Here is a 288,358-nt window from a genome sequence, read left to right as displayed (position 1 = left end):
AATTGGTCGTGTCTGCGGGTGGGAAGATGGATTAAGGGCATGTGTCCTGGTCACTGCACCAGTGCCGCCTCTGGTCGGTCAGGGTGCCTGTTCAGGGGGAGGGGAACAGGGGGGAATAGAGTGATCCTCCCACACGCTATGTCCTGCTGGTGAAACTCCTCACTGTCAGGTGAAAAGAAGTGGCTGTGACTGCACATGTATCGGAGGAAGCATGTGCTACTCTACAACTCTCCCAAGATGGGCAGAGGGGGCGGAGCAATGACCGGGACAGCAGGGGGAATTGGCCAAATACAATTAGGGAGAAAATGGGAGGGGGAAAAACAAATAACCTTCATTAAAAATAAGTAAATAAATAAGTAAAAGATAATCCAACCATACTACTTAGATGGCAGCAACTCCCAATGATGGCATTCACTCTCTCTCTCTCTCTCTCTCAGGACCACTCAACCAGATCAAGTCCAGCTTGCTCGGCTCCACCTCCGACTCCAACCTCAACAAGTACAGCACCATCAACAAGATTCCCCTCATCACGCTCAACTTCTCCGAGGCCAACAACGAGAAGAAGTGCCCCTCCTCTCCGTCCTCTGAGAAAACCATCATCGCCCCCAAAGTCAAAGACCGCACACACAACGTCACTGACAAGGTCACACAGGTGAGAAGACAACCACGCAAGTCATCCCATTCAAAATCAGTGAGAAAAACTCGCTTGCGAGTGATTTGGGATACTGTAGCCTAACCCTCTACTTTAATGCATATTATACAAAATCACAGTCCTTAAAGATAACCTACTCCATCTCCTTTCAAGTATAACACATTTTCGGAAAACAATCGCGGTAGCACATTGGCAGTTTCAAAGCAGTGTACAGTACAAAATATACTGTTGGAACTACTTTACAAGTACGCCTAATCCATTGTTGAAAGACCCTACATTAACCAAATTAGTTTCAAATGGAAAATACAGCTACATGTGTGAGTGTGCTTTACAAAGACCACTTGATTATGAACCCCTTTAGTTGCGTGTAGGGGGGGGGGGGGGCATTTACAACATTTTGGGTGCTCTTTCAAAAAAAAAAAAAGTGCATAAATTTGCTAACATAATTTGTGAACAATAAAGATCCCATTGGCACTCTTCGCAAGAGTAGGGGTGTAACCCCGGTGCCCTGGCTAAATTCCCACACAGACATTCCTTCTATCATGGCCACCTAATCATTCCTTGACATCTAATTGACGCTTTCGGGTCGCCTACTCTCCACCATGACAGCTGAAGTGCGGTTGAGCGTTCTGGCGCCAACTGGCTGTCATGCATCACCCAGGTGGATGCTACACATCGGTGGTGGATGAATTGAGTTCCACACACACATACACCCCACGATATGTGAAGTGCTTATTTATATTCATCATCAACATCATCATCATCATCAGTATTATTATTTTTATTTTACTACTTTGAATAAAACCTTTCAGGTAGCCCATGTGTGTTGGTAACTGTTGTATGCACACCAGTATGCATTTCTAAATACTGATCAAATCATTGCCAGTGATTGAAGTTGTGCAGACTGCAGTGGAGAGTCATTGGAATTCAATAGTCATATTCATCACAATATAGATCATTATCATGGCACATCACACTTTCACAGATTGAGTAGCCAATCAAGTCAGCAGATTACACCAGCATCCGGCGTCCAGCCCCAGGCTGATTAATTGAAACTCAAGGGGTCTGAATAAGTCAAAGCTAGCCTAGGTGTATCACCGGTGCGGTTGATAAGCAAGGATACTCTTACCGCTGCGAGACAATGTCCAGAGCTCGAGGCACATCTCTAGAGTTACGGGCAGGGTTAAAGGTCATTCTCACCTTTGCCGCCAGTGCTGGGAAACCCCAGAGAGAAGGCAAGGAAGGAGTGTACTTAAGTAGTCCCAGGAGGCTCTCACTTTTGCGTTTCCCCCATTAACGGTGTAACGGATAGAGGGCGCCGAAATTGACCCCAGTTCACACTCAAGGACAGCCTCACCTTAGAGGTGGACCCAGGGGCCTCGACACAGCAGACCACCAGCGCATCACACTGACCTCTGTTAGGGTCCTGTAGCTCTCCAGTAGAACATGGGCTGAGCTTGTCATGTGACTCTAATGGAGTATTACAACATGGGCTGGATAGAGGAGGACTCCTTAAAAACCAATTGGTGTTGTCATAGAAACTAAGTGCATCCTCAGCACTGTAATTGGGTGAGGTGTGTGTGTGTGTGTGTGTGTGTGTGTGTGTGTGTGTGTGTGTATACATACACACACACACACTTAGGTACACCCCAGCAGTACCTTGAAAGAAATCAAATGTTTTTGAAAGTCAGTGTTTGATAAAGAAATGACCTGACTTATTGCCTTTTAGATATTCAAAGATACAGTCCAAATCATCCGGCTAATATGCGCTACATAGTATATTGTCACAATGTTAATACTTAATGCCCTCCTCCTATCTTCAGTATCAAATGATTGCCCTGCCTGAAAATAAGCTGTAAATAATCAAGCGGCTGCTGATACATTAGTAGCTTGTCTTGTGCTACAGTATTGTGGCAGCAAAACCCACCGCCCAATCCCCCACCGCCTACTGTTTTTTTTTCCCGCCGCGCGCTGCTAAACATCACAATTACCATGCTAACAAATGGATAAATAAGGCAGAAGGAGGTAGCGCTGCGTCTCCAGTATCCACAGTTTAGCTCTCTGAACAATTCTCTAGGCAGCTGACTGTGATGATTGTAATGCAGCAGCAGATGTCTTGGAGCCAACTCTCTCCTCTGAGTCAGTTTGAAGTCGTGATCAAGACGAGAGAACAGACATGTTCTCCCCTGGCCTTGGCTGCCTCACAGCTCCCACAGGCAGATGGAGGGTTGACCCAGGAAGCTGGTCAACTGAGAAGGCAGTTCACATGCTTTCCTTACATCTTGAACGCAGTAGTCCATGTATCAATTTGAATATTGCAGATGCCTTCTACCTTCACTTACATGTGTAGCGTCTAAATTCAAACTTGCTGGGGTCACCTGCAGCTTCAGTTTGAGATACCCGGTTTGTCGCGGTTGGAAAATAACCAGAGTGAAGTACTTCCACTTTATGAATGTTGAATCAAGCCCGTAGCGAGTGCATCTGGTAGGATCTGTTAGCATCTGTTAGCATGCTTGTGAAGGTCATGCATGTTATGCAGGAGGCCACGTGATTAGCCCCAGAAACATGAAAGAGCACTCCACTGTTATAAATAATACTGCGGGTCTGACGGCGCAGACCAACAACAACCGGAGAAGGGAGAAAGTTAACGCTCATTTGCATAGCTTTGTGAAGCCACGCCAAACATGGAATGAGCCTGCCATTATCCCACAAGAGAGAGTTCATTTGCACCAAGTGCAGATAACTACAGTAGGTGTGTTCAATAATTCAGGTGGGATCTTTTATTTAGAAACAGATTGGCTACAACGCGTTAAGCCAGAACTGTCATCCTGCCAACCAACTGACTCCTCCCAGCCTGCCTAGCAGGCTTTGGGTTAATGTATCCATGCATGCCGAGAGCTGTTGGTCTAGTGCAGGGTTACCATCTTGTTTGTATCATCATCATTATTGATCATAGACTGTGGAAGTGGAACTGTGAATCTCTGTGTCTGTGCATGCATAGCATACAGTAATGATATAAGATCAGAGGAGATTTGCTTCTTTCATCCCAAACAGAAAGCCACCTACGTGATGTGTAGTTTGTCTTCTCGTTTGTTCATGTGTGTTTCATGGTCTGGCACCGCTTTGACGCTCGCCTCTAACAGGAATCCATTTCTGTGAAAGGCAACACATTACACATTAGGATGCAGCCATAATTAAATAATTGCTTGAAACACCTGCGTTTAATGGCGTGGCCTGTTGAATAATGGACCCTTTTCACGGGGGGGGGCCATTTGGTGTTGAAAAGGCAGGGTAAACACAGGTGCAAGCCCCTGTGAGAAAGGTCTATAGAACACTTTCTCTGTGTCTGTCCTTTGGCTTATGATCGATTTCAAAGGTTATCCCGTATCGGAGGGTCACGGTGTTCGACCCGCCATCACGCAGAGGGCAAGAGTTTCTAATAACCGATTCAATTATGAATACTTCAACCTTTTGGTCCTGCTGTTCCTTGGTTCTTGCCTCCCTGTGGCCTGCTCTGTCTACATAGCATCACTCTCTCCATCCGTGCTCTCCTCTCAGTCACAGGGGTTATGTAGCTGACCAAGGCAGGCATAAGGGCCAGGCAATTGGGGATGGCTGTCAAAATACAGCCTTCATGTACGGCTCTTCTCCATGCTTTCATACACTCACTCGCTGACACAGGACCACACAGTAATTGCCTCTCTACCCTTGAGGTTTATGCATTTTACCCATCATCCCTCTCGCCGCGCCTTTCTCCTTGGAGCTATGATAATCAGTAGTGAAAGAGCCACAACCTGAACATTCATGGCTACTGAAGTGTTAGACACTCCAATGAATGGATGTGGCGCCCGCCCGCGCTATAATTACCTCTATGTCATTGAGATGCTCATCCGAAATGGTCCATTACTCTGCTGTAATATTGATCTTAAAAGTTACCCAGGTATATGTTAATAACATGGATACTAGTGATGATGACACACCGCATCGCAGGAATGGAGTATGCCATGATTGTCCCTATAGGACAGGTACCATCCAGCCTGTTTTTACTACCTGCACCTGTTTTATGTTCTGTCCAATGTTTTTAAGGCACATTTTCAAAAGTTTGCAAACGTTTCAGTATTCCCACAACGGGGGCTATAATCTAAGGATTTTCTCAAGGTTATGAGACAAGTGGAGTGCTCTGAAAGAGTCTGCTGTGTGGGCTGTGTGCAAGAAATGTTTTATGCATAGTTAGAAGTCAAATGATTATCCTAGAAGCTTTTTTTTTTTCATTTTGTTTCATCCTTCACTTATAGCATGAAAGATTTATTTTGGGGAATGGAAAACGTATGCCTTCAGTGATCTACTTATTTTCAGGTTTTCACTTAGCAGAGAATTGTGCATACTGTACAATCCTACTGAAGTTCAGCCCCTTCAGCAACATTACTCATCACAGCTTAACATGACCTTTACTAAGCCTGTTTAGTCATATAGCATAATTTAATTCCGTTAAAGGCAATGAAAGGCAAAAAAGGGGCAATACAATGCTAATGAGCACTTTTACTTATCGTGACTACATTGAGTATTTTTAAGGTTCCCTTGCTATTCAACATACTAACTTCATCTGAATGGAAATGTGTGAACTATTCAATCTAAGATTAGGTATTTTATGCAGACAGACAATCTCAGCAGAGTTTAGCTTCCCTAACAACACCGCGTTACTAGCCTGGCTCCAGACCTTCGAAGCCATGCCCACTCCACAGTTGTGGATTTGACTGTTCTTGGTCTGGCATCGTCATGTGCAAAAGTTTTTCTCCGGTTGAAAATCCAATCACGGGCACTGATTGGCTAACGCTGTTGTCAGTCATGCACAACAGAAATAGACACAGCTGTGGCCAAAGCAGTTTGCCTGAAGCAGATACCTACCCATTAGGCTGTTTAGCTGTTTAAAACATGTCACTGGATTTTTCCCACAACGTTACAAAAACAAACCCAACAAAAACCATCATAAGTATTGGTGACAAACAGCTAACGTTGCTAGAATTAGTAGCTACGTTACAGTAGCTTGTGCTTGTGACTAGTAGGTGGGCCAGAGGAGTTGTATGAAACACGTCTCCTACCAAAGGCTACATGAACCAAACAAAAATGAGGACTTGGAGAAGTAAGTTGGACTAACGTCACAAGTTCTGAAAATGTGTGCCTTTGTTACTTATTCCAGCTAAACGGTATCGGTTGTTCATATTGTCTATGAAAGGCAGCTGTGCTAGGCTCACGTTAGCATTAGCGAGCGCTAACATTAGCGCAGTACAACCGATGCTGGAATGAGACACATATTTTCAGAACTTACCACTTCAGTCCTACATCCTCGTTCACTTCCAAGTCATCTCATCTTTTATTGCGGTCCTGAATCCGTTATTCCATGAGACTGGTGTGTTTGTTAGCCAGGGAGCCCAGAGAGATTCAGCTCCAGCAGGCAGAGCAAGACTGCTGCGGCTGCCCTGCCAGCCGGTTGCCGTAGACACCTTGGTCTCTAGTGATTGGTTAGGGAAGACCGAAGCCCGCCCCCTCATAGAAATGCTCTGAAGTGATCTCAGACTAGAAGAGGAAATGAGTTTATGAGTTGCCGATTCATTCTGAATATCAGGCTACCATGTTACAGTAGCTCTCTAAACCTGATCGTGTAGCAAACACCATGCTTTTGCCCTGCTTACTTCAATATATCATGTTTTGGGTGGTTGAGAGCAGTACAAATGAATTGAACTATAGCAGCAGTAAAACAAATCCTCTTTTCCTTCGACTTCACTTCATTATAGTAAATTGATTTAATCTCTTGTCGTCCTCCCCAGGTTCTTTCGTTGGGAGCGGATGTGCTGCCCGAGTACAAGCTCCAGACTCCGCGCATCGACAAGTGGACAATCCTCCACTACAGCCCCTTCAAAGCCGTATGGGACTGGCTGATCCTGCTGCTGGTCATCTACACGGCTATCTTCACACCCTACTCCGCCGCCTTCCTCCTCAACGACATCGAGGAGCAGAGGAGGCGTGAGTGCGGCTACTCCTGCTCGCCGCTCAACGTGGTGGACCTGATAGTGGACATCATGTTCATCGTGGACATCCTCATCAACTTCAGGACCACCTATGTCAACATCAACGAGGAGGTGGTCAGCCACCCGGCCAATATCGCTATCCACTACTTCAAAGGCTGGTTCCTCATCGACATGGTGGCCGCCATCCCCTTTGACCTGCTCATCTTCGGCTCAGGATCCGATGAGGTAAGATGAGGGGATAAATTATTCAGTTAAACAGTCAATACGTGGTATGGGTATAATGATGCAGTAAATGTCATGGTGATCTCAGAATCAATGAATCAGTCAACTTTGACAGGTTTGAGGTCTGTATATACTGTACCACCATTTACAGTAGCAGATTGGAGTTTCATTTATACAAACATTTCTTGGAGGCAGAAATAATCTCATTAGTTTAGATAAACCTCAATTAATACCAATTAAGAGCAGCAGCTTTCATCCTCCTCTCGCCTTCTTCACTGGGTTTCAATCTCAAATCTGGTTTAACTCATCCAATTCTTTCTGCTTCCAGAACACGTTTAGACCAGTGGTTCTCCAAGTGGGCAGGATGGAGGTTCCCAGGAGTCCCCAGCAAAAAGGGGAATCATTTATTTTCACTATAATACTGTACCATCTATTTTGGTCATGAGTTTCATATACTTTCTGTAATAAAACATCTAAAAGCAAAAGTCTTATCAGATGGGGGACCCTGGGACAAAATCTTATTAACTGGAGGTCTGTGGTCTAATTTGTGTCAATTTAGGGGTCCTTGATGTGAAAACATTTGAGAACCACTGGTTTAGACTGCCTGATATAAATGAAAATGTCCATCTCAGTTGTTTGTACACATTGTTACCCAACAATGCTGCAGAGAATCAACGTCTGCTCGGCGACTCCTGTGTCATGACGTGAGGCTCCAGCTCCAGCAGTAGTTTTCCTTGAGCGTTTAGACTTACTAACCCAAACTGACGCTGGGTTGTCACATCTGTTTCCCTCCCCTCTCTCTTCATCACAGCCAGACTGGAAGCTGGCCTCGGGCAATTCAAATCAGTTAAAAGGTCTGCCGCCTCCCTAACCAACTGTGCCTGCGAGGAACTATTTTGTTCTCGTACTTGTACATCTGAGGGAGATTGCTTAAGTTATCTACAGCAACGCTCTGAGATAGGGCTTTAGAGAGTGCAAGGAGAAGTGAGCAACAAAGGACACAGAAACTCGGGGGGGAAAGTAAGCTGGGATGTTTACTGTATTGTGTGCTGCGTTTGTGCTTACTGGCTCAAACAGTATTTTCACATAATTGTTTATATTTGTTTTAACGTAGCAGGCAAGCTATCAATACACTAAATCGACTTTCAAACACTTCCATATGATTGTCTAAACTTTCTGCTGCAATTTTGCAAAAACAAATGAGTTCATTTAATGAAAGTAATGAATCAATTACTTGGCAAATGCTGTCTGACACCTACTCGCTCGATTTTAACTTACAATGCTGGAACTGGATTTAGGTGTGATGACAATTAACTAACCGACGATTAACCAACCCTAAACTATTAAATAACGCATAAATTATGACCTAGTTAACATGAACACCATTAGCAAATGTTGACTAGACACATTAGCTAACTGTTCATTACGAGTTAGTTAATGCTGCATTAACTAACCCTTAATTTAGTGACACCTAATGTAAAGTGTCTAATCACTTCCAAGGACGAGTTCCAGAGGGTTCTGTGTAACAAACCATCTGGCAGCATCAGGAAAAAAAGACTGCTTTTTCCAAAAATGACAGACGACTGTGTGTGTGCGTGTGCGCATGTTGAGGGCGAGGCCCCGATGTCAGTCTGTTGGGCTGCATTTGTCGCAGTCATTATTGACCATTAGGTGTGTGGTCCTGTGAGGAAAGGCCAGGGCAAAAACAGGCGACAGTTGAGCGACGCCGCGGCGCGATGTATGTCGTCGTCATGCAAACCACATGACAGAATGTGTGATCTGGTTACAGCATGTGTCCACAGCACATCAGTGTCAGGACGAGCACAACCTCCTAACGTGACAAAATGTTTTATTTTTGGCTCCTCCTCTCATCATTTGAGTCCGTGTGTAGAGAAAGTTGAAAGGACAGAGCCAGGTACAGTTTTAGCTCTTGTCCTTTGGGTGCATTATTTGTGTTCTTTTTGTGCAGAGACAGGGACTATTTTTAGACATTATCTTGTGCACCTTTGTTGCCTGGAAACCATATCTTCGACAATACGTTAAGATTTTGCTGATGTCATTAGAAAGGAGGTTGAAGTCTCCCATGGGAAATTCTTTTCATTTTTTTAGTGAGTGTAGACTTTCAGCTGGCAAGCAAAAAGAAATGTTGTGGTGCTGAATTTACCTAAAGTCGTTTGAGCTCCTAATCCTTTTCATGTCAATGCCTGGTTATGATAAGAGTTGATTTGCCTATGTGTCCACATCCACTTGTATGCACCAATCTGACTGGCCCCCTGTGAGGTTATTGCAAATTATGGATGTCTAATGTGAAAATTTGCCCTAAACCAGAATTCAAATGTGTCCCTTTGGTCTTGGGCAGGTTAGTCTAGATTTGTGTACAAGTCAAACCAAAAGCTTTTAAAGTCACACTGAAAGGAAAAATCACACGCAGGTGTTGAAGTAAGTGGTGCAGGTTTTCTCCTCAGCCCCCCTCTCTCCCGTCTCTGACACTGTGTGTGTGTGTGTGTGTGTGTGTGTGTGTGTGTGTGTGTGTGTGTGTGTGTGTGTGTGTGTGTGTGTGCGTGCGTGTGCGTGTGCGTGCGTGTGTTTCAAGCTGCTCTCTCTATAGTGTGCCAAAGTCTCGCCAATGAGGAAATGAATTAATTCCTCAATTCATTCCCCAGACATTTCTGAAAATCTCTGCAAACCAAACATAAATATGTGTTTTGAGTTTGTCACATCCCAAGAATATGTTATTAACCACCCAGTCAAATTTGAACTAAATGGAATGTCGCCAAGTATATAAAATTAGGAGTTGCAATCTCTATGTTCTCAATAGTCATGTTTCCATTACCCTCAGAAATGCGCAAAATCTAAATATTGCAATAGAAATTGGGTAATGGATACACGTAAATTTCGAAAAACCTCCCAAATATCGCAAAAAGTTTTTGCGCTCTCATGAGGTGGTTTTTCAGACGTGTCGATATAGCAGTTTATCGCAAAAGTGTAATGGAAACACATTTTCCGCATTTGCACGTCATGTGACCCATCTTCTCCTTTGGAAAAAGAGCGGAAAATGAGGGAGAAAGGGTTCGATAAGCCGTGGCAAAACCTCCGCAGCAAGTGGAAAACTTTGAAGCAACGCTACCTAGCAGAAAGACGAGTGTTGTGCAAAAGCGGAGCCGGGGAAAATAGATAATGTTTAACTCATTGAGTGCCAGCCACTTTTGGAGAACGGACGCTCCCAGTGCCAGAGTTTCAGAGCGTTTTCAGTGAACACGCACAAAGAACGATGAGACTCTCTTCTATCATCTGCAAAAAAAAGTTTATTGATCCCATTTTCCGTTCTTTAGTTATGAGCCGGAGAAGATAGCTTGATTTAACCAAAAACAGCCATTTTTTTCTAGAAGCTGAGATAATGAGCCTTTTGTGAAATTAAACATTTCAAGCACATCACTGACTCTGAAGCTAATATTTTCTAATGTAGTCACACCTCAAAAGTAATTTCCTTCAATAAAACATTGAAGGCCAGGGAATTTTGTTTGGCAGAATAATATTTTGTAGCTGCAACCAGCAGCGCTGGCCCCTGCGTGCGCTGCTGGTTGCAGCTTCTTGCTGGTCTTGATTTGCTACTGGTGGGCATCGGATATTCTGGCTTGCGTTTGCCAATCCTGTCCTGCTGTCTGGGTCTGTCTGGGTCAGTGTTGTGTGCTGCTCTGCGTGCCCCCCCCCCTTCCCCCACCCCTCAACTGCACACTCCTCCTCCGTATGGGAGTGTCTCTGGTGGCTCTCTGCTGAGTTTGCTGTGCACAGTGAAGGGTGCGCGACATCCAGCTTTTTTACAGCGTTCCGCGTGTGTTTGTCACATTACGTTACGTTACATTACATTACGTCATTTGGCAGACGCTTTTATCCAAAGCGACTTACAGTAACACACTTTTTGTCAGCAATAGAGCAATCAACTATGGAGCACAGTCTATGACAACTACAAATCCCGACGGAACAGTGGTACGAGTTTTAGTTCAGTGGTACGAGTTTTAGTTTAGGGTTTTTTTTTTTTTTTTTTTTTTTTTTTTTTTTAATAAAGAGAGAGAAAGAAGAGAGAGAAAGAAGAGAGAGAAAGAAGTTCGATCAAGAAGGGCCCAGGTGGAGCCTGAAAAGGTGAGTCTTTAGTCTTTTCCGAAAGATCGGCAGTGATTCAGCAGTCCTGACCGAAGGTGGCAGCTCGTTCCACCATTGGGGTGCCAGGGAGGAGAAGAGTCGAGATCGGGATGAGCGACTTTTGAGCGCCCGTAGCGAAGGAGGAGCGAGGCGCCCTGCACTGGTAGAGGAGCGAAGGGAGCGGTGAGAGGTTTGGAACCTGACCATAGATTGCAGGTACAGGGGAGCTGACTGGTGTACTGCCCTGTAGGCCAGTACCAGTGTCTTGAATTTGATGCGAGCTGAGATGGGAAGCCAGTGGAGGTCCCGGAAGAGGGGAGTGACATGAGAGAATTTGGGTTGGTTGAATACCAGACGGGCTGCAGCGTTCTGAATGAGCTGAAGCGGTCGGATGTCGGTGGCAGGTAGGCCAGCCAGGAGCACGTTGCAGTAGTCCAGGCGAGGGACTATAAGTGACTGGACCAGGAGTTGAGTCGCTTCTCTTGTGAGGAAGGGACGGATTTTGCGGATGTTGTAGAGGGAGAACCTACAGGAGCGTGCTGTCGCAGCTATGTTGGCAGAGCAAGACAGCTGGTTGTCGAGGATCACCCCAAGGTTCTTAGCTGTTTGGGAGGGCAGTACAGTGGTGTTTTCGATGGAGATGGAGAGATCTGTGAGAGGACAGTCTTTCCCTGGGAGGAAGAGTAGCTCTGTCTTACCAAGGTTGAGCTTGAGGTGGTGGGCAGACATCCAGTCGCCAATGTCCTTGAGACATTGTCCTTGAGACATTGTCACACATGTCACCGGCTCGCATGCTTCCAGTTGAGAATAATAACAACTCCACGGCTGATCATGCGGATGGGCTGTCGCAGCGGACACGGAGGAGCTCAATTGTGGGAGCAGATTGGCTGCTGCAGGCACAGCTAACGTTATGTATGCTTCATGCATATGGATGCATACGGATGCGATGCGATTTCCGTTTCCCCAACGACTTCTTCTTTGTTTTTTCATCGCCTTTCTGTAATCTGGAGAGCACTGTCGCCACCTAAGGGTTCTGTAAAATAGGTTACACACATTCAATAGCTCCCATATTGTAAGAGGCGATGTAAGAGGCTTAGATCCACGTCCCACCGTCAAAAAACGCAATTGACGACTTTAGTCGTCTTTGGCACTCTACGTCACTAAAGCAATTGACGACTAAAGTCGTCATTGGCACTCAATGAGTTAATGGCAGAAATCGGTCCATGGTGACAGGCTGCCTGTGTGCGCGCATTTGGCACAGCGGCGAGATGAGGGGATGAAAAGCACACACCGGTGCGGTGCTGCTGACTGAAGTGAATACAGTGACTGTGAGTAATACATTACACATGTTTCAGGTGCAATGTTATAATTATAATACACGACATTCTGATTGTTGCACCATATCAGCCTTTTCCCCCCTCCTTCTCTAAATCGGACCAGTTGTATTAGGCTACCTTTTTTCCTCTGTCTGTCGCGCTCACTGCATTCACCGCAGCCAGCAACATGTGGTGATTTGCATTGACCATTGGTTGGATTTGAGCATGCAGGGGACGGGGTATGGGGCAGATCCCCGTGCATAATCACTGTGGCAGCTGCTGGTAACGGGGAATTGCGTTCAGGTGTGTGCGCCGTCAGACCAAACTCAACTTCAATGGAAACGCCTACAAGTCGCAATTGTACATTGTCGAAGTTGTAGAAATATCGCAAATTATTTTGCGAAAAACTGTAATGGAAACACAGCTACTGTGATTCAAGGCCGAGTAGGCGCTGAGAGGAAAAGAGAAGGCTTCTTGTGTGAACGGCTCAGCATGAGCCTGCCTCAAGCTTCAGTACTGCTTACGTTAGGGGTCCTGTGTGAACAAGGGCTAAGCCTGTGTCTCTGGCTATGCAGACCAGGGAGCTGGGGGCGTGGCCTAGGCGCACACATCTCGTGCTCTAACACATCTCGGTGCACACATCTCGTCCTCTAACATACATAGTCACTTATAGAAGCTGCTGCACCGCTTAAAAATGACACCTATTTGACCATTTCTGTTAACATTTGTATTCTATTGTATTTGGATATCAAAATGTCATTACGTTTACCAACCAATAAAACCATCTCAGATTTAGGAGCAATCCCTCCACCCCTCCGCTGCTCTGCCCCTCCCATCAAATAGAACGTTGTTTCTCTCCCATTTGTTTACACTTTGAAAGATCCCTCCCTGCATTATGTCCCGCCCAGTTGTGTAGTGGAGGAGGGTAAACACAAGCAAATGCCGTTCACCCACTTCTTTGAAATGAGGCAGAGTTTACTCACCTATTTTCAGATCACCTGTATCAATCACTGAGGGGAAACAAGGTGGGTGAACTACTCACCTTGGATAGGTTACTCACCTCTGTATTGACCACTACATCCCTGGTCCTGCCCCAACACTAAGGAAGCAAGATGCTCTCAACGTGGTTTCATTGTGACTTTAACCAGAGACCTTTAATATACTGTAGATAGAGACACCCCAACTTCCAGTCACTTCCTGTATCATCTGTGCCATGGAGGTTTATCCACTGCCACTCCCCCTTCAGAGACTGGTCACTGGTCAACCAATGAAGTTTCATACCATTTACAGACAGCCAATCACAAGCTGATAACAACGCCCATTTAGGAGGCCGGAAGAGTACTATTTCTTACAATTGGCAGAGCCTGGAGTGGGGTCTCTCTAATATTAAAGGTCTCTGCTTTAACTAAGGCAAGACTCCCATCCCAAGATGTCATCAAGTTAGTCTTTGAGCATCCAACTTTATGGACACTGAGACAATACCCAGGATTCATTCACAATAGTGCATAATTTAAGATCTAAGTATACATATGAATTCACTCACAACGTGAAAATATGCTAATGTTGCACTGTGGCCTTTTGGATCCTATATTTTACCTTCTAACAGTGCTCTTTTCTTTATATCCATTTCATGTAAAGCATGAAATAGATTGAAGTGCTATCTATCTATCTATATATAAAATTGAGTATGTGGGCGATGTTTGTTTCAAGTTCTGTTTTCGGCCACAGCTATGGCATTTTACCAGCGATTGGGCTGAAACCATCAGGGTGCATAAAGGGCACGTGTGCGGGTGACCTGACAGCCGGATCTTTTAATTAGGCTAATTAGCTAATGATGTGATGTCATCAGTGATGATGTCATCAGTGATGATGTCATCAGCGATGATGTCAAAAGTGATGTCATAAGGGCACGCACACACACAAGGAGGCATTGTGACAAGACTGATCAGTGATGTCACACACACACACACACACACACACACACACAAGGAGGCATTGTGACAACACTGATCAGTGATAGGGGGGCACACACACACACACACACACACACACACACACACACACACACACAGGATGTCATCAGTGATATCATAATGGGCCACACACACACACACACAAGGAGGCATTGTGACATCACTGATGCAATACATTTAGTGAGCAACACACACACACACACACATACATCATTAAACATGCCAATAGGGCAGGCGGCCTCACCCAGGCCAAATAAACTTGCCTTGCCTTGCCTTCAATCCTCCTAAAGAGTCACATGCCATAAAGCTAATTTGGTGCACACACACTGCACAGTAATAAATTAACAATGTGTTAAGTTTGACGTCGGTTGTTAATTAAGTATTTTCAGTATTTTTCTCTTGATAATATCAAAGATTGGTATTAATTGGATCCTAACCATGGGAAAGAGTTGTTTTGTTCACTTATATTTTAATGAACAAAAGAACCACAAGCACAATTCTCTTTTAAGCTGGATTTCCCTTATGTATTTTCATGCAAATGAACCGAGCTTTATTCAAATTTGTCCTCGCATTCAAACTTTCTCTTTGTGTCATCAACAGAGAGTAAAATATGCATTGTTTTGTCTTTGGTCAAAGCAGACTGTGTGCAGTATTGCACTCTGACCCGATTATGCTACACTACACGCAACGGCTGTGCTAAACAAAGAAGAAAGAGGAGGCACATTCAGTGTAACAAGCAGCCCCCTCAAACTCACTTCTGCCCTGCTGTGACTGTGATAGACACACAGAGTTCATGTGTAAAGTCTCGTACATCTACTGACTCAGAAGATCATGTTTGAGTGATTTAGGTGTGTGCAGTCTGCTTGTTGTCTTTCCGGGTCTGATGAATAAGCCAACAAATGTTGTGGAACTGTACACCTACAGTGTGCAGCAGGAATATGACTTGTGATGTGTGGTATTTACAGCAGCTGGGTTCCCTAGATGGATTAATACAATTGAATATTATTACTTAAGCCCTATTTGGTGATGTTCTATCTATGGCATTATTGTGCTATTTATGCCATTTAGCACTGGATTGGGCCAGAAATAGCCTGTTATCGCCAGAGTCTGGAAACTCTCCGTTAAATTTGGATTTCCAGGGGGCGTTTAATAGCACACTGTCATGATAGCGGATTCAACAGATGGCGAGCCATCTTGGTTGTTTACGAAAATGCCAAAACGGTGCTCAATCTGTCATTGTATCAAACTCGCCCCATATTAGATATTGATTAGATTGATAAATGGTTGTGATTGGCCCGACCATTTTCAGGTCGGGTTAAAATGTGTCTGAACAGGAGGGGGACCAGATGCATCTGCCAGAGCAAATAAAACATGATGAGCTTGCAAATTCGCTAGGCCAGTAAAGGATGAATCAGTAATATTTCAGCATGTCCTCATACAAAGTTTGCTTGTTTGTTTGATAGCTTACAAAAGGTTATGCACTCTTGATTCATACTATGTAAACATTTGATTCATAGTATAGGTTAGGGTTCGGTTTAGTCAACAAAACGATTTGGTTAAGGTAAGATGTTTGTCATGAATTATACTTGTTCAATGTGTCATACTGTATATGAATATGTATGTGAGTGAGTTACTCTTGGATACTAAGTAAGTAAGTACATTTTATTTATATAGCACTTCTAACAGAGAAAACTCACAAAGTGCCTCACAGGATTAAAATACAAAACAACCAATCAATCAATCAATACAGGTAACAGTAAAATACAAAAGACACAGGACTATAGGCGCAGACAACTAAAGAGGCTAGACAAACGCCTATCCAAACAGAAGCGTTTTTAGCTGCTGTTTAAAAATGTCCACAGAAGACGCAACTCTCAGGTCGTGAGGAAGAGCGTTCCACAACCTAGGAGATACACAGACTTAAAGGCTCGGTCACCTTTGGTTTTGAGCCTGGTGCGGGGGACAACTAATAGGCTCTGGTCAGCAGACCTCAGTGACCTGCTGGGGAACGTGAGAGCAGATCACACAGATACAGTATGCAGGTGCTTGACCATGCAGGGTCATATCTAAACTTATCCAGTCAAACGGTACCTGCATACGATCCTTTTTGTACACAGATCTAGAAAAAAAAACTATTTGAATGAATGAATGAATGAATGAATGAATGAATAATTATTTTATTTGCGTGTCATGCCACGTTGTGGCCCATCCCACATGGGATTATATGACACAGTTACACAAAATATATACATTTTCTTTTTCTTATTTTATCTATACATTTCATTCCTCCTTATCAATCTTTGTATGTTTTTACTCACAACCAATCACAGCAAGCGATTCAATTCAATTTGATGCAACGTGTGATTGGCCCACTGCCACAGCAGCTACAGTACGACCCATACACTGTGGTGTTGTTGAATGTGTTCATACATACACCGCCACCCGGGTCCCCTCTAGATAACTCCCAAGTTCCAAGGCATGTCTGAAAGCGGCTTATCACTTTAAGGGTACTGGTACTGGTATTGGTACTGGTATTGTAATTTTTTAAATGATACTCAGCCCTACCAGTATCAGAAGGTTAGTCCCCAACTTGGTTGACTTTTCTGTTGCAAAGTGGCCAGACAAGCGGGGAAAGCCACGGGGCAGATGGTGGGAGAGATGTCTGGTGGATACGTTTCATACAGCTGGTTGCTAATGGAGGCTTATCTCTACGTTCTTCAGCCCCAAACCCCTCCCACTTACTGTAAGCCCACATTTTAATCAACATGACACTCCATACTGGATTATGTGTTGTCATCTTACATCATACAGCCTCCATACTGGATATGTGTTGTGTCATCTTACATCATACAGCCTCCATACTGGATTATGTGTTGTCATCTTACATCATACAGCCTCCATACTGGATATGTGTTATGTCATCTTACATCATACAGCCTCCATACTGGATATGTGTTATGTCATCTTACATCATACAGCCTCCATACTGGATATGTGTTATGTCATCTTACATCATACAGCCTCCATACTGGATATGTGTTATGTCATCCTACATCATACAGCCTCCATACTGGATATGTGTTGTGTCATCTTACATCATACAGCCTCCATACTGGATATGTGTTATGTCATCTTACATCATACAGCCTCCATACTGGATATGTGTTGTGTCATCTTTGCAGCTCACACAAACAGAGTTGGCAGCGGTGCTACACCTAAGGATAAGCTCTCAAAATACCTTCATGAGGTATTTTTTTCTGTTTCCATATGATTCATCCTCAGTCACTGTAAGGGTGTTCCATATGATTCATGCTCAGTTCACACTGTAAGGGTGCCTGAGGTCTTTTCTTTCTGATTCCATATGATTCATCCTCAGTTCACACTGTAAGATATGATTAATTCATCCTCAGTTCACACTGTAACATGATTAATTCATCCTCAGTTCACACTGTAACATATGATTAATTCATCCTCAGTTCACACTGTAACATATGATTAATTCATCCTCAGTTCACACTGTAACATGATTAATTCATCCTCAGTTCACACTGTAACATATGATTAATTCATCCTCAGTTCACACTGTAAGATATGATTAATTCATCCTCAGTTCACACTGTAAGATATGATTAATTCATCCTCAGTTCACACTGTAACATGATTAATTCATCCTCAGTTCACACTGTAACATATGATTAATTCATCCTCAGTTCACACTGTAACATGATTAATTCATCCTCAGTTCACACTGTAACATATGATTAATTCATCCTCAGTTCACACTGTAAGATATGATTCATGCTCAGTTCACACTGTAACATATGATTAATTCATCCTCAGTTCACACACTGTAAGATATGATTCATGCTCAGTTCACACTGTAACATATGATTAATTCATCCTCAGTTCACACACTGTAAGATATGATTCATGCTCAGTTCACACTGTAAGGGTGCCTGAGGTCTTTTTTGGCGCACTCTTGGCATCTAGTGTTTTTTGGCGGAGCGCTCTGGGCGTCTCAAGCTGAAAAAAGTTCAACATTTGGAGGAAAAGTGCGCTGCTCGTCATTGTCACTCCTCCTACCTCTTCTCCTGCCAGGGGGATCTTCAACCTCCGCTGCTGCCAGAATTGCCAATAATCTGGCTTTCATGTTTACGGTGTGAACAATCAACAACATCAAACAGACGAAAGTAGCTGGCTACCGGTCCGTGTCGTTGCGTCCTGAACTGTACTGCGCGCTACTGCAGGAAAAAACAAAACAAAAAACGCTCCGTGCACTGTGTTTTGTGCGCATTGGAAGCGATCTCAATATGATTTCCAAAGCGTTCTTATGTGAAATACACACGTCCTGTCTGCACGGCACCTGAGGTCTTTTTTTTCTGATTCCATATGATTCATCCTCAGTTCACACTGTAAGATATGATTCATCCTCAGTTCACACTGTAAGATATGATTCATCCTCAATTCACACTGTAAGATATGATTCATCCTCAGTTCACACCGTAAGGGTGCCGACTGAGAGCTTAAGCAGGAGATATCGGAAGGATGGAGGCTCTTTAAAGGAGCCATCAGAAGGAGCTATAGCACTCTTCACCACCATGACCAAGACACAACGTGGCTCATAAAACATCTGTCTTCAAGGCCCCTTTCCTGCTTTTAATACCTGCAAGAAGTCATGTCATGTTTACTCTCACCTGTAAACAAGGCGTCGGCGTAAATAAGCAAGTAGAGACGTGAGAAGACACAATTGCTGTCGGAGGTGGCGCGTAATGGTTTCCCCCAAGGATATTAGGATAATTGTCGAGCGCGATGGGGAGTGGAAGGACCGATTATCATTCCCTAAGTCTCACTTATTGTGTTTACAGATTGTGTGACACTAATAGATCGAGACTTGAATCATGGCTGCTGTACGCTGCTCCCATCTCCCCACCTCCCCTCCCTCAGTCTGCCTATTCATTTAGTCAAGCTAGAAAATGGAGACGGCAGGATTAAAGTGCTTTGAATTAAACAGAACAGAAGGTGCTTTGTGTATATTGTATACAGAGGGATCTGTGTTTGTATGTGTGTGTGGTGGTCTGTGTTTATGTGTGTGTTTGTGTGTGTGTGTGTGTGTGTGTGTGTGTGTGTGTGTGTGTGTGTGTGTGTGTGTGTGTGTGTGTGTGTGTGGTGGTCTGTGTTTGTGTGTGTGTGTGTGTGTGGTGGTCTGTGTTTGTGTGTGTGCGTCTGGTCTGTGTTTGTGTGTGGTGGTCTGTGTTTGTGTGTGCGTCTGGTCTGTGTTTGTGTGTGCGTCTGGTCTGTGTTTGTGTGTGCGTGTGGTCTGTGTTTGTGTGTGCGTGTGGTCTGTGTTTGTGTGCGCCTGTGGTCTGTGTTTGTGTGTGCGTCTGGCCTGTGTTTGTGTGTGCGTGTGGTCTGTGTTTGTGTGTGCATGTGGTCTGTGTTTGTGTGTGCGTCTGGTCTGTGTTTGTGTGTGCGTCTGGTCTGTGTTTGTGTGTGCGTCTGGTCTGTGCTTGTGTGTGCGTGTGGTCTGTGTTTGTGTGTGCGTCTGGTCTGTGCTTGTGTGTGCGTGTGGTCTGTGTTTGTGTGCGCCTGTGGTCTGTGTTTGTGTGTGCGTGTGGTCTGTGTTTGTGTGCGCCTGTGGTCTGTGTTTGTGTGCGCCTGTGGTCTGTGTTTGTGTGTGCGTGTGGTCTGTGCTTGTGTGTGCGTCTGGTCTGTGTTTGTGTGTGCGTGTGGTCTGTGCTTGTGTGTGCGTCTGGTCTGTGATTGTGTGTGCGTCTGGTCTGTGCTTGTGTGTGCGTGTGGTCTGTGCTTGTGTGTGCGTCTGGTCTGTGCTTGTGTGTGCGTCTGGTCTGTGCTTGTGTGTGCGTCTGCTCTGTGCTTGTGTGTGTGTGTGTGTGTGGTCTGTGCTTGTGTGCGCCTGTGGTCTGTGTTTGTGTGTGCATGTGGTCTGTGCTTGTGTGTGCGTGTGGTCTGTGTTTGTGTGTGCGTGTGGTCTGTGTTTGTGTGTGTTTGTCACCCACATCAAACAACTCTGCAAAACCTCTTTCTTTCACCTAAAAAACATCTCCAAACTCCGTCCCACACTCAGCCTGCCAGATGCCGAAAAACTTGTCCATGCCTTTGTCTCCTCAAGGCTGGACTACTGCAACGCGCTCCTAATCGGGCTTCCAGGCAAGAGCCTTCAGAAATTACAATATATTCAAAACAGTGCAGCTAGGATCATGATGAGAGTCCGCAAATACGACCACATCACTCCCATCCTACACTCACTACACTGGCTCCCTGTTTCCTCCCGGATCATTTACAAAACCTCTCTGCTCACACATCAGTGTATCCATGGACATGCCCCCCCAATACCTCAAAGAACTGCTCACAACACAAACCTCCTCCCGTAACCTCCGCTCAAAAAACAACCACCTCCTCCGTCCCCCCAGGACCAAACTCCGCACCATGGGAGACCGGGCATTCTGCTCGGCCGCTCCCCGTCTGTGGAACAGCCTTCCCGACCATCTAAGGGCACCACAGACGGTGGATGCTTTTAAAAAGGGACTGAAAACTTTCCTTTTTAATAAAGCCTTCTCCTAGCTCTATGCCTTTCTTTAGTTTCTCAGGCTTTTTTATGTGATTTTTAATGTTCTTTTAATTATGTTTTTCTTTTAATTATTATTATTTTATTTTATTTCTCTCTATGTTTTTATCTTTTAATTTTTATTATTTTATTATTTTTATTTTTACTTTTACCTCTGTAGCACTTTGGGATTTGGTCAAAATGAAAAGTGCAATATAAATTCAATTTATTATTATTATTATTATTATTATGTGTGTGCGTGTGGTCTGTGTTTGTGTGTCTGTGTGTGTCTGTGTGGTCTGCATTTGTGTGTGCGTGGGGTCTCTACTTGTGTGTACATGTGGTCTGTGCTTGTGTGTGCATGTGGTCTGTGTTTGTGTGTGTGCGTGTGGTCTGTGTTTGTGTGTGCGTGTGGTCTGTGTTTGTGTGTTTGTGTGTGCGTGTGGTCTGTGTTTGTGTGTGTTTGTGTGTGCGTGTGGTCTGTGTTTGTGTGTGTGTTCTGCGTAGATGCTGTGTCTTTTCCTATTGAGCTCTGCGAGGCTTTGACAAAGTTTCCAAGTCTCTGGAATTTTGGCTGTTTTTAGAGCAAACTTTGCCATCGTCATTTAGCGTCCTTCAATAGCCCTTCACGATTAACCAATAGTTGAATCACTGCACGCAGCCTCTCTCTCATAGGCTTATTAGCATGCCAGTCTGTTCTGCCAGAAGCCAGTTCCATAGTGACTTTCTTGTTTCGCACAGCCAAGGGCGGCAGCGGCACTATCAACTCCCTCTTAGTCAGTCAAGTTGGGTTGACGCTGTGAGATGTGTTTACGCCGGCAAGAAGGATCCACTAGCAGTCTGTGTCGCCCGCAACTGTGTAGGACATGTGGCTTGTGAAAGATTAAGCATTTCTCATCAACATGTGTTTTTCAGTCACTAATCCTGAGCTGAACTGCCTCTTGGTCCCGACCCTTATTAACCTCTGGCACTGAAAGGAGACAAACAGCTTGTTCACTTTGCTCGGATGTCGGGAAAAGGTTGTTTACGATGTCTAGCAGCATACATTACTTTAGCGGATTCGTCTGCTCGTCCCCCACGTGGTGAAATCCGAACAGTTGCTTGCCCTGCATCATTCATTGGGGATGACATGTTTCCTTGTTTAGTTCAAGTGACTATAGTTGACTGGATCTTGTATGTTTTGTCTGTTTGTGTGTGTTTTCCCACCTTAGACCACCACTCTGATTGGTCTGCTGAAGACGGCCCGCCTCTTGCGGCTGGTGCGCGTGGCCCGTAAGCTGGACCGCTACTCGGAGTACGGTGCCGCTGTCCTCATGCTGCTCATGTGCATCTTTGCCCTCATCGCCCATTGGCTGGCCTGTATCTGGTACGCCATCGGAAACGTGGAGAAGCCTTACCTGGAGCACAAGATTGGCTGGTTGGACAACCTGGGCGTGTCCATAGGTGAAGCCTTATTATTGTTTGATCATGGTAGTTCATTTTTAAGCTGCTAAAAACCATCATGATAATGTGACCTCACATTCTGTTTCACTCGACGTATCAGTCTGGACTCCTAGCCATCCACAGCGATTTCAGTGGGCGGGAGTAATTGCCTTGACAGACAACTCCTTCAGCCAATCAGTGTTGCCAAACCCAATCCAAATCCACTCGGAAGAATGGTGAAAACAGTTTTTCCGCTGAGAAACTGCTGATCTTGTTCTTGTTTAATTGTTGTTATTGAGTCTATTTCTGCAATAACTGCTCTTACAGCTGTGTTTACTCTACTAATGTAAACATTACTGAGCCACAATACTGTTTTGCCAGCGGTTACGATGCACGTCCCTGATTGGCCCGTGCACTTTGTAATTTCTGCAAATCACTGTGGGCGGGCTGGAGGCCAGACTGATCCACAGTACGAAACAGAATGTGAGTTCACGTGATTAGCATGGTTTACCAGACTGTTCATTGTGTCAGTTATCTGCTATTTTAGCACGCTCAAACAAAGGTTTTAACTAAATACACTGGAAATACATTAAGGAGCTTTGTTGAGAGTCATTTTGAAGCCAAACACACAAAAAATGAACATCGTATCAATATGCTGTATTACTGTTGGGATATTTACAGGAAAAAAGTACAACTACAGCGACCCCAGCTCGGGCCCGTCCATCAAAGATAAGTACGTCACAGCGCTCTACTTCACCTTCAGCAGTTTGACCAGCGTGGGCTTTGGGAACGTGTCCCCCAACACCAACTCTGAGAAGATCTTCTCCATCTGCGTCATGCTTATCGGATGTGAGTGACATCTGAGCCAGAGTGCATATTTGGAAGTGCAGTGTAACCGTGTTTGTCTGAAACGGTCCATCATCAGAAGGCTCAGAACACTTAAAGCTGCAGTAGGCAGGATTTCTCTATTTTTGGGGGGGTATTTAGCTAAAGTAATCCCCATATATTGGGGATTACTATATAATCTTAATAGTAATAATATTAATAGTGCCACTGCTCTGCTATTTTGCTTTTTAAAATTAATTTAGACATACATGAGACAAGGCAAACTGTGAAGCCGGAGGGTGTAGCCCCAGGTCGTTAATCATCCTCCTGCAGGCTTGCTTATTTATTTATTTGTTTGTTTGTTTGTTTGTTTGTAGTTGCTGACTAGCTCTTTATATTTGCAGCACAAAATGCAGTTGCATTGAACTGGAAACTCAGGAAATGCATACTGTAGGTGATTTTATTTCTGAACAGAAATGAATTTACTGACTAATCTTAATTTGGTGGCGTCTGGCGTGTGAGTTAATTCACACTTCTGCTAGTTATATTACTGTTCATAACACTGCCATTTCTATCTCATGACCTTTGAAGTGCAAAGTTGACATTTTGGTGTGAAATAAATAAATGAAAATCTGTAATATAATGCAACTCTACAACCAGATCTTTACATGTGACTGAACATAGATTTTTGAGAATGTTTATTTAAGGCAGTAAAACATTTTACCATTCCATACAAATATCTGTCCATATTGCTACTCTCTATTTGATATAACACATTTATGATTCAACCTATACCCAGTTCATGCTTTTAGGCTGGCTTTATATCATGCAACTTGAATGCTACAGTTCTTATTTTTTTTGCCTCCACGGGATGTTCAAACTTTAGTCCTGTCCAAACTAATCAGGCATTTTGCAAAGGCAGGGATAACGCACACTGCAGGACTGGTAGATGTTCACTTGTATGGCTTCTCTCCCAGCTCTCATGTACGCCAGCATCTTTGGGAATGTGTCGGCCATCATCCAGAGGTTGTATTCAGGCACGGCCAGATACCACCTCCAGATGCTGCGGGTCAAAGAATTCATCCGCTTCCACCAGATCCCCAACCCACTGCGGCAGAGGCTGGAGGAGTACTTCCAACATGCCTGGTCCTACACCAACGGCATTGACATGAACATGGTATGAGGGAGTGTGTTTGCGTGACATGGTATGAGAGAGAGAGTGTGTGTGTACCAGGGTGTGCTTGGGGGGGGGGGGGGGGGGGGGGATTATTTATTTGGAAGCCTTTTTTAACAATCACAAAAAAATTAATTAGTTGTATTTTTTCCTCTCTTTTCTCTCCTGAGTTTGTTGTTTGAACTCCCTTGCTCTCCAAAACGCTCTTAACCACATGGACAATCTCCTTTTGTCGTTGCCATGACATAATGTTTTCATCATGATTATACTGTGACAATGTTTAATCATAGCCGCTAATTGAAACGAAAGCCACCGTTGCTGCTTTTGCACAAGCAGTGCAGTAATGCTGGCTTTCCTCCTCATGATCCTGTTCATGGTACTTATACAGTCTATTTGTCTTTTCCATGTCTGCCTCATGTCAAATGGAATGACCGCACCACTCTGGTAAGAGCAGGAGGTACATGTGTTCACAGAACTAATGTTGACATGAATGTGCCTCCATAGTCCAGACTCATATAACTGTCTGATGCTAGTAGTGGAATGCTGTGAGCTGTTAGCCCTTAGCCATATAGACTAGTGTACCAGTCAGTCGCCAGTATAAAATGTCGGCACTGTAGGTTTCTGGAATCCATGGAAATGTACAATATAACATTTCTGAGTGAAAATACATTGCATATCACGTTTCTAGATACGTGAATGTGACGTGTATATGACGTGTATAACATTCATATTCACGTTCATGACGGTCTCATGTTAAGTCGCGATCGCCTAAGAGAGTACTGTAGGGGTGGGATTGGCGGTTTCTACTTTCAGTTTTAATCCCAACCCAAACCATAATCCTAACCTTAAACAAATTGCTTTAGGTGCCTAAACCTAACCAAGTTGCTTTGTTGCCTAAACATAACCAAGTTGTTTTAGTTGCCTAAACATAGTTGCCTAAACATAACCAAGTTGTTTTAGTTGCCTAAACATAACCAAGTTGTTTTAGTTGCCTAAACATAACCAAGTTGCTTTGTTGCCTAAACATAACCAAGTTGTTTTAGGTGCCTAAACATAACCAAGTTGCTTTGTTGCCTAAACATAACCAAGTTGCTTTGTTGCCTAAACATAACCAAGTTGCTTTGTTGCCTAAACATAACCAAGTTGTTTTAGTTGCCTAAACATAGTTGCCTAAACATAACCAAGTTGTTTTAGTTGCCTAAACATAACCAAGTTGTTTTAGTTGCCTAAACATAACCAAGTTGCTTTGTTGCCTAAACATAACCAAGTTGTTTTAGTTGCCTAAATATAACCAAGTTGTTTTAGTTGCCTAAACATAACCAAGTTGCTTTGTTGCCTAAACATAACCAAGTTGTTTTAGTTGCCTAAACATAACCAAGTTGTTTTAGTTGCCTAAACATAACCAAGTTGCTTTGTTGCCTAAACATAACCAAGTTGTTTTAGTTGCCTAAACATAACCAAGTTGTTTTAGTTGCCTAAACATAACCAAGTTGCTTTGTTGCCTAAACATAACCAAGTTGCTTTGTTGCCTAAACATAACCAAGTTGCTTTGTTGCCTAAACATAACCAAGTTGTTTTAGTTGCCTAAACATAACCAAGTTGCTTTGTTGCCTAAACATAACCAAGTTGCTTTGTTGCCTAAACATAACCAAGTTGTTTTAGTTGCCTAAACATAACCAAGTTGCTTTGTTGCCTAAACATAACCAAGTTGTTTTAGTTGCCTAAACATAACCAAGTTGCTTTGTTGCCTAAACATAACCAAGTTGCTTTGTTGCCTAAACATAACCAAGTTGTTTTAGTTGCCTAAACATAACCAAGTTGCTTTGTTGCCTAAACATAACCAAGTTGTTTTAGTTGCCTAAACATAACCAAGTTGTTTTAGTTGCCTAAACATAACCAAGTTGCTTTGTTGCCTAAACATAACCAAGTTGTTTTAGTTGCCTAAACATAACCAAGTTGCTTTGTTGCCTAAACATAACCAAGTTGTTTTAGTTGCCTAAACATAACCAAGTTGCTTTGTTGCCTAAACATAACCAAGTTGCTTTGTTGCCTAAACATAACCAAGTTGTTTTAGTTGCCTAAACATAACCAAGTTGCTTTGTTGCCTAAACATAACCAAGTTGTTTTAGTTGCCTAAACATAACCAAGTTGTTTTAGTTGCCTAAACATAACCAAGTTGCTTTGTTGCCTAAACATAACCAAGTTGCTTTGTTGCCTAAACATAATCAAGTTGTTTTAGTTGCCTAAACATAACCAAGTTGTTTTAGTTGCCTAAACATAACCAAGTTGCTTTGTTGCCTAAACATAACCAAGTTGCTTTGTTGCCTAAACATAACCAAGTTGCTTTGTTGCCTAAACATAACCAAGTTGTTCTACTTGCCTAAAGATAGTTTTTTAAATTTGCATTCAATGTTGGAAAGTCAGCAAGGTTTTCTAATTTTACATTGAGATTATAGAGACATTATACGTATTTTTTTCTTTCAGAAATGTTTTACGTATTTTACTTTTCCACGAATTCTAGAAACGTACAATGGCAACATTTTATTCTGGCAATTGGGTTGAGTGTACATAACAGAAGAACAAAACAGCATTACTCTTAAAGGTTGTGTGCATGTTATTTGAGACTATGCTCCTCACTTTCTTCTGAGATGTTTCCTAACTTTCTGCACATAATCATACTGTATATAAACACACAACTGTACTGTAAAAAGCCCTTGCGATGCCACATCATACTGTAGATATATTTACAGTATCTACTTAGTGCATGCCAGTTACAGTAGTCCAGCAAGGTCTATAACTGAATGCTATCACTTTTACACTTGCATGTGGCCTAGCCTCAAGGTAGTTTTTTTGCCTGAAATGTGTGTATTCAAACACAAGCCCATGCTATGCATCTCCCGCCTGTGGAAGTGGGCACAGCCTCGCCGGGCACTGCCAGCTTTCCCTCCCGCCTGCGGGAGGCTTGGCTCTATGCTCCGCGGTGGCACCTGCACTTGCCAAATGTTGTTCAATCTTTCCTTTCCAAATCTATTGACCAGTTTCTGTTCTACTAAGCAACAAAACAAGCCTGTCAGAGCTAGAAAGGCAGTCATCTCTGCTGTGCTCATGTCATCAGCACATGTGCTTTATGTGACAATGACAAAGGATAGGAAATGTGTCTTCTTGTTCAGCTGTCCCTTTTGTGTCCTTGAAGTCTTCTCCATGCCTTCCAGTGTCTGTCATGGTGTCCGAGATAAAGAACAGTCAGTTCACATTGTCCAAATAACATTTTTTTGTTTTGTCTGTGATCACTGTTGTCTTTAAAGGGTAAGTATGATATTATAAATCCATACATAGCCTAGGCATTAGAAAGCCCTCTCATAAAAGTCATGGTTTTGATATTAAACATGTTAATGTTAAATGTTAAAAAGGCTAAAAACACTTTCATGAATATTTTTTCATTATAATTTCAATGATCTCTCAGGCTAACTCAGTTTTGAGGTAAGGTTATTGGTAAGTTATGGTTATTGATACTTGACTAACCTGCTCAGGTTGAGTCAAGATTGAATGTTTGTATTGTTTGTATTGTTTTTTTTGTTTTTACATTACATATAAGATCATATGGGTCAGTATTGAGGAATGTTTGAATAAACATTCTTTGAGACAAGATATATAAATTGTTAAAAAAAGGGGGAAAAATATATATACAGTATATATATGTGTATATATAATACATTTATTTATTTATCATTATTATTATTACTACTATTTACTATTATTTTTATTTATTTTTTCTTCCATAACATGATGTATCATGGTTGAGAGTGTAGTTTTCTCATCACAGCACATGAAGGCTCTGAGACTCCCCAAGAAATATAATAATATAAGAGAGAAAACATTTTATACCAAATATCAAATCAGTGTTTTGAGTTTGTGGTGTCTTTACTCTGCAGGAAGTGCAACCCCTAAATGTTCTGTCTTGTCTCTCATCTAAAGCTGCCAAGAGGCTCAGCAAAATAGTAACTAGTATTTCTACTAGGAGTATAGGTTTCGAGATGAAGGAAAAACCACAGATGGCAATTGTATCAGAATTCTCTGGAAATCCAGTCAATCTGACCCGCTCGGCACAACAGCACGCTTTGAAAGCTTCTGAATCTGCACATCACAGCACTGACACCTTTTGGACACACCCCCATCCCGTCTGACCGTGTTCCCGTCTGCTTTGACTCATGTCCCACACCCAGGTCCTCAAGGGCTTCCCAGAGTGCCTCCAGGCGGACATCTGCCTCCATCTCAACCAGAACCTCCTACAGGGCTGCAAAGCGTTCCGCGGAGCCACTAAGGGCTGCCTCCGAGCCCTGGCCATGAGGTTCAAGACCACCCACTCGCCGCCCGGAGACACGCTCGTCCACTCTGGAGACGTGCTCACCGCGCTCTACTTCATCTCCCGCGGCTCCATCGAGATCCTCAAGGATGACATCGTAGTGGCCATCCTGGGTGGGTCTGCTGTAACACATCAAGTTGACCTGTGTTTGTATGATTCATTGAGGAGATTCAGTACACTGTTCTGTAGAGCAGTGGTTCCCAACCACCGGGCCGTAGACCAGTACCGGGCCGCAACGCATTTGGTACAAATTTTCACAATAGAGTTGAGGAGGCCAGCTGTTTAGATCAGAGATCCAACAGAAACGTCTAGAGAAGAGCTGATATATCTTGATGCAAAATACTATATGAATACAGCTTTGTCTTTGTCTTGATAACAGGGCTTTTCGACCTTCGCAGCTAAAATACCTTGCGACACCAGTTGCTCGTGTTACCGTCCTCCATCGATCACCAGCTGAAAATGTGTGTACTGTAAGTGGAGGGGGTTAGGAATGCTTTGAAATTCCAATGGGCATGGCATAGTGGCTCAGCGGTTAGCACTGTTGCCTCACAGCTAGAAGGTCCCGGGTCGAACCCCGGACCCTCCCAGGTCCTTTCTATATGGAATTTGCATGTTCTCCCCGTTGTTTCCTCCAGGTGCTCCAGTTTCTTCCCACCAACCATCAGAGACATGTATGTTAGGGTTAATTACTCCTGTCAGTGCCCCTGACCAAGGCACTGGCAATCGAACTGGAGTTGGTCCCTGGGCGCTACACTGCGGCTGCCCACTGCTGCTAGTGCTAGGAAGGTTCGTAGTAGAGGATGAATTTCTCCACGGAGACAATAAAGAATAGCTTAGCTTAACTTCACTTTTGACTTCACTTCACTTGATCAACCAAAGTCTCTTGCACACCTGGTAAGTCTTGTGGCAGGTGCGTAGGTGGAGTAGAATCACACCCGCACACTGTCTTCACTTGCTCAAAATTGGAAAATTTAATACACAACGTTTCGGTACAAGACCTTTTTCAAGTATATTTTCAAGTACCCTATACTTGAAAAAGGTCTTGTACCGAAACGTTGTGTATTAAATTTTCCAATTTTGAGCAAGTGAAGACAGTGTGGGGGTGTCCATTATTTTTCTAAGTGACTTCACTTCACTTAAAAGCAAAGTGCGGGCTGACAAAGAATAGCTTAGCTTAACTTCACTTTTGACTTCACTTCACTTGATCAACCAAAGTCTCTTGCACACCTGGTAAGTCTTGTGGCAGGTGCGTAGGTGGAGTAGAATCACACCCGCACACTGTCTTCACTTGCTCAAAATTGGAACATTTAATACACAACGTTTCGGTACAAGACCTTTTTCAAGTATATTTTCAAGTACCCTATACTTGAAAAAGGTCTTGTACCGAAACGTTGTGTATTAAATTTTCCAATTTTGAGCAAGTGAAGACAGTGTGGGGGTGTCCATTATTTTTCTAAGTGACTTCACTTCACTTAAAAGCAAAGTGCGGGCTGACACAAGAGTTTTGAAAGCCAGAAATCCTAGCACCTGGCAAAGTAATCATTGAGTAATTGGCACTGATCAACAATCTTATCAATTTCCCGTGCCTCCTGGCTCACCTGGTAGCACACGTACCACGGAGGTTCGGTCCTTCGGCGGCCGACGCGGGTTCGAATCTGACGAACCGAGGTATTTTGCCGCATGTCATCCCCTCACTTTCTCCCCACCTTTCCTGTCTGCCTACTGTCCTGTCTAATAAAGGCAAAAATGGCACAAAAAAATTCTTCTGAGAAAAATCTGATCAATTTCCCGCAGATATATTATAGTAATTTAGTGCTATCGGGCAATAAAAATCACATGAATTGGGGAGGAATGTAATGATTTCTTCATGCGTGATAAGAGATTGTCTGTGCTTTATTGTAATGGATGGAGTTGTCATGTCTCTGTGTTGTATATATATATATATAAACGGCGTCCTTAAAGGGGGACTTACCCCCCCAGATATGTGACAAAACGGCATGCTGCTTGATTTGAAAAAACCTATGGGAAAAACCAAGAAAAGAAGGCGAAGACCGTCTTCGCTTGTCTCACTATACTCTTTGGCTGTGCTCAGAAGGAAACTTCGGAAATTTCTTACCGGAAACGGCGCCATGACAGTTTGCCCACCGCATCAAGAAAAACGTTATATGAGAGCTACAAAATCATTATAAATATCAACAACTAGCCAACGCTGGTGGCCGGTATGGAAACAGCATTGCTCAAAATGGTTGAAAGTTATATCAATTAGGTCATTCAGTGGCGAACTACTTTACTGCCATTGACTGCCATGTAACTATTGTTAGAAGAGCCTGGTGACGTGAGGTTATCGTTAGCCCGCAGCAGAGCACAATACATCTTCTTCTTTTTTCAGTTAGGCACGGGTTAGTGCGTTGCTGCCCCATACTGGTGTGGATACATCATTGCATTCACCTCCCGCCCACCACAGTCACAAATCATAAACATAGTACAGTACACACCGATAGCATAGGTTAGGTTAGCTAGGTTAGCTTACGTCAATTACGTCAATTATAAACGTCATGCAGCTCCTTATTTTCTGTGGAGCAGTGCTAGTGGTCAAAAAAGGTGGGTAGCCTTGTGTGCCTCCCTCCCCTACCAAACGCCACACACAGACACAAATTTGCATCTCTCCCAGCATGCATTGAGGCTTAATAAATTTTTACAAGAAAAAGCAATCAAATCAGCCTAAGTAGGCTAAGTGGTAGATAGAAATAATATTTATGTTAACACAAGATGCAATTCTAGAACATTTCAATATTGGACAAAATAAACGTACATGTAATCCAGGTCGTATATATAGCCGTCGCAAATACAATGTGTTATAGTGAAGTGGTAAGTTTGACAATCGTAACACCGTCAATAGTGAAGTGGGAAGTTTGACAACCATAACATGGTTGTACTGTGATGTCCACTCCAACAAGACTTTAGCTTACTTGACATGTACTTTTTCAATAAAAACACATTTATGCCATTACTTTACATAATGTATATTTATGTCGCTTCATTTAGCCTGTGCTGTGATGTGCAGGAGCAGCAGGTAGCCTACAAGTTATAAAACTAAGCCTGCCCTGAATGAGCCAAGTGGGGGGACTTGTTCACTACTAAGTTATGTGTTTATAAAGATCATGGAAGTGGATGGTATCAGGAATGTCACCGATAGTCAACGTTCTATATTGTACAGGGAGACCATCAGCCCTGCTGAACAGATGTATTTGCCTGTAGGTTGAATCGTTGTATTCATTGACATGGCATCAGAGTAAACAACAAGACCATTTTGTGGTAGCCTACAGTACGTTCTACACAAGACAATACAACGATTCAAAATACAATGCTACAGCATGCGCTGGGACATGTCATCAGTGATGTTAACTGGGGTCGTAAGGTGTTTCGGGTCTATCCAACATCATACACCCTCGCCCAGTAGACCCAGCCGAGGCCGATTAAGACCCCGACCCGCGTCCCGGAAGCAGCCGCTCACAGATCAGCCTTCCTACTCTGTCTGCAGCGTTGCCCGCGGAAGGGTTGATCATGCCCAATCCGCTGCAATAGAGCTAGTGCTACACCGCAGCATTGAAAGACCCTTCGGTGCATGGAGGGCTAAGGCTCTGTGGGTTAATCCAGGCCGCGCTCCTCCTTCGTCTCACCAGACCCTCCCAAAAGGCAATCCTACTATGCCGCACCATAGACAAAGAGGATGCCTCTAGGAGGCCTGTGCGCTGCACGTCATTCGCCAGCGGCGAGCACCTCGCTCTAGCCTGAAGGACCCGAGGCCGCGCCGATCTTTACACAGCTTTTCAGGAGGCTAATCCGTAGCGTTTGTGGATTTCTCCCTCACGAGAGAGCCAGGCTGGGGTGCTAAACCCATCCCGTACCGGGTGCCGTCTCTCCGACCGTCAACTGTCTCTCCAGCTTGTCACCAAACTATACTTGGTTGTCACCTAGACTATTCCTAAGTGTCACTGGCCAGGGGAGCAGACTCATACGATTCAAAATACAATGCTACAGCATGCGCTGGGACGCGTCATCAGTGATGTTAACTGGGGTCGTAAGGTGTTTCGGGTCTATCCAACATCATACACCCTCGCCCAGTAGACCCAGCCGAGGCCGATTAAGACCCCGACCCGTGTCCCGGAAGCAGCCGCTCACGGATCAGCCTTCCACAAACAATACAATACAACAATTCTCAAATCCAACTGACATCAGATTAATCACTTATATAGGCTACTAACAGCAAATACGGTTTATTGACGTCTATACACTATAAACTGTTACCTTCTGCCTCAGACTGACAGACTATGTGTTTTTGCGCCTCCTGGTGGGTGAAAACAGAACTGGACTTCCAAAGAAGGAAAGTACAGGGGGAGTAGGGTAGTTACTATCGGGGAGTAGGGGAGTTACTATCTTGAAATCCCATCGTCTTTGGTTCATCGTGATGTCAGGTTGTACCACATTTTGGGCATTTTTGAGGTGGAAAAAAAAGCAGGGTTGAACCCATAGAGGGCACTTATGCGGCTGAAAATGATACAAATGGTACAATGATAACAGTTTAGTCTCAAATGTGGAAATTTTGACCAGAATTCTTCACACACCACCCCAAAAGCCATATATATTGGCTGGAGCTGAAAAAAAGTGTTTTGGGTGTTAGTTACACTTTAAACATGCACACTCTCCTGATATTAGAAAGCTAGCGACAACCACTCAGCACTCATGTCCCCAAGACAGCCAAACATTTCTAAGGAGCCTAGTGAATTCTGTAGTTCATCTCAGTGAACTAGCGAGAAGCTCGAAAACACTTCTAAGGAACCAAAGCGTCTTAATAGTCCTGTCATGACGCAGCCTAGCTATCTTTGTCTGAGCTCACCTCCAGGGTAGACGTGGGGGGGGGGGGGGGGGGGGGGGGAGGTTGGGCGTCTGAGCGAAGATGGCTCCACTCTGTTGCGATATGGCTGGGTTGGCAGCTGAGATCTCTATTGGTTATGTTCTAATCTAATGACTCACTTCAAAGAACAAAGCTTGTGCTGCCGCCTCAAATGAGAGGGAGAGGACAGGAGCGAGTGGAGGAGGACATGTGCTGGAGATGAGGGTAAGAAAGAGAGGAGATGTGTTAATGAAGAAAGGAGAGCATGATGGCTTGCAAATAGAGACTACGAGATTACGACAGAAATAGAGAAGGGAGCGAGAGACGAGCAGGTGGGTGGAGTGGAGAGAGAGAAAAAGAGATGTAAGAAGAGAAAAAGAGGGGGCGGATGGAGGAATTTAGGAGAGAAGGTAACTGACAGGGGGGAGAGAGAGCCTGGGAGAGCGAGAGGGAGGCAGTGAGACTTTTATAGGATGGTTTATTATGCTATCTGATTGTCAGCTGGCTGTGATGGAGTGTTTGATGGTAGGAGCTACTGAGCCGCACAACATTATTGACAGCCTCCAAATGTAATCAGAGTAAATCTCCTCATCTCCTGTTTGTCTTCCTCTCCCCACCTCTCTCTCTCTCTGTCTCTCTCCCTCTCTTTCTCCATGCTTCTGTCTTTCCCTCTCATCCTAGCCGCCACAGACAGGTGCATTGTTTTTTAACAGGTCTGTTTTTCACCCAGCCAATAAGGTTTGGCAAAAAAAAGAAGAAGAAAAAAATATGGTCACGATGAGAAGAAGCATGTGTGTTGAAGGACAAGGTTACATAGCAACTCAGCACATTTACTCCATGTGGCTGCATAACTGCGGATTACTCCATTTCCACACTGTCATGCCTTTACTACTATTTCCATATGGTCGTGTATCACGCTAAATTATGCACACGCTGTTGCTTCCGCTGTTCGGATAATCATCAAACCACGATTAGATCACATATGCAATGCTACCAGTCGAAACCATGAATGTATAAGTAGGAAATAGAAAAGATGGATTATCACCCAACGGCTCAATTTGCATAACGGAGGGAAAAGGATCAATATTCTCCTCTGCACACATCAACAACATGCTGATTAGGTACTTTAGAGAACATGCAGATTTTCATAATACATGAGACTTAATACGATTTAATAAGAGCTAGAGTCATCTGACTTTACCACACAAAGACACAGTACCCCTGCCGCCCCCCCCCCCCCCCCCCTCCTCCTCCTCCGACACACACACTCTCACTCTTCTCTGAATTGAGACTAAAGGGAGCGTGGTGAACCCTGTGGTCATTCCATGTAGGTCATTTCTGACTGAAGAGAGGAAGGAATGTATGGACAGAGGGACTTCCGTGCAGACCTACTGGCCTCCTGTAAATCCTTTTTTAGATGACTCTGCTGCCCTTTAGCCTGTTTTGCATTTGAGCACTTTATGCCAGCTGGCCCGCCTCTTTATAGGTCATCACATACTGTACCGTCTAATTATACATTCACCAGAAATCTAATGAACAGTCAGTCCCTTTGTTCCTTGATAAGAACAAGGAACATATAAAGAAGGAAGAGACATTACATCATACCAACCAACATTTTATGGGGCCACACTTTGGAACCCGTTTTATTGAAGCCTATGGGAGATGCATGGAGAAGCACACACAAAAAAACTCAACATCTACGCCGTATGACCTTTGATGGAGAAATGCTCTGCCAAATGAAGGAACACACTTCAGAGAATATGCGACCGACTCATTTTTCCTAATGTGTGCATTCGTTTAGTTTAGGCTTCAATAGAACTGGCCCCAGAGAAGGTTGGTGTCATGTACTGTAATGTCTCTTCCTTCTTTATAGATTCCTCGATAAGAATGCCAAGAATAGATAAGTGCAGAAAGGCTTATGGGATTAATTATCTGGGAGGAGACAGTTACTTCGAATTGATTGCTCACCTATCCCCCCCACCCCACCCCTCTTCTCCCTCAGGTAAGAACGACATCTTCGGCGAGATGATCCACCAGTTCTCCAAGCCGGGGAAGTCGGCTGCGGACGTGCGGGCGCTGAGCTACTGCGACCTCCACACCATCCAGAGGGACGAGATCCTGGAGGTGCTGGACATGTATCCCGAGTTCGGAGACCACTTCCTCACCAACCTGGAGCTGACGTTCGACCTCCGCGATGACACCACCAAGGTGAGGCGGCATTGGGCCTTCAAAACACGTTCCCCTCTCAGATTACAATGGGCATATTTAGGATGAATTTCTATCTGGATTCAGATGGAAATGGATTCATTACTGAGGCCTTTATTCAACATGAGTCTTGATACTGCTACTTCTTAGTGAGAATGTTCTTACAGTACCCATTAACTTAGGTTATGCAGTGTCTGTCTTGCTTGTATCATATCTCGACCACTTGCCCATTTAAATTGGATGAATGCCCTTTCAATTCATTCTCTTTCGTGATTCAATTTGTCCAGAAATGCCTGTATGAATGAAAGAGTAATGACTGATTTAGACATTTTCCTTTGAACTGCAATTTGCTGGCGGACAAGAATGAGAGATAGGGCATATTAGTCAAGTACTCAGGGTGGGGTGGATGTTACAGTCAGACTCCATGGAGGCTGTAATTATGATGAATTGAGTGAAATTGAGAGATGTGCGAGGCCTGTGGCGTTATGTCAAAGGGAATCCAAATGTATAGTGAGTGCTTGTTTTATCCATTTATATTGTTTAAAGACCCAGGGCAAGCCAGTTAAAGGAATAGTTGAGCCAGACATGAAAATTCTGTCATTATCTGAAAACACTGGTGAACACTGGTCTTTGTCTTGTATTGTTTTCATGTTAGCCAAAAGTCCAATAATTGACCTTACCTACTATATTTTTTCTGCACTTGTTCTGCAATGCGCCAACCGTCACAAGAGTGACAAGCAGATGCTTCCTTCAAATGCTGTCAGAAGTAGTGTTGTTACGGGTAGACCGCGCTTGAATGACCCGAAAAAGTGGTAAATACAAATGGGAAGGTCAAATTTTACATGATACCCAAGATGTGACATTCTGGTGCTTCCTGGTAGCTCAATGGTCACTTTAGACTCTTAAGTGTATTATAAAATGTGGGTGTACAGTATGTTCTCCACTTTCATCTGTCTAATAAAAGAAAATGGGGAACAAAATAAAAATAAAATTACATTCTCACTCTTAAGTGTCACACATAACAGCAACCTTTAGCCGAGGGATACTCAACGTGCTTTGCCCGTGGGCCACTTTTGCAAAAGGACAGGCAGCCAGGAGCCAGTTAATAAACAAACATGAATAATATTCATTTTTCTGTGTCAGGTTGTAGGTTTTTAGGGTGCCAGCCGGAGTTTAGCCTGACAATTTTAACGTTTAAGATTTTTACACTCTGCTATGAACCCAGACAGCATAAATCTGAACCACCAAGCAGAATGCAAACAATTAATCAAAGCAATAATCAGAGTAACAATGCTAACACAGGGAAGTTCAATATAAATCCAGTGTATTTGGAAGTACAATGAAAACCACTCACAAAAGAAAATTGTCCTTTACAGGCAAGTCCAAAACCAAACTAGATGTTAAAAATAGAGTTCAGAGTAAAAACAAACAAATTAACAATAAACACCTAAAGTTAGAAATTCAGTTCTCAAATCTGTTCAGAGTAAACCCTCTTCCCAGAGAACTCAATAAAGGATTTGTCCAAAAAAAAAATTAACCTAACATCTCGGTCGACTTTGTGCAAACAGGATAGTTAGTTAGGTTAAAACCCCTATGTTGCGTTAATTAATACTATACGTGAGTTGCGTTAGTATAAATGAGTGACCATTTTTGGTCACTCATATGTTAATACCAAATTGGTGCATTTTTCTTTTTTTTTTTTTTTTTTTGTGTTTGCCAAACCTTATACCCTCAGATGACATCATACATACCCAAATGTTTATTCATTTTCAGAATTTTAACCCTTTATAAGCCACTTTGTTTTGATTATTAAAAAAAATGCTTTCTATTTGTTTCAGCTTTCCACAATTTCCCACAAAATACAATTCCCACCCAAAGTTTTTGGGTGGGATTAACACTCAAGGGTATATGTAAAAGTTTGGCACCAACATTGTGTTTGTTCCTCTTTTATTTTTGACGCAGTGTCAATTTAAAAAAAAAAGTTACCTCAGTTGCGTTAGACCCTCTCGTTGACCATTTTTGGTCACTTAGGAGAGTCCTTTCTGGGCACTCACTGCAGTATGGAGTGCCCTGCCCTGGAGCTCCAGAGGTTTTTTTTTTTTTTTTTTTTTTTTTTTTGCTAAATTGCTTACAACTGTTTACCCTGCCTTTTCAACACAAAATGGCCCTGTGATAAGGGTATCTTACACCTTCCAAGTTTGTTTTACCTTGTCTGGAAATAAAGCAGAAATGCAACTTCACTTTGAAAAATAACATGAATTTATTAACATCTCAACGTAGGTGTGTGTGTGTGTGTGTGTGTGTGTGTCAGAGTCTTGCGCGGGTCTGATTTTCAAGACCCGGTTCCGCCCGGCCCCGCGACGTGCAGTACCGACCCCGCTCCGCGAACCCGCTCATATGATCAGTCAGTACCGCAACCCACCCCGCCCCGCAGACATGAGACCCGCGCCCCGCTCCGCTTCCGCATAATATATTTATTTTTTAAGTGAACATAACCAAAGTAACTGCGATCGTTTCACAATTCACACAGGAAGCGAATAGCGGTCTTTTCTGGCCGAGTCACTGACGAGAGCCAACAACGGTGGTCGGTGCAGTCACACTCGGCAGGCATTGCATAACGTTATTTACAATTAAGCACATTGACGGTGTTTTGTCACTGCCCAGCTAGAAATTTTTTGTTCTAAGAACGTTCTGAGAAGGTTACGCAAAATGTTCTTGTAATATTTTTCGCGGCAAGTTTTCTTTTAGTTCCCAGAATGTTCTATGATAACATTCTCTAAAAACATTCAAAAAATGTTTGTTGATAACCTTCTTAAAATGTTTGGTGACAACATTGCTAGCACATTATGCCATAATGTTCTTAAAAACGTTCTCCGCGGGTAGTTTTCTTTTAGTTCCCAGAATGTTCTATGATAACATTCTCTAAAAACATTCAAAAAATGTTTGTTGATAACCTTCTTAAAATGTTTGGTGACAACATTGCTAGCACATTATGCCATAATGTTCTTAAAAACGTTCTCCGCGGGTAGTTTTCTTTTAGTTCCCAGAATGTTCTAGGATAACATTCTCTACAAACATTCAAAAAATGTTTGTTGATAACCTTCTTAAAATGTTTGGTGACAACATTGCTAGAACATTATGCCATAATGTTCTTAAAAACGTTCTTAGCTGGTAGTTTTCTTTCAGTTCCCAGAATGTTTTAGGATAACATTCTCTACAAACATTCTAATAATGTTTGTTGATAACCTTCTTAAAATGTTTGGTGACAATATTGCTAGAACTTTATGCCCTAATGTTCTTAAAACATTTTGAACAATAACTTATTTTTGTTCCCAGAATGTTCTAGGTAGAATGAAATTCTCTAAAAACATCTTAAAGATGTTTGGTGATAACCTTCTTAAAATGTTAAGGTACAACATTGTTAGAATACTATGCCCAAATGTTCTTAAAAAGGTTTTGGACTGGAACGTTTTCAACATTCCGCTGCAAGAATAATTATGTTGAAAACATTATATAAATGTTTTCTGGTAAAATCCCTGACTGTGATCCTTGACACTGTGGTCACTAGGATGACTGACAATTTACCCTATTGTAATTGGACTATTAATACAATCATACATGAATATTCAAACATCTTTCAACAGAATAACATTTTTCATTCATTTATTCATTTTTACCATAACATCTCAAAAACGACATCATCACATTACTTGTATATTGACTTGTGTTTGATGTATATATGTTTGTAGTGTTAAAGTTGTGTGAACTGTCACAGATGTGTGGAGACTGTGGAACTAGCTAGAGAACATACAAAGCTGTTCACATTATAAAGGCTGGTCACATTAAGGGGGAAAAAAAGAATTTTTACTCATTGTCATTTGAAAAAAGTGGTCTGTGGTCTGGGTTCTCCTCATGCTGACCCTCAACTTCGGACTGTCCAGCATCGCTGGCTGACAACGCAGGCTGTGATCTGCTCCGATAGGCTGCTGTCCTTCTGCACCGGAGCGGAAGACCTGTCCGCCGACAAGGCTGAGGGGATGAGAAAAGAAAAAGACAAATTAATGCAAGACAAGCTTTTATAGTGAACGCATAGGTCAAGGAACTGTAAGAGAAGAGGTAGAAATTTAACAATGTGGCTTTGTTGCCTAAACCTAACCAACGGCACTACACATGTTTACTAGAGATGCACCGATTGCCATTTTCTTGGCCGATTCCGATTTCCGAATAGTCTGACTTGCCGATACCAATTTTGGCCGATTCCGATTTTCTTTCCAAGAACAATAATTGACGGGTTATTTTTTAATTTTTTTACTTTGCTTTAACACTTTGAGTGCCACGGCCCTTGGGCAAAAGGTGCTGTACTGTGCCACATAAGCCGCAATGCATTTTAATATAGCCATATCATTTTTTGTGTTCCTCTTATATGGACAACCAAATGGCCTCAATGAAACTTTGAACCCTTCTGTTTCATTTAAAAAAAAAACTGTGTTTATAAACCGTTCCATTTTGGAAATACACCCCTCTGAAAAAGAGTGTTTTCGACCGAAAAGAGCATGCTGAAATTAGTTTTTGAGATAATCACATCTTTATGTTAGAAAGGCGACAGAATGAATTCTGCTTTGAGTTCGAGCCTGCTGCTTGCTGCCTGGGTGTGTGTGTGTCAATGGTTGTATGCTGTTAGTGCCCTGCGTGCCCAACCCCCCTCCTCCCCCTCCTCCGTGGTGGGAGGAGTCGAGTGTCTCCCCTGCGATTTGCTCTGTTTGATCTGCTGCACTGAAAAGTCCGCTGCCTGCATCCCCCGCTCCTTCACAGCGTGTCCTCGGCTCCCAGCCGAGAACAATGTAACCCCTCAGAAAGACGCCGCTGTCGGCAACTAAATCATATGGATGGACCATAGCAGCGGACACGGATGGGGCTCAACCGTGGCAGCAGATGACTGCTGTTCACAGGCACAGCCAAGTAACGTTATGCTTCAAGCATATCAATGGCGATTTCCGTTTCCTCATGACTTCTTCTCTCTTTTCTCCTGGCCTCTGTCTAATCGGGAGGGCACTGTCGCCACCTAAGGGTTCTGTAAAATAGGCTAGACACATTCAACAGCTTCAAGAAGCGATGTAAGAGGCTTAGATCGACATTCCCCCGTCAAAATATGAATTTGGAGTTATTGACGCCATTTGGCGTCGCTGGCAGTCTACAGTAAATTTCTCTTGACGCCATATGGCGTCGCTGGCACTCAATGTGTTAATAGAAAATTAAGATTCATGTCACATTTCTTATCATTTGCATGAGGGGCTCCAGATGGAAAGTAGCCTATGGCTAAATCTGTTACAAAGCATCTCTTCCCCTATGGGGTTTAATGTTTTTTTTGTATATGTCCCTGCCAAATAAACGAATAGAATAAAAATAAATAAACATCAAAATGTTATCCCTGGACAAGGAGTTTATAGCTTATAGGTCTGGAGCCCAGAGACCTTCGAAGCCATGCCCACTCTACAGTTGTGGATTTGGCTGTAGATGAGGAAATGAGTTTGAGTTGAGTTTACACACTGAGTCAGTTTCTTTTAATCCGCCATCCGGAAAAAAAATCATCACGCACAGTAAAGCTTGCACACTGGTCTGATGTGTTTTATTATTATGTTTGTCGTTCTATTCGCAATACGAAACAAATAGTCCTCCTCTCCTGTATCCACGTTACAACGTGACTGACTGACAGATAGCAGCAGCAGCTGATCTGCAGCAGGCAGCGGTGACGTGGACTGCAGCTGGTCAGGGAATGTAACACAGGGCTGGATAGTAGCCTACCTTCACTTCGCCAAGCCGGCTGTGTTGCACTGTGGCTGGGGAGAGAGAGGGGCCGGTGAGGTGAAGCGAGCCACTCAGACCGGAGTGGACTCCAGCCGAGCGGGACTCGGCAATGTACCCTGCTCCTCCGCGGCTTATTTTCAACTTGCATGTGTGACAAACTGTACAATTTCCACAATGAGGATGACATGCTGGCATGTTTCCTTTTGGCTGCTTGTGGTGCGGGCACGTCACGTGAATGCATGCATCGTGCAGCTGCAGGTATTTGACCAAACAAAAAAAGGGGAAAGCCGACCGGCGCAGAGAATCGGCTATGTGGACTGACCGGAGCCGGTCACCAGTCGGGCCCGATCACGTGAAAATCGGCCATTTCCGGTCACGTGCCGATCGATCGGTGCATCCCTAGTGTTTACTTTAGTTCTTAACGGCGGTGCTGGGTGTGCAGAGACAGTAGTCTGCTACTGAAACACACAGGCCACATCTTTTTTCTGGACGGACAGATTTGTCACCGCAAATTAGAGGCATTTTTTATTTTATTTTTAAATGGCATTGACATTCCAAAACAACAGAAAGCTATCCTTTCTGATGGATCGTGTGTCTGCAGTTAAGTCCTTCCAGAGTCATGTTCACAGCACACAGAACACAACACAGCTTATAGCCTAATATATTTAGATAATCTTTCAGTTATTTTCTATAGGATAACCACTGTGTGTACGCGTTTCTCCCCCAGTGGCAGCATGGTCTGGGGGAGAAACGTGAAACGAAAGTAGACCAAGATGCGTGTTGCATCTCAAGTATCCAAATATTCACTGTTGATTACCACCGAATATCCGGAGCCCAAATGTTTTTATTCGGGCCAGCCCTAGAATTAGATGACTATGAGCTGACAAATAAATTAGCATATACTTCCTGCTTAATATTTCCTCCTACTGGGCATCCGGGTAGTGTAGCGGTAGATTCCCTGCCTACCAAGACGAGGGTCGCAGGTAAGCCTGCACGATATGAGGAAAATCTGCGATGTGCGATAACATTGTTCAATATAGCGATGACGATACGACTTGCGATAAATAAACAGATATTAAAGTACCGTAAAATACCAATTAGAAGCCGACTTCCAAATTGCCGCGGGTCCCATATTTAAGCGGGGTCTGGATACATATTTTGTACATAAAAGCAGGTCCCAATTTGACGCCCGGTTAGTTTTTTCAATGTTTTCTTTTTACCTTTGCGACATCCTGTGGAATGCATCTCCCAAACACAACGAAGAAGAAAAATCGGATGAAGAAGACGAACAACGAGGAAACGAGGAACAACGAGGAAAAAAAAACACATGCACGAAACTTGCTGATCAAAATTCGTTTTCCATCAACATCTGATGATTCTGAAAATTGTGTAGGCATTTCCTGAAGATTTTTATACACTAAAACCGACATCTCTGGTGTAATAATTATTTTGAGAAATGTGCCTATGGTATGTTTCCCTGCCAGCGGGCATAGAAGTCAGCTTCTAATTGGTATTTCACGGCACTTTCACATGTGCGCTACTGAAGAGGGTAGGCTCCGTGAGTGATGAACTTTTTAAAAATTCGTTTTCCAGCAACACCTGACAGTTATGAAAATTGTGTAGGCATTTTCTGAAGATTTTGTAGGCCTACAAATCTGACATCTCTGATTGAGAAATGTGAGTATGATAGGCTATAATGTTTCCCCTGCCAGCGGAGGAGGCAGCGCATGCAACAAATAATCTGCTCACATGATGATCATGTTCTCTCACCTTCAGCGGAGAAAGTTTAGTGGTAAATACCGGTAGGTCACAGTTCAGCTCAAATTTTATTTGATTTCATGTACAGGCCAGAACTGGCATGCAATGCTCTGCTGCGCTGAGAGGGAGGCGCGGCTCTCCCCATAGACAAGCAATCGTGTGGGGGGCTGTAGCCAACTGAATAAAAGAAATGGTTTAAATAAACAATTTCATACTATTCACAATCTTTGCTGAGCAATATTTTTGTACAAAAATAATTAAAGCAGGTCCCAAACTGCCGCAGGTCCCATATTGACGCGGGGTCTGGCTACGTATTTTGTCAATTAACGCCCGGGCTAATAATTGGTATTTTACGGTATGCATATTAGCTATACAGTTCCTATGTCTTTCTGCTTTAATAATGGTAACATAGACCCCAAACATAGCCTATGCCCACTGAATAAAGAAATTCAATTCTAGCTGAAACTACACACTGGTGTGCTGGTGTTTGGGCTTTGGCAGAGGGGCGGAGTGCACTGTTGCAAGGGGACGGTGTGCGCTGGATTTACAACACAAGACAAAATGATCAGATGCTGAGTGTGAATGCATGACGCATGTAAATAAAACCACTTTTGTTATTCATTGCGTTTCAGGCAGTCTTTGCAATGTGTTTATTGCGCATGTTCATATTGCGATGACGCAATCGCGTCTATACAGACACGATTGGCTGTGTCTGCGGGCGGGAAGCCAGATTAAGGGCATGAGGTCGCTGTACGACCGCCTCCTCTAGTCGGTCAGGGCGCCTGTTCGGGGCGGAAGGGGACTGGTGGGAATAGTGTGATCCTCCCACGTGCTACATCCAGCCACTGAAGCTCCCCGCTATCAGGTGAAAAGCGGCTGGGAAATGTGCATGTGTCGGAGGAAGCATAGTGCCAGTCTACGGCTCTCCCCAGATCGACAGAGGGGGTGGAGCAGCAAGCGGGGCAGCAGAGGGAAATTGGCCAAGTACAATTGGGGGAAATGAGAAAAAAATATATATAAAAAGGGATAACTCACCTACTGATGTTGACGAGTCCGTTAGTGGCGTGTGCTTTGGGTTGAGGCTGAGTGAGGTCAGTCAGACTGAGGATGATCTGATGTTCAGTGAAGATGAGGTTGGAGCAAACACACAGAGGGCACATCTAGAAACACACACCCACACCAACAATTACTCCCAACAGCTTTTAGAAGCACCTGAAGAGTATGGCAACTGTATCACATTTGAAATATTCCATGATTAAGATAAGACATGGGGATCTGTGCAAAGAAAAACAGACATCCAGAGCAGGACTCTACCTTAGTCTCTTCCTATTTAAGCCCTGCTTGGGGGAAGTCTGCTGAGAGTGGGCAGGATGCTCTACACAGGGCAGCGCTGAGCAGCGGGTGGATGGCTGGTATCCCAGCAGAGGGTGGGTGGCTGGTACAGGCCCTTGACAGGTGACATGACCGCTCTGGGAATCACAAACGGGAAGATATTATATATACTGTATTCCAACCACATGCAAGCACCAGGTCCCTCAGCTTTTTTTAAATAAAATACAGTTGTACTGTCATACCTCTGGGCAGCTGTATCTGTTGTCGATGGCGATGGAGTGATGAGGGGGTAGTGACGATGCAGCGTGCACAGGGCAGCCTCTGAACACACTTAACCTGGACAACAAAGTCAGATTGCAGTCAGAAAACTTCATTTTCTATCTGTACTCATAAGTGGCTTTTAATTGGATATACTGTATACTGATATACCAAGATATATGGACAATTGTGCTGTAATTTCAAAGTTACAACTGCTATCATGTTTTTTTTTTTTTTTTTGGGGGGGGGTGGGGGGGACTCAATGAAGCCAGACGATCAATTTTCCTATTACTTTTCTCAAGCTGTGGGAGGCCACCACAGCCAAAGAAGGTTGAAAACAAGTTTAGCAGGTATTTTGAGATTTTGAGTGATTTAGTAACTTTCATCTCCATAGTACATCATGGTGAATAATTATTTTCATAAAACACAAGGGAAAGTATTTGTTATGGTTTTGGAGGAATGCCACTCTAGAAAATATGAAACCCATTTCCCCGCACGTTTTACTTTTAGACATAACAGATTCAAATATTCATAACTTTTGATCTGAGAGAGCTATGTCAGTGATTCAAAAAGTTATATATAAGGGGAAGTTTCTAATTTATGGAAATTAAACAATTAAAATGTCAAATTGTCAAAAAATGAGCTCCACCTCGCAGTGCCTCACTGGAGCATGTCCTGGGCTGGCCTTAATGCTTGCCATCATCAAATGACTAACTTGTAATCACAAACAGGAACACGTCGCCAAGAATGATATATACTATAACAGCACAGGCGAGGCTGGTTTTGAACCCTCGATCTCTCTCACTAGTTACAAGCCCAGCAACGTTAACCATCAGAACAAAGTGACAATCCTGTTGGCCAAGGACCAATGTGCTTGCTTTATACCTCCAGACCGAGGATCGCTACAATGCTGTATATGCCAAGCTGAAGCACAGGCAAGCACCAGGCCCCTGCTGTTTTCCTTAAACAATGTTTTTATTCTAAAATATATATATATGAAAAGCAAGGATAATTATCAATTAGAATAAAATAAAGTTATCCTGGTCATACCTGGCACCATTTCTGCCATTGCGGACGAGAAGTCTCAGATGGAGTTGATGTGTCGAGCACTAGTTTTTCCGAGGAGATAATGTGGGGGTAGCATGCCGCAGCCCACACAGAGCAGCCTCTGGACACACTGCCTTAAGCTGGACAACCAAGTCAGATAAGATTGCAGTCAGAAAACTTCATTTTCTATCTGTAGTACTCATGAGTGTACTTTTTTTTGTCAGCATCTTCTGGAGAATCTCTTTTTCTGGATTTTTCTCACATTTTCTCCCCAAATGTACCTGGCCAATTCCCTGTTATAACGGTCATTGCGCCAGCCAGAGGGGTTTCACCAGCAGGACGTAGCGCATGGGAGGATCATGCCATTCCCCCCAGTGCCCATTCCCCGAAACAGGTGGCCCGGCCAACCAGATGAGGCGCTAGTGCAGCGACCAGGACTCATACCCTACCGGCTTCCCACCCGCAGACACGGGCAATCTTTAGGAATGTCTGACCAAGCCAGAGGTACCTCTGGCAGGAGTTGAACCTGGGACTCCGCGGTGGTAGGCAAGTGCTTTTACCTCTACACCAGTGGTTCCCACCCACCGGGCCCCGGTCCATAAAGCATTTGCTGCCAGGCCACGGGGAAGCTAATATGATTCTGCAGGGAGAAAGAGAGTGAGATAGCTCTCTCTACACACACACTTGCATTAAGAGAGGGTCCACGAAATTGAGAGTTTACAGTCTATTATTTCACTTGTAATATTATCACTATTCCAGTGTGTCAGAATTTTACATACACTAAGAAGCTGACTGTCCCCTAGCCCCATAACGTGACGCTGCTACTGTACTCCGATAATATTCTCGTACAGCGGTCATCGTCACACAGCGTTCAAATCCTCAATAGGTGGAAAACGCTGTTAAAAAAGCTCTCCTACTCGTATCCGACCTCCGATTGCAGATCCGAAGATATGATAGTCCGCCTAGTGAAGCCAGTAATTTAGCCGGCACTGTTAAAATGATACTGCTTGCGTGAAACAACCGTTTAGAAGCAGTCTTTGTACTGTCCCCATGTCCTCACTGCCTACTGCCCAGGTGGGTTAATCAAAAAGGAGTTTCTGTGTGGAGTTTGCAGTTATCACTCTGCTCCCCTGGGGATGAATCCCCTGCAATATATATATATATATATATATATATATATAGAGAGAGAGAGAGAGAGAGAGAGAGAGAGAGAGAGAAAATAATCTCTGTTCTGTGATAAACCATGACAAAATAGACAGGTTAACATGCCATTTACTATTTTAGGGTGTGTGAGAAAGAACCCAGTGACAACAGTAACCTTATTTCTCTTACCTTCTGTCGTAGCCTTTCATGATCACCCCTTCAAGACAGACAAAATCCTCCTGACATCACTGCCTAAATTGTGAACAGGAGAGAGTTGTAACTTAGCATTGAGTTAGCAGCTAACGTTATACAGTAGTTGCAACCCATTGGTAGTTGATTGTCTCTGGCAGCTAGCTAAGCAGACTGACTCCCGCACTAACGTCAGCTAGCATTGTTTTGTATACTGTTCACCCTTTGAGTAAATGCAATTCACAAATAAGTCTAAAACGATTTAACTACTTACCGTAACATTAACGTTACATCAGTCTCACGGACTAACCTAGCGTTAAATAACGCTGGTAACGTTGTGTAAAGCAGTCTCTAGAGAATAAGCGCTAATGCAAGCTAATCTGCTTTAGCGTTAGCTAACGTATGCTAGCTGATAGAAAAACACACATAATGTTGCGTTTCGGGGTACACCAAAATACTTCGGTACCGTCTGCTTATACAAGACATACAGTTTCAAATACATTATAAGCAACTAGTTTTGTCAATATTACCGTATCCCGGGCGGCAGGCTACCCTCCGGTGAAACGCCCGCTCGAATTTCAAACGAAACTTGTTGTGCTGTGCTGGCCTGGTCACTTCCGGGTAGTACCTTCTTCTTCTTCTTCTTCTAGTGTATTATGGCGGTTGGCAAACAACTTATGGTGCATTACCGCCACCTTCTGAAATGGAGTGTGGATCAGAATGGTTTCCTAAAACACTACACTATCCTGACTATATTCTTTTACTTAGCCCAGTTTCTTCTAGAAATGAAAATATATCCCTATATCCCACATTCCCTGAATTCAACTGCAATATTGCTTTTAAATCCAGCTTGATACTATTGCTCTCCAATCTGTTGTTGAGGATCTGTCTTTCCTGTTGATAGTATGTGTGGTGTATTCTATTTCTATGTGCTGTGACTAACAGGAAGCCCGTGTAGAACAGCCAATGGTATGAGTCTGGGGGCGGGATGTTATGGCAAGGTTGTTGCTACTTGCGAGAGTGACGGACAGTTCAAGACATGTTGCTACGCTAATAAACACATGATCAGTTCACAGTATATGTCTCACGTTGCTATTCATTGAACATTCGACATGGTGTCAGAAGTAATGCTGTGGAACTAAAGCGATCAAACGAGGTCTACCTTGAAAAAAAAAAAAGGAAAATAAATCGGCTTTATGAGCGACGGAGAAGAAGGAAGCGGGCAGCGAGGGGCAGGAGCTAGCATCATGGCTAACCCACCCGGTGCTACCTTTAGCATCCAACCGCCAGAGCCATTTGATTTTGCCAAGCCTCACGAGTGGACAAAATGGATACGGAGATTTGAGCGATTCCGTCAAGCTAGCAACTTAACTGCGAGCTCCGAAGAGAACCAGGTGAATACTTTGATCTACTGTATGGGAGACGAAGCTGATGACGTTTTGAGAGGCTTGAAACTCAATGATGCAGACCAGCGCAAATACATCACGGTACGGGATGGTTTTCAGTCTTTCTTTATTGTGAAAAAGAACATTGTGTACGAACGTGCACGCTTTAATATGCGCAAACAAGAAGTAAACGAGACTGTGGATGCATTCATTACTTCCCTGTATGGATTAGCAGAGCACTGCAATTATGGGACGTTGCATGATGAGCTAATCAGAGACAGGATTGTGGTAGGGCTGGCTGACACACGGCTCTCAGAACGCATGCAGATGGAGAAAAATCTAGACCTGGAAAAAGCCATCAATATGGCAAGACAATCGGAGGAGATCAAAAAGCAGCAAAGCACACTGAGGACTGATGCCAGTGGTGTGAAGCAGATGGATGTTAGCTCTGTAGACAGAGTGTTTAAAGGCAGACAGCATAAAGAAAAGCCTAACTACATCAAAGCTAAAAGCTATGGAGCAAAGCCACACAGCAGTCAGAGCAAAAATCACACAAGCTCCCAGTGCTACAAATGTGGGGGTTCACCTCACCCTAAACACGAGTGCCCTGCAAACGATGCCAAGTGTCATTCCTGCGGAAAGAAAGGTCACTATCAGCGTGTGTGCCGTGCAGGCAAGGCTGTGCATGGTATCGAGGAAGAGGAGGAAAAGAGCTTCTTTCTTGGCTCTGTGACATCTGAGGACAAGACATGGACTGCTGAAATAAGCATAATGGGAAATAGCATCACTTTCAAACTGGACACCGGAGCGGATGTTACTGCTGTGTCGCAGACTATGTTTAACAGCATATTTTCCAATGCACAGCAGCCTGTTCTCCAGAGAGCAGAGAGACCCTTACTAGGTCCAGGACGGATTACACTGGACGTGTCAGGGTTCACCAGACTGCAGCTGAGGAGCGGAGACAAACAGACCACGGAGAAGGTCTATGTGGTCAAAAATCTGAGTACACCCTTGCTTGGGCTGCCAGCCATCATAGCCCTTGGCTTACTCATCCGTGTCGACAGCATGGACATGGACACGCTCAAGTCGAGCTACCCCAAGCTGTGCAGTGGGCTCGGTGCGGTACAAAGGCCGTACAACATTAAGCTTAAAGAGGAGGCTGTGCCGTTTTCCTTGAAAACACCCAGGAGAATTCCACTACCGTTGGTGGGAAAAGTCAGAGAAGAGCTCCAACGCATGGAAAAGCTGGGCGTCATCAGTCGTGTGGAGGAACCGACTGAGTGGTGTGCCGGCATGGTGGTAGTGCCCAAGAAGGACAGTGATAAAGTGCGTTTGTGTGTGGACTTGACCGGCTTGAATGAGTATGTGTGCCGCGAGAAGTACATTCTGCCGTCAGTAGAGCAGAGTCTCGGGACACTTGCTGGAGCAAAAATATTCAGCAAACTGGATGCTAACATGGGGTTCTGGCAGGTTCCACTTACGGAGGAATCAGCCAAGTACACCACATTCATCACACCCTTTGGCCGATTCCACTTCAACCGTCTTCCGTTTGGAATCGCCTCAGCACCCGAACATTTCCAGTGCATGATGGCAGAGGTCATAGAGGGGGTGGAAGGTGTGGTCTGCCACATTGACGATCTGTTGGTGTGGGGGCGAGACCAGGGGGAGCATGACGCTCGACTCCATGCTGTGCTTCAAAGACTAGTAAAAGCAGGCATCACCCTGAATGTGGACAAATGCGAGCTCTCCAAGAGTGAGATGTTTTTCTTGGGTCATATCGTTACAGCTGAGGGCATCCGGCCTGACCCGAGAAAGACAGTGGCCATCACAGAGTTGGAGGAGCCCACAAATGTTGGTGAGTTGAGGAGTTTTCTCGGCATGGTCAATCAGCTGGGAAAGTTCATCCCCCAGCTGGCGGAAACTGATAAGCCGCTCCGAGACCTCCTCTCAAAGAAAAACAGTTGGGTCTGGGACGTGGACCAGGCAATGGCGTTCGAAGCGTTGAAGACAGCACTGTGTTCTGCTCCTGTGCTGGCTATGTATGACCCAAATAGAGACACCAAAGTGTCAGCTGATGCATCCTCGTATGGATTGGGAGGCGTTCTTCTCCAGAGATGGGAGGAAGCATGGAAGCCTGTGGCTTATGCATCGCGTTCGCTCACTCCAGTCGAGCAACGATACGCGCAGGTAGAGAAGGAGGCTCTGGGCCTCACATGGGCCTGTGAAAGGTTCCGGGATTTCCTCATAGGGAAGCATTTCTGCCTGGAGACCGACCATAAACCCCTTCTCAGTCTACTTGGAGCCCAAGCACTGGATCTGCTGCCGCCAAGAATCCAGCGCTTCAGAATGAGGCTAATGCGCTACTCGTACAACATCGTGCATGTTCCAGGAAAGTCACTTTGGACAGCGGACACGCTGTCGCGTGCACCTGTGAAAACACGCATGTCTGCAGGAGAAAAGGAGCTGATGGAGAGCACCAACATATACGTGGACTGTGTCATGGAGAGTCTACCAGTCAGTTCCTCATACGCAGAAAACCTGAAAGAGCAGCTGAAAGCCGACAGTGTCTGCTCACGTGTAATGACGCTGTGCACTGAAGGATGGCCAGCACACGTAAAACAGGAACCAATGCTGAAAAGTTACTGGCCAGAGCGAGCTACACTCACAGTGCAGCATGGATTACTGCTGAAAGGCACACGGCTTGTAATACCATCAGCAATGCGCAACGACGTGCTAGCCAAACTGCACGAAGGACACCAAGGTGTAGTGAAGTGTAAAGCACGGGCTCAACAGTCTGTGTGGTGGCCGGGACTCAGCCAGCAAATAAATGAGATGGTACTCAACTGCAGGACATGCATACAAGAGCGACATAATCACAAAGAGCCGCTCATGATATCAGAATGCCCTGAGAGACCATGGCAGAAGTTAGGGACAGATCTGTTTGTCCTGGGAAGCGAAACATACCTGCTCGTCATTGACTACTTCTCCAGGTATGTTGAGATTGCTCAATTATCGCACACAAGGTCCACCGACATCATTGTGCACCTAAAATCGATCTTTGCCCGACATGGCATCCCAGAGGTCCTGATGTCAGATAACGGGCCACAGTTTTCTGGACAAGCCTTTGCTTCCTTTGCGGTTTCATATGGATTCAGGCATGTCACCAGCAGCCCAAGGTTTCCGCAAAGTAACGGCGAAGCGGAACGGGCAGTCCAGACTGTTAAAAATCTTCTAAAGAAGGCCGCAGATCCTTATCTGGCTCTACTCGCCTATAGAGCCACACCTCTCCAGAGTGGTTACAGCCCGGCTCAACTCCTGATGGGCCGACGTCTTCGCACCACGGTGCCAACCATTCCCTCTCAGCTGGATCCTGCATTGCCAGACAGCAGTGCATTTGCTCAGAGGGAGAAGGAGAAGGGAAGATCAGATGCTGCAAACTACAACAGGCGTCACCGTGCCAAAACTCTCAGTGACTTGCCACCAGGAGAACGGGTATGGGTCACCGATGCTAAAGAGTCCGGGACAGTGATTCAGAAACACTCCACTCCGAGGTCTTACTTAGTGGATCTACCTCAGGGGGTGGTGAGACGCAACCGCATGCACCTGATACCTCTACACACATCTACACAGGACAGAGGTTCTCCACCACAGTGTTCAGAGCCAGAGCCAACTCCTGAACAGGCTCCTATGTCACCTACTGTGGTACCCCATGCCGCACCTGCAGAGACTCCTTCTCTCAGAACTCGGTCTGGGAGAGCTATAGTTAAACCTAGTAGGCTTGATCTGTGAACTGGGGGTAAAAGGAACTTGGGGACTGAGGGAAAAAAAAAAGAGAAATATTAATGTGTGGAAAAAGAAAAGAAAAGTGAAATGTGAAAAACAGAAAAAAAAGAAATGTTATGTAAATGTTATGTGGGGTGATTTTGAACACTTTGAATAAGGATAACTTTAAATAACCGTTTATGTTTACAGGATTTAAATAGATACATTTATTTCTACAGAAGAGAATACTCATCTAAGTTTGACAAAAGAGCTCACTCTTTGTTTCCTAAAAAGGGGAGATGTGGTGTATTCTATTTCTATGTGCTGTGACTAACAGGAAGCCCGTGTAGAACAGCCAATGGTATGAGTCTGGGGGCGGGATGTTATGGCAAGGTTGTTGCTACTTGCGAGAGTGACGGACAGTTCAAGACATGTTGCTACGCTAATAAACACATGATCAGTTCACAGTATATGTCTCACGTTGCTATTCATTGAACATTCGACAGTATGGACCCGGGTAGTACCTTCTTCTTCTTCTTCTGTTTAATGGCGGTTGGCAAACAGCATTTTGTGCAATACCGCCACCTTCTGAGTTTTAGCAGTTAGTAGGCTACATGGAGCTGATACTTGAATTTGATCACTGAGAGTCTGAGACACATGATTGTGTTTGTGCAGGGCAGGCTAATTTGGATCTTACTGATCTTATTTGAAGAGCTGAAATTTCAGACAAATAGAGATCAGTGCTGAGAGAGAGAAAAAGTACATTTTAAGATCCTAAATGTCAATGTCACCTTGCTACCTTCTCACACGGATAGACAGACAGGCAGACAGACGAACGGACAGACAGACATGTTATTTTAATGTGAGCCAGTTCCAAACATTCTGAGAATTAGTGTTTGGGAAGTATAATTAGTTACTTATTATTGATTATTCATTTAAAAAGTAATACAATGACTTTACTTATTACTTGGTTGTCAACAATCAGCCAAACGTCATACATTTTACACAAATGTTTTAGAAAAAATGTTCTGTAATCCGAGGGGCTTCAATAACATCCTGGAAACATTTGATAAATGTTCCTTTTAGTCGGGGGCCTTAGGGCATTATAAGGGCCGTTTGGTTCAGATTCTTCCAAAAGCACCAAATTTGGCACAGATGTTGTCCATACCATACTTAATAAAATTTTGCTAGGCGCCCCACGGGGCCGCCATATTTGCAAAATCCAATATGGCCACCACCCCAAAAAACGAAAAGGGTTAGAATCATAAATTATACCACTTCTTAGGGGTTTTCTGGGTTGTAGAATCAGCTTCTGATGTTATTTTAATGAATTGAGGTCAAGTTTACCCCTCAAAGTTAGCATAGATGTCACTTTGGGGTCAAATCCAGTGTTTCTGGTGCGTCATCGCAAATTCTACCTCCAAAATAGTATTTCTCATTATAAGCTGTACTGTACATGTATATGTCACATTAGTTTGACATCTCATTATTTGACGTTTACTCCTCAAGGTCACTAGCATAGGTCGTTTTGGGGTTAAATCCAACTTCTTTATACTTATTCATTATTATTATTTTCGGAAATAATGTTTTGCCCTATAACGTTAGATTTTCAAACGTGTCTATTAGAGACAGGGGAGGGGACAAAACGTGACAAACAGTAACAGCATGTATCTTTGGTAAACAGTCATGGAACTGACAATGCAGGGCACTGAGTTCCTCAACCCAGGCCAGATTAGCGTCCTCCGTGCAGATCAGCCGCTGTATGCTATCATCAAACTGCTCCAATGGCAATATCCCCACACTTTGGGAGAAGACAAGCTGGTTGCAATGATGGGCGCGCTGCACATTGAAGACAAGATGCATCTAATGATTGGGAAGCTGCTGCTCGACTCTGGGTCACCGTCCTGTCCAAGGCTGAGGTCCTGACATCCGGTCGCGCACAGTCTGCGCTCAATGAGCATCACATCAAACGCACAAGATATGCTTGGGGTCTGAATACAGCCAGGGGTTGTAGCTATTGCGCAACACACAGGTGAAAACCGTCTATACTGCACCCATGACTGCACCTTACGCCTGCTCTGGACTAAGCGTAATATTTACGCCCGGTCTTAGTGAGAAGAAGGCTTTTGCCCTGTTGGTGCAACCGGCGTAGCTGTTAGGTCGTAAAGTTACGGCCAACTTAGCTTAAGACCAGTCGTAAGACCAGTTGGTGCAACCGGCCCCAGATGTGTAACCATTACAAGGCAGACACCAGGATCCTCCTGCATCTGGCACATGCGGCAGAGCAGGGTCATACAACAGCCTATGTTCGCACAGTAGACAGCGATGTCGTCGTTTTGACAGTCGTAAAAGGTATCGTGACATACCGGTCCATACCATCTACTCTGATCTTGGTCCGTCAAAGTCCTTGGCACTACCCCTCTTCCACAGCTTAACAGGGTGTGACAAGACTTCACAGTTTCTTGGATGTGGCAAGAAGACAGCTTGGGCAGCCTGGACTAGCACACCGGGCCTCACCGACACATTAGTGGCTCTCACTCATAACCCTGACCTCTTCAGTCTCGAGTCTGTCCATATGCAGACCATCAAACGCTTTGTCATACTGATGTACAGCAAGGGGTGTGGTGCAGCTGGTGTCAATGAGGCCAGACATCACCTCTTCACCACTGGAAGCAGGTCGTTAGAAAGCCTCCCACCTACCCAAGCCGCACTGTTCCAGCACATCAAGCGAGCGCTCTTACAGGCGAGTTTCTACTGGAGTCAGGCCACCCGAGTCCAGCAGGAAATTCCTGACTTCAGTGAGTGGGGCTGGCACAAAGATGGCACCGGTACATGGCAACCACTATGGACCACTCTCAGTGATGCATCAGCAGCATGTGCCCTTCTCGTGCACTGCGGCTGCCTCAAGGCATGCACGGGAAGGTGCAAATGCAACCGTACCAGTGTCAGATGCACAGTCCTCTGCAAATGTGAAGGCGGGTGCCTTAACAACAGCGACAATCACCAGTAACTACAGCCTCCATCTGCCCTACGGCTCTGCTCTGCACCTCTCCTGACCCTGCCTGCCCTGCTCCACCCTCAGCATGGTAAAGATCTGCCCTGCACCTCTCCTGACCCTGCTCCACCTTCAGCATGGCCCTGCCCTGCACCTCTCCTGACCCTGCCTGCCCTGCTCCACCCTCAGGATGGTAAAGCCGCTTTCTGTAGCCTAACTCTCACATTGTTATTTATTTATTTTATACACCTAATTTCCGACAACCCCTGGATCTGTTGACTCTGCTGACCTACATTTCTTTCTGCCCTCAGCTTCTTGGATTACTGTGCCTGCTTGCCTGCCTGCTTGTCAGCCATCCTGTCTGCTTGTCAGACTACTTGCTAGACCGCCTACCTGCCTGTTGTTCATTAAGAACATGTTGGAATGTTTAGTTTTGTGCCCCACGGGGCTTTTCATTGTTACACCTGCCTCTAGCATTCTGCTTCTCGGTCCTTAAAATATTAACAATCCTTGTATTTTGATGAATAAATGCACACTGCAGATATCATTTTGTTTCAATATAAGTTGTTCCTGAATCTAATCCTCACTGATTTCTTTAGTGACCTTAAGGGGTAAACATCCAATGATGAGATGTCAAACTAATGTGACATATACATGTAGGCTACAGCTTATAATGAGAAATACTTTTTTGGAGGTAGAATCTGCGTTGACGCACCAGAAACACTGGATTTTACCCCAAAATGACCTTTATGCTAACTCTGAGGGTTAGACTTGACCTCAAATAATTTAAATAACATCAGAATCAGATTCTACGACCCAGAAAACCCCTAAAAAGTGGTATAATTTATGATTGTAACCCTTTTCGTTTTTTGGGGTGGTGGCCATATTGGATTTTGCCAATATGGCGGCCCCGTGGGGCACCTATCTTGGTGCCCGGCAAAATTTGATTAAGTATATGGACAACATCTGTGCCAAATTTGGTGCTTTTGGAAGAATCTGAACCAAAATATCCCCAAGGCCCCCCACTATTTGAGAATGTCCTTCCTTTGTTATCAGCTAACATTGTGGGAACATTCTATAAAAACACCTACATCCTGGAAACATTTTAAAAATGTTGCTTTGAGAATGTCCTTCCTTTGTTATCAGCTAACATTATAGGAACATCCTATAAAAACACTTAACATCCTGGAAACATTTTAAAAATGTTCCTTTGAGAATGTCCTTCCTTTGTTATCAGCTAATGTTGTGGGAGCATTATAAAAAAAACACATAACATCCTGAAAACATTTTGAAAATGTTCCTTTGAGAATGTCCTTCCTTTGTTATCAGCTAGTATTGTGGGAACATTCTATAAAAACACATAACATCATGAGAAGATTTTTAAAATGTTCATTTGAGAATGTCCTTGCTTTGTTATCATCTAACATTGTGGAAACATTTTAGAAAAAATGTTCTGTAATCCGAGGCTTCAATAACATCCTGGAAACATTTTGAAAATGTTCCTTTGAGAATGTCCTTCCTTTGTTATCAGCTAACATTGTGGGAACATTCTATAAAACACACAACATCCTGAAAACATTTTAAAAATGTTCCTTTGAGAATGTCCTTCCTTTGTTATTAGCCAACGTTGTGGGAACATTCTATAAAAACACACAACATCCTGAAAATATTTTAAAAATGTTCCTTTGAGAATGTCCTTCCTTTGTTATCAGCTAACATTGTGGGAACATTCTATAAAAAAACATAACATCCAGGAAACATTTTGAAAATGTTATTTTGAGAATGTCCTTCCTTTGTTATCAGCTAACATTGTGGAAACATTTTAGAAAAAATGTTCTGTAATCCGAGGCTTCAATAACATCCTGGAAACATTTGATAAATGTTCCTTTGAGAATGTCCTTCCTTTGTTATCAGCTAACATTATAGGAACATCCTATAAAAACACTTAACATCCTGGAAACATTTTAAAAATGTTCCTTTGAGAATGTCCTTCCTTTGTTATCAGCTAATGTTGTGGGAGCATTATAAAAAAAACACATAACATCCTGAAAACATTTTGAAAATGTTCCTTTGAGAATGTCCTTCCTTTGTTATCAGCTAGTATTGTGGGAACATTCTATAAAAACACATAACATCATGAGAAGATTTTTAAAATGTTCATTTGAGAATGTCCTTGCTTTGTTATCATCTAACATTGTGGAAACATTTTAGAAAAAATGTTCTGTAATCCGAGGCTTCAATAACATCCTGGAAACATTTTGAAAATGTTCCTTTGAGAATGTCCTTCCTTTGTTATCAGCTAACATTGTGGGAACATTCTATAAAACACACAACATCCTGAAAACATTTTAAAAATGTTCCTTTGAGAATGTCCTTCCTTTGTTATTAGCCAACGTTGTGGGAACATTCTATAAAAACACACAACATCCTGAAAATATTTTAAAAATGTTCCTTTGAGAATGTCCTTCCTTTGTTATCAGCTAACATTGTGGGAACATTCTATAAAAAAACATAACATCCAGGAAACATTTTGAAAATGTTATTTTGAGAATGTCCTTCCTTTGTTATCAGCCAACGCTGTGGGAACATTCTATAAAAAACATAACATCCTGGAAACATTTTAAAAATGTTCCTTTGAGAATGTCCTTCCTTTGTTATCAGCTAACATTGTGAGAACATTCTATAACAACACTTAACATCCAGGAAACATTTTAAAATGTTCCTTTGAGAATGTCCTTCCTTTGTTATCAGCGAACATTGTGGGAACATTATATTAAAACACACAACATCCTGAAAACATTTTAAAAATGTTCCTTTGAGAATGTCCTTCCTTTGTTATCAGCTAACATTGTGGGAACATTATATTAAAACACACAACATCCTGAAAACATTTTAAAAACGTTCCTTTGAGAATGTCCTTCCTTTGTTATCAGCTAACATTGTGGGAACATTCTATAAAAAAAAATAACATCCAGGAAACATTTTGAAAATGTTATTTTGAGAATGTCCTTCCTTTGTTATCAGCCAACGCTGTGGGAACATTCTATAAAAAACACAACATCCTGGCAACATTTTGAAAATGTTGCTTTGAGAATGTCCTTCCTTTGTTATCAGCTAACATTGTGAGAACATTCTATAAAACACTTAACATCCTGGAAACATTTTAAAAATGTTCCTTTGAGAATGTCCTTCCTTTGTTATCAGCTAACATTGTGGGAACATTATATTAAAACACACAACATCCTGAAAACATTTTAAAAATGTTCCTTTGAGAATGTCCTTCCTTTGTTATCAGCTAACATTGTGGGAACATTCTATAAAACACTTAACATCCAGGAAACATTTTAAAATGTTCCTTTGAGAATGTCCTTCCTTTGTTATCAGCGAACATTGTGGGAACATTATATTAAAACACACAACATCCTGGAAACATTTTAAAAATGTTCCTTTGAGAATGTCCTTCCTTTGTTATCAGCTAACATTGTGAGAACATTCTATAAAACACTTAACATCCTGGAAACATTTTAAAAATGTTCCTTTGAGAATGTCCTTCCTTTGTTATCAGCTAACATTGTGGGAACATTATATTAAAACACACAACATCCTGAAAACATTTTAAAAATGTTCCTTTGAGAATGTCCTTCCTTTGTTATCAGCTAACATTGTGGGAACATTCTATAACAACACACAACATCCTGAAAACATTTTAAAATGTTCCTTTGAGAATGGCCTTCCTTTGTTATTAGCTAACATTGTGGGAACATTCTATAACAACACACAACATCCTGAAAACATTTTAAAAATGTTCCTTTGAGAATGTCCTTCCTTTGTTATCAGCGAACATTGTGGGAACATTATATTAAAACACACAACATCCTGAAAACATTTTAAAAATGTTCCTTTGAGAATGTCCTTCCTTTGTTATCAGCTAACATTGTGGGAACATTCTATAACAACACACAACATCCTGAAAACATTTTAAAATGTTCCTTTGAGAATGGCCTTCCTTTGTTATTAGCTAACATTGTGGGAACATTCTATAACAACACACAACATCCTGAAAACATTTTAAAAATGTTCCTTTGAGAATGTCCTTCCTTTGTTATCAGCTAACATTGTGGGAACATTCTATAACAACACTTAACATCCAGGAAACATTTTAAAATGTTCCTTTGAGAATGTCCTTCCTTTGTTATCAGCGAACATTGTGGGAACATTATATTAAAACACACAACATCCTGAAAACATTTTAAAAATGTTCCTTTGAGAATGTCCTTCCTTTGTTATCAGCTAACATTGTGGGAACATTATATTAAAACACACAACATCCTGAAAACATTTTAAAAACGTTCCTTTGAGAATGTCCTTCCTTTGTTATCAGCTAACATTGTGGGAACATTCTATAAAAAAAAATAACATCCAGGAAACATTTTGAAAATGTTATTTTGAGAATGTCCTTCCTTTGTTATCAGCCAACGCTGTGGGAACATTCTATAAAAAACACAACATCCTGGCAACATTTTGAAAATGTTGCTTTGAGAATGTCCTTCCTTTGTTATCAGCTAACATTGTGAGAACATTCTATAAAACACTTAACATCCTGGAAACATTTTAAAAATGTTCCTTTGAGAATGTCCTTCCTTTGTTATCAGCTAACATTGTGGGAACATTATATTAAAACACACAACATCCTGAAAACATTTTAAAAATGTTCCTTTGAGAATGTCCTTCCTTTGTTATCAGCTAACATTGTGGGAACATTCTATAAAACACTTAACATCCAGGAAACATTTTAAAATGTTCCTTTGAGAATGTCCTTCCTTTGTTATCAGCGAACATTGTGGGAACATTATATTAAAACACACAACATCCTGAAAACATTTTAAAAATGTTCCTTTGAGAATGTCCTTCCTTTGTTATCAGCTAACATTGTGGGAACATTCTATAACAACACACAACATCCTGAAAACATTTTAAAATGTTCCTTTGAGAATGTCCTTCCTTTGTTATTAGCTAACATTGTGGGAACATTCTATAACAACACACAACATCCTGAAAACATTTTAAAATGTTCCTTTGAGAATGTCCTTCCTTTGTTATCAGCTAACATTGTGGAAACATTATATGACAACACATAACATCCTGAAAACATTTTGAAAATGTTGCTTTGACAATGTTCTTCCTTTGTTATCATCTAATGTTGTGGAAACGTTCTATGAACAACGTTCTGTCATCTGAGGCATCAAAATATCGGCATAACATTTCCAGAATGTTCTGTTGAAAATGTTCATCCTTTGTTATCATCTAACATTTTAGGAACATTTTGTAAAAAAATGTTCTCTAATCTGAGGCCTGAATAACATCCTGAAAACACTTTAAGAATGTTGTGTTGAGAATGTTCTATCTTTGTTATCATTAAACATTGTGGGAATGTTTTATAGAAGAACAATCTATAATCTGTTACCTCAACAACATCCCCAAAACACCCTTGGAATGTTGCACCAAAAACGTTCTTCCTTTGTTAGCATGTAACATTATAGGAACATTAGTTTAAATTAATAACATCCTTAAAATGTTATCTGAACATTAGATTAAAAACATTAGATTAAAAAATATAAATATAAAACATAAAAACATAAAAACATTTATAGAACTGGTAGGGAATGTTAGCCAATGTTGTGGGAACATTCCCTGCTAGCTGGGTGGTGCCAGTATCAGCAGGCCAGCCAGGGCCAGGCAGCAGCTAAAGGAAACATGCTAGCCTTGCTGGCGCTAGCTGTCATGCAATGCAACAAGCTAGCTAGCATAGGTCTAGGTCTAAGATACTGAATGAAATGTACTAACGCTACTGAACTGAAGTCAGTCAGTGACCTACCTGTCTCTTGTGCCTGCCCTGAGTGACGACCTGACCACTGACCCCCCCCCTCCAATAAACAAGCCAATACTGCCACTTAGCCGCCAGGATTTGCAACTGCAGTATTTTCTCTGAGTCTGACTGATTGTGACAAAGACGTCAGGTCGTCAGACTCAGACAAAACATGAAGTTACACACTGACTGAATTATTATCGTTACATAAAAAGTAAATAAAACACCCGCGACCCGGGCCGCATGTTGTTTATTCTACCCAGATCCGAGCCCGCAAATAAAATTAAGACAAAATAACACCCGCCCCCCGCATTTTTTTGCGGGTACCCGGCGGGGCCCCGAGGAACCCCGACCCGATGCAGGACTCTGGTGTGTGTGTGTGTGTGTGTGTGTGTGTGTGTGTGTGTGAGAGAGAGTTCAGTTCAGAGGCAGGATGGGCAGAGCAGTGCTCCATGCTGCTTGCATGTGGGCTTCCCACATCTGTGGCAGGTGGTGGTGACCCTCGACTTTGCATCCGTGCAAAAGTGGCAGGTTTTCCTGCCACTCACAGGCGCGTCGGGGGGCGGAGGGGGCGGGGGGGGGGGGGCGGAGGGGGCGGAGGGGGCGGGGTGGGCGGGCGAGGGGCGGGCCCTGCTGCAGCAGCAGCGTACTGGCCGGCGGTGCGCCGTGCCTCCAGCACCAGACGAGCCGCAGCGCTCTCCTTCGGCAGCCTCTCCCTCCTGTCAATATGGGCTATCACCAGCTCCTTCCCCAGCTGTTGCAGAAACAGCCGCCTGCGCCAACATTTCCGTTTTATCTCCCAGGTGGGGTTCACCTCCACCCAGAGGACATATGCGTTGAAGCCGCTGACGTCGACCATATTGCTGAATACAGCCAGCGGCCAGCGGCGATTCTTCCGCTTACAAGAGTGAAGAAATTGTCCACCGTCACGGTGCCCCCCTGCAGACCCGCCGTCAGGTCCAGGACCACTCGCTGGCCCTGCTGTTTTTCAGGGGCAGCCCCAGCCGGCTTCCCGGTGTATAGCTGCATGCGCAGGGCATAGCTGGTGGTGCAGCAACACATCGCCCACATATTTATGGATTCGGCCAAGGGTGCACCTGTCTAAACAAAATGCCAGGTTCCCAGGGCTTGCAGACTGTGTTTTGTTTTTCGCACATGAGCGGCTCTTTGCAGGCCGGCGATCACCCCGCAATGACCCCGCAATGTTTTTATTCCGTGAACGAGATCAAAGTCAGCTCAAGTTTTCTCATGACATCAACGTTTTGTAGGGACGTGTGTGTGTGTGTGTGTGTGTGTGTGTGTGTGTGTGTGTGTGTGTGTGTGTGTGTGTGTGTGAGAGAGAGAGAGCGTTCAGAGGCAGGATGGGCAGAGCAGGGCTGCTTCCCACATCTCTGGCAGGTGGATTTTGCATCAGTGCAAAAGTGGCAGGTTCGCCTGCCACTCACAGGCGCGTCGGGGGGCGGAGGGGGCGGGGTGGGCGGGCCAGGGGTGGGCCCTGGAGCAGTGTGTGTGTGTGTGTGTGTGTGTGTGTGTATGAAGAGAGTGAGGTGAGAATGACCAGTTTTATCTCTGTACATGCAGTTTTATTTATTTTTATTTTTTTAGCTATAGCAAAATTGCCTGCAAAACATGAGAAAATGTTGCAAGCTGCTGAAAAATACTAAAAACTAAAATGTTGAAGCCTTAAGTCCAAAAAGTCTGGAGGAAGGCATTAAAAAAATCATTTTTGTAAAAAGTGTCTCGGGGCCCAAAAATAGCACTTTTTTGTAGTTTATAATGGTTCTTAATGGGAAAATGACTTAGCCATTTTTGGACACTAACGCAACTTACGTGATTTTAATTTACATTTGTATTTTCCCGGGGCCAGAAATGCCTGTAGGTACTCAAGTTTTCAGATCCTTGATATAAGCACCAACTCCCCCCCCCCAGCCAAGTTTCATAGGATTTAGGGCAATTTAAAGCACATTTCTAACAATGCGAAAAAACCTACCTAGCCAAAAAAGGCCAAAAAAAGCCTAACGCAACATAGGGGTTTTAAAGTTAGTTAAAGTACATATAACATAACATTGGCGCGTGCCAAGTTGGGGGCCAAGAAGGCCAAGTCGAGCGGCGCCTAGTCAAAGGTGAGGTGCCAAGTTGGGGGCCAAGTAAGCCAAGTTGGGAGCGCCTAGTTAAATCGTTAATGTACCAAGATCGAAGGCCAGACCGAGTTTGGAAGCGCCAGCCGCAAATAGCTGTAAGTCGCTAAGGTTGAAGGCCAGAAAAGTACAGTCAAACTACCGGTGCCCGCAGGTCAAAAGCAAGGCCAAACCGGGAAGCTCCAGCAGCGAGTCACTGCTGTAAGACGCCTAGTCAAAGTAAGGCAAGTGACGGTCCGATCTCAATTAACCTCCGGTAATCGGATCTTCCTTTTGGGGGATCCCCTATCCTAGCCTATGCAGATGCCCTCCTCTCGCCTCAAGAGGAGCGCCACTGGCCAATGGAGTCATGCGCCAAAGTATTTGCCATGTATGCCGATTGCTAAATAAAGTTTGTTAAATCCTACCAACTGACCTCTCATGATTGAAATATATATACCGTATATATAACGTACATATATCTGGGTGGCAAGCGGGCCGCTGGAGCTCAGTCAAACTCTATTTAACATAAATTTTCATTGTGAATTTGAAAATAGTCAGAGGGCCACTCGAGTATCACTGCGTTTAGCCAATATACTATAAAATATGAATGTTATTTGTGACCAGAAACTAAAGTACTGAATAGACAAGGAGTTGTATTTACGAGTTGGAAGTAAGAGCAGAAATTCTAGGAGATAACGAGGTAAATATTGGACTCTTGGCTTCAGAACACTTATTTTTATAATAATAATTATTATGAGTATGCTGCCTAAGCTGTTTGGAGTAATTTTATGGTCATTTTCTTCTCTCTTCCCTCTTCTTGGAACTCTGAAGGACCAGGACCCAGCCACTGTAGATCTATTGGAGAAAGCTGATACAGAACAGTGCCACCAAAACTTCTGGCTACCAAAACTAGATTAACTATTCCTTTAATGTTGGCATTTTTATTTAGTTCATTGAGTTGGAAAGTAGAGAGGGAGATGGAGTCAGGAGAGAAAGTTCTGGAATTGGGCTCCAACAACAACACATCATGTTTTTGATATTCCATAATTTTGGACTGCAACTAACGATTATTTTCATTATCAATTAATCTGTCGATTACTGTATTTTGTCGACTAATCGATTAGTCGTTTAGTCTATAAAATGTCACAAAGTGGTGAAAAGTGTCAATCACTTTTTTCCCAAAGACAAAGATGACATCCTCAAATCAAAAACAGTCCACAACCCAAAGATAATCAGTTTACTGTCAACTCACTCATTACACTCAACTTGTGGAGTAGGCGGATTTGAAGGTCTGGACCCAGACAAGTCTAAACTATTAATTGATTATATCAATAGTTGGAGATTAATTTGCGGTCGATCGATTATTAATCGTTGCAGCTCTACCCTAGTTAAAGAAATATTACTTTTAATGTAAAGAGTGTGACTTGCATATATTGTACATCTCAGATTTGATCGTAGGCCAATAGGGTCACATTTAACAGTGCCCCCCGGGCCCCCCCAAGTACATGTGTGTTAGTGCCTTCATGTGTGTACTATCTACTGTGTCATTATATAGCTGTCTCACCTGGCTCAGTCTGGTCATACAGTCTGTTCTGTCCCTTGTCTATAGACCACCAATAATTCTCACATGGATGAAGTCAAATGTCGCAGACGGGCGTCCTCCAGAAGGAAGTCCTCCACAGGTAAGGTTGAGACAGAATCCCTCGCAAGACCACAATCAGTACTGCTGTTACAGGGCTTCTTCAATTGTAAGATCCAGTGTTGTTGGCTGTGTGCTGGGATGAATTCACATCTGGAAGCTCCCAACTATGACAAATTTCAGTATTCTGGCACATTTGGTGCTCATTTGGTTACCTCAAACAAAGATGGGTCTAGCAATCACATCAGTGTTCACTTGTTTACCACAGAAATAAAATCTATTTGTGGTGGTAGGTGGTATACATACATATATATACATATATATATATATATATATATATATATATATATATATAATACCATGTATATATTTAGTACTAGATCAAGTAATTTGTGTCAAAGATAACAGAACTTGGAAATATAAACAGTGCTACTGTACATTATTATTTTTGTTGCTTGCTTTTGTCTACAAGGTACAAAGAATAGAAATGAGGCTCCTTTTTACAGAGAACTGTGTTTCTCTGCCTCTCTACATCCCTCTGTGCTGTCAGTCTCATCATTCAATTACGGCCTTTAATATTGTGACATTATCTGCTCTGTTTTACTGCTAATGCCTCCCCCAGACCTAAATATTTTCAACTCCTTGAAGATGATACAAATCTTGAGAGTCCACACACCTCACGACAGACATAACAGATTTTTTAACATTTCAATCTTGGAACGCACACACAATCGCTACCGTTCAGACGCAACCCCACACACTTGACGATTACGCTGAAGATTGTCACCTCGGAGGACTTCAAGATTCAAGATTCAAGATTCAAGATTTTTATTGTCACTCCATGGTACAAGTATCACGTGTGAAATTCTTGTGCTGTGGACTCCGTTTACAACATAGTACAAATATAACAGGGCATATGAGTGCAAAAACAACAAGAGACACAACAAGCAATAAGGCAGTATAGTGATAAGACAAGTCAGAGACAGTGGCATATTCACTGCACATAGGTGCACATGTCATGTGCATACTTTAGACGTGCTTAAACATTTTAAATTCGGTGTATTTGACATACAGGTGCAAGTAGCATATTCCTTATTAAACATACAATTAAACTCGGCGTTTTAAATTCGGCGTATTTGACATACAGGTGCAAATAGCATATTCCTTATTAAACATACAATTAAACATTAGACATACGTAATGGTAGCAGCTACAGTACGGTACAGTACGGCTACTACACTATTTGTGTATGTTAAGGAGTCTCGTGGCCTGCGGGAAGAAACTGTTCCTCAAGCGATTTGTGCGTGCTTTTGGAACCCTGTATCTTCTCCCTGAGGGTAACAGGGAGAACAGGCTGTTGTGGGGATGGTTTGTGTCTTTGATGATCTTCAGGGACCTCCTGAGGCACCGCTGTTTATACATTTAGACTTGGGACCTCACAGAAACTCGAGTGATTAAACGTGACTTCAGAGCAGAGAATTGTAGCCTATTACAGCCCCGCTGCCCCCCCGAATCCATATAATCACATGCCGAAAATATGGACTCGTTAAAAGTGCGTCAGAATGCATCGGCAACTTAGCAGTAAGACATGTGCTTTATGGAGTGGAGAAAAGTGTTAGGCAGAGATCTCGTGTTGTGGAGGCAGTGTATGGAGAGCTGTGTGCGTGTTTTTGGTACCAAATTCTGTTCCTTTCTGCGCATTCTCTCTGCAGCCTGCAGACTTTTGCAGCACGCCAACACCACTGTGGAGCACACTTTATTTCTCACCCACAACCCCCGCCCGCTTGCTCTCATTGGCTCTCTGCTCAAGATTGAATCGCCTGTCGAGTTGCAAATATCAAAAATGTTTGATATGCCCGATTCACAATCGGGGAAGAACCCGACAAGTCAACAGCAGTCTTTGAACCCCACACACACACTACAGGATCATATGGGCAGATTATCGGTCCCGACGAGGCTCAAATCGGGAGCACTCCCGAGATAGTCGGGAGGGGGGAATCTTGGCCACAATCGGGCAAATTCTCGTCAGGTCTGGAGGAGGCATTAGCGGATCCTCTGGTCCAGACTGTCTTGTTCCTCCTCAGGACTACTAATTTTCCTTCTTTATTAACCTGGATTGATGGAGAATACATTCAGAGTTCGAGTTAAAAAAATTATATTTATGTTATCAGTCCACTCAGTGGATACTGACTAGTGTAGCAGCTATGCTATATCACCTTATGTAGCCACGCCCATTTGACCTGGTTGTGTGGTCGTTCGACGACTTCCGGCAAAAAAAAAAAGAAAAAAAAATGGCTGGCTGCTCCAATATAATCTAACTCTGAATTAACTAATAGTTTAGCCAATTGTGTGTAACATACCAAATAAAAGCAAACGGCAATGTCTAAGAATGCAACACCATGTAACTGGCTCGTTAATTCTCGCATTCCAGGGAATTATGTTAACGTCTGCGGGTCTTATAGACGTAAGTGGCTCGAGCTGCGCTCGGAGAACAGAAAACCTTCTGAAGCTTTCTTTGTTGGAGTATGTTTTACAAGAAAGTGCTCGTCATTGTCGACGGTAACGTTATCTGACCTGGCTAACAGTGGATACTCCGCTTGCTTGCTGTGTACCGAGCTCAAAGTAGTAGGCTACGTTCTTTGTTTTTACACCCTGCACTGTCCGCTACAAAAACAACTCTCTTCTTCATGACGTTCTTTCATATTTGGCGCCGTGACCGCCGGAAGTGTTAATAGGACCCGGAAGAATTTGGCCCACTGTAAGGTCTGAACATAAGGTGAATACAGCATGCTAATATCGGAAACCCATCTGTATTCAGAGTAACGTTAACTGTTAGTTCTTCTTTTCGGGAATTCAGTTGGCCGTCTTCTTCTTCATGGGAAGAAGAAGATAGGCCTCATGCAATGGGAGGTGACAGACGCGTCCGGGGAGAGAGCAAGAGAGAGACAGAGAGCAACAGAAAGAGAGAGAGAGACAGAGAGCAAGTGAGAGAGAGCTTGGAGCAATTGGGGCTGAGCGAATCAATGCGCTACACAGATCTACAATTAAATAGTGAGAAAAATTATAATACTTAATGGTGGTCAGTGCTGTCACTTTTCTATGTGTGGGAAACCCTGACCTCACTCGCTGTGTCTCTGCAGAGCATGTGCCATTGTTAGTAGACCCTCCTTGCGATAGCAGAACGAATAGGTACGGGAGGGGCAGAGTGAGGCCAGATTGTCGACCTCTTAATCCATCACGGATGGCGTCGTTCAGACAGACAAAAAAATAAAGATGCTAATGGGTCGCCAAATATACTTTGGCAGCCGTTAATACACCTGGGCGGCCCGCCCAAGTAAAGTCTTCATAAAGATTCATAAACCTTTCTGTCTGCAAAATTAAAAAATGTTGTCTCTCATCCAAGGACACAGTGTCAAACATATTGTGAATCATATCATGTGGGGATCCAGTGCCAGATTTCCCCCCCACAGCCTATGTTTGAGTCCCAATCAGTAGATGAAGAAGCCGGGCTACATGTACATGTATACTGCGATGCCTTGTGGCAGGTTTGTGGGCCTTATAACATTGAAATATCTATAAGGGGACGTGCCCACTTAAAATCCCTAATAGCACAGCCACACTCACCCATTCCCTTCCCTCTCACATCCCAGCTATAGGTGCTCACCCTAGCTAGTACAAGTGATTTTGGTAGGGAAATGTATTCAAATCACACACTTTAGATAAACACAGGAGCCTGCCTGCCTGCCAGACTGCAGGGAAGCTTTTGAAATGACAGAATTGGCCGTGTTCGAGCGAGAGCCGCTCGCAGCGCGGGAGCAGTTGTAATTTGAGTTCTAACAGCTCAGAGAGTTGGGCCTCCACACAGCAGCACTCAGCAGTTTGGCATCGATTCAGGCAAATCTAATTGGTCACTATGGTTACGGGCCCTCAGAATACAGTATCACCATCTCTCGATATAACACAAACGAAGACAGAGAATGTACTTAACCATGCATTTCACGGCAGAGCAGTCGGCATATCCGCCCAAATTCAGCAGGTGTGCATATTTCTGCTCCAGAACGATGAAAGTGGAAGCAGATGAGCGCACACATTGATTTACTGCTCGTTTAATCGCACAGAAAAGGTGATTATGGCTTGCACAACACGATCAGAAGCAGTTTTTAATTACGGTGCATAAAAGTCTGGCTGAGAAAGATCAACTCACCCTTTAGTTGTTTGGACTCATCTCAAGCGTGAAGCAAATAGTCTTCCACCTGTTGTCAAAGATAATGAGGCAAGGGCACCCGGGCAGTGCAGTGGTAGATGCCCTGCCTACCAACATGAGAGTCGCAGGTTTGAGCTCCGTGTTACATCCGGTTTGGTCGGGCGTCCATGCAGGCACAGTTGGCCGTGTCTGCAGGTGGGAAGCCAGATTAAGGGTATGTAGTCTCCCCGCCAGACCCATGATAAGGCCATGTGGGTAATAATACAACTTGAACTTGAGCATAATATGAGAGTATGCTGATACACTAGGTTACTGCATGCTGCAGATCTCTCTCTGGGTCTGGAACACTTCTAGCTCCAAACTGATGGCCAGTGATTGGTTCCCCCGAAATCCTGGGGGCAATAATCAGTAACGACTTTAGTGATCAGGCATGCCCACCCAACCTGGCTCTGTTGACGTTTGAAAACAAAGCACTCTTATTGGTGCTATTACCTGTCAGTCATTCAATTTTGACCCATAGACCCGCCCTCAAAACAGGGAGAGACTAAAGGGTATGTGTCCTGGTCGTTGTACTAGCGCCTCCTCTGGTCGGCCGGGGCGCCTGTTTGGGGGGAGGGGAACTGAGGAGAATACTCTTCCACCTCTCCTTCTCTGTTCTCTCCTCCTCTCTGTCCTCTCCCCTCTCTCACATTCCCACTGCTCTCCTTCCCCTGCGCCCTCCCACCTCTCCTTCGCTGTTCTCTCCTCCTCTCTGCCCTCTCCTCCCTCTCACATTCCCCCTGCTCTCCCTCCCCTGCACCCTCTCCTTCTCTGTTCTCTCCTCCTCCACATTTCCCATTTCTCCCCACCCTCGCCCTAATCCGGGCCCATATCCTACTCCCTCCCCTCCCTCAACCCTAGACCCTACCCCTACCCTGGCTCTCCCTCCCCTGCACCCTCATCTCTCCTCCCCTGTTCTCTCCTCCTCCACATTTCCTATTTTCTCCCCACCTCCCCCCTCTCCTCCCTCCCTCCCTCCACCCTAGACCCTACCTCTACTCTACCTCCCCTGTACCCTTCCACCTCTCCTTCTCTGTTCTCTCCTCCTCTCTGTCCTCTCCCCTCTCTCACATTCCCACTGCTCTCCTTCCCCTGCGCCCTCCCACCTCTCCACATTTCCTATTTTCTCCCCACCTCCCCCCTCTCCTCCCTCCTCCCTCTCCCTCCCTCCTCCACTCTCCTGCTTTCTTCAAATGTTCAAATGTTATCTTTATTCTGTATATTCTTGTTACTGTGTGTTAGCTAGAATCAGCTAGACATACTTTCTGTGAAGCCCTCTGAGACATGCTTGTGAATTAGGGCTATATAAATAAACTTGACTTGACTTGACTTGACATGATCCTCCCACGTGTTATGTCCTGCCGATGAAACTCCTCACTGTCAGGTGAAAAGAAGCAGCTGGCGACTTCATGTTGGAGGAACCGTGCTAGTCTACAACTCTCCCCAAAGGGCAGAGGGGGTGGAGCAACGACTGGGACAGCAGGGGGAATTGGCCAACTACAATTGGGGAGAAAAGGGCAAGGGTGGGTGGGGTCGGGTGTCTGAAACAAAAATCGTAATAAAAAAATATTTTCTAGTTCTCGTGATCGTAGAAAGCCAAAATCGTGATCGAGATTAATATTTGATTAATTGTGCAGCTCTACCCCCAACATATTTACTGATCTCCACCTCCATGTCTCTTCCAGCTGGCCACAGCAAGGACCCAGCGGCGGCCACGTACTGCGATGCCAAGCGGGAGAGGCAGCTGTACGCCTCCCCTGCAGCAGAACGCAGGAGAGACAGAGACTCCGCACAGGAAGAAGAGGAGGAGGAGGAGGAAGGCAGGGAGGAGGAAGAGGAGCAGAGGCCTCTGTGCTCGGGCGTGCTGGGGTACCCGGGCGTGCTGGGGTACCCGGTGGTTCGAGACCACACCCTGGGCCTCGGGCTGAGCGGGGCCGCAGACGTCCAGGCTGACGACGGCGCACAGAGCCAACCCTATAAAGGTGAGACCATGCAGCCCAGTTGCCAGAATCAAATGTCAGCATTGTACGTTTCTGGAATCCACGAAAATGTAGAATATGAACATTTCTGAACCAAAATACACGTATCACATTTTGTAGATACAGTACGTGAATATTAACATACACGTTTTTCCATTCCCGCTCCTTCTATCTATCTAATCTATTTTAGATTCAGAAAAGAGACATGCAGCGCAAAGCCTCTTCAAAAGAAATGTTTTTTCCTCCCTGTCATTCAACTGATTGTTTCCCTGAACGGATTTTTTCTATTTTTGCCCAAACATCAAACAACAGCACAATCAAAGTTTAAGACACAAAGAACATCAGAGAGACAGACATAACTGTTTCAATTAAGCCGTTTTCCCACATGCGTTCCCGGAAAATTACCTGTAAGTCAATATCGGACATGTCCTGAAATTTCCCTTCACACCTGGGCGCTCGCATGTGGGAATATAGCAGCGAAATTGCCTGTATGTTGGGGGGCGGGGCGGCACTGCAGAGCGGGTGGGGAGTGACGTGTCGGCAAAACGCCGATGGTGAAATAAGTTTGCTTGTCACACAATAAATCACACTCATTTGACTTAAGAGGGTATGTATGTTGTATCATTCACATTCGCTAACCAGTCTTTGAACTGAAATATTTGAAGAAGTTGGGATCCGTGTCTGAGAGAAATAGCCTGGCTGGTTCAATGTTTATCCGTTCACCTGCGTCGCGTTGAAGCACTTTTTACAGACTGGCTTCGTTTGATGTGTCCGGGCTTGCCTTCGCTGTCGGCAACGTAAGCAAAATACTTCCACATTTTGCTTTCTCAACAAGCGTTGGGCGGGTTGCAAGACTCTCAGAGCTGTCTGTGTCCCTGTCGGGCTGCTGGAGGAGGACTGAAGGACTGGAGAGTGAGCAGGCAGCAGAGAGGGGAGAGGGGGAAATCAGCACGCCCACACATGAAGCTGACATAACGCTCTTATTATCACAAGATCATTTCGCCAGTTTGCTTTAATGTGCGCGAATGATTAGATTATGCCCGCTGGAACATTAAGCAACGTGTGTACACCTCGCCCATGAGAAGGACCGGTGTCGCGGCAAATGACTTGACACGTTTCACACTTGTGTCCCTGATCGCGCATACCGCTCTTCTGACTGGCTCGAAACTGGTGAAATGTCCGCGATAACGGGGTCGCGCTTATACCGGAAAACAACTTTCACACATGAAGGCATTAGACCGCGTTCCGGTCATTTAGCGGTAAAAAGCGCATGTGGGAAAACGGCTAGACATATATGTATAGCAGGCAAATCTCTGTCTTCTTAAAGCAGCTACGAGCAAGATTTTCGATTGTTATTAAACAGTGTAAATTTAATATCAATGCATCACATCTTACCTCTAATAGTAGACGAGACCAACGCAGAGTAGTCTCGCTTGAACCCCGAGTGAATCAGCCAGTGTTAGTCTCTCTGTGGTCAGGGCAGATCAGGAAGTGAAATGAAACGGTTTGCAGCAGCCACTTCGGCCATAACCACAAAATAACTTCCAAAAAACCTGTTAGAATATAACGAGAGATGTTCGCGAGAGTATGCATGGCGTTCTGCTTGTTTATGGTATGTTGCTAGGCAGCACGAACGGGGTAAGACAGGCAGCTGCGTTTCACTTCCGGGTTTCACTTCCGGGTTTATCCGGTCCGGCGGTAAGGAAAGAGATAGAGAGAGCCCCCTGTTGACGCGAGTTTAGACAGACACAGACTTAAGAGAGCAATCTCCGATTCACACGGCTTTGGTCTCAGCTACTATTATAGGTAAGATGTGATGCATCAATATTATAATTATACTGTTTAATAACAATCGAAAATCTTGCTCGTAGCTGCTTTAAATAAATATGACATTTTCTGTAAATCTGCAGAATATTTCTAGCCTGGTAAACCGCCCGTCACGTGAACTCACATTTCATTTGGTTCTCCGTGACGGTCTGGACCCGCACAGGCAGTTTAAGATGATTGGTCGAGCCATGCCGGCCATTGCCGGGCCGACGAATCAGCGGCGGCCGTAGGCGGGCAGGCTCGTCTGGGCAAGTAGTGGGTACATGGTCTTTGTAGTTCTTTTCACTCGTCAACATCGCGGAAGTGACAGGCAGTCTGAATGAAATTGAATGTAATGTTCCCAATTCTATGTATTAAATTCTAAAAAACGACCCTCAACATTTGGGAAGGCTAAGCCACACAACTAGTTCGTTATAATCTAACTAAATGCTTCGAAGGTGACTTTACGACCGCGAGGACTCAATCAATGAATACCACGGAGATCATCCACAGGCACCTTCCGCGATCTGATTGGTTGAAGTTAACACCCACCAGCGGTGATAGACAGATGGGTCATCCAATCACCTGCCAAGTAGCTTGGACAAAGTGCCCGTCTCCGTCAGCGGGTCTGGTGACTTCAAACCCAGATCGACTGGTTTAGTGAAACCTATGTGGAGCTATACCGTCCATCTGGCAGCGTCAGGTTAGAATATTTCAGGGTATTTTGCAGAATATTAAAGCATGATATTTCTTGCTTTTTGCTGGATATTTTAGCCTCGGGGAGCTGAATTGAGTTGAATATAAACCACGGTGCAATGGTTGTCCTCTAAAGTTTTCCTCCGAAAGGGTAATTGACTCAGAAGTTAATTTATAAAAACCCAAATATCCCTCAGCCCCAGAAGTGGAATGTCACACCTATTAAAAATCCAAACAAGGATTATGTGTCATTTTGATGCAACCTAAAACCCACTCAGTAATCAAACTGAAGAGGATTATGTTCAGCAACTGGGGTCACCCCTTTAGATCACAGGACATGACCAAAAAAAGGATTTACAGGAAACATTAGGCAAAATCATGTTGTCTAAATTACTGTAGGTGGTAAGTTTTGTCACATTTGAATCTTCGTATACGAGATATAAGTGTGCAATTGTGTCATCGTGAGGGATTTTTCCTCCTTTTTTTCTTTTTCAGCTGCCTTGAATACCAGGTGCAGCACAGCACTTAGTCACATCGGCACAAAACAGAGCAGAGCAGGTGTGTGGTACTACAGTATATGGGGTAAATACACTGTCTGGCAGCAGTGTGCAATAAAGAGCTGTAAGAGAGCGGTAAAGTCCTCCTGCGGATCCCAGTACAGTTTAGACAGTCTGAGGCTCGACTGGGCAGCTTCTGCACAGAAGGCTGCAGTAGGATGTAGATCTCAAGCAAGCTTTCGAGGAAATCCTCACTTTCACTGTCTGGCTGCTGCTACAGTACGTGTGGACCAAACACACTGGGGACAGGTTGTATTTGCTACAGTACGTGTGGACCAAACACACTGGGGACAGGTTGTATCTGCTACAGTATGTGTGGACCAAACACACTGGGGACAGGTTGTATCTGCTACAGTACGTGTGGACCAAACACACTGGGGACAGGTTGTGTCTGCTACAGTACGTGTGGACCAAACACACTGGGGACAGGTTGTGTCTGCTACAGTACGTGTGGACCAAACACACTGGGGACAGGTTGTATCTGCTACAGTATGTGTGGACCAAACACACTGGGGACAGGTTGTGTCTGCTACAGTACGTGTGGACCAAACACACTGGGGACAGGTTGTGTCTGCTACAGTACGTGTGGACCAAACACACTGGGGACAGGTTGTGTCTGCTACAGTACGTGTGGACCAAAGACACTGGGGACAGGTTGTGTCTGCTACAGTACGTGGAGACCAAACACACTGGGGACAGGTTGTATCTGCTACAGTACGTGTGGACCAAACACACTGGGGACAGGTTATGTCTGCTACAGTACGTGTGGACCAAACACACTGGGGACAGGTTGTATCTGCTACAGTACGTGTGGACCAAACACACTGGGGACAGGTTGTGTCTGCTACAGTACGTGTGGACCAAACACACTGGGGACAGGTTGTGTCTGCTACAGTACGTGTGGACCAAACACACTGGGGACAGGTTGTGTCTGCTACAGTACGTGTGGACCAAAGACACTGGGGACAGGTTGTGTCTGCTACAGTACGTGGAGACCAAACACACTGGGGACAGGTTGTATCTGCTACAGTACGTGTGGACCAAACACACTGGGGACAGGTTATGTCTGCTACAGTACGTGTGGACCAAACACACTGGGGACAGGTTGTATCTGCTACAGTACGTGTGGACCAAACACACTGGGGACAGGTTGTATCTGCTACAGTATGTGTGGACCAAACACACTGGGGGCAGGTTATGTCTGCTACAGTACGTGTGGACCAAACACACTGGGGACAGGTTGTATCTGCTACAGTATGTGTGGACCAAACACACTGGGGACAGGTTGTATCTGCTACAGTATGTGTGGACCAAACACACTGGGGACAGGTTGTATCTGCTACAGTACGTGTGGACCAAACACACTGGGGACAGGTTGTATCTGCTACAGTACGTGTGGACCAAACACACTGGGGACAGGTTGTATTTGCTACAGTACGTGTGGACCAAACACACTGGGGACAGGTTGTATCTGCTACAGTACGTGTGGACCAAACACACTGGGGACAGGTTGTGTCTGCTACAGTACGTGTGGACCAAACACACTGGGGACAGGTTGTGTCTGCTACAGTACGTGTGGACCAAACACACTGGGGACAGGTTGTGTCTGCTACAGTACGTGTGGACCAAACACACTGGGGACAGGTTGTGTCTGCTACAGTACGTGTGGACCAAACACACTGGGGACAGGTTGTGTCTGCTACAGTACGTGTGGACCAAACACACTGGGGACAGGTTGTGTCTGTGGCTTGGCCTAATCTAACCACCTGTTGAAAGAGGCAACTGTGTTGCAGGGGCTTCGACTCTTTCAAACTGCTGCACATATAGGGCTGGGTATTGTTTAAAAAAATTATGATACCAGTAGTACCTCTTTTTTTCACAGACGTGCAGGGTAGCCATACTTCTGAATGTTTTGAATTAGAATTAGAATTATTTTATTGTCATTGCACAGCTGTACCATGAGTGTGTCCCCTGTGAGTAGTATATACAAACAAAATAAAACAGAAGCAGCCGAATCTTCATCAGATCAACACACATACAGTATATACTCTGCATGTTATTGTACTTAGTTCCAGAATATGGACAGTCCAAGAGATGAGTTATTTGACAGAGTTCAGTACTTTTTGATGGCACTTGGATAGAAACTTTTCAGAAGTCTGGAAGTGTGGTCCTGGTCTTGATAGCCCTGTAGCACCTTCCAGAGGGCAGCAGAGTGAAAAGGTGGTTACCTCAGTGGGATGAGTCCTTCATGCTGTTTGTGGCCCGACGTAGACATGGGGTTCTGTATATATCCTCAAGTGAAGGGAGCTGAGTGCTGGTGATTTTCTCTGCTGATTTGATGACTCTTTTAAGAGCCTTTTTGCCAGCCTCAGTGCAGCTGGCATACCACACCAAGATGCCATAGGTGAGTACACTTTCAACAGAGCAGTGATAGGACCGCAGCAGTTGCTGGGACAGGTTAGCTTTCCTCAATGTCCTCAGAAATAGAGCCCCTTCAGTGCCTTCTTGTAGTGTGAAAGAGCACATGAACCGGGTCTCAGAGAGGGTCGATGACGTATCAGACCGAAAACAGATAGTGCCTGAGATGAAAGAGGGTTGAGAGACAGGCCATAGCGTGTCGATTTGATTTGACAGTTCCGTGGACTGGAGTTGGCGTGGGCCAATCCTGGCGTGTCCCGCCCCCAAATCGAGCGTGTTCCAGGGCTACGCGAGTGAGCTCCGCAGAGAGCCGAGGGGGAGGCTGTCTCCGCGCATACTGCTGTTCGTGTGTGCCACCTGCCGGCTTGGAATGTCCGAGGGTCCGGGGTAAGACCCGTGGACGTTAAAGTTATTCCTCGAATGCAAGTTTTTTTTTTTTTGCTATTTCAATTATTTAGAACACAGAAAAACAAAAAAAACAAACAAACTCAGATACAGGAAAAGAAAGAAAAAACATACATACACTCCAAAATCACAACACCGGTTACATACAGCTTGTAAATATATATATATTGTGCTTGTAAATATATATATAGATATATATGAGTGGCATCCCACACAAGGGAGAGAGACCGGCCGGGCGAATCACCCGTCACCCCTAACCTCGTCAAGGTAGGCCAGAAACGGGTCCCAAATAGTTTGAAATCTCCCAGGTGAGTTGGTCCTCAAGAAATTCCTGGAATGCAAGTTTAACGAACCAGTTACATGTCCTATGCATTCTACATTAAAGACATTACCGTTTGTTTTATTTTGTATGTTATATACTTATTGGCCAAGTATATTAACATATATGGGCTTAGAAAAGTCTGCCCATGTCGGCACTAGGCGGCCATCTTGCCTATAGAATTTTCTCCTTGAAATGAATTCATTGACAGCTGCCATGTCGTGATATGATTGGTTGAAATGGGGTAGAAATTTTATAGTTCTTCGTTACGTCACCATACTGTAGATTACAGTTATGAATGAAATTGTAACTTTTGATGTGAAAAAGTGTGAAAAACTAAAGAAATTTGATTTTTTTTGCATACTTTATTAAATAAGTGCACTGAATACCCAGGTATGTGAACTATAAAAAAAATGTCATTTTTGGGTTCAGCTCATCTTTAACAGTCCATGTGAGGTCCTGGGAGATGTGTGTGTCTAGGAATTTGAAGCTAGTCACTTTCCACATTGTTTGTTCTGGAGGTGTTGAGTGCCACGTTGTTGATGAAGCACCACTCTAACAGGTTGCTGACCTCATCCCTGTAGGCATCTTGGCACACTGAACTGCCAACTCCGTCACATACACCGCACTCGACTTTACCTGTAGCTGCTGTAGCTGCTGCGGTAGTGGGCCAATCACATGTTGCATTAAATAACGCTTGTGGTGATTGGCTGTGAGCAAAACCATACAAATAGTAATTTCTTTCTAAATCTGTATACAAAAAGGTCGATCGAATGCTGGTATCGTTTGAATGGAAAGTTCCGATACCACTTGGTACTGGGTTATTTCGGTCAATACCTTAAAGATATCAAGTAGCGATACCCAGCCTTGCACTCACACATGGGCGCACGCGCACAAACAGTAACACATTATTATCCTGACAACAGAATGATGGAATAAACTTTGCAACAGCATTTTAACGGCCACGTTCAACTTAACACGATCTGCTCTGAGATGGGAAGCTGTGTCAGTGGATTTTGATTTGACAGTAATATCCTATAATTCAGCTGCTGCAGCCGTAAGAGGATTTCTGCCCGAGCAGAAAGCAAAGTGATATTGATTCTTATAATCAGCACAGCAGGAGCAAAGGCAGAGGAAATGTCAATTTCATCTCCGAAGGCCAGGCGCTGTTATTCCGCACGCACAGAAAAGCCAAGGGGAGTCAGATGTGTGTTAGAGGTTAGGATTCAGGAAGGAGGTAAGCCAACGCTCGGGAAGCTCCATGATGAGTAGACACAATAGACCAAGATGGCTCCCCCGGGGCACTGTTCTAATAACCCAGATCATTTATGTGTATGTGTGTGTGTGTGTGTGTGTGTGTGTGTGTGTGCACACGCACCTCTCCCTACAGATCTCCATACAGAGGAGTGGGCGTGTGAGCTTCCCAAGGAGGGCACGGAGGAGTCAGCCCAGGGTCAGGAGGCCACGGCCGTGGAGGACAGCGACACGGACCTCACCTACGGAGAGGTGGAGCAACGGCTGGACCTGCTGCAAGAGCACCTCAACAGGTACGCGCGGGGGGGGGGGGGGGGGGGTGCAGTGCCGGTGTTTCCCATTAATCCATCTTGTCATGGAAGGGTCTCAAGCAACTTAGGCCATGATTAGATTAAACTGGTCACACCACGCGTGCACGGCAGCCAGTACACACATGCTTCATGCACGGCAGCCAGTACACACATGCTTCATGCACAGCAGGCAGTACACACATGCTTCATGCACAGCAGGCAGTACACACATGCTTCATGCACAGCAGGCAGTACACACATGCTTCATGCACGACAGGCAGTACACACATGCTTCATGCACGACAGGCAGTACACACATGCTTCATGCACAGCAGGCAGTACACACATGCTTCATGCACAGCAGGCAGTACACACATGCTTCATGCACGACAGGCAGTACACACATGCTTCATGCACAGCAGGCAGTACACACATGCTTCATGCACAGCAGGCAGTACACACATGCTTCATGCACAGCAGGCAGTACACACATGCTTCATGCACGACAGGCAGTACACACATGCTTCATGCACAGCAGGCAGTACACACATGCTTCATGCACAGCAGGCAGTACACACATGCTTCATGCACGGCAGGCAGTACACACATGCTTCATGCACAGCAGGCAGTACACACATGCTTCATGCACGACAGGCAGTACACACATGCTTCATGCACAGCAGGCAGTACACACATGCTTCATGCACAGCAGGCAGTACACACATGCTTCATGCACAGCAGGCAGTACACACATGCTTCATGCACAGCAGGCAGTACACACATGCTTCATGCACGACAGGCAGTACACACATGCTTCATGCACAGCAGGCAGTACACACATGCTTCATGCACAGCAGGCAGTACACACATGCTTCATGCACGACAGGCAGTACACACATGCTTCATGCACAGCAGGCAGTACACACATGCTTCATGCACAGCAGGCAGTACACACATGCTTCATGCACAGCAGGCAGTACACACATGCTTCATGCACAGCAGGCAGTACACACATGCTTCATGCACAGCAGGCAGTACACACATGCTTCATGCACAGCAGGCAGTACACACATGCTTCATGCACAGCAGGCAGTACACACATGCTTCATGCACGACAGGCAGTACACACATGCTTCATGCACGGCAGGCAGTACACACATGCTTCATGCACAGCAGGCAGTACACACATGCTTCATGCACGACAGGCAGTACACACATGCTTCATGCACAGCAGGCAGTACACACATGCTTCATGCACAGCAGGCAGTACACACATGCTTCATGCACGACAGGCAGTACACACATGCTTCATGCACAGCAGGCAGTACACACATGCTTCATGCACGACAGGCAGTACACACATGCTTCATGCACAGCAGGCAGTACACACATGCTTCATGCACAGCAGCCAGTACACACATGCTTCATGCACGGCAGCCAGTACACACATGCTTCATGCACAGCAGGCAGTACACACATGCTTCATGCACAGCAGGCAGTACACACATGCTTCATGCACGACAGGCAGTACACACATGCTTCATGCACGGCAGCCAGTACACACATGCTTCATGCACAGCAGCCAGTACACACATGCTCCATGCACGGCAGGCAGTACACACATGCTTCTGGAGGTGCCATGAAATTTGTCCTCTACATTTGACCCATCCTGGCTCGTCCTTCCTCCACGGGCTGGCCAGGCAGGAGCGGTGGGCAGCTGCAGTGAAACGACCGGGGACCAACTTCCGGGGACCGACGATCTTCTGTATGTTTTTAGTGGGGGGTTCATATTGATGTTATATGGAGGAACCCCCAAGGGAGAACATGCAAACTCAACCCCCATAACCCCCATGGACACTAGGCACCGAAGGCATGGGGAGACACCCCCAGTGCCAACACCTTCCCAGGTGGGAATCAAATCCAGGACCTTCTTGCTGTGAAGCAAGAGTGCAAGGCGAGAGCACTACCAGTGAACACTCATCTGAAACCCACACTGAAGAAATAATTTTTAGCAGAGTGGCAGCCAGGGGTGGACTGGGAAAATCATTCAGGCTGGGAAATATACAGTAGCGCCAGATATAGCCGCAGTCAGGCCACTTTTTAAGCAGGGGACTGGGGTCCCGGTCCCCCCCCAGGAAAATCTTTGTTACAAAGACTTAATTTCCTGCATCCTGGTGAATTTTTGTGCACTGCTACCAGAGTGAAAATTACTCAATGACAATGGAGGGGGGGTGTATACTTTTTGTCCAGGGCATAAACCATAAAGGGAAGACAGTAGCTATAGTGCAGGCATTTGTAGGCTTCGTTTGAACATTGGGGGGGGGGGGGGTAGCACATTAAGTGGGGGGTCTGGGGGTCCTCCCTCAGCAAATGTTGAGCGTCAAACACTTAATTCCCCGCATTGTGGTGATTTTATTTTATGCACCTGCAGGCCATTTAGCAGGCCAGGCAACCAAGAAAACTCGGTTGCCTGGCCTCCCTTTGGGGAGTCCGGGCCTGGTGGCAGCTGCTCTAGGCAGTGAGGAACACTTTGTTCACTTGTGCACTTTGGCTAGGGAAAACACGGATGAAATATACGGATGAAGTTTCCCTATAAGCCCTTAAGGAGTGAGGATAGGGAGGCTGATGTCTTAGAGAAACACTCTGACTCGATCTCAGAATCAATCTTAAGATTGTTTCAATTAATAATGTGATGAAAAATTAGTTATTTACATTCAGACCTTGGATAATGATAGAACATTTATATGATCAGGCGGCTTGTTCTCTAGGTGTGGTGCTGGGCGATGAGGTTGCGTAGCTGCTTGAGGACAGTGTCTCTGAGCTTCTGTCTGTCTCTGTCCGTCTTCCTGAATTGGGCGAAGACGTTCTTCCTCCCCGTCTCCCTCATCTTCTCCAGCAGGGCCAGTGCGCTGTGTGGGTTGACCTTCGGGTATTTACAGGTGGGTCAACCATAGTCAGCCACGTAAGTCGACCAATCCCACTGAGTAAACAGGTCCAGTAATTGTCTCAAGTCACTGAAAGCCAGAAGCAATGTGTCACCCTGGAAGCCTGCGACCGGCCTGGCTATGGCAAAACCCTCACACTCGCGGGTGTCGGTGTTGAGCTGGTGCAGCGCTCCCATGGAGATCTGCCTGAGCTCTGGGTCCAGCAGCAGCTGCAGCAGAGAGGTGGAGATGTGCTTACAGGCTGACATGCAGGCCATCTGAGCCACCTTACCAGGCAGGTTGGTGAAGACACTGAAGGTGCTCCTCAGGAAAGCGATCAGGTCGGTCAGGTAGTCACTGGGAGTCAAGCCCCCGCCTCCCTGCACCGTGGCGATCCAATCATAGTCAGCCAGCTGCAGGAATTGGTCGATCTTGGCGTTCAGATTGTTGTAGATCTCTGCCTCGGCTGAGTGACGGGCGTCCTTGAAAGTAGAGGTCCAATACAGCTGGGTAGCATTGGCCGTGTCAGGAGGGACATTGGTGATGTTTGATATAAACTCCTCAAGGTAGTGGCAGGACTGCTCCAGGTGGGTGGTGTTAATGATCACCTGCACCAGCTGTACCAGGCCGACCTTCTTCTTCTTGATAGCGTACTGCAGACAGTGACTGACGGTTCTTGTCAACAACAGGTTGGTCGACTTACGGATCATATCATCTACCTCTGTGGAACTAAGGAGCAGGTCTTCAGAGTATTTCAGGCAGGCGTAGATGAACTCTTTGAGCTGGCAGTAGACTTTGGGCACAAGCTCTGAGAAGGGGAGCTTCTTGGGGAAGGGCAGCTTGTCCAGTTCGGGGTCTTGCAGGGGAAACTGGGACGTGTAGAGTCTGTACTCCTCCTCCGTTGCTACCGGGATTGGACTGTAGTTGTCCTGGTCCAACACCTGCCTGAAGGTGATGTTCCAGCTCTTGAGCAGGATCTCTCCATAGTGCTCCCTCATCTCCAGCAGCATGTCAAACAGCTGGGACACGGGAAAGCCAAAACCCTGCAGTGTGTCAGCAAAGAGGATGATGAGATTCTTCAGATCCAGCACCAGGTCAGGATCGTCACAGTACGAAGAGTGTGTCCTCAGGGTAGCAATGGTTTTGGACAGTGCCAGCTCCCACAACTCCTCTACGTACGCTTTGTTGACCAAACCCCGCGTAGTGTGGAGGATGTGATCCTCCACCACAAAGAACCCAACTATTTGATGGAAGTATCTCCTGTATCCCTCCAGAGTTTCATGCATGTTAGAGTGGGGTTGCAGAACGAGGCGAGCCTGTTTCCTCCTCTGCTTTCTGTAGTAGTTCTCAAACACGTCACGCAAACCCAGTACAGTGTAGATGTGCAGACAGCAATAAACTGGAGAGAAATCCACCAAGTCTTGAGCTCCTGGTACTTCATCCTCATCCTCTTCATCATCCACTTCCAGAATGCTGGAGTCCTGTTCCAACACTGGACTGCCTCCCTGTCCGTCACTCTCCGCCCCTGCCCCCAACTTCGCCTCCTTCCTGCCGTGTCGCCCAATCAGGGCCCTCTGCTGCATGGAGTCCAGCGAGCGCTGCAGCTGGGCCTGCTTTATGGCGGCCTCCCCTATCTTGTCAGAGTGTTTGCGGATGCTCTCTAGGAAGTCCATCAGCTGCGACATGGCCATATCCCGGACGTGGATCCTCAGCTTGGGGATGTTGTCAGCCATGATGGAGCAGAAGCGGTACTGTCCCGCCCTGGGGAGGCACGTGTGCTCCAGCTGCTCCAGGGTCCGCAGCGTCGGGTAGTACCTTTTGGCCCTCATCTGCTCCTGCAGTTTGCTGTACATCTCCAGGACTGGCAGACAGTGTGACAGTTTGTCAATGGCGGTAGCAATGTTCCTCTGCTGCACTCGACACTGGCACAGCTCTTCCATGGAGCTGATGAGCCCCTTGCCATCATCCTGAAGGTGCTGGTTGGTCTCGATCACCTGACTCTTCAGTTTCTGGGCTTCTGCTCGCACTTTGAGCAGCTCTGTGATGGAGTCGACAAAGCCCTGGAAGTGATGGTTGCACATCTTCTCGATCTCCCTGTCATGGTTCCTAATCCGCCCATCCAGCTTCCCCATGAACAGGCCATGCTCCTGGCCGTCATACACTGACCGGAGGGTCGGCCCGATACAGTTGGTGTCGGTGCTCTCTATCTCCCGGAGGATCCGTTCATGCTCGGCGGCTGTCTCCACACTCGCCATCCTGCATGTTGTTCTGCTGTCAACCGAGACTACAAGATCTCTGTATAAGCAGTGAAGCAGAAACGCTGTAGTAATTGCTTGTTGATGTAAATATATATTTTTAGCATCTTGCAGAAATCCTGAATTAAATGTGTAGCACCAGTTTGAGTCTGTTTGAGTGTGATATCATTCTGACCACCTCTACTACTATAATTGAAGAGCTGTCTTATTTGTTCGGAGTTGCGAGGCGCACCGTTGCTCCGATCCCCTCCAAAATTTGCCAAAACACTTTTCAGGGGTGTGGAATGAATCTGGTGGAGGGAAAAAAGATCTACAGTGATATTTTACATTTTTAGGCCTTCACACTCAAAGAGCTATGACATCATCAGTGATGGCACTCGAGCAATCATAGACTGTCATCAGTGATGTCACTCGAGAATTGTGATGTCATCAGTGATTTATGACACTGATGATGTCGTAATGATACATCTTACATGGCAGATTGCATGGTGCGGTCCCACATGAACACCGCCCTACTATCTTACAATAGGGTGGATTCCGACACACACGAACACAATCAACTTCCACAAACACAATCAACATCCACAATGACATCATAGACAAACATGAACACAATCAACATCCACAATCCTATGACATCATCAATGATGATGTCACAGACAATGTGACATCATCACTGATGTCATAGACATTGTGATCATCAGTGATCGATCACAATCAACAAATGCTATCCTGCCTCCCACTGATTGGCCAATTTCCCCTGCTGTCCCGTCATTGCTCTACCCCCTCTGCCTATCTGGGTCAGAGTTGTAGACTAGCACATGCTTCCTCCGATACATGTGCAGTCGCCAGCCGCTTCTTTTCACGTGACAGTGAGGAATTTCACCGGCAGGACGTAGCGAGTTGGAGGATCACCCTATTTCCCCCAGTTCCCCTCCCCACTGAACAAGCCTCCTGACCGACCAGAGGAGGCGCTAGTGCAGTGACCAGGACTGATACCCGACTGGCTTCCCACCCGCAGACACGGCCAATTGTGTCTGTAGGAATGTCTGACCAAGCCGGAAGTGGTCCATTTTGACAAGCAGTCTTTGGATGACAAGTATCACAAAAAAGAAGCAGTTTTTGTTCTCCCCCGTTTCTGCTCTCTCATTTTTCTTTATTTTCTTACAATAAATCCGACCGGTTTAGTTCAATAATTAATTTGAGAATCTGTTTAGTTTAGCTTATTTCTGTTGTTTGTGTCTTTTCCTCTCTCACGTGTTGTGCTATGTGATTTTAGCCACCGTCAACCTAAATTGAGCAGCCTTGCCTTTTCTAGCACGACTCGGTCGGTCTCAGACTCAGCAGGCTTGTATGTGATGATGTCAGTAGGCTGTATGTGATGATGTCAGTAGGCTGTATGTGATGATGTCAGTAGGCTGTATGTGATGATCTCGGGTCTGTTTAGATGGTTTGAATTTTCAGGCCCGTTGAGATGAGGACTCTGTATTGAATTATATAAGTGTGGTTTTGGACATTTCTCAGTTGTTTACTTTGTGGTGTATGGCTATAAGCGATCTATTTTGGCATTCTGTGTGGCGTGGTGCAAGTTGCAACATAGCTGGGAATTGACTGGGATAGGTAGCGCTTCCTTTTACAGTCAATTACTAAGTATTTATCCGGTAAATATATGGTAATTATAGTTTACTAGCAGTGTACCCGGCATCGCCCAGGTTAAATAGACACAAAGCAATAGAACAAGCAATAGCCCTTTGCTTGGCCAGAAATGATGGTGGTGTCCAGGTAGTTTCCAAGACTTTCCAAATGGTTTCCAGGACTATACAACCTGCCCATAACCTTCCCCGCCCAGATCATAACCCACCGCTGTGCAAACTTGCAGCTCGTTTCAACAATGTAATCGATTAGAACCCTGTGATTCTGCCCATAATTGGTTGGATAAAAAGTTGCACAGACAATTGTTTTGCCTAGACAACCATCAGAGGCATATTAAGGAGAGCGGCGCATGTGAGTGGTGCATGTGATTCTCTTCTCGGCTGGTGTACTGATCCAGAGGAGGGGGAGGCAGGCCAGGCAGACAGAGGCTCTCTATTTATAGTGCAGAGCCACAAGATGCAGACGCATTGCAAAGTCTCCTGACGTCACCTGCTTGGGATGGTGGGTGTGATGGAGAGTTTTGATACATTTATGACAAAGACAAAAAAGTGAGTTTGCTAAAAACGTTCCATCTTCTAGAGCTGCAACGATTAATCCATTAGTCAATCGACAGAAAATTTATCGACAACTATTTTGACAATTGATTACCGGTAATCGTTTTGAGTAACTTTTTCTTCTTTTCTTCTTCTTTCTTTTTTTTTTTACAAAAAGTAAAAATTCTCTGTTTACAGCTTCTTAAATAAGAATATTTTCTGGTTTCTTTACTCCTCTATGACAGTAAACTGAATATATTTGGGTTATGGACAAATCAAGACATTTGAGGATGTCATCTTGGGCTTTGGGAAACACTGATTGATATTTTTCACCATTTTTCCTGACATTTTCTAGACTAAACAACTAATCGATTAATTGGGAAAATAATCGACAGATTAATTGATAATGAAAATAATCCTTAGTTGCAGCCTTACTCCATTCCCATTTAATCCAGCCAGGTCAATTGACTGTATTGATATAAATTGAAGAAATAAAAGGTAAAAAGTGTGGAATGGACATAAGGTTGGGCTCCCACAGCCGCTCATCTTCTTCTATCTGTTCATTTATGGCGGTTAGGGCGAGGGCCTGCAGAGGTAATGGCTTGAGGCAGCGGGCATGGTCTCATCTTACTGAAACAGCCTCTCGCCAAAGAGTTGATTTGCCCTAGTTGCTCTCTCTCTACACCAGCTCCTGGCAGAGGGACAGGGAGGCAACCCCCCTCCACACTTGGAAAGCCTCCGCTGACTCTGTTAATGTGCCGTCTCAGTGTTCCCGTTGTTTCTGCTGAGAGTGAGTGGGGGAGCTGATCCGCTGTCTCTGGCATCCATGCTATGATGTAACTCGCTGCATAAGGTGATGGTATAACAGTGCAGGTGCTAGGTGTTCTGACACCTGCCATAAGAGCTCTATGCAAAACTCCATCTCATGTTCTGTCACTGAAAAATATGCACTAACTAACCAGGAATTCTTAAACCCCCAGTGTTTACTCACTGAGCCACAGGGATCCTTATCTTTCATTTATTATTCATTTGGCATGATTTCATATAGAATTGCAGAACTGTTTTTTTACGTGGGGAGATTGTAATCACAGTAACCACACTCGTCATGCTGATTTCTGGTAAATGGAATTAATGTTAATTGACAGAATTCCTAATGTTCCTGGATGGACGCCACCTTGAGAATCGCAAGCATTACAATAACCATCTCAGGTGTTATGGTTTGAGTCTCCCCCTAGTGTTTGAAATGAGTATTCATCAAAACACTATTCTATAATGATAACACTGTGGAGTACACACTGAACAAAGAAACATCAGCATTGTGTCTTTCTATTTTTGTCCTCAGTCAGTGCACATTTAAATTCTATTGTGATAGAAACAGTGTTAATCCAGGTATCGCTATCGGGATGGATTAACATACGAAATATCACATTTTATCACATTTCATACCATACATTGCATAGATTAGTGTCAAATCAGGGTTCCTACACATTTTCCATTTCAAAATTCCATATGTTTCCAGACTTCTCTGTCAGACCATATTTGACATACGTGTACACAAGGGCATCACTTTGTGTTGAAAAGTGGTGGGGACATGTCCCCATTGTAAATAACACCTATGGACACATCACAATTTGGAGGTTTGGGATTTGAGCCTCAGTGAAAAGCTTGGACTTTGAAGAACTTCTCAAGTGAAAACTGAAAAGCTGTGACAGAAATGACTTGACCTTGTGAGACTCAGTGGCTCACAGAGTTTGACAGCTGGGTGACAGTTTTGAGGTTGTGACTTCAGTCAGTTAGAGAGTTTTGAAAGTGGACACCCAGATGAAAGAGAGAGGAAACCACAGACAGCTGAAGTTTTACCGACATTGCAGTCACAAACCCGCGTGCAACTGCAGCCGCTAGGCGTACAACTTCCTTTTGAAAACACAAAACACATAGACTGTCCATTTCTCAGTTTGGGCTTTGGCATCTAATTTGAAAGCGTAAAGAGTGAGGCAGGTGGGATATGAACCAGTGAACAACTACACCCCAAACAGCTGAGCTAGAGACAGCGGCCCCTATCGTTGCATCGGCGCAGTTTCTAGGCCGAGCGGCAGGCGCAGATCAAAGCAGTGGGCGTGGAAAGGCGCACTTGATATCGTCGTGCTGGCGCTAGATGCAGCCCAAAGCATTACAACCACGCCTTTTAGGCGTAAAATTATGCACCGTCATGCTCATTGGATAAGTGCAATAAACGAATCGCACGCTTGCCTTTTTAGCTCCAATTCCAGTGATCCCGCAAAACCAGACGAAAGCCAAACGCTCTGCCCCCCCCCCCCCTCCCTTCATCCAGCCTGTCTGTCTGCATTATAGGCTATTATTCCATATTATTATGCTTCTCAAACCAATCTAACTGCAGTTTCAATACTGCAAGCATGTAAATACGCTACACTATAGCAAGATCAAAGTGAAAATAATGTTCTATGCATCAGCTAGAAAAATATAGCCTATTAGATTGGTGAAAGTTTGTCCAGAAAGATATCATTTTCTCTCGCCTGCTGCAGGAAGGATGATCCACATAAATATACCCTACATTATGTCAAGTCATTGCATAAATGTGTTTTTATTGTAAAACTAAATGTGAAATAGGGCCAAGTTATTGGAGGGACATCACAGTATAGCAGATGCCATTAGAAGCGCGTTCCGAAGCGCGTTCCGCTGTTACTTCTCTAAATCACGTTAACTCGACAAGGGGTATATATAGGCCCAGGAGGACATATATGTTTCACATAGGGTGGTATTTTCATTTCGATGTTTGATTTGGTCCAATATTGAAATGTTGACAATGGCAGGCTGTGTTACCATTACACATTAATTTAGAACTACCTTTTATATCTATTTTGGCTCATTTGGTGGCTATTTAGTAGCGAAATGAAGAAACACAATGCATGCTGGGAACTCAGAGAGAGAGAGAGAGAGAAGGGTGACAGAGAAGAAGCAGTGAAGGCACAGAATAGGCGTGCTTTTCAAAAGCGCAAAGCGCTAAATGTAGGCCAGGTCCCAAGATATCACTAGGCTGGTATTTAGCGCCGACACGCCCACTTTGGGACTGCGCCACGCCCATTCGGCCTAAAGCGCATTTGGCAGCCTAAAGCCTATTGCTATCTTGCCGAAACAGGCGCAAGGCACGTTTTTTTGCGGTTAAGGCCCGTAATAGCGCCGATGGCCTGTGGGAGAATAGAGCCCAGCACCTCTGTCCAGTCTCCTTCATCAGCTTATTGATATCAGTGTTCAAACTACTGATGATAAAGATACATCACTGCTGGCATCTTACAGCCAGCAGCTTATCATGTGAACATTTCTAAAGCCAGCATGGTGACGCAGTGGTAACGCCCTCACAGCAAGAAGGTCCTGGGTTCGATTCTCCCCTGGTACGCTCATGTCCTCAGTGCCTACTGCCCAGGTGGGCTCGTCAAAAGGGCCTTTCTGTGTGGAGTTTGCATGTTCTCCCCGTGCTCCACTGGGGTTGAACCCCCCGCTAAATCCATTTAAAGAAAAGTCTGACACAGGGATTTAACCAACAACCTTCTGCACCACACCGTTTATCTAGGTGAGCTACAGCGCACTTCCTTTGGCATAGAGCTGGGCAATAGTATGGAAGAAAAGTCATATCTCTGTATTTTTAGGCTGAATGGTGATACACGATATATATGTCTGTATTTTCTACAAATGGGCTAAATGTTCAGCTGTAAGTCAAAGCAACATGTGAGATGTAGGCTTGACGATATGGACAAAATCAAATATCACAATATTTTTGATCAAATACCTCGATATCGCAACAATATTGTAGGGATGATTATTGGTGCTTTCATAAAATATTTACACAATGATATTTTTGCTAAAGACTCATCATATGGTTTCTGCTATTTGGTCGCATGGTCAGACCTGTTTTTGTTTTTGCCTCAGAGAAAAGTAGGGCAAAAGATAATACCAGTCATCAGATCATCAGTTATAGGGATGACAGTTTAATAAACCTATTCTTGAAGATGAAGGCAAGATGAAACTGCATTGATCCCTATGGGGAAATTGGGTCATTGCAGCAGCAAAAGTAATAGGATTTAGAGCGGGGGGTGGGGGGGTATAACAGAAGCACGAAATAAGATATAATCAATGGAAAACAACAAATAAAAACACAATGAATAAAAAGCAATGAAATAGAATCTAAGCATATGCAGGTGATAATTTAAACACTTGAAGGAAACCATGGCACACTTGAGGATGTAACGTTCATAAGCTGACAGAAAGGGCTGGCATATTATAGGATGTAACGTTCATAAGCTGAAAGAAAGGGCTGGCATATTATAGGATGTAATGTTCATAAGCTGAAAGAAAGGGCTGGCATATTATAGGATGTAACGTTCATAAGCTGAAAGAAAGGGCTGGCATATTATAGGATGTAACATTCATAAGCTGAAAGAAAGGGCTGGCATATTATAGGATGTAATGTTCATAAGCTGAAAGAAAGGGCTGGCATATTATAGGATGTAACGTTCATAAGCTGAAAGAAAGGGCTGGCATATTATAGGATGTAACATTCATAAGCTGAAAGAAAGGGCTGGCATATTATAGGATGTAATGTTCATAAGCTGAAAGAAAGGGCTGGCATATTATAGGATGTAACATTCATAAGCTGAAAGAAAGGGCTGGCATATTATAGGATGTAACGTTCATAAGCTGAAAGAAAGGGCTGGCATATTATAGGATGTAATGTTCATAAGGTGAAAGAAAGGGCTGGCATATTATAGGATGTAATGTTCATAAGCTGAAAGAAAGGGCTGGCATATTATAGGATGTAACGTTCATAAGCTGAAAGAAAGGGCTGGCATATTATAGGATGTAACGTTCATAAGCTGAAAGAAAGGGCTGGCATATTATAGGATGTAACATTCATAAGCTGAAAGAAAGGGCTGGCATATTATAGGATGTAACGTTCATAAGGTGAAAGAAAGGGCTGGCATATTATAGGATGTAACATTCATAAGCTGACAGAAAGGGCTGGCATATTATAGGATGTAACGTTCATAAGCTGAAAGAAAGGGCTGGCATATTATAGGATGTAATGTTCATAAGGTGAAAGAAAGGGCTGGCATATTATAGGATGTAATGTTCATAAGGTGAAAGAAAGGGCTGGCATATTATAGGATGTAACATTCATAAGCTGAAAGAAAGGGCTGGCATATTATAGGATGTAACATTCATAAGCTGACAGAAAGGGCTGGCATATTATAGGATGTAACATTCATAAGCTGACAGAAAGGGCTGGCATATTATAGGATGTAATGTTCATAAGCTGAAAGAAAGGGCTGGCATATTATAGGATGTAATGTTCATAAGGTGAAAGAAAGGGCTGGCATATTATAGGATGTAATGTTCATAAGGTGAAAGAAAGGGCTGGCATATTATAGGATGTAACATTCATAAGCTGAAAGAAAGGGCTGGCATATTATAGGATGTAACATTCATAAGCTGACAGAAAGGGCTGGCATATTATAGGATGTAACATTCATAAGCTGACAGAAAGGGCTGGCATATTATAGGATGTAATGTTCATAAGCTGAAAGAAAGGGCTGGCATATTATAGGATGTAATGTTCATAAGGTGAAAGAAAGGGCTGGCATATTATAGGATGTAATGTTCATAAGGTGAAAGAAAGGGCTGGCATATTATAGGATGTAATGTTCATAAGGTGAAAGAAAGGGCTGGCATATTATAGGATGTAACATTCATAAGCTGACAGAAAGGGCTGGCATATTATAGGATGTAATGTTCATAAGCTGAAAGAAAGGGCTGGCATATTATAGGATGTAACGTTCATAAGCTGAAAGAAAGGGCTGGCATATTATAGGATGTAATGTTCATAAGCTGAAAGAAAGGGCTGGCATATTATAGGATGTAATGTTCATAAGCTGAAAGAAAGGGCTGGCATATTATAGGATGTAATGTTCATAAGCTGAAAGAAAGGGCTGGCATATTATAGGATGTAATGTTCATAAGCTGAAAGAAAGGGCTGGCATATTATAGGATGTAATGTTCATAAGCTGAAAGAAAGGGCTGGCATATTATAGGATGTAATGTTCATAAGCTGAAAGAAAGGGCTGGCATATTATAGGATGTAATGTTCATAAGCTGAAAGAAAGGGCTGGCATATTATAGGATGTAACGTTCATAAGCTGAAAGAAAGGGCTGGCATATTATAGGATGTAACATTCATAAGCTGACAGAAAGGGCTGGCATATTATAGGATGTAATGTTCATAAGCTGAAAGAAAGGGCTGGCATATTATAGGATGTAACATTCATAAGCTGAAAGAAAGGGCTGGCATATTATAGGATGTAACGTTCATAAGCTGAAAGAAAGGGCTGGCATATTATAGGATGTAATGTTCATAAGCTGAAAGAAAGGGCTGGCATATTATAGGATGTAACGTTCATAAGCTGAAAGAAAGGGCTGGCATATTATAGGATGTAACGTTCATAAGCTGAAAGAAAGGGCTGGCATATTATAGGATGTAACATTCATAAGCTGAAAGAAAGGGCTGGCATATTATAGGATGTAACGTTCATAAGCTGAAAGAAAGGGCTGGCATATTATAGGATGTAATGTTCATAAGCTGAAAGAAAGGGCTGGCATATTATAGGATGTAATGTTCATAAGCTGAAAGAAAGGGCTGGCATATTATAGGATGTAACGTTCATAAGCTGAAAGAAAGGGCTGGCATATTATAGGATGTAATGTTCATAAGCTGAAAGAAAGGGCTGGCATATTATAGGATGTAACATTCATAAGCTGAAAGAAAGGGCTGGCATATTATAGGATGTAACATTCATAAGCTGAAAGAAAGGGCTGGCATATTATAGGATGTAATGTTCATAAGCTGACAGAAAGGGCTGGCATATTATAGGATGTAACGTTCATAAGGTGAAAGAAAGGGCTGGCATATTATAGGATGTAATGTTCATAAGCTGACAGAAAGGGCTGGCATATTATAGGATGTAATGTTCATAAGCTGAAAGAAAGGGCTGGCATATTATAGGATGTAACGTTCATAAGGTGAAAGAAAGGGCTGGCATATTATAGGATGTAACATTCATAAGCTGAAAGAAAGGGCTGGCATATTATAGGATGTAACGTTCATAAGCTGAAAGAAAGGGCTGGCATATTATAGGATGTAATGTTCATAAGCTGAAAGAAAGGGCTGGCATATTATAGGATGTAACGTTCATAAGCTGAAAGAAAGGGCTGGCATATTATAGGATGTAATGTTCATAAGCTGAAAGAAAGGGCTGGCATATTATAGGATGTAATGTTCATAAGCTGAAAGAAAGGGCTGGCATATTATAGGATGTAACGTTCATAAGGTGAAAGAAAGGGCTGGCATATTATAGGATGTAATGTTCATAAGGTGAAAGAAAGGGCTGGCATATTATAGGATGTAACGTTCATAAGCTGACAGAAAGGGCTGGCATATTATAGGATGTAACGTTCATAAGCTGACAGAAAGGGCTGGCATATTATAGGATGTAACATTCATAAGCTGAAAGAAAGGGCTGGCATATTATAGGATGTAACATTCATAAGCTGAAAGAAAGGGCTGGCATATTATAGGATGTAACGTTCATAAGGTGAAAGAAAGGGCTGGCATATTATAGGATGTAATGTTCATAAGCTGAAAGAAAGGGCTGGCATATTATAGGATGTAACATTCATAAGCTGACAGAAAGGGCTGGCATATTATAGGATGTAACATTCATAAGCTGACAGAAAGGGCTGGCATATTATAGGATGTAACGTTCATAAGCTGAAAGAAAGGGCTGGCATATTATAGGATGTAACGTTCATAAGCTGAAAGAAAGGGCTGGCATATTATAGGATGTAACATTCATAAGCTGACAGAAAGGGCTGGCATATTATAGGATGTAACGTTCATAAGCTGAAAGAAAGGGCTGGCATATTATAGGATGTAACATTCATAAGCTGACAGAAAGGGCTGGCATATTATAGGATGTAACGTTCATAAGCTGAAAGAAAGGGCTGGCATATTATAGGATGTAACGTTCATAAGCTGACAGAAAGGGCTGGCATATTATAGGATGTAACGTTCATAAGCTGACAGAAAGGGCTGGCATATTATAGGATGTAACGTTCATAAGGTGAAAGAAAGGGCTGGCATATTATAGGATGTAACGTTCATAAGCTGACAGAAAGGGCTGGCATATTATAGCACCAGTTTCATCATGAGTGGTGATGATTATGGTCATTAGGCTTTTAATCAACATGGCAATTACTACAGCAACACTAACAAACTGAAAAACAACCAACATCGTTAGTAGGACCACAAGGGGCCTTGTTTAAAGAAAGGTCTTCTGAATTAATTTCTTCTTACAAATACATAGAGGAATGACATTTACCATCAGGCCAGCAGCCAAACAGGATCATTCTACAATATGTGACGATGGCACACTTGCTGATTTACATATCTGACAGCAGACAGGTATGGAGCAGAGTTCCTACAGGTCCTTGAAAGTTTGTGAATTTGAGAGAAAAAATCAAGGCCTTGAAAGTTTTTGAAAATAAACATAAATAGACATGGGTCAATGAAAGTGCTTGAATTTATATATTTTGTGCAAGAATAGATTTTATTTATTTATTATTAATCAGTTGAGAATTGTTCACACCACAAGCCTCTCTTCTCTTTTTAATTGTATGTGAGCCTCTGTAAAGCCTGCTAGTTCTCATTATTAAAATTCTCAGTGTTAAACAGTACCGTAAATTCCGGACTATAAGGCGCACCGGTGTATAAGCCGCACCTTCAAAGTTGACTATTTTTTTCTTATATAAGCCGCACCGGACTATAAGCCGCGGGTGTTTTAATGGTATTTTTTGTTTTTTTTACAGTGCACAGTGTCCGCGGTGTGGTGAAAAGAGGGCAAGAGAGGAAATTAAAACAGAAGTGGATTTATAGTTAGAAAGAGTGCTAAAGAAGAGAGAATTCCGTTTTTTATTTTTTTATTTTAGTTACTCACAGTACTATTGACCAGTCCAACTCAAAAGATATTCGGCAGTTTCACTTTGAGCTCTTGTTCCGCCGCTGTCCATCAATGGTTATGACGAGTCTCGCTGGGTACAGTACGCCAAAGCGATATCCATTGACTTTAACCTTTTCGATGATGCTGTTGTATGTTGCGCGTTTCTGTTGCACCAACGCGGAGAGGTCCAGCCGGACGAAAAAGCGCGTACCCTCCCAGGTGAGGGGCTTCTTCCCCGCAGCCTGGAGGATGAGTTGACGGTCGGGCCAGCGGAGTAGGCAGATGAAGATGGCCCTCGGTGGCAGGCCGGGGTCTGGACGTGGCCGAGGCGCCCGGTGTGCCCTGTCCACCTCTGGTGGTTTCTCGCCTTCCTTCAGGTCCAGGATGTAACACAGGATTTTGCCACGAAAGCGTCCATGTCACCAATCTCAGCTCCCTCTTTTACATTGATCAGGCGAATGTTATTTCTTTTACTCCTGCTGATTAAGTCATCAACCTGCGTGTGCAGCGTTTCGATGTTTTTGCATTTTATCCACTTTCGGACTCACTGTGTTGTTTTTGTCCTCCAGTGCGCTGATGCGCTTTTCCGCATTAGAAACTATGTTCACGGTTGCATTATTTTCTTTAGTGAGTGAGTGGATGGACTTCTGCACGTTTTCAAACTTGTTTTCAAGCTGCTCAAACCTCTGAGCGATGTCGGACTTAATCGATAGTGTTTCACGGAGTAAAAGTTTAGCCCAAGCCGTGTATCTCCAGCCTCCAGCAGGTGAGTCATTTCCTCATTCATGGCAGTGATTGCTTCGTCTTTTTCTTTCTGCTTACCTGTGTTGTGTTATGTTATGTTATGTTATGTTGTTAAAAGAGGGCAAGAGAGGAAATTAAAACAGAAGTGGATTTATAGTTAGAAAGAGTGCTAAAAAAGAGAGATTTTTTTTTTTTTGGGGGAAAAAATCCATAGATAAGCCGCACCGTTATATAAGCCGCAGGGGCCAAAAAAGGCCAAAAAACGGGAAAAAAGCCGCGGCTTATAGTCCGGAATTTACGTAATTAACCTTGACCCCTGTCTCAAACTATGCCTTGTTAGGTCCTTGAATTAAGGCGATTGGGTCTGGAAAGTCCTTGAATGGGATGTTTACGAAGGTGTGGGAACCCTGATAGAGGACTGATGTGAGAGATTAGTGCTCCAGATACACATGGGGAGGAAACATCAGTAGCTCAGCAGGGGGCTCATCTCCTGTTTGTCTTCAGTATGTAAATCAGTCCTGATTAGCAACGATAATTATTTCCCCAATAAAAGCCTCAAGAGCATTTACAACTCCAAACAACTTCTGCAAGGTCAACTAGTTTTTGGTTTATGTCGGTGTTGTCACCAGACTGCACAAAAGCTGCTCTCCTGTGAGCTGACCGGAGCAGAAAGCTACAGCTCTCTCCTTATCGTTTGTTCTTCTCTGCCTATCCGTTTCTCTGAGTCACTCCACAGACCAGTCTGGAGATCAGTCAGCTTTGTGGTGTCGTCATACATAATGCTCATACATAATACCTTGATGCATCTTTCAGAAACATACCTCAAGTTCACCTTCAACTTCATCTTAAAATTACTTCTAATTGTGAGCATACCTGATTGCAAAAAAAGAAAAGAAAAGAAAAGTATAACTGAGTACACATGCAACTTCATATATAATAACAATAATAATAATATAATATAACTGAGTACACATGCAACTTCATATATAATAACAATAATAATAATATAACTGAGTACACATGCAACTTCCCTATAGTGCCATAGGAATTTGTAAATATGTGACCCAATCTGGACAGGCAGGTTTGTTTATTTTGGTACTTTTGCATTCATATGTTATAATGGTATATTGCATTATAGTGGTCAATACATTATTTGTTATCAATTGGTTATTCACTGATGCTACCAGATGGTTTGTTTTCACATAACCATCTGGGAACGAGTTGCTTGGGAAACCGTTTCAAACGGCAGCCACTTTCAAAAAATGTCTGGCAGGTGATTGGATGAACTATCTGTCCATCAGATCTATCACATCTAGCATGGGCTCACTCTCGCCATCTTCACACCTAAAGCCCGCCCGCAGCTGCCTCATAGGTCACTGATTGGTGCGAACCACTGGTGGTTCGGATTCAAACCAATAGATTGGAGCGTGGCAAAATGGATTTGTCGTGTGATTGTGATCTCATGATCTCACGCGAAACTTGTGCAAGGTTATCAAGCAAGTGCAATTTGATCAAAGCTTTTATCATGTAAAATTGGTCCTAATTGAGCCTGGGACAGTTCATGGTGTTTATTTGCCATTACATACTGTCTTTTTTGCTTCCTCCGCCCACCACAGACTGGAGTCCCAGATGACAGCGGACATCCAGGCCATCCTGCAATTGCTTCAGAGGCAAACCACCTCCGGTCCCCCGGCCTACAGCACCGTCACCTCCAGTCCCGAGTACCAGAGGCCGGCTATCAGGGTGCAGCCGGTGTCAGCCATCGAGACAGACCTCAGCCTCGGCCCCGCACCGCCCCTGCCCCAGGTACACCAGAGCCCACGGGGAGGGGGAGAGCCTGCCCTATGACCTTTATCGACATCTAGTGGCAAGCTGTAGGAATTGCAACAGCTGCTGAATCTCATTTGAGGAGTATGTGAACTCCAAGGCCTCACCCTACTCTGAGAGGCAGCTTGTCTAATGTGTTGTGCGTATCATGTGGAGAAACACTCACACAGAACGAAAGACAACAAGGAAGAACAGGGGTGAAAACCAGGCTGGAACAGTGTTGTACTGTCACCAGAATTGCCACATCATCTTCTGTTGTCATGGAAAACACAAGAAAATAATCTTTGCTATTCATGAATCCAGCCATGTGTTTGAGTATGTCAGCAATTTGACTAAAATCCATTCTGTATAAAAAAAAGAAGAATTATCGACTGGGTGCTGCAGTGGTTTCCCCCGAGTGAGGAGGAGGGAACGTAAAAACACAAGAGATTCAGCTGTTGATAGAGCGCTGGTACAGTCTCTGATACAGCCCCCTCCCATTCCCTTGAATTATGGTGCAGTGTAAGGATGGCTTTACATGGTGAAACTTTCAGGCAACTCGTTGCAGGTTGCAAATTGCATGAAACATAATTTTCATCCAACTTGACATTTACACAAAGCAATAAAAAAAAATCAAGTCTCATGCAACACTTGTTTCACTAAAGCGGCTAGCTAGATTGTAATGTTTCATCTGTCATATTGTTTTTCCTTTTCTCTCTCCAAGTGGGGAGTGTCATTCATTCATTGTAACTTGCATCTTTGTATCTTATTTTGTATCGTTTTCTAGCTGGACATAATATCAATTTGCACGTGTTGTATCGGGTTCTTCTGCCACTGGCTGGCTACTTTCTTTCATTATGGCTGTCCCGGAGAGATCCATCAGTGCATTAATAGCCTACTTATCAGTGTTTTGATTGGCTGTTGCATGAAACTAGTTTCACAAACTTGAGAGTTTTGCAACTGTTGCAGCTGAGTTTCAGACACCTTTCAAGTGCTTTGCAGAGGCAATGCAAATCATTTGCAACTTAGTTTCACCTCAGTTTCAACCAACTAAAGTTGCGTGAAAGTTTCAGCGTGTAAAGCCAGCCTAAAGCCAGCCTAACCACAAACATTACAGTCACGTTGGCAGGTGCATCCATGTGCAAGTTGGGGGGAGGGGGGGGTTTGCCAAACTGGTTTTGTCTAAACAGTGCACACACACTTCCATGGCAGCTGGTTTTGTCTAAACAGTGCACACACACTTCCATGGCAGCTGTCTGCACGGTTTCCTTTGATATGCCTGTCCTCTCTTTCTATGCCAACTCATTGGCGGATGCCCATTGTACTTTGTGTCTCTCAGAGCCCTGACCCAGAAAACGCACAGAACAAATCCAAAGACTCCTCCCCGGTCCTCCTCCACACAGAGACTCTTCCAGATGGAAACTTTGCCGGACTGCTAGAGAGGGACGAGGACACCGAGCAGAGACACATACAAAACACAGACTCTCTACAGCAGCAGCAACAACAACAACAACAACAACAACAACAGCCACATAGGTCCCTCTTCCCTTCAGTCCGACAAGCCTCGCTCCCGGACGTCCCGCCCAGCAGCTCAGGAATGTTGGGACTTCACAGGCCAGTTTCTGACCCGGGGATTCCAGGGAAATAGACCTCTCCAGTCCTACACCCCAAACGTCTATCCCTACCAACGTGGCCTGTATACCCAGAATGCCTTGCAGCCCGAAGAAGGCCGAGATAAAAGCTACAAATCTCTTCAAACATATTTCATTGCATTTTTATTTTTGTTTCAGGGATGTTGGTTGTTACTTGGTTTAGGGTTAAGTTTAGGGTATATGGTTTTCTTTTTTAATTATGAGCAGACCGTAACTTTAACCAAATTGTTTTACTTGTGTAACGATAACCGTAATAACCAACCTTTGGGACATAATTTTACATTTTCAAATAAGAAAAACATTTGTTAAAATTTAAGTATGGCTCACCTGGGAATCAAACCCCAGGCTCCCACACCACAGGAGAACGCCTAACCCCTATGCCAAAGGCCCCAACGATAATTTCAGACTAACGTTTTTCTCAACCATGACCAAACCCTAACCAAGTTATATTACTTGCCTAATCCTAACCGTAACAACCAACATCCTTAAAACAAAAATTTTAATGCAGTGAAATATGTTTGAAGAGTTTTGTGGCATTTAGTTGTTCCTCCGTCAATCCTGACGGGAGCTCGGCCTTCTTCGGGCCCCAAGGCATTCTGTATGCAGGCCACGTCCGTAGGGATAGATGCTCCCCACCCAAACCACCCCCCCCCCCCCCCCCACCCCTTTTAACAGTGACTGGAGGTCTTCTCTCTCAAGTTTGACTCAGGGTCTAAGAAAGAGACTGAATATGCAAAGGAAAAAAACTAACTGTAGACTTTCTTCCATTCCTTTTGGGAATATCTGTCAGCCCCGGCCCCTCCAACTATCTAATTTAGATGTATAAAGTCCATTTATACAGAGGTATTTATACGCTATATTATTAACATAATGTATAGTGATAATTTACCGTGTACTTATTTCAAATAGAACACTGCCAGCAACACAAGGCACCTAACGTGCTCTTTCTAAAAGAGATATGCATGTCGTTTTTTCCCCACGTTTTTCCTTTTCTGTTGCATGTTCCACACACACATTGCAACTCATCGGGCAATCAGGTGTGATTTTGGCATGCTTACAGACTACTGTAGCTAACCAGTCTCCTTTTATACAACTCCCCGCTTCAAAGGGACAAACCTACTTGAAAACCTCTTTCGGAGGCATTTCTGTCTAAAACACCTTGACGTCAGTTCATCTTTTCAGCACCTCCAGAAGAGCCCATGCAACACGTTCAGGCTGACGAGTATCACGCTATATACAGTATTTTGTGTGCCTACTGTTTAGTACACCACATTGCCACAACTCTTAAGAGATATTTAAAATCAGAATCACTTCTTATTCAATTCTAAATACAGGACACAAAGTAATAATATTAAAGGATAACTTCACCCAAAAATGGAAATTCAGTCATTATCTACTCACCCCCATGCCGGTAGAAGGTCGGATGAAGTTTTTTAGTCCAAAAAAAGGGGGGGGGGAATCATGGAGTTTCGCAGGGAAATGGGGTTTCAGTATTCTCCAAAACAACTGAAGTGAATGGTGACCAACTTTCAAACATAAAAACACACACACACACACACACCAAAAAATAACAATGGCTCCATACTGATCTACAGGCATAATCCAAGTCTTCAAAAGCCCCAAGTTGACTTGGCCCAACTTTTTAGCTGAAATCCTGACTGTATCCAGGTAGCTCCAAGCTACGTTCACGTCCATTCGCACCCCGTCTAAAGTGGTCGTACATGCACTGTTTGACTTTGACTGGATCTCAACTGCTCCATTGAATCACTCCGTGCAGTCCAGGTGTGTAGTGAACACATTTCACCAGAGAATTACCATCCAATAATCCAGGAAAGAAAACCAGAAATACTACTAGCAGCACATGTACATGCATGGGCCCACTTCAGACAGCCTGCGCGTGGATGTGAACAAGGTTCAGAGCTACCAGTGGATACAGTGAAGATTTAGGCTTAAAAATTTAGTAAATGGTATCTTTTCAAGTCAACTTGGCATGTCGGAGCTTTTGAAGAGTTGGATTACACCTGTGGAGCAGTATGGAGCCTTTTTTGTTATGTTTGAAAGTTGGTCACCATTCACTTCAGTTGTTTGGAAGAATACTGCAACGCTGTTTCCTTGGGAAACTCCACAAAGTTTTTTTTTTACGAAAAACTTCCGACCTTGCAGCGCATAACTCATCAAAAGATATTTAGAAATAATGGTCATACCTATTTTTCTAAAACAGAATATTTAATTTGCCATTATTTTTCTATCTACCTTATTTAAACAGTGTTTTTAAAAACCCGATGTTAGAATGGTGAGTAGATGACTGAATTTTCTTTTCTTTTTTGTGAACTTTTCCTTTAACATGTGTAGAGGCTGTGTGAACATCAACATCCCATAGCACAACCAAGACTTTTAACAGTCTACGAAAGCAATAATGACAACATAATACAGGAAATTAACTCAAAATCACAGTATATTTCTAGAGGTTAATATGCTCTGGAAAAACTTTTATATAACCTGAGCTAAAAAAAAGAGAAAGAGAGAGAACTGCCTATGAGATTTATGTTGTGAATTAATTTGCTTGCAAATGTCAGACACACTGTTGTTTAAGATTCGTATGTGTACTTTTACACACCCTTCGACTTTCTCACACAAGACGTTTCATTTGCAATGGGTCATTGTTGGGAGACAAAAGACAAATTGAAAAATCATGCTTAAACAAGTTGTGTATTTTAGTGTAGTTTTGAAAACATAATGAGACCAAAACTTATAATTACCATGTAACCAACTGCATTGTATCAACCTTATGTAAGCATGGCCGTGGGGTGTTTAAGACTGCTGGACATGAAGCAAACATCCTGGACACTTCATAGCTGGAGCAAACTGAGACGACCCCACACACAAGTTTTTTGACTCAATTCTGTTGTGTACGCATGCTTTAGGTCTTCCATTATCTTCTTGAAAAATACTATTTTGTAAAGAAAAGAAAATGCATCACTAACACGGTAACATCAGAAACAAAGGAAAAAAATCATGTTTTGGGATGAGCAAGAAGCTCAGCCTTCTATAGCCTTAGCTTTATTAGCCTGCTCTAGCCTTTACAAATGACATGTAAATCCTACAGTACATCCAATGCAAGAAAATACGCTTTTCTACAGTCACAGATGTAAATGTATTGAACCATTTTAAACTTTATAATGGGTGAACTGCATGATGAAAACGAGTTAGTCATTTTAGTTTTATAACATACCGGTACCTACATCAATTCCAACACAAACTCATGTATTGCATGCACTGCACTTGACAAAAAAATATAAAATCTCAATCAACTGTCTGACCTGTAGTGAGATGGAAGGTGCAGCGCATAACTCATCAAAAGATATTTAGAAATAATGGTCATACCTATTTTTCTAAAACAGAATATTTAATTTGCCATTATTTTTCTATGTACCTTATTTAAACCGTGTTTTTAAAAACCCGATGTTAGAATGGTGTGAACTGGTAATGGGATGATGATGATAAATGCGATGCATATCTTCTAAATGTAGCAAGCAAAGGATTTCAGTGATGAAGAAAAGTTGGAGCTGGGTGTTGCATTTATGTTGTTTCAAAATGGCTTGGTTTTAATAGAGAGCCAAAGTCATGCCCACTTCCAGTTTAGGCATACGCACTAGAGCCATTCGTCCGCCATTCTTTTTTCCATCTACATTTGGTAAAATGTGTATACAAAGTTTGACTTGGTCAAACCAAGTGATTCAGCTTTATTTGAAATCATGACAGACGATAGAACATTACTCTCGGACCAACTTAAAACCAAAACCTAGATTTTTTTTTTATCCTCAATTTTTTAAGGTCTCTCGTGATTCCAAATATAGCTGAATCGCTTGGTTTGAACCAAGTAAAACTATTTTTATAAGCATTTTATGAAATGTACTTGGAAAAAAGAATGGCGGACGAATGGCTCTGGTTCGTATGCCTAAACTGGAAGTGGGCATGATTTTGGCACTATTGATATTGCACATCGATTTTCATGTCGTCTCTACAGAGATTCTGCAGTGCATACAGACTTTCCCAGTGTTGATTCTCAGCTGAATAGGGAGTATGCGGTGAATTGAAAGAGGCGACCACTTTACTGTTGTGTAAAACACGTTTGATTTCCTTAGACCGCCTCACTCCGATAACGGTTGGTTACATTGTAACCCAGGTTCCTGAGTGAAGAGACTATCTTTCCCTACTACATTTACAATGTATAGCCTATGGGATTTACCCTGATCAGAGGCAGCTGATGTGAATTACTCTTTAAGACACTTCACCTGGATGGGGCCCTGATTAGGCTATATCAGCACCACGCTTCCTTGATTTTCACAGCAAGCAGTTTGACGTGTCTTGGCATTTGAGTTACCGGCATGTGCGCCGTTGAGTTATGTATGTTTAGCGTGTGCGGAGTTGAATTATGTATGTTTAGCGTGTGCAGAGTTGAGTTATGTATGTTTAGCGTGTGTGGGGTTGAATCATGTATGTTTAGCGTATGTGGGGTTGAGGTATGTATGTTTAGCATGTGTGGGGTTGAGTCATGTATGTTTAGCATGTGTGGGGTTGAGTCATGTACATTTAGCATGTGTGGAGTTGTTATGTATGTTTAGCATGTGCGGAGTTGTTATGTATGTTTAGCATGTGCGGAGTTGTTATGTATGTTTAGCATGTGCGGAGTTGTTATGTATGTTTAGCGTGTGTGGGGTTGAGTCATGTATGTTTACCGTGTGTGGGGTTGAGTCATGTACGTTTAGCATGTGGGGTTGAGTTATGTATGTTTAGTGTGTGTGGGGTTGAGTTATGTATGTTTAGCGTGTGTGGGGTTGAGTCATGTACGTTTAGCATGTGTGGGGGGTTGAGTCATGTATGTTTAGCATGTGTGGGGTTGAGTCATGTACGTTTAACGTGTGTGGAGTTGAGTTATGTAATATGTATGTTTCGCATGTGTGGGGTTGAGTTATGTATGTTTAGAGTGTGTGGGGTTGAGTCATGTATGTTTAGCATGTGTGGGGTTGAGTCATGTACGTTTAGCATGTGTGGGGTTGAGTCATGTATGTTTAGCGTGTGGGGTTGAGGTATGTATGTTTAGCATGTGTGGGGTTGAGTTATGTATGTTTAGCATGTGTGGGGTCGAGTTATGTATGTTTAGCATGTGTGGAGTTGAGTCATGTATGTTTAGCATGTGCGGAGTTGAGTTATGTATGTTTAGCATGTGTGGGGTTGAATCATGTATGTTTAGCATGTGTGGGGTTGAGGTATGTATGTTTAGCGTGTGTGGGGATGAGTTATGTATGTTTAGCATGTGTGGGGTTGAGTTATGTATGTTTAGCATGTGTGGGGTTGAGTTATGTATGTTTAGCATGTGTGGGGTTGACAACAGTGTGCATCCAAATGCCAAGACACATCAAACTGCTTGCCGTGAAAATCAAGAAAGCAAGGGGGCTGTGCCTGCGTGGTGCTGATATACAGTAGACTGTTTCAGCGAAATTCTGTTGCTAGGTAACAGTTTGGACTCAAGTTTATTTCCTGTCAGTTATTGTATTAGCAAACACTGCAACAGGATGACTAGGGCCAATTTAGAATGTTTGAACAGATACGGTCTATAGCAGTGTAACAACCTTGCCCTACTCAGGAGCCACATTGGAAGGGGGAAAATGTCTTTGCAAGAGCCACAATCCAAAAACGGCCCTTTCCTCCCTTTTATTTTTTTAAGAGTTTTATTTATTTATTTTAAGTAGGACTTAAAAGAGCCACAACTACCCATAAAGGAGCCGCATGTGGCTCTAGAGCCTCGGATTGAGTATCACTGGTCTAGCCTCAGATTAATCAGAGTGCGGCCCCATCCAGAGTAATTAAGCAGCTGCCGCTGATCAGAGTAAAACCTATACAGTATACATTACATTCGAAATGTAGTAGGGAGAGATAGGCTCGACATGAAAGAGAACATGCAGATCTGATTAAATGGTTTGTAGAGTAAGGAATGATGAAATTTCCCCAGCTTTTCAGAAGAAGACAATTAGATTAATTGATGTTTTGTTTCCTTTTTTCTTTTATAAGCTTTCTTTCTTGAGCACAGATGTAGATCAAAAGTTGCTGAAGCCTAACTGGACGTGTCCGATGCCTGAAGAGTTACTACTGAACTTTCATGGGATTTGCAAACTTTTGCACAGAGATAGAAAACTTGCTGTACTGGATATAAATGTCACTTTTTAAATCTAGTGCTGTTCACAATTGTTTTTATGCATTTTTTAAATGTTTGCCACTGTATTTTATACAATGCAACACTTAACAGCTAATTTGAATGTTTCTGTTCTTACCTATATTTAAAGAAATGAAATATATTGTGTAAATAGACTGAAAAATTTGCGCAATTGTATAAATTAATAAACTGAATGCATACTGAATACAAAAATGAGTTTATTGTGAATAACAAAATACACTCTTTCCTACAACATTGAGCACATAGAAGTTGAACTCATTGCAACCTATACAGTTAAAAAAAATATTGGCCGTATTTGTACTCAAACATGATTGAAAACATTTTACTCGTAGCAACAAATGTTTATCTGACTGGTAGATTGCAAGATCGTATGAATGTAGCTTGATGAAAACATGCTTCCAGGCCTCAGTATATCAATAATGGTTATCGGTGCATGTTCATTTTAGCACAGTGTCACTTTGGCTGAATAACTTTTTATCAAGTTAAACATCATAGAATCTAATCATTTGATTTACATTTTATTAGACAACAAGGTGCACTTTATTTCCTGTACAAGAAAATATGATCATGATCACATAATTAATGCACATGAGAAAATGCAGTCTATAAATCAACTCCTCAGGCGTTCAGTCAGTGTGAAATACAATGTTATCTGTAGATGTGATGCTGTAATTAGTATTCAGTTAAATATCAGTGGATTTAATATGGACCGTACATTCAGAGATTATAATGGCACAACAGGCGTCTCACAGATCTGAACATCCTCCCAATAATCCTCTATTTTCACTTGGCACTAGCATGGGAAGAGATTCATTCCAAAATGAAATATCCACCATCTGAAGTGTTGACTGCAGTGTATCACAACACATTCTCACACTTTTTAAAGGATAGTTGGTCATTTAAAGTTATAATCTCAGAGATTTTCATGTATGATAAGTCACTATCGCAGACTGCGTTAACACAATGGTGATTGAGCCTATGGCCCATTGATGGAAGCCTTTGCATTTTCAGTACTACAGCATCTATGATGGGTGTCTGTTGCGACACCCCAGAGAGGGTGGGTGGAGCTAACACAATCAGAATCAGAATCAGAAAGACTTTAATGATCCCCGGGGGGAAATTGGGAAAACAGCTGCCCCGTGTGAGGCTCGAACTCACGACCTTCAGATTATGAGACTGACACGCTGCCTACTGCGCCAACGAGGCTTCACTAGACTTGCTCTTCACGTCACTGTAGATTCCTGACAACTATTGTGTGAAGGAGGAAAACAAGCTACTTGTTTTTTACGATCTCTGCTAGTATTGCGGGTGGTTACTATGGCCGAACAAACTGACTGACTCACAGAATGCAACACTTTTTGGATCTCACTTGCAATTACCGCTCATCGCCATAGGTGTCGGCAAAAAGAATGAAATGAAATCTTCGTGATTATAACTTTAAGTCCTTGGCTGACATTTCATAACTCAGCGTCTTGATCACATTTATTTTAGAGAGGAAAAGAGGTCTTCACAGGTCTACCCGAGATCTGACCCGGGACCTGTACGGGTTTGGGTCCACATTTTATTCTGGTCAATTGGTCAGTCCGGGTCGCGTCCCGGGTCTGTTTATCTATCATTATTTGTAATACCCGAGTGGATCAGAGAAGATCGCTGATCAGCGCTGATCACGAGAGAAACGCATGGAAGCGATGTGTAACGTGCGTGCTGCTTGGTTATGCTCGAGCGAGACAGCGCAGACCTCCGCCAAGGCCAAGTGCTTGTTCATGAGGCTTGAGTCAAATCCAGATCCGCTCCAAAATGTAACGGGTTCTTCCTTGGCCCATGCTACACCCTTCCATGAAGTTTCAGGAAAAATCGGACCAGTAGTTTTTCCCGTAATCCTGCTGATAAACAAACAGACGGCAGGAAACAAGTTGGAGCGGAGGAAATGATACCTTCTTTACTGACACCGAGGTGAAAAATAAGCTAAAAGAAAATGAATGTCACTTATTGTTTCCTACTTAGCTGCCAGATTATAGTCTCACTGTCATCTACTGGAATCGACTGGACAAACTGTACAATGGCACAAGTTGACAGGTCTTTCTGTTATTTTAATTAGAATACCAGGTTTTGTCAGGTCTCTCTTGGGCAAAAGCGGGTCGGATATAGACTATTTTCATGGAATTGTGTTGCTAGGGAACAGTTTAGAACCTAGCTTATGTCCTGTCAGTTATTGCACTAGCAAACACTGCAACAGGAAGTAAGCTGGGGGCAATTTAGCATGTTTATGTTGTCGAGATTAAACAGTCTATATAGTATTTCTTAAAAAATGTCGGTCAAATGGATCCGGGCACAGATTTCTATTAGGGTTCATGTCCATCATTTTAGACCCGTGGAGACCTCTAATATGGAATGACACACTTCAGGTAATGATATTTTTTGGCATTTTGGAATAAATCTATTTATTTATGCAAGCAGGTACTTCTAGCGGTGTTGTGTCTACAACCGACACATCATCAGCACATTCTTGTGCGGCATACAAGAATAAAGCGTTACAGCAAGCAAGCAAGCAATGTGTACTTTCCTGTTGCGCCTCACCGTCACTTTGTGAAATATTCTGGCCTCCGTTTCTGCGTTCCTGTGAGGCAGCGCTCTAGAATCCACCACTGATTGGTTCCTTAAATGCCCAGCCCTCATGGTGTAGGATAGACAGCGCCACTTAGATGGACATTGTGCACAGGATAAACTGTTAGGGAGGGAAAGAGGAAGACAGAGAGAACGCGTCAACCACATATTCTTTTCAGAAATCAACCACAGGACCTTGGGTGACAGGGAAGCACCTTTAGAGAGAGAGAGACAGAGAGAGAGAGAAAGAGAGAAAATTGGACACTAGAAAAAAGAAAATTAGGTCGTCAAGTCCATTTGTATAGCCCCAATTCACAAGCATGTCTCAGATGACTTCACAGAGAATGTGTCTAGCTCAATGTACTGTAGCTGGGCACAATCAAACAGAATGAGATTACTTATATAAAGTATATAAAAAAACAAGCATACTGTAGAAGAGAAGAGAGGGAAGGGAAGAGAGCAGAGGGAGAAGGGAGGAGAGAGAAGGGGATACAGTAAGAGAGCAGGAAAAGAGAGAAACAGGGAGAGAGGAGAAAGAAGAAAAAGAAAGGAGAGAGAGAGTGGGAGGAGAGACGGGGAGAGAGAGGAGCGAGACAGGGAGAGATAACAGAAAGAGAGGAGGGAGTGGGAGGAGAGAGACAGAGAGAGAGAAGAGAAAGAGGATAGAGTGGAACGAGGGAGAGAGAGAGAGGTTGTGTGTGAGATGGAGAAAGAGAGACTTACATCATCATATGGGAAGGTGACACTTCCCTGTTGCATCGTATCTCTCCGTCTGAAGTTGTCTGTGTGAGGAAGAGTAAACGGTTATGGCACCGACATGAACACTTATTCATCAAGAACACCTGGTGAGGCCGTTTTATTCACCAAGCCAACAGAATGTCACAGCAGCACTTTACAGATCACAACAGAAACCGCTAGCGAGTCAAGGGAATAAAGAGGTTGAATGGAACAGAATACAATTAATTTCTTAAATGGCACAGAAACCTAAGAAAACCTATGAGTGTCATTTCACATTAAAGTCCAGCTGAAATGGCATTTCCAGGTGATTCAGTACATAGGGCGATTGCAGGGTCTACTCCAGCCCCCTGTGGGATTCAGAAGATTCATGTAAGAATTGCGATACTTACATGAATCTTTTTTTTTCTGACACCCCTACTTCTAACGGAGGCAGGAATGGAGAGAGGGGGGAGCGGCGTCGTACCTGTGAGGGCCCGGAGCTTGACACAGCAGGCCACGTAGTCGTCAAAATAGATGCGTCCGCTTTTGCTGTATCGCTTGATGATTCCATTCAGAGACTGTTGACTGATCCTGTAGCCTGTTACAGCCCAGTGAGAGGGGAAAACACAATCAGTGTCCTGGGACCGAGAGCTCCCCCTGTCAGTAGGAGGAGTTTATTCACCCTTGCATATTAAACAGAAATGCCAGATGGAGAACATTAAAGACCCCATAAAATGGCATATTTATTTCCTTGATTTCCAGATTCAAGAAAATGCATTTCGTGATGTTGACTGATGTTTTTGTTTTGTTTGTTTTTTCTAAATATGCGTGTAATTTTCCTCATTAAAAACAACAGATCAGATCATGGCTCTGTCCAGCAGCTGCATATAGCTCAACTCAAGCCCCTGTTTGGTCCAAGAATAGGGGTGGGAATCGCTGAGTAGCTCACGATACGATATCGTCACGATACTTGGCCCTCGATAACGATATATCACGATACTGCGATACTGCGATACTGCGATATATTGGAAGACGATACATCACGATACCTGTGTAACAAGTGAAAAAAATACCTCTGAAGGCAAAAAATCATGTATTATGCATTTATTAGCAGAATTGACATGAACTCTCTGAGTTCACTCACTCACTCATACCATTTTCGATACCACGGAGGAAAAGTTACACATTAAGTCTTTTTATTATTACTATTAAAACAAGAAAACCTATATAACCTACCTACCTACCTATATAATTTCTAAAAGTAGATATTAATGATCAAACATTTCCATTCATGTAGCCTACAGTAGTTATGTTTTTGTTTCAACTACAAACATAAATAAAGTCAACTTGAAACTATGTTTCAACTACCACACACAGCATAATATTTTAGCCTGTTTATTAAAAAAAAAAAAAAAAAAAAAAAAAAAATTAATAAACATATTGATACTTGGCGCCAGTGTATCGATAACGTATCGCGGGTGGAAATATCGCGATAACGTGGGTATCGATATTTTGTCCCACCCCTATCCAAGAACTACATCATGATACAGGAGCAAACGGGGCAGGTCCGACCTATTATGTAATGTGTTTTCTTTAATCTGGTGGAAGCATTTTCCAATCAAAGATGAAAACAGATATGTTTTAGATTGGGACTTTCCTTGCTCGCCCCATGTACTTCAATAGAACTATCACAAAAGTCTGGCCCCAATGCAACATATTAACGCTGTGACGTGAGCGATGTCCTGGATTTGATGCATTTCCCTATTGAAACAGGCTATTAGGGAGGGGCATAATGCAGTGAGGGATCATCCAAAAGTCCAAAGCAATGGAATATCAATCTTTACACCTACTAGTGCAGCACGAGGCCTCCATGAAAGTTACACTATTTTCCATGAAAGATGCACTTTCTTCCAGGGAGTAAAAATAATGGGGATTCATTTGATGGGGATTTTAAGTGTCATATTTCATAGCTCACAATATATTTAACTAAAATCACAATCTACACTGCTATTCTACCCTATTGGAATAAAAATATGGAAAACGTGCAGTAATCTGTCTAACAGTAATATGCATAATTTTCTTTTCTTTCTTTTTGTGATCGTTTTTTCAGATTTTTCTCACATTTTCTCCCCAATTGTACTTGGTCAACTCCCCCTGCTGTTCCAGTTGTTGCTCCACCTCCTCTGCCGATCTGGGGAGAGTTGTAGACTAGCACATGCTTCCTCCGATACATGTGAAGTCACCAGCCTCTTCTTTTCGCCTGACAGCGAGGAGTTTCAGCAGCCGGACGTAGCGCAGTTCCCCTCCCCAGGTCTCCGCGGTGGTAGGCGAGTGCTTTTAGCTCTAAACTACCCAGATGCCCCAAAGGATGATCAAGTTTAAGAACTACTTAAAGCCTACTTATACTTTATATGGTTCGTTTTTAACGTTTTGGTACTGTTTTAACATTTCTCTTGAACTTTTGTTTTAATAGTAAAGGCCTAACCAGGGACAGGGGTTGCAAATTAGCCTCGGCTAGAAACCTGTATGCATGACATTTGTTTTGTAGGTCATATGAAATCATGTTCAATGCATTTGTCCCTGTTCAATAAACGAATAAATAAATAAATACTTACACTACCCAGATGCCCAAAGGATGATAAAGTTTGAGAACTACTTAAAGCCTACTTGAGTTGTGTTGAGTCTAATTAAGTAAGAACGCACAAAAAGGTGTGGACCAAAGCAACTCAGCAGGCAACTATAATATCAAAGCGAAAAAATGAGCTGCTTAGAGTTTAAAGATAAATAAATGTAATAAGAAGTAATTTGTACCTGCGTACTTCAGAGTTAACATACAGTGTACATCTTCACAAGTAGTTGATACGGGCAACAAAACAAAGCGTTTCAACCGTTGGTTTTCATTACAGCCTGATGAAAACAAACGGTTGAAACGCGTTGCGTTTTGTGTTGTTGCCCGTATCAACTACAGTACTTGTGAAGATGTACACTGTATGTTAACTCTGTGAAGTACGCAGGTACAAATTACTTCTTATTAACACCTTGAGTGCCATGGACGAGATATCTCGTCTTACATAATCCACCCGTTGAGTGCCAAAGACGAGATATCTCGTCTTACATAAACATTTATTTTTTTTGACGGTGGGACATCAATCAACCCCTTTTACGTCTTCTATATCAATATTGGAGGAAGAGAATGTGTATAATCTATTTTACCGACCACTAAGTGGCGACAGTTCTCTCCAGACAGAGAAAGCCACAGCCACGGGTCCGCTGGAAAGCCAGTCTAATTTTTAAGGAAATAGCTGGGCGAAAACTCTTTCGATTTCACACACACACACACACACACACACACACACACACACACACACACACACACACACGCGCGCACACACACACACTCGAGTACCTTTGCGCATAAATAAGACCAGAATCGCAAAAGCTTCTTCAAAGCTCTCAGCCGACACCTCAAGAAACGAACGAGCCAGTTTTTACAGTCCAGACTGCCGAGAGCGGCCGCGGAGCCTCCTCCCTCCGCAGCACAGACGGAGGGAGGAGTTTGGAGACACACACACACTCTCTCTCTCTCTCTCTCTCTCTCTCTCTAGTCCCGAGAGAGAGAGAGAGAGAGAGAGAGAGAGAGAGAGAGAGAGAGAGAGAGAGAGAGAGAGAGAGAGAGAGAGAGAGAGAGAGAGAGAGCACACAGAGTGGGAGACAGACACGCTGTGGGGGCAAAGAACGGACAGAGATCTCTTCCTCTCAGAGCCGCGGAGCAACGCGCGAACACACACACACACACACACACACACACACACACACACACACACACACACACACACACAATACAGTATACAGACTTGCCCAAGGGCACCCATAATCACAGGCACGTGAGGTGGTTCTAAAAATCCATTTATCTCCAAACTCTCTGAAAATCTCTGAAACCATGCTGTACTCAACGGCTAATATCTACATAACTACTAACTCTGCAAACTAACTCTTTTAGACAGAGAAAGCACACATTCTATTAGTTCTTTTTAGATGATTGGTGTTCATGAAGTCTTAACAGAAAATAATCCTCGGCTCTTGTAAAATGAGCCAGAATCCTCAAAAAAAAACCTGGCACAACTTACCTACAGGATTGAAAAAACGGCTGGCACTCAATGTGTTAAATGTATTTATCTTTAAACTCTAAGCAGCTCATTTTTTCGCTTTGAGTCTAATTAACACGTTCACTGCCAATGACGTATTAATACGTCAAAAATAATCCAACGGTTGACTGCCAATGACGTATTAATACGTCAAAAAAATGATTTTTTTTTTTTTGACCGTGGGATGTGCATCTAACCCTTTTACATCTCTTATATAATTATTGGAGCCACCGAACGTTTACAACCCATTCCACCGAGCCACTAAGTGGCGACAGTGCTCTCCTGACTAGAGGAAGGCAAGCAAAAAGCAGCCATTCTCATGAAAATGGATGGGGGAAAACGCTTTCGTTTTCGCGCTGATTGCTGGCGATGCGGGATTGCAAATTTGCATAATAGATTACAGGTGGAACACACTTTGAAACACGCAGCATAAATATGACCAGAATCGCAAAAGCTTCTCTCAACCAAAACTCCAAGAAGCGAGCGAGTCCATCCAGACTTCCTCAAACAGCGGCCGCGCAGACAGGCAGCAGCAGCAGCAAAGCAGTGAGACTGGTGACAAGCTTGTGACGGCCGCTGCAGCCAAGAAGAACGCCCACGGAGGGAGGAGTTGGAAGCAGAGGGGGGTTTCCTGCTGTTATGGAGGAAATTACTGTTCAAAACTATTGTTTAGATGTCTGACGTCTTACTGATGCCAAAAATGAATGGTTAAAGTGACTGTTCTATCGAATTTCACAAAAAGCCGTTTATCTCTGAATAATTTTTCTGACGCTGAAACCATGCTGTATTCAACTGCTAATGCTTACATAACTACTAACTCTACAAACTAACTCTTTTGGACACAGAAAGCACACATTCTATTAGTTCTTTTGAGATATTGTGTGTTCACAAAATCTTAGCAGAAAAGAATCCTCGGGTCTTGAAAGATGAGCCAGAATCCTCAAAAAAACCCTCTGGCAGAAGCTAACTACAGTAAAAAAAAAAACGTCTGGCAGTGAATGTGTTAAGTGCCATTAAATATTCTAAATGCCATTATATGCATTATATACAGTTACGATCTGGAACTCTGCCCCTGGCACTGGAGACCTGTAGGTTTAATGCTACCCCTGAAGAAGACCCTGAAGAAGACAGACTCTGTTTACTTTGTGATTTGTGTGAAATTGAGAACGAGATCCATTTTCTATTCTATTGTACAGCTTATGATGATACGAGATGATACAAGCTTAAGAGAGATACTTTTGTACTTTTAAATGTCCTCTATTTATGCTGATTTTTTAGATGGATGATTATGAAAAACTTGAGTTGCGTTTCAAGAAAGGGACCTTCTTTGGAGGAGATTTGATTTCCCAGACCTGTTCTGTTCAGAAAGTAATGACCTGTTTTGTTGTATTTTTATAGCTAGCTTATGTTATACAGTATATCTTGTGTGTCTTGTAAGCCCATGTGGGCTGGGCACTGTTAAGTGCATGACACAATGAATAAAAACAAATCAAATCAAAATATGTCAAATATGTGTTGTTACAAGTCATTAAAGCAGCTACGAGCAAGATTTTCGATTGTTATTAAACAGTCTAAATTTAATATCGATGCCTCACATCTTACCTCTAATAGTAGACGAGACCAACGCCGAGTAGTCTCGCTTGAACCCCGAGTGAATCGGCCAGTGTTGTCTTGATGATTAATCTGTCTGCGGCCGGGGCAGATCAGGAAGTGAAATGAAACGGCAGCCACTTCGGCCATAACCACAAAATAACAAAATTACTTCCAAACAAACTGTTAGAATATAACGAGAGATGTTCGCGAGAGTAGCAAGCCCCTGGATGTAGCGAGCATGACGTTCTTCTTGTTTATGGTCTGTTGCTAGGCAGAGCGAAACGGTTGAAAGCATGCAGCTGCCGTAAACCGTTTCGTTTCACTTCCTGGTCTATCTGGCCCGCCGGAAGGGGCCGGAAGACAGACACAGACTCTATAATCATCAAGAGAGCAATCTCCGATTCACACGGATGTGGTCTCAGCTACTATTATAGGTAAGATGTGATGCATCAATATTACATTTAGACTGTTTAATAACAATCGAAAATCTTGCTCGCCTCGTAGCTGCTTTAAATCATGTTAAAGCGTTTTGAACACTCACCCATGGCATTGACTGCCTGAGACATCTCGTGAGGTTCAACAGTCCCACTCCTGTCCTGGTCGTACATCATGAAGTTCTGCTTCCAGCCGTTCAGAGCCGTGAACAGCTCCTTGAACTCATTGAAACCCATCTTGCCTGTGTAGTCCCTCTGGTGGCACTTTGATTAAGGTTTAATAACTGATAGGTCAAAGAGCAGTGGATACAAACTCAAAAGCACTCCTGCAAAGAGGGAGGAGCCAGTCTGAGGTGGTGCTCCCCTGCCCCTTTGCAGGGAGAGAGTCTGGCAAGCGAGACGAGAGTTGTGCTCAAGTACAGTATCTAACATGCTGGTCAACACTGACATCATTAAGAGCATTGTAATGTAATTTACTCAACTTACTGTACCAGACTGTTCAAACTGTTCTATTATTTGCCTTTACCCACTTATATAATATCAGCATTACTGATGATTATTTATCAAAAATCTCATCGTGTAAATATTTTGTGAAAGCACCAATCGTCAGGGAAGGAAACCCTGTTATTGATGACTTTGTATCCTGGTGTGAAGATGCCTTTCTGCAACTCAATGTTTCAAAAACGAAAGAGATTTGCATTGATTTCAGACGCTCCCCCCCTGTTCCCCAAGGTAGTATTGTTAATGGTCAGATAGTTGACCTGGTCACTGAATACAAATATCTGGGTATTATAATTGATAGCAGGTTGAAGTTCGATCTAAACACAGAGTCGCTGTGCAAAAAGGGTCAGCAGCGCCTTTGTTGTCTCCGGAAACTTGCTAAATTCCAGGTAGACAAGACCTTGATGAAACTGTTCTACAGCGCTTTCATTGAATCCGTTATCACCTTCTCTATTGCCTGCTGGTATGGCAACCTCGACACCAAGAATAAGAACTCCCTAGGGAGAATTGTGAAAACGGCTTCAAAAATAGTCGGAATCCATTTTGGGAGCCTAGACCACATTTTCAACTTGCAGATGCTGAAAAAAGCAAGGGCTATCTGCTCAGACAATGCCCATCCGCTGAGCTCTGAATATGAGCTGCTTCCATCTGGCCTTCGTCTTCGTGCTCCCTTGGCTAAGAAAAATAGATATAGGAATTCCTTTGTGCCTGCTTCGATTCGAGCTTTAAATGCTACTTAAGAGAATATAATGTAACGTCTATTTTGATGTTTTTACTTATTTTACGTTCTCTTATACAATAGTAATATTGTAGCATTTTCTTTTCTGTAATATGTAGCGCTGTGTGGCTAAGTGTCCTTCTTAGACTGCCTTGCATTTGCACTTATCGGCCATGGCCTCTAATGCACTTTAAACTACACTGGCACTTTTGAACTGCTACTTTGTACTACGTTGTGGTCTATTGTGTCTCCATTTTTGTTTTCATGGTCTATTTGTGTCTGCACTTTATTTTCATGTTTTTATCTCAAGCTTTGTGTGATTTTATGACTGTTTTATGTTTATGCTCTGCTGCAACCCAAAGTGCCCTTCTGGGACATAATATAAACTTGAACTTGAACTTGAACTTAAGCATTTTTGACCACAGTCTTGTTTTAATAAAAGTGCTTGTGACATCTCACATGTGGCTTTGACTTATACATTTAGTTCACTCTAGAGAAAATACCAATATATATTATTGTGTATCGCCATTCAGCCTAAAAATATAGAGATATCATTTTTGGTCCATATGACCAACCCCTATTTTGGAGCTTTTCTAAGATTATGTACAGACTATAGCCTATAGCCTAAGTATTTTTTATTTTATTTTCTGTGAAGTGCTCGTATCAGGTGTCCCACACTATAATTGACCAACGCAGGAAAACTATTTCCACCTGGCAACACAGTCCTTTAGCAGAGTGGTGTAGAAAGGATACATCCAGCATTGCAATCATGATCCTGCTTGTCTCCAAGCTGAAGGCTGCAAAGAAAGTGGAGACGTCACACAAGTGGACAGTAAATTTAGTTAACAATGAACCGTAAATGTAGTTCACTCTAGAGTTCACAGTAGAATAGCACCATAATGGACACATTATGTGGCATTATGTGGCAATTACAGTAGTTTCTATTGGGCCATCAGGATTTTGCAATGACCACAACACATTTGCATTTTTCCTTTTCACTGCACAGTATACGAAGATGATCATCTCCAGAGTTTATAATATACTCTATGTTCTGCTTGCTGTTTATAGATATGTGTTTTGATTTTAGTATATCTCCCATACCTGCCATGTAAATCATCCTGTAAAATAGTTGATTGAATTGAACTGAATTGAGCACCAACACTGTACAGTAAGCAGATAAAGGAGAATCAGGCTTCAAGTTTTATTTCGGGCTCCAGTAGAAGGGAGGGTAGTGGACTTACGAGTGTAGCCGCCGCCGATGCCAGACTGGGTCAGACACCTCTGAAGCTCCTCTGCATCAATCTCTCCATCCTACACAGAGCAGGCAGAGGGACATCTGTGTATCTTCAAGGAATACAACAAGCTTCCAGGGGATTTGCCAGATTTGGGAAGAAGTGATGGGAATGTCAACGTAGACACCAAAATCATCCATATGTCCCATTTGGAACACTATGCTCTGTTATCACTCTATGCTGAGTGATAACAGATGAGTAGCATTATCTTAAGTGAGATCTAATCTAAAATGATAAGTCTGTCAGTTTTATGTAGGAGATTAGTAAAAAAAAAAAAAAAAGGAGATTAGGGGAAAAAAAGCTAAATATGGAAAAAGAATAACACTGTTTTGCAGCACCGCTACTGGCCATTTTGGTGCCCTAAGCGTAATTGCTACATGGTGTCCCCCTCCTCCCAAGAAAAACACACAAATGCAATATTTTTTAAACTGAAGAAATAGATTTTCATTATCAATGTTACCAATAAGAAACACAGAACTATGAAATAACAGTATATCACACTATAGCACTAACTGCATGTACTGTATATAGAACAGTAGTAAAAAACTAGGTCGGGACCTAGCATATGGCCAGCGATAAAGCGTTCATGAGCATCGGCACTCAAAACAGCACACAAATTGGACTGGACAAAGCCAGATATAGGGCCCGCTTGCGCTGCCCAAAAAAGCCCAAAACCTTCCTAAAATATTTTTTTCAGTCTCTTTTCCTCAACAAAATATTCTAATAGAGATATTAAGTGCTGCAGTGTGATACAGCACATGTAAGATGGCTCAGTTTGCAAAGTTAATTTCATGTCCAGTAACACACGATAACGTACAGTAAGTGTAACCCAGGTTATTTTCTGTTGCTACTTACAGATGTCCCCTAACGCCTGACAGCGTCGGCTATTTACCATACTCCCTAAACGCCTCATGCAGGCTACTGCTACAATGATGACTGAGGGAAACGTGAGTTTGTTCATTCACTGCGTCGCATGTAGTTTTAAATGAGGAGATCCACAACTTTCTTTTAAGGGTTCAAAACAGGGAATGGCAAACTGGCCGTGTGGATACTAGTTAATTTCAGAGGGGGCATTACAGCCAAACTGTCCATTTGACCATGGTATCATTCTTGCCTTGGATGATGCCTCTCACGGCACTCGGCCTAACACCTTATGTTCCAACACAGGAGTCAGCCAATTACTTCCTATTGTGTTTACACTTCCTGTGACAGTACAGTACTAGTCATAGATATATATTCACCTTATTCTTTGCCCACACATGGACGCTTCCGCATTACGTCATTTCGTAATAGTATTTCCGTTTTGACTTGCCAAAAACCCCGCAGGCAAAATGCACACACTCCCCTCCTAAAGTGGCAAAATTACTCCCCCATAAACTAACATATCTTGGCCAATACGTATGTAACATACAAAATAAAACAACCCGTAATATCTTAATTTTAAGTAGAATGCAGAGGACATGTAACTGTTTAGTTAAACTTGCATTCCAGGAATATTGTGCTCTAAAGATGACGTTATTGGAGTCGAGGCTGTTTCGTCCTGAAACCCACATAGGTTGCGCCAGCCGTAACCTATGTGCGATTCGAAATAACGCATCCGAGATAGAAACGTTATGAATATAGCCACGTTATAAACAACAAACTAACGCTGGTGATCCGTATGGAAACAGTGTTACTCGAAATGGTTAAAAGTTATATCAATCGAACTTGGTCATTCAGTGGCATTTTACTGCCATATAACATAACTAACTAGCGGCTAATATTAGCCACAGAAGGCAACTAGCGCTGAACCGGAAGAACAAATACGTTTGCGTTGAACGCGGAAGAGAGAAAAAGTGGGTGTGGTGAATAAGGTGAATATAAAGGCTAGATGGCTTAAGGCGGAGTCACCAGCGTCGTTGAACGGCCGCCATCTTGCCACAGTTAGCTTTCTGGTACGTTCTATGGTAGCTGTTGGAGGGTCGCACAGACAAAAATACTCATAACTCGCTGAAATCTTGACGGATTTACAAACGGTTTGGTTTATTACAAGCATATTCCGTTCCCGAGATACGGCCAAAAAAAAAAAAAAAACACTAAAAGCACTATTTTTTTGATGGGCTCCAAATTACACCAAAATTAAACCGAAGCATCTATGCCATGAGAGGGATTCAGGCACAAAGTTTCATGCAGTTTCATCCATTTTCCTAGGAGTTATGATCATCTGATGTTGCCGACAACAGATAATACTAACCCAACAACAGATGCTCATAACTCCTAGGAAAATGGATGAAACTGCATGAAACTAGGTGCGTGAATTCATCTCATGATGATGATGCTTCGGTTTAAGTTTGGTGTAATTTGGAGCCAAAAATAATAATAAAATGTTAGCGTTTTTTTAACCCATAGATATATATAAAGCTGAGCTCCTTGTGGCAAGATGGCCGCCATGCGACGACGTCGCTCTCCATTGGCCGGCAGCGCGGGTAAGCTATCTAGCCTTTATATATATCTATGGTACTAGTGACCAGGTAAAACAGACGGTATTTTGGGTCAAGTGGGCGGAGCTACATAAGGTGAATACACAGCGCGTGCCGTGATGTTTGTGTGCCTAGCGTCAGCACTGCTGCCCATGCACAGCGCGTGCTGTGATGTGTGTGCGCCTAGCGTCAGCACTGCTGCCCATGCACAGCGCGTGCTGTGATGTGTGTGTGCCTAGCGTCAGCACTGCTGCCCATGCACAGCACGTGCTGTGATGTGTGTGTGCCTAGCGTCAGCACTGCTGCCCATGCACAGCGCGTGCTGTGATGTGTGTGTGCCTAGCGTCAGCACTGCTGGCCATGCACAGCGCGTGCTGTGATGTGTGTGTGCCTAGCGTCAGCACTGCTGCCCATGCACAGCGCGTGCTGTGATGTGTGTGTGGGGCTAGCATCAGCACTGCTGCCCATGCACAGCATGTGCTGTGATGTGTGTGGGGCTAGCGTCAGCACTGCTGCCCATGCACAGCGCGTGCTGTGATGTGTGTGTGCCTAGCGTCAGCACTGCTGCCCATGCACAGCGCGTGCTGTGATGTGTGTGCGCCTAGCGTCAGCACTGCTGCCCATGCACAGCGCGTGCTGTGATGTGTGTGTGCCTAGCATCAGCACTGCTGTATGGACTATGACAGTGCCAGAGCAAAGGATCAACCAAGGACACATGGATGATTGCGTAACAGGTAAGTTGACCAATAGGGCCAAATTCCCAATAACTTGGTGTATTCCTTTAAAAGGCCTACACACTATGAGCCAGCTTTACCATGGCATGCAATGTTCAAACTGTAAACATGCTACTTTCCTAGTAAAGTCAGGATCAAATGAGTTATCACTTCCCTGCTTTTAAATGCATTGTGTTCTAACTTCTACTGTATATAACAGTGCAAACAATACTGTGGCAGCTTGTAGAAGTCACATTTTATGCATTTATCCATGCATCTATCCAGTGTTGGTAAAGTATTGCTGACAATTACATCAACTGAGGGTGCTTCCACACTGGCGCCCCGGTACCGTTCCCGAGCACACTTGTCCCCAAATTGACCCCAGTTTCGGAACGTTTGATGAGTGTGAACGTTCCGTTCCGTTCCGCACCCGGGCACGCAACGGGGAACCGTGACAGGATCCACTTGAACAGGTGGTCTGGGGAGCACTTTGCCTGGGCACGGAACACTTGTGAATGTGAACGCCAACCCGTTCCGAATGACATAGACAACAACACACGGCGAGGATACACTCCAGGCATAGTTGATGACGGAAGTGCACTCTGTTCCGTTTCTGAGCATGCAAGAAATGTTGTATTGTGAAAGCTGTATCAAGGAGGAAACACGCACATCCAAATCCAGATTGGGCAGGTGCCGAGCTTTATTGTTTTATTGTAATGCACCCATGAGACACTTGGAGGCGCCTCTGTAGAGTTATATTCAGTCCTCTACTCTCCACCGTGATAGCTGATGTGTGGTGAGCGTTCTGGCGCAAACTGGCTGCCGTGCATCACCCAGGTGTGTGCTACACATCAGTGGTGGATGAGCTGAGTTCCCTCCCCCTCCCTCCCCTGATATGTGAAGCGCTTTGAGTGTCTAGAAAGGCGCTATCTAAATCCAATCAATTATTATTATTATAGCTTAGTCCCACCCATGATGACGGCCTTTTAGCCTGACGGTGGTGTCTGGGACACTCTAGTGAGGGTCTTTAATTTTAATTCTTACTTTTGTCTTTCACATTTTGATACCGTCACTGAATTTCATATACCGTAGTATAACAACTTTAACATTGATCATGCTTTATGGTCTTAAAGTCCCTGGAAACCAAAATCCTCAAAAACGTTGTAACTATGTTATTTAGGGTCTTATGTTAGTAATTGTGTGCCTCAGAAATTATGATACATTACTTTCAACCCAAAGCCTTAAAATCGACACTTTTCTACAAGGTCTGGATTTCCACTTCCTCATTGAAGAGAGCAGTGCGCGAGGTGCTCAAATGCAAAATCTTATGACGTCATAAGCTCTATATAACCTTTGTACACGCGCGCAACCCGGCCTTCTCCTTTTGTCCGTTCTTTGCCCCCACAGCGCTCGCTCAGTGTATGCCAAGAGTACCAGGATGTTGTACTACATCAGCTCCTATTTCGGAGTATGCATCGATGCATGCTGCTTCAGCCAAACTTCCCCACAATCCTTTGCGCAGCAGGAAGTTATGTCTTCTTCTTCTTCTTCTAATGTTTTATGGTGGTTGGCAAACAACTTTTTGTGCATTACCGCCACCTACTGGAGTTATGTCGCACTGACTGAGCTGCGTGTTCATGAATGAGATAATTAACTTTAAGAAAGCCTTGAAATATGTTAAAACCAAACAAGCATGGTGTGTACCAAAACATGCATATCTTGATTCCTGTTTAGATCTCTGACTTAATGTTTTTGCTTTATTTATTTTATTTTGTTTATTTGATTGTCTGTTCCAATTTTGTAAATGTTTAGTCTGAATTTTTTGTATAATGTACTGTTTGTTACTGCCAGACTTTGTTTATTGAATAAAAAATAAAAATAAAACTCAAATGTGGCGCTGCGGACGTCGGCGGAAGTGAGCAAGAGGTCGGAGTTCAGGAAGCTCACGTGACGACAGATGTAGTGTGTCCCAATAGTATGCATTTGCATGCATGCTGCACACTACAATCCATACTTTGTGAGGGCAGCGGCAGTACATACTACAAGAAAGAAGTACAAGTATGGGTATTGGAACGGGGCCCTGTATTCTTGCACGCACACACACACGGGACACGCCCACACAGTCCGCGGGAGAAAATACACTCTAAAATATAATTGATTCTCATGACTTTTGCCATGACTGTCAAACCTAAATTTATATACTTTGCGACGTTCATCATCGTTCAAATTTGGCTGGTGGCTTACTAACATAGGTTCCTGTGATGTGATGAACTCAAAATGCTAAATAATAAGAAAATATTTCTGGTTTCCAGGGACTTTAAGTTGTTTTCATGTATATTGTATACAATTAGTACTTCTAAGAAGTTCACCTGACCTAGACCATGTAACCACAGCTGTAACCCATCCTGCATGATTGCAGATTGTATTGTGATTGTATCATGTGACCTCAATGTATGCATTTAAGATGGCGTCTCACAGTCCTATGCCAGTCTGATGAAGAGCTTGACGCTCGAAACATCACTTCTTTTGGGGTGTTAAAATAAAAACACTGAAACTGGAGCTTTTTATTCACTTTTTCATGTATTGTGAAAGCTGACCAGCGGGGGAGAGGAGAGGGGGGTGCCCGGGCGCGGAATGGAACGGAACGAAAGCAATCGTTCCCAGTAAGAAAGCACCCTAAAGCACACTAGAACCAAATTAGTATATTGTAATTAGGGGTGCACCGATCGATGGGCACGCAATCTGTATCGGCCGATTTTGACCTCAAATATGTGATCTGCTGCTGCAGATATTTCTTTATTGTCGCCGATCGCATAGCCGATCATGCTGCATGTGAGAAACATGAGGCAGCCCATTTTCATGTCTTCAATGTCTATCGTTTAACTTTCATATTGTGCTCTAACGTTTATATCATTGTGTTGCAAAGCACACGCTTTGCTTTCGTCAGTGTACTCACCTCCACACACCACACCAGACTGTCAACACACCCCTTGCGTCTTTGAATCACACACATCAGCTGGTGATTAGAGCAGACTCAGCAGAGAGAAGTTACCTCCAGTCCTCCCGCCTACCGAGGCATTTGCATGCTGTTAAGTCCGTGTTTGATCCATATTTGCGTGTATCCTCCTAACGTTAATAGCTCCGGTTAGCTTTAGCCGCTTTAGCTTAATCGATAAAATAGTTAACTTGGGTCGAAGTTATTTTTCATGTGTAACAGGGAAATCCCGGAAAATGGAGTCTTTTTGTTGAGTGAACTGAACTGCATTGAACTGGTAACATGGAAATCCCGAAGTGGAGTAATTTTTGTTCTTTTATAAACTGAACTGAGGGAACTGGACTACTACTAGCCATTTAGTTCAACACAGTCTTGTGCTCCAATTATCTCACACACAAAAAATCATTTTGGCGGTTTCCTTTAGCCTACAAAATATAAAATATTGATGTAGAAAAAAAAGAAAATGTGCTGCACTTTCAATTTGATGCATGAAATGTAGGCCTATATGTAAAATGGAAACTGTTCTATAATAGATTGCTATAGCTGCTTACAAAATAAATAAATAAAATCGGTGATCGGTAATCGGTAATCGGCGATCGGTCGATGATCGGTTGGGCAGATATTTCTCATAGGTGATCGGCAATCGGTGATCGGTGGCAAAAAACGTGATCGGTGCACCCCTAATTGTAACACAAAGCTAATGTCTCTCAACCAAAAACCATTGCTTTTCACTCAACTGTAAATGCAGCATAGCTTGTTCTAACTTGTTCTTTGCCAAACAATTCCTCCTAGGAATGTGGCAGAAGGGCAGTCTTATGACTACACCCTTCATGCAGTGAAGAGGGACTTTACAAAGGCTACATCTGTATTATGCACACTGTCAGTTTAAGAAAAGCCATGACTGTCTCCAGCATCCTGGAGAGTCACTAAGAAAATATGTGCATGTTTTCTATGTGTCAATAGGGCTGTCTCCTAGGGCTGCTCGATTATGGCAAAAATCATAATCACGATTATTTTGATTGATATTGAGATCACGATTATTTAACACGATTACTCATTGACATTGAGAACATCATGAATTTATTGAACATTGACACTGGCTTTTCTTTTTAACATTGGATGTCTTTGGATTTTAGATATAATTGAAAATAAATAAATAAATAAATAAATAAGTGAAAATAAATAATAAAAGTGCAAAGATTTAGAAATAAAATAAAAACTAAAATAAATATACAGTATATGTAGGCCTACTATGTTGCAGTGAACTGCCACAACCAACTGCAACTATTAATCTACATTCAATACTAGTAGTCCTTAAACCTCAAATCTAACCAAATGAGAACGCTATTGAGTAACGTTCGTTTACATTACATTAAATTACTCATTTGGCAGATGGTTTTATCCAAAGCGACTTACGTTTAGGTTCATAATAGGCAATTGTTAATGTTTATCTGTGAGCGCGTTAGCTGTTGAATATGCGGTCGCATTGTAAAGAGTGTCCTGAATCGATGACTGTGTTGTGGCAGGAGTAACTAGATGGGGCTTTGTCTTTGTTCATTTAGCGTTATTTCTTGGTCATAGACCACTTTGTGAGTGGATTTCAAGTGATTAAACAGAGGGAGAGGTCGTGTTGCGGGGTGCTGCCACGACCGCGCATATCTTGACAGGTGGGTCAAAACTCGCATCGCATCGTGCTGATGTGTAAGTTACACATCAGTTAAGGTCCTTACACATCAAGAGCGATGCGAATATACAGCACAGAATTGCGATGCGAGTTTTGACCCACCTGTCAATCACAGCCACAGACTTGGAACAAACAGTGCAAGATATGCGCAGTGTAAGGACCTTTAAACTTGGCGAAACCATAGTGTTTCCACCCCACATACGTTGTTTCACCTCTCTTCTCGACCAGCGGCTCTCTTTCTGTGACTTCTGTTATCTTATTCTTGTGCTACCACGGAAATAAGCGGGGAGGAGAAACGTGCCGTGGCTCTTCACATGACAGTCACAACTCGAGCTGGTGTGCTTTGGGCTTTGGGGGAGGGGCCGAGCAAAGGAAGGGGTGCGCTTGATTTATAACACAAGACAGAATGAGAGAGACAAGAGCCGCAAAATCGTTTGATGTCGATTATCTTGTTTTCATAATCGTGGACAGCCCAAATCGTAATCATGATTCAAATTAAATTAATCGCCCAGACCTACTGTCTCCTGACAGCCCTATATCATGATGTTCACATTTAGTTTATGTACACTTACCTGGCCGGCTACTGCTGTAAAGTAACCCCACATGGGATCGTTGGCAGGGCCAGGCGGGGCACCGTACGTCGCTGGATAGCCCCCTCCATACGAAGCATAGGCTCCCTGGCCTGGTGCACCTCCCATAGGCCCCATGGGGCCTCCCATGGGGCCTCTCATGGGGCCACCCATGGGTCCTCCTGGCATCCCTTGGGCGGGCATACCCTGAGGCATGCCTGGCATCTGTCCCCCATACTGACACAGAAAGGACAACAATGGAAAGAGTCCCAGTTATAAATAGGTCTCTATAATCCATGTGGATTTCCGCCAGGGTTTTGTACCATGACCTTAACGAAGTATCTGTATATTCAGTACCTCAAACGTGTGGTCATAAGGTTCATGTGAGTTTATATTGTTCAGTACTATAGACCACTTCCTCATAGGCTAACATGAGAGCTTTGACCAGCAGTACCAGAGTGTTCAGCTGCCTTGTTGCATGCCCTTCCCTGCTATTTATAGCCTCAAGGTGTCTCAAATTAGGGTTGGGATAAAAGTTGTGATTAGTCAGAGAAGGTCTCTGGATTAGTGCCCCTGGCTTCCAAAACTATTTCCGTCATAGGGTGTAGCTACACTTCCTCAAGTCACGTGACTTTCTAAGTCAAGATCTATGGTCAAGATACCTACATACTCAAGCCCATAACTTTACCACTGAAAGTGAAACGTTAAAAATGTCACTAACTGGAAGTTGGAACATTAAAAAGCTCACCAACTGGAGGCTGAAACATTTAGATCAACAACAACAAAACAATAACAACGTACAGCTGGATCGTTAAAAAGTAGCCTGTGGGAAGTTAAAAGTAGTTATGTACTTTTGGATTACGTTAGCGACCTTATTACAGGAAGCTAACGTTAACGTTAGCAAAGCCCCAGGCCCCCAGTTCTGGTGTTGTTATGCAAGTTAATCAGTGTGGAAACACGTTGGAACCCCTTTTACTCACCCCGCCGTATCCTGGATAAGCCATTTCCGAGAAGCAGGTCAAACTGTCACAGGTGGATTGGTGCAACACAGTGTTTAATATCTAAAAGTTTGTCTGGGCTGGCAGTGAAAGTATTACACGCTTAGTAACTTCCTATAAGCCTGTTTAGCTACATCACATCCGAGTTGTTGAAAGCTGTCGGAAGTGCATTGACAGATTGACAGCGTATATAGCCAATGATGAGGACGAGCGAAGACCCACCCACCAGAATCCTTCAAGTGCTGCTCGTAAACTCGTTCTTCCCACTGCCGAACTCGGACTTATGAAATATTGCCAAATCGAAAGTAATTTCGGTGACTGTGGAATCAAGCGACACAGCTGTTTTGTGCTGCAGTGGCAGAGGGAAGAGGATAAATATGGAAATTGCTTTTAAATGAAAATGTGTATTGACATGTGTTTCTGTTGAAAACTGGAATATACAGTACTAAACTTTACACAAAATTACAATTACTACCACAGTTTTTGACAAATACTCCACGCTCCCCTTGACAAGTCACATTTTAGTAGTTCCATAGATGTCTATTTCCGTCACCCACAAAACCACTATTACATATCTAACTCTCACACTGTATGACTCCCGGTATGTGGGGTCGTTTAAGGGCGTGTGAGACGTCAACACGTTATTTGCGATATTTCCAACCGTACATGAAGGTATCATTAGCATTCAGCAACAAAACGTTCATGGTGGTCTGTACAGATTTTTGGAGACGAATTACAGTAATTGCACGGGCCTGCAGAACGCTGCCATGTCTACGATTGATAATAGTTAGCTCTACTCAGGATGGAAGTTATTTATTGCAACATGAACAGTCATGTTTGCATGAGAGAGATCGCCTTAGAGATTTCGCCTTCCCTGCACGTCTCCCAGTCACCACTAGATGGGGCTTTTGAGACAATTTACCAAGCTAAACGCTGGTAAAGTATCCTGGTAAAAGATGTAACGGCTACAGTGAGAATGCTAGAAGATTGGCAATGTACATGAGACTATTTATATAGCCTACGAGAGAGACCACGGCATATAATGATTTTTGAACACCTTAAAAGTCAAATAATTTACCTATCATGTCAAATAGAATTGTCTAGAAATTAGAAATATGAAAATTAAGACATTTGTTTGTTTTCTAGTAATGTGAAGACTGACACTGCCCACTATCAGAAAATGTTTTCAAGCTGAGGCAGGTCAAATACTACTGTCAGTAAAGCAATAAATACAAGCGAACAAAGCAGGGATCAGACAGGGCAGAGTTCATTTGTGGACAATGTGGCAGTGACTGGTAAATATGTTACTGACTAATAAGTGCATGGACAGCTGGTGCAGGAAGAGGCTGTGTTGATTGAAGATCTGATACAGGTGTGTCGAGACACAGATAAAAGGCAACCAAAGCCTACTGAAGGCTACACATTTTTCAACCACATTTCAAAGGAAGAATCTTTTCGGCCCAAGTTATCCAGCTGTTGATTGGCCCTGAAGGAAAGAGGCTGTGGACATGAGAAATTTAAGTTCACAGATGTGATGAGTTCACAAACATGCACTTTTTATTTTTTAGTTCATGTAATTATTTGCACACAGTAGGCTAAAATCAAGAACAAACAAAAGGCAATACGTGGATAAAAAGATTGTGCAGGTAGAGACAAGAAACCCTAATGGGCTTATATGAGGAAATTAGACCAATATTAACAACAATTTCATCAAAGCAGTATACAATAAAGTTCTAAAGGTTCCAAGTTCAAACCAGCCAGCTGCAGGAAGCAATCAAATCCAATAGGAGTGGAAACCAACTCCCCAAATAAACCTCAGAGGCGGAATTGTCTTTGGCCACAGCTATGCCACTTTACGTGCGATCGGGCTGAATCTTCCAGGAAGTGTAAAAAGCAATTAGGTTATTATGGCTGATTAAATGTGCAAAAATTGCTAATGGGGTACATGCACAACTCCACTACTTCCTGAAACTAGTCCAGCTTCTTTATTTCCTGTCATCACTATTGGATTAACTGATTAATGTCAGGTGTGCTGCAGTCACAACAATGATCAGGCACACCAGCACTGCAGGTGAGTGGAATTTGAATTAGCCAGTGAACTCTGGAGCAGCACACAGGTGAGCTGAGTTGTAATCAGCCACAAGTGGACTATGAAAACCCTGTGGGGAGAGAGGAGAGGTTGCATGCCAACTCTGTGAGCGAGGCCTGACTAAATGGCCAGTCACACAGGTATTCCGCTAGTAGACTGAAGATTGAACACTATGCCAAAGTAGTTGCCATGCATGCCATTTGCTAAATAAAGCCACTTGTTAAATCTTACCAACCGGTCTCTCATGATTGTTTGGTATCTTTGTCCAGAGCTAGGTAGAGTGGTGCTGCTACATTAAGCAGACACAGACAGGCAGACAGAAACAGACACAGACAGCAGTGTTTATGGAGGCTCCACTGACCCATTTCAAACACCATGATTCCCTCAGTTTTCACAAACAACCTCACAACTATTCTACTTTGAGCCAAGAATTCCATTATAGTAATCTCACATCATATCTGTTGGAATCAAAAACCCTGCCTCTCTGTTTAGCTATGTGAATAAACACTGGGAAAGGTTAGAAAGTCACTCAGATTTTCAAGTGGTTACAAATGCAAATGCATATGCTTTGCTGCACATCATCTGATCATGATGATGTGCTATCATGATAGCTTAATGCCTGTACAATAAATGTCCTTTCTACTAAGGTCATACATTTTAATCAATAGAGAGGTAAAGTGACCGCCTACTTCCTGCTTCAGCACTGTACCAGAGATTTTCACCCACCATTTATTTTCCCATAGACATAATTTTACTTCGTCAAAGCAAACGGTTCAGCTATATTTAGAATCCGGAGAGACCATAGAACATTTCACTTGGACCAAAACTAAAGAAAACTACATAGAAAAAATATTTTCTTTAAATCCGCTTTTTTTTTTTGCGTTTTGGTCTGGGTGAAATGTTTTGTGGTCTCTCCTGTTTCTAAATATATCTGAACCGTTTTGTTTGAACAAGTATAACTCTTTTTATAAGCATTTTACGAAATGTCTATGGGAAAATCCATGAATCCATAATGGATTTATCCATCCACTGTTTCCCTACATTCTGTCAATCCTCTCCCCTCTCTCTCTTAATTCCAGGAACGCTCGCCCTTGCTATCTTTCTTTCTTTTGTTAAAATTGGCTAAGTGGTGGGTGGTGGTGTCTGTGGCAGCGGTGTCTGTCACAATTGTGATGTCATCAATGATGTCACTTGAGACATACCCAAACTACAATGCTTACTGTGGCTGAACCGCTAGGGTTACAGACAACTGCCTGACCTTTTCTGAAAGGTAAGACTTTAAAGTTTCTGTTCCAAGTGTCAGAATGACTCTGTGTTACTGACCCTGAGTAACACCAGCTCAAACACAGTGGTTGATTCTCGCCTAGAATAAAAAACACTTTTAGAGTGTAAACAGTTACCTGTGGCTGTTGTATTTATGGCTAGAAACCCAATGGAGACATAGCCACAGGCCTTACCACATCCCAACTCAAAGAAGATGAAAAAATACCAAAACATGAGTATTTGGCAGTGGTTTTTGTAGGGAGATACCTAGGTGGATTTCCAAAAAGCCATTTGAAAAAGCCAAATAATCTGAAATATTGTCTTTGTCTTTGTACAAAGACGGCTATAACTTCCGCTGTGTTGATCTGATCCGAAAAAGGAAGACAGGGTTCGATGCGCAAGATTCAGACGATTAATTTGCTATGTAGCAACGTAACGCCCGTTTTACGGTGCACTGCAAGAGGGTTCCACTGAGTCTTTACTGCAGGTCAAGTCTGAGGTAGAAAAGTAATGCAGAGATAATGGAATCGATCAAAAGCAGATCAACCATGAACCGGTAAAATAACTCCATAACATCTTCATATTCTTCGTCTTCTCTTCACTGTCTTGCCAATCTTGTAGCGTATTCCAAAAGCCACTGCAGTGCCCATTACCTGTATGGTAAGCATGATGATGGTGAGTGATAGAGAAAATTTACATCACATTAGCCTTTATTTGGACAATCACTAGTTATTAATATATTCATATACATTTCCATTTTAGTTACATATAGTTATGACACAGACAGACTTCATATTTAGATGACCTGTGTACATACACAGATAGACATCATATTTGGATAACCTGTGTACACAGACAGACGTATTTAGATAACTTGTACCTTACATTTGCAGCTCCTCTCTATCGCACACTGTGCCCTGTCACCGTGCCACGGTGCCCTCTACAGGGCCAGAATTACAGACAGGTTGAGTCTACAGAGTAGCCTTCAAGTGTGCGTCAAGACATGTAATCTGATGTGTGTCCTATAAGTATCTTTGACTTTCTGTTCAATGTATGTAAGCCTGTGTATCCATCCGTGAATATACAAGAGTGCATCTCTTAGCCAAGATCTATGTCAAATACATCATATCAGACGACTTCTTCTGACTCCTGGCTCCATCATTTCATTTCAACTGGTTTCCTTCAAGTGGTTCACTGTTTACCTTTTGGCTGTGGAATTTCATGGTATTTTCAACACCAGATTAATTAAGGTCATGTTGTTGCACTCAATACACTCATCGTCTCCCTCCTGGCCCATTTGCACATCTAGTAGCTTTAGTAACTTCGCCACCTTCAGAATCAGCTGTCATAATTTAGAAAGGTCCTTCCTTTTGAATTTAGAGTAGCTCATTCCCGATTTGCCTGTATCTGGATTCAGTCTGGGATAGGGGATGACATGGAAGAGCTGAGGCAGGGAGTAGATGAAGTTGACCAGCTGAGGAATGAAGAAGAGCAGCATTGTTTTGCTGAAGTGTCCAAGGATGCCGACTACAGCAAAGGTCATCCCGGCAAAGTAGCAGAAAGTGTCTCCCACAAACACAGATGAGGGGTACCAATTGTGGTAAAAAAGTGCTAACGTGATGAAGAAGGGTATCATGAAGTAGAGGGAGAACACGTGGTGATCACAGTAGTCTCCACTCACCTCCAGCAGGTTGAAGAGGATGATGGAGCCGGAGATGAACAGGGCTTGACCTGACTCGATGCCATTGATGCCTGCTAGGATGTTGATGGCATTAGTACAGAATACTGCCAGCATCCCCATGTAGATGTAATAGAGAATACTGAGATCCAAGTTCCACCCCAGCAGGGCTCTGAAGGGCTTGGGCACCATGACGACCGTGTTGTGGAAGTTGGTGAAGTAGACCATGAGCAGAGGCAGAGAGGCAATGGTGGGGAGCAGCCTCTTGTGTCTCCACCGTAAGTTCAGCATGTCGTCCGCGAAGCCCAGGAAGATCATGCAGCAGATGGCCAACAGGGCGACGATCAGCTTCACAAACTCATGTGGGAAGCCTATGCACTGATCTCCTACGAAGCTAAAGAAAGGCACTGGGATGAAGAGGCAGAGGATGATGAGGAACACTGTACCACCTGATGACTCCCTGGGACTCTGAAACTTCATTTTGGAGTACTTTGTTCATGTCTATTCTGTACAGTCTGGCAGTGATGAAATGGTCTTTGAAAGCAGGGATGAGTTTCATTGTGACCCAGCAGCCGAGTGCAAACATGATTCCATTGATCACAAGCGGTAGAACAGGAAATGGTTTAGAACCTTTATTCTGAAGGGCCCAGACAGACACCACCACCACAGAGCTCACTTAGCCAATTTCAACTAAAGACACTGATGACATCACAGTTGCTTGAGTGACATCACAACAATTGCTCGAGTGACATCACTGATGACATCCCAATTGCTCAAGTGACAACACTGATGACAACACTGATGGCATCACAATTGCTCAAGTGACATCACTGATGACATCACAATTGTGACAGACACCGCTGCCACAGACACCATCACCCACCACTTAGCCAATTTTAACAAAAGAAAGAAAGATAGCAAGGGCGAGGGTTCCTGGAATTAAGAGAGAGAGGGGAGAGGATTTACAGAATGTATGGAAACAGTGGATGGATAAGACTCAAAACCTTTGGGGACAGAGCCTTCAGCGTGGCTGCCCCCACCCTCTGGAACGCTCTCCCTGCCGAAATCCGTAATGCCCCGACCCTGAACAGTTTCAAAACACACCTCAAAACACATCTCTTTTCCATGGCCTTTCCACATTAGTTAGTTCAGTTTAGTTCAACCATCCCTGTTGTTTGTTTTGTTTGTTTGTTTGTTTTCCTCCCCCTCTCTCCCCTATCTGTATCCCACTTTTGTGAAGCGACCTTGGGTTTTATGAAAGGCGCTATATAAATTAAAGTTATTATTATTATTATTATTATTATTATTATAAATCCAGAAGGAGGCGGTAATGCAACATAAAGGATGCCAACTGCCATAAAACACCACAGAAGAAGAAGAACTAAGATAGCACATTTCATACACAGAGGCAATTCAAAGTGCTTTAGCCTACATAAAATGGATGAAAAGAAAAGAGCCGTGTTAAAAGGTAAAAAGGTCACAGTGCAAAATGATTAACATTAATGTGACATACTATGAGATCAGAGGACATTAATGTGACATGTGAGATCATACAGTATTTTCACATAAGCATGATATGCTTTTGAGTGATCAGTACTATTGATATTGATAGATAGGCAGTCATTGCACAACAGACTTAGCAAACATTTTGACATACTGATATACCCATAATAGCTAAATGAGTTTGATTATTTTCATATAAGAATTAACCAACACAGTGATAACCCATTTTATACACAGCAAATGATCAATCAGTAGCCTACCTGTGAAATACATATACACGCATAGTCCAATAAGGCAAAATGTGCTCAAAGTGACACCTATAAACGATTTTAGTCAAGCTTAGTGTAGGCAAATGGAATAACGCTCTTCAAACAAGCCGCGCTACATTAGGGACAAAACCACTGTCTATTTGTTTGCAGATGGATGTCCGGTCTGAGGGGAACAGTGCAGAATATGATGTCTATTCCCCATAAAGGCAGAGCCTCATATTTGTTAAGCTTTTAACAGGCTTTTAGCATTTACTTTGACTGATCTGCACAGTATGTACCCAGAGGGAATCTTCCACAGGCAACACGGACTGAAATAGACTTTTATCTTCATCTGGTCAGTCTCGACAAGAGCTAACTGGATTGATTCAAAACTATTTTTGCTATCTGGAATTCGTGAATCGTCTGACTGTTGAAATAAATCTCAACAGAATTCAATTTGAATGAACCTTTTATCTATAGAGAGCCAAAGTCATGCCCACTTGCGTGTTAAGCATATCAACCAAGAGATTTCCTCCACCATTTTATTTTCCATAGACATTTTGTACAATCCTTATTAAAAAAAAGTAGTTGGTCAAATTATATAACATTTCACTCTTCTTTTCTTCTTTTCTCTCAAAAAAACATTTATTTATTTATTTATTTATTTATTATTATTAATTTTTTTTTTCAGTCTGAGTGAAATGTTCTATGGTCTCTCCTGATTTAAATCTAGCTAAATTGTTTGGTTTGACCAAGTAAAATATTTTTTTTAACCAAATGCCCATGGAAAAATAAATGGCGGATGAAATCCCTTGGTTTGTATGCCTAAACTGGAAGTAGGCCTGACTTTGGCTCTCTATTGTCATGTTACAGGCAGGAAGGAATGGTTCATCTGGTCAAAACCAAATAGAGGTTTGTCCGTGTTGGAGGTCGTTTGAGTGGAGGTTAAAGTGTCCTTGAGCATTCCTCTATCTTTCCCATGACCTTTGACCTCCATGCAGGGCCAAAACAAACACAAAACAGAATTTCACAGCAGATATCATCAATAAAGTATCACATTAACACATGGATTCAGTTTTAGAGTGGATTTCCCCCTTGAAAAAATTATCCGCCCTTGCGTCCAAGTTCCAGATAATGGAGTTCTCACGGTGCCTACAGGCAATAGACTAAGTGATGAAGGGCCTATTAAGGGGTATGTAAATACAATGTATGCAGTGTATGACATTTATGACAGCAGTCTGTTGGCCTTCGTTCGGTGAAGTGCTGTGGAATCAGACATGCAACATGTCTGAGTCATCTGTGGAAAATCAAGACCACAAGACAACATTCTTCCACACTGATTGTTAATCTTCTGGCATCATAATCTGATCCATTTACTGACTGCACACTGTATGTCCTTTTATATGAAAAAAATAAAAGTAAAACATAAAAAGGCAACTTCTGAGGACAGCATGCTTGTTTTCTGACAGAAATGAGAAAATATCTAGACAATATCTGCATTTCTCAGTGCAGAGCTGTAATATAATTAATATTGTGCAAGATACATAGTAATTATCGATGCTTCCTCCAGGATCTTCTGCATTCTGCGTTGGAGGTTTACTCTTGAGACAAAGACCAAACCAATATTAAAAGTTCTTGAGTCAGAGGTCTTATTTAAAAGTCTCATGAGAGTAAAGGGCAGTATAGTGCAGCGATTTATGATGGTCGCCACCGACCATGATCATATTCTATTGGACATTGATGATAGAATATGATCATGGTCGGTGGCGACCATCTTAAATCGCTGTAGCCTATAAACTGCCCTGAAGAGAAGCACCACAGCAAGGATGCTATACATACTCTTCTTCCAAGAGGAACAGGAAGACCAGGGCCCAGTTGCACAAAGCACCTTAGGTTAAGATTTCCCTTAGGGTCAGAGTTAAGTAAGGTGTCCATAAAATAGAATCGGCTGCACAAAACACCCTTAAATCTTCTCCATAATAAGGTTAAACAATTTAAGGAAAACATAAGCACAAGATTTAAGGGTGTTTTGTGCAGCCGATTCTATTTTATGGACACCTTGGGCTCTATTCTCCACCTGGCCTTAAATTTGCGTTTATGGCATGGCGCAGTGCTATTAGTGGGCGTGGTCACGCGCATTCCCTAATTTTTCCTTGGCGCTAAACAGCAGAATGCGCGGCGCTAACCATTTAACCATGCCTTTTTAAGCGTAGAATTATTCACAACTGTGGCCATTGGTGATCTCCTGTAAACCAATCACATTCCTCCCTTCCAAGCTCCGATCTACGGAGCGACTCGATCCAGTCCGGTTGCGGCTGCATGCTGTCATCTCTTCATGCCAATTCGGATATCTCAGCGCATCACAGATCATAGCCTGAATAAAACGATTCAACCTACAGGCAAATACAGATCTGTTCAGCAGGGCTGATGGTCTCCCTGTACAATATAGAACGTTAACTATCGGTGACATTCCTGATACCATCCACTTCCATGATCTTTATATGTTGTAAACACATAACTTTCACAATAGTGAACAAGCCCCCCCACTCAGCTCATTCAGGGCAGACTTAGTTTCATAACTTGTAGGCTACCTGCTGCTCCTGCACATCACAACACAGGCTAAATGATGCGACATAAATATACATTATGTAAAGTAATGGCATAAATGTGTTTTTATTGAAAACATGTCAAGTAAGCTAAGTCTTGTAGGAGCGGACATCACAGTACAACCGTGTTACAGTTGTCAAACTCGACTATAACACGTATTTGCGACGGATATATAGCCTATATAACCTGGATTACATGTATGTTTCACATAGGGTTGTGTTTTGATTTTTATGTTTTATTTTGTCCAATATTAATGTTCTAAAATTGCATGTTGTGTTAACATAAATATTATTTATATCTACCACTTAGCCTACTTAGGCTGATTTGGTTGCTTTTTCTTGTCAAAATGTATTAACCCCAAATGCATGCTGGGAGAGATGCAAATGTGTGTCTGTGTGTGGCGTTTGGTAGGGGAGGGAGGCACACAACGTGCCGTGGCACACTGAATAAGGCCTGGTTTTGAAAAGTGTTAACTGCAAAATTAATGCCCTTTGGGAAGATCACTTTAGGCTGGCATTTAAGGCCGAAACGCCCATTCTAGCCCATTCTGGCACTGCGCCACGCCTCTTCAGCGTAAAGTGCATTTCGGGGTGTAAAGCGTGTTTTATTTTGCGTTTAAGGCCAGTTTAGCACGTAAGGCCAGGGAGAGAATAGAGCCCCTTAACGCTGACTCTAAGGGAAATCTTAACCTAAGGTGCTTTCAATAATGAGAGACTAGTAGAAAGTATAACAAGCTTTAATGATACAACAAATTAATTTTGGCGTATGACTCCATGATATGATGACGCTCTCCTGAGATGATGAGAGGGCGTCGTCAGTGAAGAATAGGATAGGAAATCCCCCATAGGGAATTCTTCAATGAGGAGTCATGACGATGGTGGTGGTTAGGGGAGGAGGTGGGGCGAAAACAACTGCTTCAGCGATGATGATCAGCAACTGAGAATGACATATGGCACATACACAGCAAACAGAGTAAACATGGACCCTGATATACTATGCTGATTAGGTGATTGGGATCAGCTGGAGAGGAATACCTTGGGCTGATTGGTTATTGCCACATGTGTGGTAAACTGTGAATGGGTGAGGAGACAGCATCAGAGAAAACACGATTTCAGACGGACAAGCCCGTCTTTATTGTCACACGATTACAATCAACACATGCACGGAGGGCCACAACACACACATGCTGACGGTGGCCGGTGAAATTTGTCCTCTGCATTTAACCCATTTAAAGGGGGCGAGCCTAACAATGAATGGGTTATACAACCTCAAAGAAAGGGGGCGTGCACTGTGATATGACAAGACTGGGCGTTGGCTGTTAAGTAGTCTTCATTATTGAAAATAGTCCAAGACATCATTTGTGCAACTGGGCCCAGTCCTTTATGTCAGTGGTTCTCAAAGTGGGGTCCGGGAACCCTCATGGGTCCTTGAGGGGGTTCCAGGGGATCCCCAGCAACGAGCGGAGTAATTTATTTTCACCAATACATCCATAACCGTAACACAATGACAGAATGTATGACTATAATGTGGTCATGGGTTTGATACACTTTTTGTAGCATAATAAAACATCTAAAAGCAAAAATCTTATCAGAGGGGAGCACGGGGACAAAATCTTATCAAATGGAGGTCTGGTCTAATTTGTCTAGTGACTCTACGCAGGTATACGGGAGCAGGTATACGCAGTATGGTAAGCTCCAGGATTTGATACCCATTTAAAAATGTGCAAGGATACACAACAATATTTTTCCCTTCAGTGATTTTGTTTTTGCAAATATCTGGTAGATAACTGCAGGGGAAGGCATCTCCTCCATTCACAATTAACTCTCAGACTTTTTCATATCAAGGACCCCTAATTTAGTCCACGTAAGGTGGACTAAAGTCCTAGGCTCGCCCGCCCTGCAGCTCGCCCAGCTGGACCTGCAGCTTGCATACGCTGTGCGGCCTCACCCTGGCTGCTCCTTGATGGCATACTTCAGGAATGCTGGATCACCTGTCCTGGAGCTGGCAACATACAGCTGTCCATGGCTGAAGATGGGGGTCCCATGTCTGCCCCTGGGACTTGATTTTGCTCTTATGACATCACTGATGACATCATCAGTGGAACTATTATGACATTACTGATGATGTCACAACTGCTTTTATGACATCACTGATGACATCACAACCTCTTATGACATCACTGATGTCACAATGCCTCTGACATTACTGATGATGTCACAATGTATGACATCACTGATGACATCATCACTCACTGGGACTCACTGTGTGTGTGTGTGTGTGTGTGTGTGTGTGTGTGTGTGTGTGTGTGTGTGTGTGTGTGTGTGTGTGTGTGTGTGTGTGATGTCACAATGTCTCCGACAGTGTTCACATCACTGATGATTTCATCAGTAGCTATAGCCTATGAGACATTTCCCTTTGAATTGAATACAGTTGGTGTGGTGAGTAACTCTGACACGCCCAAATATCCATCTAAATAAAAGTAAACTTGGGCGCTGTTCTCAAAGAGATAACGGCATTTACTGCATGATGGAATGAATGAATGACTTATGAATGTTTAGCATAGTTGAGCTGGGAGGAAAAGCCAGGCAAGCAGCTGCTGCATAACGTTACTTCCTCAACACAACACACTCAACACTTGATCAATCAAAGACGAACTTTACTCCCGGTAGACATTTATTGTCCCACCTTTGAAACTGAAGTTTAGATAATATTTAACAGAAAAGCGAGTGTGTTGGATAACTTTATTTTCCTCTGCATGCAGCAGAGTTGGGTCCAGACGGACAGGCTCCTCGTCACCTACGCGCAGAAACAATGGTTCGTGGACGGATAGCCTACATACCGATGTGATGCTGTTGTGCTTCAACATGGGGCTCCCAACACTCATTGTACCATGCATGCGCAATTTTCTGTCTCCTGACTTTTGGCCATTTAACTTTTCACAGGTTTCCACCGTTGCCAAGGTGCTTCTTGGAGTCTGTGGGCTAGCGGTCGTCGTCATTTTGATAGCGGTGCCCACGGCAATATATTTGAACGGTGAGTCTTTGTGATTTAGCATCTTGCTATGCATTTTTGTTCCGTCTATGCTCCGCTGCACCATAAAACACCCGACACAAAGTAAATTACGCACACGTCATTACGCATGGTCCATTTGGACAGGGTGGGAAATTACACAGTTGCAACATGCTGATAGGAAATGTGAATCCAACATTTCCATGCAAGTATAATTTAGGAACAGAGCGGAACAGACGTCTAGATGGGGGATAGGCTATCCCTAATTTCTTTCCATTTAGACGCAGCATGCTCTAGTAGCCTACCCAGCTAGAAATTTTTTGTTCTAAGAACGTTCTGAGAAGGTTACGCAAAATGTTCTTGTAATATTTTTCGCGGCAAGTTTTCTTTTAGTTCCCAGAATGTTCTATGATAACATTCTCTAAAAACATTCAAAAAATGTTTGTTGATAACCTTCTTAAAATGTTTGGTGACAACATTGCTAGCACATTATGCCATAATGTTCTTAAAAACGTTCTCCGCGGGTAGTTTTCTTTTAGTTCCCAGAATGTTCTATGATAACATTCTCTAAAAACATTCAAAAAATGTTTGTTGATAACCTTCTTAAAATGTTTGGTGACAACATTGCTAGCACATTATGCCATAATGTTCTTAAAAACGTTCTCCGCGGGTAGTTTTCTTTTAGTTCCCAGAATGTTCTAGGATAACATTCTCTACAAACATTCAAAAAATGTTTGTTGATAACCTTCTTAAAATGTTTGGTGACAACATTGCTAGAACATTATGCCATAATGTTCTTAAAAACGTTCTTAGCTGGTAGTTTTCTTTCAGTTCCCAGAATGTTTTAGGATAACATTCTCTACAAACATTCTAATAATGTTTGTTGATAACCTTCTTAAAATGTTTGGTGACAATATTGCTAGAACTTTATGCCCTAATGTTCTTAAAACATTTTGAACAATAACTTATTTTTGTTCCCAGAATGTTCTAGGTAGAATGAAATTCTCTAAAAACATCTTAAAGATGTTTGGTGATAACCTTCTTAAAATGTTAAGGTACAACATTGTTAGAATACTATGCCCAAATGTTCTTAAAAAGGTTTTGGACTGGAACGTTTTCAACATTCCGCTGCAAGAATAATTATGTTGAAAACATTATATAAATGTTTTCTGGTAAAATCCCTGACTGTGATCCTTGACACTGTGGTCACTAGGATGACTGACAATTTACCCTATTGTAATTGGACTATTAATACAATCATACATGAATATTCAAACATCTTTCAACAGAATAACATTTTTCATTCATTTATTCATTTTTACCATAACATCTCAAAAACGACATCATCACATTACTTGTATATTGACTTGTGTTTGATGTATATATGTTTGTAGTGTTAAAGTTGTGTGAACTGTCACAGATGTGTGGAGACTGTGGAACTAGCTAGAGAACATACAAAGCTGTTCACATTATAAAGGCTGGTCACATTAAGGGGGAAAAAAAGAATTTTTACTCATTGTCATTTGAAAAAAGTGGTCTGTGGTCTGGGTTCTCCTCATGCTGACCCTCAACTTCGGACTGTCCAGCATCGCTGGCTGACAACGCAGGCTGTGATCTGCTCCCATAGGCTGCTGTCCTTCTGCACCGGAGCGGAAGACCTGTCCGCCGACAAGGCTGAGGGGATGAGAAAAGAAAAAGACAAATTAATGCAAGACAAGCTTTTATAGTGAACGCATAGGTCAAGGAACTGTAAGAGAAGAGGTAGAAATTTAACAATGTGGCTTTGTTGCCTAAACCTAACCAACGGCACTACACATGTTTACTAGAGATGCACCGATTGCCATTTTCTTGGCCGATTCCGATTTCCGAATAGTCTGACTTGCCGATACCAATTTTGGCCGATTCCGATTTTCTTTCCAAGAACAATAATTGACGGGTTATTTTTTAATTTTTTTACTTTGCTTTAACACTTTGAGTGCCACGGCCCTTGGGCAAAAGGTGCTGTACTGTGCCACATAAGCCGCAATGCATCTTAATATAGCCATATCATTTTTTGTGTTCCTCTTATATGGACAACCAAATGGCCTCAATGAAACTTTGAACCCTTCTGTTTCATTAAAAAAAAAAACTGTGTTTATAAACCGTTCCATTTTGGAAATACACCCCTCTGAAAAAGAGTGTTTTCGACCGAAAAGAGCATGCTGAAATTAGTTTTTGAGATAATCACATCTTTATGTTAGAAAGGCGACAGAATGAATTCTGCTTTGAGTTCGAGCCTGCTGCTTGCTGCCTGGGTGTGTGTGTGTCAATGGTTGTATGCTGTTAGTGCCCTGCGTGCCCAACCCCCCTCCTCCCCCTCCTCCGTGGTGGGAGGAGTCGAGTGTCTCCCCTGCGATTTGCTCTGTTTGATCTGCTGCACTGAAAAGTCCGCTGCCTGCATCCCCCGCTCCTTCACAGCGTGTCCTCGGCTCCCAGCCGAGAACAATGTAACCCCTCAGAAAGACGCCGCTGTCGGCAACTAAATCATATGGATGGACCATAGCAGCGGACACGGATGGGGCTCAACCGTGGCAGCAGATGACTGCTGTTCACAGGCACAGCCAAGTAACGTTATGCTTCAAGCATATCAATGGCGATTTCCGTTTCCTCATGACTTCTTCTCTCTTTTCTCCTGGCCTCTGTCTAATCGGGAGGGCACTGTCGCCACCTAAGGGTTCTGTAAAATAGGCTAGACACATTCAACAGCTTCAAGAAGCGATGTAAGAGGCTTAGATCGACATTCCCCCGTCAAAATATGAATTTGGAGTTATTGACGCCATTTGGCGTCGCTGGCAGTCTACAGTAAATTTCTCTTGACGCCATATGGCGTCGCTGGCACTCAATGTGTTAATAGAAAATTAAGATTCATGTCACATTTCTTATCATTTGCATGAGGGGCTCCAGATGGAAAGTAGCCTATGGCTAAATCTGTTACAAAGCATCTCTTCCCCTATGGGGTTTAATGTTTTTTTTGTATATGTCCCTGCCAAATAAACGAATAGAATAAAAATAAATAAACATCAAAATGTTATCCCTGGACAAGGAGTTTATAGCTTATAGGTCTGGAGCCCAGAGACCTTCGAAGCCATGCCCACTCTACAGTTGTGGATTTGGCTGTAGATGAGGAAATGAGTTTGAGTTGAGTTTACACACTGAGTCAGTTTCTTTTAATCCGCCATCCGGAAAAAAAATCATCACGCACAGTAAAGCTTGCACACTGGTCTGATGTGTTTTATTATTATGTTTGTCGTTCTATTCGCAATACGAAACAAATAGTCCTCCTCTCCTGTATCCACGTTACAACGTGACTGACTGACAGATAGCAGCAGCAGCTGATCTGCAGCAGGCAGCGGTGACAGCTGGTCAGGGAATGTAACACAGGGCTGGATAGTAGCCTACCTTCACTTCGCCAAGCCGGCTGTGTTGCACTGTGGCTGGGGAGAGAGAGGGGCCGGTGAGGTGAAGCGAGCCACTCAGACCGGAGTGGACTCCAGCCGAGCGGGACTCGGCAATGTACCCTGCTCCTCCGCGGCTTATTTTCAACTTGCATGTGTGACAAACTGTACAATTTCCACAATGAGGATGACATGCTGGCATGTTTCCTTTTGGCTGCTTGTGGTGCGGGCACGTCACGTGAATGCATGCATCGTGCAGCTGCAGGTATTTGACCAAACAAAAAAAGGGGAAAGCCGACCGGCGCAGAGAATCGGCTATGTGGACTGACCGGAGCCGGTCACCAGTCGGGCCCGATCACGTGAAAATCGGCCATTTCCGGTCACGTGCCGATCGATCGGTGCATCCCTAGTGTTTACTTTAGTTCTTAACGGCGGTGCTGGGTGTGCAGAGACAGTAGTCTGCTACTGAAACACACAGGCCACATCTTTTTTCTGGACGGACAGATTTGTCACCGCAAATTAGAGGCATTTTTTATTTTATTTTTAAATGGCATTGACATTCCAAAACAACAGAAAGCTATCCTTTCTGATGGATCGTGTGTCTGCAGTTAAGTCCTTCCAGAGTCATGTTCACAGCACACAGAACACAACACAGCTTATAGCCTAATATATTTAGATAATCTTTCAGTCATTTTCTATAGGATAACCACTGTGTGTACGCGTTTCTCCCCCAGTGGCAGCATGGTCTGGGGGAGAAACGTGAAACGAAAGTAGACCAAGATGCGTGTTGCATCTCAAGTATCCAAATATTCACTGTTGATTACCACCGAATATCCGGAGCCCAAATGTTTTTATTCGGGCCAGCCCTAGAATTAGATGACTATGAGCTGACAAATAAATTAGCATATACTTCCTGCTTAATATTTCCTCCTACTGGGCATCCGGGTAGTGTAGCGGTAGATTCCCTGCCTACCAAGACGAGGGTCGCAGGTAAGCCTGCACGATATGAGGAAAATCTGCGATGTGCGATAACATTGTTCAATATAGCGATGACGATACGACTTGCGATAAATAAACAGATATTAAAGTACCGTAAAATACCAATTAGAAGCCGACTTCCAAATTGCCGCGGGTCCCATATTTAAGCGGGGTCTGGATACATATTTTGTACATAAAAGCAGGTCCCAATTTGACGCCCGGTTAGTTTTTTCAATGTTTTCTTTTTACCTTTGCGACATCCTGTGGAATGCATCTCCCAAACACAACGAAGAAGAAAAATCGGATGAAGAAGACGAACAACGAGGAAACGAGGAACAACGAGGAAAAAAAAACACATGCACGAAACTTGCTGATCAAAATTCGTTTTCCATCAACATCTGATGATTCTGAAAATTGTGTAGGCATTTCCTGAAGATTTTTATACACTAAAACCGACATCTCTGGTGTAATAATTATTTTGAGAAATGTGCCTATGGTATGTTTCCCTGCCAGCGGGCATAGAAGTCAGCTTCTAATTGGTATTTCACGGCACTTTCACATGTGCGCTACTGAAGAGGGTAGGCTCCGTGAGTGATGAACTTTTTAAAAATTCGTTTTCCAGCAACACCTGACAGTTATGAAAATTGTGTAGGCATTTTCTGAAGATTTTGTAGGCCTACAAATCTGACATCTCTGATTGAGAAATGTGAGTATGATAGGCTATAATGTTTCCCCTGCCAGCGGAGGAGGCAGCGCATGCAACAAATAATCTGCTCACATGATGATCATGTTCTCTCACCTTCAGCGGAGAAAGTTTAGTGGTAAATACCGGTAGGTCACAGTTCAGCTCAAATTTTATTTGATTTCATGTACAGGCCAGAACTGGCATGCAATGCTCTGCTGCGCTGAGAGGGAGGCGCGGCTCTCCCCATAGACAAGCAATCGTGTGGGGGGCTGTAGCCAACTGAATAAAATAAATGGTTTAAATAAACAATTTCATACTATTCACAATCTTTGCTGAGCAATATTTTTGTACAAAAATAATTAAAGCAGGTCCCAAACTGCCGCAGGTCCCATATTGACGCGGGGTCTGGCTACGTATTTTGTCAATTAACGCCCGGGCTAATAATTGGTATTTTACGGTATGCATATTAGCTATACAGTTCCTATGTCTTTCTGCTTTAATAATGGTAACATAGACCCCAAACATAGCCTATGCCCACTGAATAAAGAAATTCAATTCTAGCTGAAACTACACACTGGTGTGCTGGTGTTTGGGCTTTGGCAGAGGGGCGGAGTGCACTGTTGCAAGGGGACGGTGTGCGCTGGATTTTCAACACAAGACAAAATGATCAGATGCTGAGTGTGAATGCATGACGCATGTAAATAAAACCACTTTTGTTATTCATTGCGTTTCAGGCAGTCTTTGCAATGTGTTTATTGCGCATGTTCATATTGCGATGACGCAATCGCGTCTATACAGACACGATTGGCTGTGTCTGCGGGCGGGAAGCCAGATTAAGGGCATGAGGTCGCTGTACGACCGCCTCCTCTAGTCGGTCAGGGCGCCTGTTCGGGGCGGAAGGGGACTGGTGGGAATAGTGTGATCCTCCCACGTGCTACATCCAGCCACTGAAGCTCCCCGCTATCAGGTGAAAAGCGGCTGGGAAATGTGCATGTGTCGGAGGAAGCATAGTGCCAGTCTACGGCTCTCCCCAGATCGACAGAGGGGGTGGAGCAGCAAGCGGGGCAGCAGAGGGAAATTGGCCAAGTACAATTGGGGGAAATGAGAAAAAAATATATATAAAAAGGGATAACTCACCTACTGATGTTGACGAGTCCGTTAGTGGCGTGTGCTTTGGGTTGAGGCTGAGTGAGGTCAGTCAGACTGAGGATGATCTGATGTTCAGTGAAGATGAGGTTGGAGCAAACACACAGAGGGCACATCTAGAAACACACACCCACACCAACAATTACTCCCAACAGCTTTTAGAAGCACCTGAAGAGTATGGCAACTGTATCACATTTGAAATATTCCATGATTAAGATAAGACATGGGGATCTGTGCAAAGAAAAACAGACATCCAGAGCAGGACTCTACCTTAGTCTCTTCCTATTTAAGCCCTGCTTGGGGGAAGTCTGCTGAGAGTGGGCAGGATGCTCTACACAGGGCAGCGCTGAGCAGCGGGTGGATGGCTGGTATCCCAGCAGAGGGTGGGTGGCTGGTACAGGCCCTTGACAGGTGACATGACCGCTCTGGGAATCACAAACGGGAAGATATTATATATACTGTATTCCAACCACATGCAAGCACCAGGTCCCTCAGCTTTTTTTAAATAAAATACAGTTGTACTGTCATACCTCTGGGCAGCTGTATCTGTTGTCGATGGCGATGGAGTGATGAGGGGGTAGTGACGATGCAGCGTGCACAGGGCAGCCTCTGAACACACTTAACCTGGACAACAAAGTCAGATTGCAGTCAGAAAACTTCATTTTCTATCTGTACTCATAAGTGGCTTTTAATTGGATATACTGTATACTGATATACCAAGATATATGGACAATTGTGCTGTAATTTCAAAGTTACAACTGCTATCATGTTTTTTTTTTTTTTTTGGGGGGGGGGGGGTGGGGGGGGACTCAATGAAGCCAGACGATCAATTTTCCTATTACTTTTCTCAAGCTGTGGGAGGCCACCACAGCCAAAGAAGGTTGAAAACAAGTTTAGCAGGTATTTTGAGATTTTGAGTGATTTAGTAACTTTCATCTCCATAGTACATCATGGTGAATAATTATTTTCATAAAACACAAGGGAAAGTATTTGTTATGGTTTTGGAGGAATGCCACTCTAGAAAATATGAAACCCATTTCCCCGCACGTTTTACTTTTAGACATAACAGATTCAAATATTCATAACTTTTGATCTGAGAGAGCTATGTCAGTGATTCAAAAAGTTATATATAAGGGGAAGTTTCTAATTTATGGAAATTAAACAATTAAAATGTCAAATTGTCAAAAAATGAGCTCCACCTCGCAGTGCCTCACTGGAGCATGTCCTGGGCTGGCCTTAATGCTTGCCATCATCAAATGACTAACTTGTAATCACAAACAGGAACACGTCGCCAAGAATGATATATACTATAACAGCACAGGCGAGGCTGGTTTTGAACCCTCGATCTCTCTCACTAGTTACAAGCCCAGCAACGTTAACCATCAGAACAAAGTGACAATCCTGTTGGCCAAGGACCAATGTGCTTGCTTTATACCTCCAGACCGAGGATCGCTACAATGCTGTATATGCCAAGCTGAAGCACAGGCAAGCACCAGGCCCCTGCTGTTTTCCTTAAACAATGTTTTTATTCTAAAATATATATATATGAAAAGCAAGGATAATTATCAATTAGAATAAAATAAAGTTATCCTGGTCATACCTGGCACCATTTCTGCCATTGCGGACGAGAAGTCTCAGATGGAGTTGATGTGTCGAGCACTAGTTTTTCCGAGGAGATAATGTGGGGGTAGCATGCCGCAGCCCACACAGAGCAGCCTCTGGACACACTGCCTTAAGCTGGACAACCAAGTCAGATAAGATTGCAGTCAGAAAACTTCATTTTCTATCTGTAGTACTCATGAGTGTACTTTTTTTTGTCAGCATCTTCTGGAGAATCTCTTTTTCTGGATTTTTCTCACATTTTCTCCCCAAATGTACCTGGCCAATTCCCTGTTATAACGGTCATTGCGCCAGCCAGAGGGGTTTCACCAGCAGGACGTAGCGCATGGGAGGATCATGCCATTCCCCCCAGTGCCCATTCCCCGAAACAGGTGGCCCGGCCAACCAGATGAGGCGCTAGTGCAGCGACCAGGACTCATACCCTACCGGCTTCCCACCCGCAGACACGGGCAATCTTTAGGAATGTCTGACCAAGCCAGAGGTACCTCTGGCAGGAGTTGAACCTGGGACTCCGCGGTGGTAGGCAAGTGCTTTTACCTCTACACCAGTGGTTCCCACCCACCGGGCCCCGGTCCATAAAGCATTTGCTGCCAGGCCACGGGGAAGCTAATATGATTCTGCAGGGAGAAAGAGAGTGAGATAGCTCTCTCTACACACACACTTGCATTAAGAGAGGGTCCACGAAATTGAGAGTTTACAGTCTATTATTTCACTTGTAATATTATCACTATTCCAGTGTGTCAGAATTTTACATACACTAAGAAGCTGACTGTCCCCTAGCCCCATAACGTGACGCTGCTACTGTACTCCGATAATATTCTCGTACAGCGGTCATCGTCACACAGCGTTCAAATCCTCAATAGGTGGAAAACGCTGTTAAAAAAGCTCTCCTACTCGTATCCGACCTCCGATTGCAGATCCGAAGATATGATAGTCCGCCTAGTGAAGCCAGTAATTTAGCCGGCACTGTTAAAATGATACTGCTTGCGTGAAACAACCGTTTAGAAGCAGTCTTTGTACTGTCCCCATGTCCTCACTGCCTACTGCCCAGGTGGGTTAATCAAAAAGGAGTTTCTGTGTGGAGTTTGCAGTTATCACTCTGCTCCCCTGGGGATGAATCCCCTGCAATATATATATATATATATATATATATAGAGAGAGAGAGAGAGAGAGAGAGAGAGAGAGAGAGAGAGAGAGAGAGAGAGAGAAAATAATCTCTGTTCTGTGATAAACCATGACAAAATAGACAGGTTAACATGCCATTTACTATTTTAGGGTGTGTGAGAAAGAACCCAGTGACAACAGTAACCTTATTTCTCTTACCTTCTGTCGTAGCCTTTCATGATCACCCCTTCAAGACAGACAAAATCCTCCTGACATCACTGCCTAAATTGTGAACAGGAGAGAGTTGTAACTTAGCATTGAGTTAGCAGCTAACGTTATACAGTAGTTGCAACCCATTGGTAGTTGATTGTCTCTGGCAGCTAGCTAAGCAGACTGACTCCCGCACTAACGTCAGCTAGCATTGTTTTGTATACTGTTCACCCTTTGAGTAAATGCAATTCACAAATAAGTCTAAAACGATTTAACTACTTACCGTAACATTAACGTTACATCAGTCTCACGGACTAACCTAGCGTTAAATAACGCTGGTAACGTTGTGTAAAGCAGTCTCTAGAGAATAAGCGCTAATGCAAGCTAATCTGCTTTAGCGTTAGCTAACGTATGCTAGCTGATAGAAAAACACACATAATGTTGCGTTTCGGGGTACACCAAAATACTTCGGTACCGTCTGCTTATACAAGACATACAGTTTCAAATACATTATAAGCAACTAGTTTTGTCAATATTACCGTATCCCGGGCGGCAGGCTACCCTCCGGTGAAACGCCCGCTCGAATTTCAAACGAAACTTGTTGTGCTGTGCTGGCCTGGTCACTTCCGGGTAGTACCTTCTTCTTCTTCTTCTTCTTCTAGTGTATTATGGCGGTTGGCAAACAACTTATGGTGCATTACCGCCACCTTCTGAAATGGAGTGTGGATCAGAATGGTTTCCTAAAACACTACACTATCCTGACTATATTCTTTTACTTAGCCCAGTTTCTTCTAGAAATGAAAATATATCCCTATATCCCACATTCCCTGAATTCAACTGCAATATTGCTTTTAAATCCAGCTTGATACTATTGCTCTCCAATCTGTTGTTGAGGATCTGTCTTTCCTGTTGATAGTATGGACCCGGGTAGTACCTTCTTCTTCTTCTTCTGTTTAATGGCGGTTGGCAAACAGCATTTTGTGCAATACCGCCACCTTCTGAGTTTTAGCAGTTAGTAGGCTACATGGAGCTGATACTTGAATTTGATCACTGAGAGTCTGAGACACATGATTGTGTTTGTGCAGGGCAGGCTAATTTGGATCTTACTGATCTTATTTGAAGAGCTGAAATTTCAGACAAATAGAGATCAGTGCTGAGAGAGAGAAAAAGTACATTTTAAGATCCTAAATGTCAATGTCACCTTGCTACCTTCTCACACGGATAGACAGACAGGCAGACAGACGGACGGACAGACAGACAGACATGTTATTTTAATGTGAGCCAGTTCCAAACATTCTGAGAATTAGTGTTTGGGAAGTATAATTAGTTACTTATTATTGATTATTCATTTAAAAAGTAATACAATGACTTTACTTATTACTTGGTTGTCAACAATCAGCCAAACGTCATACATTTTACACAAATGTTTTAGAAAAAATGTTCTGTAATCCGAGGGGCTTCAATAACATCCTGGAAACATTTGATAAATGTTCCTTTTAGTCGGGGGCCTTAGGGCATTATAAGGGCCGTTTGGTTCAGATTCTTCCAAAAGCACCAAATTTGGCACAGATGTTGTCCATACCATACTTAATAAAATTTTGCTAGGCGCCCCACGGGGCCGCCATATTTGCAAAATCCAATATGGCCACCACCCCAAAAAACGAAAAGGGTTAGAATCATAAATTATACCACTTCTTAGGGGTTTTCTGGGTTGTAGAATCAGCTTCTGATGTTATTTTAATGAATTGAGGTCAAGTTTACCCCTCAAAGTTAGCATAGATGTCACTTTGGGGTCAAATCCAGTGTTTCTGGTGCGTCATCGCAAATTCTACCTCCAAAATAGTATTTCTCATTATAAGCTGTACTGTACATGTATATGTCACATTAGTTTGACATCTCATTATTTGACGTTTACTCCTCAAGGTCACTAGCATAGGTCGTTTTGGGGTTAAATCCAACTTCTTTATACTTATTCATTATTATTATTTTCGGAAATAATGTTTTGCCCTATAACGTTAGATTTTCAAACGTGTCTATTAGAGACAGGGGAGGGGACAAAACGTGACAAACAGTAACAGCATGTATCTTTGGTAAACAGTCATGGAACTGACAATGCAGGGCACTGAGTTCCTCAACCCAGGCCAGATTAGCGTCCTCCGTGCAGATCAGCCGCTGTATGCTATCATCAAACTGCTCCAATGGCAATATCCCCACACTTTGGGAGAAGACAAGCTGGTTGCAATGATGGGCGCGCTGCACATTGAAGACAAGATGCATCTAATGATTGGGAAGCTGCTGCTCGACTCTGGGTCACCGTCCTGTCCAAGGCTGAGGTCCTGACATCCGGTCGCGCACAGTCTGCGCTCAATGAGCATCACATCAAACGCACAAGATATGCTTGGGGTCTGAATACAGCCAGGGGTTGTAGCTATTGCGCAACACACAGGTGAAAACCGTCTATACTGCACCCATGACTGCACCTTACGCCTGCTCTGGACTAAGCGTAATATTTACGCCCGGTCTTAGTGAGAAGAAGGCTTTTGCCCTGTTGGTGCAACTGGCGTAGCTGTTAGGTCGTAAAGTTACGGCCAACTTAGCTTAAGACCAGTCGTAAGACCAGTTGGTGCAACCGGCCCCAGATGTGTAACCATTACAAGGCAGACACCAGGATCCTCCTGCATCTGGCACATGCGGCAGAGCAGGGTCATACAACAGCCTATGTTCGCACAGTAGACAGCGATGTCGTCGTTTTGACAGTCGTAAAAGGTATCGTGACATACCGGTCCATACCATCTACTCTGATCTTGGTCCGTCAAAGTCCTTGGCACTACCCCTCTTCCACAGCTTAACAGGGTGTGACAAGACTTCACAGTTTCTTGGATGTGGCAAGAAGACAGCTTGGGCAGCCTGGACTAGCACACCGGGCCTCACCGACACATTAGTGGCTCTCACTCATAACCCTGACCTCTTCAGTCTCGAGTCTGTCCATATGCAGACCATCAAACGCTTTGTCATACTGATGTACAGCAAGGGGTGTGGTGCAGCTGGTGTCAATGAGGCCAGACATCACCTCTTCACCACTGGAAGCAGGTCGTTAGAAAGCCTCCCACCTACCCAAGCCGCACTGTTCCAGCACATCAAGCGAGCGCTCTTACAGGCGAGTTTCTACTGGAGTCAGGCCACCCGAGTCCAGCAGGAAATTCCTGACTTCAGTGAGTGGGGCTGGCACAAAGATGGCACCGGTACATGGCAACCACTATGGACCACTCTCAGTGATGCATCAGCAGCATGTGCCCTTCTCGTGCACTGCGGCTGCCTCAAGGCATGCACGGGAAGGTGCAAATGCAACCGTACCAGTGTCAGATGCACAGTCCTCTGCAAATGTGAAGGCGGGTGCCTTAACAACAGCGACAATCACCAGTAACTACAGCCTCCATCTGCCCTACGGCTCTGCTCTGCACCTCTCCTGACCCTGCCTGCCCTGCTCCACCCTCAGCATGGTAAAGATCTGCCCTGCACCTCTCCTGACCCTGCTCCACCTTCAGCATGGCCCTGCCCTGCACCTCTCCTGACCCTGCCTGCCCTGCTCCACCCTCAGGATGGTAAAGCCGCTTTCTGTAGCCTAACTCTCACATTGTTATTTATTTATTTTATACACCTAATTTCCGACAACCCCTGGATCTGTTGACTCTGCTGACCTACATTTCTTTCTGCCCTCAGCTTCTTGGATTACTGTGCCTGCTTGCCTGCCTGCTTGTCAGCCATCCTGTCTGCTTGTCAGACTGCTTGCTAGACCGCCTACCTGCCTGTTGTTCATTAAGAACATGTTGGAATGTTTAGTTTTGTGCCCCACGGGGCTTTTCATTGTTACACCTGCCTCTAGCATTCTGCTTCTCGGTCCTTAAAATATTAACAATCCTTGTATTTTGATGAATAAATGCACACTGCAGATATCATTTTGTTTCAATATAAGTTGTTCCTGAATCTAATCCTCACTGATTTCTTTAGTGACCTTAAGGGGTAAACATCCAATGATGAGATGTCAAACTAATGTGACATATACATGTAGGCTACAGCTTATAATGAGAAATACTTTTTTGGAGGTAGAATCTGCGTTGACGCACCAGAAACACTGGATTTTACCCCAAAATGACCTTTATGCTAACTCTGAGGGTTAGACTTGACCTCAAATAATTTAAATAACATCAGAATCAGATTCTACGACCCAGAAAACCCCTAAAAAGTGGTATAATTTATGATTGTAACCCTTTTCGTTTTTTGGGGTGGTGGCCATATTGGATTTTGCCAATATGGCGGCCCCGTGGGGCACCTATCTTGGTGCCCGGCAAAATTTGATTAAGTATATGGACAACATCTGTGCCAAATTTGGTGCTTTTGGAAGAATCTGAACCAAAATATCCCCAAGGCCCCCCACTATTTGAGAATGTCCTTCCTTTGTTATCAGCTAACATTGTGGGAACATTCTATAAAAACACCTACATCCTGGAAACATTTTAAAAATGTTGCTTTGAGAATGTCCTTCCTTTGTTATCAGCTAACATTGTGGAAACATTTTAGAAAAAATGTTCTGTAATCCGAGGCTTCAATAACATCCTGGAAACATTTGATAAATGTTCCTTTGAGAATGTCCTTCCTTTGTTATCAGCTAACATTATAGGAACATCCTATAAAAACACTTAACATCCTGGAAACATTTTAAAAATGTTCCTTTGAGAATGTCCTTCCTTTGTTATCAGCTAATGTTGTGGGAGCATTATAAAAAAAAAACATAACATCCTGAAAACATTTTGAAAATGTTCCTTTGAGAATGTCCTTCCTTTGTTATCAGCTAGTATTGTGGGAACATTCTATAAAAACACATAACATCATGAGAAGATTTTTAAAATGTTCATTTGAGAATGTCCTTGCTTTGTTATCATCTAACATTGTGGAAACATTTTAGAAAAAATGTTCTGTAATCCGAGGCTTCAATAACATCCTGGAAACATTTGATAAATGTTCCTTTGAGAATGTCCTTCCTTTGTTATCAGCTAACATTATAGGAACATCCTATAAAAACACTTACATCCTGGAAACATTTTTAAAATGTTCCTTTGAGAATGTCCTTCCTTTGTTATCAGCTAATGTTGTGGGAGCATTCTAAAAAAAAACACATAACATCCTGAAAACATTTTGAAAATGTTGCTTTGAGAATGTCCTTCCTTTGTTATCAGCTAGTATTGTGGGAACATTCTATAAAAACACGTAACATCCTGAAAACATTTTGAAAATGTTCCTTTGAGAATGTCCTTCCTTTGTTATCAGCTAACATTGTGGGAACATTCTATAAAACACATAGCATCCTGAAAACATTTTGAAAATGTTCCTTTGAGAATGTCCTTCCTTTGTTATCAGCCAACGTTGTGGGAACATTCTATAAAAACACACAACATCCTGAAAACATTTTAAAAATGTTCCTTTGAGAATGTCCTTCCTTTGTTATCAGCTAACATTGTGGGAACATTCTATAAAAAAACATAACATCCAGGAAACATTTTGAAAATGTTGCTTTGAGAATGTCCTTCCTTTGTTATCAGCCAACGCTGTGGGAACATTCTATAAAAAACATAACATCCTGGAAACATTTTAAAAATGTTCCTTTGAGAATGTCCTTCCTTTGTTATCAGCTAACATTGTGGGAACATTATATTAAAACACACAACATCCTGAAAACATTTTAAAAATGTTCCTTTGAGAATGTCCTTCCTTTGTTATCAGCTAACATTGTGAGAACATTCTATAACAACACTTAACATCCAGGAAACATTTTAAAATGTTCCTTTGAGAATGTCCTTCCTTTGTTATCAGCGAACATTGTGGGAACATTATATTAAAACACACAACATCCTGAAAACATTTTAAAAACGTTCCTTTGAGAATGTCCTTCCTTTGTTATCAGCTAACATTGTGGGAACATTCTATAAAAAAAAATAACATCCAGGAAACATTTTGAAAATGTTATTTTGAGAATGTCCTTCCTTTGTTATCAGCCAACGCTGTGGGAACATTCTATAAAAAACACAACATCCTGGCAACATTTTGAAAATGTTGCTTTGAGAATGTCCTTCCTTTGTTATCAGCTAACATTGTGAGAACATTCTATAAAACACTTAACATCCTGGAAACATTTTAAAATGTTCCTTTGAGAATGTCCTTCCTTTGTTATCAGCGAACATTGTGGGAACATTATATTAAAACACACAACATCCTGGAAACATTTTAAAAATGTTCCTTTGAGAATGTCCTTCCTTTGTTATCAGCTAACATTGTGAGAACATTCTATAACAACACTTAACATCCAGGAAACATTTTAAAATGTTCCTTTGAGAATGTCCTTCCTTTGTTATCAGCGAACATTGTGGGAACATTATATTAAAACACACAACATCCTGGAAACATTTTAAAAATGTTCCTTTGAGAATGTCCTTCCTTTGTTATCAGCTAACATTGTGAGAACATTCTATAACAACACTTAACATCCAGGAAACATTTTAAAATGTTCCTTTGAGAATGTCCTTCCTTTGTTATCAGCGAACATTGTGGGAACATTATATTAAAAAACACAACATCCTGAAAACATTTTAAAAATGTTCCTTTGAGAATGTCCTTCCTTTGTTATCAGCTAACATTGTGAGAACATTCTATAACAACACTTAACATCCAGGAAACATTTTAAAAATGTTCCTTTGAGAATGTCCTTCCTTTGTTATCAGCTAACATTGTGAGAACATTCTATAACAACACTTAACATCCAGGAAACATTTTAAAAATGTTCCTTTGAGAATGTCCTTCCTTTGTTATCAGCTAACATTGTGAGAACATTCTATAACAACACTTAACATCCTGAAAACATTTTAAAAATGTTCCTTTGAGAATGTCCTTCCTTTGTTATCAGCTAACATTGTGGGAACATTCTATAACAACACTTAACATCCTGAAAACATTTTAAAAATGTTCCTTTGAGAATGTCCTTCCTTTGTTATCAGCGAACATTGTGGGAACATTATATTAAAACACACAACATCCTGAAAACATTTTAAAAATGTTCCTTTGAGAATGTCCTTCCTTTGTTATCAGCTAACATTGTGGGAACATTCTATAACAACACTTAACATCCAGGAAACATTTTAAAAATGTTCCTTTGAGAATGTCCTTCCTTTGTTATCAGCTAACATTGTGAGAACATTCTATAACAACACTTAACATCCTGAAAACATTTTAAAAATGTTCCTTTGAGAATGTCCTTCCTTTGTTATCAGCTAACATTGTGGGAACATTCTATAACAACACTTAACATCCTGAAAACATTTTAAAAATGTTCCTTTGAGAATGTCCTTCCTTTGTTATCAGCGAACATTGTGGGAACATTATATTAAAACACACAACATCCTGAAAACATTTTAAAAATGTTCCTTTGAGAATGTCCTTCCTTTGTTATCAGCTAACATTGTGGGAACATTCTATAACAACACATAACATCCTCAAAACATTTTAAAAATGTTCCTTTGAGAATGTCCTTCCTTTGTTATTAGCTAACATTGTGGAAACATTATATGACAACACATAACATCCTGAAAACATTTTGAAAATGTTGCTTTGACAATGTTCTTCCTTTGTTATCATCTAATGTTGTGGAAACGTTCTATGAACAACGTTCTGTCATCTGAGGCATCAAAATATCGGCATAACATTTCCAGAATGTTCTGTTGAAAATGTTCATCCTTTGTTATCATCTAACATTTTAGGAACATTTTGTAAAAAAATGTTCTCTAATCTGAGGCCTGAATAACATCCTGAAAACACTTTAAGAATGTTGTGTTGAGAATGTTCTATCTTTGTTATCATTAAACATTGTGGGAATGTTTTATAGAAGAACAATCTATAATCTGTTACCTCAACAACATCCCCAAAACACCCTTGGAATGTTGCACCAAAAACGTTCTTCCTTTGTTAGCATGTAACATTATAGGAACATTAGTTTAAATTAATAACATCCTTAAAATGTTATCTGAACATTAGATTAAAAACATTAGATTAAAAAATATAAATATAAAACATAAAAACATAAAAACATTTATAGAACTGGTAGGGAATGTTAGCCAATGTTGTGGGAACATTCCCTGCTAGCTGGGTACTCTGCACAGTGGAAATGGAAAGTCAGCGGCCGACTTTACACCTGACCGTCATTAAAATGCATTCGAGTGGTGGTGCTTGGCTTGGCCACATTCACCTGATTACAACCTGATATACAGCCATTGGTCATTAATTTTTGCTCAAAACTGCTCTGCTCAGATCTGCAGCATCAGATCAAGTGTCACCATCTGTTCACAAGATAAATATAATAATTTATCACAAAGTCCTGCATCAGAATGTAGGCTTGTTATTCTTTACAATCTGCCTTTGTGGGCCAAAACATCAGCGGAATGCAATTGCAGAACAACAGATTTAGCCTACAAGATATTTAATTTAGGGTCAGAGTGAGACCTCTTATCTATGTGTGACCAAGTGGGTACTAGTCTCTCAACCATCAATGTTATAAAGTAACTGTAGTAGGCTACAATCAACTTTTGAGACCCACACAAGTTGTTCAAGTAAATGAACCAGATACATGCGTTTCAATATTTAAAAAAAATGTTCATTACGATCAGTCTTGTAGTTTATTAAAACCAAGTAAGGGGAGAAGGAGGCCCAGACCAAAGCAAAGGGACTCAATCTGCTGCCAGTAACAAGGGAGTGACCAGTGAACAGAACTCAGTGCACTGCAAACCAATCTACACAAGCTAGTGATCATTATTCCAAACCAAAATGCATTAAACTAAACACCAATGCTGCCCTTCTTCCGATCACGCCAGTGGACCAACAGAGACTCATTCCCCTCTAGCAATGGGCCTGAAACCAACGAATAGTATTAAAAGGGATGTGACAATGATCACCTAAAAGGTATGACTACATAATAATCATGATATAAATGAAAAGCAAATGTGTATAGCTCCAACCATACCCAAGTGTATGGCAACTCCTCAAGGTAAGTTGCTGCTCCAACCACCAGTTAGATCAACAATAAGCTGTACTTCAGTAGCATCACACAGAACCAGCATTCACCAAACAATGCAGCTTCCACCTTATTTGGCGAGTTGGGAGTGAGAACGGCGTGTGTTCAAATGGTCACAGTGCAATCCGATCATCCAAAACGCATGTTAAGGTGACTTTGGCTTTGTGTTTTAGACGATGATGGCGACAAAAGCAAGAGAACTTTCACCCTGGATGATGTGTTCAACAGTTCACTGAAACCCAGGTCCTACAACATGAGATGGATCTCAGGTGGGACACACTACACCTTCTGGACACACCCATTATTATCATCACAATCTAACAGCAGCCATGGCAGGGTTGTGTGTGTGTGTGTGTGTGTGTGTGTGTGTGTGTGTGTGTGTGTGTGTGTGTGTGTGTGTGTGTGTGTGTGTGCGCGTGCGTGCGTGCGTGCGTGCGTGCGTGCGTGCGTGCGTGCGTGTGTGTGCGGTGTAGGCTGTTAATTTATGTCATCAACCAGGATGTTGCATGTTTGCAATGACTATTCATGACTACACTATGTGACTATCTGTATTGTAGAGAGATAACAGAGAAACTATGATCTGATATGATATGATGAAATAGTCACTCTTCTACAGTCTCTATTAGCACCAGGTTCAAGTATACATACTACTGCATGCGCTGGGACGCGTCATCAGTGATGTTAACTGGGGTCGTGGGGTGTTTCGGGTCTGTCAACATCATACACCCTCGCCCAGTAGACCCGGCCGATTACGACCCCGACCCGCGTCCCAGAAGCAGCCACTCACGGATCAGCCTTCCTACTCTGTCTGCAACGTTGCCCGCGGAAGGGTTGATCACGCCCAATCCGCTGCAATAGAGTTTAGTGCTACACCGCAGTATTGTGAGACCTTCGGTGCATGGAGGTCTAAGGCCCTGTGGGGTGATTCCAGGCCGGGCACCTCCTTCGTCTCACCAGAACCTCCTGTGGCAAAAGGCAATCCTACCATGCCGTACCATGGGCAGGGAGGATGCCTCAAGGAGGCCTGTGCGCTGCACGTCATACACCTGCGACGAGCACCTCGCTCTAGCCTGAAGGACCCCATAACTGCTAAGTAAAAAAGCCCATAACTTAAGTTAAAAAAAAATCCTAAATTTGCTGCGGACCCCCTGGAACCCTCTGAAGGGCCCTTGCTGGTCCCTGGGCCCCACGTTGAGAACCCCTGTTCTACAGTGGGGCAGTGGTGGCCTAAAGGTTAGAGAAGTGAGCTTGTGACCGGAAGGTCGTTGGTTCAATCCCCGGGACCGGCAGGATAAATCTGGGTGGGGAAAATGAAAAGGCAGCGCTTGCCCCTCCTTCATTACCACCACTGAGGCGTGATTTCGAATCGCACATAGGTTACGCAAAAACCACGCCCTGTGCCTGCCTACGCAGCAGTCAAGCACCAGGATTGGCCAGGAGCAAGTCTTTTGTCTTCTTTTGACAGCTGGAATCTCCCACACCACAACCACTGCAGGCACGCAGCCCAGCGATTTCATGAACCAACTGAATGAATTGCTCTTGATAGCGGACATTGAAATGAATTATTAGTGTAATGAAAACGTAACACACAAGCTTTTAACACATTTCCCACACACCACAAACACTGTGCCCAGCCCAGCGATTTTATTAACCAAATTGCTCTTAATAGCCTACATTGAAAATAAATTACTGTAATAATGCCAATGAAAACGTAACACAAGCTTTTAACACACAATCGATTTTTAAACATTTATTTCAAAACATCATTGTAAAATTCAGGCCTTTAGCCAAAGCTTCAATAACAGAGCTCAGCTGATTTGTTTAACCTTAAAAAAAAAAAAAAAAAAAAAAAAATACAATAGGATATAGCACATATAGCACATAGGCCTAGCTCTCCCCCCCTCCCCCCCCCCCCAGGCCAGCCGTTTGTTCCAGGCCAGTGAAGTCCCAACAATCTACAAAAACATGCAATAATATAAAATCATAGATAAAAAGTTGAATCATACACAATAAATAAAACCAAAAGTAAAGGGTTAGCCTTCCCAATGGCCAAGGGCAGCATCTGTTATTCTGGCTGAGGCGGGTGGTCAGAAAGTCAAATAACATTAAAATGCATTGTATGCTTTGGTGCGATGTAGGATTTTGTCTTTCAATATCCTCGCTGCAGCCTCGCTTGGTGTTGTTGCTTCTCACAGGAATGTGTCCCTATAACGGAGCCCAACATGAGCATGAGCGCCTGGCCAATCCCGGCGCTTGACTGCTGCGTAGGCGGGCACAGGGCATGGTTTTTGCGTAACCTATGTGCGATTCGAAATCACGCACCACTGAGGTGCCCTTGAGCAAGGCCCTTAACCCCAACTGCTCCAGTGGAGCTGATCAGTGTCCAGAAGATCAGACTGTGGTTGTACTGGTCAGCTTCCAGGTATGAATGTGTGTGTGAATGTTAACAGGGCACTCCTGAAAAAGAGAGCATTGCTCTCAGTGAGACTCCCCCTGTATAAATAAAGGTAAAAAAAAAAGTATGAGAATTATTCTATTCTATTGTATTCTATATTCTATTGTATTGTATTGTATTGTATTGTATTCTATTGTATTGTATTCTATTCTAACCAGCGACTTCTCATCGTCCCCCTATAGATAATGAGTATCTGCATTTGACACAAGAAGGCTCAATCTTCCGGTACGACGTGATAAAAGGAAACTCCTCAGAATTCTTAAGCAACACAACAATTGTAAGTCATCCTAACTCATCCTACTGTGTGTGTGTGTGTGTGTGTGTGTGTGTGTGTGTGTGTGTGTGTGTGTGTGTGTGTGTGTGTGTGTGTGTGTGTGTGTGTGTGTGTGTGTGTGTGTGTGTGTGTGTGTGTGTGTGTGTGTGTTCTTTGTACAAGTAACATGGACCACATGACATTGGTATGAAAACTACATTCACATATAAACAAGTGCAGTGTTGTTAGCGAGGCGGCTGGGGACTGGGGAGGCAACAGACCCTTCACGTCAGCTGTCTGCTTTTCCAACACAGAAAAGAGTCGAGGCCTTCGATTACCAGCTGTCCGCGGACCAGAAATATGTTGCTTTCATGAGCAACTACACCAAGGTATGCCAGGCTGTTATTCACTGATGAAATCTCTTCCTCAAATCTCCTCGGGGCGTCTGGGTAGTGTCGAGGTAAAAGCACTCGCCTACTGTCCACCACGGAGACCCAGGTTCAATTCCCGGCAGCGGTAATTCCAGCTTGGTCAGGCATTCCTACAGACACAATTGGCCGTGTCTGCGGGTGGAAGCCGGTGGGGTATGAGTCTCCTCGCCTCCTCTGGTCAGTCGGGGCACCTGCCGCCTGTTCGGGGGGAGGGGAACAGGGGGGAATAGCATGAAAAGAAATCCTGCAGGATCCTCCCTTATGTTTTGTTTTGTTTGTTCTTATCCCATTAGCTGTGGAGGCATGGCTTCAAAGCTTCATATTCGCTTTATGACCTGGAAAAACAGTATGTATCCAAACTATACACTTTATGCACAATATTAATTTTGATTCCTTAATTTTCACCGACCGAGATCCATACAAGAAAAGACAAATGGTGCTGTATCACAGTAATACTGCCAGGGTTAAGGATTCTGTTCCCCCTGCCTGGGTCACCTGATAAAAATGTTTGCACCAAATGGCCCGTATGGTATGCCTGCAAAACCACTTCAAATATAAGAAAACAATAGTAAGGCAGTTGATTTGAGTAGAACCTGCTGAAACTATCTTCTACAGCTAGAAACAAATTAAGTGCATTCCGACAATCTCTGAATAATACCTGTCATTTCATTACAGGGATTTCATTTCACCATCTGACATTCAACATGAAACTGAATACTTTGCGTGGGCTCCCGAGGGGAACAAACTGGTGAGAGCTGGGACAGATGCAAAAGCGTGATACGTACACGCTAACTCACACTTCTGCTTTCAAGTGGATGATAGATGAGGCTGTCAAACAACACCTTCCCCAAACACTTGTATACGTTGGACCAAGGCGAAATAACAAACAGTGTGGTTTGTTGAGGGTGCAGAGTTGGAATGCCCAAAGGCCCAGTTTTCCTCGCATTATAAAGGCCACACGTCAAAGATGTTATAGAGTAGTGTTTTTCAAAGTGGGAGCCGGGGGCCCCCCTGGGGGGACGCCAGGGGGCACTAGGGGGGCCTCAACAAATTAATGGAAATGCTTAAAAAAAACATCTTTATGGGGAAGGAAATGATCCAGTTCTATTTGTTAATACTACAGTATAATAAATAAAGAATATAATATCTTTTTATGATATTTTATAATTGTATTTAGTGTACTGTTAGCAAATATAAGTGAATCCGTTCCTTCCACATAAAAATCACATTTGCCATGCCCATCTGTCTAATTGCTTGCCAGTCGTCATCACATTCATTGTGATTTCCCCCTGGTGTGGGTAATACAGTGGTCTGACTGTGGAACAATGTTTATAATGGAAATGTAATTATTATATTATTACATTAATAAAAGTAAGGAAATATATTCTGAGGTTGTATGGAAGTGATTTCTGACATTTTCAACAGTAGTGTCAATGGGTTTTTAGAGACATCTTGCAATAGGGGGGCCGCGACCAAAGACTAATGTTATTTGGGGGACCTTTGCATCGAAAAGTTTGGGAACCCCTGTAATAGAGTAAATAATAATCATAACGAGGAGTTGAAGTTACACCATGTACATGTTCTGCTGTAGTACACAGTGTAATGTAGTGGAGATGATGTTTGTAAATAGAATTGCATAACATCATCTTGGATTCATTCCAATCTTTAGGTTATTTGACTCATTGTCAACAGTGCAGACTGTCTAAACTGAACCTATCTATCTTTAAACCATCTTTATAGGCATATGATTCATTGTCAACACAGTGCAGACTGTCTAAACAGAACCTATCTATCTTGAAACCATCTTTATAGACATATGTTTAATTGTCAACACAGTGCAGACTGTCTAAACTGAACCTATCTATCTTGACACCATCTTTATAGGCATATGATTCATTGTCAACACAGTGCAGACTGTCTAAACTGAACCTATCTATCTTTAAACCATCTTTATAGGCATATGATTCATTGTCAACAGTGCAGACTGTCTAAACTGAACCTATCTATCTTGAAACCATCTTTATAGGCATATGTTTCATTGTCAACAGTGCAGACTGTCTAAACTGAACCTATCTATCTTTAAACCATCTTTATAGACATATGTTTCATTGTCAACACAGTGCAGACTGTCTAAACTGAACCTATCTATCTTGACACCATCTTTATAGGCATATGATTCATTGTCAACACAGTGCAGACTGTCTAAACTGAACCTATCTATCTTGACACCATCTTTATAGGCATATGATTCATTGTCAACAGTGCAGACTGTCTAAACTGAACCTATCTATCTTGAAACCATCTTTATAGGCATATGTTTCATTGTCAACAGTGCAGACTGTCTAAACTGAACCTATCTATCTTTAAACCATCTTTATAGACATATGTTTCATTGTCAACACAGTGCAGACTGTCTAAACTGAACCTATCTATCTTTAAACCATCTTTATAGGTATATGATTCATTGTCAACACAGTGCAGACTGTCTAAACTGAACCTATCTATCTTGACACCATCTTTATATGCATATGTTTCATTGTCAACACAGTGCAGACTGTCTAAACTGAACCTATCTATCTTGAAACCATCTTTATAGGCATATGATTCATTGTCAACAGTGCAGACTGTCTAAACTGAACCTATCTATCTTGAAACCATCTTTATAGGCATATGTTTGGGCAAACAATGTGTATTTGAAGACCAGCCCCACTTCCCCACCACAGCAAGTCACATTCACTGGAAAAGAGAACCAAATTTTCAATGGCATCCCAGACTGGGTGTATGAGGGTAAGTGACACATTTTGTATAGCAGGGGCGCCAGATTCATTTCAGAAGTGCGGAGACAAAAAGTGTGTGGCTACAGGCTAAAGGAGGGGGATACACTAGATCAGTACCCCCTCTCCCTGATTTCTGAATCCAAGTACCCCTTTACCCGACTACAACATTTGCTTAGAAAACTGCAAGAGAAAACTACAACATAATGCAATGAATTAATGATAACCCACCTTTTGAAGAATATTAGATTACAAAATAAGAAATGGAGTGAAAGAGTTGCAATTAGTGCCTCGAGCATATTTATTTTAATGTTTTATTTATTTTCATTATTCTTAGAGTTTTCCATTTTCCCCTTTCTCTCAAGTACCCCCTGTAATACCTCCACCTACCCCTAGGGCTACGCGTACCCCAGTTTGGGAACCGCTGCACTAGACAACAATGGTATAGACCACACCATGGTGCAATCAACTAGTTAATTATTCATACAAGACATTTATAGATATGCCTAGCAATCTTCCTGCTACCAAGGCACACAGGAAATAAATACAGGGAAGACTCGATTTTTGATTCCACAAAACCAGATGGCAATTTTAGACTAGAAAGTCAGGTTTTATAATGATTATTTATTAGCCTCCATGTCCGGTTTTCCAACACAATCATCTGGCAATGTAGCCAAAATCGCCTACAAACATTTTCAGCTCCCACTTCATAGCTTTGACTCCATGACGTAGCAACAGGTATTTGATTCACATTGCTGCCCACCTGTAGCTCCTCTGCAGTCCATATACTTCACACATCAGGCGGGGACGATTGAAACGTACAGTATTGTTACTGTGTTGCAGTATAGGAGCACTTAAAGCAGACCAGGGCAACTGGCAAAACAAACAAAAAACAAACAAAAAAATTACAGTGCACCTGAACGCACCTGAAGTGGGAAGTCCTGAATCCTAATGCAGCGGTGACCGTCTCTCTCTTTCAGAGGAGATGTTCTCGTCCACCCAGGCCATGTGGTGGTCGCCTGGAGAGAAGTACCTGGCTTATGCCGAGTTCAACGACACAGAGGTCCACACTATAGAGTACTCCTGGTATGGCGAGGACCAGTACCCACGCACTGTTGTCATTCCATATCCCAAGGTACTTCCATCCAGATGTGGCATACTGAGGAGGATTTCCTCCCTTGAAATAGTATAAACTCTGTCTTAGCTTTCTGTTTCTGTTTCTGTTGAGGAAGGTGTGACATTTTCATCGAATAAAAGTGTATGGATTTATGGAATACAGCAGGCAGATTTCCAAATGAAATAGGATCAAAGATGTTTTCTATAAAGTCGAAATTACTAATACCATACTATAATAATTTAAACCTGTATTATAAATATTGTCATTATCTACTTAACTTATTGTCATATTGATTGCTTGTTATTATAATGTATCACTGGGTGACATAGACTACAAATAACATGGGTAAGCTGTACAAAATGATATGAGGACAATAAAACTCACAAAATTACCCTATTCAATCATTACTTAGGGCCATTAGTAGTCTGACATTCATTGTTTGCAGACAGTCTTCTTCCTGGATGTTCTTGTTTCTGAATGTTCGTCACGTTTCTGAACGTCAACCTTTTGGCAGCAGGTGTGTCTGCCTGCAACCAAAACCGCTGGTTGTGGTAGTAGTGGTCCTGAAAAAGGAAGGGGGCACGGCTAAGTAAAAGGGGCTGTAGCTAGGAATAGGAAGTTGGTAGAGAGTTGAGATTCGAGGGTTTGGTAGGGGGAGTGGCTAGGAGGATGTGGGTGGTGGAGGGGGGGGGGGCAAGGAAAGGGGGCGGAGCTAGGCAAAAGGGGCCGTACCTAGGGATAGGAAGGTTGTAGAGAGTCGGGATTCGAGGGGTGGTTAATAATAATAATAATACATTCAACTTATATAGCGCTTTCCTAGATACTCAAAGTTGCTTTACACACAGAATAAAATAATTTAATAAGTACATTTGAAGTAGTAAAAAGAAATAGAATATAAGTAATGGGGTTAGCAGGTGAAGGCGAGTTTGAAGAGGTGGGTCTTGAGGGCCTGTTTGAAAGATGGTAGGGTGTTTGCTTGATGGATGTGGATGGGGATAGTGTTCCACAGGGAGGGTGCAGCAACTGAGAAGGCCCTGTCGCCCCAGGTCCGGAGCTTGGTCCTGGGGATCTTCAAGCAGTTGGTGTCTCCAGTTGGTTAGGGGGATGTGAGTTAAGGAAGGGGCGAGGTTAGGGAAATGGGGTCGTAGCTAGGGATCGGAAGGTCATAGATGTCATTGTTTTTGTACAGGCAAACAACACATATCTCACTACTATAATAAGGCAAGGGGTTGCAGCGCGTGCTGCACAATTGCTCAACGCACAATTGCTCAGTTGAGGCGAAGCTCGCGAGCTGCGCGCGCGGGGTGTGTAATATTTGTAGTCATAAATAATGTGATCGCTTTTCCACAAAGCTTCCATTACACTTTCTCAGATGACTGCTCCTACACCTGCAACACCTGGGTGTGATTTTTACTATTCTGGCAACCGCATTAAGGGGCTGTGCTTGAGCTAGGGAGCAGGGGTCAAAGTTGAAAGTTGTGTTTACAAGCCACAACCAGCAAAGTCCTACTCGGTATGCTTTTAAGTAGTACTGGGATCATTGTAGTGCTGTATGTGAATAAACTGTGTAGTATGGGTTAAGGTCTGGGCAATCAGGCAGATTACAGTATGTCACAATTGATTGAGATCTTTTTTCCATAATCAAGCAATTTGTTTGGGCGTATGTCATGTTGTCTTGTTGTGCAGCCAGGTACTCCCAACCCTGTGGTGAAACTGTTTGTGGTGGACACAACCAACATAACAAAGATTGCGCAAGTCATGGCTCCAACCTCTTTGGCATCTGGGTAATGAAACAAAGTTCTCCCAGCATGCTGTAAAGACTTGTGGCTGACATAAATGAAAGGAGTTTCTCCCACAATTAGCCTACCAACATTTCATATCTAATATATTTCCCTCAGTGAGCACTACTTAGCCACAGTTACCTGGGTGACAGATGAGAGGGTGGCTGTCCAGTGGCTGAAGAGACTGCAAAACCACCTCATCCTTCAGATCTACAACTTTGATGGAAACAACTGGAATGCTAGCGAGGTACAATATATCATTCTCATGTCACTGCAGCTTATCTATCTACTGTATCTATATATCTATCTATCTATCTATCTATCTATCTATCTATCTATCTATCTATCTATCTATCTATCTATCTATCTACCTATCTACAGCATCTGTCATCTAGTTTCAAACATCAATTAACTCTATATGATGTTTCTTTACAGTCTGAGACTGAGACTCGAGAAAGTTCCACTGGTTGGATTGGACGGGTAAGCCCAGTATACTGTAAAGTACAAGCTGATTATACCAAAGTATACACACTATAATAATGTACATGTGCTTGCTAGTTTTCACCACCAGATCCAGTTTTTGCTGCAGACAAGAGTAGTTATTACGTGGTGATGAGTGACACAGCTGGGTACAAGCACATCCATCATGTGGTTGGGGTATGTATAGTATCTCTGCCTGCAAATGTAATCTTTTTTTCCTCTTATTTTTTTTATAAAGTTTTTCTTTTTCAGAGCCCCAGACCCCCCACTCTCCCCAATAGAGAGTCAAAAGTCACGGCCACTTCCGGTTTAGGCATACGAACCATGTACCAGACCAGAGGCCGCCCAAACTAGATTTGAAGGCCACATAGTGGGCTGATAATCTAGTATAAATAAACTTGCCTTGCCTTGCCTTGTGGCGGTAATACCCCCTCAACCCATGGGCAGAGTTAATGGGGGGGCCAGGGGGGCCAGGCCCACCCAGTAGTAAAAAAAATTATAGTAATTGCTCACCATTGTAAATCTCCATCTCACTGTCTGGCTGAATATGATCATACAATTTGTATCCACTTTGACAAGAATCACAGGTCTCTCTTTGCTAAAGCTGTGACAGGGGGGCCTCTGACAGGGCCTTGCTGCAGCCGCCCCCTCCCTCTGGAATGCCCTCCCCAGTCACATCTGACAGGCCAAAACTCATTGTCTTTCATACTCATTATGTCATTTTTCCAAAAAAGCCTTCAAAACTCACCTTTTCACTGTTGCTTTTGACGTATAATCTTTTCTCTCTCTCTCCCCCTCTCTCTCATCTATAATATTTTCTCTCTTCATTAAAGTTGTTTTATCCTGTATTGTAAAGTGTCTTTGAGCACGGTCAAAAGCAACAGTGAACAGTGAAGCGCTATAATATACAGTACATTACTAAACATACAATAATGAGTATTAATGTTCTGTAATTCTACTCATATTCTAATATTTCTTATATTTCCATTCTTATACTTATTAAACAATAATTAGAGAGAGACCATGATGATGCCAGCCTTAAAACGAGCCTCTAAATCTGCCTTCAAACGGGCAAAAAGTCAAACTCCACCTATGGCTTCACCCTCCTCCCCTCTGGCCGAAGATACAGACAACTACCCTCTGCAAAAACAAACTTGTTTTGTCAGGAGTTTTGTGCCCTCAGCATTGCCTTAATTAGCCTGGGCAAATAATAACAGACTTGTGTGTGTTGTGATGTCTTTCTTGTTTGCCAACGTGATTACAACTTTTATGGCTTGCAGGGCGTAGCTGCGCCGATCACCAAGGGAACATGGGAAGTCATTGACATCCTGAAAGTTACAGCAGACAGTGTGTAAGTTGGATTCATTGCCCACATGCACAGCTTATTAGTAATTGACTGTACTAATTTATTCATTCATATAAATTAATAAATGTGTTATACACACTAGGAGGGTGTACCACGAATGTTGTATAAGAAGATCCAGGATCTGTCCCTTGATCTGGTTTGTCTAAACCAGATAATTGGCATCTAGCTGGATTTTAGTTAACTTGTACCATGAAGCTAGATCACCACTCGTTAAGTGGAACCAGGTTTTTCTAATCAAGCTGAGAGCTCGTGCACATGAAAATGCCCGTGCATTGCCCGAAAAAAGAGGCGTGGTTTTTAACAACTGCCAATCACAATGCAATATGGACTGCTCCAACTTCTACAGCACCAGACACGCCTATTTCCTCATTCATTGAAACCGCAAATCCTGAAGCTTTACTACTGTATGTCAGAATAAAAATCTGCGTTAGATATTATTAGTCTGTTCCCGAATGACTGTCTAAAGTTACTACTTTTATCCACATCAGTAATTTCTTTGAAGAGCCGTTTCTGCCTCCACGTAGGCTATCTACAGCAGCTCAATTCACCCTCTCAATAAACTCAATAAAACCGGCATGTCTTTTTTGCGAGTGGAAGCAATGTGTAATCTATCTCAGTCCAAAATCCGTATGTATAGACCATTTAGGCTCAATGAATAATAATGATCTCATGATGTGTTTAGTCGCACTGATTGAATAATTCCTATAGGCTAATCAATAAAAAAAAGAATGATAATAAAATAAAAAAATGGTTCTGAACTGAATCGACACGGTACGTGCGGGCATAGATTTAATTTATAAAAAATAGCCTATTTTGTGGTCACATATATAGGCTATTGTCAGCAGAGTCGTATATCTCCATATTTCATATAATGATGCTGGAAATATGAAGTTCAATCACATCATACAGGCCAAAAGCAACACAGTTGCAGCTGCAAAATGCAGGAGTAGCCTAGATATGAATAATCGGTGTGCAGGCGATCCCATATTAAATTGCTTAGATGTAGTAGGCTATTCTAGCATGTATGACTATTTCAATTCCAACCCAACGTCAGTCTCAGCTCCGTTGTGCACATGGCACCGTGCGCTTTGGAGACGTTTATGGAACCTTTTTATGCCGGTTTAGTGAAATTTCTCCACTCACTATTCAGCTGCAATCGATCGGCGGGGTCAAACAACGTATCTAGGCTACTTGAGAGCACAAAAATGAATATATAAAAACATATTCCAAAGTGGTAAGTAGGGCTTAATTTAAATGTAGCCTGCAACAAGTGCAAGGCTTTACAGTAGCCCTTGATTAATTCAACAGGAGCCTTTTTTTTCCTTTTTTCTTTTTCTGAATGATCAAATGGATCCTGCCGGTCGCGAAACACTCTTTCTCTCTTCAAAGCCCCCCTTACAATTCGGGCTCCTTCCTCGATGGGAAACTCGTCCAGAAAGGGGTTGGCCATTTTTCCAAACTGCTGATTCGATTGGTTCGTGGGCGGTGTATTTAAGGTCTAATCTTATCCTTGCAACTTAACCTGCTGCGGACCAGGTTAAGTGTGAAGCATAAGTTGCTATGGAAATATATGTCGGTAAGAAGTTAACTAGCTTTGTAGCACGGTCAAACCAGGGTTAAACCTGAAGTTACCTCGCTAAACCACTAATCGAGCTTCGTGGTACAGGGCTCTGAATTCCACCCTTGCTACAAGAGGTCTCGTTCATTCACTCATACCGCTGTGTTTGACACATTATTCCACAGATATTATTCAAGTAACGAAGATGGCGGCAGGCCAGGAGGAAGGAATGTTTACAAGTAGGCTAAAGGCTTTCTATTTCTATTTTGTTTCATTTATCATGTTGCTTAAGAGTACATTTAGATTTACTGTGTGTGTGTGTGTGTGTGTGTGTGTGTGTGTGTGTGTGTGTGTGTGTGTGCGTGCGTGCGTGCGTGCGTGCGTGCGTGCGTGCGTGCGTGCGTGCGTGCGTGCGTGCGTGCGTGCGCGCGTGTGTCAGGTGGACCACTCAAGGAAACAACAAAATTTGTCTAACTTGTGGATTGCATGGGGAAAACTGTCAGTACAATGCAGCCTACTTTAGCCACGACGCCTCATTCTACCGCCTGTCCTGCTCTGGTCAGTTATTCAAATGTCTCCTTTTCTTTCTTTCTTTCTTTCTTTCTTTCTTTCTTTCTTTCTTTCTTTCTTTCTTTCTTTCTTTCTTTTCTAATAATATTGTTTTGTATTTAAAGGTCCTGGTATTCCTCACCATTCTCTCAGGGATAACAGGGGAGACACAGGTAAGACCCTAAAATGAACAAAACAAAACAAATCTATTTGAATCTAAAGATACACTGTATTAGGAAAACACAGTCATTTATATTGACACGTGTTTTCAATTTTCACATTTTTAGAGCTGAAAGTTCTGGAGGATAATAGCGTGTTTACCAGCTTGATATCTGAGGTCCGAATGCCCACCATGCGTCGTGCCACCATCACAATTGGAGAATTCAGTAAGCAAAATGAACTATTGAATCATTTAAATAACATAAATTACAGTATGAGTAATTTAATTACAAAGCACAATTTATTGATATCTTTGTATGGATATTCATATTTCTGACAGCTCTTTGGTACCAGATGACTTTGCCTCCAGGCTTTGATAAATCCAAGAAGTACCCCTTACTAATATACGTGTAAGATTTCTACTTTAAAAAATGCATTCAAGACATGCTCAGATCATTCCTCATCCAATAAATAAATACATAAAAAATACTTTTCAAAAGACGACTCATAAACAGATATTCTGTCCACCTTCCAGTTATGGTGGGCCATGCAGTCAGGAAGTAACCTTCCGCTACAGCGTGAGCTGGCCCACCTACCTGGCTAGCACCGAGGAAGTCATCGTCGCCAGCTTTGACGGGAGAGGAAGCGGTTACCAAGGCGATAACATAATGCACCAACTCTACACACGTCTGGGAACCTTTGAGGTGGAAGATCAGATAACGGCAGCCAAGTAAGGGGGGAAAGGGAGAAGCGGTTTAGACTAGACTTACAGCCTGGTTTAAATATAGGACAAGTTACAGTATGAGCTTTAAATAGGCTTATGAATTGTTTATCTGATGGCAGAGAGGCTTAGTCACTGAGGAACAGTAAAGATGATAAGGTTATTGTAGGTGCAGTTTAGGTCTTTGTTATCTCCTGCCCTCATCTCTTTTTTTTTAATTTCTTTTTCTTCTTCTTTTTTCAGGCAATTCATCGAAATGGGCTTCATTGATAAAGACAGAATTGCAATGTGGGGCTGGGTAAGTTTCCCAAAAGAGTTACTGAAATGACTGAGACCATGTGGCAAAAAATGCCCTTAAAAGTTCATAAAATGTCCCTGAAATGTAGTGATGCACTATATTAAAATTAAACAAGCCAATCTTGGTACAAATGTAGTGTTTATTTGCCAATATGCAACACAAATGTATTTCATAGTTGAATAAAATTGCCCCAGAAAGGAAAAAAATGCATCTAAAAATCAGAAAAAGGGCGGGCGTCCCGGTGGGAAACCTGGTAGATCACGTACCACAGGCATGTCCAAAGTCCGGCCCTGAGGCCAATTGCGGCCCGCAGACAGATTTGAAGTGGCCCTCGGCTTGTCTCTCAAAATATACTGTATGTGGCCCTCCACACAGTATTGGTTAATCAAGCAAGTTCAATTTGCATTTTCTCCCTTCATCTAACGATCACAGCACTATCATGCAGTTTGTACAGGAACCAAGTAGGAACAGCACAGAACTAATGTTTTCAGATGGTAAACAAAATCTTTAGAGTACATTTGTATGTGATTTATTTTTTTTATTTTTTTAATAACCCATATGATGCGAGAAGCACCTGGCCCCACGGCATTTTCACGTGATCTATCTGGCCCCAAAAAAGTGTGGGCACCCCTGACCCCGCAAAGGATAAGTCCTTCACGCGACCAACTCGTGGTCCCCATGTCATCCCCTCTCTCTCCCCGCCCGCCTGTCTGCCCACCATCCTGTCCCCCCCCCCCCCCCCCCAAAAAAAAAGTAGAAGGAGAAGAAGAAAAAGATCAAGGGGCAAGAAATACCCTCTGACAAAGTGAATGTCTTACCCATGCATATGTTTGGATGCTACAGTATATAAAGTGAATGTCTTACCCATGCATATGTTTGGATGCTACAGTGTATAAAGTGAATGTCTTACCCATGCATATGTTTGGATGCTACAGTATATGAGGGCAGCAAAGTAAACTAACAGGCAGTTTATTTTCACAGTCCTATGGTGGCTATGTAACATCCATGGTACTGGGAGCTGGAAGTGGAGTTTTCAAATGTGGAATGGCAGTCGCTCCAGTCTCTAAATGGCATTATTATGGTACGCTTTTCCATTTAAACCAACATTTACAATGCTAACACTAGACTCCAGAACCACCTTATAATGAATGTTGGATGTGTTGCTTTTTGTTTCGCCGACCTGTATTTTCAGACTCCATCTACACAGAGCGCTACATGAAGCAACCATCAGAAAACCCACTTGGCTACAGTGTAAGTGTGACACCCAGGCCAGTCATTCAACTGCTCTGTTCCAATGAGTAGTCATTGATCTGTGGCTATTTTTTTTCTTTTCACAAATAACATAATTTTATTCATATTATGCAGAACTCATCAGTAATGGAGAGGGCTAAGAATTTCCATTCAGTGCAATACCTTCTGGTCCATGGAACCGCTGATGGTGAGTTACTTCACATTAAAGCATTTTTATCTTTTTTGTGTATTTCTTTGACACAATGACCCTTGTTGGGATTATTATAAACCCCATTGAAATTATTATAAGCATAATAGCATTTATACTCATTTTGAGCCAAAAAAAAAAGCCCAAATTGCCCTCCAGCCTACTGCATTGTTCTTATGTTCTCAACAAGTATTGATTAAACCAAGAAATATTTTCTAAATGCATTTTCTTTTCTTTCAACTTATGTAGCAAAACACACGTGACAATAAAACATATTTACTTTTTGACTAATAGTAAAAAGTGATATCTGCATTGATTTTTTTATTGTATAACAATTTATTTCAAGCGTTTTTTATTTATATAATTTCTATTTTTATCAAGTTAAATTGACAATTTAGATTTCTGCGCAAAGGTTATGATTAGGCAGTTATTAGAAACTGTTAATCCAGTGCTTTGAGAGAGGAGAAGTGGAATATCTTATGTATGCTGTTTCTCTCTCACTGACTTATTTAAACATCACATTATGAAAAGATGTCTAGTGTCTTTATATATCTTGTTTATCTAATTATTTGTTCGTTGTGTATTTCCAGACAATGTTCATTTCCAGCAAGCTGCCCAGATCTCCAAAGCCCTGGTTGATGAACACGTGGACTTTGAGGCGATGGTGAGTGTTTACTATCAGATTTAATAAGGCAGAGACCCGGGTTCAATTCCCATTGCAGTACTTCCGGCTTGGTCAAACGTTCCTACAGACACAATTGGTCGTCTCTGCGGGTGGGAACCCGGTAGGGTATGAGTGCTGGTTGCTGCACTAGTGCCTCCACTGGTCGGTCGGGTGCCTATTTGGGGGGAGGGGAACTGGGGGGAATGGTGTGATCCCACACGCTACGTCCTGCCGGTGAAACTCCTCTCTGTCAGGTGAAAAGAAGTGGCTGGCCACTGCACATGTATCAAAGGAAGCGTGTGCTTCTCTCCCCCCTTCTCCCACCCCCTCTCCCCAGATCGGCAGAGGGGGTGGAGCAACAACCGGGACAGCAGGGGGAATTGGCCAAGTACAATTGGGGAGAAAATGGGTGGATTTCTTTTCTAATAAAAAAACGTTGCAAACATGGAACTGTCTGTTTTTTCCAGTGGTATACAGACAAAGATCACGGCATCGGCGGCTCAGCCTATCCACACGTCTACACCCACCTGAGTCACTTCCTGCAGAGGTGCTTTGCATGAGCTGCGTGGGATCATAAGGATCTGTGGCATCATGTGAACAAGGATCATGTCTGAGATTTAATTGTGAATGCAAAGCTTGATTGTTAGTGTTGAAAACATCAAGGAAAAGGTGTTTTACAAAGTGATCCAAATCCCAAATCCTCCAATCTGTGCCAGATTTATACTTTTCTGAAAGTGATATTTCACTTTGCGAGAGCATTTACATGTGTGGCACTGCATATACAAAGTCTAAAAATCACACTTGTAGCACAGCTACAAACAATAATTTGACTCCCCCCTGCCCTGGATTTCTATTTTCAATGTTTTGGGGGAACTGGGCTGAATAGTGTGATCCTCCCACACGCTACGTCCTGCGGTGAAACTCCTCGATGTCAGGTGAAAAGAAGTGGCTGGCGACTGCACATGTATCTAGTCTACAGTTCTCCCCAGATCGGCAGAGGGGAATTGGCCAAGTACAATTGGGGAGAAAATAGGAGAAAAAACGTGGGGGGAAGAATATTTTAAAAAAAGTTTAATTTTGCTTGAGCTCTGGGAAAATCCTGAATTTCTTTGGAGATGTGCATACTGAAAAGTGAAAATGTTCTACTAACTTAGTGACTGAATACACAACTCAGACATCTCTATTTTTTTGTACTGAATTATGCACTGAAACATCTTGCATCACAGTAATTTATACATGTTAAACGAAATCTGTTATATTATGACTTTTTGTTGTAATAGTTATTTTCTAAAATAATACAGAATTAAATGAAGAAAGCATTTTTGTTTGAAATAGCTTGAATCTTTTTTTCTTGTCTTTATAATGTCTTTGTGGGACCAAAGATCTTGGCTTGGTTACTGTATGTCATGGTTACTATATGTCATAGTCATATAGTAGCAGAATTGCATCAACGTCATTTTGAGTAGGCCTAGAGCATCACTCTTTATTGAACGACGACCGTTGTAAAACGGAGACGACTTCCGAAAAGAAGCTGTCGACGTTTCCCATCTTTGAGATTTATCGGAAAAATCCACAAATAGACTCACCCCTGCCCCAGATGTGACGGCACAGATATCACAATGACATTAGCACATTTAAAGCATTTTGTTTGACCGGACCTAACACCTAAGTGACAGCTGGCGTCTCGCATGAGCGAATAGAAGCAAGTTGATGTGATGAGGGCTGTGTCTAATGGGTTGAGAGTAACAGGTGACTTGGCAGAGAGGTAAAAAGGTGAAGTTGGGCCTCGTCCCCCTCCTACTATATATAAAGAGCATGGAGCAGGACATGACAGTTAGATACAGATACCAGGAACCAAGCAGAGGAACTAAGCCCTCAATTGCAGCATCACTCTTTCTATCTGCTGGGAAACAACAAGACAGGTGAGTTGTTTTTTTGTTGTTTTCAAGACCTCAAACTCTGCTACTTTTATTCACCTTTAAAAAATATTCAGCTCTCTCATCAAATATGGATTCATTCTTCTCTAAGAATTAACTTTAACACATCACTTGTGTGTGTGTGTGTGTGTGTGTGTGTGTGTGTGTGTGTGTGTGTGTGTGTGTGTGTGTGTGTTTGTGTGTGTGTGTGTGTGTGTGTGTGTGTGTGTGTGTGTGTGTGTGTGTGTGTGTGTTTGTGTGTGTGTGTGTGTGTGTGTGTGTGTGTGTGTGTGTGTGTGTGTGTGTGTGTGTGTGTGTGTGTGTGTGTGTGTGTGTGTGTGTGTGTGTGTGTGTGTGTGCGTGTGCGTGCGTGCGTGCGTTTGTGTGTGTGTGTGTGTGTGTGTGTGTGTGTGTGTGTGTGATGGAATAGGTTATAACAATGAAAAGCGCCCGTTCCCTGGCTGGTATCCTTCTGGTCCTCTGCTTTGTCCAGAGCAGCTGGCAAGTTCCTCTGGTTGATGACAGCTCAAGGTACACTCAAAGCCTAAAGACAAACCGCATGTGTTCTTATTATACTGTCAATACACTGAGGTAGCTATCGTTTTCTTTAAGGCAGTGGTTCCCAAGATGGGGTCCGGGGACCACCAGGGCTCCTTGAGGGGGTTCCAGGGGGTTCCCCAGCAAACTGATGATACCATTATTTCATTTACAGGAAGTTAGGCACAATTAGAGCATGTAGAAGAATGACTGTTTTGATCCTAAATGAGTTTCTCTGTTATCTCTGTAATACAGACAGTCATGTCCCTAATGTGAACTCAATTAGGGGTTCTTATATGAAAAAGGTTGAGCATCACTGGTTTAAGAGGTCATCAAGCAATGGTATTTCTAGGGTTAGGGCTGGAGTTGGGGCCATGGGGTTTACAGGGGTCATCTGGGGTCATGGGGTCATCATGACCCCATGATATGGGGTCATGATGACCCCATATCAAATAATTTTTGGAATGCCTTTGGCTGTAAGTGTATCAAATTATATGCTTTTATCGCAAAATGCACAATTGTTATGCTTAACTGCCCGACTATAGCTGGGTACTCTTGCATATACCGTAGTTAAAAAAAAAAGGCACCTATTAAAAGTTAAAAGTGCATATCTAATCAAATACAGCATTTCTCTCAAAGTAAGAGTGTGATTCTATATGTTTTCCCCCCTCCTGCAGTTTAGAGGCAGAAGATGCAGCAGCCGAGCTGTCCAACGTGAAGAGACATTCGGAGGGAACTTTCTCCAACGACTACAGCAAATACCTGGAGGACAGGAGAGCGCAGGACTTTGTCCGCTGGCTGATGAACAGCAAGAGGAGCGGGTTAGTACAACATATTCTATCAAAGGAATCCAAAAGGTTGTGCATCATTGTAGGTGAGGAGATTTAGAATAGGATTGCACTATTTGGCTGTGTTAGATATTCAAGCTGAATGTGTTAGAGTAAAATCAGCTTTTAAAGGGGCTACACTTGTTGTGTCCTTAGAATTAAGAATTATTGGTTTGGACATACATTTTTCTTTTTTCATTTTAGAATAAGTAAAGACATCATAACTATGAAACAACACAATTGGAATTATGCAGTGACCAAAAAAGTGTGAAACAAATCCAAACTATCTTATATTTTAGATTCTTTAAAGTAACCGCCCTTTGGAAAGAAATTCATAGGCCTACATAATAATAATAATAATAATAACTTTATTTATAGAGCACCTTTCACAGACCGCAGACAGAAGTGCTTTACAAAGCAAAAGAAAATACAGAGAATACAATATTAAAGTCGAGAATAAAAATAGAGGTCACTGAACATAGTGTTCAGGACAGTAAACAATGGGTAGAGCAAAACTACACAATACAAACGGACCACGTTGTTAAAGATATATCATTCAATAAAACATCAACAAAACAGGGATACAGGGCAAGACCGGCATCAATCACTGAAAGCCTCTCTAAAAAGGTGAGTCTTTAGGAGACGTTTGAAGGACTCCACAGAAACATCTGATCTAAGTGGCGGAGGCAGGCTGTTCCACAGTTTAGGGGCCATGGCCTCAAAGGCTCGGTCGCCACGGGTCTTGAGGCGTGTCCGAGGAACCTGAAGCAGGTTTAGATCATTGGATCTGAGGGAACGAGCAGAAGTAAGGGGGTGAAGTAGGTCCGAGATGTAATCAGGTGCCTGAGAGTGTAGTGCTTTGTAGGTGAGGGTGATGATTTTGAACTGGAATCTATAGGCAACAGGTAACCAGTGAAGTGACTTGAGTACCGGGGTGATGTGACAACTCCTGTTAGACCTGGTGAGCAAGCGCGCGGCAGCATTTTGAATGGCCTGCACGCGGCGTAGAGCGGATTTACTGAGCAGTGGGAAAAGAGCATTGCAGTAATCTAATCGTGACGATATAAAGGCATGAATCAACATTTCCATCTCAGGAAAAGAGAGTGTGGATCTAAGTTTGCCAATATTCCGTAGGTGGAAAAAGCATTTTTAGAGAGCTGTTTTATATGGACGTCTAGTGAAAGAGAGTGGTCAAAAAAGACCCCTAAGTTACGTAGGCTAGGGCGGACGGCAGAGGAGAGAGGGCCAATCCTATTTTTTATCGTGGATGTGACACTATCCGGAGCGATAATGAGCACCTCGGTCTTGTCCTTATTTAGCTGCAGGAAATTTTCAGCCATCCATGCATTGATCGCACTAATACAGTCTAGAAGTCTGGAAATCTGATCTAACTCGTTTGGTTTGAAAGAGAAGCGGAGCTGGATATCATCGGCATAGAAATGATATGAGATATCAAAACTGTGGATTAGTCTCCCCAGTGGAAGCATATACGTTCCAAATAGGAGAGGCCCCAGGATCGATCCCTGTGGGACCCCACAGAACAGGGGAGCGGAAGAGGAAACAAAATTATTGATTCCTCCAAAATTCCAAAATTATTGATCTGTACACTAAAGCTGCGACCTGATAGGCATCAACTTGACTATTTATATTGGTCTAAACACATTTCAAGCATTTAAGTGTAAGCCTTGAGATCAAAATGGCTTTAAGATTAAGGAAAACATAGTAGCTACATTCAATTAGGTGTGTTTAAACTTTGTGATTGGTAGTGTGTGTGATCAACTAGAGACCATCTTGCGAAGGGATCACACCAACCGCGATGCCCGTGACATAAGCTGAATGTGGGCCTGGGGTGTAAAGTGTGTGTGTGTGTGTGTGTGTGTGTGTGTGTGTGTGTGTGTGTGTGTGTGTGTGTGTGTGTGTGTGTGTGTGTGTGTGTGTGTGTGTGTGTGTGTGTGTGTGTGTGTGTGTGTGTGTGTGTGTGTGTGTGTGTGTGTGTGTGTGTGTGTGTGTGTGTGTGTGTGTGTGTGTGTGTGTGTGTGGGAGGAGGGGGGTGGCCTCCACGCTCGGGTCACACCCATTTTCGACTCACACACACACACACACACACACACACACACACACACACACACACACACAGACAGACTGTCGTGGCTGGTATATTATGCCAGTCCTCCTCACTGAGCATGGTTCTCTTTTTTCTGCAGTGCTGCAACAAAGCGCCATGCGGACGGGACCTACACCAGCGATGTGAGCTCCTTCCTCCAGGACCAGGCAGTCAAGGACTTCATCGCCAGGCTGAAGTCCGGACAAGTCAGAAGAGAGTAGGCTCTCCCTCCTTCCTTCTCCTACAGCACCCTGCACCTACCGCCTAATGTCCTCCCTGTTGTCTGATGCCATGAGAGAGAGGAGAGCTCTTGATACAGAGAGAGAAACAAATCAACTGCTTGCATAATCCTCATCTTTCCTTCCCATTTCTTTTCTTTTCCGTGTGCTGATGTTCCATGTGTGGTCGCCATAAAATAAATCACCTGAACCTTTGCCCTGCGTTGATTGATATGTGCCTACTGTACACTAGTGTTGTTTATGTGCCTACTGTACACTAGCGTTGTTTATGTGCCTACTGTACACTAGTGTTGTTTATGTGCCTACTGTACACTAGTGATATGTGCCTACTGAACACTAGTGCTGCAACTAACCATCATTTTCATTATCCATTATTCTGTCCATCGACTAATCGACTAATCGTTGCAGCTCGAGCCTACACTGAAAGTATGCGTGTTGATTGTGACTGGAGGAATGATTATCAGTGATGATTACTTTCACACAAAACAATGAACCAATCATGAAATGATCACACACACGATGGTACACTATATATATATATATATATATATATATATATATATATATATATATATATATATATATATATGTATATATATATATTACTGTGTGGTGGACACAACATTGTAGATCACACAACAAACTATTCCTCATCTTCAAAGCCCTCTACAACCTGCCCCGGCTGACCTGCTCCTCCACTATCGCTCCACCCGAACCCTCCGATCCTCATCCACTGTTCCCCTCACTGTTCCTCATCCACTGTTCCTCCATCCAAACTCTGCAGCTTTGAAGATAGAGCAGCACCCCTTCTCTGGAACTCCCTTCCCTAGCCTGTCAGAGACTCGCCCACACCTATCAAACATACAACCTCCCCTACCCATAACCTCATCTACTGCCCCCGCCTGCTCCCTCTCTCCCCTCCCCTACCCATAACCTCATCTACTGCCCCTGCCTGCTCCCTCTCTCCCCTCCCCTACCCATAACCTCATCTACTGGCCCCGCCTGCTCCCTCTCTCCCCTCCCCTACCCATAACCTCATCTACTGCCCCTGCCTGCTCCCTCTCTCCCCTCCCCTACCCATAACTTCATCTACCGCCCCCGCCTGCTCCCTCTCTCCCCTCCCCTACCCATAACCTCATCTACCGCCCCTGCCTGCTCCCTCTCTCCCCTCCCCTACCCATAACCTCATCTACTGCCCCCGCCTGCTCCCTCTCTCCCCTCCCCTACCCATAACCTCATCTACCGCCCCCGCCTGCTCCCTCTCTCCCCTCCCCTACCCATAACCTCATCTACTGCCCCCGCCTGCTCCCTCTCTCCCCTCCCCTCTTGTCTGCCTTGCCCCCCCCCACAAGCCCCTTCCCCCTCCTTCTATGTTTCCATCTCTGTTTAGCTGTGTTATGTTATATATGTCTCTGTTTGCTTGTCACTTGTTCCTTTGTTTGTTCTTCATGTACTCTTACTGTTAGTGTCTTTGGATCACTGAAAAGCGCTATATAAATTCAATTAGTTATTATTAATATTATTATTACAACTGACTGCAAAAGCAGGTTTTACACATGACAGAGTTACTGGCCCTGACTGCGCTGTGTGCCTGTGTACATATCCAGATCTGACATGGACAAGAGGGGTGCAGTGTTGAACAGGAGGCATGTAGATGGCAGCTTCACCAGTGATGTGAACAAGGTGCTGGACTCATTGGCTGCCAAGGAATATTTACTCTGGGTCATGACCTCCAAGCCCTCAGGGGAAAAGGTAACAATGCAAAGTTACACAGTTAAATAGACACAGATAAATGCTACAGTAGATTTTTTGTTTTTAATTGCCAGTTGTGTGTCATTAGTTATTATAATTATTGGCGGTTTCCAACTTCCAATCCATTTGGTGATCCAGTGCTGGGGCCCTCGTTAATGTTCTGCTTGCACCTGTGTTACTTCCTGCCTTTTAGACACAAAATGGGTGAATTGGGTGGGAAGTGAAAAAGGCAAATGGCTTGACCGTGCTTTTCTTTCTTTTGCAGTAAGAAAAGGCACATCGATCACCGAAAGACTCTTCAGGAAACCCGTCTATGATGCACAATGTAACGGAATAGAAGCCATACTGCTTTGCATGTTGTGTCTTTGACACATTTTAAATTGTGAATCTTTTTTTTTACACTATGCCATACAAAGATACAAAAGCTACTCTTCCACAGTTTTATGGTGCACCAGAGGAGTTATGAAATTGAGGATCTTTTTTTTGTCTACAAATTTAAATTATTTTCTATATTTTTAACGTGAAAAGACGAACACAAAACTTAAAAAACTCAGTTATGCCTACTGTACATGATGCAATTGCAAAACTCTAGAAATGTTAGCTTTCATTACATATTGATAACCCACTCTGCAAAATAAAGTTTTTCATTGTCACCTTCATTGTCTTATTTAAGATAATTTGAATTTACATCTACATCTTTTTACCAGCAAGCTAAAAAAAAGACATGTACGTAACACAATACTAGGAACGTAATTGAAGAAACTTTGTTCAGAATCAATCGGCGTGATGGAAAAATTAAGGGAAAATAGGGTTATAGAGTTATGCTTTAAAATCTACCAACAATAATTATTCCTTTCATCATATCAATTCTGCACTTGTTTGATGTAGGGATAGTGGTTTTATATACTCATTGCAGGACCTCTCTGTGGGATACTCAGCATCATGTGCCAAGGTGCAAAGTCACTGCCAGAGGAGAGGCTTTGGAGATCTGCTGAATAGCTGTGGGACAGTGCAGGATAATGCTGAATAGCTGTGGGACAGTGCAGGATAATGCTGAATAGCTGTGGGACAGTGCAGGATCATGCTGAATAGCTGTGGGACAGTGCAGGATAATGCTGAATAGCTGTGGGACAGTGCAGGATAATGCTGAATAGCTGTGGGACAGTGCAGGATAATGCTGAATAGCTGTGGGACAGTGCAGGATAATGCTGAATAGCTGTGGGACAGTGCAGGATAATGCTGAATAGCTGTGGGACAGTGCAGGATAATGCTGAATAGCTGTGGGACAGTGCAGGATAATGCTGAATAGCTGTGGGACAGTGCAGGATAATGCTGAATAGCTGTGGGACAGTGCAGGATAATGCTGAATAGCTGTGGGACAGTGCAGGATAATGCTGAATAGCTGTGGGACAGTGCAGGATAATGCTGAATAGCTGTGGGACAGTGCAGGATAATGCTGAATAGCTGTGGGACAGTGCAGGATAGTACTGAATAGCTGTGGGACAGTGCAGGATAATGCTGAATAGCTGTGGGACAGTGCAGGATAATGCTGAATAGCTGTGGGACAGTGCAGGATAATGCTGAATAGCTGTGGGACAGTGCAGGATAATGCTGAATAGCTGTGGGACAGTGCAGGATAATGCTGAATAGCTGTGGGACAGTGCAGGATAATGCTGCATAGCTGTGGGACAGTGCAGGATAATGCTGAATAGCTGTGGGACAGTGCAGGATAATGCTGAATAGCTGTGGGACAGCGCAGGATAATGCTGAATAGCTCTGGGACAGCGCAGGATAATGCTGAATAGCTGTGGGACAGTGCAGGATAGTACTGAATAGCTGTGGGACAGTGCAGGATAGTGCTGAATAGCTGTGGGACAGCACAGGTTCGAGCCCACGTGTCACCTCCTTGGTCGGTCGTCCATACAGGCACAATTGGCCGTATCTTTGGGTGGGAAGCCAGATTAGGGGTACAGTATTGTGTTCAGTTCTGGTTGCTGCACTAGGACCTCCTCTGGTCGTTCAGGGTGCCTGTTCAGGGGGGGAGGGGAACTTGGGGAAAAGTGTGATCCTCCCATGCGCTATGTCTGGCTGGTGAAACTCCTCGCTGTCAGGTTAAAAGAAGCGGCTGGCACACACGTATCAGAGGAAGCATGTGTTAGTCTACGGCTCTTCCCAGATCGGCAAAGGGGGTGGAGCAACAACTGGGACAGCAGGGGGAATTGGCCAAGCACAATCCAATAATAAGAATGAGAAGTTTCTGTGAGTGAGCACAATTTTTGTTCGGCCACAGCTATGCCATTTTACGTGCGATCGAGCTGAAACTTTCAGGAAGTGTAAAGAGCACCATGAGGCAGAGTTTTTTAATAGCTCTTTATTTACTCGCTCGCTTGCTCTCTCACTCATATAACAAATCACAATTTTACAACAGATCTCAATTGATATTTTTCTATACAGATGACTTAAATTATTAAACATAAGTATACAGATATCACTACCAGAGTTAAGGCAGAATTCCACACATAAGTGGTCAAAATATTTGATATTGATATAATTTTGACCCATTATTAGTTTCTCTACTCAACTAAGAACCATCAATTAGACAGGACAATGGGAAAAGAACATCTACAACAAAAACTTGCCACCGATTCCAAGTTAGTAATATATTAGTAACATTTTACATGAATAAAATATACTATGTTTGTACATTGTTAAGTCTTTACCATTTATTACATGTTGCCCTTCTCAGAAAAAGGTATTATTGCATCTCTAGAAGTAACCAGGTTCCTGCAGTGACGCAGTCAAGTTTTCTTCACCTTTGTGCAGGTGCGATTTTTTTTAACAATTAACTTTAGATGTCAACACATTGAGGGTCATTTGGAGGGGAGATCACATTTCCATGGATGACACTTACTGACAAGATGACAAAAAGAATATGCGGGTGGAAAACATATAGCTTTCTACACAGCCACCCTCAAATTCAGCAATTGCAAATTTGACGATTTAAAAAGCCAAGGCCAAATAGCGAGAGACACAGAAAGTCCTCACACTATGCTGCCATGCTAGCCTAGATATGTCTGTTTTATGAGCTGCCCAAAAGAAAAAAGAAAAAAATAACATTGATAAGTCATTGAAGAAATGCTATTCTGGATGATACATTTATTTTTTAAATGACAATGGATAAGATAGAGGATGCAATGAGCTGTCACTGTCACAAACCATTTAGATAGAATATATAAAATGTATATTTAATACTTTGAAAAAATCTACTAGATTTTCTATATAGCCCACTGTTTTAGATACCAGTGACGTAGATTAGTATTGGCAAATATCTATTTGGTGTCAAGTTTTTCTATTGTGAGGATCATCTACTCAGAAGTGGCTTTAAATATTATACACACATTCCATAAATTGGAGGTTTGCTGTGACAGGTTTTCAAAAGGACAACTTGCGGTTCCTGTTGAAAAAATATAAAAACATACAAAATACAAATAAAGTAGATTTAAAAATTGTTTAAAATGTTTACTGAATTGGCCCGTCGACACAGCAATCACGTGTCCTATAATTCTTGCTTTGCTCCTTCTGTTGCTGGTATCATCACCACACATTGAAATACATAGAAAAAGAACACAAATGTTTCTCGGTCATGTTAATACTGTTTCTCACAAATTTTTCTTTTTTTTACACAACTTGCACACAGACTTACATGACAAAAACGCACAGTGTAGCACAGTACAAAGGTGGTCGAGTGTGGCACGGTATAGTTTTTTGATCCATGTTTTGGATTGACAGCACAGTGGCACAGCCAGCACGTGTCATCACAAACTTGTCTCGCGGTCCAAGCTCTTGTCGTGTCTCCTCCGCTTGTGTCGCTTCTCGCCGCCACTGGAAAAGCTGCAGGAGAAAAGAGGCCCAAGACAATGTCAGAAAGCCAACAGACGCTTACACCCCATTTACACCTGCTTTTTAAATGTGACCTGTATCCGGATAAGTTATCTGGATAAGGAAAAGTGCGTGCTAATACAAGGTGTAAATGCATGGTGATCAGGATGTGATCAGATCTTCTTGAGCACATCTGGAGGTAGTCTGGCTCACATTGTGTTCAGATATTTTACATCCCATTTACACCTGTTTTTTAAATGCGGCCATTATCCAGATAACTTATCCGGATACAGGTCGCATTTAAAAACCAGGTGTAAATGGGGTGTTAGAGTTGACCAGCGGAGGCACTTGAAACTACTTCATGCAATTCATGTATTGTGGTGTTTGTTTTTCCTGTATTTAGATTGATCTTTAAAAAGTGACTCTGTAGAAATTAGGAGAATATTAGGGTATTCCTTTTTTTTTTAATCAAGTTTTTTTCCAGATTTTTCTCCAATTTTCTCCCCAATTGTACCAATTCCCGCTGCTGTCCCGGTCCTTGCTCCATCACCGCTGCCGATCTGGGTTGAGTTGTAGACTAGCACGTGCTTCCTCCGATACATGTGCAGTCACAAGCTGCTTCTTTTCACCTGACAGCAAGTCAGGTGGAACTGACCAGAACTGACCAGAGGAGGCACTAGTGCAGCGACCAGGACATGCCCCTAATCAGGCTTCCCACCCGCAGACGCGGCCAATTTTACCCGTATGGATGCCTGACCATGGCAAAGGCAACACGGGCTCGAACCTGTGTGACCCTCATGTTGTTAGGCAGGGAATCTACTGCTGCACTACCCGGATTCATTCATGTATTGTTGGTTTGTTTTGCTGTATTGGGATTGATCTTTAAAAAGTGAGTCTGTAGAAATGAGGGGAACATTACTAGGGTATTCCTATCTTTATATTCTTCAATAAAAAAGTTTAAACAAAAAGAAAAACGTGAATCTAACAGTCAAGTGCATCGTGCCTTGTCAGCTGGCCAACTGAGAGGTGTATTGGACAACGTAAAGCTTAAGCAATCCAGATTACATACAGTAGCATGCAAATATGTCTCTAAACTTAAAATGCCTCACAATTCAATGTCTTATATTGAGATAGAGTGCTATTAATTTGACAACTTGTCCAACATGCAAAGTGTGTAGTGCAATGTTGCACCATAAAATACCCTAACATGCATACTGTATACAGGCCATGCTGTGTTGCAATCCACAAGACCATCGTTCCATTTATACAACCCATCTGACACAAAACACTAGTGCTTAGATACTGCATACATGTGCATATGTGCATTTAGAATCTAGTTCCAGCACCAAAACATACTTTCCACTACAGATCAACACCATTTGACCATCAGCACATGCAACAATAAACGGTCGGTAGCAGCAAATGGCAGACACAGGACAAGACTCTCCATGCCGACGGGGGATCTGGGAGCAACTTACCTTTGGGATCTCAGCTTCTGAGAGGTTAGGAGGGGGAGCTTAGGGTTGGAGTGGAATTAGAGAGGCACTATGTTAGACTACAGATTCTGTGGGAAATTTGTGTGGGAAGATCTGCTCTTAGAAAATCCCTTTAATCTAAACATACTAGCTCCTTGGTTTCCTGGAAGATAATGTGATTTATGTCAAAAGCAAAATGGTCCAATAACTAACTAGAAGGCACAGTGGAAACATACCATTGGCTTGGAAATAAGTCTCCATTTCTGTTAGTTTCATATGGCAAAAACAAACAAAAAACATTAAATGTCTAAAGGCAAAGATCACCATCAAAAACTAATTAGTTGTTGCTTTGCCCAAGGCTTATCTGTCCAGCACATTTGATGAAAATCATAGGTTTCTGAGCTATCCTGCTCACAGACAAACTCATCATTTCTATGCAGTATTTGCTATTCAGATCATCAGATCTCGCGATGATACTTATTTAGATATCTCGACAGTGGCATGGTGAAAGAAGCTGACCTTTTAGCACTGGGCTCCTTCTTAGTGCTCTCAGGGTTGATGCCCTTCCACACACTGCCGAAAGAGCCTTTGGACATCTCATCAGTGATGTTCACTGTGGCAGGGTCTCCTCCATCACTCCTAAGAGAGAAGACGTGTGTCATCAGCAGAATTCACAATCCAAAGTCTGCTACTTTACAGAATGGGAACTGTCTGGGAAGTTTTCTCCAAAGTAGCTACATAATAAGAACATAAGGAGAGAAAGCAAAAGAAGAAATACAGATAACTACTTTATCACAGACATCACAGTTTCCCACTCTCTGATGTAAGTTAAATAAGTGCAAAACTTTAAGCCCACGGTGCAGTGGTGTGGCCATTCAGCCTTGTGGCACCACGCCCACGCCCACTCCCACCACCCACATCCCCCTAGCCATTCCCCCTACCCACCCCTCGAATCCCGACTCTCTACCACCTTCCTATCCCTATAACTAGAGCACTTTTCCCCTAGCTTTCCCCCCCAGGGGACTTTATTGGACACTCAAAATACTGTACCAAATATGATTACTGATCGAAATGACTTACTTGAAGTGTTCCTCCAGTGGCATTTGTACAATGCCTTCTTCTTCTGCAATAATGCTGTGCTCTTCCTGAAGAGAGAGGAAATATGATTAATAAAAAAATCTGAAAAGACACTACAGAGATGGCAACATTCCGGCTGCGGTGGTGAAGACTGAAAGATGTGGAGAAAAAAACAAAGTGCACAAGCAAAGCTGTCGTCTTTTTGACTGCCTATTTATGCATTAAACGGATGATGAATTCAGATCAACGGTTAGGGTTAGGTGGCTACTTTTTCTTTTCTTTTTCTGTTATTTTCTGTATAACTTTGAGTGAGTTTGTTTTGTATGGGTTTTGCATGCTATTCATTTTGTGTGTTTATTTCCCTAATTTGGACTAACTTGTATACGGTATATATTTGTATTTGTTAACTTCGGTTGTGTTGAGCTACTGTGTGATTGCACTTTGCTTTATTTTGATTAACTTGTATGCAACACTTGAATGTGAATGCTTGATTCCTCATCACCCACTGATTGCAACATAGCAATCAGCCTAATGTTGATCTAATATTGTACCTCTATATCTAATATCTTATCTTAATCATACAATCAGCCTAATGTTGATCTAATATTGTACCTCTATATCTAATATCTTATCTTAATCATACAATCAGTCTAATGTTGATCTAATATTGTACCTCTATATCTAATATCTTATCTTAATCATACAATCAGCCTAATGTTGATCTAATATTGTACCTCTATATCTAATATCTTATCTTAATCATACAATCAGTCTAATGTTGATCTAATATTGTACCTCTATATCTAATATCTTAACTTAATCATACAATCAGTCTAATGGTGATCTAATATTGTACCTCTATATCTAATATCTTATCTTAATCATACAATCAGCCTAATGTTGATCTAATATTGTACCTCTATATCTAATATCTTATCTTAATCATACAATCAGCCTAATATTGATCTAATATTGTACCTCTATATCTAAAAGCTTATCGTAATCATACAATCAGTCTAATGGTGATCTAATATTGTACCTCTTGCTCTGCATCTTCTAGTTTCTTCTTCTTCCATTCAGGTATGAGGTCGTCCAGCCAGCTCAGTTCTCTCTTAGTGAAGATGAAGTCAAGCAGCTTACGAATGAACACCAGGGCCAAGACCTGGAGAGTCACAAACGGACAGATATTAACCACACATACGTATGAACAAAAAATTAGAGCTGCAATGATTAATCAATTAGTTGTCAACAATTAAATTGCCAATTATTTTCGATAATCAATAATAACTAGAATGTCTACATTTCCTACCGAAAATGTAATTGTGCTTGCTGTCCTCGCCATGCACCGCCTGCCTTGCAAGGTCCCTGCCCATGCAATTAGGGGGACTAAAGCTTAATTTATACTTATTAGTGTTAATTTCGTCCACGAAAACTATGAGGAAAAATGTTAGTCGACTACCTTTTTCCCCAAGACTAAGACTAGACTAAAATGTTCAGACTTTTAGTTTTATTGACTAAGACAAGACTAAAATACTCAAACTTTTAGTCGACTAAAACTTGACTAAACAAAAAGAGGACGGGGTTGACTAAATATGATAAAAACTAACAAGGACATTTGACACAGGACTAAGACTACGACAAAATGAAAAAATAGACGACAAAATTAACATTAATTATAGACTGTTCCCCCCCCCCCCCTCAATGCAGCAGTTCAGGTTCCTGTGCTGCAGCATCATAGATGTAGCTGACATGTAGCTGTCTTAAAAACATTTACAGTAGTTACAGCAGAACCCGCCCAGTCTTAGCTAAGGGTCTTATCTATATGTGTATGAGGCATTGTGTTCCCAAAATGTACAGCTACTTGCTTGTCTACATTCTATCCAGAGAAGTCTGAGTGCTTTCCGCACAGCCAGGCTCCCTCCATTCTCCCCTCAGCTACGGGCTGAGCAGGGACTGTAAATACGGTCCACTTGTCGTTGCTACCGCTGCATGCCGACACTGGCCCGGGTGGGCAGCATCACCATTACCTACTTTCCCTGGGAAAGAGTTGCCAACACTGCTTCGAATTACAATTACTAGTACAAGCGCATCAGCAGATTCAACAGTTTTCATTGACTAAAACTAGACTAAAATGTGAACAGTTTTCGTTGACTAAAACTAGACTAAAATACTTATGGTTTTATTTGACTAAGCCGAGACTAAAATGCTCAAACTTTTAGTCGACTAAAACTTGACTAAATAAAAACAGGATGAGGTTGACTAAATATGATACAGAGTAACAAGGACATTTAACACGGGACTAAGACTAAGACTAAATAAAAAAATAGCCGACAAAATTAACACTAGTCCAATCGCGACCCCTTTAAAGGACTATATGTATTTTTCCCCCCCGAATCCAATGTCGCCATCCGTGAGTCTGTACGAGTTACGCTTGCAGAGATACGTCCGCCCAGCCTGCAGCACTACAGGAGAGAGATAGAGGACAGTGGGGGGTTGGGGGTTTCAAGTCACTGACCAAACACTCTATTTCAGTGATTTCTGTCAGAAAATAGAGCCATTTAACACTTATTTGAACACAAAAACATTGCTGAATGTAGCTTTAAGTAGTTATGGGTCGGCCTATGTGAGTAGATGCGGAACGTCCCAAGGAATCCAGGGAAAAAATAAGTTTGATTATAGACCCTACGGTTCAAAAGTTATGAACCAAACATAAAGAGGGCTGTTATAGCGCCACCATCTTGTCAATTGGTGCAATTCTTTCGTGGATAGTAAAATACCCCTCTGTGAACCTCCCTAACAAGTTTCGTAGCTGTACCTAGTATGGTTTCTGAGATAGTTAATTTAATGCCTTATTTGTGTCAACATCATTCTCTTTACCCAAGATGCAACACTCCTGCTCAGAGTTGCTCTTAAGCTCTATTTATCTGGTCAAATCTCACCGGATTCCTGTTTGCAGTACACTTTTTGCATGTGTTTTTTAACAGAGAAGAGTTGCAGCTGCTCAAAAGACAATATGTAAAATGTATGAGTGAGACCATGAGTGATATAGCACTTGTAATACAGGTATAGCCATGTCTGAAGTCTACATAATAGCGTGCGTGCGTCAAGTGACAAGTGACAAGTGTCAAGTGTCATACAAGAAGGAAGGCTGGCCATAATGAGAATGAATCCGCACTTCCTGCCGCCCTTCAAAATAAAACAATTGAGAAGGGACAGGCACTGAATGCTGCTATAGCGCCCCCTAAAGGCTAAATGACAAAATACTTCTGATATAGGCTCAGAGTACATCCCTCCACACCTGTACCAAGTTTGGTTAGCATCGGACGATTTTTGTGAAATAGGCCTCACCCACAGAAGATTGGAAGTGGATTATATCGCAATGGTGTGTTTTTTTTTTTTACTTCCAAATCAGTGTTGTGCAGGACACTCCCAACATGATGTGTGCGTTGGTTTGGTGAAGATTGGACAAAATTTCAAGGAGAAATGGCAAAAAAACTGTTTTGGACAAAATGCAAAATGGCCGAAAATCTAGTCAGACGGAAATGGGCGTGGCCTAGTTGAGTAGATGCGGGAGGACCCAAGGAATCCAGGGAAAAAAGAATTTTGATGATAAACCCTACGGTTCAAAAGTTATCGAGCAAAAGGTAAGGAGGGCTGTTATAGCGCCACCATATGGTCAATTGGTGCAATTTTTTCGGGGATAGTAAAAGACCCCTCAGTGCACCTCCCTACCAAGTTTCGTACCTCTAGCTGTTATGGTTTCTGAATGACAGCTAATTTACTGCAAGATTTTGCAAGATTTTTCCAAACCCCATGCAAGTCAATGGGGAAAAAAATGGCGCTTAATGGCGAATTGCGGCCAAACCGCTTTCACAAACCCTTAACAAAGTCATAGCACACCTGTCCTCAATAAGCCGGTCATTTTGAGGTCTGGCATGTCTATGTGGCGCAAAAATTGGGGGAGTTATTAGTCGTAGAACTTTTTGGCAGATAGAATAATAATAAGTATGTGGGATTTCAAGATTGTGCCTTGCTTGTCAGCAAGCACAATAATTATTGCTTTTATCTCGGAAACGGAAGGTGCAATCGTGATTCCGCCCACCAGTAGCGTACTTTTTCACCCCGATTCCAACGCCGCCATCCGTGAGTCTCTACGAGTTACGGTTGCGGAGATACGTTGCTGTAGCGCCCCCCATAGGCAAACAATAGCGCCCCCTACACGCCAAATGACACTATCTCTTCTGAAATCAACTCAGAAGTGTCAAGTGTCATACAAGAAGGAAGGCTGGCCATAATGAGAATGAATCCGCACTTCCTGCCGCCCTTCAAAATAAAACAATTGAGAAGGGACAGGCACTGAATGCTGCTATAGCGCCCCCTAAAGGCTAAATGACAAAATACTTCTGATATAGGCTCAGAGTACATCCCTCCACACCTGTACCAAGTTTGGTTAGCATCGGACGATTTTTGTGAAATAGGCCTCACCCACAGAAGATTGGAAGTGGATTATATCGCAATGGTGTGTTTTTTTTTTTAACTTCCAAATCAGTGTTGTGCAGGACACTCCCAACATGATGTGTGCGTTGGTTTGGTGAAGATTGGACAAAATTTCAAGGAGAAATGGCAAAAAAACTGTTTTGGACAAAATGCAAAATGGCCGAAAATCTAGTCAGACGGAAATGGGCGTGGCCTAGTTGAGTAGATGCGGGAGGACCCAAGGAATCCAGGGAAAAAAGAATTTTGATGATAAACCCTACGGTTCAAAAGTTATCGAGCAAAAGGTAAGGAGGGCTGTTATAGCGCCACCATATGGTCAATTGGTGCAATTTTTTCGGGGATAGTAAAAGACCCCTCAGTGCACCTCCCTACCAAGTTTCGTACCTCTAGCTGTTATGGTTTCTGAATGACAGCTAATTTACTGCAAGATTTTGCAAGATTTTTCCAAACCCCATGCAAGTCAATGGGGAAAAAAATGGCGCTTAATGGCGAATTGCGGCCAAACCGCTTTCACAAACCCTTAACAAAGTCATAGCACACCTGTCCTCAATAAGCCGGTCATTTTGAGGTCTGGCATGTCTATGTGGCGCAAAAATTGGGGGAGTTATTAGTCGTAGAACTTTTTGGCAGATAGAATAATAATAAGTATGTGGGATTTCAAGATTGTGCCTTGCTTGTCAGCAAGCACAATAATTATCAACATTTTTCACTTTCCATTTTCAGTCATTTTATAGATCGAATCATGCGTGTGTGCGCGCGCGCGTGTGTGCGTGGCGCGCACACACACACACACACACACACACACACACACACACACACACACACACACACACACACACACACACAGTACCATCATAGGGAAGACAATGGCAGCTTTGGAGGTCTTGATAATCCAGAGCAGGGCCAGGCAGGTGAGCTGGACCACGGTGAAGAGGTGCACCTTCCTGAGCGGGACGTGGCGAAGGTAGATGAAGTCTGGCTGATGCTTTGTCGGCATGCCGAACAGCTTTAGGCGGTCAAAGAACTGTATGGATAGAGACAGCCATGGATCATTTACAGTGAAAGCTATTGTACAAGAACCACTAATATAAAGAGAGAAGGGACGACATGCGGCAAAGGACCTCGGAACCGCATTCGAACCCGCATCACCCACGCGAAGGACCGAGCCTCCGTGGTACACCAGCCAGACAGGTGAGCCACCAGGACGCACCCACTAGAAACATTTATCCTGGATTAGTACTGCTAATAAAAATACTTACGTATTTGAATGTTATGCAGTAGAAACATTTTGTTACACAAAACTCTAGTGTCTCTCAACCAACTAGTTTTGAAACCATCGCTTTTAACTTCCAGTGGCTTAAACAAAAATAAATATTTTCAAATAAATTCTTTTTGGGGATTGAACCCATGTTCAGCAGCTTTTTAGCAAGTATGCAGCAAAAAGTGGGCGTTCAATATCGACTGTCATCTCATCTGTACATGTGGAAGGACATCAGTAACTACAAGTACTGTGCACAGTTCTTGGACAACATCCAGCTAATATCAGCATGAGATGTGAGGGGAAAGTGAGTGCCTCTTTATGGCATTGTTATTATTTTATTTAGTCATTTATGTATTTATTTATTTATTATTTGTTTCCCATTGAGCTTTAAAACTGTTGGATGAACTGAAATATATCTATGAAACATTTTTTTAGCTGAACCATCAAATTAGGTACATCAGAATGTGATTATTCACATTGCTCAATAGTGTAGTGCAGCCATTCCCAAACTTAAGAATGCTGCAGCCCAATTTGAAATCCGTAGAGAAAAGAAAAGGGGCGAGGCCAGCACTCACTATGTCTGTTTAATTTTCTTGAATAAATGTGGGTCAGACCAACGTACAGCGGATGTGTTTCAGTGAGTAGCCTTCTTCAGCCAATTCTTCTTTACGGCCCACCCAACCCTTTAATCACAACTCTGATCGAGACACGAGACTACGATGAAGTATTTATAGTGCTTTACTTACTATTTGTAATTGATAATGCTTCTATTACTGTATGATGACTACTGCTACTACTACTTCTTCTATTCTTAAGGCTCATTTATGCTCTGTCAGTTTTAAACAATGTAACTGTCAGTGCCACATACTTGCATGTGTCTTTCATGTTGGTATCATGTTAAGCAATACATACACTAGTGGGGAGCAGAGGGTCAAGTAAGAGTGTGTGTGTGTGTGTGTGTGTGTGTGTGTGTGTGTGTGTGTGTGTGTGTGTGTGTGTGTGTGTGTGTGTGTGTGTGTGTGTGTGTGTGTGTGTGTGTGTGTGTGTGTGTGTGTGTGTGTGTGTGTGTGTGTGGGGTACTGCTCCGTTTCATCCCTATCCGTAAGCTTTCAGAAAACGTGCACAGAGTAAGTTAAGATCTCACCTGAATGCCTCTGAGTGAGGACGCTCCCATGTACAGAAACACTCCGTACAGCACTGGCATGGGGATGAACTGGAGACAGAGGAAGATATTCAACATCAGGCATGAGACAAAAACTACTTGTAAATAATTACCAGATGTACGAGGTGGGTGGAGTTTATAGCATCGCGACAAGTCAGATAGTGTCAGTGATAAGAGGAAACATTAAATGAGCCTGACATGAAATAGAGTATGCAGGTGCTAAATCCTCCCCAACATTTGTTATGGATTAGGTTGTGAGTGTGAATGTGTCAAGTCAAGTTTATTTATATAGCCCTAATTCACAAGCATGTCTCAGAGGACATAGAATGTGTCTAGCTAGGTCTAGCTAACTACAATCAGAGAGAGGAGAGAAAGAGGACAAGAGGTAGAGAGAGAAGAGAGGAGAGGAGAGGGAGCAAGGAGAAGAGAGAGCAGAGAGAGTGAGATGAGATGGAGAAGAGAATAAGAAGACGGGAGTGGGAGAACAGATGAGAGGGAGAAAGGAGGATAGGAGAGAGACAGAAAAGAGAGAGAAGAGAGCGGAGAGAGAGAAGAGCGAAGAGGGAGAGAGTGAAGAGAGGGAGAAGAGAAGTTAGAGGAGAGAGAGAACAGAAGAATAGAAGACAGGCGAGGGAGAAAGGGGGAGAGGGAGAAAGGAGAAGAGAGAGGAGAGAATTTGTGTGTTGTGTTTCGTCCAGACCTTCAGCACGGAGGTCATGAATACTGAGCAGCCCATCAGGGTGAAGATCATGAGGCCGGTGAAGCGCTGCTCTCGGATGCCCAGGAACTTGGGCTGCTCCCCGGGCGCCGAGCACTCCGACTCCAGCTTCAGGCTGTTGACGTGGGAGATGGAGAGGACGGTGGCTGCCACGAACCACGGCAGGCCCATCACTGAGCACACGCCCAGCATCACCCCCACCACAAACAGGTCCAGGTGGTAGCCACAGCCTTTCTGCGAGACAATCACAAGAGGTAGAGGAGGAAGGTGACCAATTTGACCTGAATAAATTAATCAATTAATCAATCAATCAATCAATCAATCAATCAATCAATCAATATATATATATATATATATATATATATATATATATATATATATATATATATATATATATATATATATATATATCAGTTTTAGGATCTAAATACCCATACTTCTATTTTGTCAACAAAACAGGCTTGTTCCAGCCTGTTTCTGTTTCTTCAACAACTTCTAAGAATGTTGCTTGTAGGAGAACCAACATTCAAATAAGCATGATCATCTTCAATTATATTATTTCAATGTATGACATCATTTGAAACCTTACAATCTGCACTTTCATAATCTGTTAAAAAAACAACTGAAAATGACCTTGCCTTACTTGTTCCCCAAAACACCAGTCCCTGTCACATTTCATAAACACACTATTAGCATAGGTCAGTAATAACTCCATTCTATTCACAACCATTTCCTTACACTGAGAATATTGAAGGAGCGTAATGATTAAGCCACTGTTCTTAAAATACGCTTTCATCCCGTTATTTTTGTGGTTAGGATTTTTTTAAGCACCTTCAGTTTGTGCTCCTTCCTGTTGATAATGACAGCAGTGATTTGCTGGTCCATGAAGATGAGGATGGTGCAGAGCAGAGCAGGGATGAAGGTGACAATGGTGGTCCACCAGGGGTTGGGCCCTACTGGGTTTATAATCCAGCCACGGTCATCTCTGGTTGGCTTGAGAGAGCAAGAAGGAAGGTGGTGAGTAGGATGACACCAAATTGAACATGAGGAAAGGAAACGACAACACTAGATGTAAATATCGGAAATATATATGTAAAGTGTGCAATTTCTTGCAATAATAACAAATATTGGCTCATATCAAATCTTAATTAAGCAATCTCATTCTTGTTGTAGATGTATCTTACTTCTTAACGTCTTAACTATTTAACAATCTTTCATTAGGAATTAGTTAGATTAGTTACACTTTTGAAATGGAGGCTTTCATTTGGACTTACTTTGAAGTTGCTGGGGACCTGTAGCTTTGGCGAGGGGATGCCCAGGGCATAATCTACCAAAACCATAGTGAGGATGGTGATGAAGACAGCAAAGTCACTGATGATGGCCCGCACCTTCAGAGGGAACAAACACGTTCTTCAGGCAAAATCCACATCTCATTCAAATGCCAGTCAGACAGTGTACAGTGTAGTACTCCTTCACTGCCACAAGGAGGCGGTGGTACACTATAGATTGGTGTGTCCGCATCACAAACACATCAAGCAGCTCATGAGTGTCCTCTCAATGATAAATCATAGAAATTGCACAAATAGAATGGCCACACAGACTGCAGGATTCTTTGCCATTTCAGATGAAACACCCAACAGATGGCAGCATAATCACGTTTCTTCTTAAAATGTCACCGACAGAGAGAAACCTATACTTGCCAGGTAGATCGATTTCAATTTAATTTCACAGTCACGTGACCAAATAACAATTAGATTGACTACTGTCAAATTAAAGCAGCACAGTCAATATGGCCACTACCCTGCACCTAGAGACAGTCAAACAGGCCCTTTAAAACGTACAACTACAGCACTTTAAAAGGACAGAGAGGTGGATAGAAAGAGAGGAATGTACTGTATGTGAGAAGGTGAGTCTGTGTGGGACAGCGCAGGGTTGGGGAGTAATGGAATGTATTCAGAATACAGTATTTAAAATACAAAATATAGTAACTGTATTCCATTACAGTTACAGTTTAAATTGGTGGTATTTTGAATACAGCTACTTTCTTGACAAATGGGCTGAGCAAGACTATTTTGAAGTATTCCAAAAGTAATCCAAAGTATTCAGAATAGGTTACTTAACTTGAGTATTCTAATAGAATACATTTTAGGGCATGTATTCGGTATTCTGTAGTGGATTACATTTGAAAAGTAACCCTCCCAACACACGGACCTTGGTGGGGAAGTAGCGGCTAGTCTTGAACTCCTTGAGGAAGGCGGACATGAAGACGGTGGAGAAGAAGAGGACCACGCACCAGAAGAGCACGTCTGGGATGTAGGGGCCGTGGGGGCCACAGGCGGTGCCCTCAAACTCCCCGTGCAGCATCTCACAGTCCTGCAGGCACCGCACACACATGAGGAGGATGGCGATGAGGATAATAATGATCTTAGTGGATGAAAATGACGAATCTGTGGAACCTGACTACCAAAGTGTTTGTTGCCACTTCCTCTTCCTCAGGTACATTTGTTATTGCTTTTCTTCTCCTTTTTGTTTTTTCTTCTGACCACATCCCCCCACTTTTCTCCCCATTTGTACTTGGCCAATTCCCCCTGCTGTCCCAGTCATTGGTCCACACCCTCTGCCGATCCGGGGAGAGTTGTAGACTAGCATATGCTTCCTCCGATACATGTGCAGTCGCCAGCCGCTTCTTTTCACCTGACAGCGAGGACTTTCACTGGCAGGACGTAGCGCGTGGGAGGATCACGCTATTCCCCCCTGTTCCCCTGCCTGCCCCAACCGACAAGAGGAGGCAATAGTGCGGCCAATCATGCCTGTACGGACACCCGACCAAGCCAGAGGGAACACAGGGGCTGGAACCTGCGACTCTCGTAGGGAATCTACCGATGCACTGACTACACGGACGCCGTTAGTGCTTTTCAGAACATATCACTTCTAACAGATTAAGTGATACCTCATGCTCACGGATTCGCTGAGCTTGCAGTATTATCTGTGTGTCTGTGACTTTGCAGAGGTGCTTGCAACCTCGCATGACCTTCCCTCCCAAAATATTTGCCGCTGAATGACCAGCGGGCATTCCAGTGGCATGAGTCACATGACTTACTTGTGGCTGACAGTGCCACTCGCCACAGCGCCTCTCCATGCTGATTCTGCACAGCTAAATCCTGTCCACATGTTCCTAATCCCTCCACAGTCTTTAGCTGCTACATGACAAAGCAGACTCACTGTCAACAATAGCCCTAACTCTATGTATCTTGTTTCCTACATGGATAATAGCCCTAACTCTATGTATCTTGTTTCCTACATGGATAATAGCCCTAACTCTCTATGTATCTTGTTTCCTACATGGATAATAGCCCTAACTCTATGTATCTTGTTTCCTACATGGATAATAGCCCTAACTCTATGTATCTTGTTTCCTACATGGATAATAGCCCTAACTCTATGTATCTTGTTTCCTACATGGATAATAGCCCTAACTCTCTATGTATCTTGTTTCCTACATGGATAATAACCCTAACTCTATGTATCTTGTTTCCTACATGGATAATAGCCCTAACTCTCTATGTATCTTGTTTCCTACATGGATAATAGCCCTAACTCTATGTATCTTGTTTCCTACATGGATAATAGCCCTAACTCTCTATGTATCTTGTTTCCTACATGGATAATAGCCCTAACTCTATGTATCTTGTTTCCTACATGGATAATAGCCCTAACTCTCTATGTATCTTGTTTCCTACATGGATAATAGCCCTAACTCTATGTATCTTGTTTCCTACATGGATAATAGCCCTAACTCTCTATGTATCTTGTTTCCTACATGGATAATAGCCCTAACTCTATGTATCTTGTTTCCTACATGGATAATAGCCCTAACTCTCTATGTATCTTGTTTCCTACATGGATAATAGCCCTAACTCTCTATGTATCTTGTTTCCTACATGGATAATAGCCCTAACTCTATGTATCTTGTTTCCTACATGGATAATAGCCCTAACTCTCTATGTATCTTGTTTCCTACATGGATAATAGCCCTAACTCTATGTATCTTGTTTCCTACATGGATAATAGCCCTAACTCTCTATGTATCTTGTTTCCTACATGGATAATAGCCCTAACTCTATGTATCTTGTTTCCTACATGGATAATAGCCCTAACTCTCTATGTATCTTGTTTCCTACATGGATAATAGCCCTAACTCTATGTATCTTGTTTCCTACATGGATAATAACCCTAACTCTCTATGTAACTTGTTTCCTACATGGATAATAGCCCTAACTCTATGTATCTTGTTTCCTACATGGATAATAGCCCTAACTCTCTATGTATCTTGTTTCCTACATGGATAATAGCCCTAACTCTATGTATCTTGTTTCCTACATGGATAATATCCCTAACTCTCTATGTATCTTGTTTCCTACATGGATAATAGCCCTAACTCTATGTATCTTGTTTCCTACATGGATAATAGCCCTAACTCTCTATGTATCTTGTTTCCTACATGGATAATAGCCCTAACTCTCTATGTATCTTGTTTCCTACATGGATAATAGCCCTAACTCTCTATGTATCTTGTTTCCTACATGGATAATAGCCCTAACTCTCTATGTAACTTGTTTCCTACATGGATAATAGCCCTAACTCTCTATGTATCTTGTTTCCTACATGGATAATAGCCCTAACTCTCTATGTATCTTGTTTCCTACATGGATAATAGCCCTAACTCTATGTATCTTGTTTCCTACATGGATAATAGCCCTAACTCTATGTATCTTGTTTCCTACATGGATAATAGCCCTAACTCTATGTATCTTGTTTCCTACATGGATAATAGCCCTAACTCTCTATGTATCTTGTTTCCTACATGGATAATAGCCCTAACTCTCTATGTATCTTGTTTCCTACATGGATAATAGCCCTAACTCTATGTATCTTGTTTCCTACATGGATAATAGCCCTAACTCTATGTATCTTGTTTCCTACATGGATAATAGCCCTAACTCTCTATGTATCTTGTTTCCTACATGGATAATAGCCCTAACTCTATGTATCTTGTTTCCTACATGGATAATAGCCCTAACTCTCTATGTATCTTGTTTCCTACATGGATAATAGCCCTAACTCTATGTATCTAGTTTCCTACATGGATAATAGCCCTAACTCTATGTATCTTGTTTCCTACATGGATAATAGCCCTAACTCTCTATGTATCTTGTTTCCTACATGGATAATAGCCCTAACTCTCTATGTATCTTGTTTCCTACATGGATAATAGCCCTAACTCTCTATGTATCTTGTTTCCTACATGGATAATAGCCCTAACTCTCTATGTAACTTGTTTCCTACATGGATAATAGCCCTAACTCTCTATGTATCTTGTTTCCTACATGGATAATAGCCCTAACTCTCTATGTATCTTGTTTCCTACATGGATAATAGCCCTAACTCTCTATGTATCTTGTTTCCTACATGGATAATAGCCCTAACTCTATGTATCTTGTTTCCTACATGGATAATAGCCCTAACTCTATGTATCTTGTTTCCTACATGGATAATAGCCCTAACTCTCTATGTATCTTGTTTCCTACATGGATAATAGCCCTAACTCTATGTATCTTGTTTCCTACATGGATAATAGCCCTAACTCTATGTATCTTGTTTCCTACATGGATAATAGCCCTAACTCTCTATGTATCTTGTTTCCTACATGGATAATAGCCCTAACTCTCTATGTATCTTGTTTCCTACATGGATAATAGCCCTAACTCTATGTATCTTGTTTCCTACATGGATAATAGCCCTAACTCTATGTATCTTGTTTCCTACATGGATAATAGCACTAACTCTCTATGTATCTTGTTTCCTACATGGATAATAGCCCTAACTCTCTATGTATCTTGTTTCCTACATGGATAATAGCCCTAACTCTATGTATCTTGTTTCCTACATGGATAATAGCCCTAACTCTATGTATCTTGTTTCCTACATGGATAATAGCCCTAACTCTCTATGTATCTTGTTTCCTACATGGATAATAGCCCTAACTCTATGTATCTTGTTTCCTACATGGATAATAGCCCTAACTCTCTATGTATCTTGTTTCCTACATGGATAATAGCCCTAACTCTATGTATCTTGTTTCCTACATGGATAATAGCCCTAACTCTCTATGTATCTTGTTTCCTACATGGATAATAGCCCTAACTCTATGTATCTTGTTTCCTACATGGATAATAGCCCTAACTCTCTATGTATCTTGTTTCCTACATGGATAATAGCCCTAACTCTATGTATCTTGTTTCCTACATGGATAATAGCCCTAACTCTCTATGTATCTTGTTTCCTACATGGATAATAGCCCTAACTCTATGTATCTTGTTTCCTACATGGATAATAGCCCTAACTCTATGTATCTTGTTTCCTACATGGATAATAGCCCTAACTCTCTATGTATCTTGTTTCCTACATGGATAATAGCCCTAACTCTCTATGTAACTTGTTTCCTACATGGATAATAGCCCTAACTCTCTATGTATCTTGTTTCCTACATGGATAATAGCCCTAACTCTCTATGTATCTTGTTTCCTACATGGATAATAGCCCTAACTCTCTATGTATCTTGTTTCCTACATGGATAATAGCCCTAACTCTATGTATCTTGTTTCCTACATGGATAATAGCCCTAACTCTATGTATCTTGTTTCCTACATGGATAATAGCCCTAACTCTCTATGTATCTTGTTTCCTACATGGATAATAGCCCTAACTCTCTATGTAACTTGTTTCCTACATGGATAATAGCCCTAACTCTCTATGTATCTTGTTTCCTACATGGATAATAGCCCTAACTCTCTATGTATCTTGTTTCCTACATGGATAATAGCCCTAACTCTCTATGTATCTTGTTTCCTACATGGATAATAGCCCTAACTCTCTATGTATCTTGTTTCCTACATGGATAATAGCCCTAACTCTCTATGTATCTTGTTTCCTACATGGATAATAGCCCTAACTCTATGTATCTTGTTTCCTACATGGATAATAGCCCTAACTCTCTATGTAACTTGTTTCCTACATGGATAATAGCCCTAACTCTATGTATCTTGTTTCCTACATGGATAATAGCCCTAACTCTCTATGTAACTTGTTTCCTACATGGATAATAGCCCTAACTCTATGTATCTTGTTTCCTACATGGATAATAGCCCTAACTCTCTATGTAACTTGTTTCCTACATGGATAATAGCCCTAACTCTCTATGTATCTTGTTTCCTACATGGATAATAGCCCTAACTCTCTATGTATCTTGTTTCCTACATGGATAATAGCCCTAACTCTCTATGTATCTTGTTTCCTACATGGATAATAGCCCTAACTCTATGTATCTTGTTTCCTACATGGATAATAGCGCTAACTCTATGTATCTTGTTTCCTACATGGATAATAGCCCTAACTCTCTATGTATCTTGTTTCCTACATGGATAATAGCCCTAACTCTATGTATCTTGTTTCCTACATGGATAATAGCCCTAACTCTATGTATCTTGTTTCCTACATGGATAATAGCCCTAACTCTATGTATCTTGTTTCCTACATGGATAATAGCCCTAACTCTATGTATCTTGTTTCCTACATGGATAATAGCCCTAACTCTCTATGTATCTTGTTTCCTACATGGATAATAGCCCTAACTCTCTATGTATCTTGTTTCCTACATGGATAATAGCCCTAACTCTATGTATCTTGTTTCCTACATGGATAATAGCCCTAACTCTATGTATCTTGTTTCCTACATGGATAATAGCCCTAACTCTCTATGTATCTTGTTTCCTACATGGATAAGCAATTCTAGGTGAGCTAATATGTCATCTCGTGTTAACACTTTTCTTCTATTTTTCTTGTGTGTTATCCTCCCTTCTTTCCTTGGGATCCCAACTTGGCTGATGTTTCTGAAGTCTTAACAGCTTACAGATCCAGAGCAACACTTCTTCAGATTACAAGTCTATCTGAATGAGAAACCCTGTCCCGTCTATGTATCTCTGAGCCATAGATAGCCTATGTTCCTGTGTATCAATGTATTTTTGATGGTTCCCTTCCCTGCACATATCGGGCTCCTTACATTGACCTCTAGCATGGTCCAGTTGACCTGGGAGGCTGTTATGTTTCTCTTCTCCCAGTACAGCAGAGTCTCATTGCTGGGGTCCCGGGGCTCCACACATGCACACCTATGGAGGGGAGCGCACACACACACACACACACACACACACACACACACACACACACACACACACACACACACACACACACACACACACACACACACACACACACACACACACACACACACACACACACACACACACACACACAAGCATGGATACACACATATGACCTATAGTACACATAAGACATAAGACCACAACACCTCCTCACTGTACACACCGTGCATAACTTTTGAACATTTGAGGGTCAATTTAACAATTAGCAACACTAGAAAAAAAATATCTTAACCATAAACTGTTCCATTCTACCAGGAGATTAATTAGATTGTGACCCACCACTTCCAGGATAATGAAAAACATTCAGCCATCAACACGCAATGCGTTTTACTAAACTCTAAATGTCAGCGTCACCTGCTGTCCACTCCACAAGCACAGAACATCCACAGAAGAGCAGCTCATAGCCGGACTGCGTGTTGACATGGCCAGCTTATGTGCTGTGCGGTAATGCATGCTCATGAAACAGTCAACATGGGATTATTCACCATAGAGCAAAAGCCATTAGTGAAACCCTGGATAGTGTCTACAGCACTGCACCATCTGCCCCCTCATGGTGAGGCAAACACTAGTCCCTTTGGCACGTGCGTGCAAATGTGCTCATACATGCGCACGCAATACATTGAATTACCACAACAACAACAATAGTGCTGCTGATTGAGAGCAGGGGTTGGTGAAGAGGAAACGGGGAACCACCTGGGGTCCCATGGCCAACAAAATGACAAGTGCTTCAATTTCAACTCCTAACAACAAAAATCTTCTTCAATGTGTTTCCACAATCTTATCATATGGGGAGCTGTAGTCTGATGACATAAAATGTTTAAAGCACCTATGAGAAACTTTAATTTTGTGTTCATTTTAGTGACCTCTTTGGACATAAGCGGTAGTGTTCTCCCGGAACGAAGACTGCATTCCCTGAACACGAACCTTCTCCTTCCGCTGTGATCAGGAGGTCAGCCGAGCTGCGACAGCCCGGCCAGGGCTTCTCAGAGACAGCGAGCCTCCCCCACTGAGCCTCCCCCACTGAGCCTCCCCCACTGTTTTATTCACCTAATAAGGTTAACGTTATGGGTTCATTCGCTGGCCGGAACAAAAATTACAACCAGTTTCACACGGACATGAACACAGGAAGAATAACAATATCCAATCTCCTTGCTGACGTATGGTAAGATGTGAGGCACCAGTATTACATTTAGACTGTTTCATAACCAATTAACAGTTCCTCATAGCTGCTTTAAGAATCCATGACACAGTGGACCAAAGGTAATAGTTTGCAAATCCTACTATGATCACACTATGAATCTTTAACAGATGCTTGTGTCAGACAGAAGAGCTCCCAGTCATAAAAAACGTATTCTTATCAAATATGAATTCAAAAAGCACTTACGAGTACTGCGTGAGTTTCTGAAGGTTATTGTTCTTGTTGATGGGGTAGTGCTCCCCCAGGTGGAGCAGCTTCTCCAGGGCTTCGTAGATGAAGATGAGACAGATCAGGGAGGCGAAGGCCTCCTCAGTGAAGCGTGTGATGTAACAGACCAGCGAGCTGGCATCTGTCGCCACCAGCAGGAGACACAGGAAGGATGTCCAGAGTCCGATACAGGCCCTCAGGGAGAGGTAGGAGAGGCCGTACTCCCTGAGAGAGGCCATGAAACACACACACACACACACACACACACACACACACACACACACACACACACACACACACACACACACACACACACACACACACACACACACACACACACACACACACACACACACACACAGAGTGGAAGGCAAGGTGAGGTCATTAGATATGACATCTCTATTGAAGCACATACAAGCACATGCACATTGACAGACACACAGCCACCATCGACTCTCACACAGGTCAACAAAGGAACACATTTTTTGCACCTAAAAGGTACAAACAAGGTAATAGTAGTTTTCGAATGTTATTGCAAAGGAGAAACATACTTGCAGAACTTGAAGAGGATCTTCTCAAAGACGAGCACAGGCCCTGTGCTGCCCAATATGGTGAGAGGCTGGCCAGCGAACAGAGAGTAGGCTATACCAGTCATAGACGCCCCGAACAGGGACTCAATAGCACTCTGGAAACCAAGGAAATAATGCTCTTATTTTATGGTCAATCAAATGCTGCTTTGAATATACAGTAGTTTTCAGCGAGTGTTGGGCTAATTTTATGTGACGTTTTAACTGATGTTCTAGGCAATATTTCAATTTCTCTCAGTTTCTCTTATCACAGTTCATCAATTGAATATCATTGTAAAAAGACAGTGTGTGTTACGCATGTACAACATCAGGTGTAACAGAATCTAGGTTCAAGGCAAACAGGTGGCGGGAGACTAGAAATTAGAGATTCCCCCCATTTTCTCCCCTTGTACTTGGCAAATTCCCTGTTAAGGTGTCCCAGTCGTTGTTGCTCGCCCCTCTGCCGATCTGGGGAGAGTTGTAGACTAGCACATGCTTCCTCTGATACATGTGCAGCCGCCAGCCGATTCTTTTCACCTGACAGTGAGGGGTTTCACCGGCAGGATGTAGTGCTGGGGAAGATCACGCCAGTTCCCCTTCCTCCCGAACCAGAGGGGGTACTACTGCAGCGACCAGGACACATACCCCACCTGCTTCCCACCCGCAGACACAGCCAACTGTGCCTGTATGGACCTCGAACCTGCGACCCCCGTGTTGGTAGGCAAGGAATCTACCGCTGCCCTACATGGATGCGCCATTCATTTTCTGACTGTCAGTGCTGTGTGATGCAGGATGTTGTTGAAAAAAAGAGTGTTCAAAGTAATATCTTCCTAAACAGCATAAAGCTACCTGTCATAAATATTTCCATGGAAGGAACAGCTTCAGACAAAACCTACATTTGGAGCAATGAAGATGCAGGCTCCTTACCACACGGCCCTCTGTGGCCTCGCCCAGCAGGCCCCCGAAGGTGATGACGGGGGACATGCAGGCGCAGTAGAGGAAGAGGAAGGAGGCCAGACACTGCAGACTGATGGCATCTGTGTAGTCGGAAAGGTAGTGAGGAGCCTTCCGCTTGATGTCCAGGACAAAACCTCCAAAAAACCTGTGGGGAGATGCTCTTTATGACTAAGACCCTGTGAGAAAATTACACAATCCCCCCCCCCCCATTTTTTTATAGAACAATATATGAACAAGACAAACAAGCTCAGACACAGGAAAAGAAAGAAAAAAGATAAAGAAAAAAAACATACATCATGGACATTCAACATTACAACATGGTGCTATCAGCAGCATAAGGTGCTCATGTGTTTGTAAGAGATGATGTGCATGAGATCCCACACAAGGGGTCCATGAGACACCAGCCTAACCTCAGTCACTTGTCATTCTTAACCTCCCAGAGAAAATGACACCAAGTGAACACATACGGTATACGCATACTGTACACAACGACACACAGGAGGAGAGAGGCATCCATCACATCGACAGCAAAACGTCAAACACACACACACACACACACACACACACACACACACACACACACACACACACACACACACACACACACACACAAATTCCCTTAACTGATGTTAATAATGAAAGAAGCAGAGAGATACACTCCGACATGAATATTCACTACATCTTCATTTCGCATCAGTAAGCATGTACAGTGTGTGTGCATGGCGGCACTAGTACAGTATGGGAGGAGCGTGTGTGTATTTGTCCATCCATGCGTCTCTCTTTGTATGACCGTTGGCCAGAGAGCAGGCTCTCCTGTCGCAGCAAGCCGGGACCATGGCGAACTAGCTGGAGGTGGTTGCTATGGCAATAGAGGGGCGGGAGTCTATGCTTATTTCAGTCTGAGTGGCTGAGAGGTAGGCAGCGATGCCACGTCCCGGGGGGGGATGACTGAGAGTGGGCTTCCAGCCAATCTGAGCCGGGATAAGAGCCTAGCGCATGCAGCATACCAGAGCTCACCGGCAGCGCATCACTCACGACTCCTCTGCTATGAAACCACTGTCCCTGAGATATAAATACCCCTCTGCACCCTCTTACACTTGCATGGTCTCAAGCCCGGCTTTGGGAACCTCCTAGTGGTTGTGAGATGATTCATTTATACATTCAAAATATATATTATCTTTCATCTTTAATTAATAATGCTAATAATACTAATAATTTGCTGCCTCTTTGCTCCCTCAAATGAATTAACAGCTTGAAAATTAAAATTCTTATTTGATGTCTCGGTTCTATGGATGTGCGCCTTCATCAGGGGATCATGGGCATCTCTTCACTTTGAGGTTTTAGGTTCATGTTGCAAGTAAAATACTATACTACTATAACCTCATCATCTTTTGTTGTGAATGAACGTGAGTGAATGAAGTGAAACCAGTGCTTATTTCTGCATAATAATGGTTGGAAGATGATATTTCTGAGCACAGTAATTGCCCCATGATTATCATTGGTGACATGATGAGGATGATGAAAATAAGTGAAACTTTGCAAATAGACAATACACAGTGATAATACAGTGTTTTGTTTTTTGTTTGTTTTTTGGATCAAGTTTTTATCAGATTTCTCCCCCGTTTTCTCCCCAATTGTACTTGGCCAATTCCCTGTTAGGGTGTCCCGATCATTGCTCCACCCCTCTGCCGATCTGGGGAGAGTTGTAGACTAGCACATGCTTCCTCCGACACATGTGCAGTTGCCAGGCATTTCTTTTTACCTGACGGCAAGGAGTTTCACCAGCAGGACGTAACGCGTGGAAGGACGATGCTATTCCCCCAGTTCCCCTCCCCCCCGAACAGGCACCCCGGCCAACCAGAGGGGGCACTAGTGCAGCGATACTCATATCCGGGTTCTCACTTGTCCCATTTCTCAGCCAGTACATTCATGTGTCTCCGTGTTCTTAAATAATAGAAGGACACTGCAATATAGACAGATGTAAATGGATGTGGGACAGTATGCTTGGCTGATTATTCTAGCCTCATAATGAGCTGTTTGTGGAGTTCAAGTGTGAGGAATGGTAACGGGCCATTAGAGAGCTGGATTTATAGTTTGGTGATGGTGACTAGCGGTGACTAGCGGGGGGTAGCAGACAGGAGACAGAGAGACGGGGGACGAAGACGCGCTCTGACAGTTCTGGACTGTAGATCACGCAACTAATGCTGAAGGTTGCACGCTTTCTGTCTCTCTCTCACACACACAAACACCTACTTCCCAGTGCGCTGTAGCTCAGGACCCCCGTGGCCTCCATGGTCCTCTGCCTCTCCCAGATCTCCGTTGGGAACCGGGGGAACCTTCCGCTTTTCCTGCGTGATTAAGATCACTGTCAGTTAGCGGTTTGAGGACAACTGCTGCCGTCGCTTATGCTTAATGCTCCACTGAGTCAAACATGCAGAGACAAGATGTTATACATAATCTGGTAACATTTAACTAAGCATCAATGTAAAATGACTGATATCTGATATGCCATTCATTCATTCATTCATTCATTCATTCATTCATTCATTCATTCATTCATTTGATTCTGATTCCCCCCTTTCTCCCAATTGTATTTGGCCAATTCCCCCTGCTGTCCCTGTCATTTCTCCACCCCCTCTGCCCATCTGGGGAGAGTTGTAGACTAGCACATGCTTCCTCCGATACATGTGGAGTCACCAGCCGCTTGTTTTCACCTGACAGTGTGGAGTTTCACCGGCAGGACGTAGCACGTAGGAGGATCACGCTATCCCCTCCAGTTCCCTCCCCCCCGAACAGGTGCCCCGACCGACCAGAGTCGGGCACTAGTGCAGTGACCAGGACACCCTTTCCCCCCCGCCCCTGATTTTTTATCCCATTTTTATCCCCCATTAGTGCTAATTTTAATTTATTTATCCTGGTTGCTGCTCCACCCTCTGGCAATCTGGGGAGAGCCGAAAAACTGGCTCCATGCTTCCTCCGAGACATGGGCAGTACTTTTCAACTGACAGGGGAACCTTCACGGGGAAGACATAGCACGTGGGAGGATCACGCTATTCCAACGAGTTCCCCTCCCTCCGAACAGGCGCCCCTAACAACCAGAGGAGGCACCACTTCAGCGACCAGGATATTGCATGTTTTGGTGTGGGGTTCCTATATGAAAGAAACCCCCAGGGGGCATGGGGAGAACATGCACACTCCACACAGAAAGGCCCTTTTGCACTCGAGAGACATGCGGACGTGCACGCACTCCTTCATCGCTCACAGCATCCCAGGTGGGAATCGAACCCAGGACCTTCTAGCTGTGAGGCGACAGCGCTTACCACTACGCCACTGTGCCTGTGACCAGGACACCCTTAATCCGGCTTCCCACCCGCAGACACGGCCAATTGTGCCTGTATGGATGCCCAAACCTGACCTCACTGGTCGTTTCATCCAACAATGACAATATACAAAGAATCTCATTCTAAAAAGCCTTTTCAAAGGCTGAGCCCTTTGAGTGGCATGCTGACTCCTTCAATAATTTCCCCCATTATGCTCACTTTCTAACATAGCAAGCAACCAATAACTAGCGGTACACCGTGTCCACACAGTGTGCCAGAGAACTAAATAAGATAAAGAGACTTTTTGTTGTCTTTTCTGTATATAGGGAGTTACCTGAGAGGGCACATTTTTAGGCGGCTCTATTCTGATGGAGGGGTCCCACTCCCCAGGGGGCAGGACTGTCACCTGGTCCAGGAACTCATCAATGCCTGCCACCAGGTCATTCCTGTCCTTAGCCTTGTACGCCACATCATGGAAAACCTGTGGAGGAAGTGAGGAGAGACATTCAATCATTTTTCTCCCAATTCTCTCCCCACGTGAGAGGATCACGCTATTCCCCCCAGTTCCCCTCCCCCTGAACAGGTGCCCCGACTGACCAGAGGAGGCACTAGTGCAGCGACCAGAACTCATACCCCATCGGGTTCCCACCCGCAGACATGGCCAATTGTGTCTCTAGGAACGTCTTACCAAGCCAGACGTACCGCTATAACGGGAATTGAACCCGGGCCTCCGCGGTGGAAGGCAAGTGCTTTTACTTCTACTACCCGCCCTGGGGCGTCTGGGTAATAGACGCCCCAGGGACATTCAATAAGACTTCAGAAACATACTTATAAAATGTAACTTTAGAGCGTTGTGTCCTGTGTGAATCTATATATGTCGTAAATATAATTTCATGTTCATTAATTATTGCTTTAAGAGTCTGTTCCATTCTTTTGCATTAATAAATCAACGATTGCATTTCCTTGCATAATGGCTTTCCAGCTACAGTAAGGGCTTATCCAGCATAAGCTCTTCATTATGCATTTCATTTCCCACAAAGAATTATACCGATCCCCAGAAATGAGTAGAGAAAATATAGAATATTATCATATAAAGTGAATTTACACAGACCACAAAAAGAATACCAAATATATAGGATAAAACATATTATGTTTCTCAGCAAATCTCCATCTCATGTATTTGTTTCTCAAAATCGGGATAAGACCGTAACAGGTATATTGTACACGGAATATGATTCTACTGTAGTTTTCCACATGTTTAGCACATTAGCGTTGATTTAGCATAATGGCTGGTTCAAAAACAGATGTATGACTCCTTCCCTCATATGAAGGAAGTAGTTTTGACATCCATCATGCTTCTATTTTGATACATCCCAGAGGAGTACTGCCAGTGAAAAAGAGCACATCTGGCCCTAATGATGCTCAGCAACACTGGCTCTGCACTGCACCGTGGGAAACAGACAATCCTGCAAAAAATACCCCAAAATAATCTTTTGAAAAAATAAATGTTTGCAGCCTGTTTTTATGGCAATGGCCTTCACACCAAAACCGGGGTTTTAACCTGGATATTCCTGAGGTCGGACCTCACCTCATCAGTCATCAGGGTAGCGATGGACCGGCCGATTTCATGGTACTGCTGGCCTTTTCCCATGGGGCCGAGCAGGATGAAAAGAAACCTGTGCAAACCAGAGGACAACCATTTTGGGTCAAAGTCAAACACTTTCCTCTTGAGACATTTTGAGAATTATCTCACCTAGATCGTTAGATTTTCTTCTATATCAGACACAGGTTTTCATTCCTACCTGACATGTTTCGACGGCAATACTTCCGTCTTCATCAGAGGTGTCACTAGATGGTGTGTGACGTGTCTTCATCAGAGGTGTCACTAGATGGTGTGTGACGTGTCTTCATCAGAGGTGTCACTAGATGGTGTGTGACGTGTCTTCATCAGAGGTGTCACTAGATGGTGTGTGACGTGTCTTCATCAGAGGTGTCACTAGATGGTGTGTGACGTGTCTTCTTCAGAGGTGTCACTAGATGGTGTGTGACGTGTCTTCATCAGAGGTGTCACTAGATGGTGTGTGACGTGTCTTCATCAGAGGTGTCACTAGATGGTGTGTGACGTGTCTTCATCAGAGGTGTCACTAGATGGTGTGTGACGTGTCTTCATCAGAGGTGTCACTAGATGGTGTGTGACGTGTCTTCATCAGAGGTGTCACTAGATGGTGTGTGACGTGTCTTCATCAGAGGTGTCACTAGATGGTGTGTGACGTGTCTTCTTCAGAGGTGTCACTAGATGGTGTGTGACGTGTCTTCATCAGAGGTGTCACTAGATGGTGTGTGACGTGTCTTCATCAGAGGTGTCACTAGATGGTGTGTGACGTGTCTTCATCAGAGGTGTCACTAGATGGTGTGTGACGTGTCTTCATCAGAGGTGTCACTAGATGGTGTGTGACGTGTCTTCATCAGAGGTGTCACTAGATGGTGTGTGACGTGTCTTCATCAGAGGTGTCACTAGATGGTGTGTGACGTGTCTTCATCAGAGGTGTCACTAGATGGTGTGTGACGTGTCTTCATCAGAGGTGTCACTAGATGGTGTGTGACGTGTCTTCATCAGAGGTGTCACTAGATGGTGTGTGACGTGTCTTCATCAGAGGTGTCACTAGATGGTGTGTGACGTGTCTTCATCAGAGGTGTCACTAGATGGTGTGTGACGTGTCTTAAACCGCTGATGTTGTTTACAGAGGCGTGATCGTCCTGTCAGATTTGACAGGACGACCACGCCCCCCGCTGTCATTTGGCCGTTTGAGAACGCTGCTCCAGGTGGTGGAAAGCATGTAAGCCCCCTCGTCCCGGTTCATCGTCGTTTGCGCCCGCTTCCTGATCTCCACTGCCTCCATAATCCAGCGCTGGTGTTTGTTGTCCTGGGTGCAGATGACTTTGGCCTTATCCCAGTCCATAATGTGGTTCTCCCTTTTGCAGTGATCTGTGATTGCCGATTTGAGATGTTCTTGTAGTGCCTGTTCCTTTATAGCCCGTGTCTGTCTTTTTGTTGTCTCCTTCCCACATTCCTTTTGGTGCTCTTTTTTGTGGGTGATGAATGACCGTCCTGTTTCTCCTATGTACGATTTATTGGATGATTGACATGGTATCTCATAGATGACGTTGCATTTGTTGTTTGGATCGGTTTTGTCTTTCGGGTGCACTAGTAGTTGTCTGAGTTTTAAGTGTGGTTTGACTGGTGTGCTGATGTGACGTTTTCTCATGGCTCATGAGAAAACATGTCAGGTAGGAATGAAAACCTGTGTCTGATATAGAAGAAAATCTAACGATCTAAGTAAAGTATAGACACTATGAACCTCTTTGGATTAATTATCTCACCTAACCAGACTTGATACAGGATACAGAGGAGGGAGAGCGAGAGAGAGGGAGGGAGAGGGAGAGAGAGAGAGAGAGAGAGAGAGAGAGAGGGGGAGAAAGAGAGCGAGAGATTCCCCCCTCCCCCCTGCATTTGGTGTATAACCTGGTGGTGATGGGAACCTCAGCCAGGCCGTTGAGCAGCACAGCAGGCGCCAGGCGGACAAAGGCCACCACGGGGCGCTCTAGGGACTCTAGCTCCCCCACCAGGACATTGGACGCCTCGGCACCAGGAGGGATCTTCTTCATGAAGTGGAGGTCAATCTGTGAGACGAAAACATATAGGCCTACTGATGTCAGAATTAATGCAAGTCTATCCATTGGACAAAGAGATGTTATGTCACAGTAGCTTTTGAAGAGGTAACTAAATAATAATCACAAATGATGGCTGTAACTGAACTTGATGAATCACTCAAGCAAAGAAAACAATCTTTACTCCTGTTAAATTCTATCCCAGAGCAAGAGGCTCACGGCGACCAATTCACACGTAACCCTACCTTGGATAAATAGACAGCACAAGTTGTGTCCGGCTATCGGTACCCATAGACAAACAGCAGATCAGCGGTGGGTCGGTAGCCATAGACAAACAGCAGATCAGCGGTGGGTCGGTAGCCATAGACAAACAGCAGATCAGCGGTGGGTCGGTAGCCATAGACAAACAGCAGATCAGCGGTGGGTCCGGGCTCACCTTGCTGAAGTCGACAGCGCTGTTTTCTCGGCTGACGTCCTGTTTGCCCTCATTGTGAGCTGGCTGGGCCTGGGGGGAAACCGTTTGGCCTGCCGGGCAGAGCAGAGAACCAACATCATGTCAATCTCTCTGAGGCTCATCCTATCACAACAGCAATTTCCCAGGGTACAGTTACATCCTCTGAAAAAGAAGATACATCAGTGGACCATTTGGTATTTGTGATGCACCTTTTTTGGGGGGAAAAAAGGTTCAGCCCCAGTGACAAAAGATACAATGTACTTTTTTTGTACCTGGTCTCTGATGAAGCTTAATACTCAGATCATAACAACTGGGTGCATTGGAGACATTGGAGATTATGATTTTAGTCAAATATTAGGCTAACTCTTTCTCAGAAGACTAGTTTTGTAAACAATCTTTAACTTTCATTTCAGATTAAAATGTATCCACTGATATATTGGTTTGAATGAACGGCTTCTTCAATTAATTTGAGTGTTGTAACAAGAATTATGAAAGTAAAAGATTGCTCCTTTGAAACTTGATCCCGGGCATTTTATGACACGAATGCACCTGTGCAGCTGTTTGAGCAAATCACAGCATCTGTAGAGACTTACAGTATTCCCCATTGAATAAATGTGGCTTGCTCAAAAGGCCAAATGTCTTAGTGAGAGTGTGATACTACCATAAAATAAGGATCCTGAAGGCAACTGAATGGAGACTATGTTTTGTGTTATTAAGTTATGTTATGATTATGAGGCAATTAGCTGTCATCATTAGTGATTAGTGACTGTTATCAGTTTAGAATCGGAGTCATAAAGCCTCTATGCTCTCTCTAGATGGACTGCAGAGAATGACATCGAGTGGAGAGTATCATCATGGTAACTGGGCATGTGTTGTTCCACACGGCCAGTTGACCTGTAAACTAATTGTGCAGAGAAGACATAAACATCTGCATACTATCTGAGCCATGCAGGTTTCATTTGATAGTAAATAAGATTCCTCCAACACATGTGTGTGGGAGGATCATGCTATTCCCCCCAGTTCCCCTCCCCCCAAGCAGGTGCCCCGACCGACCAGAGGAGGCAGTAGTGCAGAGACCGGGACACATACCCTTAATCCGGCTTCCCACCCGCAGATACGGCCAACTGTGCCTGTATGGACGCCCGACCAAGCCGGAGGAAACACGGGGGCTCGAACCTGCGACCCTTGTGTTGGTAGGTAAGGAATCTACCGGACGCCCGTATTGTAACTCCATTTTTGACTCCTCATGATGATACTCTCCCCTCATAATCTAGACTATTCTATACAATTACCACTACGACTACTTTTAGTGTTTAGTATCAGTTCAGGTGTCCTGTCTAGTTGCCTACAGATTTCCTGTTCTGTGACTTGCTGTGGGATGGGAGAGCAGCCTTGCGCTATCGCCTGATAGAAACTAAGACGTTTGGTCTTGGTTTCGGCAAGGAGTGTGTCTGGGGACAAGGAGTGTGTCTGTCTGGGGACAAGGAGTGTGTCTGTCTGGGGACAAGGAGTGTGTCTGTCTGGGGACAAGGAGTGTAGGAGTGTGTCTGGGGACAAGGAGTGTGTCTGTCTGGGGACAAGGAGTGTGTCTGGGGACAAGGAGTGTGTCTGTCTGGGGACAAGGAGTGTAGGAGTGTGTCTGGGGACAAGGAGTGTGTCTGTCTGGGGACAAGGAGTGTGTCTGGGGACAAGTGGCCACGGCTCTTGGAGGGGCTCAAAGGTGACGGAGGAGTGGACACGCATGATGGGCAACATACAGTACACACACCGCACAGGAAAAGACCTTTGTGGGTGGGGCGTTCTCAGGGAGCGTTTTCTTAGAGGAATGGCTGGGAGATTTTATGCTATGATAAAGGATGCCATTTACTGGATAAGTGAATGGCACACATTCACGCACGCATGCACACGCACACACAAACACGCACACACAAACACACACACACACACACATGCACACACACACACACACACACACACACACACACACACACACACACACACACACACACAAAGCATATTAGACAAGGACAAACACATACGTACAAACATGGAGAAACACAAACAAGAGGAGAAAGGGGAGATATCAAACAGCAGTAAAACAGCAAGTCACAAATGGGCACAAGAAACTTGACATAGAAAAAAAAGCGAAGGATTTATAAAATTGCAAATAATAAGATATTTAGATACAATAAAGTGTATGGTCACCATGGAAAAGGTAGAGCGTAATACAAGATGTGGACAAGACTGCAGCTGGGCAAGACTGACTGGTGTGTGTGTGTGTGTGTGCGTGTGCGTGTGCGTGTGTGTGTGCGCGTGCGCGCATGCGTGTGTGTGTGTCTTCGGACCATTCGCTCACCATTCTTGTCCATGGAGTGGGGTTCAGACTGCTTCTTGCCAATATCAGCGAAGGAGCGTACAATGGGGATGCGGTTGGCCAGCTTCTTATGGTTCTGGTGGTGGTGCTGTTTGAGCAGGGCCTCGCGGATCCTCTTCCTGGCATCCTGACCCACTGGCCCCGACAGCTCATACTGATCCAGGACCATCTCTGAGGAACACAAAACATAAAGACACAAATGTAGATTTAGACAATGTCCATCCCTGCATAGAAGCCAGTGATGCTAAGCTGATTATTCCAACCCACCCATTGCTGCCGATTAAATCACCCAAAACCAGGTTAAGTTCAGCAGATCTCCCCAGCAGTGCAATGTCTTTATCCAACCAGATACATGACATGCTCTTTCCTTTCTCCAAAAATATCACAGATAAAATATGGTTGCAGTACTCCAAACCAGGTCAAACAATCCCATTCCAAGTCTGTTCCAAAGCCCTGGGCAAAACCTGTGTGCCAAAATGACAGGAAGTGAGTTGAAGTTGGGCCGTCTTGCTTGAAATCCCATCGTCTTTGTTTTGGTCAGAACTGATGTCACTGATGATGTCACAATGCCTATGACATCATCAGTGATGTCACTCGCTGATGACACATCCCCTTTCCTGAATTTATGGATTGCCAGTGAACCAAATGTTAGCTATTGACTTTTACATATCTGGACCCTGCCCCACCAGGATGTGACACAGTAAGAATCAATCTTTAAACTGCTAACAGGCATAGAGGGAGACAGGGAAAGACATTCTGTAGCTCTACCCATTGACTAGTCTTTCAAGCCAGTCTATCTCAATCTTCTAATGCTCCAGAGACAGTCTGTACTTGCGCCCATTAAAATTTGGACAGGAAATTGTCATCTTCCAAAGAAAAAAATGCTTCAGACGAGCAGGAAGTACCTAGATGCTATTTGACCAATCACAAGTGGAGAAATGAGCGGATGCCCGCCTTCAATGGTATTCGACCAATCACAAGTGGAGAAATGACTGGACATCCCGCCTTAATTTTGACCAGATTTCCTGCCTTGTTTATTTTACCAACTTTGGATGCAACTTTGGATGGACTACCCATTGACCTACAGTATGCAGGACCACAGGACAGACTACCCATTGACCTACAGTATGCAGGACCACAGGACAGACTACCCATTGACCTACAGTATGCAGGACCACAGGACAGACTACCCATTGACCTACAGTATGCAGGACCACAGGATGAACTACCCATTGACATACAGTATGCAGGACCACAGGACAGACTACCCATTGACCTACAGTATGCAGGACCACAGGACAGACTACCCATTGACCTACAGTATGCAGGACCACAGGACCGACTACCCATTGACCTACAGTATGCAGGACCACAGGACAGACTACCCATTGACCTACAGTATGCATGACCACAGGACTGACTACCCATTGACCTACAGTATGCAGGACCACAGGACAGACTACCCATTGACCTACAGTATGCAGGACCACAGGACTGACTACCCATTGACCTACAGTATGCAGGACCACAGGACGAACTACCCATTGACCTACAGTATGCAGGACCACAGGATGAACTACCCATTGACATACAGTATGCAGGACCACAGGACAGACTACCCATTGACCTACAGTATGCAGGACCACAGGACTGACTACCCATTGACCTACAGTATGCAGGACCACAGGATGAACTACCCATTGACCTACAGTATCCAGGACCACAGGACAGACTACCCATTGACCTACAGTATGCAGGACCACAGGACTGTGGCCAGCCCAGGAGCCAGGATCTACCTGCGATCTCCTCCAGCGAGTTGGCTCTCATGTCCAGCATCACCGTGCCATTCATGATGCAGCTGCGGAGCTCAAACAGACTGTGTAGGGACAACGTGGCTACGTAGGGCTTACTCCACCGCTCCCCACCGTCCTCCACATCCTCCTCAAACTTCAGCCACCTTCACAAAAGAAAGAAAAAAATGAATAAACATACAATGGCTTTGCAAGCACATACAACACACAAAAATGCATAAAACACACATATACTGTATGTATTTGTAGACAAGATGTAAACAAAAACAAGTTGCGATTCTCTACATTTGTGGTGATGACGTGTAGTTCGTTGTAAACACTGAGATTTCTCCGGAATCGTGCAGCAAGGTGTGAAAATTCAGAGGTTACTCTTTTTACGTGTTATTATTCCTTTTTGTAATGAGATAAGCTCCTGCTCAATAAAGAACAGCTGTAAACCATGATGAGGTTTGTAGTATGGTTAAGTGGCTGTCTGGATGAGCATGGTGTCATAGCAATAGCAGCATGAGCACGGTAATAGAAAGAAAATCACATTCATAAACTAACAGGATCAACCTATCAAGTGCAACAAAGAACAGCAGCACAGCTGCATGGGAACAGCTTGCGGTGGAGCAGCGACGGCACGCGTGGCCGACTACAGCTGTGTACCTGGCTGTCTCTTTCCATTCGGCGTCCTCTCCCTCCCTGAGGCAGATCTCGTCCAGCTCGGTGAAAAGGGCGTGGGGGATGTGCTCCTCGTCGCCATCCTCCGTCCCCAGGAGGAACTGCACCCTCTGGGCTGGCGTGTCTGCTGCAGTGAGAGGGTGAGGCAGAGTGGCGTGTGGAGAGGATAGTAGAGGAGGAACAAATAAATGTAATGGAGTGGAAAGATGTGAGACATTAAGGGCACTTTCACACCTGATAGCCCGCTTCCTTGGTTTGCACCTGATGTGAGAACGATACATCGTTTTGTCGTTCAGCTGTTAGCTTTCACAAAGCCATAAATCAAGCGGTCCAGATCGGGTTGCCAACCCTTCCGGATTGGCCAGGAGACCCAGGTACATGTAATTGTCCCGAGATGGAAAAAATGTATTCCCAGAGATTTTTTTGATGGATGAAATTATAAGATTATGTGTGTGGGTTGGGTATGTTGTAGGTCGGGTGCATTGTGTGCATCCACCGTGTCGGATGGTTATTTTCGTGACTTTTTTCTGAGCTGTACATTTTACATATTATTTACTGTGTTTTCTTCTTGGGTATAGGTTGCATATTTAGCAACTGGCAATGTGTGATGATGGTTAACAGGACATGCATGTTGTGCATTTGGCATTGTGTAATACAATGGTGACAACATGGCAATTTGGCAACAAAACATGATAGGAATGACATAAAGTGCAAGTTTTCATAGTAGATCCTATTTCTAAAGGATTCATCATGCCCATAATGCACAACCCAGCTGGCTACGGTCTTGGTCCAGTTGTTTTGGTCCGCACCCGAGTACAATTGCTCTGTTTACACCTGGCCAAACGAACCGCACCAAGGGGGAAAAAACAGAATTTGATTCAACTGAACTAAACTAAAGACAGGTGTGAAACACCGTAAGGTAGGTGATGATAGTGAGGTACATTGGTAGAAGAGGTTTGGTAATAAAAGAGAATCATGAGGATCCTGTGAAGTTGTAGCTCTACTTGCTTTATAATATCGTTCAAGCATGTGCAACTTGCCACGTTTCGTCAGTCTGAGACGAAACGTGGTGTACTGAGACCTTGGTGACCTACTGTGCGAGGGGGATTCATGGCCATCTTCCGCCCCGGAGTCCCTCTCCTTGGACCTCTTCCTGTGTCTGTGTCCATGGTGACGGTGTCGTCGGTGTGACTTCCTGCCCAGGGGAACATGGACCCCGATGTAGAGTGTGCGGTGACCTGCAGACAACAACATGGAGACAACATTAATCCATGAAACCATAATAGGGAACTAGTGTCTTCTTAGGGGATGTTGAAATTGAGTATTAATTTTGTATGATCAGGGACATTTTGTGATGTAATGAGACAGGGATTCTGCAGTGATATTGTACAACACAGGCAGGGTGTATTGTGTCCACAGGCTCAGCATGAAGATCATCCAAGTTGACGTTCTCCTCTTTCATTGCGGTCGAGCTGTCCGGCCGCTGCTTCCTTCCCACTGGCCCTCGGCTCAGTGGCCGGACACAGACAAGACTACCGGACACCCTGTTCATCTGCCTCTTATACCATATGGGGAGGGGGGGTGCACAGTGTAATGTGACACCGAATGGATTCATACCCTGGGCAATATGAGGCTCAGGAGTTTGGTAGTGGTTCACAAAGTGATTTCCCACTTTATTTCACTACTAGAGGATATTACAATGAGAAGTCTCTGATTGTAGCATTGTTTTGATCACAATTTTCATTCCCGCTGCTGCTATTACCCCACCTACTGTACAGTATAGACATGTATATAAACTCTGTACCAAGTAATATCTGCTGTAACAACAAATAAATATATATATATTTGAGAGCTGTTTATTTGGACCATTTATTTGGAGGTTTGTGATACGTTTAGGAACTTTAACTTTAACTTATGCCTGAAACCCTCCAGGGGTATAGGCCATCGACAAGGGGCGTTCTCGGTCATTTGCATTCTTTTCTATCTGATGCCAGGTGTATCCAAGTGTCTTGACGTCTGCTTGGAGTTTAGGAAACCCTGTGTTAACCCACAAAGATCAATCTTTCTCAAATGCAGGCCGGGTGAGACAGAAAACTGCTTATAAATTATGTTTATGAGGGTGAGCAATATTATCTATAATATTTTGTCAGCAATATTTACCCTGAAGGGAAAATATCTCAAATTAATTGTTGTCCTGAATTGTTTTCACTTGCTTTGAAACATGACTAATCACATCATGATGAACTAATCTGATTTCATAACAATGAACTGCCCTGAATAACCTCCCAACAATGCGAATGTCACTGCATTTGAATAGGTCCATTCACAATAAACCCAACAACCACCACCATCAAAACGACTCCAGGAGAGAGGTTAATTGAGGTCTCAGAAAACATAATGAGAAAACAAACTAGATGTCAAAATGTACCGTATTTGCAGTTTGGGAGTAAATATTACTCTACTGAGACAGTAAGTCCTGATGCAGACACGTTCATCCACAGTAAATTACAGTTAGCAACATGTAATTATGTATCTAATGCAGAGGAGAGAAGCAGGCTGTTGGGACTGATTTAGCACATACAGCAAATTGTACAATAAACAGCATATTGGAGCAGACAGCAACAACAGGACATGGGGAAATGCCGGTTTGGAAAACGTAAGGACGTTTGCAAGCTGAGGGAGATTCCCTGCCTACCAACACGAGGGTTGCAGGTTCGTGGCCCGTGTTACCTCCGGCTTGGTTGATACAGGCACAGTTGGCTGTGTCTGGGGGTGGGGGTGAGAGTCGGATTAAGGGTATGTTTCCTGGTCGCTGCACTAGCGCCTCCTCTGACCGGTCGGGTGTGCCTGTTCAGCGGGGAGGGGAACTGGGGGGAATAATGCGCTACATCCTGCCGGCGAAGCTCTTCCTCGCTGTCAGGTGAAAGGTTTGCGGCTGGTGACACATGTATCAGAGGAAGCATGTGCTAGTCTACACCTCTACCCAGATCGGCAATTGGGGAGTAACAACGACCAGGACAGCAGGGGCCAGGGGGAATAGGTCAATTTGGGAGAAAACGGGGGGAAATCTGAGAAAATAAAGTTTGCGAGCTGAGCTGAGCTCTTAACAAATGTAGCTGGCCTCCCCCAGGCCTGAGCTGCTGCTGATGTCACAGTGTGTTGATCCTTTCTCCTCTCTTACTTTGCCATGTCTGTGCAGCATTCAGTCATTCAACGCTTGAATACACGCAATGGTGTGTGACGTGCCTGCACTACAATGCTTTAATCTCTGTGGAGTCACAACAGAAAGGGCTCACATCACATCATGGTGACCCTTTTCATTTTCCCATGTAGCCATCTGCAAGGGAGTAAAGTGTGTGTCTATGTGCATGTAGCCATCTGCAAGGGAGTAAAGTGTGTGTGTATACAGTATGTACATGTAGCCATCTAGAAGGGAGTAAAGTGTGTGTATAGTATAGTATGTGTATACTGTAGTGTGTGTATACGAGTATGAAGAGAGACAAGAGATGCAATAATGAGAGAAAGCACAAGTGGGGTGGTGGTGGGTTATGTCACTCCAGAGGATTCCCCCTCCCGCGCTGTGCTGACGCAGTGTCACAGTGTCACAGTGTCAGCGTTACCACGGCACCAGACAGAGAGTGAACCATTACAACAACCATCATCCGAGGATGTCTTTCCCACAGAGTGTCACAGAGTGACAGCAGCCAAGGTGAACGTTGCCTGGCAACAACAAATACTTTCAGGAAACAATGTAACAATGGAGTGCAAAAATAGTGGTTCTAGTTTTCCCCTTGTGTTCATTGTTGTTCGTTATTGCTTTTGATTCCTTATTATTTTGCCAGTACTATTCCCTTTGGGAAGGCCTACTACCAGCCTTATCTATGTCATTTGTTGAAAATGGTATCTTGGAATCCATTAAATATTTTGTGTATATGTAAAGAAAAAAAATCTGATGACAACCAATCTAGACTAAATCAGTGTTTGTTCTGAGAATGATCGTTAAAGGGATATGCCAACATTTTTGGAGATTCAACTATTTGCCATATTGCGGATAGTAAAGGTAGAATGTAGATGCCTTTATCTTCATTGTGCATGCATTAGAAAGCGCGTTTTACCCCTCACTGTTACTTAGCTTAGCATTACAATGGCAGTATATGATACAGCTTTCCATCAAAACCTATATATAGATGATCATTTTGCATCCTTTGATTTACTGAAAAGGAAGTTTGAGTTGACCGGCACGGACTGGCTCAGATTCCTACAAATCAGAAACTATGTTCGATCCAGCATTCAGGCTTTTGAAGCGCTCCCAAATGAACATGCTCTTTTTGATGTTTTGCTGACCCCTCCTCACTCCAGGCACCTCATCTCTAGATTTGTGTGTCTATTTGATGACTGTACCATGGCCTCTACTGAGAGGATTAGAGAGGCATGGCAGAAGAACTTGGTACTGAATTATCTGACATTATATGGGAAAGGAGCCTGTCGGTTGTACAACTCTGCTCAGTTAATAGCAGACATCAGCTGATCCAGTTTAAAGTCACTCACTGTCTCCATTACTCCAAGCATAGGCTACATAAGATATATCCCTCTGTCTCACCGCTATGTGATAGGTGTCAGGGGTCGGAGGGCACATTGTCACATGCTTTTTGGTTCTGCGCTTCACTGTCCGGATTCTGGGCTAAGATATTTGACTGGTACTCGAAGGCTTATAAAATAACCCTTCAGCCCGAAGCAGAACTTGCCATCTTCGGCTGCTCTGAACTCTCTCTGGACTTCCCCACAACTGTGCAGCAATCACTGACGCAAGGGACAATTGTTGGCAAAAAACTAATCTTGAAAGAATGGAAGTCTTCTACTCCGCCTTCTTTTCAATTGTGGCTGACGGAAATTACCTCTGTTATACGCATGGAGAGGATTAGGTTCCTGAGGACCGACTCACTAAAGAAATTCTTTGCCATTTAGGGCCCGTTTCTAGCCTACCTTGTTGAGGTTGCGGGAGCCGGATGAGCACAATAATGTACCTCTCGTAAAAATATAAACACCTTACACGACTGGTAGCACTGAATGTTGAAAATGTGACTATTTATTTTTATTTTTGTTTGTTGTTTGTTTTTGTTTTTTTCCGTTCTGTGTCTGAGCCTGTTTGTCTTGTTCATATGTTGTTCTGAAAAACTGAAAATAAAATATATTAAAAAAAAAGTATGGTACAGCTGCCTACCCCCATTCAGTCGCCCAAAATACACATTCCAACAACGCCAGAAACACTCACATGTACATGTTGTGACCCGTGTACTACTCACGTGATGAAATAATAATCCCAAGTTACGAGAAACTGTCATTTTCGAAGTAAATCCATAGTGAGAGCTAACAAAGAGGGTTCCCTCTGTAACCAAACTCACTTCTTTGTTTGCCTGAGGCGCATGTGCTGTGTGCAGTCATCAGTACATCGCATGCGCCTGCGATGTACTGGTGTTACTTTCTAGATAAAATACACAGTACACATGAAATATCACTGGTGTTACTTTCTAGATAAAATACACAGTACACATGAAATATCACTGGTGTTACTTTCTAGATAAAATACACAGTACACATGAAATATCACTGGTGTTACTTTCTAGATAAAATACACAGTACACATGAAATATCACTGGTGTTACCTTCTAGATAAAATACACAGTACACATGAAATATCGCTGGTGTTACTTTCTAGATAAAATACACAGTACACATGAAATATCACTGGTGTTACTTTCTAGATAAAATACACAGTACACATGAAATATCACTGGTGTTACTTTCTAGATAAAATACACAGTACACATTAAATATCACTGGTGTTACTTTCTAGATAAAATACACAGTACACATGAAATATCACTGGTGTTACTTTCTAGATAAAATACACAGTACACATTAAATATCACTGGTGTTACTTTCTAGATAAAATACACAGTACACATGAAATATCACTGGTGTTACTTTCTAGATAAAATACACAGTACACATGAAATATCACTGGTGTTACCTTCTAGATAAAATACACAGTACACATGAAATATCACTGGTGTTACTTTCTAGATAAAATACACAGTACACATGAAATATCACTGGTGTTACTTTCTAGATAAAATACACAGTACACATTAAATATCACTGGTGTTACTTTCTAGATAAAATACACAGTACACATGAAATATCACTGGTGTTACCTTCTAGATAAAATACACAGTACACATGAAATATCACTGGTGTTACTTTCTAGATAAAATACACAGTACACATGAAATATCACTGGTGTTACCTTCTAGATAAAATACACAGTACACATGAAATATCACTGGTGTTACTTTCTAGATAAAATACACAGTACACATTAAATATCACTGGTGTTACTTTCTAGATAAAATACACAGTACACATGAAATATCACTGGTGTTACCTTCTAGATAAAATACACAGTACACATGAAATATCACTGGTGTTACTTTCTAGATAAAATACACAGTACACATGAAATATCACTGGTGTTACCTTCTAGATAAAATACACAGTACACATGAAATATCACTGGTGTTACCTTCTAGATAAAATACACAGTACACATGAAATATCACTGGTGTTACCTTCTAGATAAAATACACAGTACACATGAAATATCACTGGTGTTACCTTCTAGATAAAATACACAGTACACATGAAATATATACCCCTCCCGCAGGCAACGTTGCAGACAGAGTAATAAGGCTGATCCGTGAGCGGCTTCTGGGACGCGAGTCGGGGTCTTAATTGGCCTCGGCTGGGTCTACTGGGCGAGGGTGTATGATGTTGACAGACCCGAAACACCTTACGACCCCAGATAACATCACTGATGACGCGTCCCAGCGCATGCGGCAGTAGTGTATTTGAGAATATAGAATCCTGGCTTGCCTCTGGCCAGTGACACTTAGGAAGGACTAGGTGACAACCAAGTATAGTTTGGTGACGAGCTGGAGAGACAGTTGACGGCCGGAGAGACGGCAACCGGTACGGGATGGGATTAGCACCCCATCTTGGCTCTCTCGTGAGGGAGAAATCCACAAACGCTACGGATTAGCCTCCTGAAAATCTGCGCAAAGATCGGCGCGGCCTGGGGTCCTTCCGGCTAGAGCGAGGTGCTCGACGCAGGTAAATGACGTGCAGCGCACAGGCCCTCTTGAGGCGTCCTTGAGGCATCCTCTCAGCCTCTGGATTGCCTTTGCCACGGGAGGGTCTGGTGAGACGAAGGAGGAGCACGGCCGGGAGTAACCCACAGAGCCTAGATCCTCCATGCACCGAAGGGCCAATACTGCGGCGTAGCACTAGCTCTATTGCAGCGGATTGGGCGTTCTCGCTTACCCCTCCCGCAGGCAACGTTGCAGACAGAGTAATAAGGCTGATCCGTGAGCGGCTTCTGGGACGCGAGTCGGGGTCTTAATTGGCCTCGGCTGGGTCTACTGGGCGAGGGTGTATGATGTTGACAGACCCGAAACACCTTACGACCCCAGATAACATCACTGATGACGCGTCCCAGCGCATGCGGCAGTAGTGTATTTGAGAATATGAATAAATATATCACTGGTGTTACCTTCTAGATAAAATACACAGTACACATGAAATATCACTGGTGTTACCTTCTAGATCAAATACACAGTACACATGAAATATCACTGGTGTTACTTTCTAGATAAAATACACAGTACACATGAAATATCACTGGTGTTACCTTCTAGATAAAATACACAGTACACATGAAATATCACTGGTGTTACTTTCTAGATAAAATACACAGTACACATGAAATATCACTGGTGTTACTTTCTAGATAAAATACACAGTACACATGAAATATCACTGGTGTTACCTTCTAGATAAAATACACAGGACACATTAAATATCACTGGTGTTACCTTCTAGATAAAATACACAGTACACATGAAATATCACTGGTGTTACCTTCTAGCTCCTCCTTCTCAAAGTTGGTGTTGAGCATGGAGCGCGTGCCGCCGCGGTCCACCACCGCCTCCTCATCAGTTCTCTACAAGAGACACACAGAAGAAGAGTCTTGTACTCAGCACCATAGACATTCACACATGCAGGTGTAACACTCTTCAGATCAGTGTACTTACATTTCACTTACTCTCCCATATTTTCAATATTCCACACATGCACGCACACGCATGCACATGCGCGTGCGTGTGTGCGCGCACGCGCGCGCGCACACACACACACACACACACACACACACACACACACAATGATAACAAATATTCAGTAGATAACACAATACAGTAAGTTTAATACTGTAAGTAGACTTTTCAGTGAAGATCCCCAATGCCATAATAATAATAATAATAATTTGGATTTATATAGCGCCTTTCAAGGAACCCAAGGCCGCTTCACAGAGCACAAAAGATGACGGACACACATAGATGACAACAAAGAACAACAAAGAACAGAAAGAGACTAGCTGCCGAAGGCTGTGTTGAACAGGTGAGTTTTGAGTAGAGTTTTGAAGGTAGCCAGTGATGGGGCATGTCTTGACCAGAATGGCCTCCTGGCAAACGGCCCTCCTGCCACCATAATTTGAGTTGCCAGAAGCCTTTTTGTCCATGTTTAGGCAAAATCCACATTTCATCTGAATGCTACAAGAACGGTGCCGCGTCTATGTGCCAACAGCCTGTAATGCCGACAGCCCGTAATGCCGATAGCCCACAAGCAGAACCAGCTGAGCGAGGCGGCGTGCAGCGTGACGGTGGACCGGCTGGAGCTAACCTCTCCCAGCCCCCACGCCTAAACCTAACCTCCCCCAGACCCTAACCCTAAACCTAACCTCTCCCAGCCCCCACGCCTTAACCTAATGTCGGCATTGCGGGCTGTCGGCATTGTGGTCGGCATAGCGGGTGTACCCTCAATACTTCGATAAGTATCGATACCAAAAATGTGAAACGGATACAATACTCTGCAACAGTATTGATACCAGCAGTGCTTTCTCTTAATGAAAAATCAAACATTATTTCTCCGCCTTCACTAGCAACACACACACACACACACACACACACACACACACACACACACACACACACACACACACACACACACACACACACACACACACACACACACACAGGTGAGGTTCAGTTTACACAGAAACAGCTGGTAGAAATATTTTTTACTTTTATACTTGATTACATACATAAGTTGAATCAGTACTACAGTCTTTTCTTACACAAGTAACTGTACTTCTACTTGAGTAAAGAATGTGTGTACTTTTCCCATCTCGTAGCTGTCATAGACTGTGTTGCATAGTTGATTGCTCTATTGCTGACAAAAATGTGTTATTGTAAGTCGCTTTGGATAAAAGCGTCTGCCAAATGACGTAATGTAATGTAATCTCTGCAAGCCAGCTGAGCTTGGTGATATTAAGCTCCGACAAATCACTTAACAACAGGGCAGGCAAAGTCACTGGGACAGCTACTGATATTAGGCCAAGACAATTGAGTTGCAGCCTTTAGTCCACAACTGTGCAACAGCTGGACAGCCCCACATCATGTGAAGTACCAGGGGCCTTCGTAGTGCATAAACTACACAAAGGATCATTTATCCTGAGATCAGTTCTGTGTACATAATTACAATAGATTTGCTGGTGGTCCAGGTTACGGGCAGTATCCTTAATGTTTGCCCACACATTAGGCTAAGTGTTGTCTGTAAATAACCAACCTGTTAATAACCAACTGTTTGATCTAGGCTAAGCTGAGATTTAGAGACGACATTCTGATGCTGCTATAACGTTACTGTATGACTGTACTCCAGCAGCCTCCCACTCAAGCCAACATCATCAGTAGTAACTGTCATCAGCGTGATGCATCATTTAGCTATTTAACAGACTATTAGATTACTGTCTACTGTGTGTGAACAACATTGCCCAAGTTAACTTAATGTAGACTCACGGTGTACCGGACACTTAGCACAGTAAAAGTCCCATAACATATCAATGCGTGGATAGATGACACTTATTGGTGCATCTGTCTCTGGGGGAAGATTTACAGAAAGTTTGATTGACACATTTTGGGCCGATCGTTAAAGAGAAATTTTGAAAAAGCAGTAGACTCGGTGTCTATTTTATTATGAGGGTTCACGGTGATCCAGACGGCTGCAATTTTCTGCTCACGGTATTCCAGACAGGTAAGAAGGTGGGTAGCCTATCTGTTGCCTCATCAACCTAAAGTGTTCTGATGGGCTGATGACTATAGCAGGGGTAACCTGTGTAAATGCAACGTTTGGAATGAGTTTTATTGGGCCTAGATTACGGAGAAGCTTGAGTCTGTCTGTTGATCCATCCAGCTGTCTCGTTTGCACCGGGTTGTCCTCCTTCATGGTCGGATATTAAGGGACTAGGTTTGGGTCTGTATTTTTTGCTTAGTTGCTTACAGTTTATCTATGCTACAGAGTCAAGGAGGTCATAAGCTTGTGCACTATAAGCTCGCCCACCTCAATAATAAGTGTAAATACCTAAGCCCACGGTGCTGTGGTGTGGATATTCAGCCTTATGGTACCAGACCCGCCCCCACCACCCACATCCCCCTAGCCACTCCCACTGCCTACCCCTCTACCACCTTCCTATCCCTAGATATGGTCCCTATTTCCTAGCCCCGTCCCCTTCCTGACCACGCCCCCACCACCCACATCCCCTAGCCACTCCCCCTAGCCACCCCTCAAATGAAAATTTGAATATCGTGACAACCCTATGTAAGAGCACACTGCCCCCTTGGCCTCCCTTGTGGGAGGATGTGTCCCGAAATAATACACAGACTATCTCTCTCTCTCTCTCTCTCTCTCTCTCTCTCTCTCTCTCTCTCTCTCTCTCTCTCTCTCTCTCTCTCTCTCACACACACACACACACACACACACACAGGAACTCAGCATTATAAGGCTACTAGGCTAGCTTCCAGCGACAGTCGTCATGGCAACAAAAGGCAGCCAATCGCAATTTGAAAGAGCCACGCTCATCGTGTTATATCTCTATAGATGACACAGTGTTTTGAGTCATGGTTTTAAGAAGAATGCTTCATTGTGTGTTAAGCCTGGAATGATATAAATGCATCACCACCCACAGCTCTCTGGCAAGACAGACTCCTCGTGAACTAGAGCCACGGCAGACGCTTGAAGTGGTTTCCTAGAGTAGAGAGGAGGGGGATGCAACATAGATATTTTTCTGGTTATTTCTTGCTAGAAATAGCACTGACCTCGAAAAATGGGAGGGAGGGGTCGAACGCTTATTCTGCTCCTGAATATTTATGAAAAGGTTATTGTTATTCATGCCCCCCCCCCTACAAACCAAGGATAACTTCACGACTTTTGAAGATGAATCAGCACCACCTCCACTGAGTGCTCATATCGTACCTAAAAAGTATTTTTAGTTGTGGCCAGCAGCTCTATAGGTCGCTCTGTCGGTCATTTCGTTTGTCCACAAAAATGTCCCCACCATTTGGCGGCCACAGTTTCCGCCCTAGGAGGCTGAAATTTGGCATGGAGGTCAAGTGTGTAATGCAGTGGTAGAATTCCCTGCCAACCAACACGAGGGTCGCAGGTTCGAGCCCTCGTGTTACCTCCAGCTTGGTTGGGTGTCCATCCAGGCACAATTGACCGGCGCCTGTTCGGGGGGAGGGTAACTGGGGGAATAGTGTGTGTGATCCTCCGACGCGCTACGTCCTGCCGGTGAAACACCTCGCTGTCAGGTGAAAAGAAGCGTCTGGCGACTGCACATGTATCAGAGGCAGCATGTGCCAGTCTACAACTCTCCCCTGAGAGTTGTAGACCGGTGGGAGACAATTTCCGAAATGTAGGGTGGCAGAGGCAGAGTAGGGTCGGGTGGGTCCTGCCCCTGCATCCTGCATCTCGGAAATTTGCGGTGGGGTGTGAGTGGATGCATGAATGCGTGGATGCATGTGCATACATGGTCGCAGCTATTGCAAATTTGTGCTTGTTATATATTACAATACTAACGACTATTAGTTTCCTTGGCTTTCATTTAGCTGTGGTGACCGCTCGCAGGGGGAAATCGCTCCCATACTTTCAAACATGTAAACACAATGCAACATTCATCTGGCCTTATTATTCAAAAACTGCAATTACAGCACAATTGTTCATATATCATCATGTAATTATGCTATCCAAGCATAAGGCATTCTTAAACTGCAACACAGACAACAATTGATCCTGGAATGGGCCCAAAAGCAAACTCAGGTCTCAGAACAGAAACTACACCCACTCCAAAAAATGTACAGACAGTTCTACAGAAAACGCTGCTACACAGCAAAATGGTCCGCTCTGAGAGTATAAAACTATGGCAGTGTTTCTATCAGCCCACACCTATCAAAGTTAAATGCAATACTGTCTTAGATAGTTTTGAACAACACCCACCCCAAAGCCATGTCAGCTCTCTATGGGTGGACACACAACTCTCCAGTCACCTCTTATCAACTCAAAGTTAGTGTCTGTCACTGAAAAATATAACACTTATTTAGATTGGAGGATTTGCAGTATAATATCATAATGCACCCAGTCATAAGAGAGAGACAATTTCACTTATGGGTAGGTGGCTCTCTCTGTATCAAATTAAAAACCGTACTGATGTAATTTGTCACCAAGGGAGCTGTAGCCTACTGGTTTTGAGTTACAACGTGATAAAACATAGCAGCAGAGTAGTAAAAACAAGTGATAAAACACAATGATAAAAGAAAATATAAAAAGAAGAGATGCGATGATGTGTGTGTATACGAGGGATCAGCCGAGCAGCATTTTGATAAACAATCCGTGTCACTGGGTGGCAACGGCAATGGAACCCTATGGAGCGTGAGCTTTGGGAGGCTTGAGTGTCTGTCTCTAGCCGGCTGACTCTACATTTTAAAAACTGCGACAGTTCACACAACTTTAACACGACATTCATATATTATACATCAAACTCTTGAGCTAATTCTGCTCTCACTCAGAATGTCAAAATACAAGCGATGTGATGTATAGTTTTTGAGATATTAACGTTTGTTTAGCACAACTCATACTAATAACTGCCGCGGGGTTCCGCATTTCTGGGTGGCAAGTGACGTCATGCTAAAAAGATATATATATACCTGTGTGTGTATATATATATAGTATATACATATTATAAAACATTGTACTTCAAAAGCTACCCAGCCTCAGTTGGACTCCCTCCTGGCTCTCTATGAGTAACAGGAGTCGCTTCTTCCCTGTCTTGCAGTTTAAGAGCCAGCCTTGGCACCATGCTCTTGGCAATCTCAGATAACGAATGGAAACATTTTGAAACAAACACACTTTCACACTCACAATAAGCTGCAATAAACATAAACTCAATGTCTGCCGTACTATATGTTCAGAGAACCGCTGATTTGTCCCCCATATTGCATGGCCGTATAATCCGACTAGTCCTCATCAGCACTTAATATGATTGAAAAACACAAACAGTGCATAGCAAGAAGATAACGCAAAACAGTGGGTCCATAGCATTAGTTTAAAATGAGAACGAAATATGAAAAATGAAAAAGGCAAAACAGATTTAGTTTTTGTGAACCAGGGATAAAACATTCCATTAGAAATTAGGAGGTGCATGTATTGCTTTGCTAATGAAGATAAAAAAAGATCCAAATAATAATAATAATTATGCTGCAGGCTTCATACAAACATTTACAATCTCAAGGAGGTTATCTGGTTTTCTGTTCAGGGAAATTACCACTCTCATTCATGTTCATATTGAGGGGCGGGGGGGTGTTCAATGGTAGTGCCTGATGCTGTTTTAATTCACTTTCCCAACCAGCAGCCTTCCAGTCAACAGCTGTCTTCACTAACCTTTTCACTGCAGCATATAGTGCTCAGGAACTGAGGGCTACACTGTAAATGATTACCTTCATCAAACCATTTTAAGTTATCCTTTATTAAGTGTCTTTTATTATCCCCGTGGGGAAATTCATCCTCTGCATTTAACCCATACTCTACTAGGAACCTTCCTAGAACTAGGAGCAGTGGGCAGCCGCTGTGCAGCGCCCGGGGACCAACTCCAGTTCTTTTCTCCAGTGCCTTGGTCAGGGGCACTGACAGGAGTATGAACCCTAACATACATGTCTTTGATGGTGGGAGCAAACCCACACGAACACGGGGAGAACATGCAAACTCCACACACAAAGGACCTGGGACGAGACGGGGTTCGAACCAGGCTTTTGGCTGTGAGGCAACAGTGCTAACCACTGAGCTGTGGTTTTAGTGTGTGTAAGCTCACACACACACACACACACACACACACACACACACACACACACACTGACTGGGACATGCACAAAGAAAGCACTCTTGCTCACACGCACGCATGCGCACGCACAGGCCCAGATGAGGATTCATTAGCAAGTCCCACAGGACAGACTTCAGACTTCTCCTGGCAGATGGTTCATGGTAACCTGAAAGACTTTGACATTTTCCTAATGTATTAATTTTGTGAATGTCCGTGCCTCCGCATTTCAATTCCCTCTGATGCGGCCCTCCACAGATTTAGACTGACCGCTGCACACTGCACACTGTGAAAGCAATCGGAATGCGGAGCAGAGAAGTACAGAGAAGAACATTTCAGAGCTGCAAAAAATAGTAAAAAAGACAGAACAAGAACAGACTAACAGCCTTTGCCTTATAGTCATTTTAAAATGCTCTTGATATCTGTGATCATGGATGTAAATGACAAGCCTGGTAGAGGAGCAGGGTGTTGACTTGAGGCTGGCACTGCTGGCTGGCCAGACAGGTCCCCTGGACCACGGCCCCCTGGGAAACTCCCTCACTCTCGCTAATGTGCTCCATGTCCCCAACCCATGAGAACCACATACATCTAACTCAGGCTGGTGTCATTTTAGACTTCAGAGCTCCAGCATCAGGGATGGCACGTTGGATCAGTGGTTAGCAATTTTGCCTCACAGCAAGAAGGTCCCGGGTTCAAACCCCGTGTGGAGTGTGCATGTTCTTCCCCTGTTCGTGCGGGTTTCCTCCCACCATCAAAAGACGTGTACTCCTGTCAGTGCCCTTGACCAAAGCACTGGCAATCAAACTGGAGTTGGTTTCCGGGCGCTGCACTGTGGCTGCCCACTGCTCCTAGTCCTAGGAAGGTTCCTGCCCACTGCTCCTAGTCCTAGGAAGGTTCCTGCCCACTGCTCCTAGTTCTAGGAAGGTTCTTGCCCACTGCTCCTAGTCCTAGGAAGGTTCCTGCCCACTGCTCCTAGTCCTAGGAAGGTTCCTGCCCACTGCTACTAGTCCTAGGAAGGTTCCTGCCCACTGCTCCTAGTCCTAGGAAGGTTCCTGCCCACTGCTCCTAGTCCTAGGAAGGTTCCTGCCCACTGCTCCTAGTCCTAGGAAGGTTCCTGCCCACTGCTACTAGTCCTAGGAAGGTTCCTGCCCACTGCTCCTAGTCCTAGGAAGGTTCCTGCCCACTGCTACTAGTCCTAGGAAGGTTCCTGGGAGAGGATGGGTCAAATTAATGCAGAGGATGAATTTCCCCACGGGGACAATAAAGGATAACTTAACTCAATAAAGCATGATGACAATCGGATGATGATTTAAAATCACTTTTATATCAAATCAAACTGCTTCAGACCTGTTCCATATATCCAATTCAGGTGGAACATCTCCTGTGGTCGCCATGGCTCAAGTCTATCTAGCCTGCATCTGCACTGCATTATCACTGCAGTGACCACTGCAGCACATAAAAGACAGACTATAACACACTTTCTAATGTTCCTCTCGGAGGAAGAGAAATAGTGCAGCAGTAGTTCAATATTACATCCAGAACAAGCCTGGATCCTGTGCAGCCCATGGCGCTCCCTCTAGACAGAGCTCGATAATCACTTTTTTCACCACCGGCCCAGAGGCAGGAACATCCCGAAATACAATTATAACTGTCCCAAATTGAATGTAAATCTAAATGTCTCAACAAGTCATTTAGTCTCATTCAGGATTGTGATAAAAAATGTAATCCTGCAAGAGAGTTGAGATTGTTTCAGGAGCACAGAAGGGTTAGTTACTATGGTGACAATGCAAGTCTGGACATTAAAGTCTGTCACATTTGCTTGAGAACTGCAAAAGGGTCTGGCTGCAGACCTCCACTCAGGCTAACCTCTGCTGTCAGCCTGTCAGGACAAGTCCACGCTCAGGATGAGATATCTCCGCTGCGCTTTTATTCTTAGGCAAGTTACCCCGCTACATCTGCTCCAAGTTTATAGAGGTACACAACTCCTACAGCCTTAGATCCAGCACTTAGATCCAGCACTTAGATCCAGCACTTGGCTTCGTTTTGAGGTGCCACGTTTGAGGACTGAGGCTGGAAAAAGGGGTCTCTCTTATTTTGGCCCTTGGTCCTGGAATGACCTGCAAGTTCCACTAAACTACTAGACTCAGCCCTCAGTCTTAATCCGTTTCACTAGTGTAAGACTGAGAATATTACTATTTAAATCTTTTCATAACGTTAGGTGGTGCTGTTGGAAGCCTTGCATCGGAGAACCAATCATGAGTGTTGTGGGCGGGCCTGCTTTCTGGGGGCAGTGACGCTCATGCAGAACCGGTGCTGTCGCGTTTGCGGAGAAACATATTCATCACTTAGAAACAAACATAACTGTTAATAGGACGTGTTTCATCCGGCCCCGGCGGCTAGAGGTCTTTCCCCCAGCGATAAGCCCGACTCCCGAGGCTACGTTACAGAGCCTGCTGATGACCTCACACAGTAGCAAGCGGACCACTTCCGGGTAGGAAAAATTATTGTAAAATAAACAACAGGTATAAACTCTCTTTGCAGCACATCAGTGTCTTGCTCTATATTGGAACTATGAAACATTGCATTGCCGTTACCAAATAAAATTATAATAATAAATGTAGGCGTGTCTGCTGCCGGCCGTTCTCGCCGGGCTCAATGAACCAGATTTGGAACAGTAAATTCCCAGACGTTTGGTGGTAAGGTGGCGCTGTTGGCGCCGCTCACCAAACGTCTGGAAACCGAGACTACTAAACTACTGGATCATCTTATTTCTTTGGCTGGTTTCAAACATAAGATCACAGAGGTCCTTCACAATTAGCTGCTCGAAATGTGTCACTTAGAATGTTCTGTAATGTGCTTTTGTGCATGGTTTTTTGGCCAGCGCACGCAGGGCGCAGGCCCTATAACAGGGTTTGTCCATCCAATTTAGTCACCAATTTGCAAGCCGATTTGGTCCTACTCAGAAACCATAAGACCTGCCGCTACCGAACTTGGTAGGTAGGTTCACAGTCACCTTTTACTATGGGTGGAAAAAGAACACTAGTTGGCTATAACAGCCCTCTTTACGTTTTGGTCCATAACCTTTGAACCGTAGCATCTATAATCAAAATTATTTTTTCCCTTGGTTCCTTGGGTCATTCCGCATCTACTGATGGAGGCCCCCATTTCCATTTCCATCTAACGAGATTTCCGCCATTTTGAATGTTCTCCAAAAGCATTTTTTTTTCGCTATTTCTCCTTCAAATGTTGTCCAATCATCACCAAACCACATCACACAGCGTGTGTGGACTGTCCTGCACAAAACTTATTTTGTGTTTTTTTTTGCAAGACCACACCATTGCGATATAATCGACTTCTGAACATTTGTGGGTGTGGCCTAGTTCACAAAAATCACGCTAACTCCGGAACGCATTGTCCATTGCGAATGAACCTTGGTACAGGTGTGCAGCTATGTACTCTGAGCTGATAAAAAAACAATTGTGTCATTTCGACTATAAGGGGCGCTATGGCAACATTAAGTACCCATAGCTCACAAACCATAAGAGCGACTGTTCCCAAATTTGGTACATAGGTTCACATAGACTAGAGTATTCTTCTACTCTGGCCTAAAGAATTACACCGATTGACCTCACGGTGGCGCTATAGCTGCCCTGTTTACATTTTGGTCCATGACTTTGGATCCATAGCTTCTACGATCAACATTCTTTCCTTCATTTCCGTCTAACTAGATTTTCCGCCATTTACAATTTTGTCCAAAAGCGTTTTTTCACTATTTCTCCTTCAAATTTTGTCAAATCTTCACCAAACCACATCACACAGCATGTGTGGACTGTGTTGCTCAAAACTTATTTCATGGTTTTTTGAAAGCCCGCACCACACCGTTATTAAATGCAAGTACATAATTAAATAATTATTTTCTAGGGCTTTCTTACCATACTGATTTTCCATTATATCCTTCATACTTTTGCCACCGACAGCCCTCCACATTAACAATGTCGCTGCTTGCTACAACCAACAAGTCTCGTCAAAGCTTTTCTGCACTGGCCATATGCTAGGTTTCGACCTAGCCTTGTTTAATTCTGTTTGAATGTTCTGTAATGTGCTTTTGTGCGTGTTTTTTTTTATTCTGTTTGAATTGTTTTCCATGTTGTAGTATTGTCTGTGTCATGCCCGGACATATGATTTTCGCTGCCTCCTTGGCCAGGTCAGCATTGTAAAAGAGATTTCTATCTCAATGCTTTTTATCTGGTTAAATAAAGGTTAAATAAATATAAATAACAAATAAAAATTAAAAGAAAATGCACTTCGGCAACAAGACTGGAAATGTAATTGTGGCGAGTTTAAAGGAACTTCAGCTTCAGAGGATACTGAGAGTTCAAAATAACAGAAGAGCCCTGAGTGTGGAGCTGGCCTGACAACTGATTGGCCTGACAGTGGAGGTCTGCAGCCAGATGAGAACTGTGCAGATCAGTCTGTTAGCAAAAGCCTGGTAAAAACTTAAAGCTAACATTAGCGATGAGGCTAACGTAGCTTTATCAAAACACTCGTTTGAGATTACTAGTTGCCTCTGAAAATAGACAAGAGTAACCGAGTGCAGTCAGGCGAGGAGTAAACAAGCGGAATACTCCCGAGTGCACGCTCACTGCTCTCACTGTTTGCCAGTGACAGTGATATGCACACTGAGAGCCGGCTCAGTTGACATTTTCCAGGTGGAAAAAATAAACTAAACTAAAAACTCTTCATCCCGACTGCATCCTGGGAAGGATTTCTGTTCGTCCCAAATACATATTTTATCATCCCTGCCGGTGTTAGTCTAGAGTCCTGGCTGGCACTGACCATTTTTGCAATATCACGCCCAGAGCCAGATATAGCATCCATTATTTCCATTCTATAAATTAGCATAGGAAGAACATTGCTTTGGTTTCAGCATCTCATAGAGAGGTGCTCATTTTACACTGGGGGGCCCGGGGGGGTCAATACATGATGGGGGGACTCTGCGGTTTGTGATTTCCCACTGTTTGCACCCTCAGGAAATGCTCTCTCTACTGAAACACATTGGTGTGCTTTCATCCCAGCCAATAAAATAAAGGCTGAAAAGAATTGAACAATTGTACTTCGCGAATTCCCCCTGCTGTCCCGGTCGTTGCCCCCTCCCCCCCCCCCCCCCCCCCTGCCGATGTGGGTAGAGATGTAAACTAGCACATGTTTCCTCTGATACATGTGCAGTTACCAGCCGCTTCTTTTCACCTGACAGTGAGGAGTTTCACCAGCAGGATGTAGTGTGTGGGAGGATCACACTATTCACCCCAGTTCCCCTCCCCCCGAACAGGCACACCGACCGACCAGAGGAGGCGCTAGTGCAGCGGCCAGGATTCATACCCCACTGGCTTACCAGCCGCAGACACGGCCAATTGTATCTGTAGGAACGTCTGACTAAGCCAGAAGTACCGCTACCGGGACTTGAATCTCTGCAGTGGTAGGCAACTGCTTTTACCTCTACACTACCTACTACCCAGACACCCAGAATAGTATCACTTGGGATTTCTTTCTACCATATACAGTATTCCATATTCTTTCATACTGAGAACTATTCACATATGGATTTGTTTAATAATAATAGCCTACTAGTCTATACCTGGGGGATGTGCATGCCACAACTCCATGCAGACTTGACAAAAATGCTCATAAACAGCTTACATTAGCTTACATTTGGGAAAATAAAAAAATCTGCTTTGTCAGTCTTCAGTTTGATTGGCTAATTGGCTAATTTGATTGGCCATTGAGGAGAAAATGGATGGATATCAGAAAGACAGAAGGAGAGTTTTCCTCATTTTATAGCAGGATTAATATAACAAGAAGGGAGTGTATGCATATCCAAAATCCTGACCAGGTGCTTCATTAAAAAAAAGGCAGGCCTAATTGGTTATCTATTACTATCTGCCCGGTGACAGCAATGTATCTGATATATCTCATATCTTCTGATAGACCTAAGCCTGATACATTGTTCTGTCCCAATCCAATCTTACCCAGCTCAGTAAGACAGATGAGCCAGAATCTCCCGCCTGCCGGTCCCTGCTTCTATTTATAGCCACTGGTTTCTCTACTACCTCAGGCATGCTGACCCCAGATCAGATCAGCCCAGAGAGAGAGAGAGAGAGAGAGAGAGAGGGAGAAAGAGAGTGAGAGAGAGAGAGAGAGAGAGAGAGAGAGGGAGAAAGAGAGTGAGAGAGTGAGCAGGTTTAGATTAATCTCCCAGCTTTATGAAAGGATAAAACCTTGTCTCTCACAGTGGCATCAGGGATAGGAAGGACCTGTATGGTGAAGATGGTTAAATCACCCGTCTGTCAGTTGGTTGATGTGTTGGTGTTGGTTGATGTGTTGGTGTTGGTTGTCTGTCAGTTGGTTGATGTGTTGGTGTTGGTTGTCTGTCTGTCAGTTGGTTGATGTGTTGGTGTTGGTTGATGTGTTGGTGTTGGTTGTCTGTCAGTTGGTTGATGTGTTGGTGTTGGCTGGTGAGGAAGGCTTTGGGGGGACCGGAGCAGAAGTCACGTGACCAAGGCTCCAAGGTCGGAGAGAGGGAGGAGGGGTGGCACACTCCCACGCACCGTCACGTGACCAGGCATCATGAGCAGGCACACACGCAAACACAACATCAGCATACAGTATGATCTGTGCATTTCACGCACGCTTTTTTCGCCTATGTATTATTTTTTGTATTTATTTCCTAGTTTGTTGTTGTTGTTGTCTCTTTCTTTTGGATTTACCCTCATTTTCTCCTTAATTGTACATGGTCAATTTCCACTGCTGCTGATCTGGGGAGACTAGCACATACTGTACCTCCTCCGATACATGTGCAGTCGCCAGCCGTTTCTTTTCACCTAACAGCGAGGATTTTTCTCCAGTAGGACGTAGCCTGTGGGAGTATCACACTATTCCCCCCAGTTCCTCTCCCCCTCCCCCCTAAATAGGCGCCCCTACCGAGCAGAGGCGGCGCTAACCAGAACTACGACGACAACAGATGCCCTTAATCCGGGTTCCCACATGCAAGGGCGTCGTTTTGGTCTCAAAGTTGGTAGGGTCGAGGACGGCATGAGGGGAGGCGGTGTTTTGAGGTTGTTTTTTTTTACCTTTTTTAGCCATATTTAGAGGAATATCTCATTTTAAATCAACATTAGGATTATACTGTTGTGATGTCATTATTCAGTATCTTCTCCTTTTCTCAATAACTTTCATGTCACCACCTGCTCAGCTCTCTCACAGCATGATTGAGAGAGATTTCATTGCGACTTTTCACGGGCTGTTCTCACCATTAGCATTGTACAATAACATGCTGATCACTTGAGTATAGCATCTGCCACAGCGCGAGGTCCGCACAGTGACTCGCGGAGCTCCACCCCACGGAGCTTGCTCGAGTATAATGAGCCCTTTAGCCGTGTTGTACTTATAAACGGCATCACAGTTCTTGCAATGAACAATGTCGTCTTTTAACTGGAAATGGTCCCACACAAAACTTCGCTTCGCTCTTGTCATTTCCTCGTCTGGGCTGGGGGCTGGAGTGCTGAGCTGATCTCACCACAGCCAGCCCAGTGAGACCACGCCCATAGCCCATTGGACTGGCACATTCAGTGGTGAAACACAGGGGTAAATGTAACTTTGAACATAATGCAAACTAATTTCACTCAATAATGGTCGGGTCAATTCTATCCTTGCAAAATATGGGAAGACAATCTAAATGACCTACTGTATATAACTGCACTCCAAAGATAATGCAAATAAGGTTGCTTAAAAGTTGGTAGGGACAATTGGACACCCTGAAATCTTGGTTGTGACATGTCACAATCAACCCTACCCAAATCGACGCGCTTGCCCACACGCAGACACAGCCAATTGTGTCTGTATGGACGCCCGATCAAGCCAGAGGTAACATAGGGGCTTGAACCTGCGACCCTCATGTTGGTATGCAGGGAATCTACCACTGCACTACCCGGACAGTAGGTTCATTTTTCTTTTGAATATGTACACAGGCCTATACACGCGGACATAAAATAAGCATAAACTAGAAAAGTGCACTTAGTAGAGTGCAGATCCCCGCCAGGCACCGCTACGCCTAACCATGGCCAAACTGATAACATGCACATTCACACATTCACACACACACACACACACACACACACACACACACACACACACACACACACACACACACACACACACACACACACTCTCACTCACTCACTCACTCACTCACACGACCAAACACATGATCTCCTGGCGGAGATAACTATCTAAACATAGCAGCACAGATCCAGGTAACTGGAAAAATAATATAATGGAAAAAGAAAAAAGAAAATCACATGCTAATCCATATACAAATATGGCAAACAGCATGTACTGATTCAGACAAGCACACAGCACACATGCCAAGGTGGTGGTGTGAAGGGAACGATCAGTGTGGATGAATGAGCAACACAGGGGAAGAGGGCACGGCTTCAGGGGGCGGGACACCAACTGGGAATCAGAGGATGTGTGTGTGTGTGTGTGTGTGTGTGTGTGTGTGTGTGTGTGTGTGTGTGTGTGTGTGTGTAAGTGTGTGTGTGTGTGTGTGTGTGTGTGTGTGTGTGTGTGTGTGTGTGTGTGTGTGTGTGTGTGTGTGTGTGTGTGTGTGTGTGTGTGTGTGTGTGTGTGTGTGTGTGTGTGTACTGCAAGCATCTGAGTGCTAAGTGGAGCATTATGACCTTGATGAGACAGGCTTGACATTGGGTTCCAACTGATTCCGATGCAATACACACATTCTGTAGATGTAGTAGAGTTTCCTAGTCAATATCTGGCACTATTATGGATATTCTCACAGTACAATCTACATTTGGCAATCAGAGTTTGGCCGAAAAACAATTCCGAGTGACGTCATTCATGCACAGATGACATCACAGGTCCACAACTTAACTCAAATCGACTCTCAATAACTCTCAAACTAAATGAATGCCTGCAAAACTCTTTACAGTTTTCGGATATGTGTACTATTGACTTTTCCATGTTCTGCAGATATGATTTGGATGATGGGGTAGGGGTGGGGGAATTATCATAAACGGTTCAAGTCACAGCACAAGTAGGACTTGCTATATAGGTTAGTGGATTTTACTTGAACAGCCAGTTCCAATTGTCCAAAATGTATAAAACTGTTGCTTCAAATGAAAACATACATATGGCCAGTCCCATTGTCCATATAACAGCAGTCACTTATTTCAGCCTTAGAAACATTGAAGGCAATTTCCCTAGGGGCACTTACCTCTCCAATCTATCACCTGCAAAACCCATTTCATCCCTAGGCAGCCGTAATGCATAACAAATGACAAGAGAATCACAACAATAGCCTGAGAATCTAAACCCCTCAGGATTACTAACAACTTCCCCCTCTGAACAGCAGGTGTCCCTGAAAGTAGTGAATCTAGAATTACAGCTTTCCAGGCAGGTGATGTCTAAACCAATCGCCGCCTGTGAACCATTGCCCCATATCAAGTCGTGGTTCTGCACCCCAGCCCCAAACACATGCTGCCTGTGTCCGACCACTCTTTCTAATGACTTTCATGTTTAACGGTGCCCCAACAGGAACGAGTGTTTGACCAAAGACGGCCAACAAAGCCAGTGTGCTGGGGACCACCAGGCAGCCACTGCCCTAGATTTGGTAATCACATCTGGCGGCCACTAGGTAGCCTAAGTACAAAACCAACGAACAGTCCTGGGAAACCAAGCACAGAAAAAAACTCAAATAGGACAGCCTTTCATTCTATGCCTGAAGACACACATGTACACACGCACGCACGCACGGACGCACACACACAGTCACCAACCCTATGATTTCTGCAATTCAGAAAACACGGACAGAATCACGGAATTTGGTAATAAAAATGGAGTCAACTGTAAAACATGGAATATTGCAGAATTGTCCATAATTAGTCTGATATTGAAAAAAAAAGATCTAAAGTAGGCCTTGGCCTACTTTTTCTAGTAACGTAAATTATTTCATAATTGAAAATAGGCCTAGAGAAATAATTCAGTTTGTTCTTGCGTGGGACCTACATCACCTGAAAACTTGGTTGTCACTTTGAGAAACATGTTGAAGAGGCTGTCTGAGATGGCCAAGTCATTAAAAAAAGACCCTAACCCATAAATTAACATGGAAAACGACTGAAAATGCCAACAATTCTGCAATTCTGCAGACAAACTAAGCATGACAAAAAACTTGTGCTGTACTTTCAACGCAACCCTGTACGCAGCACCTTGTGTTTGCCCTTGGGTTGCTGTGGTGCATGTTCAACTGATACTCTCCAAAAATAAACACAGCCAGAAACTGACCTGAAATGTGTTCTAGCTCATATGATGCTTCCTGAAAACCCCCCCCCCCCAAGAAAACTGCAGTCTAGTAATGCTTAATTAACATTCTCCACAGTTATTTCACCTTACTGAATCACAATCTTTTACTAAATGCTGTATGAAGCATAATTATTACTATACAAGGTGTTACAAAATTGTCCTGAGTCTGTGCTTTGATAATGCAGTTAATGGGAAATGCCACTCAATTTAAACCTTCACACCTGCTCTCTTATGACAGCCCAGTCAGCATTCGTTAACATGAAGACCAGACCAGAGGATGACTCTAATCCATATCAGTGTACAGTAGGTTACATTCACGGGAGACTGACATCGTCAGAAGAATATTATCTTGCTATTATCATCAGGCATTCAGGCTCCATCTGTGCCCTTCTTGATCTAACTTCGTTCTCTCTCTTTCAAAAAAAAAAAAAAAAACTACTAACCTAAACTTGTACCACTAACCTAAACTTGTACCACTGTTCCTTCAGAAGTTGTAGTTTTCATAGACTGTGCTCCATAGTTGATTGCTCTATTGCTGACAAAAATGTGTTATTGTAAGTCGCTTTGGATAAAAGCGTCTGCCAAATGACGTAATGTAATGTAATGTACCGTAAATTCCGGACTATAAGACGCACCGGTCTATAAGCCGCAGCACCAAAATTGACTATTTTTTTCTTCTATAAGCCGCACCGGACTATAAGCCGCGGGTGTTTTGATGTTTAATTACCATATGAAAGGGTTCGTGCACAGAGAGGAATGTCGGGAAAGAGATCGCTGTTTGGGGAAGCTCCCATTTATTAACATTTCAACAAAACAAAACAAAAGTCAGGTCACTAATCCCCAGACAAAATCACACAACAATAGGCTACCGTATATGTGCAGCAAACCTGTAACCAGAGAAGTCAAGTCACTAATCCTCGTCTTCCTCTTCTTCCTGCGTACTGAAACCACCAAAGTCCTCATCTTCAGTGTCGGAAACGAACAGGTTCAGGGTGGCTTCGTCAACCACTCTCCTCTCTCCTTCATTGTCACTCAAAACCAACGAACTCCTCTTCATCACTGTCGGCATCGAACAGCCTCTGAAGCCTCTGACGGCCCTCAGCGCCAGCTGTGGCGGCGTCATCCTTTTCATCCCGCAGCAGTCCAGCGTTTTGGAACCCGTTGGTGATTGTGGATGTTTTCACACTCCTATAATATTCCGTGATCTTCCTTTGTGTGAATTCGCCGAAGTTTGTGATTTTCTCCTGGTAGTCGGGAGGGAGTTGTTCAGTAGTTCTCCCCCGGACGGACAGTCCCTTTCGTCTCATGAATCGGTAGCACCAAGATGGCCCACCTCTGAAATGTTCAATTTTCATCTCGGCGGCGATTGTTTTGGCCTTCAGTCGGATCTGCACCGTGGAAACGCCTCGGCCGTCTCCTCTCTGGGTCAACACCCAGTCCTCAAGGGAATCTTCAAGTTCCGGCCATCTGCTTTTGTGGCCTCTGAAGGACTTTTTTGTCTTATTACACTGAGACAGTTCCTGCTGCTGCTGCTTCCAACGTCTCACCATTGACTCATCGATGCCCAGGCTACGCGCTGCTGCTCTGTTTGTTTCTTTTAGTGCGAGTTCGACTGCTTTCAGCTTGAAAGCTGCGTCGTGTGACTTTCTGCGTACCTTCCCCATGGTAAGTGAGAGAGAGACTGCTCGTCTTGTTGTGATTCCGGGCTGATGAACTTTGCTTACCGTAATTACCATATGTAAGGGTTCACGCACAGAGGGGATTGTTGGCTGTTTGAGGAAGCTCCCATTTACCGTATTACCGTAACATTTCAACAAAACAACATAACACAACACCTTTGTTTATTTCGACAGTGCACACAGTGTCCGCGGTGTGGTGAAAAGAGGGCAACAGAGGAAATTAAAACAGAAGTGGATTTATAGGTAGAAAGAGTGCTAAAAAAGAGAGATTTTATTTGTATTTGAAATTTTTTTTCTGAAAAAATCCATAGATAAGACGCACCGTTATATAAGCCGCAGGGGCCAAAAAACGGGAAAAAAGCCGCGGCTTATAGTCCGGAATTTACGGTAATCATGATCACCTGTACTAATTTGATGTTGACCTATATATTGATATGGCCAGTGATATAGTGGTAGTGATATAGTGGTAGCTTAACAAGTGGGTAAACTATGAACTCCAGTATTATGATAATTAGCCTATTTCACTTCCCACCCAATTCACCCATTTTGTGTCTAAAGGCAGGAAGTAACATAGGTGCAAGCAAGACATTAGTTAAAGCTCCGGCACTGCACACCTAGGCCGTTTCTCAATACCAAGAATGCGTTCTGGTTCTTGTGTTCTTGGGGAGAACGTTCTTGCTAGTCGTTCTTGGAAGAATGAACTTGCTAAGTCACAAGCACACATGACGCTGTTGGCAGTTTGAGACGATGCGTTCTTGAGGGTATTGCGCAATACCAGCGCAGAGGCCGCCTGCAGTACTACACAAATAAAAAGCTCAGCTGATTTAGATGCAACCAGTTGTGCTCTGGAGCTTTTTGCCATTTTTCGGCATAAATGCCCATAAAGTGGCACTTATTGAAACCTACTACCCTGCTTGTAGGCATCAAAAGTCATCAGAAATTAATTTAGTGATGAAATAAAACTTTAAATTGTAAAAAACATCCCGGAGCTTATGGCATCTTCTCTGCTGCGTTCTGCCTCTGCTTATGCCGAAATTAATGCTGGGATATCTGCCTTGCCAAGTTGACACAAGTCACCAACCAGAGCATCCTCGGTAAAGTGGGCATGTCGAGAACACATCCGGGAATTTTAAGCGTTCTTGGCGAAACGTGAACTTGTATTGGAACAGCTGCGACTGATGACGTTTCACAGGGACACAAGTGTGTTACTGTCTGTTACTTCCTGCCTTTTAGACACAAAATGGGTGAATTGAGTGGGAAGTGAAGTGTGAATAAGCTAAACAACTACTGTGACGACCCTGCTGCTCTCTGCTGCTGTATCTTGTCTCTCCTGCAGCCTGCAGGAGGGATCCTCGTTAAGGCTGATTGAGTGCACCTGGGCGCCATCTTCTCCTTTGGGCTCCAGACCATTCAGTCTCTCTCCCTCCTCACAATGCACCTTTTGTTCGGTTTGTTTGTTTAATTTAGTTTGTGTTGTCTAGTTATTTTCCATTCATTTTAGTTAATGAATTATTGTTTTAAGTTTTACTTCGGCGTATGATTCCCTCTTTTGCTACTTCCTTGAGGTTGTAACACTACTAATATGTGAAAAAGAGAAACAATTATATCTTCATGTATTTATTAGGGGCATTTATTATTATTCTTATTATTATTATTTGTATTATTATTATTATGTATAAGGGGTCACAGTGGCGCAGTGGTACTGTAGCGCTGGGTTCGATTCTGGCCTGTGACGCTGTTGGCACTGGGGGTATGTCTCCCCAATGCCTTCAGTGCCTGGTGCCCAGGTGGGCTATCTCGTGAGAAAGGGACTTTCTGTGCAGAGTTTGCATATTCTCCCCATGCTCCGCTGGGGTTTCCTCCAGATAAGAACCTCCCGCTAAAAACATACAAAAAAATGGCCAAACTACATTTAGTCTTTACTAAGTAGGAGCAGGAGTTGCACAAAAAATATTTTAATTAGTTGAAAGAGGTAACACTATTATGTTAAGATAGGATATGAAACCCTATTCTAAGATCTTTTTGCATATTCCAATATTATGGCTGCTTACATAAGCTTTTGCCAAACATCACTTCATAAAAATAACTATTTATATAGCACTTTTCAAAACAGTTACAAAGTGCTAGATGACATTTAAAATGCAAAGAGAATAAAACAAACTAAAAGCCATAAAAACTAATCACATTATACAAATACTGTACAAAGGCAAGTTGTCCCAGAGTCTGGGAGGTCTGACTGCACTCAGGCTGGAACCCGGAACAAGAAGCTACAATGCATCCCATGATCTTAGGGAGTGGGAAGGTACATACAGTATAGGGCAGGGGTGGGCAACTATTTTTCATGGGGGGGCCACATGAGAAACCATTGTTGCCGGGGGCCGAACAAATATTGTGATGCCGTAACCCATGGATGGGCAACTTTGATGATAGAGAGGGCCACAAAAAATTGTCCTCACTACCAGATTTTGCTGAGGGCCAAACGGCGGCAGTGCGAAAAATTTGGGGCATTTGAAGGCAGGTTTAGAGGAATAACTCATTTTAAATTAACAGTTGTGATGTCATTATTCAGTCTTAACCACCAATATTTGATCCTTTTCTCACTCACTCCTATGTTACCACCTGCTCTCCGTGCTGGGCTTGAAATTAACTTTTTTGACCACCTGCCAATATGGCTGCTAGATTTTAAAGTTACCAGCCAATTAGAATTTCCACTAGCCGAAATGTTTTTCTTGAAATAAACCAGAATATGAGTGGGTTAATTTAAGCATAAGTATCAATAAGTGGCCCGGGATTCTCAAAGCCTGTGTTGAGGGTCACACGAACAAAAATGCACTCTTGAAGCGAAATAAATCTTAGTTAGTTAATTATTTACATTTTTACTTCAATGTAGAACAGTAATTTCTTACACATGAGATTACTTTTAGCCTTTTAGTCATAAAGATTATTAAAAGATATTCCATATTCCAGACTGAAATGTTATAACAGAAGTGGAGTATTGGCCAGAATGACTTGAACATTTGGACACTTATTCAGCGGGTATCTTGCATGTTGTGTTCAGGTGCACTGTAAAAGAAAAAAAAGAAAAAAAAGAAAAAAAATTGCAATTAGATCGCGGGCCGCATTTTGCCCATGTGTGGTATAGGGCAATAAGAGATCTGATACATAGCTTGGGGCAAGGCCTCTCTGAGCTTTGTAAGTAATCAATCAAATGTTCAAATCAATTGTGAAAGCAACAGGTAGTCCTGGGAGGCAGGATTGGTGGAATGTGATCATGTTTCCTCGAACGAGTTAAAATCCTGGCAGCAGAGTTGTGGATGAGCCGGAGGCGTGAGGGGGATTTTTTGCTGATGCCAGAGAGCAGGGAATTAACAGTAGTCCAATCGACTGGTTATGAAAGCGTGAATGACAGTTTCCAGATTTTGGGCAGAAAGAAATGGTCTAATCCTTGATAGTGAAACAACTTTCACAAAGATAATCCTCTCACTACTTTCCCAGAGACAAACATTACAGCTTAACATTTCTCTCAGCTACTACACATTCATTTGAGATGCGCTTGAGCAATTGACAAACGACTCCAATCTAATGATGTCAGTCAAACGCACTGTTTTCATCACATTCGGATTAAGGATTAGTCTGAGACATAAATGAAAGCAAAAGTTACATTCTCTTCATCTTCTCGCAACTTGTTTTGCCCCAGCACATGAGAATGATATCACAGGATGTGATGGAAACAATAACACAAGTAATTGTAACTTAGGGCAGGGCATATTAGCTAGCCAGCGATGTTATCCTTCAGAGGTAACTCCTTCTAAAACAACACAGAAGATGTCTTCACGTGTCAACCCAAGATTTGTCTGACGGCTCATGTTTCACTTTCTTAGCCAGTACAAATCACAGATCTATTGATTCACACAAGCCGCTTTTTCAGGAAACTGTGTACATTATCGCACCGCTCTCTGGGAAGCAGATATGTGACCTCATTTCCACGTTCCTCAATGATCTCTCCGGAGGGTTTCGGTGACGCACCGAACAGCAGGGATGATGGATGTTTACATTAGCTTGATATCTAGGCCAGGAGTTGTACATTAAACATTAGACCTAGTAAATAACGAAAGGGTTTGCAGAATACATTCATGTCCACAGTTAGCCTAGAGAAACAGCCAAGCAGGTGGCGTTTCAATATAATAAAAATCTCCATTTACTTTGAATCTGCTTCAGAGTGGAGTGGACTTTCTACATGCGCTCAGAGCCAGGATGGTGCTATAGCTTGTGGCTATAGCTAAGAGGGGAGGTGGATTAACAGTGGCTGTACAAGCCCTCTGATTGGCTGACAGCTTCTGTTGTCGTGAGCCCTACAGATGGCCATGGTTACCGTGGCAATGGAAACAGGGACAGCATCCGCAGCATCACAGGGAAGAATATGCTAAGTACAATGTGGGCGTCTCTACAGCATCACCTCTCCTCTCCCTAACCTTGGACTCAAAGTGCGTAGACTGCGTACACTACAGTGCCTCTCTCAAACAGCAGGTAGGGTCAAGAAGTTTTTTTTAAACCTGCCGTACTGACCACTAATTAAGACTCCTGCTGACAAAACTTCCAGGAGGTAATTTACCCTAAAACAAAAATGCTTGCAGAAAAACTTTTTGCCTGTCCTGAAGGGAGCTTTGGTTAGCCGATCAAGAGGAATAGTCTTGAAAATGTGTCCAGCTATGGGATACACCTGACCGGACAAAGTGCTCACACATAAACACATCTACTAAGTCTGGCTTTTGTTCACCATGGCCTCCCTCAGAGATCACTGGGGTCAGCACAGCGGGTATAAGCTCCCCCCCCTCCTCCCCAGCATGACAGTCCCATCTGTCAGGCAGCATCCTCGGGGCTTTCACATGCAGATCAGCACAACTGGCCCACTCTGCAGCACAGGAGGCGAGCCTCCAGCAGCCCATTAACTATACATACATTAACCCTATACAGTTGGTAGCACGACTCTGATTGCAACTATAACACTATCCTGTAATCATGTATTAGTGTTGATTCATTCAAGTCAAAGAGTAAGAAGATCACATGCAGGCTTAACAGAGATGATGATGCCTCAAGCTGATCAATCTAACCACTGTAACTTCAGGTCACGGCAAGAGAGCCCCCAGAACCAACCTGAAGTTTGATGGGAAAACTAATGCATGATGCTGAAAGCACCAAACAGTGGAACTGAGGAACAAAAAACTGAGGAACTATAGTTTTAACTATGAATATATATATATATATATATATATATCTATATATATATATATATATATATATATATCTATATATATATATATATATATATGCCCATCTTACTTTTCGGTCGTAAGAGCAAAGCCAGAGTAACTTACCTGGTAAATAAATCCATTGTTGTGGTCCACTGCGTGCATGGCTTGACTCCTAAGGTCGGGGCAGGATGCCCGCTAACTCCCCTTGTGCTTGCGGCAGTTGAAAGATGAGAGGCTAAGGCTCAGGGCCCGAGCCCCGCTGAGAGTTGAGCGTGCGTTTGTGATTGTGTGTGAGAGTGAGGGAGAGCGAAAATGGGAGTGAAAGAGAGAGAGAGAGAGAGAGAGAGAGAGAGACTCAGCTTGTCTGTTGGGAGCCTGGTGGTACCCACACTCTCCTCTCCTCAGCCTCTCTTCTCACCTGCTCTTCCCATGGCAGAATGTGGCAGCAAGCTCCCTCCAAAAGCCCCGTGAACACAACATAAAACCAAAGCAGGATGCTGAGCTGAGCTCGGGCTGATTCTGCTCCTGCCTCCAGCAGCTTTCATCCAGAGGTAGCATGAAAATGTTTCTGACAAGCGTCCATCCGCCCAATCCCCCCAGAGAGATTAGTGCGCTGACATCACCAACGCTGTGCTGTGTGCACAGTTGTGATCGGCTGAGCACAACTGCCGCCAAGCCCTGTAGCCCCGTTACCTAAGAGAGGCTTAGGCTTGGCTTAGGTCCTAGCGAGCCAAAGAACATTCTGAATGAAAGTGCTCCATCCAAAGACCCCGGTACTCCTCACAACTTCACGTGCCATGGTCGTCACGTCACACACCTCAAGTGGGAGAGGCAGCGAGCAGGGCTGGGACTGTATCTGTACATCTCTGTGTGTGTGTGTCTGTGTGTGTGTGTGTGTGTGTGTGTGTGTGTGTGTGTGTGTGTGTGTGTGTGTGTGCGCGCGAGCGCCTGCACACCCTACCTGATGCAAAGAAGCTGCTCTCTGGCTGTAGTGCATTGTCAGCGAAACTGTGATCCAGGCATGGTGCACTAGAAATAGATCTAAGGGTAACAAACAAGCAACTATCGCTGCTGTTCTGCCTGTGATGACAATGTTGAATTGTAATAATGCTCTCTCTATGTCATCTGATATTCCCTGAAGTTCTCATTGGTAAAGACGGCAGTTGCATTGCTCACAGCAGAAGATATCTTTCAGTTGCACCTGGTTGTCCATAGCCTCCCAGATCATGCTTTGAACAAGACACTGCTTTCTCCATGTCTTTCTCCTCACATTCACCTCACCATTGCTCCACCTCACGTTCTCCATCTATCTCTATCTATAATACTGTAGCGATCCAGGTAATTACAGGTAATGTGGTGTTTCCGTGTTTAGCTAGGAACTGAGATGTGTGGGTTGTTCCTAGGGGGAAGGGTGCGTATGGGACCAGCGGCCGCGTGGCGTAAGTCAGACAAGTGAGGCGGGGAGCTGGTGTGGTTGTGTGGAGAGCTAGCAGCAAGGCTACCGCGGAAAGCTAGGATAACTAACTGTGAATAAAAGCCCTGTACCAACTCAAGTCTCCGGTTCCTTGGCGAATACACGATCCGCTACAATACATTATGAGACATTATCCATTTATCAGGCTTTATAAAACTCTTTATGCATGGCAACTTATAATGTAACAAGGTTTATAAAGTATTATAAGTGGTGGACATAATGTATTATAAGTTCAGCATTCATAAGGCTTTATACATCCATGCCAAAGTGAGAACAGTGTTTGAAAGAGTAATCTTTTTTTGTTTTACACTTTACTTGCAGCCAGCAAATACTGCTCATAAGTCCTCATAACTGTGTAATAATGTCATTAATAGTGCTGTCACAAGTCGTGCTATAGCATATTACTGATGTTTATTATAATACATTATGTCCTCCACTTATAATACTTTATAAACCTTGTTATAAGTTGCCATGTATGATTATAAACGTGTATAATATATATATTTATAAAGCCATATATATATATATATATATATATATATATATATATGGCTTATATATAAGCCTTATATATTTTATAAAGCCTTATAAATGCATTATAATGTCTTATGAATGTGCTCATAACGAGTTATATATGACCTTCATAGAAAGTGTTACAGAGTTTTGTTTAGCAGCCTGACAGCCGGTGTGGGCTCCTAGCTGTGGTAAGGAGACTTCCTGCCTGTCTGTCTGTCTGCCTGCCTGCCAGCTTTACACAGTTGGATCACCAATCATATAGAGATCTCATACTGATCCAAGAACAGCATGTTCAAAAGAACAAGATCATATAGAGATCTCATACTGATCCAAGAACAGCATGTTCAAAAGAAGAAGATCATATAGAGATATCATACTGATCCAAGAACAGCATGTTCAAAAGAACAAGATCATAGAGATCTCATACTGATCCAAGAACAGCATGTTCAAAAGAACAAGATCATATAGAGATATCATACTGATCCAAGAACAGCATGTTCAAAAGAACAAGATCATAGAGATCTCATACTGATCCAAGAACAGCATGTTCAAAAGAACAAGATCATAGAGATCTCATACTGATCCAAGAACAGCATGTTCAAAAGAACAAGATCATAGAGATCTCATACTGATCAAAAGAACAAGATCATATAGAGATACTGATCCAAGAACAGCATGTTCAAAAGAACAAGATCATAGATATATCATACTGATCCAAGAACAGCATGTTCAAAAGAACAAGATCATATAGAGATCTCATACTGATCCAAGAACAGCATGTTCAAAAGAACAAGATCATAGAGATATCATACTGATCCAAGAACAGCATGTTCAAAAGAACAAGATCATATAGAGATCTCATACTGATCCAAGAACAGCATGTTCAAAAGAACAAGATCATATATAGATCTCATACTGATCCAAGAACAGCATGTTCAAAAGAACAAGATCATATATAGATCTCATACTGATCCAAGAACAGCATGTTCAAAAGAACAAGATCATAGAGATCTCATACTGATCCAAGAACAGCATGTTCAAAACAACAAGATCATAGAGATCTCATACTGATCCAAGAACAGCATGTTCAAAACAACAAGATCATAGAGATCTCATACTGATCCAAGAACAGCATGTTCAAAACAACAAGCCCAGGCTGAGATGAGGCTCAGTAGACTTGCCTCATCTGTTGCCATTGATCCTCTTTAGCCTGGCCAATCAACCAGCTTGGCAGAGAGAAGAGAGACCCCTACAGTACCATATCTACCCATCCAGGACTGTAGGCAAGACCACCTTAGATAAGTCCAAGTCAAGTCCAAGACCAGGTCCAGTTGAGTTTGTTTTCCAATCATGACTAGGTTGAAAGGACCAATAAATCAGAATCAGAATCAGAATCAGAATCAAGAATCAGAATCAGAAAGACTTTAATGATCCCCGGGGGGAAATTGGGACAAGTTACAGTAGCTCGCTCACAGAACACACATAGCATAAAATAAACAGTAGTAAATGCGAAGGTATGGATCTACTGTAGATCTGCTCTAATATATACTTCAACATCCAACTAACTGTCAATGCATAAGTTAGAGGTCCATTACGAAACCAGGTTCCTACAGGTTAGATCCCAACTGTTTGTAGTAGTCTTGTATAATCCAGAGCTATAGAAGGTAATGATTCTATAATGTTACAATACTGCACTTTACACTATGCTAAAGAGATGCTCATGAGCCAAGATGTTTGTTACATTGATTCACAAGGTCAGTTCTCAGATCTATGAGAGCTATGATCCGACCCACAAGAAGGAAACAAGGGTAGACATTCCACCTCCAACTACTCCCAAGACAGCAACATTGTGCTTTCCTCCTTTTAGTCCTCTGTCAAGTTGTCTATCATGCTCATACTAGTCACGATCCATCACCATTCATCACAAATCACCATATATGTCTATACACACACACACACACACACACACACACACACACACACACACACACACACACACACACACACACACACACACAAACACACACACACACACACACACACACACACACACACACACACACACACACACACACTCTTACATTTTATTTAGTTGCCACTCTTACCAGAGTGACAGTAAAAGTAACCAATATGAATGGGTACAAGGGTCAACGCCACCACAGTGCTCAAACAATAGAGGTAGCAATTATCCCTGCATCCTTAGACTATTTTTAATCATGGAGAAGTCTGAGGGAAAGTAGTAAAAACCGGGCAGATTTTTTCTCTTTTCCCCTGGTCCCGACCAGGTTAGCTTCAGAGGATAAGATCAAAATCCATGACAGACCCATATAATCGGCTCTCTGGAGTCACTCACCATTCATATAAGATCGCCATATGAAAAATAGATTGCAGTCAACTGAGAATAGAACAAGAAAAACATTTGTGGCTCTGTAGGCTACATAATTAAATTAAGCCTACTTACCACTTTATGTCTTAACAGCTCAACGATGCGTGGAGAAATATGATCACTATTAATCACCGCAGCGCATATCATAAACGGAGCCTCAAATGGAGTGAGGATGATATTCTCCTACATGCCAGAAAAGCCTATACATATAATATAGATATGGGATAAATATGGGATAGCCCCAATACTAAATATGCAGCTACTCTTGCATGTTTCAGCTGGAACTGTGTCCTGTAGGCTGTATACCAATATATGAGCAAAAATAGGCTAGTTTTTATCAATGAAAACTATGCCCGCATCGTCTCAATTCAGTTCAGCAGTTTTCTCTTTTATATTAGGCTATCATTATTTTATATATGAATTATTCGATCAGTGCAACCACACACATAATGAGTGATAGAGATCATTATTCATTGAGCATGCGTTTCTAAATCTATGGTCTAAATAGGCTTACAGATTGTGGAAATTTATAGACTGAGATTACACATTTACATTTACACTCGCAAAAAGCTGCTGTAGGAGACATAAATCGCTGATCAAAGTAAATCAAATGACTGATGTGAATACAAGCGGCAGCTTTAGGCAGTCCTTCAGCAGACTATATCCAACGCAGATTTTCATTCTGACATAGGCTACATTAAATATCCGCTAAAAACTCTGATCACACTGCGCTTTCATTGAACGAGGAAATGGGTGTGGGCGTGGATCAACTCAGCTGTTCATAATGTGATTGGCTAGCGCACCTCTTTCGCGTGGACGCGCGCCTGTGCACGAGCGAAAAACGTGCGCGTGCACAGGCAGATCCCAGATAAATCCAGCTTCAGTTATCGAGTAGAAAACCAGCGTCGTAGTATCGTTAAACTAGATAGCTTTGATCCTGTTCAGTCAAACCAGATCAAAGTGACAGATCGCGGATCTGTTAAGATAGCTTCGTAGTATAGGGTACTGGTATAGAGTATGGGAGTGTGGCCGTTTTGAAGCCTAGAGTATGGGAGTATAGAGTATAGAGTATGGGAGTGTGGCCGTTTTGAAGCCTAGATTATGGGAGTATAGAGTATAGAGTATGGGAGTGTGGCCGTTTTGAAGCCTAGAGTATGGGAGTATAGAGTATACTATAGAGTATATAGAGTATAAAGTATATAGAGTATAGTGTATGGGAGTGTGGCCGTCGCCATTTCGGGGGTTCTTGCACAGCTCGCGTGAGACGGTGCGAGATCAGGGGTTTCCCAGAGAGCCGCAGTCCTTTCTATAGTCTCTATTTTACTCTAAACAGGTGAGTTATATACAAATTCACCGCCTGTACAGTTGTCATGAAAGGTGAAATTAGCTATATAGACCACAACGGTTTATCACTTCCACATAGGCTTCATCTGTCCAGATCCGAGCTTGCTGCCTGGTCAGAACAGATGCCATGGCTGCATCAAAGCTCTGTATGGCTGACTCCATTGTCAGCTTCACTCTTTACTGTCTTTGCAAGCTCTCAGAGCCACGTGTTGAAAGCCTTCACTAAATTGCCATGATCTATTATGAAAAAACCATTTGCATTCATTCACACAGCATGTTCTCAGCCCTGCGTGCTCACCAGATGAACCCAGCATGTTCTCAGCCCTGCGTGCTCACCAGATGGATTCTCAGTGACATGTGTGACCATTGTGGTCTAAAAATATAGCAGACATCTGCTAAACAAGCTGGATAATTAAAAATATAAACCAAAAAAAGATGCCCCAAATTACAGCAAATACAGGAAATGTAGATTAAAGAGGTGATCAGACTTTTGCCATCAATGTCCCCCCCCCCCCTCGGATTTTTCTCCCCAATTGTACTTGGCCAATTCCCCTGCTGGCCCGGACGTTGCTCCACCCCCTCTGCCGATCTGGTAGGTGGGGTCGTTAAGGCTGATTGAGTGCAGGTGGGCTCAGTGTACTCCTTGGGCTTAATTAAGAGGACCTTCAGACCATTTAGTCTCTCTCCCTCCTCACCGATGCACCTTTTGTTCAGTTCTTTCGTTTAATGTAGCTTGTGTTGTCTAGTTATTTTCCCTTAGTTTTAGTTAATAAGACTATAGGGACCGTGTCCAGGGCACCCCACCCCCACCCCCCCACACAGTAAAACAAACCTGGCCATTTCCACCAATGGGTATATAGTAGTAGTAGTTATTATTGGGCAAAATGTATGTTTTGCAGGTCAAATGAAGAGGATGAGAAGATGTAGCCTACTCACCACATCTTTGTTTTCTTGGGAACTTTGCTCCTGCAAAAACAAAGTAAGAGAAGAACAGCAATAAATCAATCTGCAGAACACTGCCACAAAATATGACAGAAACAGGGCATGTGGGTGGGTTCAGTATATTATGTCATGCCAGATACACTAACTGTGTGTAAAGAATTGAATTGTCAGTCAGTCTGTAATGAATCCAAATGTCTCAGTTCAATGACAACGGCACTCATTCACTAAGAAAAATGCCAGCTGAGAATTACGGTATCAGCGATGCTGCAGTCAGGTGCAACATGGAACTGTAAATCAAACATACTCCCTTGCCTGACCTTGGAAACCTGGTAACCTCCAATAGGAGAGAAGAGTCCCTCCTTCTAGGTTTTTCAATGGGTAGCCTTCCTGTTTCGTCATATACCGAGGAGCCCCACAGGCATTATCACCATGCTAACACCTCACATACCCATACGCATCCTTTCGCAACCATGACAACGCATTGGCATGCAGTGTGTAGGAGGAGGGCCAGAGGAAGCAGCAGTGAGTTACAATGACAGGGAACCACACTGCATTGAGACTGCAGGGGAGACAGAGCAGCCATCCCACTGCACATCAGTCCTGCCTGGCTCACACTGTACACGCCACAGCCCCGGGAAATCAAGACCATGCTACACATCTATAAATAAAACAGGGCGTACAGTATATGTGATCATGATGTGTCTCAAGAACGACTGTTGTTTTTAAGTGAAACAAAAGGCAGTATTTCTAATTCTTCTTTCTCCACTAGCCTTGAACGGATCCGGAGCAGCGGACATATTATTTCTTCTTCTCAGCGGAGTCTCACCTGAATGCTAATAAGGCTGAAGCTGAGAGCAGATGTGTCATGTAACAGAGGTGATGCGATGCTGAGAGCAGATGTGTCATGTAACAGAGGTGATGTGATGCTGAGAGCAGATGTGTCATGTAACAGAGGTGATGTGATGCTGAGAGCAGATGTGTCGTAACAGAGGTGATGTGATGCTGAGAGCAGATGTGTCATGTAACAGAGGTGATGTGATGCTGAGAGCAGATGTGTCGTAACAGAGGTGATGTGATGCTGAGAGCAGATGTGTCGTAACAGAGGTGATGTGATGCTGAGAGCAGATGTGTCATGTAACGGAGGTGATGTGATGCTGAGAGCAGATGTGTCATGTAACAGAGGTGATGTGATGCTGAGAGCAGATGTGTCGTAACAGAGGTGATGTGATGCTGAGAGCAGATGTGTCATGTAACAGAGGTGATGTGATGCTGAGAGCAGATGTGTCGTAACGGAGGTGATGTGATGCTGAGAGCAGATGTGTCATGTAACAGAGGTGATGTGATGCTGAGAGCAGATGTGTCGTAACAGAGGTGATGTGATGCTGAGAGCAGATGTGTCATGTAACAGAGGTGATGTGATGCTGAGAGCAGATGTGTCGTAACGGAGGTGATGTGATGCTGAGAGCAGATGTGTCATGTAACAGAGGTGATGTGATGCTGAGAGCAGATGTGTCGTAACAGAGGTGATGTGATGCTGAGAGCAGATGTGTCATGTAACAGAGGTGATGTGATGCTGAGAGCAGATGTGTCATGTAACAGAGGTGATGTGATGCTGAGAGCAGATGTGTCATGTAACAGAGGTGATGTGATGCTGAGAGCAGATGTGTCGTAACGGATGTGATGTGATGCTGAGAGCAGATGTGTCATGTAACAGAGGTGATGTGATGCTGAGAGCAGATGTGTCGTAACAGAGGTGATGTGATGCTGAGAGCAGATGTGTCATGTAACGGAGGTGATGTGATGCTGAGAGCAGATGTGTCGTAACGGAGGTGATGTGATGCTGAGAGCAGATGTGTCATGTAACGGAGGTGATGTGATGCTGAGAGCAGATGTGTCGTAACGGAGGTGATGTGATGCTGAGAGCAGATGTGTCGTAACAGAGGTGATGTGATTCTGAGAGCAGATGTGTCGTAACGGAGGTGATGTGATGCTGAGAGCAGATGTGTCGTAACAGAGGTGATGTGATGCTGAGAGCAGATGTGTCATGTAACAGAGGTGACCTGCTGCTCACTTGATATTTTGCCAGTAGGCTCAAAGGGCTCTGACCTCAATGAGGTTGCCCCCCCCCCCCCCCAACAATGTAGCCTACCTAGGGGAGAGTGTATTGTTGATTTCTCATAAGAAAAAATAACACTTTGGGACAGCTTTCAGTACACAATAGGCTATTGTCTTTTCCTCTTCTCAGGTCAGTGGATGGTGAATTCATCAGAGGGTAGGGATAACGGAGTGAGTTCACAAGACCTTATATAGATGAGGAAGGACTTGTTTTGTGCTTTTCTGTGCGGGGTTTACTCAAATAGCCTAGATGAGGAACAGTGGGCTATGCAGCATTTGATAATTACCCATGCCACATGGATAGAGAGGAGAGGGAGCTCACTAAATACCACTGATGAGGCACATAACCCCCTCTGTCTCTTTACTGTTCAGATGTGTCTGAGATCAAATATACTCCATGCTTTCCAGCTGAAGTGACACATCTCACTGTAGCATCTTGGAAGTGGAACCGCAGTATACTTAAAGCAACAGCTTGATAGCAGGGTTTCATAAAGAGTCGCAAAAAAATGGGTCGATTGGGTAAATCATACCATATGAATTGTGTACAGAATGGAATTAGCCTACAGTATGTATTTGGTCCATCTAGACTGCGCAGTATTTTGATTTTTTTTCCCACCAGTGGGGAAAACGTTATGATTGTCAGGCAACAGACAACCAATAAAACTGGCAAATAGGTCATTTGAAACGGCATTTAATGCAATTTCTATTGATAGAACGTTTGATCATGACTACCGGTATGCCTGTTTTATTCTAAAGAGAAATAGAGCATGCTGATAACCACTCCACATGCTATATTTAATTTTCATAGCTAGATTAAATTGAACAGAAATAGCGTGTGTAACGTTATTTATTCTTACCGTTGGTAATAGCGGCTCCATTTGAGCCCCTTGATCCGTGATGTCCATCTTTTCTTCTCCTTGGTTTCACAATAGGCAAGTCGTGATGCGCTACTACCCTAATGTGCTCTGCTTCTGTCAAATCCTGGCTGGAAACGGGTGATTTTTCTGATCTTTTTCTCTCTTACACCGGTCGGGTTTTCTCAAATGGAGGTAATCATTCCCGTTCTGCCCTACATAATTTACGCATGGAGGGGGGAGGTATAGTGCTTCCCAGCAGACGCGTTAAAGCCTGGACGAGACGCACATGTGAGACACAGAGCGGCTGCACTGCGCGTGTTTCATCCAGGAATTCATTTGTGAGGGCAATTCCTCCTTCAGACATGCAGTCTACGACCAACAGGCTTACCTACATATTTTATTCCACAGCAGCCTATGAATGGAGGTCCCTAACGGAAATTACTATAATATTCCCTATAACGCAACAGGGACTTACAGTAGGCTATAGGACTCAATGAGTTTAGTGACTTTATCGTAATAAATACCGTTTTATCGCATATGGTAGCCTATCTCTATAATATAATATTCATATTAGGCTACTCTCCTATAGCGATTTGTGCTTTTGCTGATATTTGTGTAGGCTAGTAGCCTATCCGAGATAGGCTAGCCTAATTTATTGTAAGATCTAAGGAGGACAATATTCGCTAGATGGTCTATGGGCATTTATTGTAATGGAGGCCAAATCCCTCTTGACAATAAAATCCAGGATATAGGCTAGATTCATCTCAGTTTAATGTGGGTATTTTGTGGGTTGCACGTGGATTTGCTCAAGGCTGGCCTGCCCTGCACCATACGGCCTACCTATCCCTTCAATTAGGCTAGAAGAGGGTGTGATTTGTAACGTTACCTACCAACGCAATAAGATTCATGGTCGCTTCCAATTGAGCCTACAAAATGTTCATGACGAAACAAAAATGTCAGATGCAGAAACGATTCGACCATCCCATCATTGTTTCCAGTTCCAGCCCGCATTGATGCACCGGCAGCAGCATCCAGATTATACAAGATCGCTGTTGTCATTAAATTTATACACTGGCGCCCTCCTCTGGTGGAATCTATCCAATGCCAATTAGGCCTATCTAGAAGGGAGCAGGCTGGCCAGCGAGACTAGACAAGAGTACCTGGGAGGGGAGGCTGGCCAGCGAGACTACTTATATTAGGCCTATTGGTAGGTGTCGCTGCAGCGCAAGTCATTGGTCGGACATCATTCGATTATTCTGATTTAATAAGAATAAAAAAGCTTGTCTGAATTCATAGGTCTACTGAAGTGCTTTTAAATATATAGCATGTGGGTGTGTGTGTGTGTGTGTGTGTGTGTGTGTGTGTGTGTGTGTGTGTGTGTGTGTGTGTGTGTGTGTGTGTGTGTGTGTGTGTGTGTGTGTGTGTGTGTGTGTGTGTGTGTGTGTGTGTGCATGCGTGCGTGATGTCGGTGTTCCAGTGTCCACAAAGTGGGGTACGGCCCTCCAGGGGTACCACGACCCACCCCAATAAAATGTAAAATAGTTTAATTTACCGTAACTATTATTTAATTCAGTAATGCCTGAGGATGACTTGTGTGTGTGTGTGTGTGTGTGTGTATGAGGAGTATAATGTGCCCTCATATGTGTGTGTGTGTGTGTGTGTGTGTGTGTGTGTGTGTGTGTGTGTGTGTGTGTGTGTGTGTGTGTGTGTGTGTGTGTGTGTGTGTGTGTGTGTGTGTGTGCGCGCGCGTGCGCGTGCGCGTTTGTCCCACGTGCATCATCCCACCGGCACCTACCTACCTACACAGCTATGACGTTTGGATCATACCTCCTGAATTCTGATGCTGGGGATCCTTGGGCACAGTTATGCCAAACAGGGGGTCGTGGTTTAATTGAGTTCTGACTTGAAAAAGTTTGGGAGCTCCTGGTCCAGCCACCTGGTAGCATCACAGGTGGTAGAGGATGTTGTTGTTGATCCGGATCCGGATCCGCCCAGGCAGGCGTCACAGCACCGACAAGATGGCCGAGAGTACGGGACGAAAGTGAGGGAGAAAACAAAAATATTGGCGAGCAGATCATTTCCACAAATGGCAGACCTTTCTATAGCTCCGCAAAACAAATAGTACAAAGATCAGAGCTGGGTAATCGGTTTATTCCAGACTCCTGTGGACGACATTTGCGGCATGCAGTGTGCTCCTAGCCAGCTTGCTGACAGAACGTTCGTCAGGTCGTCTGCGTTGGCTAGCCAGCTAGCAAGCTAACCATGTTAGCTAGCTGACAACACCGTTAACGAGAGAATACGATTTCCGAAAGTGTCAGTAAGTCAACGGCGAAATATATCGCTAAATTATTCTTCATCTCCTGGGACTCAGATTGGTCGTAGCACCATAGCTCGACTGTGGAGGAAATCGGATTTGCTAGTTAACGCTTAGCCAACTGGCTAGCAAGCTAACATTGCGGAATTCTGGCTTGCAGTTGGCAGGCGATCTCCCCAGCTTCAGAGTTAGCATTAGCAAATGTCTGTTAGCTTGCTCAGCTGTTTGGGGGACCTGTGGTTGTTCCGATAGAGGGACGGTAATATCAACGCGTGTAGGAACAGGAATGACGTTTTCTCTCCATTCAAGTACCGAGACATTTTAGGGTAGGTGTCCTGGAGGAGTGTTAACATCCACGTTACCCCAGCCAGAGTGTAAACACAAGCCAAGCCAAGGAACATAACACTGCGCTGTTGGACGAGGCGCTGATCTAGTCAACATCATGGCCCATTCTCCTGTTCAGGGCAACCTGCCGGGCATGCAGGTAAGATAGTCTTTTGAATGTGTTCCGTAATTAACCGTTTTTAATCATTGCAGAGGGAACACAATGTACACGCTGCAAACCAGTGCTCGCTCCCTGCTGTGACTTTACACAGCATCGTGTACTGCAGTAGTTCTCAACGTGGGTTCCGGGGACTACCGGTGGTCCTTGAGGGAGTTACAGTGCCCCCCCGCCCAGCAAAGTGCTGAATTGTTCAACTAAACTATTATTTCATTTACAAGAAGTTAACACCATTGGAGAATGTAGAAGAATGATTGTTAATGTTATTGATCATAGTTTCACTGTTATCTCTACCTGCAATACAGTCATTGGAATAAAGATATTCTTAAATTTACGTTTGAGGGACACAATCTCACCAATGGGGTGTGTGTCTCTGATCTGGACTAAATTAGTGCACAGTGCACACTGGCCAGACTCCTCAGTGCTGTAGGCATGATACAGGCACATCCATGCAGCCTCCCTGCAAAGTGACTACCATGCACGCACAAGCCTTGTTCGTGGTACTGCTACTATATTTAGGATTCTGCCTATGGGGGATAATTGTGTTGCGTAGATAACTTGAGTAGATAACTCTGTGCCTGATGTCAACTACCTACCTCATGCACCAGATTATATTCCCTGTACACACAGGCTTGTTAGCCGATTTCCATGGTCTGGATTCATAGCTGGCTGTGAATAATTGGAATGCAGAATATGGCGGAGAATGAGAGATAGACAACCCACTGGGACTGGCCTCCAATAAATGCTTTTAGTCGATTAAGAACATATTAACTCATCCTAAGTGTATAAGGCAGGTTTTGGTGTCTGTCAGGGGAGGATTGTTCCAACCAGGCCATGAAACTACAGGACATGGTGACAAGTAGAATCAGGGTTTACCGTAACAATTAATTTTTTTAGCTGTAATGTTAAAAATTGAAAGGAGTGATTTAACACAGGTTTGTTAATTGTTACCCACCAAAGTAAATTGCAAACTTGGCAGCCACATTTGCTGTTAGCCAGCATTTTGACTGGAGGCTTTTGTTCCAATTTGAAGCCCATCCCAAATAAGATAATCTTGTTTTATTCAAAAAATATTAAATAACATTGTCACTTAACCACTTTTCCATCAATTCTGCACTGCACTAATCTCTTTAGGCTGCCCAGCGTAAGCCAAAAGGACTGTTTAATTTTTAGCTGTCTCAAAACAAGATTCAAGATTTATTGTGTCCCAAAAGGGCAATTTGGGTTGCAAAAAGCGTAGTACAAAGTACATACATAAAAACAAATAAGACAATAAAAACAGTCTAGAGCAGCAGTTTAAAATGCAACACAACAGTTAAAGTGCAAATGACAACAGTAGCAACAATCTAAAGTGCACAGTAGAGATATAAAATGCATAGTAGCAAAGTGCAGCATGGCGAGTGACTGCCTTCACTCTTGGCACATTTATATTGCAAGAAAGAGCTACAATGTATCATTGTATCAAATCATAAAGCAAAACCACAGATGGGGAAACATTACATTTTTGACGAACATATTGACCCATTCTCTGCTCAAAAAAGGCCATAAAATGTCATTGTTTTTGTCAGCACCTGCTCTTGTGTTTCCCACATAACAGCCTCTGGAGATTTCAGTAGACTTCCTGTGCCGTTCAATTAGCTTATTCATTGCACCCTCAGATAGACCTGCAGTCCTGGGAATATTGGACGTTTGCCTTGTCATTAGAATCACCAAAGAAATACAGGCCTGACTATACTTTTGGGAGGCCCACCTAAGCTTTTTTCCCCTGACCACCTGAAACCAGCTCATGCAGAATACCTTGTGTTTTGCTTTCCTTATGCCCTCAGAATGAGTTTGAATTGTCGACAACTAAGTATAGCAGCAACTAAGTCTGTCCAACAGCCTGAAAATCGGGAAATCATGTATAGGTCAAAAGATTCAAATGATTTTCGTTCTTATCAGGTCATATGGTTCTAGGCAAAGTCCATTCATGGATTTCAGAAAAGAAAGAAAAAAATCACATTGACATTGCAAAATGGATATCACATGGGATAAATATATTATAATCATTATAATGTTTTATTATTATTATTACTACTACTGTATTCTTTAATTGATGCACCTTATTATCCAATGTTTACATTAATTGCCTTGCACTCGATGTCTCTTTCTGTATCTTCTACACGCTCAGACACATACAAAGAGTGGCATTGGGTGAATTAATGTATCCTCTAAGAATGGCACCCTGCTGGTGTTTTGTTTTACTCCCCGACGTTTTGTTCTTTTCAAACATTCCTTTTTTCTCCCGGCCTTCCCTTTCCTTCCCCTGCTTTACCCCCCCCCCCCCCCCCCCACCACCACCACCACCACCACCACCACCACCACCACCAGAGTGTCAAAGCGGATCCGGAGGAGCTGTTCACCAAGCTGGAGCGGATTGGCAAGGGTTCGTTTGGCGAGGTGTTCAAAGGCATCGACAATCGCACCCAGAAGGTAGTGGCCATCAAGATCATAGACCTGGAGGAAGCCGAGGACGAGATTGAAGACATTCAGCAGGAGATCACCGTGCTGAGCCAGTGTGACAGCCCCTTTGTCACCAAGTATTACGGCTCATACCTGAAGGTGACACTGGTCACACACACACACACACACACACACACACACACACAGGCCACGTTTAGATGACAACGCTGTCTGCATAAAACGGCAAACTGTCGTTGCGTTCTGGCCTTTTGTTCCATGTTTATACGACAGTGTTGTGATAACAATTGGCATGCAGACCGGAGCAGTCAGTAATGACATGCAGACCGGAGCAGTCAGTAATGACATGCAGACCGGAGCAGTCAGTAATGACATGCAGACCGGAGCAGTCAGTAATGGACATGCAGACCGGAGCAGTCAGTAATGGACATGCAGACCGGAGCAGTCAGTAATGACATGCAGACCGGAGCAGTCAGTAATGACATGCAGACCGGAGCAGTCAGTAATGACATGCAGACCGGAGCAGTCAGTAATGACATGCAGACCGGAGCAGTCAGTAATGACATGCAGACCGGAGCAGTCAGTAATGACATGCAGACCGGAGCAGTCAGTAATGACATGCAGACCGGAGCAGTCAGTAATGACATGCAGACCGGAGCAGTCAGTAATGACATGCAGACCGGAGCAGTCAGTAATGGTGATATGACTGGCCTGTCACAGACAGGATCCAGGTGCAGCGTCAGTGCACTGAGTACGTGGGAGGTGGTGAATGTCTCTGTCTCACTTCACCTGCCTTCTCCTCCCCGTCAAAAGTGAACCAGGAAAATACGTTTTTAAAAGGCTGTAGACTATTTTGTAGCTTTAGTTTAATTTCCCGCTTTTTATGCCTCCACCGGCGATAGCCAGGCCGGAGGCATTATGGATCCGGGTTGTCCGTCCGTACGTATGTCCGTCCGTCCGTACGTACGTATGTCCGTCCATCCGATGTTCATTAACGCGATATCTGAGGAACGCCTTGACGGAATTTCATCAAATTTGCCTTAAACATCCACGTAGACTCAAGGATGATCTGATTATATTTTGGTGGTCAAAGGTCAAGGTCACTGTGACCTCTCGAACGCCATTTTCAAGCTTGTTAACGCGATATCTCAGGAATGCCTTGACGGAATTTAATCAAATTTGCCTCAAACATCGACTTGGGCTCAAGGATGAACTGATTAGATTTTGGTGGTCAAAGGTCAAGGTCACTGTGACCTCTCGAACGCCATTTTCAAGCTTGTTAACGCGATATCTCAGGAATGCCTTGACGGAATTTAATCAAATTTGCCTCAAACACCGACTTGGACTCAAGGATGAACTGGTTAGATTTTGATGGTTAAAGGTCAAAGTTCAAGGTCACTGTGACCTCACACACCCAATTTCCAAGCTCTGTAACGCAACATCTCAGGAGTGCCTTGACGGAATTTCTTCCAATTTGCCTCAAATGGCGATTTGGACTCAAGAATGAACTAATGGCGGAGGCATAAATCCACGGTGCGGTCGTTCTAGTTTAATTTTGTTTCTGTTTGACATCTGCTATTTTAGCGTTTAATCCTGATCGTTTTCAGTCATGTGGAGCCCTATTGAAACATTTTCTGATGACTGCTGCTGATTCATGTAAAAAGGCGAAATATCATTGACAAAACACCCGGATGATTTTTATTGTGAAGAACTTACAGATACAGCTGTGACTATTGAGAGAGGAGAGAGAGAGAGAGGGAGAAGAGAAAAGAAAAGACATGAGTGAAACAGCAGAGCAGTTGGTGGGAAGCGTGCAAGTGAGCTGCTGCTGCTGCGGGGGAAAATAATCGATGCAGAGATGTGCAGAGACAGTTTGGGGGCCAGGTGCATAAGTGATAAAGGGGCTAATTATTTATAAAAAATAAAGTGACATACAAGTCAGACCCGGATAAACACAGAGTAACCAGTGACACACATGAAGTGCTCCCCTGCTACCAATTTAAAAAAAATTGTAAAAATGTAAAAAAAAAAAAAAAAAAATCTCTTTACTTTTACACAATATGAAATCACACAATTTATTAGTGGAATACTGTAATTTATAGATTCATTATGCTATAACTTATTTTTACTGATACGTATCCTTAAATTAACCAAGTGGCACTCATATTCTGGTTTATTTCAAGAAAAACAGTTTGGCTAGTGGAAATTCTATTTGGCTGGTAACTTTAAAATCTAGCAGCCATATTGGCTGCTGCTTGTGATCAAAAAAGTGAACTTCAAGCCCTGCAGGGAGAGCGGGTGGTGACATGGGAGTGAGTGAGAAAAGGAGCAAATATATGATGGTTAAGACTGAATAATGACATCACAAGCGTCTAATCCTAATGTTAATAAAAAAAAAAAAAGATTCCTATAAATCTGGCTTCAAACGACCAACATTTTTAGCCGGCAACCGAATAAATCCCCCCCAAAGTCTATAAATCCCCCCTATCTGAAGAACATAAGGGGGAATTCCCTCCTAGTTTGCTAAATGAATTTCAGGCCCTGTTAAAGAATAAAAACCCAGTAAAGCCCTATAAAAGACCTGTTTTCTTTGCAGCACTTGGCAGAGGAAATCGATGTATCTGGCCGTGAGTTTGAGGGTCGTTTAATTCATTAATATGCGTGAACACCGAACATGTGCTTATTAGTGTCATCATGACTTGTTTAGAAGTGTGCCAGACTCTTGACACCTCACAATAACCCAGTAGTACCCAGCTTCATAAGTGAGCTGTGAATATTTATCCAGAATATTACTAAGCCAAGTACTTATTCCTTACCCTTATTCTGACCACAGCAGCTCATTCTCTTCTCTGTCTTTCACCACTGTCCCAGGACTCCAAGTTATGGATCATCATGGAGTATTTAGGTGGAGGCTCAGCATTAGATTTGGTAAGTGATTCATGCATGCCCATCACTGCTACATTGAGCTCTGTACTTGTGATCGGTGCCTCTTTGTATTAACCAGGGATCGCGGAACCGCCCGGGCCACCCGGGCCGCGGCCCGGGTATTTTTCATTTCCAAAAAAAAAAAAAAAAAAAAAAAAAAAAAAAAAAAAAAATTTTAGATTTTTTTTTTTTTTTTTTTTACAATTAAACCTCATTTACTTATTACACTCGACTGGTTGTTTTTCAGATGTGATGTGAATCTAAAGTGAACTAAACAAGTCAGATCCACTATAAATGTTTTTCAGTAGATGCTGTGATGTAGCCACAAGAAAGGTGCAATATTAATGTTTTTCAGGAGATGGCGATGTTGCTAGCTATAGGTTCTAAACAAGAAATGTGGTTCAAATGTTTACAGTAGTTTTCCTTTCTTGCTGCACTACAATGTTACAATGCTGTGAGACAGGCCCGGCGTTGGAGGGGGGCCTGACCGGGCCGGGCCCCCCCATTCCCTAAACTGGCCCCCCCATTCAATTTTTTTTTTTTTTTTTTGTGTGTGCTAAAAACGTTTTTCCGTTTTTCTGTTTTAAAGTTTAAAACGGAATCTGGCTGTCATTAGGCATTGATTAACTGAATGCTATTGCTAACTGTTACTTTGAACCTCCATTTGCAATGATTCTGGCTGGATATTAATTAACTATTGTAAATTTGTCACAATGAATGCAATTTGTGCACAATGTGTAAATACATTTAATATTAATTGTTTAGGCCTATTTGTAAAGTCACAACACATTAGAGATGTGTGTAGTTCCTCATAGATTTAGCCTCTTCCTTTTGCTCTCAAATGCACCAGTTTGACGAATTTTACTTTAAAATGTACAAAATCTTCTTCCGGGGGAGAATCCCCCCGGACCCCCCTTGGCCCCCCCAAGCTAGGGGCAGGCCCCCTCTGTAATTTGGTTCTGGTGTGAGACGGAGCTAAACACAAAAGATGCAATATTAATAGTTTTTCATGAGATACTCAGTATTTAATATTAATACTAATACTAATAATAGAAAAGGAGAAGATACTGAATAATGACATCACAACAGTATAATCCTAATGTTAATTTAAAATTAAATATTCTTCTAAATATGGATAAAAGTCCAAAAAACATAAAATTTTCTTCGGCGCTGCCGAGATTCCATTCCTTACAGCACCCCCTACTTAATAATAGTTCCAGCGCGGCTGCAAAAATATGGTGGCGCATTGTGTCAAGTGTACTGGCTCGGGGAACGGTCCGGCCCCCGGTCCCTTAGGTTTCTGACAATGTGGCCCCCTGAACAATTTAGTTGAATAGCCCTGCTGTAAAACCCAGTCGCCCTCATATTCTGGTTTATTTCAAGAAAAACATTTTGGCTAGTTGAAATTAATTGGCTCGTAACTTTAAAATCTAGCAGCCATATTGGCTGGTGATAAAAAAAAAGTTGAATCTCAAACCCTGCAGTGAGAGCAGGTGGTGACATAGGAGTGAGTGAGAAAAGGAGCAAATATATGATTGTTAAGACTGAATACTGACATCACAACCGTCTAATCCTAATGTTAATTTAAAATGAGATATTCCTATATGAATCTGGCTTCAAACAACCAAAATCTTTATATGATGATAATAATAATAATCAATGATGGTGGTTCACAGACGTGTGTGTGTGTGGGGGGGGGGGGGCACGCCCCCCCGACGGGGGGACACGCCCCCCGGCCCCCCCAAGTTCAGATGCGTTCCGCTATCCCTGGTATTAACAAACATGCTGCGCTGACACACGGTCCTAGGTGGTATTTTCCCCAAAATCTTATAGCAAAAATTGTTGCAAATGTTTTTGGGTTGTTGATCTGCATTCTGAGTATCCCTTATAATGCTTACGGCATATTCTAAACTGAATAAAAGCTATATTTATGGCTAGATGGAAGTTGCTCAAGGCTACGATTCAGCTGACTGCCCTATACTGTAGGTGGCATACCATCTACTGAAAATAGTCCTTGTGCAGGAATTGAATCAACAACTTTGATCAGTCAGACTCTGCCTCTCTGTCTCGTCTAGGCTAACCACGACTCATGGTTATTTTATTTGTATCTTATCTTATCTATCTTGTCATATCTTATCTTATCTTATTTGGTTTGGTTTGGTTTGGTTTTTATTTCCTTTCATTTCAACTCATTTTATTTCATTGTATTATTGTCCTGGCTGTAGTTGGAGCCCGGCGCTCTGGACGAGACTCAGATCGCCACGATCCTGAGAGAGATCCTGAAGGGCCTGGAGTACCTGCACTCCGAGAAGAAGATCCACAGGGACATCAAAGGTTTGATTGACAGCACCGCTATTAGAGAACACTTGGGTTTCAGTTGACTAAATGGCATCAGTGACCACACAACTAAGATCATCTAACACGTTAATGGTATTGGCATCCACTTCTGGATTCATTCATTATATCGTTTCTATTTCATCTGGGATGCGGCGGTTCGCTAAAAGGCTTCTGACAGTTGTTTATCAAATGCATCGGCAACTCGGATAGATGGCACTGACGATTGCTTTAGAAGACCCCGAAGAGAGGGTCTCTCACTTAGGGCTGCAACGAACAATATTATTTTCATTGTAGGTTTATCTGTCGATTATTTTCTTGATTAATCGATTAGTTGTTTGTTCTATAAAATGTCAGAAAATGGCGAAAAATGACGATCAGTGTTTTCCAAAGCCCAAGTTGATGTCTTCAAATATCTTGTTTTGTCCACAAAATTATTTATATTCAGTTCAGTGTCATAGAGGAGTAAAGAAACCAGAAAATATTCACATTTAAGAAGTTGGAATGAAAGAATTTTTACTTTTTCCCCTCTAAAAAATTACCCAAACCAATTTATTGATTATCACTCACTGTGTTCTGAGATGTCCTGAGCCCTGAGCTGGGTCACACCAACCTCTCCTCTGTCCTCCTCAGCTGCTAACGTGCTGCTGTCCGAGCAAGGCGAGGTGAAGCTGGCAGACTTCGGCGTGGCCGGCCAGCTCACCGACACCCAGATCAAACGCAACACCTTCGTTGGCACGCCCTTCTGGATGGCCCCCGAGGTCATCAAACAGTCGGCCTACGACTCCAAGGTGAGGAAGCGCTGAAGCTGTGAGTTGAGCCTGGTCCAAGTTAGGTTGGTTCCTTAAAAGGCACAAATTGCATTTTCATTTCACCTTCCAGGCATTTAGCTGAATCTCTTATCTGCAGCCAGTTAGAATGACTGCACCAGAACAGAATAAGCTTAAATTCTTGGCAGCACTAATTATTGGTTAGCCTTTGCTTTGCGCTTGTATCAGTGTTATGCATTAGTTCTTTCTTCTTCTTTGTTTGTGATCTCCTTTTTTTTTTTTTTCATAAAACACATGCATATACATGCTCAAAAACATTCAAGTCCCCCCCTCCCCACAAGACCCTTCAACCCAACCCCTCCAAAATTACAACAAGAAAATAAATAAAGACCTTAAGACTTGAAAAAGTTCTTGAGCATGTCGGCTACAATGTGCCAGCTGCCCAGAGTAGTTTCAGTAGGCCTGTTGATTCTAGCAGTTGACATCCGAAAATAAATAATATCCAAAAATGTGAGTAGCCAGTGTCGAATAGTGAGGGAGTGAGGAGGATTCCAGCGCAATGTGACCATCTTTGTAGCAGCTGTCAAGCCAAGTAGTACAATGAATCTTGTGAGCTTGGTGATATTAAGCTCCGACAAATCCCGTGAAGAACATGGCGGGTATAGTCACTGGGACAGCTGCTGATATGAGGTCAGACAATTTCGTCAGGTCAGCATAGTCATGCACAGTTCTTTCTGTGTCTCCATGTGTGTTCCAGGCTGATATCTGGTCTCTGGGCAGCACAGCCATCGAGCTGGCTAAAGTTCTTTCTGTGTCTTCATGTGTGTTCCAGGCTGATATCTGGTCTCTGGGCAGCACAGCCATCGAGCTGGCTAAAGTTCTTTCTGTGTCTTCATGTGTGTTCCAGGCTGATATCTGGTCTCTGGGCATCACAGCCATCGAGCTGGCTAAAGTTCTTTCTGTCTCTCCATGTGTGTGTTCCAGGCTGATATCTGGTCTCTGGGCATCACAGCCATCGAGCTGGCTAAAGTTCTTTCTGTCTCTCCATGTGTGTTCCAGGCTGATATCTGGTCTTTGGGCATCACAGCCATTGAGTTGGCTAAAGGTGAGCCACCCCACTCAGAGCTCCATCCCATGAAGGTGTTATTCCTCATCCCAAAGAACAACCCGCCCACGCTGGAGGGCAACTACAGCAAACCACTCAAGGAGTTTATTGAGGCCTGCCTCAACAAAGAGCCCAGTTTTGTAAGTATGTTGCACCTCAACAGGTGGCGATTTTCATATTCTCCATAGATAGATACATATATTTGCATAGATCACCTGTCAAATTCAGCCTGACTAATGTGAGCATTGAGGATTGTATTTGAAGGTTGGTTTGTAAAGACTGGTATCGTTTTCTCTCATTTCGTCTCACCACCTCCTCCCTTTTGTCTTCACCACAGCGGCCCACTGCCAAAGAGCTGTTGAAGCATAAGCTGATCGTTCGCCATGCGAAGAAGACCTCCTACCTGACTGAACTGGTGGACAAGTACAAACGGTGGAAGGCAGAGCAGTCTAGAACCACAGAGTCCAGTTCTGATGAGTCAGACTCGTAAGTCTGAACTATTACAAAGATCTGTCGCCCTCTGCCTAACAATGGTTATTCTGTGTGTTTTTCTGATGTTCTGTGAATATATTTCTTCTGTAACCCGGTTTGTAAGCCATGTCTGATATATTTATTGCTTATCCATTTGCTTTTATACAATTTTATTATGCCTAAAGCCATTTCTTATGCTATTTTATAACATTTATACCAGAGATCCTACTGAAGAGGAGAACAATCTCTCTCTGGCTCCCATGTTTGTTATAATCAGCACAATAATTCACAGTTGTTAAGTACTTAATATGCATGCATGACTTAATTACTCAGCCCGATAAATATTATAAGTCTCTGATAATATCTGTCCAATCAGAGAGCAAGATGGCCAGGCGTCGGGTGGAAACGACTTTGGCAGCGACGACTGGATCTTCACCATCCGAGAGAAAGACCCCAAGAAGCTGCAGAATGGGGAGGGACAGTCGGGAGCGACGGAGCAGGTGAGATGTTGCAGGAGTCATTTCAGATGGGAGACCACTGTTTTCCTGCATTGTTGCGTTCCTGACTACTGTAATGGGATCCGATTCCCTCCCTGAATCCTGATCTTAAAGGCAACCCAAATCCACAATAACCTTATTATTAATTTAGCATCTTATGTGCATAATAGTAAGTATCTAAAAGTATTAGACATTAGTTTCAATCCAAATTCTAAATATTGCCATTTAAGTTTTTGTACTGTCCCTGATGTTGGGGTGTGGTTATGCTCAAGACTTGTTACACAATAAGCTCTGCGAACAAATCAGGCTGAAGTGCCTCTACCCTGAAAAATTCAAAAAATGCATCAGAATGTACAGTATCAAGTTGTGCAGCACTGTAGGGGGAGGGGAGGGGGGATCAAGCACTGGGAGCACTTCAGATACGCCTCCAAAGATTCAGAGCAGATAATACTGCTTAGTTTTTCATGATTTTGAAACCTAATTTTATTTACTTGGCGACATTTTTAATCGTTCAAATTTGGCTGGGTGGTTAATAACACATCTTTCTGTGGTGTGTTTGACAAACTCAAAATGCATGTTTATTTTTGGTTTCCAGGGTCTTAAACAGTTGGTAAAACCGATCCGCTATCAGCTCCTTTTTGGCTTCTGCACCCTACTCTGAACAGGTTTTGTGTGGCAATAATGCGGACCGTTATGCAAGACATAATCCATGATTAAAAAAAGGTGATGTTATTTGGGAAATATGCATGCAGCGGTGATTTAAAAATCCCCCCCAAGGCAAAGCTGTGCTACTTTTATTTCCCTCAGCCGCCGTTCTCAGATCTCTGTATCTTTCTGCAGATAAAAGACATTCCAAAGAGGCCTTATTCACAGAGCCTGGCCACAGTCATCTCTCCTGCACTGGCTGAGGTAAGAACACAGTCATCTCTCCTGCACTGGCTGAGGTAAGAACACAGTCATCTCTCCTGCACTGGCTGAGGTAAGAAGCTCCCTCTGGATAACCAAAGGTCAAGTTGGCCACAAAATCCTCTCCTTCACTCACTTAATTGACCTACTTGTAATACATTATGTTATGTGTTTCTGACTGAATGTTTTGTAGATGTAGGGTATGTATGTATGTATGTACCTGTATGTATTGTATGTATGTATGTATCACAGGAGGTTTTTATTGTGAAGAAAAGGGAGAGTTTATATATTTTTAATAAATAAACCAAAATATATTTTCTCTCCGCTTTGAACTAATTCCATTATTGAAAATGCTTTAATGGTGACACCTGCAGGCCAGGGAAGGAAAGGGTAGTCTCTGGAGGACGGAGGACTGCCCCGCCCCCTGCTCCTCGGGGGCACGGTCCATGGGCAGGGTCTTATGCCGTGTGTCATGTGTGTGTATGTGCTTCAGTATTTTTCATGCTAACCTATGATTGGCTAAACAGATAAGATTGCGCAACAGGGGAGGCATGCAGGCCTTGGAGGAATGCCTCCCTGCAATGATTGACATCAGCCCTGACCAATGAGAACCAGACTCAGGCAGGCGAGCAGGGCACTCAGGACTGCCGCTGCATCCAGTCATCAGAGCTACAGTAGCGTTGGCTCTCTGGTCAGTGGTCATAATGTGACCAGCTAGCTAGCTGGCCAAAGCCATGACAAGAGTCATGCAAATGGCATTAAATGTGTCAGACTATGGTTTGTATGTGGAAGATACAGCTACTTTCAACTGCAGCAGACAAGTGATCTGGCTGCCTACTAGTTAGCTACTGTGCTAAAAAAGGAAGAAGCCCCGTTTGTTAAGTAGCGCGCTAACGATAGTTAGCTCGCGATGCTAACGTTATTAGCAGTTCCAATGACGTTAGCATCGCGAGCTAACATACAGGCTTTTGCTAAACCAGCTTCTGTGAGCATTACCCAGCATTAGGGGTGTCGCGGTACATGTATTCGTCCCGTGAGTTCACGGTACGGGCATCACGGTTCGGTACGTGAAGCGATACGACGAATACGTCAAATCCAGAAGGTGGTAGTAAAGCACCTAAATGCTGTTTGAATGCCATTGAATTGAATTGAATTAAACACCACAGAAGAAGACACACCAAAACAACACAAGGTCCATAGAAATCCGCGTTCACTGAATGGAACGTTTTGTGGAGAGGAAACATTACAGGGGGTCGCTCCAGAACAGACAGAACAAACCACAACAATATTGAAGCGTCCAGCTGCTCTCCCGTTACCGTCGTCAAAAAAGTGCAGAGCAGTATCCTAATGACTTTTATGACTCAGGCGATAAGCTGTTTTGCAAATTCTGTCAACATCAAGCCAACGAGGTAAGCTTGCTAATTTAACGTTACGTAGCCGCGACAAAGTCCTTTATAGTTGCGCGTTGCGGCTAAACGTTACATAACACTGACAAAGCTGTTAACTTGTAAACAAGCAACTTACATCGGGAGGGATGACAAGCAAGATGCGGTGAGGAAGAGGGGATGACTCCTTGTCATGTTCCAATAATCCATTAGATGACCGAACGTAATCATTATGGTAAACAGAACTCGCATCCAATAACGTTTGCATACTTACTGGGAAAGTGAAACCAACCCCGCTGTCTGTCAGACAGTGGGGGAGGGGTTGGTGGGAGTATTAGGCTACTCCACACATGCGCTCTGTTTACAAACTTGTGTCCAATAAAGATTTAAAGTGGGGGGAAATGCCTTTGCCCTGTCAAACAGCTGGAATACAGACATCTGAGAGGGAGGCGCACCCCACACTTTGAAAATCACTGCTCTAGAGTAAAACCTTTTTGTGTGGATTGCCTAGATCTTATTAAATAGTGGACATTTATTCATTCCCACTTATTAGACACTATTTCTGATGGTAAAATGAGCGTAAAAAGCAAAACACAGAATTCAGAAAAATTCAAAGGGAAAAAAACAGAATTTGGGATTTGTTGCTTTTTTCTCTGTTGTACCATATTCGTACCGAACCGTGACCCCAAAACCGAGGTACGTACCGAACCGTGACTTTTGTGTACCGTGACACCCCTACCCATCATGGAATTTAAGTGAGCTCAAATGTATTGTTGACAATCTTACTGTGCTGTCTATTAGTTAGCTAGAGCATCTTGGCCGCCAACCTGACAGCCAGAAGCTAGCAGCTATCTCAATACTTGTCAAAAACAACTGTCTTTTGTAAACGAGCAGCTAGTTGGACACCCAGTCTGGCCAGTGCAGAATGCTACTGTAGTCTATCTTCCCAAGGAGCTTACTGCCTTAGTGATTTCAGGCTGTGATATTGTCACTATAAGTCAGTATTTACTGATACTTTATCAAGTATTTACTCTGAGAAATGAAATAATGAGAAAAGCAACAATTATGTATTGGTTAAAATGGAATAATGACATAACAACAGTCTAATCCTAATGCTAAATTAAAATGAGATATTCCTCTAAATCAACCAAAAAAAAAATCTGCTAACAAACAGACAAACGGCAGTGAAGATATAACCTCCTTTGTGGAGGTAATAACCATATAGCCAAAGCAGTGGTTGTCAAAGTGGTGTCCAAGGACGATCTGGGGCCCTTGAGAGGTATCCAGCAGGTCCCCAAACAAAAGGGTCTGTTTAATTTCACCATTATTTTATTCTCTAGAGGTCAGAACAATGAGACCCAAACGATGACTATTCTGATCAGAGGTTTCATTCTCCCCTGCAACAGTAGACAGTTATGTAGGTCTGTTCTGACTCAAATCAACCACCAAAACTATTCTCAGTTGAGTTACTTGGGACACCTGCACCATGTTATTGAATCGAATGGCGTGTGTGTGTGTGTGTGTGGGGGGGGGGGGGGTGGTGTCTGTGTTCTAATGCTCATCTATGTGGAGGCGTTTATGAACCCGTCTCTCAAATTCATGAGAACAAATCCGCCCCCTCACCACCACCACTGTCTCTCCTTCCCTCCTGGCCCCAGCTGAAGGCCAGGCAGGAGCAGGTGAACGGGAACCCCCTGGCCCTGGATGAGCTGAGGACGGCCATCCTGCTGGCCGAGGAGGCCTACCCCGGCATCTCCGACTCCCTGGTGGATCACATGGTCGACCGGCTGCAGAGGTAAGCTCTCAGATTCACAAAGGCTTCTTAGACACACTGATTTTATGCGTAACAGAATCCATGGTGAAGTTTTGGTCCGAGTGAAATGTTCTATGGTCTCTCGTGATTCCAAATATAATCACTTGGTTTGACCAAGCAAAACTCTTTTTAGAAGCATTTTACAAAATGTAGATGGCAGAGCAGGTGAGCGGAGCGGGGTGATTTTGGCTTGAGCGGTGAGCGGGGACCAGAGCAGTACCGCTCCAGTTTCGATCACAACATGTTCGAACCAGAATGCATCGGTGCATGGCCATGTGCACGCCCACTATTTTCTTGCCAGCTGCTGCGAGACGAGAAGGAAGAGAAACGAACATGCAGCCGACTGCTGAGCTCATGTTATTTGTAGTGAGCATTGCAATGCCCATTGCCCAGGCGTTTAAATGCAAATTAAAACACCCTGGCCTTTTTATCTTTTTTATTCTTTTGAGCGGAGCGGCTGTGAGCGCTGGAGCGGGGGGAAAGGGCCGCTCCGTGAGTGGTAATTATCACCGCTCCACTCCGCTCACATGCTCTGAGATGGAAAAAGGAATGGTGGATGAAATCTCTTGGAGCATATGCCTAAACCACAAGTGGGTGTGACTTTGGCTCTCTATAGCCTACTATGTTATTGATTTTGGGGGGGGGGCTGCAGTCTGTTGCTTTATTTCAATTAACCCCAACCCTTTTTCCAATGTTAACTGAATCGAACAAGCTTTTAAATCTTTCTTGTATACAATATACCATATAGGCTAGGGATGGGCAATGAATTTAGAATTTTCGAATAATCGTTTTTATTATCAAGATCGACTTTTATTATTGAAAGTCGAAAATCGTTTATTGACAATCTTGTCTTAAAAAGTACGTTTTCCATTGTCTTTACCGGGGCCTGTCTCTTTAAGAGCAGCAATTTTGTCCATGTGACGTTGCCGTAGCCGCTGGCTGCGCACAGTGCACACTCACTCACACAAGGAGCATTAGCGACAGTAGCACCCAGCAGCTCCTTGATAGAAACGTAGTAGAAATGATGTCTGTCTACATTACATCATCCCTCAGGGCTAAGGCACAAGGAAAAGTTTTCAAGGTTTAGTGCATGAAGAAAAGCTGATATTCTGCCTACTACTATGGGCTATGTCGGCTTCGTTCAGGAAGCTAAGCTAACGTGGCTAACGTAGTCAATAGAGTGATAAAGTCACCCCCCCTCCCCCTCCATGGGATTTCATCCGCCATTAATTCTTCCATAGACCGTGCATAAAATGCTTATAAAAATTGTTTTACTTGGTCAACCCAAGCGATTCAACTCTACTTAGAATCAGAGGAGACCATATAACATTTGACTCACCTTTTTTGTTTTGTTTGTGAAAAGTCGACTTTGGCCCAGTGAATTTCGAATAGTTTTTTTTGCTAGAAATGCCTATCCCTAGTATAGGTTACTGTAAGACAGGTTATAAGCACAATACGTACCTTTCACTCTTGGCCATACGCCAAACTCAATTATACAATGTGACGGTTTAATGTTGCCTTGTTATCGGCAAGCGGTTTTCTTCACAGTCGCGTTTAGGTTTGGCCATGGTTACTGTAGGTGTAGCGGTGCCTGGCGGAGATCTGCACTGACTCTACTGAGTGCACTTTTCTAGTTTTCTTATGAGTATGATGTCTGCTTTTATTCAATATTAAATCAGTTTATAAACATCCCCCCAATTTTGTGCAGTTGATCAAAAGCCAGAGTGGATCTCTTATTGTTGTCTCCTCTTTTACAGTTTCTCCACAGGCAGGATATCTTCCTCCTCATGCCCCTAGTGATTGGCTGCCTGCCCCGGCCCTGCTCTCCCAGGCCCCGCTCCCCCCCCTCCAACACCACAGCCAGGTCAGAGGGTTAAAAGTCAAGGGTCAAGTCATTCACCACCAGCTGACCACATTTGACCTCCCCTGGGGGTGTGGGGTGGAGCTTATCTAGCCTGTAAAAACAAAAACAAAAATCACTGAACTTCAAACGTTCTGTGGAGGAAGAGAGACACTCTGGAGAGCCTCTTTTAGTCACTTACCAGTGGAGAACATGGGGGGGCAGCAGAACCCATTTGAAACGTCTGGTGTTGACTCTGGCGGGGGCAAAAAACCCTGAGACTCACTAAAGCAGAGCAGCCCACCAGAAAAACAGCAGCAGCCTCATCAGACTCTGGGCTCTCTGTGTGTCTCTACATAGAAGAGGAGTCCGAGAATCCTCCCCCAATCCAGACGAGACTTTTCTACCCCCCCACGTCATATCCCCAGAACCTCTGAAAGCATGATGATGAACCTGCGGGGGATATATCTTTGTGTGCAAGCGTGTACGCTGCGTGTATGCGTGCTTATCTGGGCACCTGCGAGTGTGTTTGTGTGCGTGCACGTGTGCTCTGGCGTATGTTCTACGACTCCCTGTTTAGGCAAATTGCAGCATTCTTAAATGAAACCTCAGGTAAAGTGCTTTAAGTGGACTTTGTCCTCCGAGGCAATGGGGGGGGGGGCGCCATGCTGTACATGATCACAAGTTGTCATTGACGTTGCGGAAAATGAATCACTGTGTACAAAATGGTCATGCGCATTTTGTAGATATTGATGATGTTTAAAACAAAAAGTAGATATTTAAAGAGTCAAAGGTCACTCCAACAGAAAGAACTGAAAATGCCTTGCCTTTTTGAGATGCATATGTTTATGTTCTGGCATCTTTCATGTCTTTTATTTTTTATGTTTTAGTTGTTACCCATCAGTGAGTGAAATTCAATTCAGTATTCATCAATATTTTCTCTCCGTTCGAAGTGACTGAGTTCCAATCTTCCATTTCAATCAGTGTCCCTGCTGAATCATTTAACTAACTGGGATGATACTAAGCTACTTTGTTTAGGGGCAGAATGGTTTCCTTTGTTGTTGTAGTCAGAGGAAAAACTCCTACCTTTACTTGTGTTTAGACAACTTATTAAGTCAGTTGAGACATTTTGTTTAGATGTGGTCAAGGCCAAGAATGAAGGGAGATGGGATTCTGTGTCAGTGGCTCTCAGATTGTCTAGAAAGTGCGACCTTTTTAATTTTTCTTGTAATTTAGCCCAAACATAATTTATGAAATGAAGTGGAGGCAAGGGATATTACATGGGGGGGGGGGGGGGGGCGTTGGGAGCAATTGAATGCTGATATCTTTGCGAACAATTATTCCTTCGTTTGTAATTTAGCGTTACTGAGAGACTTAAGTGGAGGAAAAGGGGAAAAAACAAGGGATGAATCATTGTAGGCAATCGAGTCCTGACACTTGCTCCATGTATTGACAAAACCAAGGCCAAATTGCAGCGAACATCAGGACAAGCCAAGCTCATGTTGCCTCGTTACCGTGACACATTGGGCAGAAATAAATGCCATTCTTCTTTGAGTTCCTCACTGCAGACATTTCTGTTCACACTTCCACACCACGCTAGAAGTGCCATGTCCTCTTTTATGCTCTCACCACATTTTTGTAGTATGATTTGCACCTTTTTTCTAATTTGGGATCTGTTTTTTGCACTTTGAAAGTGTGTTGAGTATTTAAAGAACCTGTAAGAGGAAAAACATAAATAAAGAAAAAAAAGTCGCTAATAGCCATGTTTTACTATATATGTTTACTTAAGAGTTCCAGAATTTACTACTGTGCTAATGCAGCAATAATGTTGAGGAGTTGCATCAAGACGCACTTGTCAACACAGGGATTGAAAGAATTAAGAAATATCTGATATTTTTGTAATTGCAAAGAGTTAAGTATGGAAATAAGGAATGCTTTATGGATGTGGGCACCTGCCTCCGGCAAAAAAAACTATACCTTACAGAAAACATATGCTACAGAAAGAACTACAAAATGTGTAAATTTGGTCTCCTTTATCATAGCTGACAGTTTATAGTACTGTATATAATCTTTGCTTGTGTCATTTGAGAATTCCCAAGTTAAATGTAAGCTCCTTGTAAGCTTTCAAAGTGACATGAGAAATAAAGATCTAATGCTAACTGACGACTTTGTCTTTGTGTCATCGTTGCGTGCTAAGGTCCACCATATTGTTTTCTAATGTGTTGCCATGGTGAAGTTGGGTGATGCTTATGGGGTTACGTCAGTACGGAGGGCTTAATTAAAGAAGCATTTCCTGGTTAGGACGCTCTCTCCCCAAGTAGCTTTTTAAAATTTAAAGCTGTGTTGTTTTTTTAAGAGGATTTCAAGCAGCATGCTCCAAACGATGATAGTGAAGGTGCGTGCAGCGCCGGTTTAGAGCACCAGAGGGCGGATATTTTACTCAGCAGCTCACGCATAGCACCTAAATGAGGCACCTAATTCTGTCATTCTGTGTTGTAATTCTGTACCGGTTGTAAAGATACCAGTGGTACTGGGTTTCAGTGCCCAATCTTTTAGTGTGGTAAATGAAGTTAAAGCTTAACTATGAATGTACCTAGACTAAGATGAAGCCAAAGTAGTTGATAGATTAAAGAAATGCATTCAAGAAGGCCAACCATAACACTAGTCTCTTTATTGAAGAACTTGATGAACAGGCACTTGCATAGGGCAGTTTCCCCCCAAAATGAAATCCATGTGAGCCTTAATGTGGAACATGAGTTAAATGTTTTATGTCTGAAAAACCAGCCCTTGCTTGGTGTTACATTTGAACCTGGAAGATGACAACATCATGTATAAAACAGACAATATCTATATTACAATACAGTACACATACAACACTGTGTTTGGAAATAAATACACATCCTCGAATGGCTTCTTTGTGTACTCCTGTACATTACAAAACAAAACAAAAATTGCATAAAGATGTTGCTTTTGCTACACAGTGCAAAAAAAATCATTGTAAACAAATAAATGTACAATATCGAAAGGACAAATTACTAACCGATAAATCTGGATTCAGGGATTAAGATTTTTTTTATGACAAAAAAAGAATAATTCAAGATTCGGAGCCAAAATGGCTGAAATATACAATGTTCTCTCGGGTAAGCTTGAAGGTTAAGATCCTAAACTAATACTGTCCCTCAAGGGCTTAACCATCTAAGCCCTAAATTCTGTGGTCCTCCAACTTCAGAACGACCACTGAATTCTCATCCTAATGGCACCGACACAGAACCAAGCAGCAGTCATATAAGAAAGCCCAAAAAGCCGTGAAGAAGAGTCTCTTTAGATCTTGGTCTGTTTGGCTGCCTCGTCGTCGGAGCCAGAAGCAGAGCTGGAATCTGAGCCCCTCTTCTTCATCTCCAAACTCTTCTTCCTCTCCTTGTCCTCGGGCTCGTGCTGTGCAAACTGGGCCTCTATCTGGGCCGGGTCCACGTAGGTGTAGAAGTAGGCCATGACGGCGAAGATCACGCACACTACCACCAGCAGAGAGGCGAAGAGGATGTATTCGGCCCACTGGTGAGCAGAGACACGCACACAGACTGTTACTTTAGAGCTCAGACCTGTAGTAGTCAAGACATATCTCGAGTCCGAGTCACCAGTGTTCGAGTCCAAGTCACCAAAGAAGTGGCTAAGTCAAGGACCCATTACCTCAGTCCCTGTCAGCCTACTGAACATGAATGTGAATCCACATGTAGGTGGAACACACATGCCTGCCCTTGCACAAAATTGAATAATAATGTCACAGTATTAATATACTGTAGCTATCAATATCTAATGGCAAATTATTACAGCCTATTACAAAAATGAACAAAAACAAAAACAGCCTTTATCAAAATAAGTCTGAGCTCTTGTCTCCAACTTCTGAGTCTGAATGCCTGAATGCTCGAGTCTAAGTCCAAGTCATCAGTGCTCAAGTCCAAGTTGAGTCACGAGTCCTGAAAATGAGTTCAGGACTCGGACTCGAGTCAAATTGAAGTCAGACTCGACGACGTTTCAGCTCCAGCTCTACAGCTCAGGCTAACCCTGGAGCCCAGCCCACATCCCTTTGCAGGGTTTGCTGGGTTCCCACAGGCTTTGAAAATCCTTGAAAGCTGGATTTAAGCTGGAAATAAAATAAGGCCTCAAATGGACACTTCACAAAAAACAAACAAATAAAACAAACAAAAAACAATGCTGATTTATTTTGCACATGATCTCACACATTTGGAAACTGTAAACCGTTTTGCAGACATTCATTTAGTTTGACAGTTATTGAAAGTTGACGAGTTAAGTGTGGACCAGTGATGTAGTCAGAAGGCATTGAATCATTGTGATTACATCATTGGTCCACACTTAACTCAAGTCAACTCTCAAAAACTGTCAAACTAAATGAATGTCTGCAAAACTGTTTACAGTTTTTCAGCTATGGGTGATATCGTGTGCAAAGTAAATCAGCATTGTTTTTTAGTGAATTGTTCGTTTAAAAGCTCTTGAATGGAATGGCTTTCAAGGCCTTCCCTGGCCCAAATCCACCAATATGCCTCAACCCTCTCTGTACTAGGATCAACACAAATGAGGCCTCTGTGATGTCCATTTTTGGCCAGTCATGTCTTACCCCATAGAAACTTTGAGTCCTTGGGCCGCCCATGCTAAAATAATATATGCACTCATCATACTGTGAGGTGTTTGGATAAAAGCCTCTATTAAATGGCCTTTGTTATGTTATACAATTATGAATTCAACATTCATAAGTATGTTTTAGTAACTATATAACATATGAACTGGTCCAATTCCAGTGAGGACATATGGGTCTAATTGTGGTCAGATGTAATCCACCAACCTGATCTGGGAGCTGTGCTGCCTCGGCGATAATAAGTACAATGATGTTACCCGCAGCAACGGTTAACAGCCAACCAGCCTGCAGCACAGACTTCATGTTGCTAGGTGCCTGGAGAACAGAGAGAGTTATACGTTATATCATACATATTATGTATTCACCGATTCGTATCGGTGCACCAGCATGTAAGTTCAAGATGCGATTGCACCGGTTAAAAAAAGTGTGCATCGGATACAATTTGGTATGAACTCGGATTGCGTCATTTCTAACATCTTTGCATTGGTAAAATCGGATTTATATTAGTGGAGGCCCTATGCCTTCAAAGAAACAGCATAGCTGAGTTGCAATACTAGAGAAACAAATGTAAAGTAAAAAAAAATTCACTTTAGTTCATTTATGATTTGCTGCATAAGAAATAAAATCAAACTCTGTACTATGTTTAATTTGTATAGCATCATTCTTTTGCACCACGCTGAATCACATCGTACCGTAGTATCATTCATACTTTGATACACTACATATACTGTATCAAATTATGAAAGACATAAATAAATATATATGTCAATTAAACAAAGAAAGATCTAACAATCTAACTGAATCAGAAATTGCCAATCTGATTTTAGGAGAGAGTTGAGCATCATGAACAATGGATCGTCCATTGAATGCACCTTTTACCATTTATGTTTTGAATAGTTTCCAACCTACATTTTCAAACAGACATGCCACGAAAGTACTGAGAAAGAGAAAAGGTATGAAGTGCGATGCCTCCCCTCCCCCACCTGTGAGTAGGAGAATTCCAGGCCAGTGACAGAGAAGACCACCTCCCCTGCTGTCATGAGGAAGTACTGAGGAATCTGCCAGGCCATGTGGAAGGTGTTAGGCTGGATGTCCAACACTGCCCGAATGTTCTGCTGGCACTGAAGGACACAGACAGGGACCCAGATGTGTCAAACATGATGTAGGGCCAACAAGAATGTTACATTAGCAACACTGGGACTCGTGTACATGTGATATGCATCTCCAATTTTCTAGTTATGGTTATATACTGTACATCTGTTGTGTTGCTCAAAATGGCCATTTCCATTTAAATCAAACAAAAGCAAGTCCATGTCTTGTCAAATGAAGTGACAGGAATGAAGTCTATCATAGAACACAGTCAGGGAGTTGACTCACTTCTGTAAATGTGAAAGTTGACGGGATGATCAAGGTGTACGAGCTGCCAAAGCCCAGCTTCTGTTCATAGACACACTCACTTCCTGATCCATTCCTGATTTTGAACTGAGCACTGACAAACACAAGAAAATGGCCAGTATCACACCAATTTGTCTGCCTGTCAGCCTGTCTGTCTGTCTGTCTGCCTGTCTGTCTGTCTGTCAGTCAGTCAGTCACTGTCTGTCTGTCTCTCACTCATAATACAGTATTATGGCTGAAGCTCATATAAACAATGAAGCATCAAACTTACTTGCCCTCTTCCACCAGTTCATATTCTGACATGTTGTACAAGTCACTGAGCCCAAAGTCCAGCTCTCCCACTGCCACATTCAAATCTGTAGAATAGCCATTCAGAAATCTGGGAAAATTAAGCACAATATCTACAGTGTCAGTAAATAAACCAACATTCATATTCCATACTCTTGCTGTATCAAGACTATTCACCAAACCCAATGACCACTCTTAACTGACAATCAAACTTTGCAAAACGACTTGTCAAATTTGATGAAATTTTTCAGGCATTTGAACAGCCTCTGGTAACACTGTCTTGAGAAAATGCAAAATGAAGCACCGGGGAGACTATTTGTAACTTGCCTGATAGCATTAGCGCCCTGCTCCGGCTTTGATGTCTGGTCAAGGAACTGGAAATATCACAGAAAAGATACTTCAAAGCCTCACTCTCCCAAATCAGTAAAATCAACGGAACACATTCTGAAGGATCCATTATCTGGTTGCTGTTCGCTTACCGTTCTAGTGGTGATATTGACCCCATCATCATAGATGATTATGGTGCTCCGAATGCCATCCTCCAGCTCCACTCCCCTCTCCACTCTGCCAGGCAGAGTCAGGTCAAACGGTCCATCAAATGTCAGGTATTCCCCAGAGGCCTACAGGAGAAATTACAATATGTTTATCTTCATATATTCACAACCATTTCTGTACACCTAATTGGACATTTCCCCCTGCTGTCATGGTGGTTGCTCCACCCCCTCTGCCAATCCGTGAGAGTTGTAGAGTTGCAAATGTTTCCTCCGATACATGTGTAGTCGCCAGCCAGCTCTTTTCACCTGACAACGAGGAGTTTTACCGGCAGGACGTAGCGTGTGGGAGGATCAAGCTATTCCCCCCAGTTCTCCTTCCCCCCAACGAGGCGCCCCGACCGACCAGAGGAGGCACTAGTGGAGCGAGTAGGACACACCTTACTCCGGCTTCCCACCTGCAGACATGGCCAATTGTGCTTGTATGGATGCCTGACCAAGCTGGAGGAAACACGGGGGCTCGAGCCTGTGACCCTTGTGTTGGTAGGCAGCGAACCTACCACTGCACTACCCGGACACCCTACAACCATTTCTAATGCGTCTACTGGCTGTCTACTTGGTTTGTATCTCTGCCCTGCAGCTTATATTGGGTGATGGAGTACCGAGAAAGGTGCCATGGTCAAGCTCTGAGGCCCGGCTGTGATGTTCATCTGTTCATTCCTCATGTTGATGAACTTCACTTGGCCTTCGGTGCCAGATGGAAACTTGGGAAGCGTTTCCTAGAAGAGGGATGAGAGGGCAGAGAGGGGCTGGTCAAAAGGAAAACAAGTGTGAATTGTGTGTGTGTGTGTGTGTGTGTGTGTGTGTGTGTGTGTGTGTGTGTGTGTGTGTGTGTGTGTGTGTGTGTGTGTGTGTGTGTGTGTGTGTGTGTGTGTGTGTGTGTGTGTGTGTGTGTGTGAGAGTGAGAGTGAGAGTGAGAGTGAGGGAGAGTGTGCATGCGCGCGCGCGTGTGTGTGTGTGTGTGTGTGTGTGTGAGTGAGAGGGTGTGTGAGAGAGCGTGTGTGTGTGTGTGCATGCATGCTTATGTGCTTGCGTGTGCGTGTTACACTCACATCGATCTGTAGCTGGACCAGGGCAGCTGCAACGAAAGCGAGAGCAGCCAGTAACATGCCCACGACCATCCTCCTTAAGGGACTGCATCACACACACGCACACACACACACACACACACACACACACACACACACACACACACACACACACACACACACACACACACACACACACACACACACACACACACACACACACACACACACACACACACACACACACACACACACACACACACACACACACACACACACACACACACACACACACACACACACACACACACCACACAGGTCAACGGCATGAAACAATGGCTTTCCCAGTATATGTATAGGTCAGAATATCTTCCCCAGTATGCAGTCCCCGAACAGAACAACGGAGAGAACTCACGTGAAGTTGATTTTGCACTTGGCAATCAGTGGGTAGATAACGCTATCCACTATGGGCACCATGATCAGGATCAAGATGGGGTTGACAGTCTGGTGGGGAGAAGAAAAGTACCATTGGAATCTCTCTCCTAAAGTCTATTCTATCAATGTTCTGTTCGCTGACACCGCATCATCTACATGTGTTTGATAGGTTTATGAATGTCTTGAAATGTGAAAGCAACACAAGGGTCTCACCTGCATTTGATCGGGCTGGATTATCAGGGGTCCCTGTGAAGAAGAAAACAACATAGAATCTCATTTATAAAACGGTAAAAATCTGAGATTACATACCAAAAGATAACACTATATTATATCATTAGCCAACAATACATTCTATAGATACAATTGACTTTTGTTTTCTCTTATCATAGACTTTGAAATCATTGTACAATGAATCGCCTAACAGCACTTTC

The 288,358-nt window shown here is 43.2% G+C and overlaps 9 protein-coding genes and 2 pseudogenes across 14 annotated transcripts in view; 4 read left to right on the top strand and 7 right to left on the bottom strand.

Moving 5' to 3' along the window:
* The window catches only part of LOC310773224 (voltage-gated inwardly rectifying potassium channel KCNH7-like), a gene marked incomplete at both ends in the record, with an annotated part of 106,782 nt that extends 82,458 nt beyond the window's left edge, over positions 1 to 24,324 (top strand). The window contains 5 exons of the mRNA XM_083633115.1: positions 438 to 652; positions 6,478 to 6,903; positions 22,106 to 22,337; positions 22,998 to 23,165; positions 24,119 to 24,324. Coding sequence (XP_083489241.1) covers positions 438 to 652; positions 6,478 to 6,903; positions 22,106 to 22,337; positions 22,998 to 23,165; positions 24,119 to 24,324 — 1,247 coding nt within the window. The remainder of the gene's footprint in view (positions 1 to 437; positions 653 to 6,477; positions 6,904 to 22,105; positions 22,338 to 22,997; positions 23,166 to 24,118) is intronic.
* A 15,436-nt stretch (positions 24,325 to 39,760) lies between these two features.
* On the bottom strand, positions 39,761 to 47,902 carry LOC310774336 (uncharacterized protein). 2 transcript variants are annotated; one of them, XR_014552595.1, is made up of 7 exons: positions 47,840 to 47,902; positions 47,310 to 47,372; positions 45,981 to 46,117; positions 44,915 to 45,008; positions 44,655 to 44,809; positions 44,376 to 44,500; positions 39,761 to 39,806 (listed from the first exon to the last, which is right to left on the bottom strand). XR_014552595.1 is itself a non-coding variant. In XM_083634393.1 (6 exons), exons 2-5 carry the CDS (start codon positions 47,327 to 47,329, stop codon positions 44,437 to 44,439), a joined length of 333 nt encoding a protein of 110 aa, XP_083490519.1. In that variant the 5' UTR covers positions 47,330 to 47,372; positions 47,840 to 47,883; the 3' UTR covers positions 39,761 to 39,806; positions 44,376 to 44,436. The 2 variants fall into 2 exon arrangements, 1 of the variants encoding a protein (XP_083490519.1); XM_083634393.1 differs by lacking the exon at positions 45,981 to 46,117 and having other exon boundaries at positions 47,840 to 47,883.
* Positions 47,903 to 81,807: 33,905 nt separating this feature from the next.
* Positions 81,808 to 84,228, bottom strand: LOC310774331 (exocyst complex component 6B pseudogene; annotated as a pseudogene). The gene has a single exon. The product of its transcript is annotated as an exocyst complex component 6B pseudogene (transcript).
* A 21,857-nt stretch (positions 84,229 to 106,085) lies between these two features.
* On the bottom strand, positions 106,086 to 127,457 carry LOC310774333 (sorcin-like). The gene is made up of 8 exons (XM_083634390.1): positions 127,315 to 127,457; positions 126,338 to 126,571; positions 117,864 to 117,933; positions 117,376 to 117,419; positions 115,511 to 115,658; positions 109,716 to 109,829; positions 109,238 to 109,296; positions 106,086 to 108,635 (listed from the first exon to the last, which is right to left on the bottom strand). The coding sequence occupies exons 1-8, from the start codon at positions 127,336 to 127,338 to the stop codon at positions 108,609 to 108,611; spliced, it is 720 nt and encodes a 239-aa protein (XP_083490516.1). The 5' UTR covers positions 127,339 to 127,457; the 3' UTR covers positions 106,086 to 108,608.
* Positions 127,458 to 131,262: 3,805 nt separating this feature from the next.
* On the bottom strand, positions 131,263 to 135,110 carry LOC310773223 (UDP-N-acetylglucosamine--dolichyl-phosphate N-acetylglucosaminephosphotransferase pseudogene; annotated as a pseudogene). The gene is made up of 3 exons: positions 134,985 to 135,110; positions 131,887 to 132,999; positions 131,263 to 131,364 (listed from the first exon to the last, which is right to left on the bottom strand). The product of its transcript is annotated as a UDP-N-acetylglucosamine--dolichyl-phosphate N-acetylglucosaminephosphotransferase pseudogene (transcript).
* A 4,314-nt stretch (positions 135,111 to 139,424) lies between these two features.
* LOC310773222 (dipeptidyl peptidase 4-like) lies at positions 139,425 to 174,622 on the top strand (the record flags this gene model as incomplete). The annotated part of the gene is made up of 29 exons (XM_083633114.1): positions 139,425 to 139,534; positions 139,663 to 139,753; positions 151,005 to 151,239; positions 151,880 to 152,148; positions 152,452 to 152,508; positions 158,192 to 158,287; positions 160,656 to 160,750; positions 161,041 to 161,115; positions 161,451 to 161,503; positions 161,833 to 161,905; positions 163,824 to 163,944; positions 164,912 to 165,066; positions 166,735 to 166,832; positions 166,947 to 167,076; positions 167,271 to 167,309; positions 167,388 to 167,486; positions 168,590 to 168,660; positions 170,419 to 170,472; positions 170,673 to 170,791; positions 170,908 to 170,955; positions 171,070 to 171,168; positions 171,282 to 171,351; positions 171,477 to 171,671; positions 171,906 to 171,960; positions 172,942 to 173,041; positions 173,153 to 173,211; positions 173,326 to 173,398; positions 173,989 to 174,062; positions 174,530 to 174,622. The coding sequence occupies exons 1-29, from the start codon at positions 139,532 to 139,534 to the stop codon at positions 174,620 to 174,622; spliced, it is 2,799 nt and encodes a 932-aa protein (XP_083489240.1). The 5' UTR covers positions 139,425 to 139,531.
* On the bottom strand, positions 141,147 to 149,562 carry LOC310774335 (uncharacterized protein). Of its 2 annotated transcripts, XR_014552594.1 has the most exons (7): positions 149,446 to 149,562; positions 148,916 to 148,978; positions 147,573 to 147,709; positions 146,503 to 146,596; positions 146,243 to 146,397; positions 145,964 to 146,088; positions 141,147 to 141,403 (listed from the first exon to the last, which is right to left on the bottom strand). XR_014552594.1 is itself a non-coding variant. In XM_083634392.1 (6 exons), the coding sequence occupies exons 2-5, from the start codon at positions 148,933 to 148,935 to the stop codon at positions 146,025 to 146,027; spliced, it is 333 nt and encodes a 110-aa protein (XP_083490518.1). In that variant the 5' UTR covers positions 148,936 to 148,978; positions 149,446 to 149,562; the 3' UTR covers positions 141,147 to 141,403; positions 145,964 to 146,024. The 2 variants fall into 2 exon arrangements, 1 of the variants encoding a protein (XP_083490518.1); XM_083634392.1 differs by lacking the exon at positions 147,573 to 147,709.
* Positions 174,623 to 176,417: 1,795 nt separating the features above from the next.
* On the top strand, positions 176,418 to 181,786 carry LOC310774334 (glucagon-1-like; the record flags this gene model as incomplete). Its single annotated transcript, XM_083634391.1, has 5 exons — positions 176,418 to 176,509; positions 177,193 to 177,336; positions 179,547 to 179,663; positions 181,293 to 181,437; positions 181,703 to 181,786. 5 exons carry the CDS (start codon positions 176,418 to 176,420, stop codon positions 181,703 to 181,705), a joined length of 501 nt encoding a protein of 166 aa, XP_083490517.1. The 3' UTR covers positions 181,706 to 181,786.
* Positions 181,787 to 185,252: 3,466 nt separating this feature from the next.
* Positions 185,253 to 260,305, bottom strand: LOC310774330 (sodium-driven chloride bicarbonate exchanger-like; the record flags this gene model as incomplete). 2 transcript variants are annotated; one of them, XM_083634387.1, is made up of 26 exons in its annotated part: positions 185,253 to 185,328; positions 187,311 to 187,430; positions 187,872 to 187,936; positions 188,908 to 189,030; positions 193,216 to 193,389; positions 194,771 to 194,839; positions 195,489 to 195,740; positions 196,338 to 196,499; positions 196,781 to 196,894; positions 197,718 to 197,879; positions 203,626 to 203,731; positions 205,170 to 205,415; positions 205,742 to 205,875; positions 206,684 to 206,858; positions 208,967 to 209,061; positions 210,368 to 210,514; positions 211,622 to 211,709; positions 213,557 to 213,714; positions 214,139 to 214,227; positions 216,513 to 216,701; positions 218,327 to 218,487; positions 218,990 to 219,131; positions 220,099 to 220,242; positions 226,982 to 227,063; positions 257,280 to 257,309; positions 260,258 to 260,305. In XM_083634387.1, 26 exons carry the CDS (start codon positions 260,303 to 260,305, stop codon positions 185,253 to 185,255), a joined length of 3,351 nt encoding a protein of 1,116 aa, XP_083490513.1. The 2 variants fall into 2 exon arrangements, with proteins under 2 accessions (XP_083490513.1, XP_083490514.1); XM_083634388.1 differs by having other exon boundaries at positions 185,253 to 185,319.
* A 1,979-nt stretch (positions 260,306 to 262,284) lies between these two features.
* stk24b (serine/threonine kinase 24b) lies at positions 262,285 to 280,879 on the top strand. The gene is made up of 11 exons (XM_083634389.1): positions 262,285 to 263,055; positions 265,444 to 265,674; positions 268,405 to 268,461; positions 270,684 to 270,792; positions 271,426 to 271,583; positions 272,622 to 272,807; positions 273,005 to 273,153; positions 273,515 to 273,638; positions 274,476 to 274,544; positions 277,585 to 277,721; positions 279,497 to 280,879. The coding sequence occupies exons 1-11, from the start codon at positions 263,014 to 263,016 to the stop codon at positions 279,534 to 279,536; spliced, it is 1,302 nt and encodes a 433-aa protein (XP_083490515.1). The 5' UTR covers positions 262,285 to 263,013; the 3' UTR covers positions 279,537 to 280,879.
* A 2,021-nt stretch (positions 280,880 to 282,900) lies between these two features.
* Positions 282,901 to 288,358, bottom strand: part of slc15a1b (solute carrier family 15 member 1b) — a gene marked incomplete at both ends in the record, with an annotated part of 11,442 nt that continues 5,984 nt past the window's right edge. Inside the window, 10 exons of the mRNA XM_083633112.1 lie at positions 282,901 to 283,131; positions 284,438 to 284,545; positions 285,214 to 285,351; positions 285,608 to 285,719; positions 286,241 to 286,287; positions 286,393 to 286,533; positions 287,067 to 287,183; positions 287,517 to 287,598; positions 287,908 to 287,996; positions 288,141 to 288,173. Coding sequence (XP_083489238.1) covers positions 282,901 to 283,131; positions 284,438 to 284,545; positions 285,214 to 285,351; positions 285,608 to 285,719; positions 286,241 to 286,287; positions 286,393 to 286,533; positions 287,067 to 287,183; positions 287,517 to 287,598; positions 287,908 to 287,996; positions 288,141 to 288,173 — 1,098 coding nt within the window. The remainder of the gene's footprint in view (positions 283,132 to 284,437; positions 284,546 to 285,213; positions 285,352 to 285,607; positions 285,720 to 286,240; positions 286,288 to 286,392; positions 286,534 to 287,066; positions 287,184 to 287,516; positions 287,599 to 287,907; positions 287,997 to 288,140; positions 288,174 to 288,358) is intronic.

The sequence above is a fragment of the Poromitra crassiceps genome (assembly GCF_964638095.1).
Source record: "Poromitra crassiceps genome assembly, chromosome: 3".
In the NCBI taxonomy this organism is placed as follows: domain Eukaryota; kingdom Metazoa; phylum Chordata; class Actinopteri; order Beryciformes; family Melamphaidae; genus Poromitra; species Poromitra crassiceps.
Note: the sequence above shows the minus strand (reverse complement) of the source record. Positions and strands in the feature narration are given on the sequence as shown.

Bases quoted from the DNA above. Each gene is read 5' to 3' on its own strand.
- LOC310774336 (XM_083634393.1), bottom strand. From the start codon at position 47,329: ATGAAAGGCTACGACAGAAG. The intron at 44,810-44,914 runs GTATGACAGTAC...TGTGATTCCCAG, and splicing joins ACAGATACAGCTGCCCAGAG to AGCGGTCATGTCACCTGTCA. The intron at 44,501-44,654 runs GTAGAGTCCTGC...GTGTGTTTCTAG, and splicing joins TTAAATAGGAAGAGACTAAG to ATGTGCCCTCTGTGTGTTTG.
- LOC310774333 (XM_083634390.1), bottom strand. From the start codon at position 127,338: ATGGCTTATCCAGGATACGGCGGG. The intron at 126,572-127,314 runs GTGAGTAAAAGG...TTTCTGTGTCAG, and splicing joins CTTATCCAGGATACGGCGGG to TATGGGGGACAGATGCCAGG. The intron at 117,420-117,863 runs GTAAGTCCACTA...CTTTCTTTGCAG, and splicing joins CATCGGCGGCGGCTACACTC to CCTTCAGCTTGGAGACAAGC.
- LOC310774335 (XM_083634392.1), bottom strand. From the start codon at position 148,935: ATGAAAGGCTACGACAGAAG. The intron at 146,398-146,502 runs GTATGACAGTAC...TGTGATTCCCAG, and splicing joins ACAGATACAGCTGCCCAGAG to AGCGGTCATGTCACCTGTCA. The intron at 146,089-146,242 runs GTAGAGTCCTGC...GTGTGTTTCTAG, and splicing joins TTAAATAGGAAGAGACTAAG to ATGTGCCCTCTGTGTGTTTG.
- stk24b (XM_083634389.1), top strand. From the start codon at position 263,014: ATGGCCCATTCTCCTGTTCAGGGCAACCTGCCGGGCATGCAG. The intron at 265,675-268,404 runs GTGACACTGGTC...CCACTGTCCCAG, and splicing joins ATTACGGCTCATACCTGAAG to GACTCCAAGTTATGGATCAT. The intron at 268,462-270,683 runs GTAAGTGATTCA...TCCTGGCTGTAG, and splicing joins GAGGCTCAGCATTAGATTTG to TTGGAGCCCGGCGCTCTGGA.